Raw genomic sequence first — 288,358 nt, 5'->3', positions numbered from 1 at the left:
GAGCTCTTAAAAATTCACTCTGACAGAACAATGTCAACAAGGCATCATTTTAATAAAAGGTAATAAGCCAAAGCACATGGAAAGTTTTAGGTATGAATCTCCTTTGACTGCTGATAGAATAATATAAGAAAATCTACATCATGTGAGTGCCTATCCTGACACACAATCAGTGCTGCTACTTGAGCATAGCTTAATTTTATGTTTAAACCAGCTGAGACTAGTACAGGTCTAGCATATCCCAGGCAAAAGTGCAAAAACACAGTTATGATCTGCAATTTGTTTTCTCCAAATATCAAAATGTGCAAGGGGAAGCTTCAGATCAATTACTACTTTTCCAGCAAATTATTTCCTCTGTGATAACAACTAGAAGTGGAAAGACTAATTTTAGATGGAAAGTTCACAGAATCTTACAGAATCGCAGCCACAGCCACAGCTAATTTGAGGCAGAGAAAGTTAAAACACTGTCAAAATATAAATGCTTCCTTCAGCTGATTCATTAGTTTGCATATCATAACAAGGACTTTGTGTTCTTGGGTAAGGTTAGTGCCTCGAGGACATCCTGCAGATGTGTGCATTCCCAGTCTGAGTTTCTTTAATTTGTTATGCAAACATCAATTCTTTTTAAATACTGCAAAAAGGAGGACTTTTTATTGCAGCCTAAAAACCATCAGCATTAAAAATAGCTGTTCCTGTGATGCTGCTTTTTAGGAGAAAGGAGGACACCATATTCTAAACAGATGTTTACCTGTTAATGAATGGTTTATTTCTCATTAGAAAAGGTTTAATTGGCAGACAAACCCTGACACAGCTAGCAAGTGAACTCTGTAAGTCCTGCTCCAAGCCAAGAGGCCTGGCATTTTTTGACACATTAACTCTTTTTCCCCTCAAGGAAACTGAACTTTGGAAACCCTAAACAGCCTAAAAGCAGGAAAGTCTGAGGCTGGCTCATATTTTTACTTCTCCCCTTTTCCTCGTGTGCATGTATTTTAAAGGTAGAGAACAAGGACAGGACTAGCAGCGAAGGGCTATGTTTTGGCAGAGCTCAGAAAGGATGAAATTTTGGAATTTTTGCCTCAAAATGGCAGCTGTGGCAGCTCTCCTGCAAGCAAGGCAGTGCCCAGCTGTGCATTGGATTCAGCAAGATGATTTTGGTGGTCAGCTTGTCCATGTTATTTTACCCAGGCTGTCCCACTGTGGGTTTTTTGTTTCTCTGAGCCAGGCAGGATGACAAGGGTGAGTAGACAGGTACCTGGGGGTCTGGAAGAGGTTCCTCAGGAGGCTCCTAGCCCAGACATCCAATTCCCTGGCCTCTCTCCCTTAAAACCCAGCCACTGGCTTGCTGGGCGTCACTCACAGCTCCACACCAGCTCTTCAAGGTCCCCAGAGGTGAGAGGGGGGGGAGAAAGAGGGGCAAGGATTTCTTTGGTATCCTCTGGGGGGTTGCTTCAAGCCAAATGCTCTTACTTCTGCTTTGGGTTATGAAGGCAGGGGCTTTTTTTGGCTTTGTCTTGAGGCACATGAGATGTGATCCTCACCTTGTATTTAGTTTCAGATCAGCAGGATGAACCAGGAGACAGAGCCCTGTAAGTTTCCTGGGGCTTCCAGATGGTTTAGGGAGCACTAAGAGACATTGGCCTGTGAAGTCCTGATCCCTTTTCCCAGCCCATATTAAGAGTAGAACAAAGGCAGTTTGGTTCTCTCAGGGATTAATATTGTGTCATTTGATTCTGAGCACCTCAACCTGACTGAAGGACTCTGATTGAATGCCCTGAGGCAGGACCTTGTCCCCTAAACTCTGACTTCAGTGCACCTCTGCCACCTGCTCCTGCACCAATGAAAACCAGAAAGACTCTGCCACCTGGGTCCTGTGAGCCATACTGGTCTTGTAGACCTCATCCACAGGGTTTCCAGGTCTCCAGATAATTTGCCAGGAAAATAAAAAGAACCCACAGGTACTGCCAGGCTTTCTGCTTCCAAGATAGCCAAGCCTGAAACACCAGATGCTAGCTGTCCTGCTCTATCAGTCCTGCCAGAAAGGAGCACAATCAGCTGGTGAGGGAGCAATGAAGAAGGCAAACAGTCCATACACCCAACCCTGATCCGTGTAATCGATTTCTCTTTCTCCTTTTATCCTGTGGCCTTGTGGACAATGGTGCAACATTTCCTTGCAGAGGCAAGTGAAACAGTGGTGCTGCAATAAGCAGATGCTGGAAGGGTCCTGACAGGAGTTTGACAGGAGGAGCCTGTGGTGTTAATGGCACATCTGAAGAAGGAGGGTGGATGTTACAAGAACACTACGGCGATGCTTTAAGAGGTCATACTGTGTTGCTGGACTGGGCATATTCCTGCCTCAAGACCCACGAGTGGAACAATCCCATTATGGTACAACCCAACTTCCCACAGGAAAAAGAAAGATTTAATTTCACAGATTCATTTCATATATTTCATTATATTTTAAGGATAAATCTGTTAAATTCTGTGCAATACTCCTATTTTATAAGAGGAGTCTTATATGCAGCCGAAATGTCAAGAAGATTCCATGGACAGACAGCATCCTGCCACATTTATGGCATCTTATAATGGCTCCCTGATCAGTGAACACTGTCCCAGTGAGGAGTTCTATTTAGTTTTGGAGTAGGTGAACAGGCACTATGACTCAGTGATCTGTGCTCTACTCTGTGCTCTGGGTGTGTGAACATAAAAGCTGAAACAGAAGAGCCATCTGGAAAGAGTCTTATCATCTCAGCTCAGTCCATTAAGTGGATATAGTGACAGGTGTACATATATGTACATAGCTGTAGTGGTGCTACTGCCACTGAACCTTGTCGTGTTTAGGAGTTGATTTTCACTTCCCTTCTCATGAAAACTTTGCATAATTGCACTTCTTCTTATTAATTTTTCAGACAATTTTGGTTAACACAGGAGATGAGTTTTTCATTAAGTCAAATTTAAATCTCATTCACATGAAGGATTTGAAAGTTGGAATAAAAAATAAAGGTAAAAGGCAAGCTTAATATTGCTAAATCTAGCGAATAAAGAAACTTCTACAAGAGACTGGTTAACAGGCTATTTCAATAATGTCTGAATTAGTAAGGACAGGCAGAAAAAATTATATTCTTACCATAATAATTGACCAAAATGCTGGTCTTCTAAAACTGTGTACCTAAATGCAAGAGAAATAGAGGATCCTAATAAGCATGAATAAAAGGAACACGTCCCATGTTTCTTTTTCTAGCTTACACAGGCACTCAAACAGCTATTCTTCTGCATTGTGACTAATTAGTAATATTCTTTCAGTGCTGTAAGAATCAAAAAAATTAAGTATTCCCTGGACATAGCACAGCAGATAGAGTGCAGCCTTTGCAGTTTGTAAGACTGATCCTAATCAGGTAAGGCATTAATAGGAACTTGGCCCTTGCCAATGTCACCCAGCAGTACCCTTCCTGTGGTAGGGTGGCACCTTCCTGTGCCACCACAAGGCTGGCAGGGCACAGAGGTATCCCAGCACTGGGATGCTTGCTCCCTTCTTCAGAGGTGGATCAATGGTGCTCCAAAACACTGACCTGCTGCTTTCTCTGTCTGAAAAGTTTTTGTTTTGGAGTGCAGGGTCCTGAGGCACTGGCCTAATCAGAACAGCTCCAACTGCACCTTGCAAGACACCTGATCCTTCATACTCCTCTTCTGACAATTGATAATTGGTCTTTTGAAATGCAGAGTCATTCTGCAGTCTGTGCCTTAGGGTACCAAACTGTCTTTTAGGCTGGGAGCTCCCACTGCTCCACTGCTGCCCCTTTGATGTGTCTCTGGGAATCAGCATTCCGGGCTCTCTCTAACCTGAGGTACCAAACACATTTTCAGGACAGAAGAATCTTCATCTTCCCATGAAGATTAAATGCTTTGAGGAGGAGCATGTTTTAAAGCTGTAGACATATTAGGTATTTCACAGCAGACAGAGACAGTTGGGTTTTTTTTGAGAAGCGTGCACAGAAGGATCAGGCAACCCTGGGACTTTGGGGTGTCTCAGTTTGCCAACCATGTCAAAAAGAGGTGAGAGTTGTTTCCCTCTGGTTGTTCTTTTTCTCTTCACTCCTTCTCTCCCATTTCCCTCCTCCAAGACACAAAGATCCAAGGAACTTATCATATGCTACTAGAAATTACTTTAAAATGGCCAGGACAAGACAGCTATGAGTCAAAGTATCCAGTAGATGTTCTACAGTGGTGCACAGCTGATTGAGAAAAAGAACCCAGTGTACAGGTTTACTAGCTATATACTGAGATAGAAGCAGGGCTTTAAGATAAATGCAGCTCAATACTTTTAGGTTCAGGACGGAAAAAACCTTCTTTCTTTCCAGAAAAACTAAGTTCCCAATTTTATTTTTCTTCCCATGGGAAGTGAGTTACAATACTATGTTGTAACAGGTTAGTGTTAAAGTCAGGTAATGACAGTGCAAAGGCAATTTTCCTATAAGAAATACCATCCCCTGCATCTCTGTGAAACTACATTATCCAAGGGACACAAACTCTCATATTAATATACTGTCATCTAATTCAAGAAGGGCCTGATGGGCCTGACACAACCCCCACCATAGTCTTTCCTATTAATGCAAGATATTGCCTTGAGAAAAACACTTACTGCAGCATTTTGAGCCCTGTCTATATTATTATAAGGCAACACAGAGTATGATTGTCTTTCAGTTAATGAGGTGGCAGGGAGTGGCTTTTTGCCAGGGTTAGGTTAGACTCCTTTTAAGTTGCAGCCTTTAAGATCCACCTGGACAAGCAATAATTAAAGGGAATAGCAAATTAAGTGTATTAGGAAGGGGAAATTATTTACTAACCAGGGGGAGAAATAATTTATTAGAAAAGAAAACTTCTCCTTTAAGCCAAGAGAGTCAAATTACCTCTTTCACAAATCATTTGCTCTGCTGTTGGTAACTCAAATTTTAGCTTTTCCTCTCCACAAAAAACCTCCTGACCCACAAGTCTGCGGCTACTTCTTTCCCTGGGGCACTGTTCCCTGGCATACAGGGCCCATCCTGACACATGCTTTCTGTTTCAGCTTGAGAAGACTTCCATTTTTTCTGCAAAACTATTTTGGGACACGGTGGGAGGATGGAGAAGAGAGCTGGGGAAAGCATTTTCGGACAGACCCTACATGCTCTCCAACAGAAGTAGTGACAGAAGCCTAGAGAGAGCCATCTGATGGAGAGGACTCCCCTGAGGCTCCTGCTCATGCACCAAGCCAAAAATATAGAGTTTAAGTCAACTGACTGAAATTGGAATGCAAGAAGTCAGAAATCAAATGGGAGCAGGCTGTTGTACTTTTCTATCAGATGAGCAAGCAAGAGCAACATTTGAGTCATCTCAATCACTGTTTATTTCCTTTAAAATATTTTTTCTGCAACATATTATTGGATCTCTGCACCATAGTTACAAGTGAGACCCCAACATAACAATTAATAACCCCTGTGTTTATTAAAATTCAGTCACAGTGGCACAACATAGCATGCAATTATCAACACAAAACAGATGCATCACCATCTTCTCTATAGTCAGCAAAGATTGCAATCTGCAAAACCATGGAAATTTGTGTCCTTGATTTAATGGTTTAAAATGCAGGAAAGTTGTTTACATTCACTGTCAAAATGTTTGCATTACATATGCTCACTGCCCCTGTAGTGGAAATATTTTTCCACTAACATTGCAGAATAAGCACAAAATGAAGATGCACCGCTCTTACTAACAAAATGCTGGCATAATGCAGATTCACCTCTGCTAAAACATTTGTTAGTGACTCATCACACTGCATTATTTGTTCCCTTTACCTTGGATAGACTTCCTGAGAAATTTAGTGCTATGCACAAATTTTCAACACTCCACTGATCAGATAGCCTGCTGTACAATACTACAGACACTGTTCTCATGTCCTAAAAGCATTAGCAATGCAGATAATTTTTAAGCCCTTTATTGCAAACTTTAGAGTGCTCAAATAAATATGGAAAAGGTGCAGACACCTTCCCTGACACACATTTAGGAGCAAGTAGGTTAGCTGGAAATTTTAATCTTCAATTGAAAGATTATGATGATGATTTTCAAGTCTGTACCCTAAAATCAGAAAGGATTTCGGAATGCAAGTCCCAAGGAGAGTCAGTGGCATTTTTTAAAATCTCCAGCTAAGATATCAGTGGACACACATTGGAAACATATAATATTCTGCTACCAGAAAGTCTTTTAAATGCATATCTGAACACATAGACAGAGTGTTGGTAATGCTTAAGTTAATTGCTATGAAACACAGAGTCTGTCATAAGTCTGCAAAAATTCATTTCATTTACATGGGCACCATACAGACTTGCCTTTCTTTTCTCATGTTTTGTTCAGTTGTGGCACTATTCCCACAATAAAGCCCATGCCCAAAATCAAGGTCATAGTGTTTTATACTAGCTGTAGAGCATGATTCAACAGTTATTATGTGTCTGATGGCAAATAATTTCTCTCTCCAGATAAGCAATTGGTGTACCAGTACAACACAAAAGGCAGACATATTCCATTCAAATCACACCAGGTCCATTTATTTTTGTTAACTATCCTTTAACAGGATTTGCTGATATGTTTGATTCATCTTATGCAGCTAAATAAAATGTATGAAATACACAGCAATTATGAAATATTATGCAATAGTTTTCCACTGTTGAACCTTATCCAGAAAAGTACATTATTTAGTCAAATGCACACTGTGAAGGATTTTTTTTCAGTTTTCTTTGCTTAGCTTTTTTTACTGTGTGGTTTCTTTGCTTGTAAAGAAACAGAAGATGACTTACATCTGAGCATGTTTAGTGAATTCTGCAGATATTTTGGCTGCACTAAAGGTTTCTCTTGACTATGTTAAAAAAGTTTGTTGTCAAGAATATTTACTAACACGCTCTCAAGCCTCCATTCTGGAGCCAACCAGCATCTGTTAACAACAATTTGCCTTTGGTTAAATGCAAAAAAATAAAGCAAACAGTAATTTTTTCTAGTTAAGGCAAATACTGCTTGACTGGAAGAATCTTTCCCTACCTGGTTCAACCTTGTAAAAACAGGGTCTTCTGCCTTCAGCTTCAAAAATTTGCATATAATTTTAGAGACTTGATTATGCCACAACAATCTGGCACTACAACACGCTTTAAATGTATTATCCCCATCAGTCAAAGTACAAGATGGCTAGGATAAGGGAATGGTTGTTATCCACACATGGACTGCAACATGGATTTCTTCCACAACTCTGTTTAACAGGAATGAATCAGGAATGAATTCTGTCTTTACAACTGGGCATCCACAGTGTGTGTTTTCCCTGTGAACAGATTCAGTTAACAACTCTAATCTGTTCCTTGTGGGGTAGAACAGAATATTTTGGAGGCTTTTATACTCCATTTCTGAGGATGTCTAAACAATGTTCAAACACATACATATGCAAAAATGCATTTTTTTCCTGTTTGCTGCTGCTCACATTACATGAAGATGGCATATATGTATTGAAACAAACGTGACTCATACTTGAATTGCACGTACACTCAGAGTAACGTATTCTAAAAATGCAATCCCCAGGGACAAACATACTGAAATTGATCTTCAGCTCAAAATACAAGTCAGTTCTTCTACATCCAAATGAGTTATTCTCTGACCTGACTGCCTTGTGACATTGCTGGTGGAACAGATTAGGGTGTTTCCAGGGTGTTTCTATTTCTCCTGTATTCAATTGTTCAAGACATTCTCTGAAAGAGAAAATACAATTTTTTTTAAAAAGTATTCACTCATTTCTCATACTGAGATGTCCTAAATTATAGTAAAACCCTGAAATTAGTAATTTAATTTTAAGATAATCACTGTCTGATAGATCATAAACAGCCCTTTTTATACAGTGTATGCCTATTTTCTGTTTATAGTATTTGTTTACTCAAAGCTTTTTCTCTTAAATATTGGAAGATGCACAGATACAGTTAAAGAACGTGGGTAGTGTCTAAAGAGACCTGCACAAAAGTCTAAGATGAAAGCTAATTGGTTTGCAGTTTTGCTGTGAATTCAAAACTTAGAGTAGGGTCACTAATTCTGTGGCCTTTCAACTACTCTCAAGGTGATTTATGGGTTTGTGCTGAAACACTATAGCACAGTTAATGGTTTTGCATGGTTGAAGCATGAAATAAGGTGTAACCTGAGTGTTTCCACTGGATGTAAGTTTGTGTTCAGGAAAGTTTTTGAGTCCAAAATTTCAGCCAAATTGCTACATTGTAAAACATATACTTGCATGAGAACTTGGAAAAGAAATCTAATTAATGTTTTTCTGCAAATGCTACAAACTCATTAACATAAAAATACTTAGATTCATATTACTTCTCTTCAATTGGCCATTCTAAAAGGAATTCAAAAACATCAAAGTCAAAGTCCTTGCATAGTAGCAACATGGAAACTAGCTCAGGTTAGTATCTACAGTTTGATGGTTCATTCCTTCTGGGGTGTGTTGTAAGCTCAAGCTAAAATTCTGTTTCCTGTTCCCCGACTAAGTCCTGCAGTCAAATTCTGGAGTTCAGGTACATAAACCTTGGAGAGTTTTAAATTTTGGCTGCTAGTCATTCAGCAGTGTGAGCCTGCAGGCTGCAGACTGCATTCTTAATCCAAGAAGGAGACAGCGTTTGAGATTTCAGTTAGATTTAGAATATAGAAAACCTTTCCACTCCCTAGCTGGAGTTCATTCAAAGCTGTGAACCCTAGGAATATTTTAAGAACTCACTGTGAGGTGCTCCAACATTTACCACACTGAGACCAAGACCTTTTGTTAGTTTTGTTGGCCTGTCAGGTTTTGCTCAGCTTTTACCTTAGTAAAAAAATCTTTTAAAGCCCTCGCTGGGAGATTAGTAAGTCTTGTGCATCTATTCTCACCCACTTCACATCCTTTCCTCCTTTCCATGATTCTCAAGGAGTACAAGACTGCAAGAAAAACAAAAAAAAAAAATAGCAAACTCAAATTCAATTGAGTTCTGGGGCTACAGAACTCAACTGAATTTCCTTGGTAACTTCATATAAATCCATTTTTGTAGTTGCAAAATTCTGATATTTAACTACTTGCATATCCCTGAGAGTTTTATGTAGAGACACACCAAGGTTATGCAGGCAGCATTTGAGAGCAATATTTTTCCCTCTTTCATTGCAAGTACAGATGAAAAAGGTTGCCTTCAGTTTCCACCCCAATAGTCTGCTCAAAACTACAACTGAAAAACTTTAGAACAGAAACATCATGCTTTTTCCTTCTGTGTCAGTCTAATTTATATGTGGCCAATATTGCATTTCTTAGCAAACCATAACATGCAATCCCTCTGTAAGCTAATGAGGAAGAGAAATTTATGAATTTCATATGCTTAAGTACATTAATAAATAAAAATCCATTTGTAATGCACAGACAGATTTGTTGCTGAGTGGGTTTTATGCTGTAATGCAATTTTTAGTTATCCTTGGAAGTTAGAGCTTGTTAAAATCCTTAAAGTTTACTCAGTCCAGACTATAATCCAACCCTAGACATAATCATGCTTCTTTGGTTCAATATATGAAGAAGTCCTCAAAATAAAAATTCCCTTCCTTTTGTCCCATCAAAAGATGTTTTAAATTTACATAACCAACCCAGCACTTTATAGAATAGAATCTGGGGATCATGCAAATAGCACATAGAGAGCCAGAAAAGATAGAGGCGCTATGTATTTTAAAAAGTAAGGGACAAAAATGAAAAACCCATATATTTAAAGGCATAGCTGTATTTATTTACTTGATGATTCTTCTGTAAATGTTTTCCTTTGCACTCTACATAGCAACAACCTGAGCATTCTCCCTTCTGTCAAGATGGTATCCAAGTGACAAGGAGGACTACAGAATTAACAAAAATTAAATAGGGACTTGATTTAACTGTCTCACTTTTGTCAGCTGAAAAGATTTCCTTCCAGAACACAGAGTGGTTTTGATGGAATAACTTTTCTCTAATGAAGGTGGAAACCATATTGTAAAGGAAATAAAGAAAAATTTATTACTCTGACATTTGTGCATAAAATTAAAAACAGCAATGTGAATTATTGATCTGACCTGTTAACAGCAAATGTCAATTTCTTTCAGAAGAACATTTCTGGGAAAAAAAAAACCAAAACTTCCATTCTTTACTGTTATTTTTGAAGTGTTAATTGCAAGGAAAAATTGATCCAAACCCAAAGCAACTTCATGGGTGCAGGAGATTTGGGAAATGCAAAGTAGCTGGAAGGTTTGGGACCTTTATCTAAACTGCAGAACAACTTTGGTGAGGTTTGTCTATCAGTTTGATTTTCAGGCTTGATGTCAATAAACATCTCTCAATGCTGCTTCATTTCTTTCCCCACTTATTAACAGGATTCAGGATTACCTTCAAGCACTTGGTGGGACACATAGACACACACAACACACACACACAAATTAATATATTGGTGTGTTTCTTTGAGAAGTGTAGGTAGAGATATGCCAGTTTCTATGGTAACAACAAGACTTTTTTATTAGTAACAGAAAAATAGGTGTTGAGATAACCTCTTAGAAATTGTCAGTGCTTAAGTTATTTCTGTCAGACGCTGCTTTCAATTAATACACATTTAGTTTGTAAATAATGGTACAACCTTCTTTAGGAGTTATACACTTCTCAGGTGTGTAACAGGTGGGTGTTCAGAAAAAATGCTACAATGCATCCGAGGAAAAATGCTCTGCAAGGAAAGATTCCTGCTTGCTGTGGGATTTTCATGATTTTATTTTTGTAACATGGTGATTAATTTGTCATTCATCGAAAGAACTCACTGCTGAATTGAAACATTAAGGAAAGTTCAAGCAAATGTAATGAAACTGCATCTGGATTCCAGGTTATTCTTTAAAATTTTAATTTAACATTAAGAAATCCAACTTTTGGCAAGCTAGTAGCTATCATGGCAGGCTATTGTCATTATTTATAGTTAAGCCTGACATTTCCTAGGCAAAATAATATGACCAGGCAAGGCTGCCTGAAATGGGTACAGGAGTTGTCCATAGACAAAGATCCCAGCTGGGACCATTCTCCCCATTAGAGGAAAAACCAAGAAATGGTTCATATTCACATCTTTTTTCACAGAGGCTCACATTTTTAACCAGTTTTACAATTGGTGCAGAAGCTCCTGTTTCCACAGCCCACAGAATCAGTAGGAAATTAGGCATGTTGAGACAGGAGTGGTTGCAGTACTCCATATTCTCTGTATTGTGGGTTGCATGTCCCTCGTAAATCGGGTCAGTCCTTTCCATCAACTCTAATTCATGTAAGCAGGGCACGCTTGGGTTCAAAGCAGCCCAGGAATGACAGATAGGATGACGACTTAGTGGTTTTCCTGAGCTTTGAGGCTGTAATGTACCATTTAATCAAATGTACATTACAGCGCTCTTAATCAACAGACCCCAAAATGTAACCAGACTTGCAGTGATTTTGCTCCTTTTTCAAGCCCATTGATTTGAGCAAGGCTTTGTGAGGGCAACCTTTTAAATTGTAAGAGTGAGGTGTGTACCATCTCAAGGTTGGTAGACGGCCCTTTCTCACAATCTTGCAAAAATAATATCTTATCCATCCTCTTTTTCTTGATGGAAAAATATGACATCTCTTTTGCCTCACAACAGAAAGGAAGTCCTGCTCACTATAATTGAAGCATTGCCAGCTGTTTGGAGCTGCTGGAAACAGTAAACTGAGCAGCCATCACTTCTCAGTGAAAAAATGTTTTTAAAAGTAAGTCTCTGTTTATGGATGGTAACAATCTGGCCCCATTACAGTGCTCTCTGAACAAATCATACATTTCAATGTGATAATCTTCAAGACAGGTAAACATGGTTATTTCATAGAAACACAATCTTGCAGACCAGAACTGAGAATTTTTTTGGTGTTTATGCTTCAGAATTTTATAGGTCATGCCTGCATCCGCACTTAATTTTGAAGCCAGATAAAATCCGGAACTTCTGTTAGTCAGGTTAGACCAGTTCTTCCAACAGTACAAAGCCACTGCTATCACACTTCCTTAGACACTCCTGTGTAGACATTACCTGCCCCTCCACAAATTTTCATTTAAAATACTACGATTACACTTTTGCTTTTGCGGCATTTCACTGGTTGTACTTTACAGCTTGAAGGTTTGGGATAGTTGTGATCAGTGTGGCTTTGAAAGCCCCAGTGTGGTTTCCAATTTTTTGAGTTCAGAGGAATCATCCGTGCACAGCAATTTGAACTTAAATATTTGCCCAAATCAGTAAAATAAAAACATGCAAAACATATCTGGACCCTTAAAAATACATTGAAAAATGTCAAAGCAAACATGGAAGCAAGTAGAGGAACTACCACTGCAAATGTATTTGATGATGCTTTTCAAGCCACGTGGTACTGAGGGTTTTAAAGAAAATTCATATTTTAAGGGAAGAAATGGAAATAAAGTGAATTATAGCATCACTTTTTATGAATATGAAGCTTCTCAATAAGATTAATAAAAGTTCTTAACAGTTATTATTGGTCACATTCTACACATTAGGAAAGCATCTCCTGCTGTCCAGCTCTTCTCATTGCCACCAGCCACACAGGACTTGGGGAGGTTTGGGTAAGTGCCTTTGTACTTATGTTTCCTAAATCCTTCTTATTCCACCTGATGGAATTTTTCACCTTTATGAACACTCATAATTGTTTTGTTAAACAACAATCAGCAGTCATAAACTGAAATCTTTGAGCCCACTAATATCTAACCTAATAATGTAATTTCCATTATCTTTTTTGTCTGGCCACCCTACTTCCTTCTACTGCCTTTCACCAGCACAGAGAATCATTCTTCATTACAGTCCAGGTCCTTATGAGTCAGAAGAGAGAATCCTTTGTACAGAGGCTGAGACTTCAAGAGCAACAGTTAGCATTGCAGCAGCATCTAAACATCTGTATGCACTGACAAAGATAAAATGTCTTTTTGTGACTTTTCAATAAGTCATGCAGCTTCTCAGATTAATGAGCAAAATACCCTAATGATTCATCAGTGCCATTTCTGTCTAGCTGCTCAAAAGGTGAAATGAAAAAGAAAAAAAAAATCAAAGAATCTCCTAAATTCTTACCTCAGGACAGTTCACTGAATCAGTCAGTGACTTTCAGTCCTTTCAGTTCCCTGAAGCAAAGCTGTCTTAAAGGTCTTCGGTATCTCAGAGATGTCAACTTTTTCTGTACTTTTTCTTCAGACCAAACAGGTTGACAATGACTGAGAAGAGTTGCAACCTTCCTGCCTTCCTCACTCACCTCCCTGCCTCTGCACTGGCACCTGAGCCTTGCTGGGCTGCCTTTAGACAAGGAGCCTGGGCTGTGTCCAGTACCCAGTCCTGGGAATGCTGCTTTCCACAGCTCAAAATCCCACACTACTTGCACCACAGACTGCATGGGTCTCTTCTCAGCACCTCAGAAGTACCCTCCATTCCCATGCAGCTGGTCACTGGATACCTGCAGCAGCTGCTGAATGCCAGCTCCTGCCTGGATCACCCTCTTTTTGTCAGTGCCACATGGGCAAGGAGCCCTGCGTCTCTGGCTTTCCCAAAACTGAAAAGGTCCCAGCAATCCTTTCCTGTTGCAATTGTGCGGAATCTCATAGGACTCTTGAATATAAAGGATGAAAAACTTCGCAAAAAATAGGCAGGAGGTTCACATTGCTGCATTCCTCATGCAAAAAAAGTGAAATGGAATAAAGGCAATATATTTCTACAATGCAAAAGGATCTCCAAAATTTCTCTTGCAAGAATTTTTGTGGTGATTTGAAGACATAATTGCCTTTTTTTCATGCTTACTTTTTTTAACCCAAAACCACTTACATCTTGGAGTTACCTGGGATAGAATTCATGTTACTTTCAGCTTAGGAACTGGGGCAAACTTTAGATACTGGTCCTAAAAATCCTTCTACACATGGCTAGCTTTACAAGCATGAGTGGAAGGTCTGTTGGCTTACAGGAGGTTTGAATATGGGTTGCATAAGCATATGGGTAATTTTATCCCTCTGTGAACTGAAAAGACCTGCTGCATCTTTTGAGGTCAGCCCACCCATAATAAAACTGAATCATAGTCATCTCTTGATCAGCTGTGCAGTTAATCTGGTGCATGGGGATCTCATGATAGAATAGGAAAAATCTTTATTTCTCCAACAGTCATTTGAATACTACATTCATTAAAAGGGGGTTAATATGTCATTTTGTACTCAAGTTTTCCATGGGTCTTTTACCATACTGAAACCTACACCTTATTTCCCCCCATTGTCTGGATGCCAAGCTGAGCGTGGTTAATGCTGGTATTGCTTTGAATTACACACCTACTAATCATTACCATCAAAACTGGTAGCATTGTGGATGCACACAATGTTGATGCACTGCAAGTAAAGGTATCACCATGCTGTCAATCATTGCTTAAATGCATTTGGTGAGGTGGCATTTCTGTAAGATGGCCACAATTCCTCTTTGTGAACACAAATAATTTCATGTGGAATAGGAAATCCAATGTTTTCTTTGCCCTTGCAATCACATTTCACCTGTTCAAAACCCACTCATGACATCATGTAGCAACGGCAGTTAGGGACAGGGTTTTGTTTTTGTTTGGTGTTCCAGGCAGGATTTCTGGTTTCATGGATTCAAAAATAAAACCTAGATGTTTTTAAGGATTTCTCATCATTTCCGAACCTGTGATGATCTTCCTCTATTGTTGCTTTTCAAAAATGTGCTTTCATAACTATTACCTATCAGGAAATTTTGGTGTTCTGAAGTTTGCTAAAATCTGCTTTTAAAATTTAAGTGTGAGCACCAAGTGCATTACAATGGTCTCACTCCCAAGGAGCACAGTTTCGACATGCTTCATTTTCAAATCCCACTTGGTGCTTCTCTTGTCTCCTCACCCCTGCCTGCAAGAACCATCTCCTCAAAAAAGCTTTGGGTTTGAATTAATTTTCCTCCTTCTCTGAAAAGCTGTCCTGGGCCATGGCTGCCTTCAGGAGATGTCCCCAGGGTGGCTGCCCCTCCCTGGTTCGCAGATGCAGGGGCAGGGGGGCTGAGCTTGCTCTCTTGCAGGCATTAAGCAGCAACCAGCAGCAGAGATTTATTTGCATTATGCTGACCCAATAAATAAAACTGATCTAGGCATTCCATAATGTGGAATGAAGAAAAGGCAAGTTAAAAAATGTGCAGGTAAGGAAAGAAACCAAACACCAAATTGTCACCAAACAAGAATATTTTTCTTGTGTGATTTGTTAAAACAACGGGTGCACCAAATAAGTGGTAAATGCAGTGATGATGAAAACTTCCTCAAGGACCACACAGCATTTCTACAGCTCTTACTAAAGCAGTTAAAATTTGTCTCAATATGGAATCTAAGGAGAGCTCCGATTTTATTTCTGAATCAGTTTTCCAAATTATTCTGGCAGTTTCACAGAATTTTTTTTTTCTGTCAGAATACTAAAATGGTTTAAACCAGATTGAGAATAAACTGCCAGATATGCACTGGTTTCTCTAAAATAAAAGCAAACAAAGAAATAAAAAAGTAAGTCTTTCTGGGTGCGTGGAATTTAACACAAAAAGCAATTGAAAGTATGTCCCAGACCTCAGCATTAGCTCTTGGCTTCTCTGCACTGAAGAAGAAAATTAACTGGTTTAAGAAACGCATATGAAATTTCCCATCTGGCTGACAACATGGATGTTTCTGCTCACTGTGACAATCTGAAAATGCTGCTGAGATGTTTTAAAGTGAGTGTTTATATCTAAAAAGCCAAATCTTCCACAGCTAAGGTGGCCCTCCTTGCTTCCCCAAGATATAAATTAAGACAATAAAGTCCATCTGAAACTCATTTTTAAAAGTGCACAGCCATTATGTGTGTGCTTTGATTAGTGCTCTTTAAAATTCATCTTCTTACGTTGAAGCCAGTATTTACTTTTGAAGTTGTTTTTTTCCTCCATCAAGGAACATTTAATAATTGGGTTTAAAGCACGTAAAACTGTAGTTTGTATTTATTTGCTAATCAGATTAGCATTGCTAAATACATGTGTCATGTGAAGGTGTACTGCTACAATCCCTGACTTTCAAAGGCTTCAGGTACTTTGGAAAAACTGATGATGTTATGACAGACAGGTAAAGAGCACCATAAAGCTGTCTGCTAGATACAGCGTATGCAGAAGCAATTTGCCTTCTAAAACTCTGAACATGATATTCTCTAATATTTCCTGGCAGATCTTCAGTAGCTAGAAAATAAGCATTTCCATATGTAAGAAAATATTCCTTTGAAATGTAGATTTTTCTTTACAAGAAAAGAACACAGAGAGAATTGCATTTTTAAGCTAAGGGTTCATTATTATTTATTTTTCTGCTTTGAAAAATGTTGTGTGTTTCCCATACAGCACTTAGGTGGTAATTGCAATTCTAGGAAGAGCTAAATTACTGTTAGCAAACCTCCTAGCTGTTTTTGTCCACTTAGAAATATCTCCCAATAAACAAATTTTGGCTAACACATAGCTCCTTACCAAATACTTGGGTTATTTAAAATTTAATATACCGCAGCACACACAACTGCATTTACCTGAAATTTAAAATGTGCTCACAACACTGCCTCTCTGTTCCGCTGCTGTAGTAGGGTGTTTTCCCCTTTAAGGAAAGCATTTTAAAATGGTTGCTAGTCATCTCAGTTGCTGCAACCACATGATGCAATCTATTGTCAAATTAGTGGGTGGCAGCAAGTGGAAACAGATTTCACCAGCAATAAAGCCCATCACATGATTTGATCTGTTCACAGTCATACAATCTCTTAGCCCATTCCTCCTGTTTGATCCAAAGGCTCTGTCCACATGGAAGCTGATCTTTGCTATCTCAAATGCTGCTGCTGAATAACAGACTTTGTCTTTGTGGATGGTTTCCACTAAGTGGTACTTTGGAAGTGCACAGGGAATTAAAGCATTTAGCACAGAAAGATTTGCACGTTTTTTTAAAAAGTGGGCCAAATGCACTGATGTTTTGCCAAGTCAGAATTAAAGAAAATCGTAATAAAATATTTGCAAAAGAAACCAAATCTAATTAAAGTTGTACTGTACATATTTACAAACGAGATGAAAACTATATCTGAAGTACAAATAAATTAATCTATCTAGTATTAAGTTGGCAGTAACCACATATGAATCAGCAAAAATATGGAGGGGGGGTAAAGGAGAAAACTTGGTATAAAAACAGCTACAAACTTGTCATGTAAATGGAAAATTACAGTATTTCTAACCAGAACTATTGTGTTTTTGTTAGGGAACAGTGTCATGACACTTATTTCTAATTTTAAGTGCCATTAAAATCACCATCACAAATTAATAAACCAGTCAGGTGTTCTTTGTTCTTTCAAAGTTTGTGAAATATCTTCAGCCCTTCCTAGTCCAGCACAGCCAACAAATTGCAGGTTCCAGGGCCAAGATCTTGAATTTCCACATTCATCTTGTAATGATAATTTGAAGGAGAGTGGGGGATGGGAAGCACAAACAAAAACAGAATGCTTGGAAGAGAACCATAGTGTGGATGACAGAAGACAGAGGTTTGCCCTACCCTTTTTACACCATACTGAAGCCAACTGAAGCAGTCACAGGGACTCTCCCTCCCTCACATTGCACACTTCCCCTATTTCCCAAAGACTTCTGGAAGAGACCAATTGTCTTGTGCACTACTAACCTATGGGAAAGATCATTTTTCAAGGAGTGCAAGTCCCCTTCTGACACCTTAATACCAGGGAAACACGGTCCCTCAGCCCCCTGCTCAGGGCTGAGCTTTGACAAAACAACACTCCTTAACTAATTGTCTGCAATATTGCTCTACAATAACTATCTATCCCAGTTTGAAATGAGGACAAAGGTAATGTTCTTCCGTCCCTGGATCACCAGCTGAACATTGATTATTCGTGAACAGTGTGATTCCCACTTAATGGGTTGGTCAGTTAAATTAAACATAAGTATTTGTGCTGTCAAATAACATGCAAAGGCCAATGCACAAATTTTTCTGGAGAAGTAAATGTCACAGACTTCATTTTTGGAGAACTGCAAGATAATGTGCAGATCAATAGGATCACCATTTCCCTAATAACTATGGAAATGCTAGATACAATGCATGGCATGTGTTTGAATTTCTCAGCCCTTTCTCAAATCAACTTTGACTACATAAGGAATCTGGCTATAAAACATATCTGATGACACCTAATGCCGCATCCTCTATAAACTATTTCCTTTGAAATTTGGTTCTCTTGCAGTGTAGGAAATCAGGAAGCATGGAAAACCATGGAGATCTGCATCTAAATACTGGTCCAATTCAGAAGAGCACTTACTCATGGGCTTAACCTTGCTTAAGCTTCACTAAAGTTAAACATGTGCATAGATGTTTTATCAGTATATTTGCTGAGTTTGCTGCTAAAACTACTGTATTAGTGAGGTAGTTTCACAGACAAAAAGAAATACAGTAGTATGAGACAGAAGTCCCCAGCATCAGAGTTAAAGCCCCTCTTTTCTGTGTACGTAGTCTTCATGTAAATAGATCTGTATTTAATTGTATTTAATTTAATTTCAAACATATCTGTATTTTATGTAGTCATTCTTGTAAACAGATCTGCTAACAAAAAAATATTTATGCAAGAAGATCAAGTATTTGCACATCTAAGGACCCATTTTGCATGGGCAAATAGTTGTTTACACATATGGATGAAAAATAGGGATACACAGATATGCAAGTGACTCTGAAATCTTGACACACATTGCCTTACAGGATGAAGCTGGAAGAAAGTCAACAGGCAAGAATTATCCAATTAAAAGTCCGCAGTCATGTATGCATTTGGAATTAGTTCTAAAGGCTTTGCAGAAAGAATGTACTGCAGTAAACATTTCATCGTCACTAATTCTGTCCAGATTCATTCAAAGCCTATCCCCTTCTGAAGATCCATTAATACATTTTTGATTTAGAGAAAAATCAGCAAACCATTTGTTTCAGAAAGCTGCCAAAATAAGATTGAGACACGTGTAGTGGAAAAGTATTGGGATTTTATTCCCTCTCAAGAAAAAAGAAAACCAGAAAAAAACCAAATCTACTGAGGATCTGAGAGCAAAATCTGGCTCTTTGAATTTTAAAACAAAAACCTGAACATGCACTGGTTGCTATAGAGAGAATCTCTTACTTTCAACCACAATTGCAGATGTGGTGGGGTTAAAGTGAGTATGTATGTTCTATAATATTTAGCAGCTATGTAAAGATGCATAAAAGTGATCTGAGATATTTTCCCCCAAAAAAATATTAGATAATTGTGAGTCATGCTCTGACTGCCCAAAGGAATATAGGAACATTCCACAAATAACTGAGACTTAAGTAATGCTATACAAAATGTAACTGTTGGCCAAATAGTAGTGCTTGTTTACTGATAACACATTAAAAAGGGTAAAATAAAACATGCATTAAACAATAGTCAAATGTAAAGAATTTACATAATTGCTTGATCTCTCTGTGTGAAAAATGATGAAAGAAAGTCTGGAGTCACTAATGAGAGGCAAAGAGGAGTAAATCTTACCACTTGGTGTCACAGAGAAAGTTCACTGCCAGAGTATCCTCATCTCATTCCCCACCCAGATCAGTGCCTTTTCGATCATGTTAAGTCCCTCCTGACATAAATAAAGCTAACTGCTCAGGCCTTTCTTAGTACAACAGACAGTAGAGCATGGTTTACAGCTCCCTGCTATTTGAAGCTATTAATACTTAACTCTTAGATCACAGAAGCACCAAAAGGCCACTGATCAAGGCCACATGATTCTACATTTAAGGCAAAAACAGAGGAAGTAACAGTCTGCCTCAGAGAGCTTAAACTCATTTATATGGCCCCATCAGGCAATTTCTGTACCATTTTCTAGATTTATCTTCTAGATAATACAGGCCCAAGTTCATTGTCAAAGTGCTATTTTTGCCAGCTATTTTTAGGAGGGCTTGGGTTTAGAATCATAGAATCATTCCTGTGCAGCTTGTGCCAATGTTTGACAGCCCTTTCAGCGACGATTTTTTTCCTAATATCTAATCCAAACTTTCCCTTGTGTAAATTGAGGCCATTTCCTCTCATCTTATTGCTTGTTACCTGGGAGGAGAAGCTGACTCCCACCTGGGCACACCCTCCTTTCAGGCAATTGTAGAGAGCAGTAAGGTCTCCCCTGAGCCTCCTTTTCTCCAGGCTGAGCATCCTCAGCTCCCTGAGCTGCTCCTCACAGGACTTGTGCTCCAGACCCTTCACCAACTTAGCTTTGCTTTGGACTCACTCCAACACCTCAATGTCTTTGTTGCCCTGAGGGACCCAAATCTGAACACAGGATTTGAGGTGAGGCCTCAGCAGTGCCAAGTACAGAGGGATGATCACTTCCCTGCTCCTGCTGGCCACACTATTCCTGATACAGGCCAGGAAGCCATCAGCCTTCCTGGCCACCTGGGCACACACTGGCTCATGTTCAGCCACTGTCAAACTACACCCACAGTCCTTTTCCACCAGCAGCTTTCCAGTCACTCTGTCCCCAGCCCGTAGTGCTGCCTGGGGTGGTTGTCACCCAAGGGCAAGACCTGGCACTTGGTCTTGCAGAGCCTCACACAATTGGGTCAGCCCATGGATCCAGCCTGTCCACATGCCTCTGCAGAGCCTTCCTGCCCTCCAGCAGATCAACACTCCTGCCCAGTTTGGTGTCCTCTGTGAACTTACTGAGAATGCACTCAATCTGCTTGTCCAAATAATTGGTCCAGATTAAACAGGACTGGTCTCAGTACTGAGCCCTGGGGAACACCACTTGTGACTGGTTGGTCACTGGCCAGTTACATGTAATACCATTCACCACCACTCCCTGTCCTGGCCATCCAGAAAGATTTCTATCCACCAAAAAATGCAGCTGTCCAAGCCATAAGCAGTCAGTTTCTCCGGGAGAAGGCTGTGGGAGACAGTGTCAAAGGTTTTAGTAAAGTCCAAGTAGACAAGATCCACAGCTTTTCCCTTCTTCCACTGAGTGGGTCAATTTGTCATTGGAGATCAGGTTGGTCAAGCTGGATCTGCCTTTCATAAAGCCATGCAGGCTGGGACTGATCCTGTGGTTGTCCTGCACATGTCATATGATGGCACTCAAGATGAACTGCTCCATGACCCTCCCTAGTATCAAGGTGAGGCTGACAGGCCTGTAGTTCCCCAAACCCACCTTTTAGCCATTCTTGTAGGTGGGTATCACATTTGCTAACCCTGAGTCAGCTGGTACTTCCCCAGGAGTGTTAGCCAGGAGCGCTGGTAAGTGGTGGAAAGTGTCTCTGTGAGCACTTCCATCAGCTCCTTCAGTACCCTTGGCTGGATCCCAGCTGGCCCCAGCGACCTGTGTGTCTCAGTGGTGTTGTAGATCACTATTTCCCCTTGGATTGTGGGGGCTTAATTCTCCTCCTTGTCTGTGTTTCCCAGCTCAGGCAGCTGGGTACCTTGATGACAACTGGTCTTACTATGGGAGACTGAGGCAAAGAAGGCACTAAGTACATCAGCCTTTACCTTATCTTTTGTCACTGTGTTGACCCCTGTATCCAATAAAAGATGGAGATGCTCCATTTCTTGATAATGTAATTATAGAAACATTTCTTGTTGTCTTTTAGACTCATAGGTAGATTAAGTTCTAGCTGGGCTTTGGACTTTATAAATTTCTCTCTGCTGCCTGCCCCTTCGTCCAAAGGTCATTATCTCTCCTTTTTGTCTTTTATCTTGAATTTCAGACAAAGCTCTCCGTTCAGCCAGGCCAGTCTTTTTTAGCTTCCTTTTTCAGCACATCTTCAAGCTGCCTGATGCTGCCTGCTTGTGGGTAGGAACCATGAGTGAATGGGACCAGAGCTGGGGCAAGTTCCTGGGAGAAGATGCACTGGCCATGCCATGCAGGGCTGGCTCACAGAAGCCAAGTCAACACCCATGCCTCCTCACAAAGATATGCCCCCCGAGTTCTCACTGCTCTGGCTAGCAGGTAAAGACTTAAGAGGACATATATATTCATAAAGATATAATGAGGATGAATATCAGAGATGAAGACAGGCTACAAAAGCTAAACACAACTTTAGCACAGAAAGAAATGGCTGTGAAACAGCCAGGGGATTTTGAATTCATTCCGCAGCCATCAGCATAGTGAAATTTCAGAGTAACCAGTCTATGGGAAGAAAAAAGGAGCAAAATCCTTAGATATTTATAAGACGAAGCACAAGCTGTTCATGAAAAGCACAGTGTGCTGTGATCACCTGGAACAACAGAGGACTGGCATTGATGAGTTTCTAAAGGGTTTCATGTTTCTAAGGGGTATTTTCTCCAGCATTCATGTATTTATCATTCTCACACAATCCAGGATTCGCATGATGTTGACAACTGTAATATATTCTTTGTAAATTGCAATTGAATCTTTGAATCTCCAGACAGTTGAGAAACTAGTTTCTCTCACCTGTTTAATTAACCATGTCATGTTTTCCAAAGAGAATTAATTGTCTCAGTGAAGCAGTAAGGAAATTCAAAGGTTCGAAAGAAAAATAAATATGAGCATGCAGCAGAGTAAACATTTATCCAATAAACATTTTCACAGCTGAGTTTCAAACTTCTCATGTTCCAGCTTCTTATATTTTATAATCTCATCCCACTTGGTCCTGGCACCACATCTCTTTGAGATATGCCTCATGGGAAAACACTGCCTTGGTAATCAAAACATTTAGACTGTGGAAGAAATATAAAACAATTCTCAAGGAAGTTTTATAGTGCAGCAACTGCTCCAAGATCAAGTTGTAACTTCTCCCTCTTTTGTCCTTAACAATTGATGAATAGAATTGGTTTTATATCAAACTAACTCTACCCAGATCGGCTCAAGTTTTGGCAGATGCTTCCTCTGATTAGAAGCCAGTAAGGCTCCTGGTGACAAGCATAGTCTTGTCTTCTTCCTTGCTCTTCTGTCCCTGAGACTGGCTGTTGCTGCTTTCCATAGCCAGAGCTAACCCTAAAAGTCTCAATTTTAACCAAATTGAAGCAGTCTTTTTTTTTTTCTTTTTTTGCAACTGCTTTCATTTCTGCTTTTACCAACATTTTTTTAAAAACATTACTCTGAGAGTGGAGTAAACAGTTGCATGTGAAAAGGAGAAATGAAAATGATCTTCAGATAGTTGTTCCTATGGTGGAAAGCATTTTTAGTGTTCAGCTGTGGTTATATGATGGAAGAAAACCTTTAGGGTATCTGTCAGATGGGAAAAGTGGCAATCATTGAAATAATGATGTTAATCCTTGTCAGTTCAATGCTGAGAGGGCTGAGGCCTTTTCTAGAGATGCTGAAAGTTTCTAATTCTCTGTAACATGATTCCACACAGAACGTTAAAGGGAAAGGCCAGTATTTAGCATGTAAGATGAGGAACTCCTTCCTTGCAAAAAGGAATCTGGATAAGATACATAAAATATACATGGGTTTCAATGAGAAGAGTTTCAGTTTGGAGGCTGGGGAGGGAAATGTTTTCTGTCTTTGGAAATATTCTCAACATTTTGCAAATTTCATACTTGGACCCTTTAATATTTCTTAGTCCTTTGAAAAACTGTTGCAGCACCTGAATTTAGAAGCAAATTTTAGTGCTGGTGTCCTCAAAGGTTTTTTAGCTCTTTAGGTCAGATATTAAAAAATCAGACCACTATACCATAGCTTCAGTGAAGCCAGTGAAGATAAGCCATTTATTATAACCAGCTAAAGGTCCCCCTTGGTGTATTTCAGCTCTACAGAGCAGTAAATCTCACAGAAGAGGTAGACACCATGCAGTCAGATAAGTTTTTGAAAACTAGTGATAGATTAAGTATGGTTTAGATTTTGCATTAGTCAAACAAAACTGAGGAACACCTTCCTTTGATTTGTTCAGTTTCTGAGTGGTTCAGGGTAAATCTCAGATGATTAGTTGATGCTTTAATAATTCCATGTCTGTACGACCTTGATCTCAGTTTAACTTTTTCTTCCACTTGTGCTCTTGCATGTGCATGTCTGTATTTGAACCTGCTCCTGTCCTCACTAGGAAAATTTCTATAGCTGCACTTTCTTGATATTCTGACTATCAAAGACCTTGGAAGTCCTGGGTGTCCAGCCCTTCTGAACTCAAACTCAGGGTGTCAGAGGGCCTCAGCAGTGGAGCAGGCTATATAGATACTCTTGAAAGAGCCAGGTTAACAGAAATGCAGAATTTCTCATCCCATGACTAAAAGGGGAAAGTCAGAAAGCGCTAGCAGCTGCCTGATTTTCTTTGCTGAGCCCTACCCCGGTGCTTGGAGCAGTTCACTGACACATCTCAAGATGCAGCACAGCCATCTCCAAACCAGCCCAAGTGGTCAGTGTCAGAGGGAAGTGCATTTACCCCACTTGAACCACAACTAGTGTGGCTTGTCTGCTCTTCCTGAAATGTTAACTGCAAGAGGCAAGACTGTGACTGCTGATTGTTGAATACCTGCCTGAGGACGTGAAGGCTTTGAGTTTCCTCACCTCCCCCTCACTCACACACCTGCTCCTGGGCAGCCACAGTCTGGCCATCAGTAAAAACAATAATCCCTGCAGCATGAGAAGCAAGCAGGCTGCTGAGCCTCATGTGTGTACCAGAGAGTCATCACAAGGAACTGGATAAGTGATTTTTTTTTTTTTTAAGATGGGTTTGTAAATCATTAAAGTGACATAGTACGGGTTTGGGGTTTGTTTTGCAATCAAGAATGGGAATTGTAACATCCGTATTTCAAAACACATACTCACCCTTACTCTTCCATTTCCTGTGGAAGGCATCCAATTTTAACCTTTAATTTCTTGAAGAGCAGTGTCTCATATTTATTTGTTAGAATAAGCAAACAGCTGACTACAGCAAATCCAGGGAGCTCTTTTAAAACCATCCACAAGCATCAAGATAAGTGCATTTCAAACATCCCCTAGGAACTTTAAAAATACACCACTCACCTGCTGCCAGCTGTTTCGCTTACTTTTAGTGCAGCTGCCATAGGCTTATCCCAGTCTGTGGTGACCCCCAAAAGTTTGAAGCTGGCTCCACCTCTGTTGTGTTGAAGACAGTGGAAAAAGCAGGCTGAGAGGAGCCTGCTGTCAAGTAAGATTTCCCAGTGTGCCTTTGAGGGGCTGCACTGTCTCTGACAACTGGTGGCCATGCATCTGAGCACACCAACCACTATCAGAGTGCCCACCTTGTGGGAGATAATGCTTGGGAAGGGCCACTATTCCAGTCAGGGAGATACACAGGATGTGGGGACTCCAGTTGTGGGATTTTCTGCCTTGGGGAATTAAGTCAGGCTGGGTGCCTGCTGTGGTCTTACTGCATTTAGGTTCAGGCTCCAGAGACACTGCTCACAGCCAAAGGAAGCCCTGTGGGAGGTGGGCAATCCAGGCAGTGGCTCTGAACAGTAAGGCCTCAGCTAAAAGCTGGTGACCATAAATGCCAAAGCAACAGACTCCCTCTTTGGGGCACTCACATAGTAACTGTGGGAATGGCTCTCATTCCTGTGCTCTTGGGAGGGATGGGGAGATACAGCCATGGAACTCATGGCATAAGGAAGAGCATATGCAATCCCTGGCAGAGCCTGATGAGGATTAGAGCCCTCTTTGATTTGCACCGCCCCCCCCACACTCTTGGAAATCAGTGCATAAGTTGTCTAGAATATAGCAGTATAACAGTGTGGACCTGATGAATCAGGAGTCCAGTGCTCAGGAAACCCCACACATCCCCCTGTGATCAATTTAGACCAGACCAGCTTGCAGTCAAGCTAATCCCTCAGCTGTGATGTGTGGTGAAGATGCTGGTTGCTGCAGTACCTGGGCAACCAGTTCTTAACTATTTCTACTTTTCCTTCTGGCTGTAGCTTCCTTCAGTGACTGAGCCCATGCACTGCTTTCTCCACTGCAGCTCCCTCTTAGTCTGGGCTGTCAGCAGGTAGTGAGTGCTGATAGATTAGATTTTGGTTCTTGTAGCCCTGGCTGCTGGTCTTATTGCTTCCCTTTCAGCCAGGGTATTTTTATTTTTGCATATGTATATTTGAAGATGCAGGCAGTGTGTCACAGATCACAATGTAGCAGCTTCCATTTACCGCAAAGACCTGCACAAGGGTGTGTCAGCAGAAGGAGCAATGTCTGATGGTCCTTCACTGCCTGAGATTGCACTTCCAAGGTTTGGGATTGCCACGAGAAACTGATGGCAATTCTTTTCCTTTAGCAGGAGTTGCAGGACTTTTGAAAACCTCACTGAAGTGCTTGAGACCGTATTTGTAACGGCTTCAGGACAGGCCCCAGTGTTTGCAAGGGCTGGCTTGAATAACTAAGGGTTAATAAATGCTCTGTTGATAAATCTAGCTCTGATGTTTACACCGAGGGTTTCGGAGGGTGGCAAAGCTGGGGAAGGGAGGGATTTTTCACATTGGTAGGCCCATCTGAGAACTTTTTAATCCTTATTACAGTTACACTTTTCTGTGCTTGCCAGCCCGCAAGAAGGTTTGAAAGTCAGCCTGACCTCTTGTGTGTCTGATCTAGGTCCAACAGGGAATGAGATCAGGGAGCTGTGAGAAGCAAGCTTAATGGGGAGACTGCTGCAAATGTAGCAAAACAAATAATAGAGGCTCAAGTTTTTTGTTGTAGAAAATACAGTGCTATGGCTTTTGGGTGCCAAGAGGCAGTTCTTTTAATAGCTACATTCTTTGTAATGCTGATGAGTGGCAATATAGAAAGATGAAAGTAGGAGGGCATTGTATTATGGTCTTACATATATTATGCCACAAAGAGAATGCGGTTGCTGGGTGTGGATTCTTCGCCCTCCTCCTGCTGAGCTATTCACACAAACTCTCCTCTGTGGATGGCAATCCCCATTCCATCTCTCCTAAATCCCAAAGGGTTTGCCAACTGACTTTCAATTTTTCAAGTGGAAATCGCAGGACTGAATGGTGCATTGAAGTATTTCCTCCTACACCTCACTGCTCCTTTACGAAGTGAGCAGACATTTTTTTCCAAAAGATGTATGCCATCTCCTGGGAACAGTAGAAACTGCAAGCCCCTTGTGTGGAAACTCCCTGTAAATTGTATTTGCCTCTTCTCGGAGGGCATTATACAGCCATGAGATAACGTCTGTGTAGCCAGGACTACCCTCTATATCTAAATTTGTTGAACTGTCCATAATTTATGCCAAAAAACCTCAAATTACACTACAAATGCCATCTTTAACTTTGTGTACCAGAAGATTTGGATGTGTGCCAGGCACTGTGACAAGATCAGATTCATCAATACATGATATTAATCAGTTACAGAGCAGTGGTGGAGCTTAGCATACACTGATGTGATGCTTTAACTCAGTGGAATGAATCTGAAATGCAGCCCACGACATTGCTCTGATGCGTATTTCTTGTCATAGAGGACAAGTGCAAGAGAGAGAAGAAAACCATCAGCGATTTCCTTGTTAAAACACCATACGATTCTCTAGCATACAAGAGAAGATATGTTTCTCTTAAGTCATAAACTGCAACTTTCATGTGTCAAACAACAGACTCATCTTCTCATCACCCTTATGCTTTTTATTTGCTACTGACACACCATTAAGTTTTCCCTTGTCAAGAAGATGTAGCAGAGAATAAAATCCATGGATGCAAATAAATACATTTTTGCATTTTGAATTAATAGATCTGTAGGTGAATGAACCCTTTGTCTTTCAACTGGTCTTTAAAACAAGTTAGTTATATCATGTGGACAGGTCCTTTAAACAATGTGCATAAGCATTTGACATATAAAATGGTTTTTTTGGGTTATGTCTATCAAATATACCTGCAAAAAATCATAAAAATATCATTAGTTTCATAAAGGTAGAAAAATATCTACTTTAAATAATTAGGAATGACATAATCTATGCACATGAAACTTGCTTTGAACAAGAACTGAAATGTGACTTTTTCTTTCTTTTTTTTTTTTTTTTTAAATATGATACCAGAAGCTTTATAGCATGGCATCAAGAAGTAAGTAAACAATTATTCAGGAACGAGAGATGACAATATCAGGCATTCACATTGACAGGTGGCTGAGCCTCATCAGAGGACATCTCTTAACTCCCTGAAATCAAGTCAGAATTCTCCAGTCCTCACCTCCAAATTCCCAGTTTAATAGAAATTTTGTGTCATAGTTTGTCTTCATCTCCCCTTTTCTGAGATCTGCCAAGTTGACTCCCTGGCAGTCAAGTTGCAACTACTCAAGTCCCTCTGCCACCCCCAAACCACAAACACAAGCTCCTGCCACTTAACCCCTGACCCAGCGAATCCCTTTGGCACACATGAAGGTGCTCACACCATAATGGCTCGAACTTTTAGGGAGAAAGAGGGTAAGAAGTCTTTGCATGAAATGTATCATTTTGAAAATTTTAATATAAAAATCCCTGATCAAGTCAAAAACCTTCAAGCACTGTAAAATCCTTTAGCTCCACACTCAGATCAAGATTTTTGAGTTTGAGCAGCCAGAGCTATGCCATAGTTAGGTGCCCAAAGAGGAGGTACCTGGCTTGCCTAGAAGCTGCAAATCTCAATGTCCATGGTAACTGCACATTTCTTTCAGTTTTGAAAATCTGATCATTCCTTTTAAGCAGCTCAAATATGGTATGAGGAATCCATCTCTAGGAATCAACACTTCCAAGATCTGTGCTTATATGAGGGAGTACCCTGCTGAGTGCCTGCTTCTTTAGGAAAAGTGCAGAGAAAATTAGTGGAAAGTTACTACCATCTAAGTGGATTTCTACAGTGTGTTTGCTGTGTGCAGTAAGCATTTACTTGTCTTTTGAGACCACTAATTTTATATATGTGGAATGCTTAGAGCTGAGACAAACCACTTTTATAAATCATCAGTATGATGCAGGACACTGTTCCACAGGTTCTTGTTATAACGTCTCCATTGTTTGGGATGTCTCAGAAGTAGACTTTTGGAGTGTGGCCAAAACCAGAGGGAGAGTATATTTCTAAAGAGCTATTATTGCTGTACATACTCTTCTCTCTGACCTGGACATTGCTTTCACTGTCTCTGAAATTACTTCTCCCAACAATGCCTATATTTAGAATCCTACATCTTTAAGATTCTCTGTTTATGTGGGTGGTTGCTGTATCAAATTTAGTATAATGATTAACAAAAGGCTACTTTATCCTGTTTTCATTTAATTTACTTTAACATCCATTTGCAAACTCCATCTAACAAAGAAATAAAAACTCTTTCTGAAATTTACTAACTCCTACAGTTAAAATTTCACTCATCTCTGCTCTGAGGCAGCTGCAGAATACTCTGGGTTTCCTATGCAGTCTCCTGGAAAACAATGGACTTTTTAGTATACTTTAGTATACTTTTACTTTGGAAACCTTATTATGCAACTATCAACACTGATTCCTTTAATCTGGGAGTATTAGTGGACTATGAAATCCTGATGTTGTATGTATTAATTTTTTTAATTGAAACAAATTAGAAAATAAACAATAAACAAAAAACCCCTAAATATATAAAGAACTGATGATATGAAGTAAAAGGGCATTTATTTTGTAGTCTGTATTCTCAGTGAATTTTCATCTGTGTAGGAACACAATGCAGCCAACACACTACAGCTGCAATCTGCTTGGCACTGAAGAGTTACCACCTCTTATGTCCCCACAGCAATTCTCCCATACTGAAAGATGCAGTATGCAGTCAAATAACCTTAAAAAAAAAGTGGTTTAAATTTGAAAAATAAAATCACAGTGATGGCAGCTCTGGTCTGAGCTGCTGCCAATATTAAAAGGAAAATGAGGCGAAAGTCCCCTGACTTCATATTCCAGTGATTTGAGATAACAAAAATCATCTGAGTGCATTAAGGCTCAAGCAGTTGTTGTTGGGATTTTTTCCTTATTGTTTTTGTTCTTCCTGTTTAATCTCCCAGGCTGTTGATTGCTGAGCTCAGGCTCCTCAGGCTGCTGTTGTACAAACTGCCCGACGTCATTACAGACATCTCCCTTCAGTGGACAGCAGAGCTTAACTTGCCCAGCGTTACCCAATAAGGAAGCTTCTGTGTCCCTCTCGTCAGTGGGAAGTGGCAGAACCCTAGAGAAGGAGGGGGGAAGGAAAGTTTGAAAGATTGCAGGCCATTGAGATAGATACAGAGCATTGAAACAAAACATGTTTTATTTATTTGCAAGGTCGGTGCCCTCAGCTGGAACAGAAGTTTTGGAAGTGTAGTAGAGGAAAAGTTTAATCTATCACAAGCACTAGCTAAAGCATGTTTAAATTCTGTTTATAAAGCAGTTTAAGTAAATTTGGGCAATGGGACTTAGGAAATTGTAACCACATTTGTCCAGTAGATTGCAGAAATAATAGCAGCCAAACTTTAGACATAACCTTTTCACAAAAAAAAGAAAAAAATTCCAACAAATCTCCCTCTAAAGTGACCTAGACAACATTAAATTCCCATGTCAGGTAAAATGCATAGATTGACTGCTATAAACAGTGATGTAGATGAACTTGACGTAAAACAATTATTTTCATATGCCTTTAACTTAAACTTAAAACGCCTGTGAAAGATACAGCAGTCAGGCTTGTCACAGAGCAATAAAATGAAAGGCACATTCTCTCTGGCACGTCTTTGATTTCTTTCTGAACAGCTTGGTTCAGTCAGATAATTCTGTTCATAGTTATATCTATTTAGTCTTGGAGTAATGCCATAAAATTCAATGGTGTTATATGGATTTACATTGCTTAAAGGAGAAGAAAGTATATTCATTACATCTCTAGAGTTACTCTATCAGTGCATTTAGCCTAGAATGTGCAGCTAATGTGCAGGATTATTTAACTGTTACTGAGATGAGACAAGCATGGGGCATCGTTTCAGAGGCCATAATATCACAAATATGATATTTTTTTACTTTTCAGCATTTCCATGTGATTTGTTTCTCTCTTCACACACATGTGGGTGATTATCCTTGAGGCCACAGAACATTGCATGCACACAACATACATAGTAAATGCTTAAGAAGTGTAGGGAGAGGGTGTTATTGTGTGCTCAATAATAAAAGAAGAAGTGGCACTCACCCTGATGTTTTTGCAGTATTTTGTAGTATTCCTTGCAACCTCCATTGTCTTCTTCCTTATGCGAGTATTCACATGTTGTGCTTACATGTACACACTGACTTTGGGTGTCAGCTGGTTCATATTACCTGTGGGTTCTTGGCACACACAGCTTATCTAAGTGCAAATACATCAATGGGAATTATGCAAATACAACAAACAAAGAATGAATCCACAGGTTCCCAACAGTATGGCACAAGCCAGGTGTGTCAGTGGTAATAAATTCTTTGAAGAGTGCCATGATGGGGAGGTAAGGGGAGAGGCCTCCTCCACTGGAAGCAGAAGATGTTCATAGGATGGCAGCTAGCTTGCCATTACAAAGATGTTCTTGTGTAGGAACACTGACCAGTATTTTCAAAAGATGCAGAATGAAGTAATCTGAAATTAATCTGATGAGTCAGACGTGACTGCTGAAGCACATCTAATCATGCAGCTATTAGATTACTGGTTTACAGTCACTGCATCTATGTGCAAGTGGAGGTGTAGTGAAACTAGAAGAGGTCTGGTATTATCATGACAATGCTAAGTTTTCATTGCCTTCCTGGTGAAGGAAATTGGCAAAAAATAAAGTCTTTAGGGAAAAATTGTGAGTTTCAATAGGATAGTATGTAATGGACACTAAGGTAAATTGTTGGCATGAAAGATGGTGTGTATGAAAATTGGAAACCCTGGTGTTTACTTTTATGTATGAAAAGAAATAGGTCAGTGACTTTGTTTCCATGGTGACCATTATTGAAATAAAACAAACTGACACCAATGCTGATTTATTTCCCTATTCTGCGCCCTCTTTAACAATCACTTAAATATGAGGTTGCTATTGAATGAACAGGATATCAGAATGAACTTCCACAATATGATCTTCTCAGGGTTATTAATGGAAGAAAGACCTAAAGGAAAGGTCTGCTTCAGAATAATTCCATCCTCTGAGCAGGTGCCAACTCCCACTATCCCACAGTAATGTAGCTGCCATGCTGTAGAGTAGGTGCTCATTGGCAATTATTAGACAGAACTAGTTTCCACAAGGTAAAAAGAAACAAGGTTCATCTTAATCAGATCCACAACATTTCCCAGAAGGACAGTTTGGTGACTATGAATCATTCCTGGGTTTGCAGGTGACCTATCCTCTGCTTTGAGTCAGAGAGATGCTGTAGTTATTGGGGTCTGTGACTTGAGGAAGACTTAGGCATCTAAACCAATGTAATTTTATGTGCTCCTGAGTGCAGGTACATTTTAGTAGCTTTAATGAGCTTGGTCTTATGCTTTGTGATGCTTACTTCTCAAATACATAAAGTGATAATTGTAAGAGTTTTCTATTTCACAGAAGTTCTGTGAAGTTAAATACATTGATGATTTTGAGATGATTCAATAATAGGTTTATACAGACATGCTGGAAAGATAAATCTTTCAGGTTCTTCACCCAGTCAACCAGACCAAGAATATCAACCTTATTATCCTACAATAGCACATGAAAAACACTAGAGATACCACGTTTGTTTGGCAATGTTTGTTGTATATGAACTTTCATGGCTATAGAAATGAAGAAAAAGAACGTGGTGTAATAATACTTGTGACAACACCACCAATATTTGGGAGCAGTTGAGTATATACAATTTGTTTCCCAATGTCACTGTTTTGATCTGTTGTAATCATAGCAAATATATTTATTTAGGCAAGGTAACTAGTGAGGAACATCTGAAGTCAGAGTTTTATTGTTTTTGTCCTGCATATGATATTGCAGCATCCCTGCTTTTTCATTAGGACTTGAGGGAAAACAAAAGATGAAGGAATGCATGAACACTTTTTAAATCTCAACCTGTGAAAGCAATGAGGTGTGATTATCAGAAAATGTGTGCCTATCTACAAGCATGTAAGTCTCTAAGGAAACAGAAACATAAAGAAGTGAAACCACAAAACAGGGAGAGAGAAACACACTTTGTTTAATAAAACAAAGTGTGTTTCTCTCTCCCTGTTTTGTGTGATGAAGTCTGTTACTTCAGTGGAAGCAAGATTAGACTCTAGCTACTTTCTTTTGAAGCAAAGGAAATAGTCAACCCCTCAATTTGAGCCCTGAGGCTCAAAAATGTTTTATTGGTATTTTTGGTTAGAATGAGATTTTTTTATTTAAAACCTTCTTTCTTAACATCTTTTCAGTGAGTTTCAAGTGGATATTTGGATGTCATAAAAGTGAAAAGCAGTGACAGATGTTGTTGCTGCTCAGAACTGTACTGATGGTAGCCCAGTCCAATCTAATTTTTATTGTTGGTTGTGATTTCCTATACACATCCAACCATCTGTGGATGGATGGTTTTGCCCTCTGAAAATCAGTGGTAGGGAATTGTGGCTACTCATTATCATGAGTACAGCAAGGCGTAAGGTGGACTAACATCAATTATCACATACTAACTTTTAAACCGAAGAAAAGTTATCTTTTAAGTTCATTGTACACTAAACAGCATCATTCAAGTCACTGAGTTATTCTTCAAATTATTCTATGAGTAAGATGATAACAAAATCAGGATTACAGAAGTGTCCTTTTCTATCTTAATTCAGTAAGAAGGCCAGTAACTCAATGTCCTGAATGTTTCATGCAACGCTGTGATGGCTATCTTTTTATTCTTCAATGCCTCTTCTCCCAATCCATTTTTTTTAAGATTTACCTACTCAGTTTTAATTATTTGGGGTAAATGCAAGTTCCTGTAAATTCCTGTGATTTTTTTGACCACTTGTTTTGCTGCTAATGCTAAACTAGTTCTTATTCTTAAGTCTTCTTATCTCCTAGACAGATACTTTCTCAGAAGTTGTCACCTCTCTGATCAGGGAAAAGATACTTTCCTTGATGTTCAGCTTTCTGATGGTTGTTGCTCTTTCACCACATTTAGGCTCCCTTTTTCCCCTCTAGACGTGCATCTTTGTTCAAAGCTTATACAAAGTCCTCTGCTTTTCTTTCTACATGGCTTCAAAAAATTCTGGCTTTGATATAACCATAAATAGAAAGGAGTTAAGAAAGATCAGCCTTTCCTTCAAATTCAGCCCACTGAAGTCAGAGGTCTAAAAGTGAATGGTTAATTCTGATCCATCTCATAGCTTTTTCTAAATCCTGCCTTTTGGGCAAGCAAGGGCATTCCTTTGATTTCCCAGTGACTATTACAGGAATATGAAACTGTAAATGTCTACCATGAATGGATATATTCAAGACAAAATGTCAGAGCAGTGAAGAGAAGCAGATGTCTTTTTATCAGGGATAGCTTTAGAAAGATTAAATCAAATTTACCACAATACCAAAACATGAATGACTCATCAGTGGTCATATGCAACTCTGAACATGCAATGAAGTACTAAATTACTTTTGTATAACGACTTTAAGTTCCCACAGTTCTTTTTCTTATTTCATTGGCATTTCCAGACCAAGAAAAATAATAAACAAACCAAACTTCAGAAAATTATCTTTTTTCTTCATTATTAAATTCTTTTATCAAGAAGGAAAAGGTCTTGTTAGCTGAGTAATGTTTCACTTGATTCAAAAATAGATCATTAATATGGTTTAGAGTAATATAGTATGGAATAAATTTCTCCTTAGAGGAGAAACACTTACAAACAACCCAACCAAAGTCTTTGAACCATGAAATTGCAATGGTACAACTGCTACCAAGATTTGGCTAATAGTTTTCTGATATGCACATCTGATTTTCACTCTTACATATTATCTTCCAGTGAATTAAAAAGGCCTAGGTATAACTCTACCTTGTTGTCAGAACTCTTCATCTGTTACATAGTGTGTCTCAATATCTCTCTAATCATACTGCACTTTTTGTTCTCTCATCACTGACCAAACTTCTCTAAATAGTACAGGCATACACTTTTGTACTGTCAAAATTATCTAGAGGGGAATTAAGTTAAAGAATTCCACACAACTCACCTAAAATTACAGAGCACAGTTGTTGTTGGTTTTTTTTAAATAATGCATTTTTCCTTTGAAAAATACACTTGAGTTGCAAATGTAGGAAACACATACATTGGCCAAGCTATGCAATTTGCCCAAAATACAGTGTTTTTTGTGTTCTGGGCTTTAAAAATACAGATGCATTAGGTTCTAGGTAAATGAGATAAGATGCTTTATCTCTGGAAATTTTTGGCCACTACAGGGCTCCTCCTTACCCAGAGGAAAAAGAGGCATTGCCTTCATAAGCTTGTCCTCAAATAAACTTTGAGTTGTACCATGCTATCACAACTATTCTATTTGCATAAAAATGGAACACACACATAGCAGGTGAGAACATATTTAACACTATTAAGAATATATGAAAGGATATGATTTCTACCCTTTTGCTCACATTTGGCCAAAGGGGAAAAAATAACTCTCCTGCTGCACAGCTTTTGGAAGAAGATGTAGTATGGCTGCTTGTGATCTCCTGAGCACTAGCTGAGTGAACCCAGCACAAAATAGAGCAGTATCTCTTCTCCAAAAAAAAGTGTTTGAGTAGCCCGGAGGATGCCTATACTGCTATATTTCTGAGCTTCTGTGCCCAGGTAAGCCCCTTGAGAAGGTATGGACCCCATACTGTGGTAAGACATATGCAGGCCTCAGACCCTTTTTTATTATTTTTTTATATAAAATCTGTGTTTCTGGGCCAGAGGGAGCCCTAGGAGTTTGGTGACTGGCATCTCCAGGATTTTTCTGGCAGCACATCCCTGTTGTACCAGCTAAGGGCAGCCCTGCACACCCCAGCTATGTCTGCTTTCCCTTAGGTTGCTCAGAGAAAGCAAACTACAATTCTTCATGCTTTTGTTGCAAATGCCATTAAGAAGGTTGTGAGGTTTTTTGCATGCTGTTTAAGAGCTCCTGTGCTTTAAAGGATTTTTGATGAAAGGTAACTATTCATTTAGGAAAAAAAGCCCAAGTAAACAGCAAACCAAAGGACATGTTTTCCTGTGCATGTAAATACACATTAAACAAATGCTCACCAGAAGTACAGCACAAATTATGACTGCTGAGGTTAATTACTTGATAAAATCACTTGTATAGGGAGGGATAAAGTCTGAACCATGTCTTCCTTGAAAACCCATGCCAACTCAGACAGAGTAAATTACTGGATGAGGTACTTGGGCCTCTGTTATGCAGAATATATTACCATAACCTATTAATTGATGAGTGTATCCCAGAAGGAATTACGGACTGCTCCTTCCCACTTTGCAGTGGAACAGCACTATATAATATATATAATTTTAGGTATGCAGATATACTGAAGAATGTAAGCAATGATATCTAGCATTTTAGACAGCATATAAATATGTAAGAGATATTCAGTAGCACCAAGTGGCTTGGATTATTTGCAAATTATTAGTTGCTCATACTGCAACTTTATATTCTGCTAATCCTACAGTGGCTAATGGGGATCAGCTAGATGTATGCTAAACGGAAAGAGAGAATGGAAAATGGGTTAAAAACAGCCCTGAGGAGTAGGACTTTGGGGTGTTGGTGGATAAGAAGCTCAGCACAACCTGGCAATGTGCACTCACAACCCAGAAAGACAAACCTATTGTGAGCTGCATCAAAAGCAACATGGCCAGCAGGGCAAGGGAGGGGATTCTGCCCCTCTGCTCTGCTCTGCTCTGCTCTGCTCTGCTCTGCTCTGCTCTGGAGAGACCCCACCTGGAATGGTGCACCCACCTCTGGGAACCCCAAAACTAAGGACATTGACCTGTTTTAGTGAGTCCAGAGGATGTCATGAAGATGATCAAAGCACTGCATCACCTCTCCAATGGAGACAGTCTGAGACATCTCTGGTTGTTCAGTCTGGAGAAGAGAAGGCTCTGGGGAGACCTTACAGCACCTTCCAGTACCTAAAGGGGACCTTCAAGAAGGTTGGACAGGGATTTTTTACAAGGTCATGGAGTGATAGAACAAGGAGTGATGACATTAAACTGAAAGAGAGTAGGTTTAGACTAGATATTAGGGAGAAATTCTATACTCTGAGAGTGGTAAGACACAGGAACAGATTGCCCAGAGAAGTTGTGGATGCCCCATCCCTGGAAGTGTTCAAGGCCAGGCTGGGTGAGGCCCTGAGGAGCCAGGTCTAGTGGAAGGTGCTCCTGCCCACAGCAGGAGGGTTTGAACTAGATGATTTTAAGGTATCTTCCAATCCAGGGCACTCTATGATTTCATGATTCTATGATTCTACAAATCTGTGATAACATCAGCTGCTCTGACATGACAGAGTTTTGCACGGTTTTCAGTTCTACCTATTTTTTGCTCCCTTTCTTTCCAGGTCGTCTGTGTGAGACACTGATGCTGTGAGCAGTCAGGATGAATAGCTAAGAACATAGACTTGGATTAACATAAAAGGAAAGAATAAAAGGAGCTCATCAGGCAGCAGTTGCAGTCACTGGCTAGGTGAGGAGAGCTTCACCTCTTGGTGGGTTCATCTAACTGTCAGTTCCACGGATCACATCAACCACAGTTACAAAAGCTGGGTTAGATCACCTGGAAATTTCCCACCCTTCATAGTATGGATTGTTCAGATTGCCAATCAGATTGCCAAGATTAATGTGGCTTGTCCTCAAAATACTTACGTGGACTCCTAATGTTAAACAAAACTGGCAATACCTAGAGCTAATATGAAACTTTTGTTTGTGATGATGCTTTTTTTTTCTTTTTTTCTACCTTAAGATACTAGGTAGAGTATACTTGTTTCTATGAGCAAAAAAGAAGTCTGCAAAAATGACATGTGATGCTTTTGAACAGTTATTCACCTGAGCAATCCTAGTCTGGTCTCAATAAGGCTGGGGTAGGACAAAGTTTTATTTTTCTCTCTTCTGTTAACCTATCCAGAGCATCAGCCCATAGGGATACAATTCAACCATTTGATTTCAAGTGCTTCTTTCCAGTATGGTGACTTCTTTGTACAGTTTTCTTCCTTCTGTATGCCAGGTGCCATCTCTTATTTGGCCCTGAGGGTAATGAGCTGAATGCAACATGGATGACTCACGTGGAGCACCATTCAAGTTGAAGAACTCTGAGTGAAAAAATAAAGCCTTGAAATGGGAAACCTGAAAAAGAATCTGGATGTGTATATACAACAGATGTGTATATCTGCTGCTTTATGTGATAGCTGGAAAGGGGATGGGGATCCTTTAAATGCACTCATGGCAATAGGACATGAAGCCTAAGGCAAAGCACTAAATGATTTAGCTCAGACACCATTTAGTCAGAAAAAGTCAAACAACTACACTGTAGGCCATCTGAGCTGAAACCCTGGGCCTTAGATCTCTCCAAAACAGTTGGTGTCTCAGACAGACAGCAGCACTCCCTGCCCAAGGCATCCCAGTCCTTGTGAAAGAGCTCTGGACTTCTGCTTTCTGCTCTCCTCCTGTCCTTGTTAGCAAAGAGCAATGATGGGATCTAAAGCAAACATGGACTGCACACCTTGCTGTTGACTGTGGGTCTTCAAATGGCGTTGGAAGAGGGTTCTGTTGCATGGGAACAGCTGAACAGCAAGTGTCAAGTATGACCCTGGTGCAATATTTGGAGTTCTGAATGATCTCTGTTCCAAAACCCCAAGGTACCTATCAGCAGTGCCAGCTACTGTAAGGGTGGTAGAAGGAAGGAAACAACATGTGTCATTTAGCTACTGCAACATTTAGCTTTGGTTTTTATTACCAGGCATCACAGATAAAAATGAGCCAGGAATAAGTAGAAAAATCTTACAAACATTTAAAAGTTCCCTTCAAAAATTTTTCCTACTTTAATTTTATTTTTCAACCTGTTTTTCAAAACAGACATGTCCCATATTTACAGCATTTTTACTGGAGATCTAAATATGCTTTTTCAAGTCCTAATTTATTTACTCTCAGTATATCCTTCTGAAATAAATAAGAATTGTTTCACAAATAATAAAACTGAAGCACACAAAGATTTAGAGACCTATTCAGGCAGAGAAGTGCCTGTCAGAGCCATGAAGAGTAACTCTCCTGATTTCAGGTACTCCATCCTAATCAGAACAGCACTCCTTTTCTCTGCATCAAGCCAAAAGCAGAAGACAGGTTTGTTTTAGCCGAAAATGTGCTTCTATCTACAGAGAGCAGATACCATTTTTCAACATGTTTGAATGATCAAACTATATATTACACACATGCTGTCTCTTCTTTTTCTTCTGACAGTTTTCACAAGAGAGCCCAAAACAAATATATTAAACATAGAAGGCTTTAAAGGAACATAGTCCTGTTTCTTGTGGGAATATTCTGTAACAATCATATATACTGGCAGAATCCTTTGTATGTCTTAACAGCCAGCAATGAAGAATCCTTAGTTGTTTAAATATTTTCAGATTTTTTTTAATGAGGAAAAAAAAAGATAAAAATACCATTATTGAGGTAAAACCAGCCACAAATGTGTGACTCACCCACTCATTATCACATCTATATTCACACTCCACACTGTCCCTAAAGATCTCCTTGAGCAAGGAGGTCATGCATTTGAGTATGGTAGCTGTTAATCAAGCTGATACTACACAGAGAAGCCAGTTTACTAATTCTACTGGAAGAAAAATATTACTGAAAGATGTGACTTTTTATTGGCTGGAAGGAGAAGAACTAAAACACACAAACAGTTAAAGTGCAATTATAGTGGTTTTAGTAGAATAACATTTTACTAGAACTGTCTATTTCAGTTCTGTTGCTACAATGAAAACTGGGACAATTCCCTCTATATAGAACAGAGAATTTTCTACTGTCTTGGTATTGCTAAATCAATATGAGAGACAATTTATTCCTGGAACTGCTACAGATATTTCTGAATGATAATTTTGTTCCATTTGGGAGAAAGCAGAGTGCACCAAATTTCAAGCATTTCCAGTATCCCTGCTGAGGCATAAGACTTCAGGAACTGAACACAGGAGCAAAATATAATATTTTTTTACTCCACTCGCTTTTACTACAATAAAAGCCAAACGCAGAACACCTCTAATTTCACTAGCTATTATATTCTCACATGAGTAGCACAGTTCATGAAAATTGCACACTCTACTACAATTTTCAGGGTTTTGCCACTGGATTTCCTGTGTCTGTTCAGGTGTGTTGGCAGCGCAGCATGAAGAAAGCCACCACAGCCCACCCATCCTTGCTGTTCTGTGAGCCATGCAATCCTCAGGCCCATTGGATTTCCCCATTGCTCCCACTTAGAGGGGAGAGAGCTGGAATTACAGCTGCTCACTGCTCAAACTGAGTGAAATCCTTCTGGACATGTGTGTAGGGCAAGGCATAATGTGGCATTAAGAGGTGGCATTAAGAGGTGGCATTGAGAGCTGGCATTTGCTGTCCTCCAGTACATCCTGGACCTGGGGACTGAGGTGGATCAGCTTTGAATTTCTCATTAGCTACCGCAATGCTGCTGTTGTATTTGGGCTTAGAGCATTGCAGGAAAACATGTTTGATTTAATATTTTTTTAATAAGGTTTTTACCTGCAATATTTAACAGACTCTCTTCACATCAGTCATTCAAAGGGAGCATGGCAGCTGGTGTAAAGGTGGGTTTGAGCTGAGGAGACCAGAAGTGGGTCAGTTTGCTGATCTGAGCTGGAAGGTTTTTGTGGGGGATTTTGGCTTGCATGAATTTGTGATTTCCAAATCACATGCATCAAACAAAAAGACTAGACAACCAGATTACCAGATATACCTATTTCTCTGAAAATAATGCCACAATCATTCAGCTGTGTGCTGACCATCTGTGTGTGGCTGTTCAGAGAACTTTTTCTCAGGAATGCTGTCAAATATATTTGAATGGAGAATATAAAATAAGCATTTTATATCAAGCTGCCATAACTTTTCTTGTGCTGTGGTAGGTTTCAAAGAAAAATAACAAAAAGTGGGTGGAAAAGCAGAACCCTACAGTTTTATTAAGCATGAATGACATTAAGTGTTGGCGTAAACCACAGGGTGAGTCAGTGCTGTAACTGTGAACCATTATGTCCATCTTGTAGTCATATGATAGAGAAGGAATGCTCCTCACAGCACACACAGAAATTACTTGTCTTGGCAGCACCAGCAAACACACAGCCCCAAGACATTACTGTGTAATAATTTCCCTAGCAGAGGAACAAAAACTATGACTGAAGCTTTTCCTGACCTTAGAAGTTGTGTCAGTTGGTTAAAGTTGACCTACTTTGGACTTCCATTTTCAATTTGCTTAACTAATAGTTGGGGACTTTTTTGTTATGCGACTCTGGTTTTAGGTTTGTTTTCTGGGGTATTTTTGATCCAGGGAGGTGCAGTAGATCAAGGATAAGTTTTTCAAGCACTGGGGGAGATAACTGAAGAAGAATTTTCCTTTGCAGATTTCATATTTATTTGCTACTGAATTTACTCTAAATCTGGCAGCCAACACATTTATTTTATTACCCATCATATATTTTGGTGAATCCTAATATCTACACGTGATTCCTTAAGTAAAGAAGAAAGAATTACCTTAATTGTTTGTGTCATCACCTTGGCTTTAGTCACCAACTAGGCATTATACACACACCAAGGTAGGAATTTTTTTTCCTATAGATTTTAAAAATGCTGAAAAGACACGGGAATTTTATTATTTATTCTTTAGAAAAGGTAAGACTTAGTGTAGTCTACTATGTACAGCACAAAGTAGAGTTAACCTACTTTTCCTTTTTCTACCCACCCGAGGCAGCTGCAGGCATTCAACTTAGCTACAACAACAGGGATTTTCACAGAGCTACAAAACTCCCTCCCTGGCTAGAGACAGAAGACAGAATTGCATTCCTTCTCCTTATGGGTGGAACCTCTACAACTATCCAAAGGGAATTTCTATGCAATACCACCATTTTGCCTTTGGAAAAAGGAATATTTATGCTTTGGATTATGAGACTTGTTCACTATCCTCTTGCCCCTCACACATCCACTCTGGGATTTCATTTGTCAAAGGCAGCTAGTCAGTGACCCTCTAACTGGTTGCAGCTGGAGCTGAAGGACACCACAGTGGTATGCTGTGCAGTGACCAAGGTGAAAGTTTCCTAGGAATTTTGGTTCCCTTTTAAAGGGCATATCCTTCAGTCTCATGCCACTGAATCTCTTTTAAAAAGTTACCATTTTCCCCAAACAACTTAGTCAGCTGTGATTGAGTAATTTCTTTCCCAGCCTTCCTCCACAGTTTGTGGTAATCAGAAGGCACTTCAGAAACTCAGGCATATTTCAGAGCTTAATACATCCTACTGCGTAGCAGTGACTTGATTTTCCCACACACAGAGCAGAGCCAGACATAAAACCCAACACCTATCTACCACCACAAATGCTGGACAAATATCGCTTGTTTTAGTGGAAACAGACTATTATATATTATGTATATAAGACTGGCATGTGAGCATGAAAACCACAAGACTGACAAAATACAGGGAGGGCTGTCATCTAGTATAGGCATGGAAACACTTCAAAAAATGAGCAAAAATAGTCTCCTTTTTATGGTAATATCAGTTACCTTGAGCAACACTGGAAGACACTGTACAAATATTTTTATTTACACGGCACTTCATATGAGCTAGAAGTCTGAGAAGGACTTGGATCCTGGCCATCAGTGCAGAAACTCAGTGCCACCAGTGGAGCAAAAGCAACATTAAAGGCACATGACTAACCAAATGATGGTTTCTCTGCATCCTTACCATCCCACCTTGCAATTGCTGGCAGGGGGACAAGAATTTTATTGAGTGCTGTGAGCAGCTCAAGGTAGAGCAATCAACAGCACCAAGTGTACCAGCTCTCCCCAAAGCTGGGGAGTAAAGTAAAGTAAATCCACTTCTATTCATAGGGAGCTGCAGTAAGCACAGGTAAGCCACGGCCATGCTTCAGGCCCAGAAGACAGTTTGGTGTAGTCATAACTCTAGATTATAATATTATATTGGATACTTAGACAAGATACCTTCAGAGTGTACCCTGGTACTAAATTAGATAGTAATCCTGCAGTTTCCAATGGGACTACTTGAGAGCACCAAACCCATGGACAATTTTACCAGCTATAAATTCAGAAATTAAGGGATGCAGACCAATTTACACCAGCTGAGGAAAACTGAGGTAAACACCTTTTTCAAAAATCTTCACTTTCCTGTAAAGCATGCACGAAGTCATAAAACAATAATTGCTTTGTCTTTATCCATCTGGAGATAGAGACATTTCAGCAAGTCTCAACAGAATCACAAATCTAGGATCTTTAGAACAGCATGGAAAGAGATCTTAGGAGCTTGATTTAGAAACACTTTATTTCTAGAGTTTCCTTTGCAAGGATGGAGAAAATGGTAAAGAAAAGAGTGTAGTGCTTCCCAAAATATGGTTTTTGGCTGGTTCTGGCTTTATTTAGCATGGATACTATGTCAAACATCCACCAGATGACACCAATGCAGCATTCACCATGCTAGCAGAGACTAGTCTGTTTCTATTCTAGAAAGAATTGAGATCTTCTCAACAGAATGGTGGTTTTACAACTAAATTAATTTCCTGAATTAGATTAAAGATATTTGTTCTCACTTTCTGAATTCTCACCACTCTCACTGATTTAGAAAACCTAAACTGCAGTGGAATTTTGTGGGATTTTTCGATTTATAAACAAGTAACACTTAAAATGTCCCTGTGGTCTTTTTCTTCTGTGCAGGCTTAACACATCTGGGGTTCCAAGTTTCCTCAGCCTTCACTCCTGTGGGTCATGACATCAGTGATGTTCCTCAATGAATAAGCCTTTGTGTATCCCAGAGCCTTCTATAATATTGTATATCCTGTATCTCATGAAGGAAACAATAAAAAATAGGACGTAACAAAATACATTTGTAGTGTTTGTAAAATGACATAAATAATTATTTGACTACATGAAAAAAACCCTGCTATGGTTTATTTTCTGTCTTCTTAGGCATAAATCTCTTCAGTGCATAGATGTAGTTTTATTTTTTAAGACGTATTTTTTTTATAAATCTGTACTGAAATAGCCAAGAATGGTAACATTCAGAATAACTCCTCTGAATCACTGGGATAAATTCTACTCTTGTTTAGCTTGATATTAATTCAGCAATTTACATTAGTGTAGCAGAGTTCAGAATTTGCCTGAGAATTTGATATTTTGCCACTCTAAGAATAAAAAAAAGGTTAACATATTAATATAGATACTAAATTCATTCATATATAAAAATTCGTATAGAAAATGAATTTCATTCACAGCCTAATATTGTGTAACACATTTTTTAAAACTGTATATGTAAATTACACTTTGTACCTCAACAATTTTTGAACCTGTTATTCAGAAAAACTGCTTTTCTTTTCATGTGTAGCCTACCTTTGCAAGAAAAGAATTATGTTGTTATGAAGTATGTTGTCTTCTTGCAACCTTGGAGTCCCTTTTGCCAAATTCAGCCCAATTCAGTGACATACAGGCACAGTGTAGTAGTGCCACAGAAATAGATGGGAACATATAAAGGAGACTCCATTGTTTCTGTAGAATCATGGAGTAATTTGGGTTTGAAATGACCCCTGGAGACCACTTGGACAAACCCCTTTCTCAAAATGGGCTATCTAGGCTTGCTCAGGATCTTGTCCAGTGCAAAGCACAACATCTCCATGAATTGATACTTCACAGCTTCTCTGGGCAACCTGTTCCAGTCTTGCACTATTGTCTCTGTGGAAATATTTTTCCAGTAAGGCAAAGGATGGTTATGAACTTTTTTAAACATTAAAAAGTCTACAGTAGAAATGGAAGAGCTCTATTATGAATAACCCTAGTATGGAAAAAGCTTAGAGTATGTTAGGTCCCTGAAGATGCAGTTGCACAACGCTTCATAAATCAAGCGTCATTAATTTGACTGCTCCCAGAAAAACTTGGTTTGTTAAGGAATTTTAAAGTGTAGCAGAAGTATTTTCCAACATTCTAAAAGTCCTGGAGCAAGAACAACAGCACTTAATAATTTAAAATAAGACATACAGGATGCTGGGAGGAAGTATTCCCCTAGCACCCTGGAAATGCTAATACACAGTAACTTAATGAGGACAGAGGGGTACCAGGTATCCACAGGTTCCTCAGCATTCTTCACCACAATGTAAAAGAGGAGATGCAGATCCTGCTGACACATTATGTATTCTCCTCGTGCAGGCAGGCAAGAGCAGGCAGATAGAGATTGAGGCTGGGGAAAGCTTTGCCAGAATGCCAGCACATCACTGGGTTTTGCATAGAGTTGTTTACCCTTTTCCTGAACTGCACGGGAGCTGGAAGGGGTTTTCCAAGTGGAACACAACAGGATGTCTCTTCTTGCCCTGAATGCTTACTGAAGCCCAAACTGCTCTGTGTATGTGGTGTTGTCTCCCCAAGCTGGTGGGGCCAAACTTAAACTGCAATCACATCCCAGCTCTGTGTAGGCTGAGACCACATTTCCTATTCACAAAATCACGGAATCATAGAACAGATCAGGTTGGGAGGGACCACACTGTCTCATCTGGCACAACCTCTCTGCTCAGGCAGGGTCATCCCAGAGCACATGGCACAGGATTGTGTCCAGGCAGCTCTTGAATATCTCCAGCGAGGGAGAATCTACAACTCTCTGGGCAATCTGTTGCATTTTTGTCCTTTCAGCTTTGTCTTTGTGGAAATGAAAGCACAGTATGTGGCCTGGAAGTTGTGGGGGAAGGCAATTACCAGCTTGTTTTCCAATTTGGTGAACTGGGACAAACACAACTTCCACACAGCTTAGATATCACTTGTGTAACCCTGAGAATATACGTGCTTGCTTGGACAATAAGCAATGCCTATACGTTTCACTGATTATTTACTCTTTATTTAAATTCTCTCTTTTTCATTGAAATACATATATACATATATATATGCATAAAAGGAAATAAAAATGTAGATAGAGTATGCAGCATTACAGGGATGCAGGGATACAAAATGAAGTACTGTAAAACTCATAGCTACATGGTAGAACACAGGGGTTTTTTAACTGAAAAATATTCAGTTGCTTTATCTCACTTCAGTACTGTCTATACCTTTTTCACATGCCAAATATAATTTTAACATATTATTCTATAATAACCTAAAAATAGATATTTGATGCAGACAATTTAATGTGTTTGGGGGAAAAAATCCTTTTAGGATCTTCTAACAAGTAAGTGTGTGGCCCTGCATGTCCTATTTTACACCATCAGTAATCTTTCACATGCAAGACTCACATTTGCAGATACACTGTATAGAGACTGACAAGTAATACTTTGTTTTTGGTTTTTAGCAACAAGTGCTTTCTTTATTACCAAAGCACATTTCAGACAGTCACTTCAGAGCATTCAAATGAAATCACAGAGTAAATGTCTTTCATCTTCCTTCATGTTGGAGGAAAAGTGGGGTCTTTCTAGAAAATATTCCATTTTGGCATCATTTGAAAAGAAAGCTTTAATTAATAGTACGTTCAGTTTTCTGATGTTGAGTACTATTCAGAAATGTGGGCATCTGCAGCCAGCTAGAGGCCATTAAACATGCTTTTCCACTCTGTTGACAGGATTTTGCCTCAGTACAAAAAAAAGCTTCTACAAAAGTCTCTCCAGCAGCTACAGAAAAGTGGAAGAGTGGTGGAAACCTAGAAAAGCATGTTAATACATCAGATAATGCACAGAAGGCAGAAAATGAAACTGTGGATCTGTATCTACCTGGAGTGAAATGTTCATGTGAAATGGGAGCTGAGTGACTCATTTCTTGGTTTCCTGACTGAACAACAAGTTTGCTCCAAAATAAATGTTACAGGATTGTTATACGTGGGATGCAAAGGCAGAAAGTAAAATGAAAACCTGTAAAAATACACCTCATCTTGTAAGTCAACTAAAATTACTGATATGTAATGACATTTTTCTAAAAACATAGTATTGAGGGAAAAAAAAGTAGTGTACATTGCTACACTGCAGATAGTTCAGTCCTTGCTGACCTTTTGCACTGGCCACTATATACAGTTAAATAAACTGTAAATCTGATCTGTAAGGTCCTATTTTCCCTAAATTTGAAGCGACCCAGGCAATCCATCAAAGAGTGAGAATATTCTGAGCATCTGCTGCAGGCACTTGTACAGTTGCATAATCCTCAGGAGCAGGATCTTGAAGGGAAGGGAAAAATCTCTATGCTATGCATTCAGAACTATGATTTCTGGATTGTTTTTTTGTTTTGTTATTTTTTTTTTAAGAAACAAAAGGAAGAATGCAGTCCTGGAAATACACTTAACCTTGGTATCCCTGTTTGCCAGGTGTTTCCCTCTGTTCCAGTGGAATGCTTTATGCACCAGCCACTGGAAAACTCCCCTGCAGGTTTGATTGATCCTGCTAATGCTCATGCATTTGCACAGCGCAGTGCTGGCACACAGTTGCCAGGGATGCATTCACAGGATAGCTGACTGCATTGCTATGCCTGCCAACTAGTGGACAGATCCACAGTAAGCCCCTTATTTAGCTGAATCCACCTTAAGAGTACATTTTCTACCTCTTCTTCCTGCACATGCCTCAGGTTGATAATTGTCTTTTTAAATTTAAAATTGTCTTTTTTTTGTATCTTCTTTCTTGAAGTTTCCTCCCTGTTCCTTCACACAACTCTTCTATTGACTTGGATGGGAGCTGCAAGTACTTAATTATTTAAAAACCTGGCCATTTATTTAAGTGCCTGAAGGCAGATTTAAGAGTGTAACTTGGAATAATGATATGTATTTCAATATTTTAATTTTAAATTTATATAGCACAAAATGGACATGCTGTGCAAGATCTAAGCTTAGAAATAAACCCAAGGCATTCTGATTTCCATAGCAATCATAAAAAATTACTCTAAAGTAGATCACATAACACAGTAGTGTCATAACATCAGCCACACTGACAATGTGCCTACAGATGTCCTCCAGTAATTCTGTTCATGCCATCCATTCTCCCCAAAATACCTATTTGAAAGCATTAAGACAGGAACACAGGGGTCAGAAATGCGACTTGTATTAGCTCCAGCTGGCTCCAGAAGAGCTGGTTTATCAGCAGGCCAGTGATGCTGGTGCTGTGGATGGTGTGCAGAATCGCCCTTGGGACTCACAGGGTTTGCTAAACCTGCCATGACCTGCAAACGTGACTGAAATGACCACGAAGGAGAGCAGAAGAGGCCTCCAAACACAGACAACAGGGGTCTCTCTGCTTGAGTCCAAAGCTTCCTTCTTTTTGAGGCTGCCACAGCTTTCAACACACATGAAGAAAAAGACCACAAAGCTGAGTTTTTGTCACTCCGAACATTAACAAAAGCGTAGGGGATACTGAAGAGGGCAACAGATGTCTATCAAATATATCATGTGGAAACCGTCTCCAAGACCAGTCACTTGCAGAGTGCAAATAATGGCACTGAGAACCTTTTGGAGAGAGAAATTCTACTGATTCAACCACTTCACACAGCCCTGATTGTGTGAAGGGCCCTGAAGGGCAGTTTAGAACCACAAATCTTATAAACTCCTTCCTGTGGAGCAGAGGCTGCACCCACCCAACTCCCTGCAGTTCTGACAGTTCAGAGCACTGGAGAGTACAGGTTTTTTTTGGCCTTTCTTCTCCACAGATAGAGTCACTGCTGGCTGCTGGCATGTAGCACACACCTGCAGTGTTCCAGGGAAAGGTTAAATAAAAATAGGAAGTACAGAGCAAATCCACCACGGCCAGCAGTGATGAAATTCTGATATATCACCACACCTGTTTGGAATAGTTGAAGGATGTGGAAAAGGTGTTTAGGACAGTTTTATGAGCATGTCTGACTGTGTGAAAACTGAGAAAGTGGCCAGATAAACACAGATGAGGTGACTTACTTGGAATGTAGGATGAGAAGTGGCTAGATCAGACAGCAACCAGCTACACTGGAAGCTGACCTACCTAAAAAACAGCAGATGATGACTTCTTGAGTGTACTATTGCATCTCTTGGTAAATAGCTACTGTCTAATTGCCCATGGCATACACTAAAAGATCAGTGTTGGGGTATTTTTATTCCTGTTTGGGAGGATAAATACGATGATCACATACAATACCTTGCTGGGGATATTTCATTAACTATGGTGTGAGTACCAAGGCTCTCATAATTTTCATTTCAGGTTGACCAGCAAAGTTTGAAAAATGATCCAATCTGCCTCAAGTAAAAAAGAAAAGATTATTGGAGTAAGCATTAGAATTAGTGTCTGTGGCAGATGTCTTGTGCTCAATTTTGTCACTGCAAAAAAACTACTTCAGTTAATGCAGGACAATTTTTTTTCTTTATAACACATCTACTAATTTTTGCTTTTTCTCCTATGGAAAAACTATTGTCACCTAAACATATTGGATAATGTTATTGCACTTTGGTTGCACAATAACTGGAGTTCATAAACTAATATGTATTTTCCTAGATCCATTCTAGGCAGCACTCCATTCAAATATGTGATGAATGTCCCTAGCCAAGGAAAGTGTCAGAAATCTCTTCTTGTGATCATACATTCATTTTTCTTGGACAGCTAACCCCTGAAGCCCTTATTTGAAGGCAACAGGAATTTTCCTTGAAAAAAAAAAGAGAAAACAATATTTGCCCAAAGCAATTTTGTTTTTTAACACAGAAAGTTTTCAAAAATCCAACAAGCAGCTCAATCTTTATTCAAGCAAAATGTTTAGTAACATCACAAGAGAACATAAAAGCCATGCAAAGAACAGCAATAAAAATAAGAAAACTGACTTATCACAAAGGCAGTTATCTGCCACATGAATTAAAGCAAGCTAAGCATGCTGTTCCCGATAACATAGACAACACAGTACCTTCTCATTAAATATTCTTTTAGTGACTCTGCTAGTGGGTGCAGGTGAAGACGGATTTCTCCAGGAAATTCAAATATTTGCAAAAGCTTGAGAGATAAACAGAAGAATTTGGGGAAAAGCATGATGATGAGAATTTGTATAGCTGGGGGGGTTTGCTGCTGATCTGCATTTAGAGCAGATTAAAATTGTTTCCACAGCAGAAAGAAACAGTGCCTTCAAATGACTTGCTTGGAGAAGTAGAAAGCACTCTGGAATGGTCTAACCCTGATGGACAGAGGACCCTATATCCACACTGAGATGGAGACAGACCCCCAAACCACACACCCCATGTTTCTTATCCTTTTGGAATTTTGGATGGAATTTCATTTTGATAAACTGAGATTTATGCCAATGTAAATTACACATGCAAATCTTCCATATGTCAAGATGAGAAAATTTACCACTTATATTTTGTACTTTATATTTCTTTCTCCTGACTAAAGTAATTTTATCAACATAATACAGGCAGTGGGGCAACACTTCATAAGCCAGATGTTTATTGACCTACGTGACCCTTCAAGTGTTTTCCTCCTGATTATTTGTGGTATGAACATAACAGACAACATCTGAAGTGATGTGGGAAAATGGGCCCATAAAGCCAGTCACTTTTGATTTTTGTTTCAGCTAATTTTGATTTCATTTGATTTTGTTTCCTCCAGGTAAGAATTTAAGGTGATAAAAACCAAGAAAACAATTGAGCTGGCTCTCAAAAAGTTTCTAATTTCCACTGTCAAATGCTGTAAGGCAGCTCTGAAGAAAGCATTAAATGAGAAAAAGGTCAGTAATTTGATTCTACAAGAAAATTTATACAGCAAAATAGATGCTGAGTTTATAATTAGCATTTTAGTACTATCTATGAAGGGCACAACATTGGCATAGTCATTAAAAATATTTTAATAAAATAATTATTCTGAACCAAAAAAATGGAATGCTAATTGGTATAATGCATCTGAAGTTGAAGTTATTATAGAAGAATTTAAGGTACACTGGAGGTTAAAGATGTGTAAACAAGCAGGATAACCTTTAGGAGACTATCTTGCCAGAAAGTGATTAACTAAGACCAGATTTTTTTTTTTTAACCTGGATGGCATCTGAATCCTTGAAGTTCCCTTATATTATACAACCCCAACAGAAAGCATAATGAAGAGAAAGGAATCATGGACAAGAAAAGGGATGCTCAGTCTCATCTACTTACTCTAAACAAGCAGTATGCGGCCTTTGGGTAAGAGTTTCTCACTTATAAAAAGAGCAATTTTTATAGAAACAATTGTAGCACCCACTCCTCGTCCTCTGTCCACAGTTATTTTAATGACCCTTCAAGAGAAAACTATTGGCCAGACAGCTGATTTAATGAAAAAAATTGGGTCTGCCCCTTGTCCTTTTCATGTCAAGTCACCTGGATGCCATGAACTATTGCCAGCTTGGAGTTAGGGCAGCCCAGCTGGCTTTATCCTAAAATGTTCAAGGCAGTGATTTAATGGACTTGACCCATCTGTCTTAGCTGAGGAGTGAGTAATAATGAGCATAAAGATGGTGAAACCCAAACATTTCCAGTCGTGATAGTTATTTCTGAATTTTTGCTGGTCTCAATCATCTGTCTCTCAAGGACAGAGAAAGAGACTGAGGAAAACTTAATGTTATTTGTGTGATGGTTGGTTGCAAGACAGAAGTGTCTACTGCAATTACTCATATGCTCTTTGACCCTAATAGTATTTAAAGAAAAGGAACTTCTGCATAATCTTTCAATGCATAAATTACATAGGAGAAATAACTGACTTGTCACTAATTTCTATTTCATACTAAAAACTCAACTCAAAAGCTGTGAATTTTGCTACTACTTAGCAAAATGAGACTAGATACCTGTCACAGACTCAGAATACTTCATCAGCATCACTAAAGCAAAGTGTCCTCAAACACTCAGACATTATTTTTCATTACTAGAAGACCAAGGATTAGACAGAACTATGTCATGTGCCCTAGGTCTCATGCAAAATTTGTAATCTGATAGTGAACAAACTGTCCTGAATGTTGTATTTCCTGGGTCAGAGAAGATGCAGATGGTTACTTTCAAACTGTATGAAAAATAACTCCAGACTTACAAAAGTAGTTTGCAAGGTGGGATTCACTACACCTAATGCTTTACCTTTCTTTGAATGCCACAGGCTCCATGACTGAACTACTGTCTCTCATTAAAGACGATGATAATGACTGTTTTTCCATTATATATTTTGATTGCTAGTGGGGTTTGCTGAGGAGTGATTTTCCAGTTCACCATCACAATGTATTACCAGGTTTTTCAAGCTGGTCCACTATTGTCCACTTTTGACAATAGCTCAGAGTCCTCACCCAAAACGTGTGTCTGGGTTTGGTGCCACGTGCTTCAAACAGCAAGATGAGATGTGAGCACTGAAATAGGTTACACGAGGTGAAGCAGGGAAAACAGGGCAGTGGAGGAAGAGTCATACTCAAGAAGCCCCAGAAGTGATGCTTAGGCAGATGGTGCAAGAGAAGTCAGAAGATCTAGACCAAGTAATATTCATCTGTTTATAAACAGGGGAAATGAATCAGATACAGGGACCAACAGCACTAGGTCTCCCATCCTCATATACTAGAATTGTGGTTTAAGTTATTATTCTGGCCAAATCAGGCTTTAAACAGTGTAAACTCGAACTCTTTTTCCATAGTTATTTCTTATTTCATCTTCAAATGCTTCAGACATACTACCAGCGTTTCAGCCTTTGATACCTAAATTGGATGTAAAGAAGTTGTGCTTAAAAAGCAACAGTTTATCTCAGTTAATTTCCACAGATCACAGTTACTAATGTTTCTTAGATGAAGCATTAAAGAACTTTGCCTGGGGTATGTTATCTATAAACTTTTTTTAGCCAATAAATCTAGGATTGAGAAAGCTTAAAGTGTATAAATAGCAGTAGTAGTTGGAAGTCTCATTTTAGCATTAACATGTTTGAAATTAGATTCTAGCTAACGTGCGGAGGAGTATAAACAGAAAGCACTTCTGTTGCTGTGTGTGTAAGAGAGCACAACAGCCTCTCGCAGCTCACAGCACACCCCAGCAGCGCAGTGGCCTTGTAATAGGGGTCTGAAAATGCCAGATGGACTCCAGAAAACTGATCTTAAAAAGGATTTAAGTAGCTATGGGGGAGGGGAAATGTGTGGTGGACAACAATAAAGCTTACAGTGCAGCATGGAATTGGACAAAGCATCAGCGAGCTCAGCAAGCATAACTTTACCTGCCAAAATCCAAATGTAGGACGCGGTGTGCAAGTTAGAGATGAACAATAATTGTATTCATGTGGAAAATGTAAAACACTGCTCTACACTTTGTGTAGAGAAAACAACCTTTTCTTCTCTCTTTCATGTTTCAGTTTGATGTCAATTGTTTTGAACAACAAAAGGGAAAGGAACCAAAATTTGGAATGAAGCCCATTTACTGAAATGTATGTGTGGGGAAGTACCAAAGATGCCATATGGGAAGGTTTGGACTGTGCATTAAAAAAGCTGCAATGACAGAAACTGAAAAGAACAAATGACAAGGAAAAAGAGCATCTTTTTATTTTTTTCAAAATTTTATTACAACACAGTGGGATTTAGATGTCTATATGACATATATATTACCTATCTGACAAAACCCCACTATTTATATTCTGCTTGGGTATTTGGTTTGGAAAAAGAACACAAAATATTATTGAACAGTGATATGCAAAATATATAAACAAGTAATTAACTATTCATTTTTACAAGCTGGTATGGTAGTTATAAATTAAGTATTTGTGGATTCCTATCTGTGTGTGTATTCACTACAAACTTCCTGAACAGGGGATACAGTATTCTGTCCGTCCCACAAATAATCTACTGGGATGTTTGTCTTCATGTAACATCAATGGATTGAACTCAGCTCAGACACAATTCCAGTCTTTTCAAAAGATTTACGTCTGTTATATGAGATCTGAACATGTGATACTCTTCTGAACTTCCCTGAATTTTCCTCTTTGCCCTGTACTCTTTCCTTCATTACCGCAATATGTATGCAGTGTTTAGTTTTATTCTTGATACAGTTTTCCTCAGCTGTTTAGGTAAAAACAATGTGAAGAGTTCTAAAAAAATCACGATCTTTTTTTAATTGTAGCAATGAGACATAATTTAAGCAGATGTAAATAAGGCAAAATGTTAGGGTGCTTGGTTGCTTTAGCCCTTTTTTCTCCTTTAGTGGGACATTCCTAAAGCAGGTGAAAGAAAGCAACCTGCCTCAGATCACATTTCTGATTTGCCTTTATTTTACTCAGTTTTGCCAGTTTCAGATGTTGAGTATGTACATTTATGGCATATTAGTTTGGATACAATATTTACGAGCATTATTTTAGTCCAATGCTTATATTCAACCCACATATACACACTACCTTCATCACCAAGTCTGTCTCAAACACTCCACGTTCAGAGCTTACTTGAAAAAGACTTTTATGTGTTTCATTATGCAGCTTAAATACATACTTCATACCCTTCCTTTCCCGAACAATGTAGAGAATGCCCAGAATTTCTGTGAGCAAATGCACCTGATCTGCAAATAGTGGAAATCTCCTGCTCTCCCTCCACCAGTGTCTAAAGGCAGTAAAGGGTTTGAGTCCCTAAGCTCCTTTGCATGTAGAAAATGAAAATGACAGCTGCATTCTTTAAGAAGCAGGGCAGTCTGCAGCACCCCACTCCTCTGGCCCTATCAAATCATGGTGTCCAGAAAACCTGCTGCAATGACTGACTGCTGCGTGGTGATAGGAGGAACACGGTGCCATGTCACCTTGGGCCCACACTCAATGTCTGCCTCTCAATTTGCCCGAAATGCTCCTTTTGTATATGCTAGGGTTATTACTGTGTGAGTAGCAAAATGAACAGATCTCTAGCAGCAATTAGTCTTTTTGTGCATTGAATAAATGTCCTTTCTCTTTTAAACATGATTCTCTTTTTCCCACAACTTCAGATGTAATATTTATTCCCCACAATTAAGAGGAACTGTATTTAGGCTCACAACTGCTACAGATTTCTACTTGCAGATGCCTCTTTTCATATTAATGCATTTAGCTTTATCTGTGGCCTCTCTCTAGGCATTATATTTTATTTTTAATCAACTATAAATTTCATTGCTATTAATCATGTTTTCCCCTGTAATTGCATGAAGCATGCCAATAGCAATTACATTTGATTAATCTCCCATTTATATCTCTTTTACAAAGTAAGACTCTTCAACTGTTTTTGTTATGGTCCTTAGAGTGAAGACCACTGAAGAATCGCCTACTCAACAGGCTGAACATTAACTCAGTAAGAAGACATTATCTCATGTCTTGACATATTTTGACTTAAAATTTACAATTACATCAAATTTTCAATAAACATCCATTTTGTATGTTCCCCATTCATGTTTATCATGGGCTTCACACATCATAGTTATTTATTTCCCTAGGATTCTAAACAGACAAACAAAAACAACATACATAAAATAAGTTGCATTTCACAGGACTGGACACGTGGTGGTCCTTTTAACTGTTCAACATGCCAGAACCTTTTAGTGAGAGAACACAGTTAACCCTGTGCTGCTTAAATTAAATTTGTACTCAGCAAAGCCCTTTCTAAACTGTATAATTAGGGCTACAATTTATTTGGTATCTTCAGGGTGGCATCAGAGTATTTTTAAAGCTTAAAGTGTCTTTTAGACTATTTTTCTTAAGCAACTTTTATGCCTTCATCTACGCTATTACTCATTAGTTCTTTGTTTTAAGTGTTTTGGTTTATTTCTCCATTTAGGATATCAGTTTTAATGTTAGGATAACTGTGCCCATTGCATTCACTCACTGATGAAGACCTTTCTCAGAAACTGCAAAATGTTGCTGAGTCACAGAATCTTAAAACAGCTGTGGTGGGAAGAGACCTCACGTCCTCCAACCTCTTGCCCTCCTTCTCCCAAAGCAGGGACAACTAGCACAAGTTATTCAGGACAGTGTCCCATTGGATCCCGAATATCCTAAAATATGACAAATCTACAACCTCTCTGGGAAATCACCTTGGAGGTTCCACTACTCTCACAGTAAAAAATATTTTCTTATGTCCAAGGGAGCTTTTCATCATTTCATCTTTTTCCATTGTCCCTTTTCATTTCATTAGGCACTACTGAGAAGACTCTGGCTCCATAATCTTTACTTCCAACCATCAGCTATTTATGCCCATTGATATGATATCCCTGAGCCTTCTCTTCTCCAGGCTACACAGTCCCAGCTCTCTCAGTCTCTCTTTCTGTGTCAGATGCTCAAATCCTTTCATTATTTTTATAGCCCTTCGCTGAATTCCTTAATAATTTTCGTAGGCCTTCACTGCACTCACCCTCGTACATCCATGTCTCTCTGTACCGGGGAATGTGGGAATGTACCCAGCACTCCAGATGTGTTCTCACTGCTGCTCAGCAGAGGGGAACGATCAGCTCTCCTGACCTGCTGACAGTGCTCTAAATGCATCCCAGGATGCTGCTGACCTTCTCTGCTGTGGGAGAACTCTGCTGGCTCAGGATCGTTTTGTCCACCGGCATTCCCAGAACCTTCTCTGATAAACTGCTTCCCAGGCAGTCTGCTCCAGGGTGCACTAGTGAATGGGTAATTCTTCTCCCAGGTGAGGACTTTGCATTTCTTTTTGTTGAACTTCATTATGTTCCTGTTCGCCCAGCTCTCCAGACTGTTGAGATCCTCCTGGTGCTATGCCCCTCATGACCTTTCCAAGATTCAACAATATTGAATTATTGAATAATAAGAAGTAGCCTTGCAATGACATGGGGTCAATGAGTTCTTGTGTTGAGCCTGTTGGGCAGCCCTTTTTCTGGCCTACCACTTGCTGGTCCATCCCTCTGTATAATTGTGTGTTTGCTGCTTGTTTTCTCCTGCTGAGGTGACTTTGCAGCTTCTGTCTGCATTTGTAGGTTATTTTTTCTGCCCTCTTGATTATTTTCTTGGTTATTTTGTTAGAAACATGAACTATAGTAAAAGACAAAAGTTTACTATTCAATATCATGTTCTTCACCACTAAGTGGTCAGTCACTCCTCCTGACACTAATTACTAAAGGTACCCTTAATTCATTGCCTTCATTCCTGCACATGATATAAGCATGAAGTAATATTAATATGAAACTTTGTACCAGGAGTGTTATTTATGGCAATGTTAACTTGACAATATGGTAGGATACAGGGGTTGAGGATGTGTCAACTTTCTGTTTAATCAGGAACTTCTTAGATATGAGTGGTGCTTTGATCATCTATAAAATAATCATTCCTTTGGCATGATAGTCACTACAGTATCTTCTGCCTGGAAGCTTTTATTACAATTATTTATACTCAGCAGCATCAACTTTTATTTCAAAATGTTTCAAAACCTGGACTTACTGTGATCATGACTAATTTTGTGCGTCATGTTTGTAAGGTACTGAAAAAAATATTTTAGGCAAAAATAAATCCTGTATAAAAATGAAATGCAGCTAAGTAGAGAATTAATACATGCTAGCATTGGTGGACACAACCTTCACAGAAATTATACCTTGTCAAAGTAGACATAGGTCAGTTTTGCTGCAACTTTTATCATAAACTAAATAATTACACTCATAATGCTTCCAGCAGACAAAACTGCAAGATGTCGTCATTTTATTTGTCTCTCTCAGTGACTTCAAGAAATAAATACATGGTCTGTTCAACACAGAGAATTAATGAGCAAAATAAGAAAATATCAGTTTGAAGCCATAAGGCTTTGACACACCAAGAAGGTACCATGGGGTAATGAATTGCCACATGTCAGCTCTTGTGAGGTAACCATATACACATCCCTCCTCTCCTGCAAATGCAATGTAATCTTAGGTGGTTTCTCTCTCAGTTAAAGGACAGCTACTTCACTTTTCCTTGAGGTAAGGAATGCACACAGAGAATTCAACATGGCAGTTTCTTATGTCCCAATAATTTGTTCATGTTTCCTATGTATTTGTAACAGAGCTCAAGTGCAAAGGTGCTACTAGGATTACCTAATTAATATCCTGCAGAGTACTAGCCAGCAAGTTCCACTCAGTAATTTCAAGAGTGATCTCAACCATGTTTTGTAATCTAGATTACATATCTAGAAAGACATGACACCATCAAGCACACCACTTAAAGCAAATTAATTTGAAACCTCTCCTAACATGTCATTGATTGTACATTAAAAACTTGAGTATTTTGCTGAACTGGACTTCAAAACTGAAGGAGATGAAGAATACCATTTTCTCATAAGTGATTTCAAAGGTTAGTTCACTTACTTTCCACTTTGAGTGCATCTGGTATTATCTCCCAGGTGCAATCCATCCTATTTTCCTCCTCCTAAATGAATACTGGGATTCTCATAATCAGACAGACCAAAAATCCATCAAGCCTCATGACAGAAGGTCAACATAGTTACTTAGGGACGTAGCATCAGAAACTGATCAAGGTATTGCAATGTTTCATAGGAATATTCTCCATATTTCCAGTTACATCCTGCATCAGACTCTTCTTTGGGTTTGCTGCTTTGGAGATCTCAGTGGACCCATCCTTCAAAGGCTTGCCCCGTCCCTTTTCTTTTACTTCCTCATCCTTCCTGGCAAGTGCTCAGTTATTGTTGTGGCTGATGAAGAAAGCTCTTTAGCTGTGGAGCTGTTGTATTCACCATGCAGCCCAATAAGTCAGTAGGATAGCATTCCCGCAAATGGGGAATGAATGAGTCCTCTACCATCACACTGCTCCAGTACTTACTTAGGACTGGGCTAACAATTACTCCAAAGCAAATATGAGAAAAATAAACAATAGGTCGCATATTAGTTTTAAAAAACGCAAAATTTTAGTACTTTGGGTGCTGAGAAGAGATGCTTTCTCCAACTTAGAGACAAGCAGAATCAAAAGGGCAGTAGAAACTGGCTTTTCAGCAGCCTAACTGGAAGGAGCAAGTAAGGGCCCCTTTGGGGAGTGGTAACTAAGTAACTAACTAAAGAGGTTGCAATTCAAGAAGATGAGAGAGATGGAGGAGGTCCCTGGAGTGCTCTAAGACTGATTACCAATGCATACATATGAGGCGAGTAGAAACCCCGAAGAAAGCAAGAGCTGTCAAGGGCATACCTCTGTGAGAAAGATATCCAGAGCTGTTTGGGAAAAAATTTCTGGAGAGACAGGCAGATTTTGATTTTTGAACAAAGATGCTGCCTCATAGTGATTATTTTGACTATTTCCTAGAAAACAGGATGCTGCATACATTCCTGTAAATTACCAGGAATGTCACTATTGGGCTATTCTTCATTTCTCTTCCTAATGAGGACATGCTCTTAATAGTGGCTAACCACTGCTACCAAAGGCAACAAAATTCTTCTTCACATACAAAACTGAGAAATTTACCTTCCAAGCATTTATAGAACTGCAATCTCAAAAATATTTGCATGTTTTACAGCACACTAAAACAGATTTTTTTCTCATGAGGTTCCAAAGTGTGATGTAACACATAAGATTTATTTATATGGAGATGTTAAACCCTGAAGGTTCACTGAGTTTTATTAAAAAGAGAACCATGATTCAGTTTTCCCAGTGCACTGTTTAAAAATCAATGACACAATTACATGTGTAAAGTGATAAAAGATCATGATACTATGACTATATATTAACAGTTTCAACTGATATAATAGTTTCCTTTTGTAGTAATTTAATTCTATGCCTTTTAAGAAAGTGTCATACTAACTACTTTCAGGAAAAATTGGCCCCAGTCTGGATACCTTTGGGCATTTTACCCAAAATAGCTTGCTCTGAAAAATGAGTGATAATCTGATTAGCTTTTCCCCAAAACACAATTTTCTTTGGAAAGAAAGAACCATGCTCTGCCTGAGACAGACCTGGAAAAAGTACTCACCCTTTTCCCAGAGAAAATAAGGATGGTTGTAAGCCCACCTTGCCTACCCCCTTTCAGGAATGAAACTAAATTTGTTGTTTTGAGATGAAAACCAGCCAGATTCAAGGAGGTAGTGTTTTATTTTTATATATATATATCAATAAAAACTGATGTGGAAATGCCAAAAAGCTTTTTTTCAAGTGCCTTTTGTGTTACACTAAGTCCAGAGTTCTACCACATGAACAGAATGGCATCATTTGAAATGCAGTTGTCTTCTCCTCCACCCCCCCCCATTACTTCGGCTGAAATGCAGGTCCAAAATAACACTGCTCCAACAGTCAGAATCCTGGCTCTAAATTCCCATATTAAATTTAATTATGGTCATTTCCCAGGTATTTGTTATTCTGCCAGCGTTGTCCCTTAGCTGAACAGTCGTTTTCTTCCCTCATATTTTTCCCTCCCTTACAGACATATTGTTCAGTCAGTAAAACATCAGTACTGGGATAGAGTCCATCAGTGCCTGTGCTTCCCATCGGTTTTAGTTACTATTTTTCTTTAATGATCATGACACAAGCAGTGTGAAATGTGTTGATGCCACATATTTGGGAGCATCAAGGATGCAAACCAGGACTAGAATATCATTGAATTGTGGAATAGGTTGGGTTGGAAGGGACCTTAAGAGTCATCTAGTTCCAACTCCACTGCAGTGGAAAAATACCCATCAAATGAAATGCAACAGCCTAAAGTGCAAGATGCTCTGGCTAAAGTCTAATGACAGAATTTTTTGCTCTGAGAATTTTTGCTCTTTGTGCTTGTGGTTGAAAATAAATTTTTGCACCTACTTATAATAAATGAACCAATAGGCAAAGAGAGCCCAGAACACATAGGGAAAGGCACTGCAGAGACACTGAGTATCTCTGTATTCCACAGCGGCACTCAAATGTTTCATATCTGATGGGAGTGCAGAGAAGGACTAAGACATAAGTTAATAAAGCACCCATTTTGCGAGGTATTTGTTAACCTCAATCTCTATTTTATTTTGTAATTCCCCATGCAATTACAGTATTACATCAAGGTATTAAATACTTTAAATCTGCTGGAAAAGAATGGAAGGAGATTAGATGAGATGTTGTGATTTAATTTTAGCTCTTCTCACCACTACAGTGCTTTTACTTTACTAATTTTTCTTTTTCCGCTGTACCTTTGCCAAGTGTGGAAATTAACATAAATCTCCATGTCAGTCTTCCCCTGCTGTGCAAGCAATTTCTAAACATCAGGTTGAGCTGCAATAAGCAAAGCAACCTTGCGCTGCAGCCAGGCTGCTTCCAAAATGTGAAGTAATTTATGTACAGCTGCACTACATTTTAAACAATGCTGTAAATATGAGAACAGCTTAAAGCTTAAATTTTAAAACTCCTCCTAGTTGAGCAGAAGAACAGCACTCCAACACTTAAGTGGAGTCCATTTTCATATACCTCGTAAAAAATTCTCAGTGCCTGTGACTGAACCCTTGTAACCCAAACCTTCCTCCAAAACCAACCCTTAGAATCTGCTTTACATTTGTTGTTTGTGGTGGGGACATTCCATACCATACCATACCATACCATGCCTTGTCACGCTCAGCACACAAAGTGGGGGTAAGAAGAAAGAAGGGGGGATTTCAGAGTGATGCTGTCACCATTACTTGTGATGGAGTCTTGCATTCCTGGGAATGGCTGAACACCTGCCTGCCCATGGGAAGTGGTGAACGAATTCTTTGTGTTACTTTGCTTGCCTACATGACTTTTGCTTTACCTATTAAGCCTTTATCTCAACCCACAAGTTTTTCTCGCTTTTGCCCTTCTAATTCTCTTCCCACTCTTCCATTGGGGAGCAGAGTAAATAGCTGCACGGGACTCTGTTGCCAGCTGGGGTTAAACCATGACAGTTGTTTTGGGAAAAGTGTAGCCAGCAAGTAAAATGAAGTGGGTTTTTCTCCTTTATGGTGTAATTAAGAGGCCACATGTGATGCTCAGTTTAGGGCTTTTCAGTAAAACAAAGATATGGACACACTGGAATGAACCCACTGGAGGGCCACCAAGATGACTAGGAGGCTGGAAAACATCCCACCAAGGAGGTGATGGAACTCTGTTTGCTCAGCCTGCACAAGGGAAGTTTAACGTGGCTATTCTGCTATTATATGATCACAGGGGCAGTTTCTTCTTGATATGCCATTTAAAAGAGAAAAAAAAAAGTAAGAGGCAATGGTACTGAGTGGCAACAAGAGAAATTTCTTCTGAAACTTATCAAAACTGTTTTCACTGGGAGCGTGGTCCAACACTGAACCAAGCTGCCCATTCAAGCTGTGGAATATCCATCTTGGAAGCTATTCAAAACTTGACTGGACAAGCTATAGGCATAGTTCCTCACATAGGTAAGGAGAAATTGGTTCGGTTTGGTGAACAAAATATGGTGTGAGCTAACAGTGGCCTGCAACTACCTGAAGGGGCAATCCTGTAATGACAAACATTTCATGGTAATTGCAGACAGTTTTGCAAGAAGCAATAGCAGCAATGTGCAGTGAGAGAAGTTCCAACAGGACATTACAAAAAATGTCTTCACTAAGCGTGGTTCAGCACCAGGACAGAGAGACTGACTTAATCTTTGGAGGTTTTCAAGACTGAGCTAGAAAAAGCCCTTGCTGATCTGTTCATCTGTTCAAAAATCCTCTTTCAACTAATTATGCATGTGGACTAGATGATTTTCAGAGGTCTCTCCAACCAGGAAATTTTAAATTTCTGTAATTCCCAGTCTCCTATATTACACTGTTATCTCTCCTGCTGTGTTCCCTGGTTATCTCCATTTTCCCCCTTCTCTAGAGGTAACTCCTGCTCTTTCCAGAAATTAAGTCTTCTATTTCTGCCTGTTTTTTTCCCACTCTTTTCAGTGATTTACACCTGTTTTTCAGCTCAGCCCCACCTCCACTAGTGATCTCTTCCTTCATTTTGACCTTTGACATGGTTTTTTGGTTCATACAACTCATTCATGCATCTCTCCTCTATGTCATCTCATTTAATAGATGTCTGTAAATTTCAAATGCCTGCACAAACTTCTCTCTCCCTTCATCTGCCCTCTATTTTCATATCGCTCCTTCACCAATCCTCCAGCTGCAGTGCTAATCCTCAGATCTTTTCTTCTGTCTGGCAACACTTCGTCAGTAGGTAATTTCCATCAGGTACCTGTCCAAGATTAGAAAATATCCTACAGCTTCTGCATCAAGTCCTTTTCATGCCTGTTTCATTTTTAGTCAGATTTTATGCATTAAACAAACTTTATTTCTCTGTGCCTTGTCTGGTTTTAATAGACTGGGGAGGTTTTCTCAGATGTGTCATATTGAGTCAACAACAACCCGTGCAGACATGAAAATACATAGTAACTTATGAGAACTATCAAGTTTGTGAAAGACGATTTTGCCTGACCTTTTGGAGACATGTGGTATATAAATTGGTTCTGTAAGAGATCAATTCAGATTGAATTTCCTTAAATTTAAAGAGAAAATTGTACTTCCTTCATCTCACCCTATAAAACCATGGTTTTAAACACTCTTTATTTCTTTGCTTTTATACTCCGTGGACTTTCCTCAACATTGGCTACTTCCATTGTTAAATTTCTGCAGTTAACTGTCCATCAGCTGTGATTAAAAGCAGAAAGCTGCAGCTGGCTCAGATGCACACTGTCTGTGTTACTCAGCTCCCCTAGAGAAGACTGCAAACTACATACTGCAGCAAACCACAGATCCCACACACTCTGACCCAGCCAACTAGCACCAGCCATTGCAACCTTCTCCTGCACGTGAAATTAAGTGGGAAGCTGAGAAAACATGCCACAACATTTTGGTATTTGTTGAAGTTCCCTAGGCTGAGGAGATGCAACACAACCAAGTAGCTACAACAGATATAGCTGGTTTGACGTGTGGCAACACATAAGTAAGTGACACGAATGTCTAATGCTGCAAGCCCATCTCTGTGTCATGATTTCCATACAGTTGTATGGACTCTAGGAACTGTTATTTTCTTTAACATACCAGTTCCTAGAGTCAGAAGAGTACAAGAAAACACCAAACTTTGCAGGTTTTACACACTGAGGTCATTGAATGCAGGCTTCTGCTTATGGTATACATTAAACAAATCTATTTACCTTGAGTCACTCCCAGTCCTAAAGATCTATTTTTTGAACTGCTTTGCTCATGAAAACTGGCAACCATAAGATTTTATTTATGCATGTTTACTGCAATAAAATAACACAGAAAAATTTCATGCAGCATATTGTGTCAACTCACACATAAGGACATTTATTTTAGAATAGATTGTTCAATGACCTTTCAGACCTAGATAAAACATCTAAAACTTGACTCTTCTAACCATCATTCCTAGTTCTGTTTGCTACATATTATGCCCTTTTTCATTACCTTTATATTAATAGTCTCACAATATTTTGGAATATGACTGGAATATCCTGTCATAGCACAGAGACTATTTGTAGAAGAAGGAAGGATTTAAATGAATTAGTGATGCTGAAACAAAGCAAAATGAAAGAATTTTATAATCACATTTTTTCAGTTGATGGTAAAATATAGCATGCATGAAGAATAATGTTTTTTACTGATTTCTTATTTAGGCTTATTTTTTCTTTTGTAATGAAAATGCTTGTATTGATTTAAATTTACTCCTTTACATCTTTTTTCCCTGTTAGTATACATAACCCTGTATAAATGACACCATCTAAAAGTGCCAATCTGTTCTATTATTTGGATACCAGAAAGCCTTTTAAGAATATGCTGTAGTATAAGCTGCCATTTTCTTTCTGTTCTGACTTCTTTATGCTGCTTTACCAGAGTTTAATGTCTTAATTTTCTGCAAATCTTTTTCTTTGAAATATGCAAACATAACTTCATCACAAAAAAGTGACATAAGATAAAGACCACAGGATTCTCTAAGCGATCCTCTTAGGACCTTGCTCCTTTACCATCATGGTTTGAAAAATCTTCCATAAAAGTATAAAATGACTCATGAAGGGCATTAGGGCTATGACAGAAGCTTTTGCCTGACCTTTTGTGGAATCAGGGGATTTGAATTAGTCCTGTAAATAAAGAGCAACCCAGATAAAGATACTTGAATTAATAAATAACTCGGAGAAAAAGGGAACCAGTTTGTTCAGGTTACAGTGGAATTCTTTATGTGTTCTTTTTGCTGAGTTGATTATCTTTTCCAAGAGAAAAGAACATATGATGGGGTAAAAGCCTCAATTTTTTTCTTTCATACAAGATTTGCAATCAAAAGACTGAAAGAATTGGCAAAATTATTTAAATTTAATGTAAAGGTCAAACAGTTATTTTTCATGTGTTGTGTGCTTACAAATATGGTTTTGTAATTCAGGTGGTTTATCTATTCCTTCTTAGCTAATGCACAAAAAGTTTAGCAGACAGTAGGAAGGAGGAATTAGAAGCCTTAAAAACATGATAGTTCATGTTTTGTTCATGATAATGAACAAACTAAGGTAATTCAAATATACAATCTCTGTGCACACCTAATCATTGCTTTATTTTTTTTGTATCAAGTTAATATGGAACACAGTCTTAATTTTACTCAATCCCCACATAATAAGCACAGTTAATTGCACAAGAAAATGAAGCAGTATTTTGCAAAATTTCAATGTCTTTTAAAGCTATCTGTTTTCTAGGATGACAGTTTGAAAATTTAATATCTTCTAAATGAGTAACTGTTACCAAAGAAAACAATAAGTGTTGGAGAGAGAAGACTGCACAGAAGACTGCTTCTATATATCCAGAATCACACAAAGCACTTCAAATTTAGTTGTCTACTCCTAAATTTGCCCTAAAGGTCAAAAAATTAATTCTAAAACCTGTAGACATCTTCAAGCTATTTTATATTACTATGAGACATTAAAAGTTTTGCTACACTAACAAGATAAATACTACAAGATCAAAAATCCAGAACCAAACTATAAATTTGTATCTCTCAAAAGAAAAAAGATTCACAACAAAGCAGGTATATGATTTAATTTAAGATTTAGTTTTTAATAATTCCTCACCAATAATCACCAGTCTTTATAATCTCTGAGCAGTTGGAAAGAGTTTGTGGCATACACCAGTGAACCTAAGGCTATGTCTATGCCAGTGAATTAAACAGTACTTGTGAGTGCTCCCAGACACTGGAATATGACTGGTCTGAAATTATTAGAGCAGTCCCTGACATGCTTTTGGCCTGTACCAACTAGCTGTCTCTCAAGCAGTTCCCAGGCATGGAATTCCAACATCCCGCAGACCACTGGCACCAAAGGATTTGCATCCAGCCTGCTCTGGAGGCTGGCTGTGTGTTTTTACTGGTGTACTTGTAAGTCAGTGTCTGCCAGTTGGCTTCTGGGCCTGGGAATATTCTTGGGAACAGTTTTATTTGCTGGTATAGACATCTCTCCCTTTCTCAGTAGTGTTCAGGGCAAGTAGGATGCTTTAGGAAGGTGAGCACCAAGCCAACAAAGTTTCATTCAGTTAGAATCACTTTTGATTACTAAATCCATAAGGATTAAGTTCTTTTCTTTTTTTTTTTCTTTTTAAATAAGCCCCCTTCCCCTTTTATTTTAATCCCACTGCAACGCATGCAACACGGAACTCAACTAAATTCAGAAACTGTTTGAGCTGCAGCTTGTTATTTCTGTGAATTGATTAATCCCATGCAGTATGTCAGGCTGGAGTTACATTTAAAGGTAGAATATGCCAATATCCAATGCTACAAGAAACCAGAAATGAATGCCCACCACCTCAAGTCCTGGAAGCCAAGAAAGCAGAGCATTAATTCTTGCTTCTGCAGAGCTCCTCTGTTGTTTTGGACAAATTTTTTACAGCCCAGTCCATAATGTCTAAACTGTTAGGCTACAGGATTATGCTTCCTCTCTGCCTCCAGCACAGTCAGTTTAAGCCTGCAATAAGAAGATGACATTCCAAATCAGATCACCTGCTACTCTATTGGTAAAGTCAGCCCCAAAGAGGTGATGATTTTAAATACTTCCAGCTGAAGAGAGACAATGTGGAAGGGCCAGAGGTTCCCATTTGCAGGTTGAATGCTCTAGCCATTAGGATAGAAGGTACAGTACAACCAAAGGTTATTTTGCTACTTTCCTACTTGTAAATACTTACTTTCAGAATAAATCTAGATTTGTACCTTGCAGTCTTGGTATAGACTCCCAAAGAGAATGAGATTTTAGACAAACCTACATATTACCAGTACCTCTGAGACAATTTCAAATGACTTCTCAGAACATGATATTTTTGGGTTACCCTAACTTTGTCTAGTCCCCAAATTCTGGGCTTCAGATTCCACTCTTGAGTCCAAATCTCATAGAATTTAGTTGTGCTGTTCTGAAATTATGGACACCTGATTACTGTAATAGCTCTTGCTTTTAGATCTCTGCTGTATTTACACTGTCTTGTCACTTGGGGCCAGAAATACCCTGGGGACTGCCTGCAGGTTGACTATCACTTTGCTTCTCATCTGGAAAATCAAGATACCTCTCCAAAAAAGAAATTTAAGGCAGAGACCAGGACTGCCTCATACCTGAGCTCCTCCAGGCCATACAGACAGAGCTTCAGCCATTTGGTTTTTTGAACTCAAACACAGATTTCAAAGTCAGTAGAAACACAGCATGGCCTTAACTCCCCATGAGTAATATGAGGAATAGCAGAGCTTATCTACCTTACAGCAATCAGGAAGGTAACACATTCCCATTCTGGAGTCACTCATGCAGCATGTCACAGAAGCCATACAAAACAGGCAGGCAAAAAGGTGCAAAGTTTTTGGGGGTGTAGAGGAGGCTGAATGATGGAGGCAGCTACAGATCACTGATTCTCAGGACAGACTTACACCGTTCTAAATCCTAGTGAAAGCTTCTTTATGTGCACTGACTGAGTCCAGCTGAAGGACAAGGTACTTGCAGCTCTGTGACACAGGAGCAGAGTGTGGCAGGTGCCAGCCAAAGCAGGCAGCCAGGGGAATTCTCAGCTGGGAGAACCTGGCTGCCTTCCAGCCTTGCTCACTGCTCATCTGCATAAATATATACATACATACACATATATACACATATATATATATCTCAGAACTTTTAAAGGAATCATTACCTTACATATGTCTTCTAGATTGGCTGTTTTTTATCTCATATCTAGTCATAGAATAAACCTACAGGTGCCTCATCTGTGATTATCCTCAGCTTGCACATAAACCACACTGTTAAACACACTGTTGATAGAAATTTTTATGCCTCGCTTTTTAGAAAAATATTAGGACTAAATATTCCAACAGTGCAGTAGTTGGAATATCTGTACTGGAGAAGAAATATAAGTAGGCACTCCTATAGAAAATACCTTTTCACACCTAGCATAGATATGGGTGAGCAAAGGTATTGGATAAAGGCAGACAGGAAGAGGGAATACCTAAATGGATTTCATGATAAGTATTCATTTCTTCCACCTTAACCACCCCCCCCCCCCCACTTTACTAGTTTCCAGGTAATTCTAATTAAATTCCTTTCATTAACTTCTTACAGCTTGTTCAGCCAGCTCTGCAGACAATTGATTTTTATTACTACATGCCTCAGTGACTTTCTGCACCGGGGCTGGTTTTTTTACCACAGACTATACAGTTCTTTGAATCTCTTCAAAATTGTATTCTGTTTGCCTTTTCATAGTTTTGTCTGTCTTTTGAATCAGCTTTATTACTTATTTATCACATTCTTTTATAAAACAAATCAAATAGCTCTTATATAACACCATATATTTACTATTATGGTTGCTGCTTTCAGAGATGTGATTTCAAGGTTTTCACTATGGTGGTGCTGCTACTGAAAATTGCTGAAAAGACAGAAAAACAGCCTGATTATGACATTGTAATTATTTGACATGTGAAAGAACAATATTTGGAAAGTACTTTTGAATAATAAAAGAGCTTTTAAGATCCACAACTGAGGATATTAAGTGATGGTGCTGAAACTTCTTAATCAGATTGGTTTCACCCTTAATTAGAAAGGCAGAGTTCACACTGACACCTGCTGTTAAGATTCCCTAACCTTTTCCAATATAAGACCATTTTCAGCTTGATTGTGTGGGCTGATCTTTTCCAGAGTGTAATCATCAGAATTAAATCAAAGGATAAAAAGAGAGAGGCAGTGTTTCAGATGAACTTGTGATTTTCAAGAATTACATGGGGGATAATGGCTTGCTTACCATAAGAACTCTCAGTTATTTCATTTTAAAAAATCAGTTATCTACATCCTTGGAAAAAAGAATATGAAAGTCAGCACTTTCACTCACTGAAGTTCCCTAGAGAGGCATTCATACTTTGCCAAGATACAAGCCTTTGTAAAATCAGACAATACACACTGACTTAAGTGGAAGGGTATTACAATTTTGTATCCAGTGTCTTTGAAGATTCTACTTTCTTTTACTTCTGACAAATCACCAGGAGTGAAAAAAGACAGCTGGGGAACTCATACACTGACTAAGTATGTAGGATGAGGGCAAATGGGATGTATAAAACTGAAGAAGAATAGACAAATTTGGTACAACATGCAATGTCAGTGTGCATTGAGAAATACTCACATATTAGCAAGAAAAAAAAGAAGGAAATAAGGGGGTGTAGGATAGGAGACAACAGGCATTTTAATTATGAAGCACTGAATCACAACTCTAATGCCTTGATACTTCTCTGATCTTTAAAAACTGCCATAATTTTCCATTTCCTTTTACTTATGTGTCCACAAAAGTAGTAACACTTTTTTTTTCTCGCCTCTTTGGTACTAAAATAATGATGGAGTTCAGTGCCAATGACCTAAGCAGCCCAGGAGATAACTCACATAGAAGATGAGCCTGCAGTTATTCTAACCTCCCCCCAAAAAATTCAGCATCAGGCTTCTGTGCAGGTGACTGCCTACCTGGAAACTGAGCCCAGACATATGCTACTACAAAATCATTTATTCTTCTCATATAAGAGATATTACTCCGTTCATGTTACATAGGAAATATTCTCTATAAAATAAATGTTGTTTGAAATCACTGGCATCTCTAAAATTGCAATTGTTGAGTGCTCATATGCTAAGACCTATGTACAAAATTATTGTTTGCTTTTTAATTGGGATGATTTTGCACCTTGTTCTTCTCTTCAGAGGGGATGCCCTCTGAAGAGAATTTGCAATCAGAAAGTTTGGGGTTTGACTCTGAATTTGCCCCTAGTTTTCTACATGATTTTTGAAAAGTCAGTAAACCCATCTGCCTTTGCTGTTACAACATCTATAAAAAAAAAAATGAGTGACCTACGAGCAATACAGGGAGATTTCCACATGTATATTGGCAACTATATTTTGGCCCAGGTCAGCAGATGCTGAATAAAGCAAAGCCTACAATTTACATTAGTAAAGGGTAATCCTTAATATCCTTCTTTGATGTTACACAGCTCAGCATTTACACCTTCCTTCTCCTGTACTGACGACTCACACGACCCCACCGTGTCATTAAATAAAACAACTGCAGTGATTTCAACCACAGCCCACCAAGATTTAGGCACTACTGGTCTATATTAGACCAGCATTCATAAACTGGTTGGGAACTATCTGGTTGTCTAAGCCCTATGCAATTTTAAGATAGAAAATAAATGAATTATTGGTTTCTTTTAATTATTTAAATAATGAAGAATATTATAAGAAAGATTTGGTATGATGCTGACCGACATATTTTTGAGCTGGCATTTTCTTCAAATATTGATAAAGATTATAGAGAAAAATTTGTTCAAATAGCTGTGCTCCTGATGTAAGTTGGAAATTATTGGTTTTGTTTAGTTTACAGTCCCAGAAGGTAATTTGAAAGCTTCATATGGAGCTGGAGTCTGAACTATATTGACACATGTGCTTATCATTTGCATTTCAACAAAACAGTTAAACGAGTTAAAGCTGAAAAACTGCAAATGGAAATGAGTATCAAACTAATTGTATTTGATTTAAAAAAAAAATTATTCGGCATTTAATGTAGAGTTGTGGTCATACACCTTGCTAAGTCTCTGCACAGAACTGCTGAGCAGTATTCACCATGTCTTTGGGATGCCCTCAACGTGTTATCAAGAAGTATTCTGCTTAGTACTTTAGTATCTCTATTTCCCTGTTTTTATGGTTTTTACCCTTTGGTTTTTCCTTAAACCCTTTTTTTTATTATTATTATGATTATAATTATTTGTTGCCCCTAATAATTTAGTTTCTTCTTGGTTCCTTTTTCCGCAGTTTGCTCCTTGTCATTGAGAATATCTCCTTTCATCCTGAACAGATTTAGCTTAAGTGATTTCTAATAGAGAGGTTATTCTGTCTCTGACCATCCTTGTTGGCCTTGACTAAACATTCTTCAGTCTCTTGTACTTTTTTGAGGTGGTAGGGAGGAATGAGACCAGAACTGTACAACTTATTACAGATAGGGCAAAACCACAGATTTACATTATGGCAGAGCACCAGTCTTTCTTCTGCTCTTCATTCTTCTCCTAATGGCTCCTAATATTTGATTTACTCTTTTGAACACTACTAAACACTGATGTTTCTGTATGACTATTGATCATAACTCCAAACTCTCCTTCCAGTCAGCTCATGAAAGTGAAATTAGTATTTCTTCTCTTTATGTACATCACTGAACATTTATCTACACTGAGTTTCAACCATCATTTTATTGCTCAGTCACCAATTTTCCTACCCTGAATAAATTAATATTATCAAACTTGATTACCTCACTGCTAACATGCTTTTTAAAGTAATTTATAACCATGTTGAACAGCAAAGGCTCTAGCATAGATCATACAGAGCCTCATCTGTCACTACCTTCTACTGTGAAAACTGACGATTTACTCCTGTCTACCAAGCATTTAACCATACAAGGGTCTTCCCTCTCATGACATGGTGCAGTTTCCCTAAAAGCCTCTAAGAAGACATTTCCCAAAAGCCTTTGGAAAAACCAAGTAAGCCACATCAACCACATCACAGTTATCCACACAACTGTTGAGAAGACTTCAGAAAGGCCAACAAAAACATCACTTTATCAAGATATTAAGTAACTGTTCTTGATAGCTAACCTGCATGGTACAGATGTCATGCTTTAAAAAATGCTTAAGAATTTCGTACTTCCCCAGGTCTCTTCTTAAGACCTTTTTTTAAGTTGCCTTCAGGTTTTGAGTTGTCCCTGGGTGCCAAGGCAGCTTTGAGAAAGTTAGCACTGTCATGTTTGAGGAGTCATTCAATTCTTTTAGGCTTGAATTCCTCCTGAACTCTACCATGAACACCACCTTGTCCTGGCAATGTGCTGCTCTTCGTGTGCTCCGTTTGCTCCACATGTTGTCTTCTGTAGCCACTTGCTTTCTACGTGGGTCCTCTAAGGAGTCTCTCACAAAGACAACTTTAGATCAACTTTGTTTCTTTATGCAGTGAGCACTGATGAAAATAATTAATGTAGCTCCTCTGCAAGGGCCAAACCCTCCCCTGCATGCTCTCTTCATGCCATGATTACCATCCTTGACCTTCAAATTTTGGCTTAATTCCTGCTTTTCCTATATTGGAAGAAAGATTTGTTGCTACCTTTGAGTTCCCCTGCTAGATACTCCTCAAAATTCTTCGTGTCTTCTTGTGCTTTTGCATGCTACCTGCCAGAATATACAATTCCTTCTATCCTTTTAATATGGACATCAATTTGAATTTCAGTCCGTGAGGATTCATAAGGTTGTTTGATGAAGCAGGAAATTTCTTCATTATAGTCTAACTTTTAAGAAGTAAATAACACCACATCACCACCATGAAGGCCTACTTAATTTTCAGCTTCATCAACAAATTTTTTGTTTTGGTGTTACAATCTGTGGATTAACTTTCTTCTGTCAAGCTTCTGGTAAGCGTGCTATGCCCCTTCTTCCACTTAGGGCTGGACTTGCTTCTCTCATCGTTTATCTTTGTTTTTAAGCAGTTGTTTCTGTCACATTTTCTTCTTTAACTGGCAGCCTATTTGGTTTTTCTCTGCTTTGACTGATGTATCTGAAATCCCCTAGCATTACCAGTACCAGAGTTGCCACTCCAAACCACATGTTCTTCTGAACGTATTGGCTTTCTCAATAATTCTTTGTTTACAAGCTCATGATATTCCTGATTTTAAGTGCCAGAACCCCAGTTCCCTAATGACCCCTCTCGTATGTCTTCCTTGTATGAAAGCAATGTTTCTAAATCCCTGTAAATCTGGCTCTCTGATTTTTGCAGCTTTAATATCTGGCTGAGGGGATTGCATTTGTGTTTGGCACCAGTGTATTGTGCTTGCCAAAAGCATAACAATACAAATCCTTTAAAATGGGGTCAGCTCCATAATGTCTTTTAAGTATGGTGTGCCCTCTTGGACCATCATGCCAGCACAGCCCAGGGTGACAAGCTGTGGAGAGAGGAAAAATCAGTGTGAGAGTGGTAGGGAGGGAATTTCTAAGTGAGAACAGCCACCAACTATTTCACAATGTGCAGTTACATCCCCAGAAGGGCTCTGTCTGAGTAATGCTTCTTCACATGAATTAACACTGCAAGAACACAAAACAATTAATTATATTGTATTGTTTGCTATTGCACAAGTTTCCAAAATTATTACTGCGAACATGAGTATTCAGATACTTATATTGACCTAGAAAAGTTCAGGCTTAAGTTTAAGAAAGAAATATTTATATAATATTTTTCTAAAAAATGTTTATTAGAATATTTTATAATTCTAATAATATTTCTGTTGTTCAGGGAAGTATAATTGCCTACTTTCTTACTCTCACCTTCCCTGCAAGCATATACTCCTGTGTTTTCTCACTGAAAGCTCATTTATATTAATGTCTGTGAGTGGTACAGAGAGACTCCCACCAACAAGTAAGAAAAATATAGGCTTGTGAAATTATAAATTATAAAATGTCATCTATCTAAAGAATGGATACGCACTGGTTGTAGAAGCTAAGATCTTCACCCTTCCAGAATGAAGCTGGGAAACATAATTTCTTCTTCCTCAGGTTCAAAGTATTTAGCCTAAATTGCTATTTCAGGGTAACTCCTATGCATAGTCTAACTCTGAACTCTGTAAGTTGGTCTCCATTGAAAATTTTGGGAGAAAAACATCTCCTGTGCACTTGAGTTGTTCAAGCTTCTGTGGTCTATGCAGCATCCAGATACCAGAGCTCTGTAGCATGTCCAAACATGAAAAAATACAATAGTTTTGAGGAAATACAAGTAGTGTCCTGTTCTAGGTTACAATATAGACGTATTTAAGTATTTTATTACCACCAGCTGTCTGACATTTGCTGTTATCACCTGCTAATGACCCACCCCGGATGACAGACAATGGGCCATCAAGGACCCACCGCATGACTCATGGATTTATCTCATCCCATTGTGGGATGCTCTGCCCAGGAGGGAAGAGCCAAGCATTCCCACCTGGATATAATCTGGCCTTGAAACCGCCTGAGGGAGCCCTGTCTACTGGGTTCCCAGAGGACAAGAGCTACCACTGGATCTTCAGCCGGAGACCAGACCTTCACAGGATCACTGCTTCAACTGGACTACTTCACTTGGACTGCTACCACCACACTAACAGGGTGTCAGGTTGTATCTGACTTTGTGAGTGCTTTTTCCTTGTATTATTTCACTTACTTTTAATTTTTCCTGTTAATTTTAATCCTGACTTGTGATCTCCCACTGGTTTGTTTTCAAACCGACACATGTCCAAACACAAAATTACTTTTTTTTTATTAAAAAAATCATTCACACAAAAAGACTGATATTTCAAGCACAGTCTTCATAGTGAAAAGAATATCTAAAGTGTAATTTTTATGAATGGAAAACCTTATTTCTGGAACTGCTTGGCAGGAGGGGTCTTTATCTGTGGAGGGCAGAATGATGTCCTGAGACTGTACCTGTGACTTGTAAAGATGACTGCATATTCCAATAGCACCTTGATATATGAAGACAAGACCAGGGAACTTCATGCCTTCTAGAATTTTACATTCTCTCAAGAATTAATTAAAGGGTGTTTTTAAAATAGAAAAACAACTGTGGTCAAGAATCTGGGGAAGACAGGTACTGAATTATATAAGCAAGCTGAATTCTAGAACTCTCTGACTAAAATTCTCATCATTTGGAAATTGGAATGAAGCTGCAGGATACTGAACAAAAACGTGCAAAAGCTTCATGTTAACTTTATGAGGAGATACAAACACAATATGGATAGCAACTCTCTAACAGAGCAGTCTCAGAGTCAACTTGGCATGTAACAGAGGAAAATAATAAAAACACAGCAAAAAGCCTGCCCAAGAACCCACCTCCATCACCAAAACCATTCAAAAGCAATAGAGAGCAGAAAAGACAAGCAAATTACAAGATTACATAAAATTGCTTATGATGTACTATGAAGAAAAAATAAGGTGATGAACCGACCTTCTGCTTGGGGTCATACACTTGCAGAAGAAATTATCATGCCAAAACTTGTAGTCAAGGGAAAAGGAAATAGGAGAGGGAAGAGGAGACAAGGAAGGAGGAAAGGAACAAAAAGGCAACATAAAACAGAAAACATAAACCTCAGCTACCATAAGACAGCAAGACAAGGCAGCATACAAACAGGAAATTAAATGCCAAGTTCACAGTAAGGCATCAGTGAACCTAGTAGGTTATGAAGACTCCTACATTATTACTTGCGAATAGAGAACAAAATTGAAATCATGACAAGATAGATTAAAATTGTAGAATGCATGATCATAAAGCCACAAGGACCATGCAATAACCCCCCCAAAAAAGACACACAAAGAAAACATACAGAGAATGCTTACAGGCTGAAATTTCAGGTAGTCCAGACAACACAGAAAGTAGTGTCACTGAAACAAGTAATGAAACTTATTACAGGTTTCTGACAAATGATTTACAACAGATTCCAAATTTTTTAAAAATCAATGGTCCATACTAGAGTGGACGATACATTGGCATCCCTGCAGCAAAGATGCTGAAAGATTAGCAGGTTCTGTCTGAAGGACTGGAACATCTTCCTGCATGTTATACCCACAACAGAAAATACAGTTCAGCTGGTGGAGAATCTGCATCACAGGGTATACATTACATAAATAGAAGAAAAATAGGAGAATCAAATGCAATAGACAAGAGACAGTTCCAGTCATAGAGTCTCAGACTAATCAATGTGATAGTAAAACCTGCACATTTAGGAAAGCTGCACAAAAAAATGGTGATGTCTGTGCTCGGTTTTAAACGTGGAAGGAGACTTTAAATCCCAGGGTAGGAGCCAACCTAGTAACATGGTTCTATAGGAATTCATAGGAATACAGTCAGAACTCTGACACTGACAACAAATGTAATGTCTATCCTTTAGATGACCCATTTGAGTTAGTGCCCAGCTGGCAGAAGGTGAAAGTCACACAGATGTGAAATATCTAAGCTCAGTAGTATATGTTAAAGAAGCTGCTAGACTCAGTGCTGTTCTTATTTGATTGGTGATCCTGGTCTCAAAATAGGCTAAGATTTCACCTTTAGTACAGCTCTACTGTCCAGCTCTACTGTCCTCACTACACTGAATTTCTTCTTAAAATACTGAACTGTACATGCAGCCTCATGGCCGCCAATGAGATTTTTATGGATATTATTCAAGTGGCATTTACCTTTTCAATCTTCATTAAAGGGGGGGGAGGGGGTGTAACAAGTGGAAACATTAGATTTTCACCAGGTATCCGTTTTTCATCAAAATACTATTTTCCACAGCAATAGCAGCTTTTGAGGCAAGATAGCTGACCGTGCTGGAAACCCAAGTCATTTAGCCACACAAAAGGAAATCAAGAAAATGTAGGAGGCACGATTTCTTTGATAAATGAACAAATCAACCCAACAAAGCAGGAAACATTTACCTTTCCTTGGAAATTAATATGTTAACTTTGGGAAACTACCTCTTTAATGAAATCCTGCATAAAAAATGCACACTGCAGTTCTCACAGTGTATAATTTTAACAATTTCATACATTCCAATCATACACCAGGCCTATTCTAGCTTTTGCTATTATCGCAACATGAGAGAGGACTGTTGCTTTCATTTACATTTCCATATTACTGCAGGTTCTAGTCCAGGTTATGTGCTATAACCATAAAATTCCTTTTCCAAGGACAGCTTTTTTCATTTTGGCAACAGGACTAAGTCAGTCTTAAGTATCTTTACTGTTTTGTGCCAACAATTGGCAAATAGAGTGTTCAGCCCAGGCTGGATGGGGCTGGGAGCAAATCTGGTTTAGTGGAAGGTTCCCTAGCCATGGCAGAGGGGTGGGAACTCAATGACCTTTAAGCCCCTTCCAATCCAAAGCAATCTACGAAATTTGATGGTACATCTCTCAAAACACCCTTCTATGGAGGCCTGGCTATACTGTGCATCTAGAATATTGAGATGGCCTCTCTTCCTCTCACCTCTGGCTGAACACAGAGCTACAGAACTACTTTGATGTATAATGATTTTCATCACACTGGGAAAATGCCAAGGTTTTTTCCTTAAAATGCCATTGCCTGAAGTCAAACCATGACACAAAAATGCATTGTCTAGAAGTATGTTTGTTTCTAGTTCATAAGCATTCAGACATGCAGAAGCCAAAACATAGGAGTTCAAAAAGGTGTTTTACTTATTTAAATGTCATGATTTTAAGCAAATTGTAGAGGGATTTTCCAATATGGTTTACTACACATCTAGAGCCTTAACTCAGGGAAAGTACTGTGCTGCCTGCATCAGTTTGGAAAACATGGAGAGATGTCACATGACCCTTAAAATGAAAAATTAAAAAAAAAAAGAGCACATTCTAATAATTTGTTTGAAACATGTAGAAAAAGAATAAATTTGAAATTTTATTGGAAAGGACTCCTCCTGAATCAAAATTCATGCTAACATCAAAATCTTCTACCATTGGTTTCACTGGTGAGTACAGTAAACGATTTCATGTTCCCTCTTAAATAAAAAAAAAATCCAAGGTCGATACATAATCTGACAAATAGAAGCAGACTGTTCAAATCAACAGCAGTGAGACAGCTGGAAATTTTAGTCCAAAGATATCAAGTGTGGCAAAGCCATAAGCAACTGAAAAAAATCTTACAATAGTAAGACAGTATCTGACAACTGCAAATATTACCTTATTCAGTAGTTAGTTTTACTGAAATGGTTCACTGAATTTCATTAGATTACCTTAAAATTTAGCAGCACATCTAGTACTTCTGGTTGGTAAAACCTAGAACTCGTTCTGTGGCTTTGTGTTAACCTTACTCTCTATTGGTACAGTTCATCTATAGGTATAAAATAAACATAACTTTTAAGGTTGCGTATTTTAAGGGATCACACTATAGCTGCTTTTCTTCCTAGAAATTAGTGATACCAGATAAAATTAATCATAGAAACAGTTAAAGGCTAACCATCTTGCACTCTGTATTACATTACAGACTCCATCTGGGAAACAGACCTATGTTTCCTTTGGATGGACAGCGGAGCATGAGTAATGGTCTGCAAGGTTCTCACCTGAGAAGGCATTGGGTTATAATGCTAGGCACACCCCAAAATGGAGAAGCTTCCTGGATAGCACTTCAGGAGTAATGCCAGAGACTTTAGAAAAATACTGTAATAGGTGATTTTATTATTTACAAAATACTAAAATTTTGAAATATTTTGAAATTTCAGCATTTCTGCAAATGCAGGCAATAGAATCACTGACAAGTAGCACAAAAGTTTTAGCAATTCATGCAGTACATTTTTTCCAGGAGCTGCAAAGTGCAGGTTAAAAATATCGTGTCAATCACACAGACAAAGAAGGGAAATTACACACAGATTAGACAGCTTGAAAATGTCTGTAAAGTTAGGCATATGATACCACTGAACTTCCTCATTAATAAAAATTTTCACATGCTCTTCAACACATATTCCATACACTCTTCATAACCTACTTGTCTTCCAGTATCACAAGGTTCTTGAGGCTCTGATGAAAAAAATTACATCTATTCTGCTTTTATGCAGAGCTAGTTTTGTACAGAAGGAGTGATGCAGAAGTGTCAGAAGACTGATAGACAATGACAAATATACCACACAAATTTGAAACAGACAATGAACAGAGTTTTGCAGTACGAAATATGTACTGCTGCTGAACACTGAAAGACATGTAGGGAACAATAATGTAGAAAAACTAAAGCAGAAATAAAAGTTGGCTTTTGCATTAGACAATTTTCATTACTATCTATACAAACAGAAGTTGCCTGCACATACAAACTCATTTACATTCCCGTAAAGTGTGCATGAGGTCTTTCCAAAACAGAAAATAAACTCAAGATTCAAAGTTCTTAATCCTAAAGCACATTACCTCAACAACAACAAAAAAAAAAAAAACAAAAAAAAAAACCCAGATAATCTTGATAACAAAGTTAGAACAAAATCAGGAGAAGTATGTAAAATAATGAGCTTGTAGAAAGCTTTTCTAGATACTGGTTCAGTTCAATTTCTTTGGTTTTGAGTCCTGTCCCTGAGGCCTCTCTGAAATCATGCAAAAAGCTGTCACTTTGTTTCATGTACTTGTAGGTTGTAGTTCACTGCTAAAATGATGGCAATCTTAATTTTTTAGCACAGAACTATCCTACAGCCAGCAGAGGCCACTGGTGTTCTTTGCTCTTTTCCTCCCTGCAGCTTCGCTGCAGCGAGTACTCTGCTCACAGGAGCCCCAGGCAATGGTCACACCAGCTTCAGTCCTCCTTTCCATATTTATATGCCAATGCTGCACTTCTGCAGAGAAAATTAAAAACATTACACTTTTTTATTGGTGTATAGAATGCAGAATCATCTAAATATTGCTTACCCAACCTTAGCCTTCAGGAAGAAATTAAACCTTGCATTCCAAAAACCTGAATTCATTCTTTGATGTGATTAAGCTGGATTGCTTAAGGCAAGTTTTTAGATGTAATTTAATTAGGTCTCTGAAAGGCTTTAACTTAAGAAAAAAAACCCCAATAATCATTTGCAACGGAACAAGATAAATGAATTATCAAAGTGATAATTAACATTCAGTGATAAGAAAAGTATTAAGTAATGCTTTGCTACCATAGTTTACAGATATCAGTACCCAGCCCACCCTATTTTTTGATCAGTGATCAATACCTAATCTATTAACAGAGACTACAGAAAGTGACATTAAAGTAATAAATGTAATAAATGAGGACAAGATCAACCAGGCTGGTTAATCATCTTAAATGTGTTTTAATGCAGGCCATTGAAACACTGTGTAGCTGGTAATAAAGAAAATGGCCATGTGCTGGCATATACGATGGGGAGAGGAAAAAGGGACATCCTGATAGGCAATGAGAAGAACCTGAGCATTTTAACAGCTTAGCAAATAAGCAGCAGCAACCCAGTTCAGTGGCAATGGGCTTTGGATCCACTTTTGGCTGTAAGACTTGAGTAGCCAAAAAGACAAAAATAAGGTTGTTTGATCACTGCAGGCAGTATTCTTATACTAGTTTCCTCTGTACAGAAATATACTCCTTTTAAAAAGGTATTTAAAAATTAAAAGTTGCAGAAAACCCCCATAAATCACAAGAAAGCTTTAGAATCTTAAATAGGTGAAACTATTGAGGTAATGGAAGAACATCTAGTAATGCATCAAAAAGTAAGTATTTTGTATTATTTAACAAGGAAGAGGTGTAATAAACACTTAATTTTAGTAGCTGAAGTGCAGTGTATTAAATTACATACAGCAGTGTCTTTGGAAGCAATGAAATCTATGAAGTGCTAAACATGCTGTCAAGAAAAGCATATGCAACTTTATTGCTGTATTTCCAGAGAGCGTGGTTCTATTGCACACAAGTTACAGGGGACAGAATCAAACACTTTGCCTTATGATACCCAAAAATCGCTATTAAACCACCCATCTTTTATGACAATTCACATCAAAATCTGGAGAGGGACTTCTGACAAGGCTCGCTCACAAGGAGTGACAGAACAAGTGGGAATGACTTTAAATTGAAGGAGGGTATATTAGATACTAGAAAGGAATTCTTTACTGTGAGGGTGGTGAGACACTGGCACAGGCTGCTCAGAGATGCTGTGGATGCCCCATTCCTAGAGGTGCTCAAGGCCAGGTTGGATGGAGCTTTGAACAACCTGGTCTAGTGAAAGGTGCCACTGCTCATGGGCAGGGGTGTTGCAATGACCTGATCTTCAAGGTTCCTCCCATCCCAAACTGCCCTGTGATTCTAAGCTCTCCCTGGGCAGCATTTGGTTCAGGTAGGTAAGTTGGGGCAGGGCACAATCACACCAAACTACTCCAGCAAGTTCAGCTGGCTTCAGCAGCCAAACCCTGTGAGGGCTGGAGGCTGCTGTCTTCCTGGGCACCGGGTGAGCCCCGTGCTCATGTTTTGTGCCACTCAGCCTAAAAAACAGAATTTATGGAGGGTGTGGGAAGGCAAGGCAGGGAACAATTGTCCACAGGGAACAGAACCACAGAATATCCACAGTTGGAAGGACCCACATGAATCATAGACTCCAACGCTTAGACCTGCAGATGACAGCTGAAGATCACATCATGAGCCTGAGAGCACTGTCCAAACACTCCTTGAACTCTGTCAGGCTGATGCTGTGACCATTCCCTGGAGAGCTGTTCCAGTGCCCAAACATGCTCCGGGTGAAGAACCCTTTCCTAGCACCTAATATCCAACCTAAACCTCTCCTGACACAACTTCAGGGCATTAACCACGTGGCTCCAGCCGAGTACTGCTAACTTTCAGGCTCTGAGCCTCTCCTCACAGAATCACAGAATTGTTAGTGTTGGAAGGGACCTCTGGAGACCATCTAGTCAAACCCCGCTGCCAAGGCGAGTCAGCTACGGCAGGGGACGCAGGTACGCGCCCAGGTGGGAGCCGCAGGCAGGCGGATGCGCTGTGCCAAAGCCCGATCGGCCCCATTCGGACACCTTTCCCGGCGCCGGGCCCGCTCCTGCAGGCGCCCCGCGGGCCCCGCCCGCTGCCGCACCCGGATGTACCGACCTCCCCCCCACCGCCACCGGCCGGCGCATGCGCACCGGGGGCCGCCGCCGCCCCTCACCCGCCGTGTGCCCCCCGCCCGCCCGCCCGGCCCTGCCGTGAGTTCGCCGCTGCCCCCTCGCCCCCCTGCCCGTCCCCTCGGGGAGCGCCGGCGCCCGCCCCCCGCAGCCCGTGTGTAGGGCCGGGCCCGCCCGCTCGTCCCCGCCCCTCCGTGCCCCCGCCGCCGTTGCCAAGAGTGTGTGTGTGTGTGTGGTGTGTGTGCGTGCGCCGGGGGGGCGGGCGGGCCGGGCTGGGGGCGGCCATGCCGAGGGGGCGGCCCCCCGAGCCCGGCGGGGAGAGTGGCGAGGCCGGCGCCGAGGCAGGTAACGAGCGCGGCCGGGCGGGCGCGATGCGCGCCCGGGGGTGGGAGGCGAGAAGCCTCCGCGGGCTCCGCATATAGTCCCCGGATATGGGGGAGGAAGGCCGGGTCTATTGTGCGAGGGTACAGGCGAGAGGGCGGAGGGGAGGAGAGCAGAGCGGAGGGAGCCGGGCCCGGCCCTGCGGAATGATACCGGGCGGGCAGCGGCCGAGGGTGCCGGGCTGGCCTCGCCGCCTCCCCGCAGCCTCCCGCCGGCGCAGCGGCGGCCGCGGCCGTGATGGCCGGCGGAGGAGGGCTTCTCGGGGCTGGGCCTCCTCCTCCGTCTGCCGCGGTGCAGCGCCCGGCGCCGGGCCGGCGGGAGGGCCGCAGGAAGAGCCCGGGCCGCCTTGCGGCGGGCAGGACGGGAAGGCTCCGGCTCCTTCCGCTGCTCCTCTCCCTGCCCTCCTTCCTCCGGCCAAATTAACGAGAGCTTCAAATAAAGGATGATAAACTAATGGAAAACGAGGTTCAACTCGTCCATCTCTCTGATTTGCAAGGGGGACGTTATTTTTTAGTTTGTTGTTGTTGTTTTCATTTAAAAACACCTTTGTAATAGTTTTCCTTGTGAATATATGCATAAAAAGAGCCAAACAAAACTGGTTTTCTCTCCCAGCATGTATTAGTCTCACACTTAAATTTTAAAATTTTTGATTATGTTGATATTTGCAGAGTACTTCAGGGTAGGATTGATTTGATGGGCTGGGGTTTTTTTGGTGTTTTTTTTTTTTGACAACAGTTGGTAGCTGGTGAGTTTTATGGCTCTTTTGTGTAGTTCATTCCTGCTGATGTTACTGTGGTTCTGTGAGCAATATTGGAATAAGGCCCACAAACAGAAAATGCTGTGGTTTAGGTAGACCTGAAACGCTCATAAGTGACTTCTTCAGCACAAGCATTTAGCAGTAGGTGTTTATTTGGAATATGTATTTTTAACAGATAAAATGGAGAGATATTTCATAAAGCATTTGAATATCATGCCTATTTCAGTCATGAAAAGTGATCTAATTAGTATTTTCAGTATATATTTAGAATATTCGGTTTTCTCAGTGCTTGCAGATGAGCCCTGGCTCTGCAAGGGGAGTGTGTAGGTGAGCCTTCTGTGGAATACTTTTCTGTAGAATTGAACGGTGCTGACAGGCAAAGAAAAAGCTGTACTGTTACGTGAGGGTTGGAAGTTGAGCAAGATGTTTTCTACAATATAGAAAGCCACATGGGCCACGAGCTCCTACCAGAAGTGGTTGGGCATTTTTTTGTTGTTAGTTCTGTTGTGGCCATTGATTTCAGCTTTTGGTCACTATGTAATAAGACTATAAAGAAGGTCCTGAAGAATTTTTGCTGTTGCCAGCTTTGGAGGTAGAGGTTTTTTGGTTTATGGGGTTTTTTTGTTTGTTTTTTAAATTTGTTTAAACTAAAAGTCTGCTTAAAGATATACTTAGTTCTCTAGTAGTTTTTGAAGGGGTGTACATGTGTCACACGTGTGTGAACTCCTGTAGTAAAGGCATAATGTGTGAATGAGAATAGGGTCAGAATACAGACAAGCTGTCCAGTAAAAGCAGCCTAGTAGCTGTATTCATTTTGCTTGTAGCTGGACCTTGATCTTAGGCTGTTTCTCTGGTAAGAGTGTGTATGGCTGACAAGACTTACTGTGAGTTTCATCACATTCTGAACTTTTCACATATTTATTTCCTTAAAAAGAAATTTGCTACTTTATGAATGAAATTGTTTCTTGGAGGTGGTTTGAATGCAGACAGCAGTTGAGAATTACACTGGGGCTATCACAGGGATTCAGAGACAACTGCAAGGACTGCCCCAATAGGCAAGTTTTGTGGATTCTAGTGGTCTTGGTGCTTGAGATTTCAGCAGTTTGGAAAAGCAGCAAAGTCAGTGTTGGCAAGCATGACTTTTTTTCTGCACTTCTCTGTGACAAAAAAAGGTCATGAATGAGGAAGCTCTGGCTGAACAGGACAGCTTGAATCTGGGAAATTTATGTTCTCAGGGCATTTGGCTGTTTGTCCTGTTCAGAGACAGTCTTTGAAAACTGGTTGTGCATTTCATAGGTTTCACTTATACCAGAAGGAATTTTATTTAGAAAAGGGGTGTTTACAAAAATTAATTTCATGTCTTTTACTTAGGAAATTGCATGGGTTTAGGTTCTTTTTTTATGCGGTTCTTGGAATTCCTACAGTGCTGCTCTGCTGATGTCTTTCATGCTCTCTGTAGTTGTACAGTCTGTATGTTCATGGTAATACAGCTTTGGGAGAAAATGGAGGTGAATCAGAGTAATGTTTTATGTAGCTTCCTTTGACTTCTTTGACCACCATACATGTCAAAGACTACAACAAGTTCTTTGTTCTAGGAAAAGTAAATATGTTGGATAAAAAAGATGAACTCTAGGCAGCAATAGTCAAAATAGGATCTTGACCTCAACAGCTGGTATTCTAAAGGATCTTTTTTATTTTTTGGCATTGTAGTGTTTTCCCAAAACCATCTTGCAGGGGTTTTTTGGTTTTTTTTTTAGCTCTGTTGAACTGTTTAAATTTATCTCTGTGTATAAACTGAAACACGATAGATTCTGTCTGAGCATAGGGAAACACTTCTTCACTGTGAGGGTGACTGAGCACAGGCTTTGGTTACACAAGGGAGTTGCAAGTTTCCTTCCATAGAGAGGCCCTTTCTGTTTTTACCTGTGATGTTTGTCACTGAGTAGCAGCAACATAAATGAGCAGTTTTGACTTTTGCTATCTGATCATTTTCAAAGAGCAGAAGAATGCTTTGAACAGCAAAATGAAATATTTCAGGGTGTACTGAAGCAGTTTTAAAGTCTAGAGTGTATGTCCATTATTAAACCTGAGGGCTACTGTTAACCAAGTTTGAACTGAATTCCTTTATGAGTGCAGTTAAAAGTTGAGTATTTCATGTCTTCAGAGGGCCTGAATTGTAACAGAATTCATATACTTAGAGTGATAAATATTAAATGGACAAAGCTAAGAAACACAGAGATGACATAGCTTTAATCTGCCTCTGCAGAGCTGGCTATATTTTGTTTGCTGCCTGTCAGTCTTCTAGCAGCATTTAGAGAGTGAGTACATTGAATTAGGGGAAAGTCAGTTTAGAGGCTTTACGTTCCAATTTTGTATTCCTGAAGAAAAATGAAACTTGTACTCAGAAGTTAAGTTTTACCCAATTTTTGTTATGTAGATTATTTTAGGGTTGCATTAAGGTTTTATGTGATGACCTCTGAGAGACAAGAGAAGAATAGGTGAATGATGTCATGCAGGCAAGAATGAAGAGGTTGTGGTACTGCTTGTGTGGTGTGCACTAAATCTCTGAAATACAATAGGTGTAGGTAATTCCTTTTGAAAACATACAGGAGGAACAACTGCTCAAACTTTTCCATAGAAAAGTTAGTATTTAGGCTTTTAAGTGTGATACTATTGTTTGGTCATCTCACTGTTCTGCAGTAAAAAAATCTGCATTTATGTATGAGTGGCATGTTGGGTGATAAACTTAGATTATGCTAGCATGCTTTAATTCCACATTAGTTCCACACTGTACTTGAAATAATGTTCATGCCTTTTCACAAGTAATATATGCAGTTGAATAACTTTTGTTCTGTCTGTGTGAGAGCTTCAGCCCTTGTTCTGTCCCCTGTCCACAGCTTTCAGCCAGTTGCAGAAATTGTATTTCCTGTTGCACTTGTGCTCATGCCTTCATACCTCATTTATTCCCGTGCATTAAGTACTTCCAAATATAATTAAAATTTCTATTTGAGACCTTTCATGTCCCTCTTTTGAGTTTTATTGCTATAGTTGGATCATGTTCACTCTCTGGAAGAGGGAAGATCATGTAGTAGATTATTTAGTTCATTCAGAAGTTCCTGTTAACAGTGTAGTGGCTGTGCACTGGTAAAGGTCAGGGTTTCCATCATGAGAAATCCAAATCATATGAAAGCAAACAGCTGAAAAATGGTAGCTTGGTATATTCATATGCAGCTGCCAAAAAAAGTGTAACCCCTGTTTTGGAGTATTTAGCAATAAATATAGCAATATTTATCTGAATGTCGAATGACGCTATCGATGACGGTTAAGGAAATGCCAATTTTCAGTTGCCTGTGTAGGTTAGGATGATGTGGATGGTGTGCCTGTGTGGTAGGTTGACCTTTGCCAGCAATTAAGCACCCTCCAACCACATGCTCACTTTCTCCTGCAGTAGTGTGAGAGAAAGGATGGGAATATCAAGAGCAAGAAAATGCTTCTAGATTAAGATGAAGGCAGTGTAAGAAATAAGGGGGGAGAGAAAAAAAACCCCATAAAACAAAAAAAAAAAAGAAAACAAAAAACCCCAAACAAACAAAAAAAAACCAAAACCCAAACCATCCAAATTGCGAACCAACAAAAAAGCCCAGCCCAGTGATGCAAAGGTAAATTTGCACAGAGGTGCAGTCTGGTGCTCAGTCTGTGAGCAAAGAACACTACCGTGGAAGGTCTACCCCCAAGTTTATATTGCTGAGCATGATGGTTTATGGCTTGGAAAATTCCTTTGTGTTAGCTCCAACCTTTCTCCTACCCTCAGCCTACCCACTGTGGAGGCAAAGTGAGAAACAGAGAGGGCCTTCATGCTGTGCAGCACTGTTCAGCAATAGCTAAGCAGTGATGTTAGCAGCATTGTTTTAGCCACAAATTTGAAACACAGCACCATATGGCCTGATAGGAGAGAAGTTAACTCTATCCCAGCCAGACCCTGTGCAACCATTCGGCATCTAACTGGCTATGATGGAGCTGTTAATTCTGTGTCCTGTCAGGCTTCTCTGCAGCAGCAGTGCATCAGTGTGGCTGTACACTCTCTGGACTCATCTTTGCTTCTGAAAGGCATGCAACTAGTGTTGGCACATGCTGAGTGACTGGCCCATGTATGTCCATCCCAGCAGTGTGTTCCTGGAAGTTAAATGTCTGTACTAGTACTATTTTACACTCCTGATCAAGTGTTGACCAAAGCATAATAAAAACCCCTTGTCTCATATGAGCGAATCTTGACTGATTTCTGGATTTTGGCTCAATATGTGGACTGAGAGTTGAATCCCCTGGTCTTCCCTTTAGAAGTCAGGAGGAATGCCTACTGGTTTTGTTTGAGTGCTGAGCTAGATTTAAACTAACCTGATTCTTTCGTGATTGCAGAACTAAGCAAAATGTTTTAGTGATTCATTATCATTTGTGTTCTATGAGTTCAAGTGTAGTATGAGCAAATGTCAGTATTGCCATCCCTGTTTTGTTCTCTTGTCCTACCACTTTCTTTCCACTCATAAATTAGTAAATCGGTTTTGATAGGGTCAGACCCTTTTGTCCCTAGGCTTGCCAGCTGCCATTTAACTTCAGTGACAAGTTTTCATCCATGAATTTCACAAGCTTGAGTGTTTTATTTGCAGTGTCCTCTCAGTCGGATTCGAGGAGGTTATTAGAGATCTAATAAGGCTGTGCTGCATTCACAGCTGAATGAGTCCATCTGCGCCTTGCAGAGAGGGCTGTGGGCTGCCATGAGGCACAGGGCTGCTTACATAAGGAGGGAATGGCAGGGAGTGCTCTAATTCTGTCTTCCTCCTTCCACATTGAGTTGTCATCAGTAGCTTGTAGCAAAGAGCACCTGCTTGCTGACTCAACTCCTGAGGTCAAGTGTTGGTGAAGGCTGTATCACAGCTGACTTCAGCCTAAGTGCTTGTGCTTTTCTGTGAGGGACAATAAATTCAGGAAAGAAATTACAGGTTGTAACATTAAGAGTATTCAAGTGAGACCATCTTTAAACTGCAAGTTTGTTACCATTGATAAGTACTTTGCATATCTGATTCTGCTGGTTTTGGGCACTTTGGACAAACTGTAAGAATACAGACAAAAATAGGTTTGATGGTGCATGTTGATAAAAATATGTTTGATAGTGCATAATGATCTAAGTGCTCCCTGTTTAGGTTAATTGTATTGATACTTGACTGTCTCTCCCAAGCTGTGAAGGAATAAGGTTGATTTATGTTGCAGCTAGACTAACATGCAAATTGAAAAAAATATAGAAAGTGACAGTAGCTTCTGCACGGTTTCTATGCAGTTAATACTAATAAATACAAATGTTTGAAACTTTACTTCTGTTCAGCAAGGTTTATCATTTGTTGTAGTGTGCAGCCCTGAAAGAATCACTTGTTTTTCAGGAGGTTTGTTACTCTGATAGTCACTTTGTGTTTTTCTCTCTCTGTGTTTATGGATGTCAGTAAGAAGCTTCTCTCTAGTAAGAGCATGCCAGTTTTTCCTGTGATTATGTTGATGTTATGTGTTTAATCAGTTAATGTCTTTTTGAACTAAAACATCAAACTTTTTATTCTGTGTTGTTGGCATGAATAGCATTCTGAATGGCATTAATTCATTAACAAACAGCAGACTTGTGTTTTCATCTGCCAGAGGATACCTGGCAAGCAATACATTGCTTAATTTGTGTATATCTAATACTTGTATTTTTCTGAGAGCATAAACATCATATTGGCTATTTATGAAATGCGTGCTAATATGATAAATGATGAATTGTGTCCATCAAATGCTGTGTCAGCTATGTCAGTTTTTTTTTTTTCACTGGGATATACACAGGGAACGTTTAGAGTAGTTAAATTTTTTTTAAGTGACAAATTTCTCAGTGCCTTTAAAAGTACAGGGTTCATATCCCATTGCCAACTTAGTTAACTAGCTTTCATCTGCATGTTTTTTTGATATTCAGAAGTATTGGCCTTTAAGATCGGTTCAGTATTTTGCAGTGTTTGGCTTGTTTGATGATCCAAGCTGACGGGTCAAAAGCATTTTTTTCCTCTGATATAGAGAAAGATAATTTTATCTGTGATTTAGCTGAAATACAGTAGTGGAGGTTATTACTCTGGCTTGTTATGAAAGAGCTATCAGTGTAAATAAAGTTTTCCTTGGGATACTAATTCTTCTAATAAACACATTCTGTCAAATGGTTATTTCATTTTTTCATTGAAATGAAAGCAAATCTGAGTCATACTTCATGAGGCTGTGACACCTGCCTGAAAGTCAAAGTATGGCTCACTTGCTTGTTACTTTTTTAATTGACAGCATCTTTCCTTTTTTTACTGTCCTTCGAATTCTAAGCACAATGTAACAGCTTAGTCTTTGCTGTTCCCTAGTTGTTTGATTTCAGGAGGGTTATTTTTCTGAATACTCTCCTTGCTAGTAGAAGAGTAAGATATAAGGTCACTTTCTACATCTTTAATAAGAGGCAGTTGTGCAAATCTCTGAAATAGCCAGTATTTGGTAGGTGATAGAGAACCAGACGGTTTTAGTGACGATACGAATGAAAACAGACGTTATAGTCTCATGTCTCCCATAGGATTCTTCAGACCTAGGGTTAATGAATAAATGAGTTTTGTTTTAGTTTAAACCTGTATTAGACACCAAGCCTGCCCTTTGAGTAAAAGTGAGGCAGTTGAACATTCAGAATTCTTTCATATCCAGACTGGACTGTTTTTGTGGACATATTGGCTGTAACTACCTAGACCAGACTTCCCAATAGTTGAGCCTTTAAAGACTTCTGGAATCTAACCTAAGTTGATCTGCTGTGCCTTGTGCTTGAGGATTTCTGCACTAAGAGTAATCTGCCATGTCAAGCTGGACTTAACAGTCCAGTTGGTGATTCGAGGGTCCATTCCTGATTCCCCAATGTCTTTCCCTTACTTTTTAGCAATATTAAAGATAGGACCAAAAAACCCTGTAAGATTTGGCTTTGGAAAGAGTTACAAAGATTTTCTTTGAAAGAGTAATGCTTAAAATGTTACTGATGTAAGCAGTCCATTTTGTATATGTGTGCCTTCTGTTTCTTCTTCCATGGGATCTGAGTGCCATTGGGAAGGTGGAACAGCTTGGAGGCAGCTCAGGGTTTATGATCATCCAGGAACGGGTCTTGAGAACTTCCTGATGCTGTGACATGGGATGTGATACGTTCAAATCCTCATTTTTTGAGGTTCAGCCTATTTTTCTGTTATTTTCTGTTAAACACTTTAAGATGCATTTGTTTCCTCTCTCTGTTTATTTTAGTGGTGATCATTTCTGTCTTTTTACAGAAAAGCTGAAATACTCTCAGGTACTGCGTCAGGTGGTCTGATTTCATAGAATTACAGTAATAAAATTCTGTTGAAATATTACAAGATACTTACTTTTTCATTCTGTAATTTAACTCCCTTTTGAATTGCAGAAGAAAATTCAGTCTGTAGATTAAGCAGTATTACAGTCAACGCAGATGGGATACATATTTTAATAAAAAATTACATGGAAATATTATTGACCCAAGCCCAATGCCACTTGGCAATATTATTCAGAAACCAGTGAGCGTGTTGGGTTTTTGTTTCAAAGTGTAGAGAAGTAAGCAACTTCGATGTCAGTGCTACACTTTTGCTACTTCAATTGCTTAGACATTGTTTTTGCATACTGTCCAGTGCCTTTGATCATCAAGAGGGAATGTTTAAAGATAATAATCTCTTTGGTTCAATGAGAAGGTTTAAAAGACTTTCTAAAGTCATGGATTGGATAATTTTTCAGTTGTCAATTTAAAATGGGAGGTCAGGCCTTCATGGGGTTGAACAATTACTCCTTTTTCCAGGGGAAAGGAATACCTCATGCATTACATTTTCATATAGCCCAAGTATTGGAATAGATTTTTCTTTCACTTCTCTTGTGATGCCATTATTTACAGAAACTGATTTTGTGTCCTTTATTCTCCTCAGGCATATTTATCACAAGGAGGCCTGAAGGATTGTGTCTTGTAATTAAATCTGTGGTTTTCAGCTTATGAAGAAATGTGACCGTTTCAGGGTTGTTATTGATAGTGTCTACATGCTATGAATTTACAGTCTATTGAGGGATGCAATAAGTGTAAGTTTACATATGATAAAGATTAGTGATCTTTGCATCATTCTGTTACAGAGACATACTTGATAACTAAACCTTGCAAAACAAAACTTAATTGGGTGACTTAATCCAGAAATGGGAAGTATAAGTCCCTAGGACATTGTTTTTACTTGTGATTTCTTGCCCAGAATATATTGTGCTGAAATGTTTCCTACAGCTTCTTCAACCACAAGATTTTAAAGTTTGTTTATGAGAATTTTAGCAGGAAAAATAAAATTATCAGGACATAAGGTACTGATTTTTTTTTCCTTGTAAATGGTGTGGTGAATGAGAGAGGACTTTGAAGTGGGTGCGGTGGAGTGGAAATACTATATTAATTGTAATCTTCAATTTCCTCTGAGGAAGTGTAAACTTCTACTTGTGTTGTTGTTACTTCCTATGCCTAGTTCTTACATACATGGGGAACTGACTTAAGGAGAAACATCAGGCCTTTCATGTCTAGATAGTAGAATCAATGTTCCCTTTATTTTGTGTTCTGTTGTTGATGCAGTTTCAGTTGTGGCAGTGTTTGAAACTGAATTCTATGTATTTTTTCTCTTTAGTGACTCTAACCTGCAGCACAAGCCAACCCCTCCTGCCAGTTGCTTTTCTTAAAGTTTTTCTTGATAAAGATAACTTCCTTAGTAATACCACATCTCCTCAAATGAAAAATGTGTTTAACATCCGTGGATTGATATTTTCCTTATATCATAAAGCATTTATAGGATTGACTTCACTCATTTGAGCAGGAGGTTATAGAAGCTTGCAACTTGTATGTCAAAAGTTGTATGAATGTAGGAGTTCAAATGAAAACTGTATGGGCTTAGACTGGATCTGTTTAAAGAAAAATATATCTCTTTCTGTTGAATTACTGTGTACACACTTAGACTTGCAGTTTATTGCATCTCTCTCAACTGTTTGAAACATTGATGTTGGTATTACAACTCTGCAGGTTTTAAAATAGGTTTTAATGAAGGTTTTATAGTGCCAGAAGTTGAAGAAAGAAAAGATGTCTAAATTTTTCTTAAGGAAGGAGAGAGAGAGAGAGAGAGAAAAAGAGAAAGGAGGGAGAACAGAAAACCTGTGTAGTCAGAACTGCTGACTATCTAATTTTAAAAAACTTTTTTAGATACATGTGATGTAATAATATTAAAAGCAACCCCTGGCAGTATCTTACTCATACCTAGTGTTTTTTGCAATGTTTCATTTTGTTGGATACTTGATGGGTGTTTATGAAGCACAGAAGGAATTTATTTCAAATAACTGGGAAAAGGTGATTATTTATGTCTTTAGTGACTGGCAGTTTGAGGTGTGGACATATTCAGTTCATCCTGTGTCAGTGGAAGCAGTAATGCCTGAGATCTTCAAGATCCCTTGAAGTTAGAATGTTGGATAAATCAAATATTAGAGGAACTGGAATAATTTCTGCATCAAATGATTCTGGCTTTTACAATAAATTATAAGTAGATAAAATGTGACTTCATACAAATGTTTGTTGCTTTTTTTGTAGATGATGTTCTGACACCAAATACAGAGAACGGTAATTTTCCCTATCAAGTACCCAACTTCCATAAGTGTGAGATTTGTTTGCTGTCTTTTCCAAGAGAGACCCAGTTCCAGCGCCATATGAGGGATCATGAGCAAAATGACAAGGTATGAGTTGTAGTAGATATGAGCAGTGTGTATTGATATTTTCATATACTGTGAGGTGAAGCTAACACAGGACATCTTTCCTATTTCTTTTCAGTCACCACTAAATTTCCCACTTGGGGACCTCAGAGTTTTGTGGTGTTTCTCTTTCATGTTTTTTTGTGTTTCCTTTGAGATAGGACTGTACTTTGATGCCCTTTAACTGGATTGTTGTTTCCAGATCAGTAATTTTTAATGTTAGGCATTTACTCGGATATATAAAATATCCAGGTAGATGAGAAAATGTATGAGTTTTTAAAGTGATTCTACACATTAGCAATAAAAAGAAAATAATGCTTATATTTATTAACAGGACCTGCTAGTAAACTAATTTAGTATGTATGTATTGATCAGTAGATTAATGTCATCACTTCAGCTGCTTACAAATCAAATTGGGGAAAAATGAGAAGAATATAAATATGTGATTAAGACTGGACTCGCTTTTTAAGTTAAGCTTTTGATACAAGTAGCATCTGTAATATGAAGCATTTATTTCCCTTGCTTTCTACTTCGCCAAGCTAAAACTACTTACATGTGATAGGAAAATAATTTTATTATTTTTTAATTTAATCCATGACACAGATTAAATTTTACAAAATGTAGCACTTGGAGATAATTCGTGTATACAGAGAATGACTTCCAGAAGTTTCAGTGTTGCAAAGTTGATAAAATTAAACCCATGCTATTGCACACTTATGTAAGAGACTTTTTATCTAAAAGTGAAGGTGCTCTTAAAGAGTGAAAACTGATTGTGCAGATACCATGTGAAGAGCAGTCAGTCCTAGTATAAACTCAATGTTTTGCTGTTTTGACTATTAATTTTACTTAAAGAGATTTCATGGAATCACAGAATATGCTGAGTTGAAAGGTCAGGACAACCCAAAATCACACCATGTGCCTGAGAGCATTGTCCAAATGCTCCTTGAAATCTGTCAGGCCTGGTGCTGTGGCCACTTCCCTGGGGAGTCTGTTCTGCTGCCCAACCACCCTCTGGGTGAATCATGATCACAGTTAAAGTAGGAAAATATATTTCTGTCTCTTGCTTATTCTTCTCTCCTACCAACTTGACTCTTCTCAGACAGTCTCAGTTTTAAGTCTCTGGTTTCCTTAGCTCCCCTGCTTTCTTTCCCTTTGTGCTCATGTAATGTTGTCTGTGTATTTTCTGTAGTGAGATGCGAAGAAGAAAAAGTAATTAACACTGGTATTATTAAGCATGATTATCCTGTGTCAGTACTTGAATTGATCTTGTTTTTGATGTTTAACATGTTGATTTGTATGGTTACATGTGTCATTCAAGGGATATGTAGCTTATGGGAAGACTGAATTTTGTCTTTATTTTTGTGATTTTAACAAACAGCCTCACCGGTGTGACCAGTGTCCGATGTCATTTAATGTTGAATTCAACTTGACACTTCACAAATGCACTCACAATGGCGAGGATCCTACGTGTCCTGTGTGCAACAAGAAATTCTCCAGAGTAGCGAGTCTGAAAGCACATATAATGCTACATGAGAAAGAGGAGGTAATTAATTAAACTTTATAACTTAATTTTGAAAAGACATGTCATAGTGGTTGTATTTAATCCCTTACCTGTATGCTTAAAATTGGAGAATTGAATAAATTATTTTATTCAGAAGAAATATAAAACTTTAAGTGGGGGGTCTGTTTAAATGTTAATTACAGAAATTAATATCCTGATTAGAAGTGTTCCCATTGTGTCTTTATTAACAAAGAGAATCTGTGCATGTTTGACAGATATCATATCTTACTATGTATATAAACATTAACTGATAGGTTATTTACACATACTTTTATTTTGAAGATACTTCTGTGCCTTAATCTACATTGATAAGCCCACACATAATAAATAATGTGTGATCATGTCTGATGGCAGATGTCATGGTGAGGCACTCTCACCATCCATAGAAATAGCTGAAGCTGTTCCCTTATCTACAGCTCCCACCTCTGTTTTTGAGTGGTTGTTTTGCTTGAGAGTACTTCTTGTTCCTTCCCCTCTCACAATTTCATTTTCCATTTTGATAGAGTGGTGGTTAAATTCTTAGCAAACAGTTAATACATACTGGTGTGTTTTGCACAGTTTATAGTCATTACTGCATTACTACAATTGCCAGAGTTGATTGCACTGCCCGAAATACTAAGTTTTCAATCATGTAATTGCCTCTTCCTCCTGTTAAGGCTTTTTTAAAATTGCACTTTGTATTGGAGAATTGGAGCTGAATCAAGAATGCACTTTCATTGTCAGACTTCTAATCATAAATGTAACAGTGGTATGTTTCTCTATGCCAATTGCCGACAGCTTACAGCAGTTTTGACCTATAAGTTTGGGATAATAGGACACTTTGCCCTCTTCCCTAAACCAGATGCAGGGCATGCCATCTGTAGAGACTGTATTTCTTCTTTAATCATATTTTAGTTCATGTTGTGTCATGTGCACAGCCAAGTAGGCAGCCAAGCTAAGTGGACTTCAGTACAACTTCGTTGCATATTAATGTATCTATAATGATAAATGGCTTAATGGGTATTATTAAGGAAACTTTATTTATTAATTGCTGTAGAAGCAGCGGCCTGCTGCAGCCATCTCAAGAGCTCAGTGTAGAAGCTGCAGTCATCCTCACCTTGATAAGCAGCTCTGTTCTCCTGGGAAAGCACATACAAAAGGAGTGAGCCTAGCCATGAACACCTGTGTGTGATGCCCTTCTTACTACCCAGAATGCTGGGTGGGAATTGTGCTTGGGTGAATGACTGATAAGGGCAGAAATGTCTGCTCTACTTGGTTCTTGGTTTGGTGTAGGCTGTTTTGTCTCTCCTGCTGGGCTTTCCCAAAACTTTCCCTAAACTTTCCCACAGAAGAAACATATAAATACTGAAGTGTGTGTAATAAAGATGGATCCTGCTAGAAGAAGCAATGGTCTCTGTTGTTTTTCCAAGCTGCTGCAAAGCTAAAAAATCAGAATAAGGAAACTAAGCATCAAGAAAAACACCTGAGGGTGGTTTTTGGTATTTGTTTCTACCACTAAGTGATTTTTCATGCACTTCAGCAGCTCTGATTTTGTTGTTTTGGTGCAGATGTCAGAAGAATAGGCTGTGTTATGCCTTCCAATCTGAAATTCAATCTGCAGCTTGAAAATTAAATCTATCAAAATGTGAACACATTTCAATTGCTAATGAATGTGTTTCTTAAAATGCCCAGTAGTTTTGTGATAAAACTGAGATGAATGTAACAATTAATTCACAGAAAACTGCAGGAATAACTTTCATAGTAGTTATGCGCAGGACCTGTAGGAGAGCTGGAATTTGAACTTGAAGCAGAGGGTATTATTGGTGATGGCACTCACTGTCATTGAGGAATTTTCCACTGTGTGCAGGATAACAAATTATCCCTCCTGTTTGCTCTTCTTCCTTTTGCTGTTAGAGGGGTTAAAAATCTGAAATCGGAGCAGAGGTGCAAATGGGGAAATACACTGGGGACATGCATAGCAGTTAAGGAGATGGCTTCACAAACTGAAATTTGGGGAACTTCACCCTTGTTTTGTGTTCCATCAGGCAGCTTTATCTACATATGAATGCAGATGGGAAAGAACAAGAAATTAAGAGTGATTAGCTTATGGAGTGCTCCAGTGAGATTTGGGAGAATGGGTCTTTCTCTAAAACTTGAATTTTTGTGATTGATGGCTTCTGTGAGAGGTTCTGGAAGGAATTTTATAGGCTATTGATACTGAGCCTGCAAGAGACTATTTTCTCCTCACATTCTTTGGTGATTTGTTGTGATAAACTGCTGTGAGGGAAAAACTTCACGTTTGAAATTCCTCACTAGTATGGGGTAGCTTTCTCTTGAGAACTCATACAGAACAAATACGCCCCATCTTCTAGAGGATTCTTGATTTTGTCCATTTCCTCTGTGGAAATGTTCAGTGGTTTTCACTGCTATATTTTGCCCTGGCAAGACATAAATGCTAAATGAAAAACTGAGCAAAAAATTATTTATTGCATTAGAACTGCTACTATGTCTTCTTTTTCCATGAACATGAGGGGTTTTTGGGCTTTAGGAAAACCTTAATATGTTGAAAAAATTAAAACTGATATTTGGTGGATATATAGTGAAATTACCTTCATTATAAAATACCTTCACTGTATATTATCCTCTTGGTTTGTTTTTTTGTGTTTCAGTTTGTGTGATGTTGGGGTTTTGTTTGGTTTGTGGTTTGTTGTTTCTTTTTTTAATATTCACTGTATTTTATTTGTCCTGTCTGATAATTTGTGAGCAATGATATTTTCAGAAGCGCAGATTAAAATTCTTTACATATGCCAGGTGTCATAGATACTAAACAGGTGAAGAACATGAATTCCAAAGTGTTCTTCAGATGTTGCATCTGGTAAGATAGGGAGAGCTAATATAGGCAGAATCCAGAGTAGAGTAGAGCATTAAAATTTTTTTTCTGAGTCTGGGAATTTTGCAAATGATCAGCCCCTTTTGTTCAGTGTTAGAATGTGGGGTTCACATTCACCATAGTGAGGTTACAGTTCTGTGTGTGGTGGTGAAGTTTTTTGCTTGCTTGGGAAGCAAAAACATAAATCTGGAACTGATGCCTTAAATGCTGATAAAAATTTGAGACACAGACACACAGTATAGGAAAAGGGTATTACCTTGGTTTAATAGGATTCCAGGTGCACCACAATGACTGAAGCCCCGACGATATCCCCCGTATACAATTTATGGACCCCCTAGATTAGCATACTTATCTAAAAGTCTCCAATGAGAAGTCTAACAAATGAAGTAATTGCCCCCTTATTGAAATTACCTCTCCCCAAAAAGGTTACACTTAGTTTACAAAAACATCTTAGTGATGGGGCTCTGTTCAAGGTTGGTGCTTCATGTTCTTGAGATTGTGGGGATGTTTCGTCTTCTCCAAAGAATTTTGAGCAGGGCAAGTGTACAAGGGTTATAAACATGTAAAGTTGAGATACAGGGAGTAAAAAGTACAGGAATGGGGAAGGGTAAAAGGATATATAAAAAGAGTGTAAAAGTATAATGGAAAAAGATCAAAAAACCCATCAGGCATCAGTACTGCCTATAGCAGAGTCTGTTTGGTGTGATACATTGCTGGTTTTTTGTAGCTTTTCTGCTTACCATGATCTTGGTTTCCTACAGCAGATTCTGCAGTACTGGATAGAGTCAGAAAGAGTTTCATTGTCTCAAATGCTTGATCTTAGGCTGTTTTTTTGTGGAAGTTGCTTAGTAGGATATGTACATCAGCTGAACATGATACATATGCATGTCTGAAAAATGCTGAGAAGCCATTCAAAATCTCACTGTTTTGAGGTTCATGAGCTTGGTATACCAATTGTAAGCTTCCCTTCATAAAATTTTCCCCCATTTTTAGAAAGGATCATCATAAACTAAATTTGTTGTGTAAGAACAATAGATGCCCATAAGAGGTATTTGTACTCAGATTTGAGTGTATGTCCTAGAAAAAAAGTGTTAGTTGTTTATCGTCCCACACTGTAACTTGAGTCCAGTAATGACATCTAGGTTAGATTAAAAAAGTAATTTTTGAGTTGGTAATTAACTTCATTAAAGGACTTCATCTTTTTAAGCTTTTGTGTGGAAATATCTGGTGATACTGCAGAATTTTTGGTTTTTTAGACTTAAAGAACAGATTTATTGTCAAAACAGTCTAAAAATAATATTGCATACCTGTGTTCCTCCAGATAAAAACATTTTTGTCAATATCCTTGTTGAAATGAACATTGTTGTTTTCTGTTGTTTGTTTTTATTTTTCTTGTTGATCATAAAGGGAGAGGAAAAAAGGGGGGAAGGATAAAAAAACATTGCAATTTGCAGTGACAATCACAATTACTGAAAAATGAGCTGATAAAAAAACTGTCTGAAGTTACTTATGCACACCAGTGAAAAACATTTAATGGAGATGGGTATTTTTAGACATTTGAGATTAGCTCTCAGCTTAGGTTTTCTAAAATAAAGATAGACTGACAAAATTAATTAATTCAAAAAGCAAAAGGAAGTCACATAAATGCAGAGCTTTTAATTTTCACTTAAACAATATTTGACTTTTATCCTTACTTTGAATTTCAGAGAAATGGCAACACTTTTGCGTTAAACACTAGAAGTGTAATTTCCATTCTAGATGACATGGAATACTAATATAACTAAAAAATGGTGTGTTTAACACTGCTGTAAAATTAACAGGTTGAAGAGGTATCTGTTAGAAACATGTGTCCCTCTTTATTTCTGTAATCTTTCTGTCAAGATAGCTTAAAAAAAGTCAGTGCCAGCTGTGGTGGGATTGCTGTTTAAAAGTGGCAGTCGATATAATTTTAACCAGTAAAAGTGTGAAATCCCTGAATCTACAGTTAATACACATTTGGTTAGAAAGTAATGGTTGTTACAGATGTTTCTGTAGACCACAAAGTAATGGTACTGAGATGAGTTTCTGTGTGTGTCTTCAACCAGCCCACCAAGGAAATAGGGAGTGCTAATAATGGTACTGAGCTGCTCATTTCTGCTGCCATATGAACTTTTTCAGAACTCAGGTTTAGGGGAGTTTCTTAAAATATAAATATTAATATAACCTTGCAGTGATTATTGTACATGATTTATATTACAGGGCTCATAAACTTCCCTTGATTGTAAACTTTTCTTGCTGCTTGCTTCCAGCTGCCAATGTCCATAGAAGGATAAGTTAATCTACTTGAGCAAAGCTTGTGCTTGTGTACTGCTGTTTTGAAAAATCAGTCTCTATTATCTCTTTCAGAACCTTATCTGTTCAGAGTGTGGAGATGAATTCACTTTACAGAGTCAGCTGTCCATACACATGGAAGAACATCGTCAGGAATTGGCAGGCAGTAGGATCCACAGCTGCAAGTCTTGCAAAAAAGAATTTGAAACTTCCTCACAGCTAAAGGAGCATATGAAAACTCACTATAAAATAAGGTGACAATCATGGGATTGTAACAAAATGAGCAGATGTTACTTTTATGGTGATAGCTGGGAAAAGCAGAAGTAATATTTCCAGTCAGCAAAGTACCATGATTTATGCAGATCATTTCTTTTCTTTGGTATGCTATTCTAAAATGACACTTGCTTTTTAAAACCTTGCTAAAGTGGGTGGTTATTTTTGGAGGCCTTTTTTTCCCCCGTTTTCATATTTAGGCACACATACTAAGCATAGTTCATCTGCTAGCTATTTGTAAACATGGGTTACGTTTTTCTGATGCTAAGTGGTTTTTGAAGTGTGATAATGATTTTAAGGGCCAATAGCAGTACATTGAAGCAAATGTATATGAATTTTACATAGCATTTTTTATAATGACAAAAGTTCTTATGCTTGCTCTCTGCAAAAACATAAGTTGTTCATTGCTGTTTAATCATCTTTCCCAAGAGGTCCTCATCACAACCTCCCATGAGTTTCTTGTAAATCTGAAAATGCACAAAATGAATGGAAAAAAAGAGGCCTGATAAATGCTGTTCTTATTTTGAGTGAATATTTGTTCTGTCCTTTATTTCAGCTCTCTAGTTTAGCTTTAGTTTTAGCAAGGTAAGAATTACTTTAGGTTAGAAGGAGTAAAAACTCCTCCTGGTTTCCTTTATGTATTAAGAAACCCTGAAGTTTTGACAGGTGATCTCTTTTTTCATCTTTACTGTTTCTATAAACAACTGATGGAGGAAATTATGTATTTTAAAGCAATAAATGGTATCTATTTCCAATTGTTTTTATTAGAAGGTAATACAGATTATAAGATCTTAATAGTTGTGTTGCAGGAGGTTGTAAATTTCGATCTGCAAAAAGAAATTTGAGGGTTAGAAGTATCAGATTGGGTTTATATTGCATTATATAAATGTATTGCCTACAAAAAACGTTCTTCTTGTGATCGACTCCTGTGTAGAGATGTAAGGATGAATAAATTAGTTAGTTTGATTTGTAGAGAAATTAATTTTGGGAATTTATATGCTCTGTTTTTGTGGTTCTGTGGAGAGTGTGATTTGTATTTGGGGGCCAGTGGTGAATATTTGGGTTGTTAAATTTTAACTTGCTCTTGCTAGACTTCAGCAAGTGCATTGGTACTCTAGGTCATGAGATTTGCGTATTGTAGTTAAGAATGAAGGACTTGCTGAGTTCAGGCAAAAGAAGTAGAGTTGCACAGAGTTGAAAGTTCCTACCAAACTATTTGTGAAGTTACTGTGTATTTCTGGTAGAATTTACCCAGAAAATGTCTGTAGAGAGCTTCTAAGATGTATTGAATTTTTACTACAGAAATAATTAAAATTCTTGGTGCACTGAGAAAAGAGCTGTTCCTGTTGTTATTTCAGTGTCACTATAGAGTTTGGTTTTTCACTGTTGCAGCTGATACTATGTTTACACTGTGATACTAAGTTTACACTGAGTTAAAAATGATGGGGCAAAATAAGCTGCTTCAAAATAACATTTCGTATTAAAATTTTTTCTTTTTTTTTTCTTAATCACAGGGTATCAAGTACCAGATCTTACAACAGAAACATTGACAGAAGTGGGTTTACCTATTCCTGTCCTCACTGTGGAAAAACGTTCCAGAAACCAAGTCAGTTAACACGACATATTAGAATACACACAGGTGAGGCTGTGGAAGTACTTATTTTAATTTTTTTTTTTGTTTTACAAGAATCGGTTAACCTCTGAAATGCTATATATTCATTCTCCCTTTTTGAACTTGAAATATTATTAATACATTTGGATCGTTAGATGCAGTTACCTGTTGGTTTTATGTAAACTTTATGTAATTCCATGACTTAGGAAATTTATATGCTTTTAAAATTTCCAGATTTACACAATTAGAAACAATTAGAAATTTTAAAATACTCTTTAGATTTCATTTGTTACCAAATATCAGTTTTGGTACTTAGAGTTTCAGTGGGCGCTAAAATGAGAATCCCTAGATAAGGGCCAGTCATCTACTTTAAATTAGATCTTTCATACTCTAGAAGGCAGGTTCTAAAATTTACAATTGCAAAAAGAGCAAAAGAATTAGTAATACTAACAAAGTAGAGGTCTTGCATTTGTTTAAATTGATTTATTTAAACTTAAAAAGTAATCTTCAGAGGTTATAAGCCTAGGTTGCAAATTTAATAATTGAAGAAGTGCAGGTGACTATTCAAATTTGCAGAATGAATGGGAAATGTTTTTTGCTAAATTGCTGTCATGAGTATTTGCTTGTTTAACCCTTAAGCAATTGAAATAAGTGGAAAATGCCAAGCATAAAGTAATATAGAATTTTTTTAAGTGTACAGATGACTGTAAGAGAGTAGTTCTTATATTTTAACCAGGTGTACATTTTGTAGCAGGAGTTTGGCTTTAAACAAAGCCTTCATTGAAGATGTTCCAGTGATGTGCAATATGTATATATTTTTCATACATATTGAATAAATTCCTATTTGTGTAGTTTTTAGCTAATTTAAGTTTTCATTTATGTAGGTGTGCAGTGTTGTTTGTTATATCAGTCAGTGCAGTATGTTCAGACACAAGAATGGCCTTGTTTACTGAGAGAAATCAAAATAATGTGTGACACTTAAGAATCTTCTGAAGTTTTACAGATCTAGTTATAGAAAAGTAACACAAGAGGTCACCCTTGTACCTGCTTTAAAACAATTGTTTGAAAGTAATGTCTGAAAAAAGGTCAATGAAAATTAACTTCAGTGTTGTAGATTCTTGACTCTTTAACATATCAGCTTCTATCAGAATTAAAATAAGATTATAGTTGGCGAGGAAGCTTTTTTAAAGCTTCAAAAAGTTCAAGGGCATGTCTAGTTCTTTTGAATACTAAAAAGACAGTTGTCTGTTGGGAAACAAGAGACAGAAAGTTCAGTCCCAATCTGCGCATGACAGGAGGTCATTTTAAGTTCCAAATAGCTTGCAAATGCTCATTTAATTTGTGAAGTATGTTAGTACTCTAAATCTGCAGACAATCTGTCTGGCATTCAGCTGTTTGAGGTACTGTAAACATGTAGAAAAGAACAGCTCTGCTTTAAAGAATTTGGAATGCCCAAGTCTTTAATTGTTAAAATAGCATGTCTGTGCACAATGTGCAGCATTACATTAGCCTCTTAATTGCAATACTTTGTTTGTTCATAGCTAGTCATTTAAAGCACTTACACCCTTTTGGGAAAAAACATCAAGTCTCAGGGACTGTAATTCTCATATTAATAACTAAGTAATGAAACCCTCATTCCCTCTCTCAACTCTGTATTTTATTAAGTTAGAGAGAAATACAGAAATTTCACATTTCCACAATAAAATTCAAGATTTAGTTTTTAGAATGAGATTTACTTATATAGGCAAACTTAACCTGAAGCAATACTTCTATGTGTCCACCAGCAGGTCTTACTGGAAGCTGTTTTTTACCTATGAAAGCCCAATAGGAATTCTGTATTTCCAGTGTTCTTTGTTTTAATCTCTGTTTTAAAAGATACTGTTAAAATCTGCAGTCCTTTAAGCATCTTCAAAACCCATAAGCAGCAGAACAGAAGATACACATTCCTTCAGTGACTTATATGCTTGTAATCTATTTTGGAAAAAGAGCTGCTTTTGCTTCAGACAATGTGAATTTAATTAGGAATTAGTAAGTTTAAAGTAGATGTAATTACAGCTGTAAAATTAGAAATCTTACAAAAATATTTGTTAAAATTGATTTAATGTGCACATGGCAGTACATACTGGTGTAGCAGACATAACATAGTGTGTGCTTATACTGGTTTTGGCTATAGAAATGTGCAAAGGCAACGTGTTAACTATTTTCAAGGTCTCAGAGTTACCACAGCTGAACTATTTCACTAAAAGAAAAAAAGAGTACTACTAAGTTCATAGCGGAGGTTTCCAGGAGTTAATTAGGACACATGGTTGTAACAAACTGAAGTTTATTCTTAGTGTGTTTAATATGTAGCTTTGTAGTCTGTAATCTTTGTAATCTGTAATCAATATGAACATTTAAGTTTTTTAAATTATTTTCCGAGCAGAACTGTCCAAAACAATGTTTCATTGCCTATTTTCAGTAGGTGGTTGCAAAGAGTGAATGACTGTTAATATTTATTGGGGAGGAGGAACCATACACCATCTTTTGCTGTGTTGCTGTAAGACTTTTTGATTTTAAATTAGATAAATGGTTAAATTTTTTACTTTTAATTATTTATTACTGTCCATTTGCTCTCTGTGCCTGTTTGTTTCTTTGCAGGTATATGCACTTTATAGGATTTGGTGTAAAACGTATGTGGGTTTTGTTTATCTTTTCCCCTTTGTTTTTTTTTTTTTTTCCTCCAATGACATTGCATAGCAACTTCTGAGATCTTCCAAACCACAAGTTAAAGGAAGCTGTTTTAAATAATTGCTTCATGTATATTTCCTTTACTTTACCCATTTCAACTGATAATCATCAGCCAGGTCGCAAAACTTTTTCACAAGGCTGCATTTTCATCAGAGTAGGTGCTGAGGTTGGTGGTCAAGGTAAACAATTTCATTAGCAAAACCTCCTAATAACATATATAATAACGTGTGTATTTTATTTTAACTGATGCAATTTTTTGTTTAGATACAGGAAACTGCTGACATTTACTTAAAACTCCTTACTCTTCCTCCTCTTCCTCCTCGTGCTGTTGTTTCCTTGCAGGTGAAAGACCTTTCAAGTGCAGCGAGTGTGGGAAAGCCTTTAACCAGAAGGGGGCTCTGCAGACCCATATGATTAAGCACACGGGGGAGAAGCCCCACGCCTGTGCCTTCTGTCCCGCTGCCTTTTCCCAGAAAGGCAACCTGCAGTCACACATACAGCGAGTTCACTCCGAGGTAAATGCAGTTATTCATCTAGTCCTGGGTGCTAACGTGCATCCTGACAGCTTTGCTATTCCCACGTGCTCCAGCCAGTATAGATTTACTGCTCTAGTATGGATTCTGGTTTGCTGCTTTTACCTGTGAGCTTTCCTTAGTTTGATCTGAGTAAATATATGCTTAGGAGAAGTAGCAGAACCTTCATTTGTCATTGTCTTTTCAGTGCAGGGGTAGATTAATAAATAATGGGTTTAGGTGTACAAAAATGTACCTGTGTCAGTCCTGAGAAAACAAGGGCTAGAATCAGATGAAAGTGTGCCAAAAGCAGCAAAGCAGAAAATGTGGAAAAATTCCAAGGCCAAACAGCAACCCACTAATTCCATTGTAGAACATACTTGCTGTTTGTCTTTGAAGTGTATGGTCTTGCAGCATTTTTCAGAGGTCTTTTGGTTACAGGTAGAAGAAAAGTCCAGAGTAAGATTAAAGAAAAGGTTTCAGACCCCTTTACGTCTGGCTTTTTCCCCTCTTTTTAAAAGACAGTTTTTAAAATTCAGAAGGTACTGCTGTGATGAAGTAGTACAATCTTCTGAGCAACATGAGGTATGCAAATTTGTTTGGTAATTTCCTTGCAGACTTTAGTGATTTGTGGTTAGGAATACCCACAGAAGGAGACCTAATTTTGTTTTGGAACTTATGAAGTGATAGAGGTAGTGCTTTTTGCTTCATTTTTTTCCTGTGTGCAGAATATCATCTTTGTTCACACTCTTCCCCTAACTCTGAGATTTGCATTCTTGTTTTCCACTCTTGTGTTACAATGGTAGATACTACTTAAGGGTCCTTTTAAATTCTTACTTTTAGGATATGCCTTAGTATATGGATATATCTTAATAGTTCGTAATACACTTAATTATATTAAATCATACAGCTTCGAGTACTGCATCCAGTTTGGGCTACTTAGTTCAGGAAGGATGTTGAGGTCCTGGAGCATGTCCAGAGAAGGGCAGTGAAGCTGGTGAAGAGTCTGGAACCCAAATTCTGTGAGGAGCAGCTGAGGGAGCTGGGGTTGTTTAGCCTGGAGAAGAGGAGGTTCAGGGTGGACCATATCACTCTCCACAGCCACCTGAAAGGAGGTTGTAGCCAGGTGTGGGTCAGCCTCTTCTCCCAGGTAGTCAGTGACAGGATGAGAGGACACAGTCTTAAGCTATGGCAGGGGAGGTTTAGGCTGGACATCTGGAGGAACTTCTTCATGAAAGCATGATTAGATATTGGAACAGGCTGCCCTGGGAGGTTGTGGAGTCACTGTTCCTGGAGGTGTTAAAAAAGGACTGGACTTGGCACTCGGTGCTGTGGTCTAGTTGACATGGTGGTGTTGGGTCATAGGTTGGACTTGAGGACCTCAGAGGTGTTTTCCAGCCATTATGATTATGTGATTCTCTGACTTTGTGTGACTAGTTACTGTCACAGTTAACAGCTGTCTATATGTGATAGCTTTGGCTACCTAAAAAATGGACCAACATTGATTTCATAGTTTAAATTGACTTTTTTCAATATTAGTTAGGGAAAAAGTAAAAAATATTTTTTGCTTTTTTCTCTGTTACTCTTTCTGTAAGATACAAGCTGTGGGATAAGCTACTTTAAATAAATGCTACCTCTTGATCACATCCTATGCTGTGTTCTGCAGTCCTGAGCCTACATTTGAGTTAGTGCTTTGGAAAACTCGTTAATTTTATTTCTTTCTTGCCATTGCTGTGTTTTCTTCAAGACTGCATGAAACTCTGTAAATTCTTTGTTTTATTCTGAGGCAGTTACTAAGTAACATTGCAGCTGATAATGAATTTCAGGTTGATTCTCATTCCTAAAGCACTGCTTAGTTGTAGCATATTTTATTACTTAATATCTCTTTTTGAAGGTCGTCTTGGCAGTTTAGTGGCACAAAGTACAGACTACCAATGCTATATTGCAAGTACTGCAGTATGTTTTCTTTTGAATACCTTAGTGCTCTCTGCATATTGCAAGTAGTACACTGGGTATTACTGCTGTGTGAAGGACTGAGGAGGGAAAGTGAGGATGGTTGGAATCTACAAATTTACCTACTTTAATTACCTTAACCCATTGATCTAAAAGTCTCAAACAAGTGGCTGCTGATGACTTTCTCAGTCTGTGTCCAAGTTCAGTTCGAACTAGACATTAAACTTCCCTGCCCTTCATGGTGTTGGTTTTGTCTGCATTTTTTTAATCTCATACTTCCAAACTTCTGTTTATATTATGCATGATATTTCATCTTCAGGCACATCTTAATTAGTAAAGTTGCATTTCAGTTTTGCTTTTAAGTGGGGAATGGTAGGAAATGGTGAAGAGGGAATAGTCTGAGGCCTTATTTGCCAGAGGACATTTATTTTGCTGTCTGGTGCTTCACAACGTTGAGAAGGGGTAATAGGCACTTACTGTCATGCACGTGGATTATAGTTGATTTATATCCAGGAGGTACCAGCCTGATTTCATAACTGGGTATTGGTAACTTGAAAAAATAAACAATTTTAGTTCTCATAATCCCATAGTATACTTGGTATGCAGAAAAATAATGAAAAACATAATGGTTGGTAGATGTAGGGAAAATTTACTGGATTCTTTCTTTAAGGTGAAGAATGGCCCTACATACAACTGTACAGAATGTAGCTGTGTCTTCAAAAGCTTGGGTAGTTTAAATACACATATCAGCAAGATGCACATGGGTGGTCCACAGAATTCTGCAAGTGCTTCAACAGATGTATCTCACGTTACAGCGGTAAGCTTTGCTTGGTGTATTGTGAAAATGTCTTTGACAGTTTAGTTAGGTCTATATCTTAATTCCAGTAATTCTTCAGATAGGTTAGAACTTCTACACCTGTAGACCTGTCTTTTGTCTTTTTCAAGTTTTGTGTGATTTTTGGTGTTAATTCGCAGGATTAAATATTGGGAGAATGAAAATTGGTCAAGTATATGCAAAAAAGTATTTACAATTTGAGGGTTTGATTGAAAATATAGCTGTTAAGTTGTACAACTAAGTAAAATATGATTCTTTTTCTTACAGATTGTGTTAGCCTTTTCTGATAAAATAAAAAATATGGGGAAGTTTTAGAACTATTGAAATAATGTATTAGTATCAATTAATTTTCAGAAATTGTTTATATAATCCTAGTCTGTATAAACACATTGTGAATTCTTCTGTGTATATCTGATAACTTGTTTTAAATGTTAGCTTCTTATTTGGCAGATTATGAAGGAAAAAACAGCTTTATGGGAAGCAGTGAATGTTTTTCTTTCTTTACCAAGATACAAAAAAGAGATAAAATTCAGAAAATGCCTCTGGTTTCATAAGACTACTGTATTTTTTGAGACAGTGCATATTTAATATCACAGTGCTCTTTTATTTCTGTGATTAGAACTACCTTTTCTACCTTTGTTCCCCTCTGTTTTGCTTAATCTCCAACTCATGCTTTAACATACCAGACATTGAAAGGGGAGAGTTAAAATTTGAAGTCTGAACTTCATTTTACAGCTGTGTCTTGTTAAAAAAAAAGTCTAGTAATGTTTGGGAAAGCTTTTTTTAAGGTTTTGTGTTTTTTATGAGGCAGGTGGTCTTTTTTTCTCCATGTTAAGTCATGAAAGGAAAGACCTAATGTGTCTTCTTTGTTTGAAAGTACATATATTCTCTGTCTTTTTTTATGTTTCTACATTATCAAAACTAATCTTAAAAACAGGATGGAAAATAATTTCTTCATACTACCTCATGTTTGTTTTCCCTGGCCAGCTCTGTTTTTATGTTTTGGGTTTGCTAAAATATTTTGGGTTTGCCTAGCATATTGATATTACAGCATTTACAGTTGTTATCTCTGCTGCATGAATACTTTGCTGCTTGCATGCAAGAGGGGGATAGCAAAAAATGCCATGCAATAGTATAAGCAAAGTGAGAGAAGGGAGAAAAAGATTCTTTCTAAAAATAGATGCCAAGAAGTTTAGCAAGGAGGAGCAAAGATGAAAAATAGCATCAGTTGGATAGTGGAACGGATTATTCCTCTTATTTGTAATTTTGTATCTGAATCTGCATATATTTAATTATTTTTTTTAAATTTCTTTAGAAACTTGGTTTATTATTAGGTTAGCACTAGCATTCTTAGATTAGAACTTTGCTTCATTCTGCTTAAAACTTGCAGAGCGGCTTTGTCTCCAGTATGATAATTCTATTCTGAAGTTTGTAGTCAGTCTCTGTCATCCCTTGTTACATACCTGGGGCTAAGCAATGATTATGTCCTTACTAAGTACCCATTCTAAAAGCTAAAGTTTCCTAAAGTGCTGTACTACCAAACTATGTCTGTTGTGTGATATGTGAGTATATCTTGTAAGTTATGGCAACTGTAAGGATGTTACTTTGCTGTCTTCTGCTGTATCAGTACTTATAGTTAAGGTGTGGGTATCTCTAACTTGTGTTTATTTTATGTATATAAACTGTGAGCAGTGTTGGTGATTTTATGTACTTTTGTTCATCTCACAAAGTCTCATTTTTCTGTGCCACTTTTCTGCATTGTGTCAGCCATGTTTTTCTTCTTTTTGACAAAGGTTTAAAACATTTTGCTTTCTTTGTAGGACTCTGTCACCCAGCCTTTAACAACATCCCCTTCTAATCTTTTGCAACCTGTTGATAACAAATGGAAGAATGTAAGTGGGAAGTTTTTGTCATATTTTTTTGTCAAGACTGTAACTGGGAGAAACTTTACATAATTCTGTACGTTTTCATTCAACTGGCAAAAAAGGATATGCTGTGATACTTTGTGATAAGCTGGATCAGCTAATATATGAAGGGAAACTCTTTGGTGAATGCAGCTGGTTATTTAGAAGTGGAGCAGGTTTTGAATGGATTATATTGCCTCATTTGTTTACATGCTCGTGATTTTGCATGGTCTGTTCAGCCTGAAGAGGAGACTGAGGACAGACCTCATTGTAGTCTACACCTTCCTCATGAGAGGAAGAGGAGGGACAGACACTGAGGGAATGGCCTGAAGTTTTTTCAGGGTAGGTTTAGGTTGGATATTAGGAAAAGGTTCTTCACCCAGAGGGTGGTTGGATACTGGAACACTTCTCCAGGGAAGTGATTACAGCATCAAGCCTGACAGAGTTCAAGAACCATTTGGACAATACTCTTGGACACAGGTGTGACTTTTGTGGATGGTCCTGTGCAGGGCCAGGAGTTGGACTCGGTGATCCTTTCGGATCCCTTCCAACTCAGAATGTTGTGTGATAATGTGATGAAGAGTGCCAGGATTTTCCTAGTGAGAGGTATGAGTTGGGAGCAATGGATTCCATTGCCTCCTCCTCTCAGAATTGCCTGAAACTGCCAGGCAGCTTTCCAGCCACTCTGCCCTCAGCCTGTAGCACTGCCTGGGGTTGTTGTGACCCAAGTGCAGGACCCAGCACTTGACATTGTAGAACCTCGCACAATTGGATTTATCAATCCAGGGTTGTATATGGTCTGTATTTCATTCTGGCAATTTTTTGTGTTTTTTCAGTTGTCTGTTTATAGTGTTTACTGTTTGTGAAGTGTATTCAATGATACAGGAAGAATCAGAGCCATCAGAATCCTTAAAATGTGCTATGGTGTGTTTATTATTGAAGAGAGTCAAGGTGCACTAGCTGCCTTGCCCATCAGATGAAATACTTAGGGGTGATTTCATGTTCTATTTTGAAGAAGAGGGAAAAATCTGTCTTCTTAATAGAGAAGAGGAAAAAAGTTTGAGGGTCAAAGCTAGACAAATTGACACTTTGAAATAAAGTATGGAATTTTAGTGCAGATAATTTACCCTTGGAGCTAAGTGTTGAAGTCGGATGGCAACAGAAAAAGTCAACCACAATAAACTACTTGATTTAAAGAACTGCCCTAATTTTTTACAGTTATTGTGACTTGAAGAAGTATTTCACTCTGAGCAGTCACACAGTCTGTGTTACACAGCCAGTCAGACAAACCAAAGGTCATTACAAGGTCCACTATTCCACCTGAACAATTGTGGAATTATGAGGTAGTAATGAAACACTTCATTCTCCATGTTATCTTTATAATTGGGTTTTCAAATGAGACCTAGAAAGAGACCTATGAATTTTTTTATAATGAACAACGTATCTTAAGAGTAATGGTAACAAACTTCATATATGTGCATACGTGTAAATTATTATTCAGAAAAGATAACCTCCATGAGACTGTATATAAACTACTGTATAATGCACAGAACACAATGACTAAATGAATGTAATGCTGTAATTTTCATATCAAAGATGATGTTGGGAAGTTCCTTCATTGACAGTTAATTTTTCTCTTGCTAAAGCCTGGAAGAATTTTATACTTTCTTAGTGTAGGCATCCTGCTCTACATAAGAGCTTCCCTACATCCTTTTTCCAGAAAAGAAATTGCCTCTACAAAGAGCTGTTATACTCTTTAGTAAACTGCTTTGCTTCACTTCTTTTTTATTGAAGTGAGAATGGTATATTATGTGTTAGCCATATTAAAATGTTTATAGCTTTTCTGCTAAATTGGAATCTGAGGAGATGGAGTCTTTTTGTGTCCCACTGGTGAGATGAAAAAAAGAAGAACTAATGGTTAAATCAGCAAAGTAACAAGTATTCTCACATGCATGCAAGAGAAACAAGATAAGGATTTGTTTTATATCATCTCATGAGAGTGCATTAAAAATACTTCATCTGATTCTCAGGACTTAATCCGAGTTAAGCAAATGTTTCTTAATACAATTGTTTGTAACCATCCTTTCTTTACCACAGTGACTGTTGTCTTAACTGTCTAGTGTAAAGTGTCAGTATAAAGAAAATCTCAGGGGAGTTTTCACATTAGAGAGAAATAGTACACATGTGAAGCTCAAGATTATTCTTTGCTAAAAATGATCTTAAAGAAGATAGTCTTTTATATCTGTGTGTGGTTGCACATACATCTGGAAATGGTTATTTTTAGAGATCAGAAGTGAATATTAGAAGCAAATAACCAGTGTGTTCTAGGATACCCAACTATGGGGCTAACAACCATTGTGTAAATATATATTTCTTTTTTCTGCAGTAAAACAAATAGGAAGCAGTTATTTCAGGAGTAGTATACTTATGTAATCTGCTGTAAGAAGAGAAGTTTGTAAATGTAGGCAAACAGGAGTCTTTTGCTGATTTTAAAAACACATATGAAGGCTGTTTATCACTTTTTGCCTTCAGATTTGTTACTAAGGTAGTCTAAGATACAATTTCAAATTAAAAATTGAGAAATTAGATTTTTACACTGCAAGGTTTTTTAGTATTTTGACAGAGCTTGATGTGTATTTAAATGTTTAGAATATGAAGAGATTCCTCTAAAGCTAAGTGGTTTCAAAGGTTCCAAATTGAAGGGGAAAAGTTAGTCATTTGTTCTGAAAGATTTTAATATAGCAACACAATTAATTTGCTTTAAAAATATCTCAACAAAGAGAAGGTTGTTTTTTTCCAAAGGATCTGCTTGAGATAAATGTACGATTTAAAAAGATAACCATGGGAATTACTTTTCATGTGGTTTTTACATGTGGAATTCTGTAGCTGATCCCTGCGTTTTCTAAACTGGTTGAAGGTTCAGTAGTTAACAATAAATGTAATTCAGGCTGTGAGCTTACAATTTTGAGCTTGGGGAAGAAGTCGAAAAAAGGGATATGAAAAAGCAATTCTTTAGTGGAGTGAGCAAACTTTGAATGAGGCTCTGTATAATCACTATGTCTTACAAGAGTAGCCATCCTCATAATGGACAATTACAAGACATTTCAGGTAAGGGAGCTGGATGGTGAGTTCATAATCTGTACTTTTGATCTTCCTTGACAAATGTACTGCTGTGTATTTCAGGCTACGCATTTTCGGTCTCCACTTCTTCAACAGCCAGAAAACCAGGTGTCTCCTGCTGCTGCTCACCAGGGTCAGCAGACTGTCACTGATGTCATTCAGCAGCTCCTTGAGTTATCAGAACCAGGTCCTGTAGAAAATAACCAGCCTCAACAACCTGGTCAACAGCTCAACATTGCAGTGGGGATCAGCAGAGATATTTTGCAGGTAAGAGCTCTGTGTGAGAACAGCTTTACATTTCAGTGGTTCTTTTCTCGTTCTTTCTTATATTTTAATGAAATTTATTCTCAATATTTTCAGTTACAGCATTCCTTATGGATTTCCGAACAATTTATCAGTCAAAAAAGAATTGTTAAAATTTATTGAATGGATGTGGAATGCACCAATATATCTTTTGTATAATAATACAAGAGAAAGGCTATAAATATTGATTATATGGCTTTAAGTGTACATTCTTGTACATGGATATTTTTATTGATACCTTTAGCTTTTTTTTTCCTCTTGCCTATAAGCTGCTTTGCTTAAAACCTGGTATCATTCAAGAGGGGAAAAATATTTTTATCTGCCTAAAACATGAGAATGTATACATGGCCTTTACCCTGTTCTAATTAATAAGGGCTATCTGAATATTTCCTATTTGTGCATGAAATTTTTTTCCAAGGTTTGACAGTGTTTTTCCCAGCTTACTATATTTTGTCCTTGATAATGGCAGTGGGAGATGCTGTGTAACAGAAGAGATGCAGGGTGGTGAATTGCTGTCTGTGCTTGTTCTGCAGCCTGCACCCCATAAAGGCACAAACAGGATGGAACAGGGCAAAGAATAATATTCTTTAGTGTTAGTGGTAGCCTACTAACCATTAAGGAACTTTTTCATCTCTAGACTTTTAAGTACCATTTAAATTTGGTTTTGGAAGACCCAAATGTTATATGCAGCTATGTTCAGGTTTACTCTATTACCTATTCTGAGTTCTCTAATGTCTGGAATGTGATGAGGAATTGCAAAAAGTAGCAACATGATACATAACTATTATCCCAATAGCTATTAAAAAAAAAAAAAGTTGCTGTTTCCTGAAAGGCAGCTGTTAGCAAATGTGTAAGAGCAGAAAATCCAACCTAAAATTTCACAGAAAATCAGAAATCAATGCTGTGTAATAATGCATTTGCAGGTTTGAGATATACCTGAAATTCTGTGAGAATGAGCTGTTTAATTCCTTTTATTATATTTGCATTGTACCTTCAAAGTACTTGTTTGAGAAAAGTTGAGGATCACTCTGGAATGTTTCTTTCTTTATCTTGATTTTTTTTTTTTGTTCTTTTTTTAGCAAGCATTAGAGAACAGTGGATTGTCATCAATTCCAGTCTCTGCGCATTCTACTGACTGCAGCCAGGCTAAGACTGCTGGGGCCCAGGATCAGAACCCAGATGTCCCGAGCCTCTCAAATCATCAGGCAGATTCTAATAGTGCTGAACAAGATAAGGAGCAAGAGAGTACAGATAAACTAGAAAAAAAAGAAAAAAAGTTCATTAAGAAGAAATCGCCATTTTTGCCTGGTAATGTTGCCACAGCTTTCTACTTCTTGTGCCAGGAAGAGTGTAGTAATTGTGGGTGTGTTTATGGCTTTTATATTTCCCAAAGTATGTAATGGATTAGTTATGAACAGTTTTTTTTCTTACCTAAAACACAATGTGAAATGTGATAATTAACATTTATAATTTTCATTATAAAATATATTTTCATAAACATATCAGAATGGCACTTCTAAATCTTTTGGATTAGATCAGTGGAGTTATAGGAAAAGGATCAAAAAAAGTGTATTAATCTATTTTCCTGTCTTTCCCATCATCCTTCTCTGACAAGTATTGGGTTTTCATTGTGTGTCCTAGAGTAGAAAGTTCTAGCAAGGACTGTTTTTCCCCTTTGAAAGTGAGGCCTTGCAGAGGCAGTACTGCTGCCTCATTGAGAGCTTCGCTGATCCCATTGTAGGGGAGGATGAAGGTTGGCATTATGGTTAATACTTCATCTTACCTGTCTCTGGAATCACAGTACCGACATGATATTGTCACCATAAATACATGTTGTTATTCTGCCTTTGTACTGTGTTGCAAGCCTGGATTTTGTCTCTCTGTGCTTAAATGAAGCTTCAGTTTCAAGGCTGCTGGATCTTTATGGCTTCTGGAAGTGGTTTGTTCCAAGTAAAGCCTTCATACTTTAGTGTCTGGCCTGATGTATACAATGTATAATGCAGCCTTTGATCTCTGTCTGTACTATCTTCATAGGCACATTGACATTGGTTTTTTTTGTACAAGGGATGGAGAAATTGATTCAAAGTAGAAACTTGTCTCCTTCAGTATAGTTGTGATAAAAATTAACTTTTCCCTCTGGTAATAATAAGTATTTTGTTACTTGCATTTAACTGTAACAACTCTCTAGCTGTGACTACAAATAAAAATCAAAGGTTACTGCTACACAGTAAAACACAACTGCTTTTGTTTTTTGATAAAGTAACATGACCTCAGTGTGTTGACAGGAAAAATATCCTATGTGAATTGATTTAAATGAGCAAACAATCTGATATTGAACAACATATAGGAATAAAAGCTCTTATGGGATTTAGAAGAGATTTCTTTCATTTTTTGTTGAGAAAAAGTATGTATTGCCTTAGGACAGACCTTAGGGTTCTTGGATCATAAAACAACTTCTGTAAAAAAAGTAGCCTTAAATTGTAAATGTCAGAAGGACTTGTGCCGTTTTTCTTCCTTTACAAATTTACAAAATGTAATTTAAGGCTGAATTTGCAAAAGAGAGGGTCAAGCCAAGTATCTCCTCCTGGTAGATAAGTGTTTAGTACTTAAAATAATTTGATGTGGTTGTGGTTGGGGATTTACAGTCATTGTTGGATCATTTTGTGTTACATGTTATTTCTAAGTTAACTGGTATATTATATTGCATTACAGCTGCATTCTACATTTCTAAGTGTCATAGAAATTGTATTGTTTGAATTTCAACAGGATTCTCTTGGGGTTTGTTTTTGTCATTCCTGCACATCACCATTTTCATGAAGTAGAATATATCTGATAGAGAAGTTAATCTTCTGTGAAGTGTGTTGTGATGGCATCTATTTCACAAAGTGTTTTTGTGGTCTGATTGCTTTGTGCTATAGCATCAACGTAGTGGGATTTTTCAAGAACTGTTAGAAGGTTTAAAAAGCATTCATTTTGGTATTCCTTGTTTTAGGTTCTATACGTGAAGAAAATGGAATACGGTGGCATGTTTGTCCATATTGCTCTAAAGAATTCAAAAAACCAAGTGATTTAGTGCGCCACATTCGCATTCACACCCATGAGAAGCCATTCAAGTGTCCCCAGTGCTTCCGTGCCTTTGCCGTGAAGAGCACTCTAACAGCACATATAAAAACACACACTGGCATTAAAGCTTTCAAGTGCCAATTTTGTATGAAAAGCTTTTCCACCTCAGGGAGTTTAAAAGTTCACATTCGCCTGCATACAGGTAAGGCCTTGAAATTGCTTTGTGTATTCTATGATGTGGGTGAGACCTTGAATGAGAAAAGACTCTGAAATATATAAGTTGTAGACATGTCTGTCTTGTCATTGTTAATATCTATTAGAGAATGTATTGTTTCAGTGTCATACATGGTGAGTGTAATTTTTTGTCTTAACTTTCTAGTGTTTAATGGCTTTGAAACTTTGGGCTCTTACAAAAACCATGGACATTCAGTTTTCTGATAATGGGTCAGCTGTTGTTCCTTTTTAATATTACTATTCTGAGTGTGTTTAATTGCGCTTTCCAAAGAGTCATACTCTTAAAATTTGAGTTCTGATTTTACTGACCCCCAGTCATCTTTAATATTTACTCTGCGTCTTCCCTCCTGTTTCCCACACTCTGATAATTTCAGTGTAACACTCAGGACTGGTTACTTCCCATTTTATGTTCTTCATTACAATGTTGCTTCATGTTTTCACCAACTTATCTGTTTTCAGCATCTTACACTGCATATCCTAAAACTCCTCTGTTCATATAGTCCTCCTCTATGTAATAGATGATGTCTTCAACACCTCTTTTTCTGTGGATGAGTTATCCTTTCCATAGAGAAAAATAAGTGTTCTGCTTTTGGTAGGCTACCTGGTTGTTTGCCAATTTCTTTCTTTGTTCATACAAGTAAATAAAGTTTCAGCAAGAAAAGTGTGCTGCTCTTTCCTTTCATTTCTGTTTATGTAATTACTTTCTGCAAAAGCATCTTTCATTGCTTTCAGTGCATTTGGGATCAAATGTATTTTGTAGTTTGATGTATTTTATGCATGAAATATCAATTTTGGATTCATCTGCAGAAAGTCTTTTGCTTTATTTTGGAAAACTTGTAAACCAGTATTTTTTTCTGTTAAAGTCAAGCTTACTTCATATAAGCAGTCAGATTCATTTAGAGTGGCAGAAGCGCTAGGTGACTTGGAAATTAGGTAGTCCAGAAAGAAAATACAGGAAAGGGCATCAGTATTCTAAAGCTGCATTTCTAGTTCAATGGAAGTAAAATTTTTAACTAATTTTTTTTCATCTTTTGCAGGTGTTAGGCCTTTTGCTTGTCCTCACTGCGACAAGAAATTTAGAACATCGGGCCATCGGAAAACTCATATCACCTCACACTTTAAACATACAGAACTAAGAAAGCTGAGGCATCAACGTAAACCCGCTAAAGTTCGAGTAGGAAAGTCAAGTGGTCCAGTACCAGACATTCCTTTGCAAGAGCCCATACTCATAACTGATTTAGGTAGAGAAAACCCATATTCTCTTGAAGTTTGGATTACTTTGGAATATAAAGGTCACATTTTAATCAAGCAAAAGCATTCAGGGCTCACTTGTAAAGATGCACTTTGAAATAAGTGTTTTCATCAGAAACAAACTTGAGTGAAGTGCTGTATTTTGTAATTTGCATGCACTAGAATTAGTAAGAAGAGGTTTTTTTACAGTGAAATTGTGTAATCCTTACCAGTAAAAAACTATGTGTATTTTATATTAGGAGTTTAATTTAAGTATTATTAGACTGTTGATATAGAAGAGATGACTGCCAGTTAATGACCTAGATTCTTCTTAAGATGATCATGCTTATTCAAATTAACAGATATTAATGAGGGTGTTACATGATTTTAAAGTATTTGTTATGATTATGACCTCATCCGAATTAGTGGTAGTCATTAGTGGTCATATTTCAAAAAAAGGGCAACATAATTCTGGAACCTGCTTTGGAGAATTCATTCGGTTACTTTAATTCTGTTGTATACATATTGTCACAGGATTATGTAAAACTGCTTTTTGGAAGAAGTTGTACTGCCCAGTCAAAACAATATGTTCTTGTCCAGTAGAGGAAAATGTAGTGGGTGAGGAGTTTACTGTTCATTGTTTGATTCAACGCTCTGCTAACCCCTGACCTGTCTGTTGCACAGTCATCTTTATGGTAGAATCTTATATGGGTAATACCTTTAGCTTACATGGATAAAATTTTGATCACTCTTTAAAAATCCTTTTGCTTTCACTGTTTCCAGGAGTAACTGAAAGCAAGAGTAGGGGTTATTTTATCATATAGAAGAAACTTAAATTTTCATGGTAAAAGCAAAACTTAGCTGGTAGCTTCAGACAGATCAAACAGTATTTCTTTCTTGAGCAAAACCCAGAATATAGTCCCTTGTCATGATTTGAAAGAAAAGCTCCACTTCAATACAAGATCTGTGCAGTGAAAGTCTGATTTTTGGAAAAAGATTAATATTAACAAGAAATACTATAGAAATTTTTTCCTATGGATTACTGGTAACACATGAACTCTGTTGATATTAGAAAGTTCAATGTGAAAAAAAGTTCTACTGTTTGTCTAGGAGGTGTCATGTTTGTTCAACCCCCTGACAACATTTCCACATTTCTACCCCTTCCCAAAAAAACCCAAAAAACACCCAAACAAAAAAAACTTAGTTCTTTTAGAGGTGTCAAGACCTAATAATGTTACTAAGTAATGTAATAGTTAGTCTTAATTTTTCTAAAAGCCTATGAAGAAAAGTCTGTGATTTTTTCTTTACCTGTTTCAATGCTTTTCACAAAAGGCATATTAAATATTTGTCAAGTTGCATACCTGGTATGCATTGATTGAATATCACTTACTAAGGTCGAGGTTGGAAGAAGATATTATTGGATCAGCAGTGAATTTGTAACTGTCATCTTTTTCTGAAGTTAATGCTTATTTTGGACAAGGATGCAACTGTAATGAGGTGGACCTATGGATAAAAAAGAACTTGCCACTAAAATAGCATGTACAATACAATACCTATAATGCTAAATAGATGTATACATAATTTTAAATAAATAATGAAAATATGCACATTTTCTTTGTATTTTTGGGTACTGCAAGTTTAGTTATGGTTTGTTTTCAAATACTAATTCTTCAGACTACTGCAACTTTGGAATAACTTTACCAACCAAATTTTCCTTTTTGTGTGTGTGTTTATGTGTGCAGGTCTTATCCAGCCAATCCCGAAGAATAGCCAGGTCTTCCAAAACTATTTTAACAGTAATTTTGTGAATAACGCAGAGAGACCATACAAATGTTATTACTGCCATCGAGCCTATAAAAAATCATGTCATCTCAAACAACACATCAGGTAAAATAAACACAATGAAGAAAGGAAATGTATACAAAAACAAATTTGTGGAAAGGCATAAAATGTATATAGTATTAACTGAAAAGACTTTTTTTTTTTTACCATCTCCTTAACAGTGATAATCTATTCTTTTTTTTTCTGGTAGAGTTGGAGGAGGCTTTGGTCTAACTTATGCCAGTGTGCAGTTTTAGGAGTACAAGTGGTTGTGTTCAATGTGCAGTTTAGTTTACTGACACTTGGACTCTTTTTTCCTAAACTGTGTGTAGAAAATAACAAGCATTGTTTGTGAATTCATATGGTAGTTTTGTAATTGCATACTCCAGATTGCCTCCTTTGTATGTAACTCCAATTTTTGGGAAGGAAATTTGCCTTTTGTGTAGAAAACGTAAAAGAATTTGAACTTATATTGTAATCAAGTAAATATTATTGGGGATCATTTTGTTTCTTGAAGCTCAGTTCAAGTTCCATGTAGTCAGTGCTTGTTACAATCACGGTCATGGACTCATAGAAAAACTTAGGTTGTAGAAGAACCAGTGGAGGCAACTAAACCAATCTTGTTTTGAAAAGAAGAGGAGCTTCAAAGTTAGATTAGGTTGCAGTTTTACAGGTAGTGAGATACTTAGTCAAGTTATGAAACAGTGCTGACTTACAAACTGTGAATAATTAGAAGAAGAAATACGAAAAAACCCCATCAAAGATGATTTCTGGAATCTCAGGAAAGATTCCATACACACAGGTAGCAATCTGCTTGTTTCTGCAATGTAAGCTGTATAACACTGTCTCACTTTCTCTAGCTCAGATCATGTGAGTTCCTCATACTGTCCTTACAAATCACATTCCGTATTTGTAAGTTCTCAGACTGCCTTGAAACAGTTCTTGGGTTTTATGCGCTGTCCTAACAGGAGGAAGGGAAGCCTTACAACATCACATCTTTTGTTTTGTAATATCCTACCTAGATTTCTCACTGTCTTTTGTAGACACATTGAAGATGGATTGATTAAAGAAAAATAATTTTGAATTATACTGAAAATGCAATCGCCTGTTGCTATGGCTTCTTTGATTGATCATTCAACAGAGTACTGAGTGAAGCATTCCTTTGTTTAGGATGGAGCAATTAGAAACCTTTTTCTTACTCCATGTTTAGTACTTTGTAAATTGGCATTACTATAACTAAATTGCTATGCTCGATACTTGTGTGGTCAGTATGTCCTCATGGAGTAGTGTTGATCATTGCTTGCAAAGCTTGTTTCCCTCTCAGAAAAAGAGGGAAATTTGTAGTACAGAGTATTTTCAGTGGAGCAGTGACTGAACAGTGTGTCACGTTATCCCCCAGGCACATCAAGGAAGGTCAAGATACTTTACTGCTGATTTTTATAGTGTGCATTGGTAGCAATAATCTTAGTATCTGTCATATACTTTTTTACGGCATCTGGTGTGGTAGTCATAGGCTTTTAAGGCTACTGTAATCATAAGTTGTCCCTAACTTTTCCTGATTTTGTTAAATCTTGCTTGTCTTCCATTTCCTGGCATTCGCATTGCCTTCCTTCTAGCTCTCTCCTGGGATGGTACAATAGTAACCCTTAAAATTCTTGTTGCATCCCACTCCATTTCCTAACCTGTCCTTCCATCTCTTTTGTATCTCAGTGTGATCTTAAAGGGAAACTATTCTAGCACCTCTGGAAGGAAGGAAATAGCAAGTGCTATATAATTTGATGATATAAGTGAGAGGTTTTCCCCACTTGATTTTTTTTTTCCACATAGCATTATAAGAAAGACAGGTTGTATTGTGCCTTGATCAGGAGGTATTCAGAATGGACACAGTTGTTTTCCCAAGAGTTTTGTTGTTAAGTGTAGTGGTAGTATATATAAGGAGAACCATATCTTTTTCCATGAACTTTTGTGGACAGTTTTTTAGCTGAATTGAGGAAAACACATAGAGTGATAATATACTAGTCTGAAGAGCTACTATACCATCTGGAACAGAAAAATTAAACACAAGTATTTTAATGGAGACAAAGTACTGTCAGGAAAGGATATTGGACTGTAGAACATAATTAAAACTATTCAGATATTATTGTTTTTAGCCCTGCCAGGCTGTTTGTAACTTAATAAAGTTTAATTTCTGGATTTTCTTAACCGAGGCCTCTTCCATCCAGATTTAGTCTGCTTAGTTTAGTTTATTTTGCTCATTTTAAAATCGAGTCTTTTAATAACATTGTAAATCACACTGTTAAATCAATTTTAACTTCTTCTTTCTCTTAAAAAGGTCACATACTGGTGAAAAGCCATTTAAGTGCTCTCAGTGTGGAAGAGGTTTTGTGTCAGCTGGAGTTCTGAAAGCACATATTAGAACACACACTGGATTGAAAGCTTTCAAGTGTGTTGTGTGCAACGGAGCCTTCACTACTGGTGGTAGCCTCAGGCGACACATGGGGATCCACAATGACCTTCGACCGTATATGTGTCCCTACTGTCAAAAGACATTCAAAACATCACTAAACTGTAAAAAACACATGAAGACTCATAGGTATGTTTGCAATTTTTATATGAATCTTTCAATGGAGTTCAGCTGCCATTCCTTAAAGATATTTGGAAGTGCAGCTTTGCTCTGTAGCAAATGTATATATTTGAATAACGGTTTTTTATTTTTGGGTAGCAAACACTTAGGTACCTCTGCAGGTATTGTAAATTATGATGTGTAGTAAAAATAAAAAATTGTTCACATAAATTCTTAAAATATATATCTAACTGAACCCATAAAGTCTTTCTTACCATTCTTTGTAGATATGAACTTGCACAGCAACTTCAGCAGAATCAACAGTCTTCTTCAATAGATGATTCTACAGTAGATCAGCAGAGCATTCATGTTTCTACACAAATGCAAGTGGAGATTCAAAGTGATGAGCTACAGCAGTCAGAAACTGTTGCAACAGATCAGCAGGCTATTTTGGAGTTAGACCAACAGCCAGTAGTAGGCACAGAAGAAACAGCACTGGAACAAGAATTGGCTGATCAGCCTTTAGAGCAAGATGAGGGTGAGTATTTGAAATACGATAACGTGTATAATGAGGTAAGTGTACAAGTTCTCATATAATTATTTATTGATAGGAGCTAGAAAAATACATGGAGTAAAGGCTACTTACTATCTACAATTTCATTCATTGGTGCTTCGGTTTACTGTTAAACTATAAAAAGATTAGGACTTACACCCTTTAGTTGTAGCAAGCAAAACTACTAAACAAGTATACAGAAAAATACTATGTCCACAAAATGTTACCATGTCAGTTCTCATTAAAAAGCACTGCTGTAGAGTCTACTTAGATACCTGTAGTAATAGTAATTATTATTATACCTGTGTTTTGAGGTGGATGTTCCATGTACTAACTTTTTTTGTAATAGTGGAACAAAGCATTTTGGTTTTGCTTATTTGCTGTTTTTCATGGTGCAATGAGTTATCAAGTACAACAGGGGAATATAAATGGAATGTACTATAAGCAAAGATTTAAATACCTGTTCAGCTAATAATGGTTCCGTTTATGTTTAATGCAAAAATTCAGATGACTGTAAAATACGGGGTTTTCAAAACAACTGAAATATGCAGTTAATTGCATTTTCTTTTCTTGATATTTTCCCCTTTCCTTTTCCCCTTTCCCCCCTCCTTTATTTCCCCATTTCAGATAGATTCGTGACATCCCAGCATGCTTTACAGGAAAACATCACTCAGTTTGAACAACAGACTATAACACAGCAGCCATTTGATCAGCAGAGCTTATCACAAGGTTAGTAATAAATAGAGGAGGTAAAAAATACATTTTATAAATCTGGCTTTACAGCATAGCTATGATAAAACATTTCTAAAGTGGCCATCTGCAGTCAAAGTAACTGCAATGCAGAGAACTTGCAAAAAAATTAGCATTTTGAAGCTATACTTGGTAAAATATTATGAATACTTAAATTCTTTTTTTTTCTATTATGAGCCAATGTCTAGTCATTACAGTGTGGGTTTTATAGTCAGGCATTTCATATTCTTTCCTTGATTGTGTTTGAAATTGCTGTGCCAGTAGGCAGTTTGCACAAGTTTCACCCTCAATATACATGCTCATAACATACTGAGATGATCAGAAATACAGTCTTCACATTTGAGTGAGTAGCTACTGGGATTCATTTTGGAAAGACACAGTGCAAAATGTAGTCATATAAAAATCATACTTTCACCTATCCACAGCAGTTTCCTTTTATATTTTATAGAGCAATGAAACCAGCAAATTAAGAGAGTGTAAGCACTTGGAAACTATTTTTTTTCCTTTAAAATACAGGGAAATATGTGTAGGCATGCGTAGCCTGCAAATAGTGTAGAAATAATGACTGAAGCAAAAAAAGTCTTTCTTTGCTTTTCACAGCTGGATTTCTTGAATTGTGCTGTAATATGAAGCTAATAATTTTGTTTTGTGGGTTTTTTTAGTGGTTTTTTGGGGGCTTTGTTGTAGGGGGTCTGTTGCTGAGGTGGGGAATGTTCAAAGGGTTTTTGTTTGTTTTGGTGTGGAAGCATACATCACTGGCTGATCCCTTGATCTCCTTGTTTCTGACTCCAGGAAATAACCTCATGTGGCTGGTAACCAGTAATTGGTATTCTGTCTGCACAAACTTCTCTGTTCTCAGTTTTATTCCCTTTTAATTGTATAGTATCGTTTGTAAAAATTGAATTTAACTGTGGTAAGTTGCATCACACTGTGAATAAATAGTATAATTTGCCAATTTTAATGCTCTAGGTTGTGCCGCTTTGTGTGTAAAGAAAAGAAAATTAAAATCTCTACCTCTCTTAAACAAGACTGATCCAGAGCCTCTTAAAATACTATGATTGTTTTCACTGGTTGATTTTTACAGTTTTTCAAATGAGTGAGAAGACACTACAGAAAAATGCAGTCTTTTGTTCTACATTACTCTGAAGAGTGGTGGTGGTTTTTGTTTGTTTTTTTTTTAATGGCTCCTTGGAATTTGAAAACCCAATAAGTAACTCTTTTTTTATTATCTTATTTAAAGTTCAGTTTCTATGTATGTGTATCTTCTGTATTATATAAATATTGAATGATTTCTTGGGGAGGGGAAGGACTCTTCTAGAACTCACAAAACAATTTTCATAATCAGAAATCTAGACTGATCATCATTGTAAAATTGGCTCAGAGAAACAGAACATTTGTGGTGTGGGCTTTTAAAAGTCTCATTTGTATAAGATGTCTCCTATTCTACTTGGAATCTCATCCACAGATTCCCAACTCTTTGAAGTTTCCTTGAAGATCCTGGAGCCCTTCAAAATTTTTGAATTTCAGGTAGGTAAGCATTTGCGCGGATGCATGCGTTAAATTGGTCGACCCTCTCCCTATGTCTGCATCTGTGCTTCATGCTCCTAATTTCTTTTTCCTATCAGCTAGGCAGAACGTTCAAGCTTAAAACACTATGTCTTTTTTATTCTTGATATTTATAGGCTGTATTCTTGTTAAAATATTTTGCTTCAGTGTTTATTAATAAAATGACATAGGAGCTTTAAAAAAATCTTTGATAGGTTTTTTGATGTTCCTTTTTCCTTTTTTAAGGGAAAAACCCCAACTTTGCATTTTAGACAGATGAGGCAGATGACCTAATCTCTAGGTCTGTACAGACCTGCCAGAACTTTGTTTATGCTTTCAGGTTTGTTTGTAATACTTCTATTGAATTTCTTGTTTGTTCAGATAGATTTTCTTCCTCATATGTTCAGACTTGTAAAGAAGTGCGGATCCTATGAGGGTGCTACAGTATCATAATCTGTGATTCATTTGAGCTAGAGTTGAAGGCTAAGGAAAAGGACTTAATGTTCTTTGTAGTTTGCGTTCAGGCGTCTTCATTTGAAGACTTTTTAGAGATGTCAGAACAAACAAATATGTCTTTTACGTGAAATTGTCTTTGGGTTATTGAATATCATCTGTCACCAAATGTATTTTCATATAAATTACATCACCTTTACTTCCTTTAAAGTCTCCCTGTAAGCATGGTTGAATGATAATTCAAATAGTGATGATAGGCAATCATTGATCTTGAAAATCCAGTAGTCTGAATGCTGTTAGTTCTATAGCCCATACAAATATACCCTTGCCACCAGAATGCTGTTCTGCTTTCCTAAGAAGCTGGTCTGCAATCCCAGGACTTAGAATTCTGATCTTTCAGTAACTGTTCATGCATATTTGGAGACAGTACTAATCAGCTGGTTGCCAAAGTTGTCTAAGAAGCAAACCTGCAGAACATGTAATTGCTAGTCACTGATCGCTGCTGAGATGCACATGTGCATGCCAATGTTTATAATGTTAGAATTGGAATGATCTGTCAGTAAAGACTTGACATTTTTTCTAAATTAAATATTGTATTTGCTAAAAACTATCATACTGTTGTTTTCTCATTTTCACATGTAAGACACATCTTTCTACTAGTGAAATGATTTCCAGAGTATTCTATTTTTCAGTATGTTTTGTTAATATAGAAGATAATGGCTTGGATGATATCCTAAAGCCAAAAAACCCCAAGCAGCACAAATGATTACTTGTACTGAAAAACACAAAATTCAATTCCAAGTTTAGAGGACTTTGCAGTAAGAGACTCCCCTTGTTATACAGAGCTTAACATGTTCTGTGTTCTTTGAAGATTGATCAAAAGCTTCTGAGAAACAACATACAAGTGATGAAAACAAGAGCAGACAATAAAGGTGAAATTTCGCAGACTAAATGTCTGGGTTCTGGTTTTTAGTGGTATGGGGATTTTTTAGTGCTGTTCTGGAGAAATAATATGATGGTGGCAAATGCCTTTAGCATGCTCAAATCTGTCGGATCTTTTTTAAATTTTGAGGGGAAATTGATCCTTATGCTAGGTATTGAGCAAAATGGGGATGCATCATGTATAATCTTGTTTACAGCTTTGGTTTGTATTTATTCCAAAACTACTTTCAGAAGTAGCATTTCTTTCCTCAGTTTGTCCTTAAATACCTCTACATTCAGAAATTCTCTTTCTGAGCATTTTGTTGCATGATCGTGGAAAATTTTTCAGGATGTCAATAATTTATTTAAACACTGTGAAATGAATCAGACTGTGGTACAGTGACTTCTTTTTTCCTTCTTAGCTAATAAAATTTACCGACTGGCTAAAAAAGAAGTTTCAGGTTTTTTTAGATAGTATATTTACTAGTTACATCCCGTTTTTTTTATGTAGGGCATGAAAGTGACATCACTTTGCTTCAGTTTCTTGAGTCTTGTTTTTTTGTATTCTCATCTGGTGTAGTGGGCATGCTGTTTTTCTATAAAGACACATCTAAAATTGTTTGAAAAGTAGAAATTAGCAGTCCTCTTATCACTGCAGAACTTTTCATTGCTTTCTTCAGTCTACTTTTTTTGTCATTTCACAAAAGTAATTGAGGTGCAAGGTTCAGCATTTAGGATCTTTTTTTCTTGTATTCTTGTGGTAGTTCTAGGAGAGAAAATAATATACAAGTTTCAGCATTAGGTTTGGTGACAAGTTGTGACTTGATTAATAATGCTTTCAAGATTTGTTTACATTTGTGAGTTTTGATTCTATGGTGGAAGCAGTAGCGTACAAGTAGGGTTTTTTTCCTCTACTGATTACAGTATTCTTCTGCTGTGGAAAGTGACTTTTGGGAAAATTTCTGCTTAAATTTAACACATCCAGGTTTCTGTTTTACTGTTATTAAAAACATACTTTAAGCATTGCTTTTTGGCCTTTGATGCTGTGATCATCTGATGTGGGTTTGTTTCTTCCCTGTTTTCATGATCTTCACCCTTTTTGTCCACTAAAGGCAAACTGCACAGAGGTACTAAAATTGTTGCCCATATCTTAATTGCTGATACCTGTGGTTTCATTTTTTCCACATGGCATTGTGGGCTGTTTTTTAATACTAGAAGTATTAAAACTTAGAAGGGTTGATAAAAGGACATCTCTTATAGCATTAAAAACCACTGCCATCTGAGCTGTATTTCCCTGGCTCTGAATCATTGGTGCTGTCATTTCAATCATTCGTTTAGAAAAGGAGATTATTAAGATCTGCTATTTCAGGAGAACAAAACCAAATCAAAATTTCAAGGTTTTATACCGGAAACATGAATAAAAATATGTTTATTTTTTACTTTGCAGTTTGCCTTTGAGAGGCTCTACTTTACTATTATCTAAAGAGTGGGAATATGTGGAGGAGATCCAAAGTAGGAGAAAATGGGGTTACTTTGTCAGAAACTGGAGTTCTCCTATTGGGTCATCTCCTCCACTCACCCGCCATCCTCCCCACTGAGCTTTGCATCCTTGTGATCGGCTTCCAGTGTTAGTTAAGGGAGCGTGGTACCAACGTGGATAAAGGGAGATGGGTCAACCTGTTTGACACATGCATGCTTACGTACAAGAAATTCAAAATTTCAATGGCTCTAAGGTAATTGTGGCACCCTGAAGAAACTTCAAACAGTGTTTTTCTGTGGAGGAGATTTTCCAATAGAATTCCAGCTAATGGTAAGTAACCCTGTTATGCCTATTATGTAGATGCCAGAAACATATGTGTGTTTTGACGCTCAACAGTGAAGAGTACAACTATTACTGTGTGGTAATGCTACTTACTCTCTTTTGAAGGTAGTCTTCAGAAAAGTGTGGTGTTATTCAGAGCCCAATTCAGTGTATTTTACAGGTTTATGATTTTTAATTTCTGACAGGTTTTACAGTGAGTGACAGCTACAGTCAACAGGCTCAATTTCCAGCTGTACAGCAGCTTCAGGATTCAAGCACACTTGAATCTCAGGCTCTTTCAACGAGTTATCATCCACCAGCCCTTCTTCAGGTTCCAAATACAGACACTATTAACGTAGTAAGTACTACTCAAAGGCAGGATTCATTGTTCTGTGTTTGGTTGTGAGTTTCTTGCACCATTTCATTGGTGATTAGGTAAAATGAGAAGCCAGAAAAGTTTCAGGATTTCTTTTCTACATTGCTTATGTTTAACAACTGGAAAATAGAAAGGTGAGGAGAGGGTAAGTGACTTGACTACAGTTTCTAAAAAGGAGTTATGTTTTGATGCTCTAGACTTACAAAATATTATAATATTGGATTGTGAGTTTAAAACTGAGGGCATAATATTATGAAATAATTTTACATTATTGCACTATATTCTCCACAAATTCTTTAATTTCTATAGATATAGACCTATATAAAATTTAAAAAAACATTACAAATCTGTAATGATCATTCATGGAGCTTACATATTGCAGTGTATGATGTTCTTGCATGGTTCTCAGTTAAATTTGTAAAAGAGCTCAATTGCTAAAAATTCAGTTTAAATGTAACTTTTTATGATGGTAGAAGTACCTAGCGTGAAAACCATCTGTTGTAATGTATTTACCATGATGATCTCTATGAGTTACTGTCCCTTCAAGCTTGCTTACAAAGTGCAAATTTTGTCAGAGAACTGATGTGCATTTTAGGATCTGGAAGAGTTTGAGTCATTTCAGCCTACAGGCTTTGGAATTTCCTTGGCTTCAGATTTTGAAACATACTCTTGTTCTCAAGGATTATTCTGTGGTGGCTTTTACTTAAAGGAATGTTCAGAAGGTAGTGAAGTCTGTCAGAAGCACTGTGTTTTGCTACTTACTCAGTGTTTGGCTGCTCTAGTTTTAAATATAACTCCTCAAACTCAAGAAAATCTAGACAACTTAGATACACTTTTGTGGAGATTCAGAGAAGTGTAAGTGCATCATGTTGTCTGTTTATTCCAATTCAGTAGCTGTACTTTTTGATGCTTTCCTTCTCACTGTGAAAGAGTGAGGTATCATATTGCACTCTGAATTTCCTGTCAAAATGTATTAAAGCATAAATTTAATTACTTGCGTTGACTGTAAATGCTGTAATTTTTTCTTGCCTGTTTGTGTGACTGCATTTAAGTATTGTGTTACTGAAATTTACTTGAGGCTTTGATTTTTAGACCACTCGCTTGATACAAGATCAGTCACCACAGGAAGAACTTGAATTGCACACCCAACGGCCTCATTTTCTTGAGGATAATGAAGATCAAAGTAGGCGTTCATATAGGTGTGTTACAATTCTAGGTTTTGTAGCAGAATTTCCTGAGTCTTTTATGGCTAATAATTACATGAAACTAATGAAAACAAATTTCTTCTAATAGATGTGAATATTGCAACAAAGGTTTTAAGAAATCCAGCCATTTGAAACAACATGTACGGTCACATACTGGTGAGAAACCTTATAAATGCCAACTCTGTGGCCGTGGTTTTGTTTCCTCAGGAGTTCTTAAGTCACATGAGAAGACTCATACAGGTAAGAGAGTATACCAGCTCTATATTAGTTTAACCCGTGTTTGGGTTTTGTAAATGTCCTGTGTGAGTAAACTTAAACAAATAGCATGCTACTTATTTGTTTCTGTTACTTTAAGGAGTTAAAGCATTCAGCTGTAGCATTTGCAATACCTCCTTCACAACTAATGGCAGCCTTACCAGGCACATGGCAACTCACATGAGCATGAAGCCTTACAAGTGCCCATTCTGTGATGAAAGCTTTCGAACAACTGTTCACTGCAAAAAACATATGAAAAAACATCAGTCAGTGTCCTCAGCTGTAGCAGCAGCTACAGATACAGGAGGGGGAGGTAAATTATTTCATTTTTACTTTTACAGTGCTTACTGCATAAGAAATACAGATGTTTTGGTGGATTACATGAGTGCTATAACAGTAATGGTACAAAATAGCCTTCCAGCATGGATAATGTCTGATGTTCAGAGCTGCTGAAATTGCTCTGTTATCTAAATTGTTTAAGGAAATTAGTTTTCCTGGATCTGTCCAGCGCATTAAAGGCATTGTATGTGACATAGCTACTTTAGTATGCCACTAAAGCAGAAGATTTTTTTTTGTCCTATATTACTTAACCTGTGTTAGTTATTGTAAAAATAAGAATCATAAATCCAGCTTTTTTTAAATGAAGTACAGACGTGAGTAGTTAGACCTCTGAAAGAGATCGAAGTCCAAGCACATAATGTAGTGGCCATGTGTTTAATAATAAACCCTTCTATTTTTTGTAATTACAACTGACAGATTAAACTAAACAAATGTGGGTTTTGTTTTGGTTTGATTTTTGTTTTGTTTTTTACTTAATAGTTGCATGTGTTGAAGATGATGATGAAAGCTCTGAACGAACTTCCAGAAAATCTCGTCCTGGTGTCATAACTTTTACAGAAGAAGAAACAGCAGAACTGGCAAAGATTAGGCCTCAAGAAAGTGCCACTGTTTCAGAAAAAGTTCTTGTTCAGTCAGCTGCAGAGAAAGACAGAATTAGTGAGATCAAAGATAAGCAAGCAGAACTGGAAGCAGAGCCTAAATATGCCAACTGTTGCAGTTATTGTCCCAAAAGCTTTAAAAAACCTAGCGATTTAGTGAGGTGAGGAATGCAAAAGTTTCTTATGCTTTTAATTTGCTAAATGGTTCACCAGAAGCTTTAGCAATAAGTTTCACACCACTCTTTATGCCCAAGTTAAAGTTTGACCAATATTTGCATATTTTTTTTTCACAGTAGTTTAAAAATGTGTCAAAAAATTACATATTCTGAGTATGACTGATCCAGCCTTTTCATATTTATTTTCCTGCAGTATTAAAATTATTATTATGAAGTTTTAGAATCAATTAGTTTTTTTGCTCTAAGACTTGCACATAAAAACATATAAAAATCTTGAAAAAATGCAAATACTTAAATCTTCTTGTTCTACTTTGTGTAATGGTAGTATAAGTAATTAATCCTAAAATCAGTAAGATAGAAAATAAATATTTGTACAAACTGACATAAAAGTAGAAATTCACATATACATGTATCCTGGAATTATTAGGCATGTTCGTATCCATACTGGAGAGAAGCCGTATAAGTGTGATGAATGTGGAAAGAGTTTCACTGTAAAATCCACTCTGGATTGTCATGTGAAAACACACACAGGTCAGTAAGGTTTTGCATGTCTTTGTTTAGAAACTGGTTGCTTTCTTGACCAGCTGTTTTAAGTACAGATTTTGCAAGGAATGCTATGTTTGACTGTGATCTAGTATTTGGAACTATGGGTGGCAGTGCAAGGTGAAATTTGGTACTTGTGACATCATCAAGTGAATCACATTAGAACATTTTGAATAAACCATGTTATTACAGCCTTTTGTATTACTGGGCTTCTAAAGCATAGCCTTAGCTCTTGCAAAAACTATGTATGTAAGTATCCAGAATGTGTTCATGTCAAATCTTCTGTAGTGTTTCAGTGATAAATGATTTTCCTGAGTAAGAAGGTGGAGTTGGGGGAATCTTATAAAATTAAGTTAGAGAATAAAAATAGCTATAAACATTAATGTTTGTGCTGCTAAATAAACTTAAAAATAAGCAAACAAAAATTTTGAGCATTCAGCTGTTTGACTCTTGCAAGTTGAATGTAAACATAGTATCTGTAATATTTAGATTTTTACAGTAGTTATTTTGTATTCCTGAGAGAGCTCTGATTTTAATACTAGTATTTTTCAACCCAAATTTTGTATTAATTATAAAAAACCTTTTAAGTCTTTCATACATGTTTTCTTCTTACTATTGAACTTCTGTAATAAACCCAGTCCTTAACCAATTAATTTCTAAAACTGGCTACAGTTTCATTAGGCTTCATTATTACCTCTTTTCAAAAATACAAAAAACAAGATAGAAAGCTTTTAATGATGTAATGCATAATTTTTCTGCTTATAGAATCTCCCTCTTCGTTTTACTGTATTTTTACTTTCTACTCTTGTTTTGTAAGAAATACTACTCATGGTACATGAAATTGCTGCATAGATGAGTATCTTGTCTCAGACAGTAGCAGGTAGTAAGGATAATGAAAGGAACAAAGCAGGGATTTGTTCATGTACCTCCAAGGTCAAGCAGTTTGCAAGCTGTGGGACTCTGAGTAAGAGATTGCATCTCTTTGCTCACTACCATTAATGAATATTTTACATTAGTTCTATCCAGTCGTTTTCTGAATCCCGAAAAAACTGGGTAAAAAAGAATGGCCTTCATTACATCCAGTAATAGTAAGTTCCTGGATTCAAATTTGCTTTTCAGTTTTCATCTTGATGATTTTGTTCCTAGGCTCACTAGTTTTTTGTTTGAGAAGTAATTAGAAATTGTTTCCCCTTCTAATTTTTTTAAACTCTTTATGGTTGTACAGGCTTTTTGATAATATACAATGGAACTTTGTAAATTATTATTTTAACATCCTTAACAGATCCTCTCAACCTGCTATTCATTCTCTCTTTCACATTACATATGGTTCAGTTTTGACTATGTGAGTCCTCACCCAGGTGCTTAAGAACTCTTCTGTTGACTTCCAATGTGAAAATTGTCATACAAACCTTTTGTGTTCAGTCTTGGAACTGTTTTGCTTTAGTTCATGAAATGACTCTGTCCTTTTATCCTGTGACAGCATTTTATTAAGGTCTTTTCATATAAAACCAGTGTAAAATTCCAAAAATCCAGATACACTCTTGTCAGTGGAAATCTGGTCTTCTTCAAAGAGCACTCACAGATTTGTGAGGTGTAAATTTTGCTACAAGAGCCACATCACCTTTTCCCTATTGTAATTCTTTTTATCCTGTAGGGGTTTTTTTCCGTTTTCTTTTATAATTGAGCCAGCTTGTGCTGGATGAACATGAAGGTTAACTAATGTGCAGTTTCTGCATTTGAATCTGGATTCCTTTCTGGAATGATGTTTTGATCTGTGGGCAACACCTACACCTACTAGTTCATTGCATTGGTTTCTTGCCCCTGTGTAGCTAGGAAGCAATATTGTGCTGGAAGGCCTGGGAATTTCAAGAGTTACAGTGGGTTTTCTGCTGCAGTGACACGTTTTCTGCCAGATATTTACATTTTGCTTTTTGTAAATTATACAGCTGTGCATATGGTTAGAGAAATAAATTCTATAGTTTTCTCAAAAATTCCATTTGAGGCCAAGGATGTTTTTCAGATGGTATGCACTCTAAAAGGAGACACAAAGAGGGCTGTATATGTATTGACCAGATTTCTGTGCTTTGAGATTACTTTGAGGGGTTGATATTTTGTTTTAGAATATAATCTCACTTAATTTTAATAATTTACTACTTGTAATCCATTAATACTAGTTAATTGAGGCAGTATTGAAACAGAAGAATAAAGCTGCTGGAATTAGAAAGGAAAAGAGTGGTGAGTAAGTAGGAGCCAGATGCTGAAGAGGTCAAGGTAAAACTTTTAATTCTCCAGTTTATGAGCTGTGTAGTTGAAACTGGGTTAGTCAGGAAGATGACATGAGGAGGAGGACAGAGGCATGAAGGTGACCAGATAAGATTCTGCATGAAAGCTTTAAAAGCACATTCAGTTTTAGTGAAAGGAAAAATTTAATGCGCACTTTATTGAGAATCTTAATTCATTTGAAAAGCAGCCAGATAATAAAGAAAAAGTCCAATTATTTCAAATTTATTCTGTTCAAATTAGTTTAAAATCTGTTTTGGGTTTTGTTGAATGCATGATTTAGTCCTGTCAATCTCTTTAGAGGTTTAATCACTTATCTTTCTGGTTTTGAAACTTTTCTAGGCCAGAAGCTCTTCTGTTGTCATGTGTGCAGTAATTCTTTTTCTACAAAAGGGAGTCTAAAAGTCCACATGCGTCTGCATACAGGAGCAAAGCCCTTCAAATGCCCCCACTGTGATTTGCGGTTTCGTACTTCGGGGCGCAGAAAAACCCACATACAGTGTCACTATAAACCAGATGCAAAGAAAGTCAGGAAGCCTGTTGCCCGGACTTCAACTGAGGGACTGCAACCAGTCAGTCTTCTTAATTCATCCTCAACAGACCCTAATGTTTTCATCATGAATAACTCTGTTTTGACAAGTCAGTTTGATCAAAATTTACTTCAACAAGGACTTGTGGGCCAGGCTATCCTGCCTGCTTCAGTGTCAGGTAAAAATGGATGGTGTGGTGATGTTGGTGTTGTGGAGATCAAGTTCTGAAATTTGCTTTCTATTGGAGTTCAGAAAGTTTTGCCAAAACAACTGGTAAGAGTTGTAGTGAATTCATGGTTCGATGCACAGTGGTGACATGAATAGAAATTAACTTACTTAAGAATGAAGGGTAAAATGTATACAGTTCACCTAAAAAAAGTCTCTTGAGTTCTGCTGTGGTGTTGCACTGCAGAGAGGAAGGAAATATAGCTAACAAGTAGTTGGAGTGCTGTTACTGTTCTTGGTAGTTCTGTTGTTTTTTTTTAAAAAGAAGAGAAGCAAAACAGTTACTCTGTTTGTCTGCACTGGTTATTTATGTGAATATATATTATGTGAATTATGTGAATAATGAAGAGTGTGTTTTAAGTGCACATCCTCTGCTGTACATGTGCATTTGTCCAAAATAAAAAGAAAAAAAAACACGCCAAAAGAAAACCAACCAAAAAAAACCCAACCCTAAAACAAAACATGAAATTTCTTTAGCACTACAGAAAACTAGTAGGTATGTATGTTAGATAATTAAGTCTAGGTTATGAAGTCTCACCAATTGGCAGTGACTGCAGCTGCATTAGCACATCAAATGTGCTGCAGGCCATTCTTTGACTCTGAGGCCAACTGGCACAGAATACCCAACATGCTTCATATTGCAAGAAAGTCACTTTTTGAGAATAACCCTTGCTAATTTCTAAATTTTTTTTCAGGTATTTTTTGTGTAAGTGCTCACTGACTTAATGTTTGTGTGATGCTCAGATAAACTTGGGACAGGGATGATTTTAAGAGCGGAATGGTGTTCAGGTGTCTGGAAATTTGCCTTGTTATTATTAAACATACAGCTTCAATTGTGGATCTTGGACTGTCTGTCATTTCTGAAATTGAGACTTCAATTTTTTGTGCTGCTTTGGCATTTTTTTTCAGTACATGTCTATGATTTTGCAGGTATGCCCACAAATTCAGAGTATTGTATCAGTCTCATATTTAACTGTAAATCAGCTTATCTGATTTGACCTAAACTGTTGTCCAAAATGAAAAAATTGTTGGTGTTCAGAAGATACTGACGTTGTTTGACAGGCACAGTTGGTGATAAGTTTGTGATGAAATTGATTTTTGCTTGGATTTTGCACATAATAAGGAGGAGTGTTGAGCATATTCAGATGTCCTAGAAAGACGCCTTGTTAAATTGAGATTTATAGTGTGGGTTTTGCCCAGAGCACGTATTTTTTTGGGTGCATTGTAAACCAGATTTATTATACTAAAGAATTCTGAAGAGGGAAGGATAGGTGTTTTTGAAGCATCGTACTCAAGGTGTTTGGAATAGAAGGTATGTCAAGCACAAGATGATTTTTTTCCAATATTCTCTCAAGACCTTTTGTAGAGATGGTCTGTTCAACTTCTGAAATAAGAACCTTTTAAAGTTCTAAAGACTTTTGTATTTAAATTGCTAATATATCTTTATTTTCATCCATGTAAGTACGAAGGATGAACTTTGACACGTTGATACTGAACCATGTCTGTGCTGTGCAAAATGTGGCAGTAGCTTTCATGTGTATGTTCAGAGTTAGAATGTAAATATCCTCTGTGTGTGCTGCTTTGTTTAGGTGCAGCACAGTCTGCAAGGAAATCTAAACCCAATTTCTCTAGATTTCTAGTGCTGCTCTGGAGGGATTCTTGTTTTGTAAGCTGCTAGCTAGTGCATAAATAGCAGTCCTTAAATCACGTGGAATTTATGAAGCTTTAAAATGGGTAATCGTCTACTTCAAATTATTTTTCTTGTCTTAAATAAATATGTGTGTTACATAGCTTTTAGATTAATTTGTAAAGATAAGCATGCTGAAAGAGGTAGTCAGTAATGGTAAATAAAAACATTACAATATAACTGTTTTCTTTGGTAGCTGGAGGTGACTTAACTGTGTCCTTGACAGATGGTAGCTTGGCCACTCTTGAAGGAATACAGTTACAACTTGCTGCTAATCTGGTTGGACAAAATGTTCAGATTTCTGGAATAGATACCACTGGTATTAACAACATAACATTACAGGTAAGTTCCTCGCACTTCCTTGCTTTTAATTGTGTAGAGTCACTTTCAGGGCTGAAGAAAGTTTGAGCCTACATAACTGTGAAGGACTTCCCTTGAGTTGAGTGAGGACTTGACAATAACATACTGTATCAGTTGTACAATGTTAAAATATGTAAATAATAGGTGCACAGTGGGATATTTTTCTGGTGTAGTTTATCTCGTTTTCATTTTTTTTTACCTCTCTGGGATTTTGACAACACTTTAAAATATGCATTATTTTTCTTTTAATTGCATTTTGTCTTTACACTTCAAAAGTACTTTAGGTTTTCCCCCAACCCCCAAAAGACATGCCCCATTCTCACCCCCTGAAACAAACCCAAATTATTGCACAGAATGTTCTTTTCTAAATATAAGACACTGAGTTACTTTCCAAGCTTTTAGTAGTTGGATTCACAATTAAAATTCCCACTGAGCTTGTGAAAGGAATGACAGAAAAAGGTGAGATGATTGCATTTAAAAGTTTGTATTTGAGATATGTGAAACAATGATTTTATTGAACTTGGTTGTGTTTGATCAGCTGCACAGAATTACTTGATGTTGGAGGAGACCTCTGGGAGGTCACCAGGTGCAACTCTAAGGTTAGGGAAGGGACATCTGCAGAGTTGCACTGATTTGCTCATAGTCCTCTGCTCAAGAAGTTTTTAGCATAAAATAAAAACATTTTAATTTATTTTTCTCAACTGCTAAATGTCTCTGAAGAGTAAAATGTCTTCTCTTTAAGTATGGAGAACAGCTGTTGCCTTGTGAAATAAGACCTTAATGACTCTTAGGAGCTGAAGAAATAAATAATATCTGGTATCAGTCTTCTCTCTTTTCCATGCCTATTCTATTTCAAAGGCTTGGAGACAGTGGTAAGCATTACATGCACTAATAAGACAGTGTAGAATAACAGCAGTGTGTTTACCTGGGCCTAGCATGCTGATCCATAACTGATTGTGATTTCCCAAACATTTTGCTGAGGGAAAGGAGGGAAGGTGAATCTGAATAGACTTGTTACATAGTCACTTTAGAGACTGGCTATATACAGACACATAGAAACTAAATCTAAATTTAAAATGGTTAACTCTAAATTTTCGGTACTATATATACTCTACATGCAATAAATATGTATTCTGGACTTACATTAAGACTATTCATTTAACCCATTTTGTTAACTTCAGATTGATTGTTGAAAACTTGTTTTTCAGATTGATCCAAGTATCCTACAGCAGACGTTACAGCAGAGTAATTTACTTACTCAGCAGCTGACTGGGGATCCCACCATGGCTCCACAGAATCCCTCCCTCCAGTCAACAGAAAATACAGTGCCAGCTAATGTGGTTATTCAGCCCATATCAGGCCTGTCTTTGCAACCCACAGTAACATCATCTGCTAACATGACAATAGGGTCTCTGTCTGAGCAGGAGTCTGTGCTGACAACCAATGCTAATGGTAAGCACTGTCAGTAGCTTTTTTGTGCTTTCAATTTCTTAGTTTTACTTAGGATATTACCCACAGTGAGAAACTGTCACCCCCTGCCTCCCCCCCACCCCCACCAAACACCTCATTTTAATGAAATAAACTTGCAGTTCTTGCTTGAGCATCTTCAGCAAATTTTACAGCTTTGTGTTACCCTTTCTTAATATAATTTTTTTCAGAAGGTGAATTAGGGAGTAGGTTTAGATTAGATATTAGGAAGAAATTCCTTACTGTGAAGGTGGTGAGGCACTAGAACAGGTTGCCCATAGAAATTGTGGATGCCCCATCCTTGGAAGTGTTCAAGGCTTGGTTGAATGGGGCCTTAAGCAGCCTGGTGTAGTGGAAGTTATCCCTGCTCATGACAGGGGAGTTGGAACTGTGTGATCTTTAGGGTCCCTTCCAAGCCAGGCCATTCGGTGATTCTATATAATGAAGATACTTAAGAATTTCTGTAGTCTTGAAAGAAATACAAAATCTTCATTCTGAAAATCTTAACTGCAAAGGAGTAAATTAGATGTGAAAAAACATTTATAATTTAGACTGCAAGTTCTTGTGTCTGCCCTTGGCTGCATCATTTATAGTAGTTCAGAAAATAATGTATAAAGTGCTTTAAAAAAGTTACGTCAAAAATTCCGCCAAAGGATATTCATGGAATTTTTTTTTTGTTCTACCTCTTACGTTTAGGAGCACAAGACATTACTCAAGTCATGACTTCACAGGGTATGGTGTCATCTACAAATGGACAACATGAGATAATGTTGACCATAAATAATTCCAGTTTGAGTCAAGTTCTGGCTCATGCTTCAGGTTCTACTACTGCGACCTCATCAGGAAGTCCTCAAGAAATCACTCTTACAATATCTGGTTTGTGTTTCTGAAAACCTTTAATTGTAGTATTTTATGAAGTACCAATACAGTAACATATCAGGATATTTTCACAGTCCATAGTTTTCCCATGGTGTATTTTTTAAATATTCATCAATTTGAAAGATATTACCCAAATCTGCTTTTGAAAATGAAACACATTTGCTTTGAGAACACATTGGATTGGTTGCCTGTTTTATTTGTTTATTTGTAGCCTCAGTTAACAGCTGGATTTTTATAGATTAATCAAGTTGGTGCTTTGAATCTAGATAAGATATTTGTCTAAAAAATACTGATCTCAGATATTTCTGTACATGTTAGTATCTAGATTTGCATAATCACATCTGTATTAAAAACTTGACAAACCTTTGCATAAAAATCTGCATGTGTAGAAGTTAATTTTATATTTTGGTTGTATTTTCTGCTTTTATTATTTTATGATCTGTTGCTTATGGTTGTAAGAACAGTAGCAGAATAATGTTGAGATGATTCCAGTTACAATAGGATTAATTCTATTCAGGCCAAGATCTCATTCAGCATAATTCTGGAGGCACAGATCTGAATACTGGCTTAAGGCTGACAGCACCAACCATCAGCAGTCAGACTACAGGTGCCACATTAACTATAAGCAACGACCAGCTGCTTTCTCAGGGCCCTTCACTAAATGCTCCAGGTATGCATACAGCGATTTTTCTAATTGAAAGTAAGATTTTTTTAAAAAAATAAATATTAGACAACGTAGCTAAATTTGAAGTGGTATAATCTTGCATGTCATGATTCAGGAACTTCGTGTGTTTTGTGTGTTTTCTCACAAGCTTTAAATTGTTACATCAGTTTAAATAAACTTTATTCCACACAGTAAGGAAAAAAATTAAAACAAGACTTATTTTGAATTAGTACTTGGAGGCAGTCACAGGAGTATTGAAGAAATATTTCAATAAATTGGAGGACAACAAAATCCAGTGCATTTGTTGCAGAAGTGATAAAATATCAAATTTGCTCTAGTACTCAAATTTTGAGATTTTAAGTTTGTATATGAATTTCTACTTACATATTTTTGGATACACACATGGACACCTTTGCATGCAATTCTGTGTTCATCAAGCTACATTTAGATATATTTTTTCTGATTTTATCATCTGACTGACAATTTTAGGTGCTTGATTACCTGTTTAACTGATTTTGTTGGTTCCAAAGTAGAAAGTCCTAGCAATGAGAAACAGAAACTACAAAGTTCACTTGAAATAAGTTTACAGCTGAGAATTTATATATGTAACAATTTCTTTTTTTTTTTACCATTTTGCATATATTCTAGAACTTAATACAACAGGTGGAACAAACCTTCCTCCAGCAACACCCATATCTCAGTCTGCAGTTTCTGCTCAGAATTTGGTAATGTCTTCATCAGGAGTTGGAGGAGATGGTAGTGTCACTTTGACTCTTGCTGATACTCAGGGGATGTTGTCTGGTGGTCTTGATGCAGTTACACTTAATATCACTTCACAGGTAAGCTGCTTTTCTGAACTGACAGATAAATTGATACTTCTGTCTTACAGGGCAGGAACTGGAGATTTTGCGTAGAAAATAATTTTGTCCTGTTAATACAAAATAATGGAAAATTTAGTTAATTTTCCTTCTCTCCGCCAGTGGTGTGTGTACACCATCTAGAAACATGAGCTGTTTAAACAGAAGTGCAGATACATTTTGCAGGGTTGTTTTTGTTTAAATTAACATATTGGTTCTACTGTTTCAAACACTGAGATAAGTTTTTAGTGTTAAACTTCATTGTCATTATTCAGTAATACAGCTTAGTACTTCTAAATATATTATTTCAAATGGTAATTTTTCTTTTCCTACTTGTGAATGTGAGAGTTGAAGAGCAGTTGTGACAGTTCTTTCCACAGAAAGTAATAGAACAGAATTTAATTGAGTATCTTTAATAACAGGTGGCATTATAAGAAATTTTATAATAATGTTGCTATATGGAATATCATCTGCCCAGTAACCTTATTATTAGTTTAATTTATAGCATAATTTAAAATTTCTGTGGTAGCATCAGGATACAAAGACATGTTGGCAAATAGAATCTACAGAGTGGGGAGATAAAAAGGATAAATAATATTAAAAGCCTAGAAAGTGAAAATTTGGAGTTGTGTGGCTGACATTTCAGTGTAGATTTTACATCTGGAGACTTGGGCTGTTTCTTCTATTTTCTTGGCTTAACTAGGTTTAGATTGATTTTTACTTACTTTTTTACTTGAATTAAAATGTGTAAATGTATATGAATTAAATACTATTTGTCTTGCATGTGATGTGATTAAAACTAGTGAAGTTATATGCTTCACTCTGAAGTTCTGCTCTAGGGAAGGGAAGAAAATATTTCCTAAATAGTTCTTATGATACCTTTATGATTCCTGGCATCACAGAGTAACAGAACATGGTTTCATTTCAGACTTTGTAATAATTTAAGTGATTACATTTGGCAATGTTCTGTTTATTAAGAAGATTCTGTACCTCCTATAAGACAAGCATAAATAAAATTGAAGCATTGAATAATACTGATAATAACTATGCAAACACAGTATATGTTGCAGGAAATCATGGTGAATAGACAGTATGTAAAAAAACTGTGTTTCCTGGGGAAATGGAAAAGTCATTATAAGTAGTGTAGAAATAGAAGTAGTAAGATATTAGTAATCATATATCCCAAGTACTCATTTTGTATCATCATTTCAGGGGGTTTGGCAGTATGATGAATTAAGAGATTTACGTAAAGATACTATGGGAAGGCCATGCAGGAGAACAGAATACAGAGCTTAAAGGCAAGGGAAGGCTGAAACACGCAGCACTTCATGCAAAGCTGGTAAAAATTAATCAGAATTGAATCTACTCTTACAAACTTCCAGCTGTTGTTGCCCTTAAATTGTTAGATTTAAATTTAAAGGAGAAAAGGAGGTAAAGCAGTTGCATTTGTTCAGATAGGATTCCAAAAGGCGTTTTTCTAAAGGAAAAAGAAAAGAACTTTTGAGGTATGAAAACTTATATGACTACAGTTAGCTGTTAAAATACAGCTTCTTAAATATAGTTACTCTACTTTGGTTTTTTGGTTTTTTGTTCTCCCCTTTTTGACAGGGTCAGCAGTTCCCTGCTATACTCACAGATTCCAGTCTTGCTAGCCAAAGTGGATCAGGATCACAGCAAGTCATACTGGTGAGCCATACACCCCATTCAGCACCTACAAACTCTGATGAAATAACATACCAGGTAGATACTACATATTTCTGTATCTTTTGTTGTAAAGGACTTTATTTAATCAAAATACTGGGATACTTCTTTTTTATGTTGAATCATGAAGGCTGATGTCATTCTCAGAAAAGAGTATTGGGAAGAGGTTGTCTGTGACTTCCTAGTCACCCAGATTCTGTTGTAAGTTTTGAGTTAAAAAATACTTCTTTATGAAAATAGAATCCCCAATAAAGAAGTTAAACAAATAGAAAATACTCCTCTCCTCTGCAAAATCAGAGATTTTTTTTTTCCCGTCCAAAAAGTTTTTGGCTTTGAATTTTGTTCAGTGAAAAATTGAGAGTCATCTGAGATGTTCAGGAGCATAAAACTGAGTATAGAAAAATATGGATAAACACACACATTCTGTTTATTACGTGTTGTGAATTTGATCGTTGTTATTAGTGTTGTTTTCTTAAAATATGTGCGTCATTCTTTAGAGCAATGAAATAGAAGTTCATGTTTACGTATAATTGACTTCTTTTGTGTCTGTAAGTTGCTTGCAGATGCTCTCCAAAAATTTGTCATATTGAAGTCGATTTTGAAAAATAAACCAATGTGGTTGTGCTTATGAAATTATGTGATAGTGTTTTTGTAAATTGTTATAGGTGACAGAGGTTTCCCCTAACGTGACTAAAAGCAGTCAAGGAGAAAAGGAAACTCGTGGGCACCAGTGTTTTGAGTGTAGCCAAACCTTTTATTCTGTCACCATGCTGACGCACCACTGCAAAGAGGTTCATGGCAAGGAGCGAATACATGTTTGCCACATCTGCAATAAGGCCTTTAAGCGGGCAACACATCTCAAGGTATTTGGTAATAACAGTTGATTGTTCTCTTAACTCATTTTGTTTTGGACTTGCTGTGATATTAACAAAAGGTACCTATTTAGCTCTTTGTCTTTGCTTTCCCTTTACAGTGTGAGGTGTGCATCTGAGAGAGGGAGTCTGAATGATAATGTATGCACAGATAGAGAACTCTCTTCCGGAGCATGGAGAGGATTTTAATGCATGTATTGACTACAGAATGAAAAATGTTAATGCCTGCCATGCAAGTAGTAGAGTCAGGAAAAGATTTCACTTACTTTATTTGCATATTAATATCATCAGCTCTAATCCTGACTTCCAGATAATCTTTTGGTATCTCAGGAAGTTACCTGCTTTACAGTCTTACCATTTCATTTGTAGATCCTCTGTCGTGTGAGTACAAGTGATAGAGGAAGCATTTGTTTTAAAATATCCTTATATTATTGCTGTTGCCTAGTGATATTTTCTGTTTTCTGTAGATTATGAACATGATACTTACAAGTCTTTTAAAGAAAAATTAGTGGTGTACCTAAGTTCTTAATTGGATTATAAAATGTTCCTATTAGGAATATTGGGCTGTACTAAACAAGTGCTTTGTTCAGGCCAGTATCTTACCTCTGAGAGATATTTAAAGGAAGTAATTTGAAGAAGAGCTTTAAGAAAAGAGTAAACATAGAAGTTGCCCAGAATTTTGCCAGCTTTCCAGAATTTATAGCAAGAAATCTTTGGAGCCAAAGGCAATGCAATTATATTAATTTATATTATCTTTATAGCTATATCTTTATATTTATATTAGCTTTTAGGCGAGCTCTTCAATAGATTTGCTATACTTTGATATAGTATTTTAAGGAAATATACTCTCTTTGTGAAGTTCACCCCCTTGGAGTGATCATGTCTGTCAACTATACTATTGGAAACTATCATAAAAAGTGTTGTGAAACTCTCAGAAGAAATTTTCCTGGAAAAAACCCAAAAGAGTCTTGATACTTATTTTTCTTAAGTAATGTTAACAAACTCCAAATATCAGTCTCTCTTCATTTTGTTTTCTTAGAACTGGCTGGTGTTACATTTTCCCCCCCGCTAATTAAACCTTGATTTCTGTTATGTGCTGGGCCCAGGTGAAAGATATGAGAAGATAACTTCTTACTCTAGTATGTCTCTTGGATTATTATCCATAACTGATTTTTCAGGAAGGCAGCAATTGAAATTGCACTAAGATGTTCAAGGGCAGTCACAAGAGACTTCACGGATTTGGGACCGCTTCTTAAGGGATCAGAAGCACAAGTAATCTTCTTCTCTATCCTTCCAGTTGCAGGGAATGATGTAGGAAGAGACAGGAAGAGCCAGCAGATCCATAACTGTCTGAGACTGGCATCACCAGCAGAGTATTGGGGTCTTTGATCATGGATTAGTCTACACAACAGCAAGACTGCTGCAGATGGGCTACTCGTGTCTCAAAGGGGGATCTTAGCTGAGGAGTTAGCAGGACTCATTGAAAGACCTGTAAACTTGATTTATAGGGAAAAAGGGTTAAAGCCAGACTTCCTGGAGATTACCATGAGGGCAGCATGCCTGTGTTTGAGGGTTAATGTGCCAGTGAGGTCCTTCGGGCTCCACCACCATGTGCTGAGTACACTGGAGCACATTTGAAATGTCCCTGTACTGGTGCCTGCAGCACTGTAGCCATCTGTGGAGGTAGGGGTGTCACGAGTCCTGCCACAAGGGGAAATTGTCAGAAGAGCTTGTCAAGCCACTTTCAGTCATTTATGATGAGCAGTGCTGGATAACGAGGGAGGTCCCAGTTGACTGGATCTCAGCACCTATGATGCCCATCTACAAGGGCTGGAAGTAGGATCTGGGAAACTACAGGTCTTTCAGCCTGATCTGAGTGCCAGGGAAGGTTATGGAGCAGATCATCTTGAGTGCCATCATGACGCAAATGCAGGACGTCCAGGAGATCAGGCACAGCTAGTATGGGTTTATGAAAAGCAGGTCCTGCTTGAGTAATATGACTTCCTATGACAAAGTGACTGACTCAGTGGAGGAGGGAAAGGCTGTGGATGTTGTCTATCTGAACTTCAGCAAAGCCTTTGACACTATTACCCACAGCATTCACCTGAAGAAACTGACTTCCCATGACTTGGATGGGTGCACTGTTTGCTGGGAAAAAATTGGCTGTATGTCCAAGCTCAGAGAGTGGCAGTGAATGGAATTACATGCTGGCTGGTCACAAGCGGTGTTGCCCAGGACTCAGTACTGGGGCTGGTTCTATTTGATATCTTTATCAATGATCAGGACAAGAGGAATCAAGTGCACTCTCAGTGACTTTGCAGACAACACCAAACTGGACAGGAGTGTTGATGTGCTGGAGGGCAGGAAGGCTCTGTGGAGGGATCTGGACAGGCTGGATGGATGGGCTGAGCCAGTTGTGTGAGGCTCTGCAAGACCCAAGTGCCAGGTCCTGCCCTTGGGTCACAACAGCACCAGGCAGCACTACGGGCTGGGGACAGAGTGGCTGGAAAGCTGCTGGTGGAAAAGGACCTGGGATCTTGACAGTGGCTGAACATGAGCCAGAGTGTGCCCAGGTGGCCAGGAAGGCTGATGGCATCCTGGCCTGTATCAGGAATAGTGTGGCCAGCAGGAGCAGGGCAGTGACTTTCCCTCTATACTTTGCGCTGGCAAAGCTGCACCTCAAATCCTCAGTTTTGGCCCCTCACTTCAAGAAGGACATTGGGGTTCTGGAGTGTGTCCAGAGAAAGGCAGCGGGGCTGGTGAAAGGTGTGGAGGACAGCTCTTAGAAGGAGCAGCTGAGGGAAACTGGGATTGTTTAGCATGTAGAAAATGAGGCGGGGGGCTCACTTGTCACTCTCTACAACTGCCTGAAAGGAGGCTGTGGCCGGGTTGGGGTTGGCTTCTTCTGCTGGGTAACAAGCAATATGACAAGAGGGAATTACCTCAGTTGTGTTGGGGAGGTTTAGATTGGGCATTACGGAAAATTTCTTTACTGAAAAGCTTGTCAAGCACTGGCATAGGCTGTACAGGAGAGTCATCAGGTCACCAGTTCTGAAGGTATTTAGAAGATGTGTAGATGGCACTAGGGATAGTGTCTTAGCAGACATAGTTTAGTGGTAGACTTGTCAGTGCTGGTTAATGGTTGGTTTTGATCTTAAAGGACAGTTTGATTTACCATTGGACCGTCGTCTGCTAAAACAAATTCCATCCTTTATCAGTCTCTTTATGAAGGTGTTAATAGCAGCATCAGCTATTATTAGCAGCCTTTAAAGGCAAATTCAACAAAGATAAATGAAACCAAGGGGTTTGGTTAGGATTTTGGGAAGGGTTCAGTGATCTGTTACTCATGGTCTTCATTTTATACTGATGGAATTCTGAAGATCACCAGCAATATTAAGGGCACTGCCAAACTTCAGGCTTTTGAGAAAAACCCAGTGAACAATAAGAGTATCAGTGTTTAGATGCCAGTACTTAACTGTATGTGTTTTTTCTGAAGATATCAGTACCAGCAGTTTCACAATTATCCACAAGATAATCCTCTCTAGAGATCATGTATGAACGCCTCCACCACCCGCCCCAGTGTCAAGACTTTCTAGTCCAGTGACTTCAATTCCCCTTCTGATACGGATTAATGTCCTGTTTTACAGCTTCACAGAGAGGAGAACCTTAAGATATGTACAGTGACTAAACTGTCCAATTTCATATCAATATGCAGTGGAACTATCTGCAAGTTGACTGTTCATAGCAAATAAGGCACAGACATGATTCCAAGGTGAAAGTAAAATGGCCTTACCATCTTATTAAAACAATGGAATGAAACAAACTTTTTATTGCTACACTTTCAGAGGTGGTTGCAATTAGTGTTTCAGGGGAGATGGGGTGTAAGACTGACGTTCCAATGCATGAGCCATTTCAAAGAAGGTTTCCACTCTTATTCTCTAATTAGATACTGCTTATTTGGTACCCCAAGATAATTACTCTCTGAAGAATATAAGAATTACACAAATAAAGTTGTAAAACATCATGTGAACAATCAGTTAAATACTAAGTATGTCTGTAAAGAGAAAATTACACTTCAGAACGTTGCATTTCCATGAACTATTTTCAAAAGTATATTTATTTTACAGGAAAAGTATAAGAGATGCACAAATCAGTGGAACAGAATTGCATCACAAACTATTTCTTCAGAGAAAGTTGACAGAAAGTTTTACAGGGCTATCTAGATATGTTGTTTGCTTTCAAATAGAAAATGCAAGGGGTGTTGGTGGGATTTGGAGGTTTCATTTTTTTGGCTTTTTGGTTGGGTTTTTTGTGGTGGAAGAAAGAAGCAGCAAGTTTCAGATAATTTTTCTGGAATAGGTCAGTGGGCTTCCACCATTTCAGTGCTTCAAGGGATAATGAACAAGATAAAACCAAAATATTTTCTTCATTTCCAGCTAAGCTGGGATTTATAGATACCTGATTTTTCTCAGAAGACCTTATATTATTTCCCTATAATACTATATTATTATAATTAATGTGATAATAATATTCTTCCGTGTAACTGTCTCGCTGATTTTCCAGTGTAAACAAACTCTGCAGACACAGTTTGCTTCAGTTCGTGGAGTGAGGAATAGGACTTCATAGACATCAAGAAGGCTTATTGTTTAGGTATAGTAAAGACTAATTTATAGTTTAGTCTGTAATGAAATAGACTAGAAAAGAATATCCACACACATTTTAGAAAGTATTTGCAGTACTGTTTCACAGACAGGTCTTGATTAGATTTTCTTAGTTATATATATATATTTATTTTCTTTTGTTATTTGAATTTTATCTTGGTATTAATAAATAAATTTAAATGAAAAAAATTAATAGATAACATAAGATACTCTATTAAGTTTGCAAAACTTCTGGATCCAGCATCAGTGTATTAAAAACACTGAAGTTACAGCTGTTATTGATGCTTCTTCATGAAGATAAAACATTCTGCTGTCTTACCTGTAAGAACCTTAGTGATTTTATTTTCTGGTGTTTTTTCAATTAAAAGTTCATTGTGAAGTGCTTCTGTTTGTATCTTGACATTGTGCAGCTGTGTGTGTATGTTGTGATAGTCACCTCTTTGAGGCCTGTGCAGTGTTACAGTGGTACCAATTCAAGTGCTGAGGAATTCCTACATATCAGACAAGGAGGGAGATGGATACTGTAGAGGAGAGGGGGGAAAATCCTACATTAGCATTTAAAGAACTCTGGGGGGCTTTTTTGTGTGTTTTATTTTACTTCAGATAATTGGTGAAGGGACTAATGTATGCCAAAATAGAAAGACACACAGTTACTGATGGAGTTTTTCAGAAGTGTAGATACCCATGCTTGAGCCTTAGAGAGAGTTGATACACAAAAATAATCTCTCATTTAAAAGTAAAAAACAAATGCAGGCTTCCATTTTCTTTCAGCTTGTCTGCTGATGACTAAGATCCTCTGCTTTGTCTTCAAGGTGTGAATATATTTTTATGTTAAGTACTGAAGTCTCTTTAAATGGTCTGAAATTTATTTTTTTTCCCTATACCGGCTTAGGAACATATGCAAACCCATCAGGGTGGACCTTCACTGAGTTCCCAGAAGCCTAGAGTGTTTAAGTGTGATACTTGTGAAAAAGCATTCGCTAAGCCAAGTCAGCTGGAGAGACACAGTCGCATCCACACAGGTGACACCAGAAATTATTTTTATCTTTTGAGGTTTCCTTGTGAATATCTAGATGTCATGTTTGGAGTCCTAGCACATGCTTTCAGCTAACTGAATTTAAATATCAAGTTAAGCTTAAAAAAACTAAAATAAATTTCTTTCCTCAAATGTTTGGAAATTAAAAGGAGGAACAGCGAACTTGAAAACTCATGTGCTTCACTAAGCTGATCTGTATTTTGGGACTGGCAGTGGTAATGTGAATGCATGAGCTTGTATGTAACATTTTGTCGGCCTTTGAAACAGACAAATAAAAGCATATTTTAAAGTGTTGTTTGAAGTGATAGAAAGACACTGAAGTGATATAAAGGATATGATCATCCTCAAGCATATGGAAGAATGTGCAAATGAGTGGGTGTGCTCAGTGATGATAAACAAGGGACAGGCTGGAGTGCTGGTACTGACTGCTATATGCAGTGTTGCATTGTCACTGAAGCTACTTGCACAGGTCATCTGTTTCTAATGCCAGTGCTTTTAATTTGTTGTGTTCTTTTCCACTTAATTATTTTCTTCAACAATCAAGTCTATACTGGCTTTCAGGGAGCACTCATTTCCTGTGATGTAAGTGCTTTTCAGGTTGCAGCTTCTACCCTGCTATAAGTTGAAAGCTGTACATAGGATGATAGCCCAGCTGCCTTCCCTGTCACCTTCTGTGCCTGACGAACGGTCTTTTTAAGAACATGAGTTCTAAATATAGGCGTCAGTTTTCTGAAAAAAGTTCTTTCTTTTCCCTACCACTGCTACTAATGAAGAGCTGTCATGGCTGCTAAACTTAAAGAGGACAGGGGAAAGTTATCTGTGTTGCTACTAAGCTGGAGGGGACCAATGAATTTGACCGGATGTGCTGTAAAATAAGATTCCCACAAAAGAATAACTCTTTCAGGGAGTCAGCCAGAGCTTTCTCTTTCCTCAGCATCAAGCTGTTTTGTGGTTAGTGTGTCAGAAAGGAATATTGTGATTCTACTGTGAGTAGGAAAAGAGAAGCAGGAGTTAAAATCCAAGGAGATTAAAATTCTTTAGAATCTGTCAATAATTTGCTTTTTGCAAAAATGACTTAAATAACACAGACTCTTTAAAAAGTTATTGTCTCCTAGTTTAAGGATTCCACAAAATATGCAGAAAGCAGGAAAGATGACCAGTTGCCATTTTCTGTGCTTAGTGTCATGCCGCTGGCCCATTTTAATAGGCAGTAACAGAGCAGTTCAGGAAGGCTGAGAACAGAGCAGAGTCCGTTTATTAATCTGTTTCTCATAAATCTTCATCATCATAGGAGAAGTTATTTTTTGTTTTGGAATGACTTGTCGTTCACTCCATAAATTCTTAGATATTTTTGGGTTTCTTGTACTAGGGTGCTCGTGTGCTAGGAATGACCAGAAACTCTAACAGACCTTGCTAAATGTACATTTATTTTTGTGTTTCAACAACACCAAGCAACAGTAGGTCAATCCATATTATAGTAATTCTTTTGGAAGAGAATGTTCTTTTAGATATCACTTAGGACCAAAAGAGTGAAAATATGCTGCACAGAAGTTTTTAGATGGATGCATTTACATAAACTGTGATAGGAAGAGTTACTCTAAATCTAAACTGACTTGCTTTCATAAAGGTACCATCCTTGTCTGTGAGAAAGCATTTGTGATTTCTGTGTTGATTAAACATTTTTAGCCATTTCTAATGGGTAACATCTACTGAATCAATGGCCAGAAGGAAAACACTTTATTTCTCTGAATAGCTCTAAATGTCTTGTCATTTAAGATTTATTAGTGAAGAGTGGTTTGCTGAAATATTGTTGAATCTAGAGGCAAGCACTTGCTTCCAGTTCTACCAAAATCTGTGTAGTAATCCATTACACAACACCAAAAAGGCTGTTCACCTTCACCGAATTAAAAACATAGAATCAAAACTGTTTGAGGAAACTGAGATTTCTCTTCATACTAGTGACATAGTTGCTAACAAAAACAGAAAGAAAATGTCTGCGCTTTAAAGGACCTTCTGTTGATTGTCTGAGAAGCTGGATTTGGCATGCATGTGGGAACACTAAGGTACAGGTAATGAAGGGAGAGAGATACTGGTCCTTTAAGGAAGAAATTGGAAAAGTATTTTTACTCCTGCTTGTGCTTTACCGTGCTAACTAATAACAAGGTGTATCTCAGAAAGTGCTTTTAGAAGACCGTAATGAAATACAACGTCTCTCATGTTCATGTCAGAGGTTGTGGTGTTGAGTGTTTAAGCAAAAGTCTGGTTTTGCAAAGTAGGTACTTTAAAATTTTAAAATCTTTTAAAAGTTAATATGTTCTGGTGTTTATAGCTAGAAATCAGTACTATTCTGGCATAATTGGAACAATAAGCCTCTCTTGGTAAGATATGGAATTAGTAGTTGCTGTTGGCATAGGAGGCCGCAGGTCCCATGCTGAATTACCAGCACCCTTTTTTTTTTGTAACATATTTGACTTTTAGTTTCTTACAGACCTCAGCTTTGTTAATTGTAGAACATTACTTAATTAGCATTACTCTAAATGATGTCAAGAGGTGATGCTTTCCTTGAGTACAGAAAAGTCAAATTGGTAGACTGATTTTTTTGTACCTCTGTTAAATAACTTACTTAGATGATAAATTGGATAGAAAAGATACTATCAGTGATTTAGTACTTATGTAACTATTCTGACATTTAATTTTGTATTTTTGCTGACTATATGGAGCCACAGCGCCATATTGGAGCAAGTCTCAAGGAGAAAGTCTCCTTGGAAAACTTTGGAGAAAGTCTCAAGGAAAATGATCATGTCTACTTCATTACTAGATCATCTTGATAATTTTTACTGAATTTGATCTGCATTTTAATGTTGAAATGAAAAATTGTTAAGTATGTTTTTCTTTTTCATAAAGGGGAACGGCCATTCCAGTGTACCCTGTGTGAAAAGGCATTTAACCAGAAGAGTGCTCTTAAAGTCCACATGAAAAGGCACACAGGAGAGAGACCTTATAAATGTGATTACTGTGCAATGGGATTTACACAGAAAAGCAATATGAAACTGCATATGAAACGGGCTCATGGTTACACTGGTATGTAGCATTGTGGTTGTACTCCTGAGTGCAGCAATCCCTATGTTTTGTTAGGACACCACAAAGCACTTCCCTTAAGTTATTGAGAAATTAAGCACTAATAGCCAAAGACCACAGTTGATGAGCTAATAATTTCACATGCAACCCAAAAATTAAGTTGAAACAGCAATTTGTGGCTGTTTATGTTTCCTTGTTTTTTATGTGAAACTCTGTGTCCAGAAATAGAGTTCAAAAATTATTCCAGGAAAACAGTGTATTGTATTAGATTTTTTAAAAAAATTTTCCAACACCTAATCAATTTGCAGTATCTGAAGTAGTTGTGTAATACCATTCCCATCATGATTTCTTTATTCTCAAATGCTATATTTGCCTTTTTCTTGCACTGTACGTCAAATCATACTCTCTTGCTGTTCCTCTTGTGCCTTGGTAGGTCCTGTACAAGAGCCTGCGAGTCACCAAGAACAAGAAGGGGAAGACATTAGTCGTGCTCTGAATTTAGAAGAAGTGGTACAAGAATCTTCAAATGAATGGCAAAGTATAGGCAATGTTTTTCGATGACACCTTAAAATTTGAAAGTTAAAAATGTTTCTGGGACTCGAACTTTCCAGTTAAAGCTTCAAGCATTGAAGATACTAACAACAGAATAATATATTATAGCTTTTTTAATTATTTACAAAAATTACCTAAAAGATGAATTCTTTTTTTTAAGCTTGTAGAAGAATATTGGGAAAACATCGTTTAATCTGTGCTAAGTTGTCTGTGAATCAGTGAACTCAGGTAATAATGTATACAGTTTCATCTTTGAATTCACAGCCAGTATGTCTATTTAAAAATAAACTGGAACTTTATATCAGAATAGAATGAATTCCACTTTTAATGGAGATGAAGAATAACTTCACAGGAAAATCATGAAACTATTGGTCAACTCTTTTTTTTATGTTTAAAGAAATAATTGAGATTGGAAACAAAGTGTTGCAGTTGATGCATGCAGTATGAAATAGTGGAGTTCTGCCTTTTTTTTTCTTACAAGGCACAAGAAAATGCTGTATTTCTTTTGAAAGCTTTCTTTTTTAGTGCATTTTGAGAATTTGTTGAAAAAAAATAAAATACTGCCAGTTCATGGCTTTTCTTGAGTTAAACTCTTGAGAGGGAGCATGTTCATTTCTATTCCAGCCACAGAGGCAGATAGATGTTCGTTTTTACAGTAAAAGTTTGAGGTTTTGGACTTGGCAATAATTACTTTAAAAGAACCCTAATGAGAAAGGGTTCCAGTGAAAGCCTCTGTTTGCTGTACTGCATCAGCAGGTACAGTATCTGTGGAAAACACAGCCATATACTAAATCTGTGAAATAAATAAGTACAATTTTGTGTTAGCAGTGAGAGTTAGATGCACTCTAGGTCACCTCTATTATACAATGTTCCCCAGTGCTGTAAACAGTTATCATTTTGAATCTGTAAATTCCTTGTAATTTTCTTTGTGGATTTTGGAAATATGTTACATTTATTTGTTGTTTAAGTCATTGTTTCAGCAAAACTACCTAGCTGGCTGAGTATTGCTTTCAAAGGTGCCACTTGTTAAGTATATTCATAGCAAAGAAACACTGGAGTGAAAACATAGTTGTCTTTTAGACATTCCAAAGACAGAAGCGGTTTTCTTATTTTTGCCTTGTTCTTTTGAATCTTATGTATATGTTGCATATATATAGATATATATATGTGTGCTTATATATGTATATATATATATTTAAAGTTTATGAGCCTCTGTGTGGCTGATCAGTATATTTTGTAAATACTAATCCCACTTGCAAGAAGTTCATCTGTTCGGTTGCCACAAGTACTTCTAGATCAGTGGTGGATATGTTGTACTATAATACAGACCTGGACTTTAATTTACTTTCTGAAAGATAATTGTTCTCAGATCCAAAAAGCCCTTTTCTGTAAATATTGTCTATACTCTGTCTATGATGCAAACTAGTTATTTCAGATTGCTAATGCAAGAAATCGCTGTTGGTTTTGATAGGGCATCTCTTAATTCTTTTGTTAACTGTTCAGCATATGTATATAAGTAATATAGTTGTTGACATGAAAATAACACTTTTGTTATGTGGAATATTTAATTCAAAAACATGCTAAATAATATTACTTTTTTCCAAATTCTGTTTTGTGTATTTTTTAAGCATATCATTCTGGATTCTAGGAGATTGGAAAAACACTGTTTATGAGAAGTGCGTGTCTGAATATTAGGTATAAAGAATAAAGTCCTTCCAGCAGTGCCTTCCCTTCCAGGCAGCCTGTGAGTGTTTCAGCTGTTTAAGAAAGACATTATATTTTACAGTTGTCTAGCCTCATGGCATAGCACCCTGTTTATCTGTAATAATATAGCAAAATGTGCTCTGTAAATGCACAGAGGGCTTGGAACTAGGCAATCCTTAAGGTCCCTTCCAACCCCAACCATTCAGTGATTCTGTGATACTTGGTAAGCACAACCTAAAAGCTGATCTCATGAGTAAAGTGATGCCATTTTTAAATGGTCACTTCTCAAAGTGTTATGCCTTGGTTAGAGGCAGTGAGTCTGTGTAGCAAGTCTTGGAAGTGTTAAATAAACAGCAGGAATTATGGAATCAGCTGATATCTTAACATTGTATTTGATTTGATTCCCTGCATCCTCTTCCCCTGTGAACTTCAAGTATCCTGACATTTTTATAGCCTTGGTAAGATTGAGTTGCAGCTTTTCAAAGTAGTGTATGTGTTGATGTTCAGTACAAATACCAACAAGGTAAACAATAATGTTGCTATTTTCAAAAGCAGTGTTGAAGTAGATGCATTATTTAAGGAAGCAGAAGAGCTCTTGTTCTGAGGAGTGCTTGAAGAGTCACGTTGTGTAGTGGGTAAGTGAACAGTGCTTAGGAGAGCCTCTGTTCTTTCTGGTGTGAAGCAGCTTGTGCTAGCCTTGGGCTTTTGGCTTGTGTCTGCTCACAATATCTTTTGATTTATGTCCATTCCTTCTGTATAATTAATTACCTACTCCTAGTATTGGTTGTGCATTCCTGTTTCAGGAAAAATCCTTTGCTTACAAATCAAATAGCCATTTAAACTGCTGATTTTCAGCAAAGCTACTAGTGAGGAACTAAAAGAATAAATTTCAGACTAAGTCTTAATCTCTTCTGTGTTGGTAAAATAATGTTTTCAAGTACTGTATCTATTCTTCTCAAGGAAGTAAATCCAAAAAAGCCGCTTCCTCCTTCTGGGAAAGATGACTGAGGGGGAAGAAGAGTGATGAAGACAAGGAAGTTTTGGATAAATTCTGTCGCTCTACAGTACGGTATTTAGAAAGATGTATTTCTCTGGTATTTTACCTTAAATATTCTTCCATATTTTTGAGGGCTATCTGCACCACACTTGTTCATGAGGGAGGCAGGTTTTCATTGGCTGTTCACACACATTTTATGTCTTGCAATATCCCTCTGGCCTGTAGCTGTCACTCTGTAGACATGGCATTCCATAATTCTTGTGTCCTGTAGTCAACCTTCTGGGCCGTGCTAAGTCACCAGCAATGTCAGTAGAAGTGTGTGCAGGGTCCCAAATTGTCATTTTCTGGTATCTGAACATTATTCATAAACTGTGTGTGTGTAGGAAATAAACCAAGCAGACCTAAATATATATATCTCCTTTTCCTTTGTAAAAAACAAAACTAGCCCAAGTTTCATTTCAAGTTGATTACTTTATTTCAATAATGACTATTTTTAAAAGCTGTGTTCCTATAAGAACAACATGTGTTCAAATTAAATCAACTATTACGTTGCAGAGTATACATCTGAATGAAGCTACAATAGAAAAATACACATAGCAACCAACGAAGGTAATAGATGTAATATGTGTTTGTATGCTTAATAATTTTGGCAGTTTTGTTTTCTTTAGTCTCTATGTATTTTCTATCATCTCATCTTCCACTGCTTCATATTAATGGACACTGATTTAAACCTACAATAGATTTAGATGTGAAATACAATTAACATATATATTTATAGATAACTTTTACTGGACACTTACTAGGAATGCACTTTCAACCTAGGAAGCACTAATTGTAATCTACAGTGCATAGGCTAAAACTAAAAAAATAAAATAATTAATTGGACACTTAGATGACAGTTTGAAGAAATGGTAAATTTAAGTAATAAAACAGTGCAATTCAGAAGAGCCTTTTATTTCCCTAAGTGTGGTTGGAAATATCATCTCCACACATTCATTTTAGTAATTTGTGAACAATTAATATCTAAATCTAACAGAGCTATCATTTATTTCTATGAGGCAACTACAACACAACAGTTAAATGTTCACAGTAGTTTACTATGAGTTTGCTTTGGTACACTGCTGCAATACCAAGAGAAAGATTTGAAATTCTGATGTGAGATGTGCAGGACTATCTGAGATACCAGTACTGAAGGGCTTTCTTTCAGAAATTAGACTATTTTGTTTATATACTTACTTACTTACTTACTTACTTATTGTACTGCAAAGTTAATGCTGTTGCAGCAGAGTTTATGTGAAGCACCAGTGACGTCCAGTGGTCACTTGTGTAGTCTTAGATGTTTCTCTGGGAATATCCCTTGTTTTGTAACATTAGTCTAACTCAAATTTGAAATCCTCTTTCTCTCCCTCATCTACTCTTTATTCTAATGGTTTGGATGCAATGAGCAATTCATGGTACAGAAAGAATTTCCTTATTGCTCTTGCTCCACATCATATTGATTCTACAACATCTGCCCCTTCCCACACTTCACATACCTTGAACTCCCAATGTTTGATAAACCTTTCCATGACTGCCTAATCCTGTTATGAAAATAAATTATTCTGTGAGTGAGAGAAGGAAGATTAAAACAAAACAAAAAAACAAAACCAAAATGAAAATTTGGATAAACAGTCCTTACAACTTCTGCACATGTTGGGGTTTTTTTAACAGCAGTGTCTCAAAAATTCATTAACAGCAGTGCTCAGTATTCAAGACATTATAGCTCTTTATTTGTAATTCTGATGTTCACTAAAATGAAACCAGAAGAGTTGAGCTTAAATTAGGTGCTTGGGAGAAATAAAGGAGTCCAGCATACAGTTAGGGCATCCTGAAGAAGAAGGGGTAAAGTCAGAGATATTGTTACTTCACATAAAATAAGGAAAACATCTAGTAAAGCTACTTTTTGTGTTCCTTTCATTCAACTGTTGCTCAGGGATTGCCAATAGAATTTTTTCTATCTACTGCATGCAGAACCTAATTGGCACTAAGTAATGGATTGCATCTATCTAGGTAATTGTGGCAGCTGTTATTAATTTTAAGGCAGTTATATTATGAAGCAGAGTACATGATCCTTGGATGGCATCTTGGAGCTTCAGCGCCTAGCAATGGGTGAACCAGACCGCGATCCAGGTCGGGACCCAGAGCCTCCCTGTGGAGGGAAGAACAGCGTTGGATTAATTAGAAATTAATATGTATTTGGGGCTGTGCATTGAAAAACATCAGTCTGTAGTAAGTATGACAAAATTTTAAATACTTTCTAATGAAAATGGCCTGCAGTTGCCTCTTGTATATTAGTAAAAATTACAGGTGTTTTCACTTCAAAAAGATGATTGATTTTCGTATATTTTCACATAAGATTAATTTACTCTCATTAAGTCTTCCACACAGGACTAGATAGTCTCTCATTAATTACTTTTAAGTGCATATTCTTATTCATGCCTTCCTAACATAAACTACTTATTTCCTTGGACATAATGAAAAATTTCATTTTTATGAACCCTGTATCATGTGTATACTTCAAAAAACAAACAACAAAACAAAATCTGCAAACCTTGCGTATGAGATGTAATAGTCTCACATCTGAAAGAACTGAAGTTTAATAGTTTCATTCTGCAGTAAATTCTCAGTGTTATATCAACATGAGACTTGTATGGAAAGCTCAGATGCAAATACAGGAGAAAACTAAGAAAAGATGAAAGGGCTGAAGCCTGCCCTATTCTTAGAAATAATAAGAAAGCATCAAACTAGGAGGAAAAAATTACGACAATTCATAAATCTGCACTTGAGAAAAGAAGCGGTTGTATAGCAAAGATGATCCAAGCTGAAATTTTGACATTTTATTTTTTGGAATTTAAGATTAGGGTAACTTAGTATTGTCCCTTAGCTTTAGCAACTCTTCTGTAGGCAAATCTTGAAAAATGCACGTATGACCAAAATTGTGAGGTGGTGTGGTAATTTTTACTGTAATCAGGTGATGACTGAACTGTTTACTTAAAGAAAAAAGCTCGTGTGTGTATTTTGAGACTGTTTTCTTTGTTTATATTCTTCTGATCTTTCATTGCTGCTTCCTTAGTTTTACAGAACTGTTTCAAGGAAAATTCGGTCTAATTCTTTTGGTAATTGGCTTTTATTCTTTCAGAGATATCTTAAAAAATTGATAACTTTTTTATTTTACAAGACTGTAGAACTATCTAAAGAAATAGTAATTAATGCCTCCTGCTGAAAACAAGGGGTCTAAATCAAATGGGCCTAAATAAAACTCATACCAAAGTTCCATAAATTATAATGGCTGGGAGGAGGCTATCTAAAAAGTAGAACTGGTGTATGTATATCTCTAATATATATATATATGTTTATATAAATATAATTTAAAATAGCTGTGATGATTATGCAAAAAAGAGAATGTTCAGTTTCATGAGACATCATTAATGTGTATTTTCAGGCATTAAAATGATGAAATTTTACAAATTATGTCAGTATATAGCTATGGAATAGTTGATGTATCTGAACCACACTAAAAACTACCAAGTGCACAATGTGAAAATAAGACTTTTAAAATGTGTTTTGTTTTTACCTGGGCCTCTGAAGAGATCATTCACTTTCTTAAATTGCAACATTAGAATTCCTACTATTTCTTTGAATTTTTTTGCTGTCACTTGGTGCTGCATATATTTGGAAAACGACTCTACAATGGGAGATATAAAGCCTAAACTGTGTAAGAGACAAAAATGTGGTTTTTTCCTACAGGTGAAGACACTGTTACATCTCCTGCTGCAGAGAGGAATAGTAAGAGTCTGAAATTATCGGCTCTGCTAAGGATCTGACGTTCTGACTTGAAGTTAAGATGATTCCTGATTGCATCTTCATGTGCAAATAGTGCACTGGGTGATTTGTTACAAGTGAATTCACTGCCTCTGAGGGAAAATACAGTCTTATTAAAGCATCTGCCAGTGGATATAGTGTGCTTTTCATGTGTCTGTTTCCTGACATAGAATATGAAAAATCCACACAACTGATCTTTTTTCCTGGTCTGTTTTCATTTATTGACTGTGTTGCTGTGCTGGGCCTTGAAATGGGGAATTGAACCAGACTAAAGATATCCTGACCAAATGTTTATTTTTAATATGACAGTTTTCTAATTTGCCCCACTTTGTGGTGTCATAACTTGCAATACTGACGCAGGTAGGAGTTCTCCCACCTGGTGTGGGAGCAAGCAGGGACTGCTGGAGTGATTACTGCATGCAAATATGTGTCCAGCTCTGCACTGTACTACCCTTCTGCAGTTTATCAGCTCATGGTCATTTTCACTATCCTAATTAATTTAGCAGCAACAGCCTGTGTCATCTCATTTGTCTTCTGTATTACAGATTATTTTTGCATTCAATAACAACACTGATCCTGGTGCAGGTCTTTGTTGGGCATTGTGGACTTACCTTCTTTCCTGATTGCTACTAACTGTGTATTTTTACCTTTGTTTTCTATCATGTAAGTAGCCCCTAAGCCATGAAATAACCTCCTGGTTTATCCATGCAAATCTAGTTCTGTCATAAGCTTTAAGGAAATGTGGTTGTTTCAAACAGGTAAGTTCTGGAGAGGTTTGGCTTCTCTTTTTCTCAGTTTAATTTTTTTTGTACTTAGAGTAAGTTCTATTGTACTTTACCAGTTTAAAGATTCTGGAAAGAGTGCCCTGGCCCTCATGATAGGATCCCTTGTGTCCCTTGTGAGCAGATTTATGCTCATAGAATTTTCCACTTCCATATCCTGGCTTGTGTCCTTCACCACCCTGCAAAGAAAGATTTTCATGTGTATTGCAAATTATGACATTCAAATTATCATATGCATCTTCTAACTGAAATGTAATGCTCAAATGAGGAATTTGGAGGTTGTTGGTATAAAACAATATTTTATGTAACAAACAAGAATGAAGAAAAATGTTAGGAAATTATCTGAATAGACTTAAATATGAGGGAAGCATCAATCTGTAAAAAATGAATTGATATTCAGAAATTAAATACTCAGAAGGTTAACCTGTGTGACAAAACTTAAAATGTTTTAATTTCACAAGTTCTGAAATGTCAAACATATCAGCTAATATGTGGTGTTCTGATCGTGAAAGAAATGCTTAATGGCTTGAAGGCTTTGATATTTTGTCTTAAAATGCCAGTAATTTACATGCTATCTCATATAAAATCAAACCTGTGGTAGAGAAATAGAATTTAATTAGTTGTGAGAGAACTGTGGGAAGAACTTGTCTAGGAATTGCTTAGGCAAATCACTTCTAACTGACAGGAAAGGTGGGACAAAATAATGAGGTCGTGACAGCATTGGTTTTGCAGACCTTACTGTGTAAAAGCAGTTGGAAAAGTGGAGAAAGCACCTATGTCATCCCAGCCCTCCCTCCTGTTTTTGTCCATCCCAGGAGAAGAAAAACGCAGCAGATGAGTCTTCCAGGAGCCTTTAAGGGAAGAGAGCTTTGCCATGCAGAGGATTTTGCTCCCTTCGTGCTGAAGCAAAAGAAATTATTGCTGCAGGGGCTGTCAAATTGCAGGATAAAAGCAAGCAACACAATTACCATCTGAAAGTGCTGTGAAAGGAGGGAGGAAAGTGGAACAGGAAAAGCAAAATAGCAAAATTGAGACAAAGCAAAATTATCATGTTGCTGTAGCAGCTTGAGGCAATGGAGCAAGATATGCTTTGGCCTGGTAAATAGAAGGGCTGTTACCAAAAGCACATTCATCACCTACCCAGCTAAATCTGGTGAGGGATAATCCTCTTCCCTGTACATGGAAGAAATAGAAACAATAACATGTTGATTACTTTGGAACACAGCATCTGGGTCTGCCATACACAGAAGAAGATGAAAAGACAACCAGGATTATGAAATAATGGCCAGGTAATGAGGCAGGCAGGCGTGAAAACAGTCTGTACAGTCATTTCATGAAGCAAAAAAAGGCAAAATCGTTTACTGTAATTACTAGAACTGACTTCACTAGCCATGGTTTGTCAGTATTGTGTACTCCAACAGCCAGCTGAGTTGAGCAAATGGAAGGACAGCTCCTGGTTGGTGAGGCTTGTTTGAAAGCATTACCTATTGTTAGTTCATTACATAAAGCAATTGCAGCATAAGTTGAATATAAAAATCCCTGCAAGTGTTTTCAATTAGTCATGCACAGAGTCAGGAATTGCGTGAGGAAGAGAACCATGGCTTCCATGTCTTAGGCTCTTGCTTTAAATTGTTCCCAGTGATACCTGTGGACTTAGTCCCATTAGAGACAATGAATCAGGCTCCAGTTGAATTAGTGTGAATTAGTCCCTAAATGGCTTGAACCCCTGAAGCTGCTTACCTTTGCTTGCATTGGGGGAGGTGTACGGGGTGAGACCTAAAGACCAACACAAAAGAGTTGTCAAATGAAGGCAAAAATAAATGTCAGAAATCATCAGGTCTTTTGTACATTATCCATGAGCTAAAAATGGTAATTGCACTGAGAAGCTCCTCTACTGTCTTAGGCTTTACCTGGAACACACTGGATCTATGTCTTGAAACAGTAATAATTCCTAAATACTGCCAGTGTTGAAGACACAAGGACAAAACCTGTATATGGTGAAGCTGTATAACTGACATGGTTAGCATTTGACTATGCTAATGGAGGTTCACATGCTTTTTTCATAGCATTTCAGTATTGTCTTCTAGGTAAAAATTATTTTTGTATTTTAATGACATAATGACCTTAAGGGCACAGTACAATCTGAGGCTCAAAATAAAAGGTAATGACTGGGGAGTGTTTGGGTACTGGTGCATTCTAAAGAAAATATTTCATTTTGGTGCATAACAAGAGGAGGGGAGACTTACAATGTTCTTGAAGAAGTGGACTACAGGGTTGTCATCAACAGGCCGGCCATGCTGAGATCTCGGGGGAATGGACCCGACATGGTGGCTGACCCTGGCTGCATGTATGTCCTGAAAAGCAGAACAGGCGTGTTGCCGAGTCAGCTGGGAAGGACAGCTTATCAGCCATGGGATGAAGAGTCATTTTCACCAGGAGTGAATAGAGGAGAAAAATGGCTTGGAAATCTACAGAGATTGCCCCCTACAGCTGTCAGTGCTGTGAAATGGCAAATACAGGGTATGTATATGCACAGATGTGCATATAAATAGATGCACGTGTCTTAATATTACAGCCTAGTGTGGAATTAAACCTCTTGTTGGAAAGTTCAGGTAACAGAAACCCTGTCATTTTCCTCAAATAGGAAATTTTTCTTAAGTAGGACTGTAATTTTAGAAGTTAAACCAAAATGGAAAAACGGTTGTGTTGGATCATTCTGTATGGGACAACAGGAATAGATCGTGTATCATTTTTAGTTCCCAAAGAATACGTAACACCCATGAGCTGCAACAGCAATGGTTTTTTTTAGAATGAGGGAATCAAGTGAGGCTGACAATTTCTATTTTCATTAGGGCTTCCTATTTTCAGTAGGGCTTCTTGAGCAGTAGTCCAAATGAAGCCAGATATATTGTTTATGAGATTGATTTTTGTTGGGAAAAAAAACGGTGCAGAGAAGGTCAGCTGTTTTTTATCAGGGTTGGTTTTTTTAAATGCTGATGATATGCGGACACTTACTGTTTTAAAAGCAGGAAAATCTGAATTTTATTGGATGTGTGAAATCTCCATAGTGTCAGGCAGTCAGTCCTGCTTACGTTTCTGCAGCAGTTTCTACTTGGTTGCTAGTTCCGGTGTTGCCAAAATATCCTCTGCTGCCATGATTGGGAAGACAGCCAGTAGTGGTTAGAGCTTGTTACTTCAGCCATGTTTTTGGCTTGTTAATCTGCATTCAAATCACCCATTGCTTTGCCTTTGAAACTAGCTGACTGCCATATCTTTAGAATAAATAACATGATAAATATCATGGTGTTGCAGATCTGATCAGCTATGGATTGCCACAGGAATGGAGAGAAACTGGGCTAATAAGGTTTTAGATTTTAGATCAGGTTGAGTTTCTTGAATTTGGCATTTTGATCAATTATTAGGTGCTAATAACCTGGGTTGCTGGAAAAGTTATTGTGCTGTAAATACAAAGTTTCTTCTGCCTGCAGTGCCAAATGTCATCACACACTTTGATTGTCCCCTCTTTTAATGTGTATGAAGCGGTAGCAAATCTGAAGTAAATTTTAATGACTGTTCTGGGTGAGTTTCCTGGTGTTTAAAATAAAGTGCTTTCCATTCATATTGTCATCAGCAAACTTCATCTGTCTTCAGAACCTTTGGTATTATTCTTTATTTGTGACAGGTAATTTACATGTTTCTCTTCAATTCATTGTTGGAATTACTCTTTCACTTCTAGTATGTTCTTTCAATTTTTGGACTCCTAGGGGCAGAGAGCAAAATCCAGTGGTGTGTTTCAGAGACTGCTTATGTTTATCTAATAACTGGTATCTGTAGGTGTTAAGAGGTAAATTCTAATGGATTTTAAATGAAAAGAGAAAGTAAATCTGGTTTGTACTGGTACGATGCGCTACTGAGATGGTGTGATATGTGGATTTTTTTGAATGAACTCATTTAACAGTTATCATGTATTTCATTAATGCATTCACCATTTATCTTTAAATATGTTTTAGGTGCTTGGTTTTGAATAATATTCTTGTTAAAACCTAATAGGAATAGAGAACAGCAACCATGTTTTAGGAAGGGATGTAATTTACATCTTATTTCTTTGTGTTACTGGTCTCTATTGCCCAGGGGCTGTAGTGAGCTCTTCCCACACCTATTGTTAGGAGTTTCAGTCTTGAGAGCATTGCAAATAAAAGGTACCCTTGGCTTCCATATCTATGTATTTTGAAATGTATTTGCCAAGTATGAGACTGAATTCAGAGCCCTCAGGTATTGTTGGTGAAGCTTAAAATGGAGGTGCCTCTGTTCGTGCCCTTAAAGAAAGCTTAAACACAGAATAATTCTTCAGTAACTGAATGGGAGAGGAGAACAATCAGCTTTTCCTGTTCCCAGTTAGCATTAATGATATGTTTGACCTCAGTTAAGGATCTCAACTAAGTCAACTCTGCCATACATTCAAAAAAGCCAAAAAGAACCCTGAAGCTGAAAAATCTTAATAAAAAGATTTGTCAGTACTGGAAATTTAAGCTGTGACTGGGAGATCTGATGACAAAAACAGAGTTTGCAACTTAACTGTGAAATCAATAGCTTTAAGGATTAATAATCTTAAAAAGAATTCTCAAAAATATATGTATAATACCCATTACAGTTATCCTGTAATGGGGAGTGATTTTTTGGGAAACATTTTGTGGTTCGTTCTGGTGTTATGCAGGAAAGTGGCATTGTACTGTGTCACCTACCTTAGGTATGTTGGCCACTAAGACAAAAAGAAAATAAAGTAACTGTGAATGCAGTGCAAAGAAAACATGCAGGTATTTTAAGTCTCAACATTAGCTATGCACTGGCGTTGCATACCCTATGTTAGCCATGTACTTTCACATCAGACTAATTACATTTACTGGTACTACCTGTATTAATATCTCGAAAGAGCTGTTAATTAAAAAAATTTATATTGCCAGTATTCTAAGGATGTGTGCTCTATCTGGGGTTTTATGCAAGGTTATTACATTTCCAACTGACCTGAAGAAACCCAAGTGTGTGTTTGTGTGTGTGTGTGTGTATATACATACATACATATGTATTTAAATATATATATATAGATGCATGCTTTTCAGTGTTGTGCAACAACGGGCTCTGGGTATAAAATGTATAAAAACTGCAGTTAAGCAGTTACAGGCTTCTTTTTTAGTCATGAAATCCCATAAAATCCATCCCTGACTTTGCTTGCTATAAACATGGTATGTCAGGTCTTGCAACTGATATGCACTAGGGGGGACTTTAAATGCATATTATAATCTGTCTCTGAGGGCTCTCATCCTCACAAGAGGATTGCTTATAGATGAGGATTCCATATACATGTAAATAGCTCTAACTCCTAATCGCTCCGTCATACGAATTTGTGACAATAACAGTATTAAGATACTTCTGGAGTACTTGAATTTACAGCTTTTTACAGTTCCTTTCAGTGTCACTATTATGTGGTTTTGTTGATTTATTGGGAATGTGAGATGAAAATCCAAACTATATCCCATGTTGTTTCTGTACTGGCAAAATCCAAATTCATATGAAATATAGAAGTAGCTGATACAAAATGCAGTCAACTAAGGTAAAAATGAAAAACAATGGGCTTTTTCATGTGCTCAGTGGGTTTCGTGGTTTCCAATGGCTTTTCTTCACAAGGTACCTAATGAGTTGCTCTGCATGAGTTAAAGCTAACATACAAAATCAATGAATTTCAAATTCACATGGACATGAAAAGTACATTTAGATTGTCTTAGGAAACCAAACTGTTCCACAGCCTACAGGTTGTCTATAATGCTTAACCACCCCACTTAAGACATTTGCACCTGTAGTGGTAGACTAAAATTATCCTTTAAGCACACTAAGAACTCTGTGCTGGTTTGTGGGAAGAAAAAGCTGAAAGCTCAACAGGCAATTTATAAGCCACTTAGCTGGTTTTGTGTTAGTCCTTGCAATGGACTCTGAATCCAAACTCTAATGAAATTCCTACCCAGGTTCAAACTGAAGTAGTCAGTATAGGTTTCCAAACATGTATGCCAAACAGGAATTGAGATGTATCTTTTCAGTCAATTGAAATGTTTTGTTTGGTTTTTTTTTTATAACATGGAGCTCTATGATACAGTTTAATGAGAAATCTGACAGGAGTTTGAATATATAAATTGCTTCATCTTTGGATTTGGAGGGGCTTTGTCCATGGGGCTTTGTTTTCCTGGGCAAAGCTGACACTTCATCAGAGCCTTCCAGTGCTGCTACCCGGGCTCTTATGTGGGGATGTATTTTTCCATGCTTATTCTGGTAGTAATATAACTTCTGTGAGCATGCACTGCTAAACCAGAGCTGCGTTGTTGTGGTGTCGTTGGTTCCATCTTCGTTCATGCACAACCCAAGTACCAGTTTGCTCTTGGTGGTGGTGTTTGTCCCAGGCTGTTCACGACTTGCTGATCTGTTACCAAAAGCAATGGGAATGCTGAACATCTTCCCCACTTGCTGATCTGGTGAAGACATAGTTAATTACATGATTCAGCACGCTTTTTAATCACTTTAGAAAGGATAGGCCACACATCCTTGTAATGGTACTGTTCATTTTCACTAATGTGGAAGTTAAGACAGAAATTAAATTACTTGCTCAAAGGTATAGAGGAGAATTGGCAGGAAGAGGGATGTAGAGTACGGGAGATTCTGCCTTTTAGTGTTGTGCTGAGATCAATCTCTGTCTAGAAACAGGTGGTGAACAAAAGAGGAAGAGTTCTTAGCAGAACAACAGGAACACATGGCAGTAAAGACTAGAAATGAGTAGAAAGTAAGAAACACGAGGAAGAAGAAGGAAACAATGGAGAACACTCCCCATCAAGAGAGGTGCCAGTTGATCATCTGGAACTGCATTTCTCCATAATGCTGTTAGCCTTTAATGCCTTGATGATTAGGGTTCACAAATTAGCAGGTGAAGGAATTACTGGGGAAAAAAAAGTCAAATGGAAGCAGTTTTTCAGGAGAGTTCTATTTTATGATGGGACTCGAGTGAGAGACTGGTGCCATCATACCTTCTGGGTTTTTTCCCCATGTCCAGTTTATTCCATTGTGGTGACACTTGGTAAATGTTTTCAGAGGCAAAACCCAGTGCTTTAATTTGACTTTGCTTTTCTGAAGCATTTGTTCTGCCTACCATGAATAATTTTATTCAAATATTCTTCATGATAGATGTGCTTTTATCTGCTTGAACATAGTCTCTGATGCATACTCAGTATTGTTCTCACTGTTATTTTAAGTTGGTATCAATGACATAGATTAAACTTTGTTGAAATGATCCGTGATTTGGGTGGGGGCTTTCTCAGCTGAGTTTATAGTTTTGTTTTGGATTTTGTTTGAGAATTATCACTCCAGGAAAGAAAAAGACTTTGGCAAGTAGGTATTCTCCAACTAGTTTCTGCTACCAACAAACTTCACAGCCTTAAGGACTTAACTGTACATGGGCAAGGTATGGAAGGCATCCTGCATTAGTATTCACCATGATTAGTTTCTACTGATCGCCTGTTTATTTGGTGGAGATGTATCTGTTTGTTGGTACTGCTGCAGCAAAAGAATGTAATGTTGTGGGTATGACTATTGGTAGGAAAGCAGAAATTTATACAATTTTTAGAAGTCCTGTTCCCTATTATATTCATATAGTCATGGAGCTCATGCAATAAACAAGATGGGAATTATTTGGAAAACAAAGCTATAAATACCAAGTGTACACTATCACTTTACAGCTTCTGGCCACAAAAATGTTTTTGCAGCCTTGATTTGTGGAAATCTCAGATTGCACTCACCCACCCACCCACAAAATATTTTATCAGTCCTCATCTTTGAAAGGATTGGCCCAATTCTCTTTCTTTTCTGCCTTTAATAGGTAAGCAGGTGACAAGCTAAACTCTCCTACAGGTTGTTAAAAGCACTATTGCCATTATCAGCATAACTAGTGGAGAGAATGCAATAGCAGGGGAAGTTTACTATTATGAAATAATTAGACATGGCATGGTTAGTAGCATATTTCTTTGAAGCAAATACTGGGGGTAAAATTTCCAATAATATTGTTAGTATTAAGTGGGGAAGATGTACCACTCCAAACCTGATGCTTGTACAGTTTCCAAGGCACATTATGATGTATCTGAAATTGACAAGTAGATGCATCATAAGCAAAAGGTGAAAGAGAGCTAAGGCTCATCTTGGATCTGCAGCAGTAATTCTGTGTTTTACAAACATTTTTAAAATTGCTTTGTAATGAAACCAAATAACTTTAGAGTGTAATGAGTAACTGAATGCATCTAGCTGGAGACCATTGCAGAAACAAGGTGAGATATTTTGCATCAGTACAAAAGATAAAAGCCAGCAATTGTCACTAATGGTATGTGATCACAGAGGTACAAGGTCAGGAAAAAAAAACAAACAAATCACTTTTGCCCCAGTTTTCTATATGGCAGCATTTACCATTGTGTAATCTGAAAACAGCTGAAGTACAGTCATTTATTTTGGCATTTTAGGATGGAAAGTGCTAAGGATAATGCAGTTCTTCATTTTCAAGGAATATGATAGAAAAATTGTGATAGAAAAAACCCCAAAGAGCAGATTTTAATATAAAACAATTTCTCATTTATCAAACTAGTTCATCTGCAGAGAAGTAAATAGATTAAATTGTTCTCAGTGTTAGGCAGAGAAAAACCTCATGCTGAATTTTTAATAGATCTATTTGACCATCTGTATATAAGTTTTGGGGTCCCTGCCTGCCCCTTGCAATTCTTCAAACACACCCCCCCCCTCCGGTACACAGCATTAAAATTAAATCCAAACCTTATTCTCAGCTGAGCAGTGGTGCCATGCAGATGAACCAGAGAGGAATGGCTGAGAACAGCCAAGGCCAGTTCCCACCAAAAGACCCCAAAACTGCAATCACTGCCCCTCCAGTAGCTGTGCCATCAGTTTCAAGCTCCGGCAAAGGGCACTAGCAATCCTTGAACTTCACCAAATGCTCAAAAGAATCCTTGGAGCTCTTCTCCAGCTCCCACTTACACATACTACTATTATTATTATATCATACTAGTGGATAGAAGACTAGAAATAGTCAAGCACAGACTGAATTGAAAGATCCTGTTAGAAACTTAATGAAAGGGGAAAACCTTTTGCTATGGAGTGATTAGAAACAGATCATTCAAATTGTTCAGTTGATTAATTTGTATTTTTTCCTGAACATGTTACCAATACATTTCTGAATTTAAGAGGCACAAAAGGACCATATAGAAGACAGTAAAAGCAGTGAAGCACGCAGGCACTCTGCCCAGTCATGGTTTCCTCTTTAACTTGTAATACAAACCAGCAAGCCCCAAATATTTTGTCCTATTTCTGAACAAACCTTGCCATGCAGCTGCTGTCACGTGAGCACAGAGCATCACTAATACTTCGCCAAAATTTAGTGCTTGCACTTCTAAGTACCACTTATAGAGCATTTAGCCTAGTCCAATACCCAGATTCCTCTAGTAGCTTGTAATAATTGCTTCAAGCAGTAACTTCCTTGAAAATGCAAGTTCCAGTGCATTAAATAATGTGTTAATTATTAGGCATGGATAGCATGGATACAGTCATACGTGTGTTAAATGAAGATGTCAAAATCAATCCCATATAATGTTGGCTCCTAAGCCTTCCACTTCTCATGCTGTGTGTACTCACCAGTTGATACTTTCTTGTTTTGTACAGGTGACTACTTTTTAAACCAGGCAGATCTAAAGTGTTCTGAAGGTTTACCACTGCAAAACCTAAATGAGCTTCAGACTGGCAGTTCTGATACACTAATTTGTTTTTAGGTATTGATCACTCATTCCTACCTGCTACAAACAAGAATGGCCAGATTCAGTTTCCATTATCATTGAGAACATCAGATTCAAGAGCTTTGGTTATTCAAAAGCCTGTTCTTCCAGAAAATAACCTCTATTCCCTTCTGTCTAATGCACCGTTCTAAATGAATTTTGCAGAAGGACACACAGCCTCCTAGTGAACTAAACCCCATCATATACAAGTAATAGTTTGTTGCAACTTCTGTTAATGGATTAAAGCATTTAAAACAAATTAAATCATTAGTACACTGGTTTTTGTGATGTAAACAGTTTAATGAATACATAAAGGACATAAAAAGCAAAAAATTAAAATTATTGTTACAACCACCATAAACTCTAAAAAAATTTTTTACAAGCACACTGCTTGCACAGCAGGTTTTACAAAACAGTGTATCACAAGCAATACCACTCCCTGAAAAGTAAGACTTGGAAATTAAAATCACAGTAAGTATTTACTTAAATCACATGTATACTAGTCAAACTAGCACTGATTTAACTATTTTTCAAATTCTTCATGGTGCTGTAGTATACATTAAAGCTTCCAAAGGAAATGTGAATAGAGTTCAAGTGCAAAAAAAAGCAAAAATATTCTGATTAATTTATCCCTCCATGGCATTATTTGAAACTGTGGTTCCTAAAATTTTTGCCTGTGCATTGTTATCACAATAATTTTTGTAGCTCCCCACTCTAACAACTGCTTAGCTCAAGAGTGGGTTTGGAACTGCTGATTCGGAAATGCTGATCCCAAACCCTGGTTCTGCTCAAATTGAGAAGAACTTCAGCCCAATGCTGCTCCTGTCTTGCATCTGGCTGTAGGATGGGGAAGCCCCATCTCTAACTTCCATATTTCTTCCACCCAAACACAGAAATTGGGAAGGAAATAGAGGAGCAAGGCTTCATACAGACAACAGGAGAGTATTACAAGATTGCATACAAAACTGAAGCAAAATGTAAAAGAGGGATTGATTTTATCTTTTACTAAGTCTTGCCTCACCTATTGTTCACTGTCACTGACATATTTTGGTTTGTTGCATCTGTGTCTCAAGTATAGCTTAAAGTTTAGTACGTTAATGCAAAATGTTAAACCAGCACAAAAAAGTTCTTGTTTCACAATCCAGACTTTAGTAGGAAAAAAAATAAAATCAAGGACAAAAGAATTACAAAAGCACAAACAACTGCATCAAAGAAACAAAACAGCAGTCAGTACATACTGAAGTTGAATACAGGCTAGAATCTAGGAGGCACAAAGAACATTTGATCATTTTAACAAACTTGCTTAGACACTTTACAAATGCTTAGATACATATTATATAAAGATTAGAAAGGAAATAATTTATTGTTATGCTACTCTGTCTTGCATGCTTTTTAAAATGTCTGCACTACAGTTTCTTTCCGTCACCATTTAAAATTCTTTAACACAATTAAATTTGAGCTGTGCTCAACAAGGGTTTTGTGTCGAAAATTCTACCTTAATTTTTTTTTTTTTAAGTACAAAATTCAAGCTGGTTTTGATTGAGTTCCTGTATCCAAAATCTCGATGGGGCAAGGGTTGAGGGAACAATGACAAATGCGCTTGCTTCCCCTTAGAGGAGAAGGGGTATTTCTGTACATTCCAGTATTTCTATTTTTAACAACTCCCATGGAACTCCCATGCATTCTTAATTTAACTTCAGAATTGCAGGGCAAGGGAAAACCTGCTCCACATGAGAAAAGGAGGCCATGAAACAATCCCAGCATTGTTCCTACCCCACCTTTCTGCACACAACAGTGAATATTATTCATTAATGTACTTCTCAGCTATGGATGCAAGAAGAAAATGCCTCCACAAAGAATTTATAATGTGTTTTGCTTGAATGTCAGCCCTACATCTGTACAAAGAGCAAGTGTTGTCTTTGCATTCCAGTGCTTGCTGGTGTGGGTAGTTGAGATGCTCCCACTGGAGCATGGGCTGGCTGAAAAGGGAAGACTGCAAGAAAGGCAGCTGCAGAATTGCTTTGAAATGCTCCAAAATAAATAAAGAAAAAAATGCAAGCAAATAAACAGTGCAGTTCTAGGAACTTTTCCATTTCAAGCCTTTGAAACTCATCCTTTAAGGTGCTTTTAGTGGTATCTACCAAAGACCTGTTTACTTAGTGGACTCTGGAAAACTGCCAAGGGACTTCTTTCTATTTCGGCTCATTCATGAACACCACCATCACCTGTCAGTGATCCTCAACAAAATTCAGCAAATGGCAATAACGATTTAGGGTTTAAGCACAAATGAGCCATCTAGATTTCCTCTGTCTACACTTTTAGAAATAAATGACACCACAAGCCTCCCTTGACTCAAGAAACCAAAAGGCATTGCTTCAGAGGCTAAATAAATAATAGTTGGAATGACTGTGTCTGCCACTTGCCCAATACTTCTCACACTGAAGCCCTCCTACAAGAGAGCTTCCTAGGAATGTTTCCTAGGACATAGATCAATATTATCATTGTGTGGAAGAGTGCTAGAGATGCTTTGGCACTGGAAGTCTTAATGGGACTGATTTTTGCCAAAATAATTCAACTCTGTGTTTCCAGCTCAGATCTGCAAATCAGGATTCCGTAACACTGACCAGTTGTTCTTAAGGGGAAAAAAACCCCAAACAACTAATTCTGCTAGGTAAAAAAGGTCAGAATTGTCCACAATTCTATACTGTTTTGCAGACATTTAAGTTCTTCAAAATAGCAGTTTACTGAACAGCAGAGATAAAAGAGATGATCTCCTGTCCCCTCATACATAATTACATAGAAATCTATAGAGAATCATTGCAATCATGTTCACGCCAAAAGATAATATACAGAATTTGTACAGCGTGCAGACATTTTTTAGTCATTACTCCTAAAAACTAAGTTGATTGGTTTGATTTATTGCCAAGCAGGAATGCACATACCTCTGTATATTCTGTATGCAGAATCTAACTTTTTGGTATTGTTTCCTTGGTGTACAAAGAACATTTCATATACTATTTTCCCTCGAGTAACACAGTACATGAACAAAACAGCAAGAGTTGAGCTGGCCAACCAGGTTCCACAAAATAGCAGCTGGGAACAGTCCCTGTTATTTGCAGTACGAAAAAAGGTTTTCTTCATGCTCACAGCAACTGCTCATTGCATATATGAACATTACACACAGGAACATTACTACAGAAACAACTGCCTGCTTGCTAAATCTCTGTCAAGAGCATCACAGGCCCCAGTTTGTAAAGGTGAGAAATAAAAAGAACAAAACACCCAGCTTTATTAATACTGCCTACCAAGTGTGAGAAGCTTCTGGTTTTAAGCTTCTAGAGTATTTTTCATCCAGTGGTCTCTACATTACAACAACTCTTCAGGGAATGGCTATTATACATTGTGCTTCCAGGTGTGGAGCTGTGAAGGACACTGACAGCCACACAGCTGTGGCACCATCACAGATCAGTTTTACACCACAGGGCAGTACATGTCCTGTCCCAGTGCAGCACTGAGAGACACCACAGATCACAGGTTGGAACACTGAACAGACCTCAAAGGTTGTCAAAGGTTTTTCAAAATCTGGGCCCAGCCAGCAGCTATGAACACTGCTTTTTGCAACACAAAACCTAAGCAACTACAATAAATTCAACTAAAAGAAAGATTTTAGAGCCCCACAGCAGTTTCATTCAAACGCTTATGTAGTGTGTGGACACACAGACACAAGACTCCACTTATCGTTTACATGGCAAAGGGTACAGTGAAAATATCTTAAACTTTGACACTTGAATAATAGTGAACTAATATACCAGCTGCATAATTTATCAGAGGAGGCAGGTATCCTGGAAAAGGGAAGAATTCCATTAACAGCCTTTCATCAATACCTTGTTTTTGAATTCATAGTGAGGAAATGGCTCATTATACAATTTCTAATATGAAATGCTTGAAATAAATCTTAACTTTTTGCCAGAATAAAGCAGCTGGACTATTTTGTACACCTGGGATTCAGGATAATGTCTGTCAAGCCATCTCCCTGGCAATGCTGTCAACTGACCTTAAACATACTCTTGCACAAGCAGGCTGAGAATTTGACCACATCTCCTTTTCTAATATCTATTTCCAAGTTTGTCCCTCAGTTAGTGCCAAGATATGTAGAGATTGTCTTGCATTTAGTGCTCTCATCCAGCTCCCTTTTGCAACATTTAAGAACAATACACAAAAGCAGACTGAGGTTTCTCTAAATGGCACAGCATAAAAATGCATACAACACACCACATTAAATGCTCATAAAAATTCGTTTCAGTAATGTTTCTAGAGCCCCCTGGATTTCTAATACTCATTGTCACTACTCAGAGTAGCTCCTCTTGATTCCCAGATCTTTGCTTTTTTTGTTGTCTGTTTTCATTTTAAAGCCAAGCATTATATTACAAGTCCCATCCTGCTGGCTAGGTCAACTCTTGCATTAGAGCACCGAGACCCTTCTTTCACACCCACCCTTCCTCTTTATTTGTACTGCATTTTGCTGTAGCCTCGCAGTTCTCTACTCCTCCGAGCTCACCTTGCCCGAACCCCTCCGGGGAACGTGTCTTTCACCTCCAAAGAATCTGCCCAGCGAGTCAAGTAGCCCCGAGTCTCTGTGCCGAGGGGATCCATGTCTAGCATGGTCTATAGTGCTCGCAGAGGCCAGTTTGGATCCGTGCCGGAAAGAGGAGCGCTTTTGTGAAGCCATCAAATCCGAGTTCTCTGAAGCTGCTGCACTGTCCTCCTCGATGGTCTGTAGCTCGTCTGACTCCGAGGGCCGATCTTTGAAGGTGTTGTCTTCTCTTCCTGGGGCATCTCGGGAAAAGAGGCGGATCAAGTGGGGGCGACCAGTCCTGTCAGCTGGGTTGGCCTCGGTCCAGGCATTCTTTGGGTCTGCTGTGCCTTTGGAGTCTGTCACCGCTGGGCTCTTCGTGGAGCTCTCATTGTTCTGGTTCACATCTGCCTCTCCTGCAAACAACAAGGATGAGATATGAATACAGGCCTGTGAAAAACAGCCCTGGAACAATGCTGCTTTCTTTCCATTGCCTTGAGATGCTCATTTCATACAAAACCCGTAATATGTGCGGTTGTAATGAAACTATGTTCTCTACCAGCCTTAAAGAACATTAAGTTATCTTGGAACTGAAACCAGAATGATGTTCTCACATCAATTTGCAGTGGTTCTAGGTGGTTTTTTGGTGCATTTTGGTTTTGGGGTTTTTTAACACATTTATAAATAGATCAATAAATTACTTGAAGCATAACTGATACTAACTGTATTTACATGGAAGGCTTGTGGATGAGGAGGCTTTCAGTGAGTAACCAGAATTCCTGTACTTTCCCTTGAGCAACTCTAACTATGTCATCTTTCTCCAAAACAGGGGGGCAAAAGTAATTACAGTAGCATTGCAGATCTGTGCCCTTCACAAGTGCACGTTTCCTCCCCACGATGTCAGAGCTTTTGTCCTCATTTGGAATTCCTTACTGTAACTTCAATATGGATCAAACATAATGAGGGGAGGTTTTTTCTTTTCACCGCTATTTAAATTATCCTCACTTCAAAAAAGGCAGAGAACACTTAAACTGCAATTTCTCCTTTGCCTCCTGTGACAGTTTTTCTCCATGTATGATGATCCTGGCATTCTGGATACAATGTCCTGGCACTGATTCTGAAGGCCTAAAGCAAAACTGCCCATTTGCATTTAGTGCTTGTGAGAAGTGACAAAAACAGTTATCAGCAACTGACAAGCTCTTTTTCAGCCAAGAAAGGTGCTAAGGCAGACCCCTGTGGTGAGTGAAATAGCTACTGCCTTCTCCACAGTTGTGCTCTGATGCACCCAGTAAAATACCTAAGAAGTAACAGCTGCAGCACACTTAGCCCCTCACTTGTAGTAGCTCCTTCTATCAGTGACAAAAAACTTTATGGAGGTTTTTATGGTCTATACCATGATTTCTACTGTTCTAAAGGAAACTGCACCCACTGAGGAACATGACTTATGTCCAAGAACACCAAAAGAATATTAGTAGTTTATTGCTTGAGGGGCAATCTTCAGCACAGATACTTCCCACACATTCTCTCTGTGTCAGAAATGTCTTTTGGAGGTAAGGGGGCTCAGAATTTCAAAAATAAGTTAGTTAGTCACGTGTTACCTTTACAGTCTCCTAATTACCTTGTTACATCCTCATTTGATTTGGTCCTTGTTGCCATGGGAGGGATAGATCTGGCAAATACTGCTGTGTTTTCAAAGTACTCCAGGCTCAAGGACTTTGCTGATTCAGCAGAGCAATTTTAGACTCGACACAGTCATTTCATATGGTTTCTCTCACCCACAGGGCACTCAAAGAAAACTTTTCTCAGGCTGAGAATAATTTTGAAATAGTTTTATGGATGACAACAGAAGACAGTAATGATGGCTTCTGCAAAACCCATGGGTAGATTACAATTGGTTGTAAGCCTGTTACAGCTTTTCATGTAAAAACATAAAGTGCAGTTTTGCTGAGCAACTTTTGTATTTCTTTTGTGAAAACTACCTAGGAAATGTTGGGGAACTTCAAGAAAAATTTCTTTGGTTAAAACACCAGGAAGTGTCTCTCCGGAATACAGTTATTTAAACAGTGACTAACTGTCACTGAAGACCTCATTAGTGGGGAAAATATTTGCTGGCAACTTTGGGATTTGAGTTTCCCTGAAAATATCCTCTCAAACTTATTAGAAACTATTAACATGCCCAAATGATTTTCTTACTAGAACAAAAGAAAAGTAACTAGCTTGGATATGTGAACATTCTGAAACTGCAAAACATTTTAAACAGCAACTCTAAGCCTAGATTCTATACCATAATACAAATCCATTCAAGGACAGAAAAAGAAAAGCAAACAAAAGAGTTATTGTATTTAATTAAATGCATTAACAAAACACCAGAGCATCTGCATACTAATATTTTTCACAACAGTTGTTCTTTGTGCCACTGAATACGGGTATTGGTAAGGAACAAAGAAGGGCATTTGTGCCACAAAAGGAGCTTCTCCCAATGCATACGCAGTGAGCTATAAAGTACAAATCTTTCTGGAGGCTTTATTTCAGTAGGGAAAGCACACATTTAAGTTTGCCCCTAAATTTTCTTCATGCTTATGTCTTCTCTAATATATAAAAGCATGTAAGAGAGATATAGTTTATATTTTTGCTAACTAATTAAACTCTTCCAGTGCATTTGGAGATACAGATCACTTTAATAATGTCCTAAGGACATCCAGAATTAATGGACTATATAAATATATGCTTATTTGTTCATTTAAAAACAAACACTGAGACTTTTATTAAAACCTATTATAAATGCTTTGTATAGCTACTGCTTTTTAAGTTGTTTTAATTTGGAAGACGAAGCTCTTTCTTAAAATAGAGTAGCCAACCTGTAACATATCACTTGTACAAGAGAAAGTAGCCCAGGGACGAAGAGATCTTAGGCAGTTTTTTGCTAATCTTTGTAAAATGTACAGCAGAATGCATTGCCACAGGCATTAACTGGAGGGCTATGGAAGTGTCTTCTATTTATATATAAATAAATACAGTCCTTGAGAGCTGCACAAATGAGAGCACAAGAAAAGCACCTCCCCACATTAACCCGAAAGCAGCAGGAGGGAGCCAGGCTCCAGGTGTGGCCAAGGACCACTTCCAAAGGCAATTCCACCTTTCCACTTCCCCTCACCACACATGGCTCTGGAGCCTACTGCTGGCACAATGCTCCCTGGCCATGTTGGTCAGAGTGAACAAAGCCATTTGTTCTCTGTATACACAGTGACTTCCAAAATGATGAATATAGATGGGGAAAAAATTCTTAGCGGTCTGTTAATGAAACCAAAGAGGAAGTCCAAAGGTGCTTTTAATGAGAGAATACTAAATCCAATCCCTCATTGTCTTTAATAGGAGTGAAGTCCCATATAAGTGTTTTCAAAACTACTTTGGCCTTAGTTCTTGATTAGACATTGATAGTTTATCCCATTTCTTGAGAATCAAAATAACTCTTTTCCATAAGCTTCTAATTGGCTGGGACCTGTCACCCCAAAGGTTCAAACAACAACTCCTCTCAGGACCACGGAAACTTGTTCCATGCAAAGTACAATTTCTAATAGAGAAACCTTGGATACAAATATCCTTCTCATGGGTCACTTGGAAGGGCTGCTTTATGATAGTCTCTCCTTGTGTGCACAGCAGTCTGTAGTCTTCTTCCATACAGAGGACAACCTGGAAAGCAGTTGTTAAGCTGAGAGTTTTAAAAAAGATTACAAGTTTTTCATCTCCTCCTACTCCTTTCCAGTCTTGCTTTCTTGCAGATACTTGTAATTCCTCTCAAATTCCTATAGCTGCTCCCTCTAAAAATGCTGTAAGATAAATAAGGAAGATGAAGCTGATAAAAGCTGAAGTACGTTCCCTTACTTTGGCTTCTCAAGAGAGCCTCAGACCAACAGTCACAGCATATTGCAAATATTGATTATAATAACAGACAACAGCACCTTAAATATTTGTATGAAATCTTAAGAGTCAAGTATTATTTACTTGTTACAAATGCCAGAATGTACTTTAATCAGCTTCATAACACTGAGTATTTAATCTACTTTATCATAACTACAGACTGCTGTGTTCAATTGTATTTATTTCCTTTTTCTTGGCCTTCTTTTCTCAGGGTATCAAGATTGAAATTATCTCACTGAACTTTAGGAACCTTTTAAATCAACTTTTCATTTTAGCTTAAGTAATTTAAATATATATATATAAAGCACTGTTTTTCAGTCCATGAAATATAATCTGTATTTGCCCTTTTCTACTTTTTATGTGCTCTCTCTATAAGATGTCAACTGGATAGTTAAATATAGTGCAGTATAGCCCTCAATTCTGAGTGAAGTTTATTTCAGTACGTTTACTGAAATGCTGACAATTAAATACTAATTAAAACATCTTTTTTTTTTTATTAATTCACCTGTTTTTAGTCCCTTGAACAAGAAAGGAAAACACCTAGAAATTGATCAACTTTGTAATAGCTGAGATTTCAAGATCTCTGGTAAGCTATAGGAGTAAGGCAAATGTTTTAGTAATAGTTTGCCTTGCATTATTTAAGAGGCTGAGACCACTATTTTGAAACATGGGGCTTCTAATGACACTGGTAATATCAGGCACTTGAAAGAATAAAAGGCTGGGAAAAACACAGCCATCATCACTACACACATGTTGCAGCTGAGGATATCTGGGTTCCACCTCTGTGCTGAGACAATTTCCCAACAATCCAGTTCCTGGTTTGGACTTTTACTGCAGCACAGCCCACAGTAAAATACAGTGTCTACAGCCATTAGCCTTCACCACAGAAACATTTGGGGGGACAGAGGAAAGAATTATGTCTGCATTGTTAAATCTGAACTGCAAAACCTTGATTCATCCTCATTATGCTAAGACACTGCAGACAAAAAATGGCTCTTAGCCCTAAGTTCACTAATATGGTTAGAAGGCAATATGCCATCAGACATTTCAATTCACAGACCTAATTACTGGGTTTGTCTGAAGCTTGTCAAAGAGTTGGGAATCAATTTTGGACAAATATTTCAGTCTGAAATGGATGGCATGCAGTATAATTGTGAAACAAACACTTGGTCATAGCTCTGAACACAACTAGAACGGATGTGCTAGTGCATTTGGCCTTTACACTTAGCAGGGTGAACGCAGAGAGAAGTGCCTATGTGTCTCATGATACAGATTCACGTGAGTTTAACACTCCACCTGCACTTAGCCAAGAGATCACTTCCACTACAAGGAAACTTGCAAACTTGGCTCTCCTCCCTCCCTCCTTGCCACAGCTTATCACTTTCTGAGAAAAAAAAAAATTCCACCCAAAGGCAAATTTTCTTTATAGCTTCAGCATAACTGAAGGAGTGATATTTTTCTGCACAAGAAATTCAGCTTTTTCTGTGAGCTAACCAAGCTGCAGACTAAACCAGCACAAAAATGAGAAGCCTCCTGCTAAGCATAACATGCACTCCTTTGACTTCCCTCCCTCACTGCTTTCATTAGAGCATATAAAGCTCTTACCAGACTAGAATAAAAGTAGTGAGGGTGTTTCCATTCCACTGATGAGCCGAGTACGTTTCTACACTGATCTGATGAAGCAGTGAATAAGGGGTCTGCTGTGGCATAACTTTCCTTACAATAAAACTTAGTACTAAAAATTCAGTAAAAAGCAAAAAGACTCACCTGGTCCAGTATTTGCTTCTATTGAATTAAATTTTAAAAAGACCAAATTTATTTCTATACTACATCTTGGGTCAATAAGGATCACTGGCTGAGCCTGCTGAAAATTATTGCACTGCTGTTGGCAAAGGCACAGCACATTTTTAGACATTCAGACTGCATTGTTTCAGACAGGTGAATGAAACTTCCACTTAAAATTTTACAAGTGCCTGAAAAATGCTGCTTTTACTGATGCCTCATGGAATACTAGTTCTTAGCTGTTCTCTGCAGAAAGCACTGTGCCCACTAAGAGCTAAAGCCAGACTGAAAATTAACAGATCAAATAGGATTATTAATTGTTACACCCAAGTCTTGGCACAGGTTCTTTCAGACTCATGAAAGATCTCATTTCTCCAAGCCGTCCCCAGTCCAGTCCTCCTGAAGAAGAGCTGCTGAGGTAGCAGAGCTTGGCCTTACAGCAGAGCTCACATGAAAACACAAAAATGTTTGATGGAGAGAAAATAAAGTATCAGGAAATATGAATTCAACTGTCTTTGCAGGTCTAGCAGGAGAAAGTAGTGACACTTTATCTGTATTATTTATGCTCATATTTCAAGGCAAAATACTGAATTTACTCAGGTAGAATAAGAATATATACTTTTTAGCATAAAATTATGCTGCAGGGAAAAAACTGAAAAATGCATAGAAGAATGTAAATTCTTTCAGACACTAACTACCGCATTATGAAAACATAAGTGTGATTCCTCTCACTTTATTTCTGATACTATCCTAAAACACACTGCAGATCTGCAGGGGGAAAAAACTCAAATATTTTGCATACTTTGGCATTAATTCACAGGTATTACCTATTTTACTCAGTAAGAGACACAGTAAAATCTCTCCTGAAATGACTAGCAATCTTCTTTCCAAAAGGCTAATCAGTGAAAACCTTGCTGGCTGCCAAAGGTATTTCCAACAGTAGTGCTGTTCTTTTGACACTGGGATAAATAAACCTCCCGAGCTGATTTGACAGCTTCTTCTCAGCTCCCTCAGTGCACCCAACATCCAGCCTTGGTATCATCCTGAGATGTACCATTTTCAACAGTTCCCTCAGCTACTTGAAAGGTAATTCTCAGAGCTCAGGAAACAGAGCTGGGAAAATATACCTGTGAAGTAGTTTATCGTGAAGGTGGAAGTGATCCACCAGAAGCATTCATTAATACAAACAGTCAGTGGTGATCTGCATAAGGATAATCAAAGTCATCAACCTCCTGTTTGGGGGACAAGGAAGGACTTTTAGATTTTAAGTACTGGGCCTAGTGTATGTATGTACTGGGCCTAGTGTATGTATGGTCTGTACAAGCAGTACCAGTCCCACTGAATCTGGTTAAAATAAATACATTTCCTTCAATATGACAGCAAATGTTTAAAGGTCGTATTTATACCAAGGCAAGTTGTAAATTGTATGCAATGCAACCAGTAAATTATGCCCTTTAACAGTAAATATCATCTGCTTTCTTAAGTTTGCACCTTTCATTTCAGGGTGCCAATGCTTAAAAGCCAGATGATGAAGACAGCATGGAAGCCAATACACACTTATTTTGTCTATAAAAGTAATGCTGGATTATGGACTCATAAACAACAAGTAGTATTAATTTTCCAAGTTCAGTAGATCAATCAATAGCCTGATCTTTTTTTCTTTCCCCCAAATTCTGCTAGACTTCATCATCCCAATGTGTTTAATATGTAACTGTGAACCACTGCTTGTTACAACAGTACCACTGTCATGATAAATACATCCCTTAAGCATCACTCTGCAGTAAAGCCAACAGTTTTTGGGAGAAGAATCCCTATAATAAGTGGTGCTGGTGCTGTGGGGAATTGCTGCTGTGGTATCTTTTTTGGTAGGGTAACTATACCGACTTTTTCAACTTACCTAGTAAAACCATAATGCAACCAATCAATGAATAGGTGAAAACACACAGCAATGTGACATCTAGCTGGAATGGTGACACTCTAATAAACATGCCTAAATCTTATTTTGTGAATCAGCAAACAGCACATAATTTTTAGTTCCGTTGACAACTTCATGATTTGAGGGGGTTGGTTCTGTAAAACAACTACAAAATAAAAATTAAAAATATGCTGTATATATATTACAACTTACATCCAGAATTATCATTCTACTGAAGGCAAATATGTTTTATGGTATCAGTGTGTAAAAAGTAGCAATGCTATCTGAGTCAGAGATTTTTGATATAACAGGAGTCCTCTTGCTGGAAAGCTTTTCTGTATTGTCAGGCTTTTCACCAAGGCACTGACAACTCCTAGGATCTGTATGTCAGAGATGTGAAAACACTTTCAAGCCTGTGCAGTAATAACCCACAGTCCATGCCCAAAGTCTGGATATTATCAGGAAGCATGTGTGATTACTGTGGGCTGAAATGCATTAACATCCCATTACCCACTGTGAGGGGCCAGGTTTCAGACTTGATGGAGGAAAAATAACGTCATACCTTCCGCAGACTTGTACACCCTGTGTTATTTATGTCTTTAAGAACCCTCTCTCCTCTCTGTCCTTACTGAGGAAATTTAGCCAGTTCATTCTGCCCATGTCAAAGAAAGAGACGAAAGCAAACCAGTCAGCAAGGCCTTTCAAACCATAGGAATTGGAGCAGCAGTTACATACTGACTCTATGAGTTCTCCTGTTAACAGATGATGCTGAGGCTGAAAAGACCTTCATTTTCTTAAACCTACTGTTACAGTCAGATTCAACATGCAAGAAGTTAGCTGGGGAGCCTGAGTTACACAACATCTGTCACAGCAAGGTGCCTAATTTCCTCTTCTTCCTCTTTTATAATGGGGTTTTATAATACAGGCTGTAAATGTATTTCTGCAATTCAGTGATAGAATTGTAAGAAATTACCAGGTACTCCTAACTTTTAAAGTTTCGCAGAAAAATTTTCTACTGAGCCATCTGCTGCTTTTACCTAATCACACTGACCAGCTACATGTAAGGAAAGCAATCTATGTGGGAATACACAGCACAAACCACAGCAAAACAGGTTGCTTGAACAACCTGATCTCCTTTTATGACCAGCTAGTGAATGAGGGAAAGGCTATCGATGTTGTCTGCCTGGACTTTTGTAAAGTCCTTGACACTGTCTTCCACAGCATTCTCCTGGAGAAGCTGGCAGCCTATGGCTTGGACAGGTGCACTGCCCACTGGATTGAAAATTGCCTGGATGCTCAGGACCAGAGAGTGGTGGTGAATGGAGTTACACCCAGTCAGCAGCCGATCACCAGTGGGGTTTGCCAAGGCTCAGTCTTTGGGCCAGTGTCCTGGACGAGGGGATCGAGTGTATTCTCGGTCTGTTTGCAGATGACACCAAATTGTGTGGGAATGTCAATCTACTGGAGGGCAGGAAGGCTCTGCAGAGGGATCTGGACAGGCTGGATGGATGGGCTGAGCCAGCTGTGTGAGGTTCTACAAGACCAAGTGCCAGGTCCTGCCTTTGGGTCACAACCACCCCAGGCAGCCCTACAGGCTGAGGACAGAGTGGCTGGAAAGCTGCTGGTGGAAAAGGACTGTGGGTGCTGTTTGACAGTGGCTGAACATGAGCCAGTGTATGCCCAGGAAGGGCGATGGCTTCCTGGCCTGTAGCAGGTAGCGTGGCCAGCAGGAGCAGGGCAGTGACTGTCCTGCACTCAGCTCTAGTGAGGCCACACCTCAAATCCTGCATTCAGTTCTGGGTCCCTCAGAACAAGGACATTGAGGTGCTGGAGTGTGTCCAGAGGAGAGAACAGAGCTGGTGAAGGGTTCAGAGGGTAAATGCTATGAGGAGTGGCTGAGGGAGCTGGGGGTGTTCAGCCTGGAGAAGAGGAGGCTCGGGGAGACCTTATTGCTCTCTGCAACGCCTGAAAGGAGGCCGTAGCCAGGTCAAGGTTGGCCTCTTCTCCCAGGCAACCCGCGACAGAACAAGAGGAAATGGCCTCAAGCTGTGCCAGGGAAGGTTCAGGCTGGACATCAGGAAGAATTACTTCAGTGAAAGGGTGGTTAAGTATTGGATTGCAAGGGATCACAGGGCAGTGCTGGAGTCACTATTCCTGCAAGTGCTCACAGAATATGTCAGTGCTGTGGTTTAGCTGACGTGGTGGTGTTCAGTCCAAGGTGGGACTCGATCTTTGAGGTCTATTCCAACCTTAATGATTCTGTGATTCTACAAAAAAGAAAGTGGCTCAGGACTGTTATTAGCCTGGTGGGTGTGTGAAGGTATTGTTTGCTTGTGACGACAGCTAAAGAAACCTGCAAGTAAAAAGAGGCATTCAAAAAGCTAAAAGCATCCCCTGCGCGAGAACAATTTTTGATCTTGAGATTGTAATTAAAACCAATCGACTTGATTGCACAAACTGCCTTGCGCTCTGCATGCTTTCTCAGAGCTGGGCACTTGGTTACCCGTGCCTCTGGCTGACAATGAGGAGCTGAAGCCAAGCCCACACGGTGCCCTACCATTGCAGAGGAATGCAGCAGTGTAGGACTGGCTCGCACCCTCTCGCTCTTGTTTTCCAGGGCTCCTGGCATTGCCTCCCCTTGCTGAGGGTTACAAAGGCGAGCACAGAAAACAAAAGAGCCTGTGGTTGAAACCAGTGGGACTCGCTATGGCAGAAATTCGGAATCTATGAGAAGCATGTGGCAATTCTCCACACAGCCCGCAGAGAGTTTTTTTAAAACTTAAACAAAGAATTTTATCCACCCACCAGCATTCAAAGAAAATTGTTCCTTTGTTCTACTAGAACATATAGGTTTGTTTTAATCTTGAGTATCTCACAAAAGGTCCTCCCACAGCAAAGCGAGCTGGAGCATCATTTGTAACAAACAATTTCATGTACTTAAGGAGGAGAAATTAAATCACCTGTTTGTCCCATCAGTATTTGTATTCTTTAAAAATTGGGAAGCTGACTAGTATTAGACAAAGATTGTTTGATTATTCATCTCTTCTGCTTCAGTTGCATTGAGTCTGAATAATTGCACAGTTGCAAAACTTGGATATCTCCCTCCCACACCAAAGTGATAGTATGACAAAATGAGCAGTGCTTCCATCAGACCTCACAACTTTCACTATCTTTTCTATTTCCCACATCAGTTATGTTTTAATGGAAAATAACCTATTTCCATCAGAACAACTGAGAACTCAATATTACAGTTAAATTTCTTTCATAATACCATAGAGAAACAGGGCCTTAAAAGCAGCAGAAAAAGAAATTTTGGTGAAGTGAATGAGTACAGTGACCAAACCAGCTGCTTCAAAGAAGTTGCTCAGAACATGATAAGCAGCACAAAAGCCCCCTATTTGTAGAATATTTCCTGTTCAAACCCACCATGTAGCACCTCCAAAAGATGGCCTGATAACACTGCTGTGTTTTTCTTGACCTGGATTTAAGAGTCTGAATAGTATTTCATGATTTAGAAAGTATAAACTGCAGAATAAAACAGTTGTAATAAGTTAATCAAATAAGCCACCTTTAAAAAACATGGTTTGATTGCGACCACAGGGAAACTACTTACAGCATGAGGCCATAAACTCCCATTTCTATGAGTTGCATTTCAGTCCTACAGAATAATGGTGTTCATGTGTGTTAACTTTTCCTTAAACCAACTAACCCAACTAAACCCAACAAAACACTTCACAGTAGTGAGCATAGCCCAAAGTACTGTAGAGGAGTTTTTCATATGTTAAAATAAAAAGAGAATATGAATGCTTTTAACTCCCCCCAAAATAATGCACTGATTTGCTGATTTGAGGACAGAACTTTAAAGTTTGTCTTCCAAGACAGCCTTGTATAGAGCAGGTCCAGGTAAAAAGCAAATTACAGGACTATGGCAGTCCTAAAGAGAAGAGCACACAATGCAAGCTGGGTGTGTGGAAGCTGTGAATCACCTGCAGGATGACACAATCAATAAGACTGACATTTTCATGCATCCTCCAGGTGTACATTGCCATATCTCTGGATTTCTCTATTTTGCCCTGTTAAAGTATTCTGAACTGAAGCTTTTAATAGCACAAGTGATCTCAGAGAGTCACGGATCCAGAATTTGCAGTGAGGGGAATTACACTGGTAGTTTTTGAAGACATTTTTTTCCCAGAAAATTCTGCAAAACACCACCATGGTATAAAAGAGACATTCTGAGTATGAAGCACATATTTGCCAGTATTTCTAAAAATGTCTGAAATACCTGGGCACAAATAAGCCTTCAGATCATTTATCACTGTGTTGAACTCTTGCATATGTAACAAAAAATTGGAGATCTGGCTCTTCAGAAGATGACAAAACATACCCCAAAACCAAACAAGCAGACAAACACAAGCCAAAAAATGGTGTAAGGTTGCTCGAGTCTGCCTAAACTGCAGTTCTTTACAATCAGAACAAGTCCACTGCCATTAGTTGTTGTCTGACATTATCTGCACTTTGGAATTGATTTTCATCTTAGCACCTGTGGTGAAAGGTCAGAGGAGCAAAAGCGAGCAGGAGTTTCTCCCAGTGGTACAGAGTTTGTTCACAGAGCTTGCCACATCTCGGAAACTGAAGAATTTCTTCTTGCATCACCCTCTATGACGATGCAAGCACTCCCATGCCCTGTGGAAGGCAGTAGCCCAGGTGGGCAGCTCCATGCCCTGAGAGGCTGCAGAGACCCACATTGTGACCTGTGTATCCAGCTGTGCCCCAGAGGTTGAAGATGAGCCCCTCCAGATCCTGGGGCAATGCAATGGCTCACACCTCCTGCCTACCCAAGAATGGCTCACACATCCTGCCTAGTTCACAGTGGAAGAAGCTCACACCTTGGAGGGGACAAGAGCCACACCTCCAGCTGCATCCATGAGGTGGAAGACAAGCACCTCTGTAACCCTTTGGGGAAGCAGAGGACTAGATAGTGAGCTTCACCTCCAGTTCAAGATGCTGGCATTAAGAGAAAGTCCCTTTCTCTCATGGACACTGTGTAGCAGCCATGTGCACCTCCAGCTCTACCTTTGGTATGGATGGTGAGAAAGTACTTCTGCCTAAAAGATTACCAGCCAACTATTAATTTTAAAATCAGAGTTAACGCTTCACAAATGCGTGACTTCAGGGATGTTTAGCTCTCCAGATCTTAGTTTTTGTCTGCCTTGCAATGCTTCCTCTAACCAGATTTTAAAATGTTTTCATTTAATAATACGGGATTTTAGAAGTGACAATCAAAGTGGTAACTCTAAACTCTGAGGAGAAACCTAAAAGCCAGGTTACTCAAAGGACAAATTCCACAAGCCATATCCAAAGTCAGCAGAGAAATCACATCTGAGCACGTTCATGGCAGGGATGCTGCTGGGGCACAGAGTTCCAAGGCTGCATTTGGCCAGACATGCAGTTTAAATTCTCTCTGCAGGTCCTGGCACAGGAGCACAGCACTCGAGGATGTTGTATCCTGATCACTGCCATGAAGGGACGGAATGGGATTTTTTCCACCATGCTCTGTCCTGCTTGTCATATCAGCTTTGTCTGGAAGCTGCACAATGGAGAACATCAGCACAGACCTAGGAGCAGAGCCATGGAGTTGCTGTGGCAGAATGAGTGGAGGGTATAAAAATACGGTAATACGTGCAATAAAAGGCAGATAGTTTGTTAAAATACTAGCAAAAATTATTTCAAGGCTTTCACATTTTTATAATCAATACAATAAAATCCCCAAAAGTTTTAGTGGTAGTTTGGGTCATACAGCAAAAATAGACTGTTCAGAGCCTTCTTAGTGAAGTGATTTCCTCGGTGAAGAAATTTGATATCCAAAGAAATCTTTTTCAGAATGGAACTCTAACATATGCCTGAACAATTGACATGAGATTTTATTAAAATATCTGCCTGCCTGGCAGAGAGATTAAAGGAAAATCTTATTCTAGAACTTATCACAGGGTTTACAGGAGGCAGTATCTTCTTCATAATAGCCTCCAGTACAGTCCTAAAACCAGAAAACAATACTTGAAAGCAAGTAGGAACTTCCAGCAAATAAAACCATGAATCCAAAGGACTAAAACAGTCCGCACTGACTGAACTGGCACAGGGCTAACAGCAGAGATATTATTCCATAGAAATATTGGCAGAAAGCTGAGAATAAGATGTTCAGAAGAAAGACAGCAGAAAAATAAACCAAAAAAAGGGGGAAAAAAAAGAGTGGTTTTCTTGATGATGGAAAGGTTAATGAGAAACATGAACTCAAGACATTTAGATCTGAACACAAATCACCTTGTCTGTCAATCCTGCAAGCAATGGCCAGCATTTAGCAGGGAATAAAGAAACGTTACCAATAATCACATGGAAAGACTGTACACTCCATGGTGAGCCACAGGAATTCACAGCCTTAAATGTCTAGATACAAGACTTCCAATCCTGAAGGAAAGGACAGTATTTGCACTGGTCACACCATTCTGCTGCTCTCTCTTGTCAAGCACTGCCTCCCTCCCTGGCCCCCAGCAGTTTCCAGTCCTTCCTCCCACCTTCCCCTCCCAAGGCTCCTGGACCAAAGCTTCTCTCTGAAGCACTCAGCTGTGCTGCCTCTCTGACTCCCATGAGTTCCACCTCCACAAAGATCATCATCCCTTGCCACGCTGCTGCAGGCTTTGGCAGGCTTCTTGGAGAGCAAATTCCAAATTATCTCTGCACAGGAATTCACCTCTGGAATCTCTCCTTGTCATAAAGCCTGCCTGCCCAGTGCCAGTCAGAGGTGCCACAAGCTAGTACAAGCAGACAACAAATACTCACTTTTAAATCAACTACAAGAGTCACAAAATTAAAGTGCTACCTCTCCTAACCTACCCTGTCAAATGCATAAAACCCATGCATGTCTTACAATGTTAACACAAAACATCTAAATTCAGAGGATTTCCATTTGGAAAATCAACACTGCACGGCCTTTTGCCCTTTCTCACATGCTTCTGCTGCTCTGGATTACTGACGTTTGTCCACATTAGCTAAGAGCTTTCAAAGTAATGTCACAATATATTTCATAAACACCTTTCCAGCACAACCCACTACTGCTCTGCTAACAGAGCATGGCTGGATCAGCATCTGCCCACAGTTCCCTTAAACCAGCATGAAGTGTCACCTGGTTGGTGCCACAGATTGATTTGGTTTTAAGAGTTTGTCTTTTCTGCACTGAAAGAATACTTAATTTCTCACCCTTCCCAGTGAAACTTAAATGGCTGTGCTGACACAAAGATCATACACTGCTGCCTCCTCTATGTCCTAATTACAAACAGGATTCTCCTCATTTCATTCTACAAGTTCATCCACACATGAAAGGAAAGCAAAACATTTCTGTATTGACTGAAGAAGGGAGCAAAATTACAAGATTTCCAAAGTAGCCTAGGCCACTGGTACCATTTGTACAGCATGAAATCCCACATTTCTAAAAGATGTATTTACATGATATTTGATAGACTGAGAGAAAATGTGATCTGCTCACACATCGGTATAAAATCATCTATTATTTCAGTGGGATTTTACCTCAGATAAAGGTATGATACTCTTAGTCAGGAAAAACTCCAAGGAAATTATTAGGGAATCCCAAAGCTGTTAATGTAAAATTAGATATACAACAAAAGCTCATTTCTGCCTCTGAGTTAAGCATCTGTCAGAACAGCCTTATACCTACCTGCTCTTATATTTCTAACCTCAGCTATGCTAGGTCTTTAGAAACTCCATTCCACTCCCCATCATTATAAACCACATCATACACTTCTAAATATATTAACAAATTGGTTCTCCTCTGTACTAGGCCACATCAGACATATTTTGTATACTATAAGATATCAATGACACCAGATTATAAATAATTAAGAGGGTTTTTACATTTTTTAATGTACAACACTTTTCCCCCCATGCTGAACACTTGTGAGCTGTATCATAGTTCTAAATGTGACTCAATGCTATACGAAGAACAATGGTGACAAACTGTATAAAACCGCGGCAGTGATCGATGGTACTTTACACAATATCTGCTTTTCAGTAGCAGCATTCTAAGAGTGAAAAACTGCTTGCACAGTACCAAGCCTTGTACCAGTTCGTGGGAGTTACTGCTATTAAAAAAAGAAAGAAAGAAAATGAAAGAATTCACAAATTTTATTTTGCTATTTGAGTATGTATAAAGTCACTTTTCATGTGATGAAGAAAACACACTCAGTAAGAAGAGCTATTAATTCTGAAGACTAAAATGGTAGTATGATTGAGCTACACAATATTTTAACAAGCAAGAAATGCTATCAACATGTTTTTCCCAAGTGTACTTCGGGTATGTTTCTCTCAAACCCAACAAGGATGAGAGTGAGCAAAACCACCACTTCCAGAAAAGTTTACAAAGAGCCTGAGAGCAACTCAATGGCTTACACCAGAAGGACTATCGAAGGCCAGCAGTTGTATAGAGGATGCACACAGCACACAGGCCTGGTTACTCTAACTTAGGATGCAGCCCCGGGGAGGCAGGTGACACCATGGCTGCTTTTTACAGGCAGAGATTGCTCCACTCGTGCCCAAGGGCAGCAGAAGTCATGTTGGAGCCCTCAGCACCACATTCATCCCAACCAGCAAACCTGACCAACCAGCAAACCTGGCAGGAGCTTGGTGCTGCACTGACCTGGGACTGGCAGCCTCCTGCTGGCACTGCCCTAGGTGCAGCAGCCCTGTGCCCACGGGCAAAAGGCTCAACAATTCATGCTTCTGGGCCTGTGTTTGCATGAGCATCATGCACAAACAATTTCAGAAATAAATAGAACAACTCCGCCTTGGTTTTCTCAGCAGGAAGTTTTCATTTTTCTGCCTCCTAGGAAGTTGCACAGACAACTCACAGAATGTAGAAAGTGCTCCATAGACAGAAAAATAGCTGTGTAATCTTATTTCTGAAATTAAAAAAGTTTATTTCCCAGGTAAGTGCTGTAAGAGCATTTCTGCAGCCACAAATTGTGACTGGCAAAATGTGAAGTCTTTCATATTCACAGTCTGTGGTATCCCAGAAAGTTACCTAGCATCCCTTTGAAATAAGCAAATAATGCAATCTGTTTATAAAGTCTTTGCAACTTGGTTCAGTTCTCAATCTAGGTTGTAGCCTATCGTAAAGGATCATGGAATTTGCTTATCCTGAGAAAACAAGATAACCAGGACAGGCTAACAAATGGGTGCCACAGACTGTAGAAATGTGCTGGAAGAAGCAGCAGGAAAATTGCTGTGTACTTTCAGATTTGTGTTCATGACCTACTTGTTTTTTTTTTTCCCTGAAGTACTGGAATCAAGAATAAAAAAAATACAAAGGAAAAAACATCTAACTCCATCTATAGTAAGTGTGAAGAATAGTTGGAAAAACACATAGCTCCAGGTCACATTTCCAGGTCCCAAGTGCACGAGCAGGCTCTGCAGCCTCTTTCCATTCACTCATCTGGGAGTTCCCTGTCCATGTCCAAGCCCAGCTCTAGCCCAGGTGCAGCCTGCCAGGAAACAGCTCGGATGAGATCAAGGGATGCCCGAGGTGCCTGACCCTGCCTGTCTCACTGTCACCTGGTCCCACACAGGCAGGCCACTCCTGTTGCTCCCCAACACCATGAAAGCATCAAGCTGTGAGAAGAAAATGCACTTAATCTTGAGCCTTCATTTATTATGCTTGGCCTTAAAAAAAAAAAAACAACAACCAACCCCCCCTAAAAAAATAAAAAAAACTACCCAAAACCCGTAACACAAACAAAACCACAACAACCAACCAAACAAAAAAGCCCAACCACCAACCAAAAACCCCCACCAAACACAGAAAAAAAAACCCCTAATCTGTGCTCAGTCTGATGAAGATAAGAAAAGCAGAGGGTTCTACCTCCCCAGTATATGCTGAATTATCCCAACTACCTAAATAAAATGAGACTATTAGAAGAGGGATTGAACCTGAAAGGATAAATCTTTCAGCAGTAAAAAAAGCCCACTGTGGATAGTATTGCCTGAGAAACAAAAGTGGAAAAAAAAGGCAAATGCATGCTGATTAACAGACCAAGATACATTCCATAAAAGTAACAAAATAAGTAGTTCATAAATAGGACAAAAACTTGCAAAAGTCTCCAACTCTGACTTCTTGCCTTTCAGAAAGTGTTATAAAGAGGCATTTACTGAAACAAATCCCCTTCTTCCCACCCACATCTCCTGACAATTCTTTCTGTGACAATAAATGACAGGTCTATCACTCACCCCATTTTTGATTTCTCAATTTTCTATTCTGGCAAGGAAAATATTTCTCATATACCTGAAAGGAATAAAATTAAGACCCATATTCTTCACAGGTGGCTGACATAACTTAGTTGAAATCGGCAATTGTCAAATTAACATGCATTTCTACTGATGGTAGAAGCAGCATGTTGCAATCCATATTAAAAAAAAAAAAAAAGAGAGAGAAAAAGATACAGGATAACTTGATGTGGAGCTATAACAGGACATTATCTGAGCATTTATTCTTTTTCATACACATCTAATTTATCCTTTGATACAGTTTGACTGTGTGCTTGCAAGCTGAAGTCATGTTGCTTGCATCTTTCTCTCATTGCCAGGTCTGTCACACATAATAAAAGGTTTCAAGCTTCCCAAATATGGTAAAAGTTAACTTACAGAGTAGTTCACACTTTATTAGTGCACACTTGGTAAGGTCCTTAGAAGCTGCATGGGGCTAGCTAAATGGTAACTTCCATTGTCATCATCACAACTAACCAGCAGATAAAACTGCATCATCTTCAGTCATTATTCTTCTGCTTGCACTGCACTGTAGATCTGCTATTTTTTAATTATTATTTTGACTGGTATTCAAGTCATTGGGAGCCACCTGCACTTCTGTGAGTGGCAGGACACCCAGCCCAGGAACTTGAGCATAACTGGGTGAATGTACAACCTGTATATCAGAGATTTATGTCCAAGATTATTGCATATAACCACAATTGTCAACTCTGTTGAGTCTTGCTGTGGAAAAAGAAAAAAAAAACAAAACCAAACCCCCATCTCTTTAGCTCTAAGTCAGCATGGCTTCAGAGAGAACTGAGGCCTATTTAATGGAACATACTATTAAGTTTTGTAAGCAGAATCCTTTTGCTAGCAGTATCCTGCATATACATATACACAAACCTGATGTAATTAGTAAAAGCCAGCTCACCTGGTGACTGAAAAAAGGCAATTCCCTTAATAAATATAAACCCTTAACAAATGAATAAATGTCAGCAAAAGGTAAGGATGGATGTACTCCAGGACAGAGGCACCACATCCCTGAGGAGTGCACCAGGTTACCTTCTGACAGTGAAATTCCCCATGTGGCCATACACAGTTTCTCCAGGAATATCTACACAAACATGAGCATTAATAACTCAGATGTACCATTAGCATCATTAAGCCTGCAGAAGGGCTAGCTAACTAGATCAAATATGCTTTAAATGGTAGCCAGAAAAGGAATTGACACAAAAATGAAACACATTTAAAAGGGTCAGTGATTCTATGAAAGACTTTTATTCAGAGAGTGTTGTTTCATGTTTTGTAACACCAAATAGAGCAAACAAGGCTCTGCTCCTGACAACCACATCATTCAATGAATACCATTGCACTTCAGTGCTGACTGGAGAGACCAGCAATACCAGAGAAGCAACGTCTTTTGCTCCTCTACCAAAACACTGTTTGCTCTAAACAATGACTAAAAGCCTTTAAAAAGCAGCTCAGTGGAACTCTTTTACCTCTGACTAAGCATACCTATAGGGGACTATGTGCTTCATATCCCTTCGGGAATCACACAGCATCATGATTCAGAACTAAGCTGATCAATCCTTGGGAAACAGCCATTGTATTGTCAAGCATCCCTTGGTTTTTCTGGCATGTATTTTACACAAACTGAAAACTGATAAAGGGCAGGAATCACTGAAAATCTCCAAAGAACTAAGAGGCAGCCTTAGCTGTACTCCAAATATCCTGAGAAACAGTGTGTTCTTTTTGTTTGTTCATACCAGATGCATTCTAGTTGTATAGCTGTGCCCATGCTACATGTCAGAATGTGAACTCTGACATCCTCTGTTACCTGGCCTGCTCATTAAGGTTTTTTTGACATGGGAACATAGACACAAAAGTGTGGAAGGGGAAAACAAAGGCACTGTAAGCACATGAATACAGGAAAAAGTCAGGACCTAGCCCTAGGAGAGATAGAAAATGTTGCTGGGGTCCTGCAATTTAGAGGGATCCTTGGTATCTTGTTATTCCTCAACTTTAACAGAAGGAAGGAACATTTATTTTTATTGATGCACATATGAAAATAAATCAGTCACTGAGAAAGAATTTCAAAGTAAAGAAATAAGTCTTTAGATTCCAGGATCAGTTATGTGCTTGATCAGCCAAATTTTCAATCCCACTTAGGATGTGAACACTCCAGTACTGTATCTGTACAAAACAGACCAACAAGCCAAATAATAAAAGCTTTCAACCCATGATCATGGCCAGTGTGAGACACATGCCATGACCTTCAGATCAAGATCCAGGTGCAGAAGAAGGAAACATCCTGTTCCCTTACCAGCAGAAGTGTACTCTCCATAGTGAACATTTCTCTTGCTTCCTTTGTCTTGCTGCCGCTTGCAGATGTAACAAATCAATTGTTATGTCTCTTCTTTCAGCATACAATGGAATGTGTTCACCCAGAGCAATTTAAAAATGAGTGGAATCCAAAAGTGAGATTAAGTATTTTCGTTGTGTGGCTACTATCCCAAAATGTCTCCGTTTTTGAAGAAAGCTTTTGCATCAAATTGCTTTTTAGGGCAAACATTGACAAATTATTAGGAAGCCTTGTCACTGGTATGGCCAAGTTATTTTGGCAGTAAAGTCTAATGGAAATGAAAAGCAAACAAGCCAAATGTTTAGCCACCCTACCATGGAATTGGGCTTTCTTTGAAATGGGGTGGAGAGAGGAGCTGGCAATAAAGCAGTGGCTGTCAAATTCTGCTTTTGGACTAGTACTGCAAATTTAACCAACTAACCCAAACAGATTACAATGAGCACAAAAATAATTTTAAAAGTAGAAGCAAAAGTCAAAGTAGTGCTTAGCTAAGGGAAACTGGATGTTACAGACAGCTGCTGTTTAAGAATATGTGTCCATCTATCCATCTTACTTGGCTGTCCCCAGTGTGTTCTTACAAAGCACACACAGCTAGGGGCACGACTGCCAGCCAGACTGGAAAGGCTTAGTGGTGTCAGTATTTTGCCTGTCAGGTTTGAGCTCATACGCAGTCTGGCATCAGGTATTTTGACCTTCAACTCTTCCAAAAAAAACCTCAAACCCTGTCCAAACTCCCAAATGCCAACAGTTGTTTTACATCTCGCAGTTCCCAAACATGGTATTGACAGTGTTCATTACTAACGCTTGCATGGAACAGATTTTTCTAGTCCTTCCCTTCCATTTAAATTTTTCCTTCAAGACTGAGCTGTGAAAGTGAAAATGCTTTAGGGTATTCTGCAGAGCTCACCACTGTGCTTAGTGTTCTTTATTCGCAACACACTCAGGTTATGATCTTTCTGATAATTTTTCCAGAGTATTTAAAATTCCCTTCAGGTATTTCAGAAAATGCATCCACAAATTGCCTGCTTAACAATCCATGCAAATTGCCTACTTAACAATTTTCTGTCTGCCTTTTGTTTTCTACAATTTTCATATTCCTAACAGAGAAGGTAACATGCTGTCAATTTATCATGCACATTCATCTGTTTTTTTGTTTTGGTTGGTTGTTTTTTAAATTTGAATCAAGATACTAATCCACAGTACTCAAAGTGATTAAGAGAAATGAAAAAAGGTCAGCAGTAGTTTCAGATATTCAAAATTCTTGTCTCCATAAACAAAATCTCACAGTGGGACTCTAAGAAAATTGGCTGTGCTAAATACCCTCCACAAGATAAAATAAAACCAGAACAGCTTTCCCACCTTCCGGTTCTTCCTTGGGACCACAATTATGCAGAAATTTGTTGCCATCTAAACAACCACTTTTCTTTTGGACTCATTATCATACGTTTTCTGCTCCATCAGGAGAAAATAAGACTGCAAAGGGAGAAATGTGTGCATCTTTTACTCAGCAGGAATATCAAATCAAGCGTCAAATTTATACACTCCCATTTCCAGCCTCTGGCACTCCAATGATGGAAAATCTAACAAATGGCGTGTGCTTCCTGATTGTAAGCAGCTCAAAGCCAACCATCTCAGCCTATTCTACTAGGATGAGCTGAAAGCAGTAGGAAGAGCAAGTGAGATTCTAGACACAGTAATTGCTCATATCTGGAATCTAGGGCTAAGACTGAAATTCATTCCCTTTCCCGAGAAGTACAGACAAACCTCAAGTATAGATAAATAGTACCAATACAAAAGTAAAAACATGTTTCTTGGTGTGAAGATGGTATGCTGGCAGCATTAATCTAATTAGCCAGGAGAAAAGGGGGAAAAAAACCCCAACAACAAACCAGTAGAACTCTGAGAATATAAATATTACATTGAGGCCCATTTTAGTAGCTGAGAACTAGCAATTTTGCTACAGAGCATACATTTTTTTCCCTTAGATTTTAACAGGGCATGGGCACTGCACCAGCAAAAAAATGTAAACACCAGATCTTAATTTTAAATCAATGCAATTTATAATCTTCAACTTTTATTCTTCTTAATCTAGAATGAAAAGATTAGGTAATATGAACACCCCAGATAACACAGAATATACATATTTATATTTATTCTACTGCTAACTGTGCAACACTTGTGTGTCATACAAATACATGTTTGCACACACACATGCACAACATAGGAAAACCTCAGCTTTGTTACTAGTTTTCAAATCCAAAGAAAAGACATCCTGTTTTGGAGTATGTCTCAGTCTTGACTAGAATTTGTTATTACAGCAGAAAGGCCTCAACAGGCCTGAGCAATGCTATTATCTCAGGTCACCTCATCAGCATTCATTTGAGCAAGGCTAAAATATTCACTGGTATGTGGCTTGCAGTGTCCCACATTCAACATTTAAAAAACAAAAAAGGAAATATATCTAAATTACTTTGAATTGACCCTTAGCATATGGACCTTCCCCCCCACTTTTTTCCTTTTTCTGATGTTCAGGGATGCAAGAAAAGAGATAGATCAGCTAATACTGTGTAGAATCTTTGTGGTAACATGCAGGTTAATCAAGAAGCTCACCAGAAGGAGAACTTTTTGTGTTTGTTGGTTGAGAAGATGCTAGAAAGCAGCTGAAGTTAGTGACCCCTGGCAGTAAAGGAAGACCATGAAGAGGAGAAGAGGATAACGAAGAAAAGGAAGGAACCAGCCAGATGGAAGGATGCAAATGCAGCTAAAGAAGGTTTGGCAGAAAGAAATGGATCAGCAGGTGAGAAGAAAATGTGGTGTTTTATAAAAACACAGGGAAAAGAGACTGGTGGTAAGCAAAAGCAGACAACAGCAGTAAAATAGTGTAGTCACACACCAGAAATCAGTCACAGTAAAAAGGAAGACCACTGTGCTGGAGAAATGACTTGGAGCATGAGAAAAGCACAGTCTGTCATACAGGTTCTGTTAACAGAAGAAGGATTTTTAAACTGCTTTAAGGAAAAGCATGAACGGCAGACAAGAGACTGGGGAGGGAGGAGAATTAAGAAAAAAAAGCACCAGGCAGGTTAAACCCCAAAAAATCTCAAACATTCATTTCTGCAGCACCCTATTCCACTAAAACCACAGAGCTGGCAACAGATCAGGTAGTATTTCTTGGTTGCCAAAGTGGTTTAATCTGAGATAGTAACAACAAGGTAACATAAACTCTGACTTTCCTCCTCAGAAAGAAATCATGGCAACCAGTGATCTATTGTGCTTTGTTGTTGCATAATTGTTAAAGAAATGCTTTCCGATGCCCTGTGAGAGGGGGTACTATCTCGAAAGCTCAAAGGGATTGTTCATTTGATCACTAAGCACAGTGTTATTCCAACCACTCATGCACACAGAGAATGCCTCTATTCTTATGTTCCCCTGAGAGTTGAGATCCTCTGAGATATGTCAGCTATCACATACAGAGGCCGAGGTAGAACTGCTGGCAGGACATTTTAGGTGAAGTGTTTTCACAGACCTGGAATTTCTCTTCTGCATTTTCGGATGAACTTGCTGACCACTGGGCTAATTTAAAAGGTGTTAGGGTACAAGCAATCCTTTACTTAAGGGTTACTAACTTGAGACCTTGTGTGCTGCATGGTGAGGCAATTTTAAGAATGACAAAACAGATACATATTTGTTTCTAATCCCAGATCCATTTGTCTCTTCCCAAATCCATAGGCAGAAACCTAAAAGTGCATTTGATCCAAGGTTCTTAGCACAAGCAGATACTAACAGATGAGGACCCCCCTCCAAAAAAGACAATAAAACCCCACAAAACAAACAAACAAACAACTCCCCAAAAAATCCCTAAACAAAGAAAAAAAAACCAACAAAAAACTCTAAATAAACCTCCCAAAAACCACACTCAGAAAACAAGGAAAACCCCTACACTCCAAACCCAAACACTAGGCTAAGAATCTGCACACAAAGATAATGTAATGAGGAAAAAATCAGGTTACTCCATTCTGCCCTGTTCTACCATCTCCCACACAAGATTTATTTCTTACCTCCTAAAATTTGGATTATAATATTCCATTTGAAGTCCGTCTTTGTGATTCACTTTTATGGTTCTTGAATTGTTTTGTTGAAAACATTAAGTTGTTTACCAGTAATCTCAAAAATGAGATTCTCAGCCTCTTACCCACAGATATGTTAATTAAAAGAAAAAAATAAACAAAACACAACAAACCACCTCTGATTCATGCCACTTGAGCATAAACAGCATATAGGCAAGAACTCCAATTGGTGCTATGTGCTAAAACCTACAGAAAATTATACACTTTCCAACTTACTCTTCAGAGAGACAAGGAAATTGCCTGTGCATCTCCACTTTGTGCACATTACTGTTCTCTGAATTAACACACAAACCAGCCTAGGAATTAAACAAATGAATGTACAGAGCATGAAAATACATAAACAAGTTTCATCAAATTCCTCCCCCTATTCTGAGATGTAATTTTATTTTCCCCTCGGTGGAAGACACAGCTTAATAGCGTGGCTCCTTATTTTTGTGTATAAACAATATATTTAAAATAAATGCACTATTGCAACCACAACATTTTAAGAAGATCTGAAATGTTATGGAACCCAACACTTAATGCAAATTAACTGTAATTTTCAGAAAGATGTGACCTCATTAGCAATTCTACAAAGAAGAAATGTTAGGATATTTTACTCAGATGAAAATGTCATTATTTGCACAGATATTTTATTTAACATTACAGATTTAAAAAAATACAACTTTTCAGCATTCTGAGAACCTCCAGATCTCTTTTTATTCTCTAATTAAAATAGCAAAAAAACCACCTACATAAAAGTACTAGAAGTATCAAGTATTTATATACTTCCTCAATGAATATGAATCTGCTAAATTAGAGGGGTTATATTTTTATTTAAATCATATATTTTTATTTAAATTTGAATTACGAATCTTGCCTTTAAAAAAATACATGTCTTTATGTTGCAGTGTTGCATCACAATTATGTCAACACGAGCAGACTAATAGAGACGGAACAGAAAATGCTCTAATTCTAAATAGGTCCCTATGTCAAACTAGCTTAGATTCAGACTTTTTCCACAATTCATTCCTGATAAAGGACACAATTATAATACTCTGAAAATACACAGGGAGTTGACTAGGAAAGCCAGGTATTTAAATATGCCAGTTGTGGTCAGGTGTCACAATGACTAGCCAAAGCAGCGTGTGATTTTAAATAACAGGCTGATTTCAAGACATTCACTTTTGTTTTCTCGAGAGGACAACTCCACAGCTTTTTTTTTTCTTATTTTCTTTTTTACTGGAATCTTGAAATTAATTTGCAAGAACATTTCAGTCTCAGAAATCCCCTAATAGGTACCTTACCTTTAGTTGGAGCTCATAAGGGTCCTTTTACATGAGAACTAAGAAAATCCAGTAGAAAAGGCCTCATATTTTCACTGCAGGAGACATTTTTAATCAGCACATTTGTTAAACAAAAAAACCCCGTGGGTGGCAAAAGTGTAACTCAGAAACCAGAAAGACATTTGTCCCTCCTCATGATTATTCAGAATTGAACAAAAAATTACAAGTCAATGTAAAACGACTTGGACTGAAGAGAAGAATAATTTAAATGCTTGCCTTCAGGGAGCAGTCACAGGCAGAGCTGTGCTGCTCCAGGTGTGACATTGCAGCTGTGACTGTCAAGAGCAGCAACAGCATTTAGAGAGGCTGGAATGAGGAACATATCCACATAGAATAACTGTGCTCTTGTGATTCTGCTACTGAGTTGACCCAAGCAGAACAGGTTTTATCATGAAACTGCAGCTAGTCTGCAAAAACTGGAGCAATTTCTTCTCCTACAGTTAAGAGCAAAATACTGCTTGGTATAAAAGAAGTCTGACTGGCAGGGAAATACCAACTCTAAAAAATGGCAATCAGCTGTAACAGGTGCAGAGCAACCTTCTCATGCTCTTATTTTTATAGATCAATAGGCTCAGTGAGGTCCCAGTCCTTGACTGCGTGCTCCTGCAGTATGAATAGTGACTGAAGGAATGCTAGGAGTGAGGATTTGGATTATGGTACTTTAGTAACAGAGGGGAAAAAAGCCCTGTGTACCATGAAAACAAAGAGAGCAGCTTAAAAGGGAAAAGAAAAATCCCAAGCAGGAATGCATTTAGAAGTTTCAGTCCCTGGGCTTCTCACTTTCAGAAAATTCCTCAATTCAATCTCACTGACCACTCCAATCCACATCCTGAAAACAGGCCACTAAACACAAATTACTACAATCAGGTGAGCACTGATTTTAAAATAGATGCCAGATTTATTTTTGCTGGCATATGGAAACAAAAGTCACATCTCTCTACTGGAGCCTGGGGGGATTTATCACAGAGGGAAAAGATTTTGCCCAATCTTCTGATTCTCACGATAAACGCAGATCCACCAATGTTCTCAGTAAAAATCTGGATAGTATTTCAAAGTTTTAAAGCATGTTCCTAATTCTGCTGAAATCTAGTGAAGTTCTTCTATCAATTTTCATTTATTATTCTCCCTCTGTAGGCTGTGCAGCTCATGATGATGTTGACCAGCCGCTGATCCCTCAAAGCAAGGGTGAAAAAGTTTGGTGGAAAAAGAAGAGGGAAACTCTCACTTTTCAGGGATCTTAACATTTTGTGGTTCCGGGTTTTATTTCAAGCATGAATATTGAAATGAATTTGCCTTCAGATCTGCATATTGGAATTATATGTTCTGAAATAGAGAAGTAAAATTATTTTAAGAAATTTTGGTAAATAAATCAAAATAAATAAACTTTCAGAATTTATATTTAATGCTGAGTAGGGCACTCAAGAGGCTTGTTGTATAATTGGTATCCACACATCTATTGTCTATTTTTGTAATAGATTTCCTATGTTGGCAAATGCAGAAGGAATGTGATACTACAGCAATAAAATCCAGAGACCAAACAAGTGGGTGTTGTGGTCATTTTAAGGATGGCCAGTTTATACACAAGATTGAACATGACACACAAAACAAAGGACAGCCTGAAAGTAAGTAAAAGGCAACAGAAAAACATTACTGCCTGCTCCTGCCATAGCCTTACCTTAAAAAAAAATTAAATACTTGCACATTTTACACCTGATGAATAGGTGAAGCAAAAGGTGGCAAAAATTTATCATGTCTATAGCTAATCCTGCCCAAAAAGGCTTTCTAAAAAATTCAGTTCACTCATGACCATAAATGTCAAAACTGCAATTAAAATTTGGCCCATCCATTTCAGAATAAAATTATCTACTACTCCTGTTTGACTTTGGGCTACAAGACATCTGTAGACCAGAAAATGGAAATATCTGTGTGCCTGAAGCTGCCCCAGTGGCACACTAAATGCCTGATGTGAAAGACAGCTACCTCAAGCCTGCTGGCTGAGCTGATGACTTCAAATATCACAAATTGGCATCTTCCCTGGTAGGAACTCAGGCATAACCACTGCATGGCTCTGTTAAAATCAGCAGAATTGTTCTGCTGAAGAAGCAGGAGGTCCCATAGAGGTAAATAGAGTCACGACATCCTGATAAACGTTCAGGGAAGTAAGCTTATTTCAAGGAAGGAATCGTTTGTCACATGTCAAGTATTTATTTTAGAAGCATCAATATTTTCATTTTGTCTCCACTGAGATGAAGTCTCCAATGTCTCCAATGAAATGAAGTCTATTTATTGTAACATAACATGGTGGCTTATTTAAGTGTCCAAAACCTATCACTTTTGTTTCGAGAGCCCTTTCATTCACTTTTCCACAAGCAAAGGTTAAAAGAAAATCCTATTACAGATATTTCAGATCAGAAATGAGAACTCTTCTGAATTTCTTTTATCTGTAGACTGTTTAAACTGAAGTAATTTGAGATAAACAGATTTAGAATTATGTTTTCACAGTCCATGCATGTGTTTGTTTAAACAACTGAGTTTAGTCTTTGAAACATTGATTTTTATTGCAGTCCTCCTGCAGCAGATTAACATAATGTACAGGAGAAATTTCAAGATGCTACAGCAAGAAGAACCAAAATGAAAAAAAAAGACAGCTACTAGAAATCACTCAAACTAATTTAAAGTTGCTTTTTTGATGGAAATACTCTGTATCCAGTATAAAAATGGTTCCTTCTAATTAAGTGGGGCTATTAAAAGGACTGGAGAAAGCCAAGCTTTTCATTGGCAACAGGGAAGGGAAGCATAGGGAAGGCTCTAGAGAGGGAGCCTGCTCTGAACAGCACTGGAAATAAAGAGCAGCATTATCATGGCTGTTCTCTGCTCCTTGCAAGGCTTGTGAGCGACTGCAGTCTTGTCGCCACCAGGATGTTTCTGTCCAAGTACCAGTGTGTGCACACCAGGAAATACTAGTCCTTTTCACTTCTATTTTCCTCATCAAAAATGGATTATCTCAGATGTGAATTTCTGCTCTGTTCCTCCTTGTCAGCACTTAAAGGGCCACTGTCCCACCCCCAAAACTGAACTATGGCACAAGTGCTGCTGAGCTATGTATTTGAAGGAGTTAAGCCAAACCACAGCCAGCCTTCTCGAACAAATGCGTAATAGAAGCTATGGCTATAGCTACAAGTACGGGTTGGATTTCCTGCCTGACATGGAGCCCTGGAGTTTCACAGAGCGATGGGACTACCATGGGGAAACTGACAGATGCCAAGTCCTGCAAATTTTCATTCACTCATTCAAATGTTGTGCATTCCTTCTTTCTTTCACTCTCCACCACCATCAGATTCATCTTCAGCCATGTGGACACAGCTGCAAATGCCATACATGAGGCTGAAGCACAATTTAGCACAATCCAGCATAGGAATAAAAATATTTTGTCAGGGTCAGCACCAAAACAGCCTGCATGGGGTGTTTACAATAGCTGTCATTCTCTCCTTTCATAATCCTTTCACAGTGGGCTTATTGCTGCTTGGCTCTCCTTCCAGAGCTACACCCATCACACACCCAGGCTGGTATTTTTGCAGAACTGCTTACTGGACAAGAGGATGCAGCTACAGTGCCTCTCTCCCTGCCCTTTCATACTCTTTGGGGGTCAAACCTCATATAGGAAAATCCACAGGTTTTTCCACACTACACCCTGACCCTTTAATGTTGGAAGGACAAGTCAATGGATTTCTGATTTTTAAGTTCAATTCACTATCTTTATAATCATGGCAAAATCAAGAGAGCTAATTACAGTATCATGAGTGAACATGACCTAAAGGGGGTATGAGTGGGAAGTGTCATTAAGAAATCCAACCCAGCATTTCTTAGGCCCATCCACTCCTGGCAAGGAACTGGAATTTCACCTGTTCAACAGCACACTGCATGGGAAGCATCAACTTAGCACTGACCTACCATATTTATGAGGGCAAGATGTTTACCTCTGTAGTCACTTTTTTCCCCCTGGTTTTTGTCTTCTGCATTCAGGTAAGAAAGAATCTGGGTTGGGACATGTCTTTCATGATGTGTGCTATGGGCAGCCTAATGGAGGCCTGACACACAACCAGAGGTAATGATGGGGTCCAGACCATCAGCAAAGTGCCTCTTTCTAACCAGGGTAACTGACTGCTTAAAGCCTGAGGAGAATCCACTGCTTTTATACAATTTTTGCAATAGGACAGTACTCTCGCTCACATCAGGTACTAAGGATTTTGTCCAGGAACTACATAATGAAATTCCATCATCTCTATTATGCAGGAAGCCAAAGCTGATGGCTTTCGTATTATTTATTTTTTTAAAGACACAGAAGTATTATCAATCTTAACTGCTTTTTTCGTATTCTCCTAACGTATGGTACAAAAACTCTTTCTAGTTCTCTTCTAGCCACTGCATTAAAAAGTGAGTCATGTTGTAATTAAACTTTAATGACAACATCTGTTTCAGCCAACCCGGCAGAAGAGTGGTTGGCCCACAGAGAACTATTCTGTTTCTTGTTTCACTCAAACCAGAACTGAGTGGTTATTCAGCCTCAACAAAGTTGGAAATGGGACAACAGCAACATTTCAGCTCCTTTCCCCAAAATAAGGATCTTTCAGAAGCACTTTTAATTCATTTACAGATAAAATCCTGCTTTAACCCAACTGGATGGTACATAAGAATCAGTGACAGAGAACACTAAGGACTTCTGTGCAGACAGAATACTCTCTTGGGCTGCAGCCTGCTAACAGGACAAAGATGACAAAATACACTGGGAAAGGAGTAGCTTGTTTCATGGCTAACTAATTAGCCAAAAGCCTCTTATCATCACCCAGTACCATGTGACATTAGACCACCCTTAGCCATCCTCACTTTTACAATGGCTTACAATGCTTGTTCTGGATAACAATAGGATGGTGAATGCTATTGTCCTTCCCCCCATCTTGCATATAGACTTACTCTTACTGAAAAAACAAGGGGGGGAAAAAAATCACCAGATCCTGTACACTGTACAGCAAGCATTAAAATAATGAATAAGTCATTTATTGTTAATGTGCTGATTAATTACAGCGAGCACAGCCCACCACTGCTAAAAATACAGCAGGCATTGCTATCTCAGCTCCACGCCTATGCTATTGACCCAAGTAACAAATCCAGCTCCTATGATATTAGAAAAACCCAGACCTCTGTTGTGCATGTTGCTTGCATGTGGTACACACAAGAAATAAAAAAGAAAATTCGTACCAAATTGGAATTGTTAAAATGCCCTTAAGTGCCTGTGCACTAATTTTGCAGCAAACATCAGTAGCATGCTAAAAGTAATCTTAAAGATTTAGTTGATGCTACTGTAGAACACTACATTAATTAATGGCATATCAACTAATTAGATGTCCAAGAATTACTAATTAAGATGATGCCATTTAAAGCAACAGATTGCTGCCCAGAAATAAATAATGTTTGAATGCTACTGTTAAATAAAGAAACTCCACAAAAATGAACCACAACCAAACCAACCACAGAACTAGTGTAGAAATTACAAATATCTGTGCTTTATAAAAAGCTTCAGACTTTAAAATAACAAAATATCCCACCAGCTGGCCAGCAGCTCCCTCTGGACTCTTACAGGTCTCTTTCCACCACAGCAGCTCTCCAGTCTTCAGCTTCTCTTGTCCACATGTAAACTACATATAGCTTGCAAAAAACCACTTCATGATATATAAGATACACAAGTTTCAGCCCTTACCCTGAAAAAAAGATCTGCAAGTGGGCATAAAATACCACACCAAAAAGAGAAAGTTGTGAGCTGTACCGCTGAGACACAACAACTGCACAAAAAATAGCTAGAACTTTATTTGTTAAAATGTAAATCTATTATTTCCACCTCAGAAAGCTAATCCAGGCTTGCTACTGTAATTTTGATAAACCAGTGGTGTCTGGATGAAAGCAGACAGGCCAAGTCTTGCAAGAAAACTGGGAAAGAGAAAGAAGGTTAAGGAAAGTGGAAATATGTGGATAGCTGGAAAACTAGAATCAGTACTTAACTTATAATGAAAAAGGACAGGACACTGAATTCCCCCATTTGCCTCTCAGGCAATAGGAAATAACTGCACCATGGTAATAACACCTATTTTAGGACCATTTGCCGTCTCACCAGATTGATTTCTTTTTGTATAAGCTTGCCATTATTTTGCATTAAAGTCATAGATTGTGTTCCACAACTGATTGTGTTTACAACGAAAGCAGCTTCCCAGTAAGGTCACTGAACTGCAATAACCCTCAGCTTTTAGCCAGCTCCTGACAGGACTGCATCACCTCCTGATAAAGGCACTGTGCCTTCCAGCTCCTCCCTTCACATTCTGCCCACTCCCCTTTTTAAGCAAGGCTCAAAAACCAAATATGGGTACTAGATTTTTCTAGCGCAAGTGAATTCCACACAGATGTAACTTAAAATAATATATATTCCCACCTCTGTAAGTATATTCTGTAAGAGCAGAGCACAAATTCTCTTATTTACTAAGACAAACTTTATAAACCATCAAAAAATCCTCAGCTAAAAAAAGGAAAAAAAAAAAACCAACCAAAAAACCCAAACTGGCATTCCATACACAGCATCCAAAAATTCCCAGGTTTGGATGGAATGGGACTGTGTTAAGGCAGACCCACAGTGAGCATGACTACATCAGTCAAACTGCTACAGATGAAAGTCTCATGGAGAGAGAAGCTCTTCAGCCTGTGTGGGTTTACACAGCTCCCCACAGGACATTCTGTGTGGGACACAGCAGCAGGCATCAGCATAAGCAAGAATTGGGGTGAGTCAGGGTTGCTGTAGAATTATGCTGAATGTACATTTTCTTGCTGTATCTCTGAGCTCTGCACACAACAAGATACCTCAGGACGTACACAGAACTGCAATTTGAAACAGCAGAATGGCAGAAGGTGCTGAAAAACCTCTACAGTAGGATTTCTCCTTTTAGAGGGGAAAAAAAAAGTGTTCATGTCACCTCTTTTTCTTAAAAATCCCAAAGAACAAACAAACAAGAACAAAACAATAGCAAGAAAACAAACAAAAACAAGCAAACAAACCCCAAAGAAACCAAAAACCCCCCACCAACAACAAATAACCAAAGCACAAAACCCCAACACCAAACCCTAACAACAACAAAAACCGAACACCTCACAGTACAACTCCAGGCACACAGCATGGATGCCTGGAAAGCTCTAAGCCAGAAGAAAAATGGCCACATCTGCATACAATTTTAGACCCAATCTATTAAATAGAAAGGAAACTTTCCTGTTTGAGAAGATCAAGTCTTACTGTATCTTCACAAGGATGATGTTTTTTACACTGAGGGTTGTAGAACACTGGAGCAGGTTGCTCACAGAGGTGGTGGATACCCCATCCCTAGAAACAGTCAAGGTCAGGTTGGACAGGGTCCTGAACAACCTAATTTAGTTCAAGATATCTCTGCCCATGGTAGGGAGTTAGGACCAGATGACCTCCAAAGGTCCCTTCCAACTGAAAATATTCTATGATTCTATCAGGAAAAGTAAGCACACTTTGACTTTCATTGCTATCAGAAAGGAGAATATACTGTCAATATATAACAATTTCCCCAAGGAGAAGTCTTGCTTATAATTTTATGGTAGTTCAACCGTATGGAAACAAAAATGTCCAAAGTATAATTAAAAATCTGCATTTGTCATTTTCCAGGTTAATGCAATATGGGGTTGCACCAAAGGAAAGACCAATTTTCCCAGTGGTCAAAATGAATGGCAGTTTTCCCCCCTGCTTCTGCCAGACTGTTGTAGAGTAGCATGGGATCAAATAAACTGCCAAAAATAATCTCTGGAAGTAAGGCAAAGAGTCACCTCCTGATCCATTTCCTTAAATGCATAGCACCATGCCCAGGAATTTTCTTCCCTCCCTTGGACTGAGACGTAATTCACAATCATTTTTTGACTACATACTAATTGCACAGAGACCATGTTGGCTACGTGCAAGTTCAACAGAAGTTTGCAGCAAGCAAGACATTCTAGCTCCACATCACAGATGCATATTCAGTATATAGCAGACAACAGAACTCTGTTGGGTACCACAAGAAAATCCTTTCAAAGGGCAAACAAAACTAACTCTTGTCAATTCAGAATTTCATAGTCACAAATGCCATCACTGTGATGTCTTCTCTCTACCATACCCTTACCCTTCTGCTCCATTTCTCTACTCCATCCTCCTGTATAAAAAGTTCATTGCATTTGAGAATTAGCTCTCTGAAACACAAGACACACCTGAATTACTTGTTTGTCTCATAATACAGCTGGTACAATGTGGCTTCATTGTTGGCAAGGTCATTCCATATACACCCCAGTATAAAAATAAATATTAAAGAGAAATGCAAAAAAGCCTTCTGGAATGGTAATTCCCAAATCCAACCCATATAGAGAAGAACAACAGGAAAAATGAGACATTTATGTGTGTTCAACAGTGGTCCTTTATAGCAGTGGATCAAACCTTGCTTGTATCTACAAAAAATGCTACCAGGTCTAGGAGACTTGAAAGAGAGCCATACACTTGGCTCCTTACAGTCGTGATATTGGCAATCAATAATAACGTGTTTGCCTCCAAAATTGAACCCAGCTGATAGGGACTGCAGAAACCACACTCACTCTGAAAGGACGTATTTTCAATAAAACCCTGCTGTATTCAAAGGGTACAGCTTCATCAGATATCTTCTGTATAACAGTCCTTAGCAACTGCATCTATTCCACGCCATCCACAGCAGAGAAAGTTCCATGATCCTGGAAAGTCATTACTGTCACCTGGCTCATGCCAACACTAACCTTGGAGAGTGGAGAGACAAGCACAAACCAAGAGATTTCTGTCCCCTTTGCTGAAGAGCCTCGGCCCTGGCAGTCCAGGCGCCCCGGTGGCTGGCAGGGGCTGGCAGCTGCTGCCACCGGCTGGCTTAGCGAGGAGGGACAGCCACCGCTGCTGGGGACACGGCTCCTCCCAGCGCCGGCTGCGCACCAGGGCACAAAAGGCAGGCAAAGCTCAAGAGCTGTGTCCCTCTTCTGAAGGAGGCTCAGTGGCTGCGCCAGGCTCCTCTGCTGCCTGTGCTAACCTTTCTGCAGGGGGTGGCATTGTCCAGAGAAAGCTGGGGAAAGAGATCTCCGGGGAAAATAAATAAGTCACAGAAGATTGTGATCCCCGTGAAAAGGAAAGACTGAGCTCAAAGCACCTGCTCAAAGAGACTGGAGGTTATTAAAAATTCTTCAGAAGAGGGATTCTAGTCAAAGCTGGAGCTATAAATTAACCAACTATTGGTGCATACTTGATGCTTGGTATAATTAGCATCACTGGGGAAAAAGAAAGAAGAAAGAAATGAGGGATAGCTTGAAATAGATCAAGCCAGAGGGAGAATAACTGAGCAGGGTCTGTAATCATTTAAGTCACAGAACAACAAATAACTCACCTAGGGAAAACTGTTTCAAGCTCATCCTTTATCCTTTATAAGATGTAATAGAGTATTTTAAGAAACTTTCCAGAACTGCAGGGAAAGGCATATACAGCAGTGTCATTCTCAAGACATATAAAACTTGTATCTGTCAAAATGTTCTCCCTGATTCTTACTACAGTGGTTTCATTTGCACCTTCAGTCCACTTTGATTTCCTCACTTGACCATGGTAAAAGAAGATTACAGACTCCATTTGCACTGTACTTCTTCTTCCCCACATCCCCCATTTTGACCTAATCTTAAAAACAAAACAAAAAAAAAAAAACAAAAAAAAAAACCAAAACAAAACAAAACAAAAACCAAAAAAACCAACCAAAATCAAACCAGACTGTCATTTGCAAAGTGGTAGGAGGGCTGATATAAGATACTGTAGTCTGACTGGTTTTGGAGTTGGAAAGAAATTTTCCTTCTCATTATGTCAAGTTATCAAAGGCTGATCAGTGTCTTAGATAACCAGCTCAATTCACAGACTTGGAACATGGAAATATTTAGCAATTTGTTAGGAAATCACTAGCTTTAAAGACCACATAGCACACTGCACAGTGACTTTCTTCATTTGCTAAAAGGATTTGTTGATCCAGGGTATGGATCACTGGATGGTGAGTTTAAACCTACCAACTTCATGGTTAATTCCCATCTTTAAACTCACAGTTCCCACATGGACCACAGGCTTGACAATCTACTGGATTAGCTCACTGGTACATGGGGGTAGTGATCAGAATATACAGGAGTTTTAAGTGCCTGAGATTTTGCTGGTAGAAAGAGGCAGATGGAGATCTCCTTGCTTTGCTGTCTCCATCCTTCTCACAGAAAGACAAGGAGAGATCTGCACTGAGAAAGGACACAGTTTGAGATGCACATTACACCGTGCCACGGGGCTTTATAACCAGTAATACTGGATCTACTGCAAAGAACTGGTGGAGTAAATGGTGAGGAAATGAGGTAATAGCCTCAGCATCCACTTAAATAAAGTTGAAAGCTAGTTCTAAAGTCCACTTGTGGATTCATCAGAAACTGGAATTATATGATCAGTATCGAAAACATTCATACCAGGAATTCAGGCTCATGTGCCAATCACACTACATTATCTCACTGAGAAAAGATGACTTTAAACAAAACCAGTTTAAACGGTTTCTATGTATAGTAAGAAAGACTAATTATCCATGCTCCATTCCTTTTGTACCTTGAACAAAAGAAAGATCCTTACTGTATTCAAAAATATTTCACTCATTTAAAAGTTTTCAAGCTAGTCAGCCTTAGTAACAACCACATGACCAGCCTTACCTTAACCTCTCCTGCATTAATGTTAGACTGCTGCTTCTTTTTTGGAGTTCTATTAGCATAAAATCAACCTGAAGTTGTAATAATAAGGTTTCCCTTATCAGGAAAAGGCTCTTCATCCAGCAGGTGGTTGGGCAGTGGAACCAGGGAAGTACTCACAGCACCAAGCCTGAGAGAGTTCAAGAAGTGTCTGGACAATACTCTTGGGCACATGGTGTGACTCTTGGGGTGTCCTGTGCAGGACCAGGAGTCAGACTCAATGATCCCGATGGGCTCCTTTCAACTCAGTTTATCCAATGATTCTATGATTCCCTGTCTCTTTTCCAAATCTTAATGCAGAAGAGAAGGCCAAATGTGGACTTTAGATCAAATAATAAAACTAACAACAAAACCCATGTGGAGAGCAAAGATGGGATTTACAGAAAAATACCGAGAAAAGCTAATTTAAAATCTAGGCCTCCCAAGAATTCTCAAAGGTCATCCAGTCTATCCTTCTGGCACAAGATGATTACATCAGTTTAGACAGTTACTTGTCTAACCTGTTTTTCAAGGCCTGCAATGATGAATGTGCACACTTTCCAGATGATGTATCACAATGCTTCAGTATTTGTTTCAGTATTGTCCTGACATTTGATCACATCTTTCTCTTTGCAGTTTTAAGCATCCACTGCTTATCCTCTCCATTATGGATGGAGAAAAGTTTATTTTCCCTTACTGCCTGAACCTTTAATTTTGTTGAACACTTGGATTCAATTGTCCTTCTCCTCAGAGATTATTTGTTTTAGACTGCTGACCCCTCTATGTTTTCTTCTTGGTCCTTTCCTCCATCTTTCCAGGTCTCTGTGGAACTGTACAGCCTGCACTCAAATGCTGTATACCAACACTAAGTAGATCACTAGGATTTTGTGGGAATTCTCTTTGTACTAACACATCAAATAACATTTTCCACTTGTCCTAGTAACTCACCAAATACTTCATTATCCTCTGAAGACTGCTGTGTTAGTCTGGCTGCTTTCGGACTCTCCTTAGCTGCTTCCTCCACCTTGGTTTCAGCATTCTGTAAAACAAACATTTACTGAGATTAGTTCTTTTTTTATAGCTCTCAAACAGAAACACTCTTCAAACTTCTTAATTACATTCTTAATGAATACAGAATCATTAACACAGGTGGTTTTGTTATCTTATACACATATGTGGGTTTGCAAAATATTAAGGAAAAATACTCTCAGAAAACCCTGATTTTTTTGAGTCTGTTTTAATCTGACTACACTACATAAATTGGAGAGTTAAAAAAGACATTTAAACAAGAGAGAGATCTTAAACCATTACAGAATTATAAGTTTCCACCTTTCCTCTTCATATTTAATTTTATTTGTATTGACATATTCCATGTTGACTTAGTGAACCAAGAGATAAGAAGATAGAACACAAATATTTCTACTTACAGAGCAAAGGGAAGTGAGCTAGAGAGAGCTTATGAGCAGCCAGCTTCAAGTCTTTAACCAATTCATGTACCTGAGTGTTTAAAGCACAAGTACTTATCTATTTCTGAAAGAAATCTGCCAATTAGCTTCCTGGTGTTAGACTGGGCAGAGATTAATCAAGAGCTTCAGCACTTAAATTGGCAGAAGTTAAAACATTTCATTCCCTTGCTAGAAAAGTCTGAGGAAAACAGAAACTGTGAAACACTGAGTCTTAAATATTTATATTGCTACTAAAGAAAAAACAACTCATGTTTTAAAAATGTTTTACTTTAGTACTCAAGTGAAATGTATACACAAGCTTGGAGCAATGCTGACAGTAAACTGCATAAGCAGTCAGCTGTTGAATGATGGATATGAAATGACTGATACAACATTAAATATTACTGGAAAGAGTTGACTAAGAGTTGAGGAAGGAATAAAAGACAAATTATGTATGCCTATGTTTTTTAAAGGATTGATATTGCTCTATTCAAGTACATGCTTATTCAGAAGACTTTGTGTCATCTTTTTGGAGAAATACAGTTTTTAAACTCTGACATATATTTGAAAATGCAGCTATACAATCTGTTCATGAAAATTACCATCTCTGCTCTCAGAAACATAGCACACTTCCAAATTTCTCTTAGTTCTACTTATTAATAACAATAAGGAAGGTATAAGAAGACAGGTAGATTAAGTCTGTTAGCCTCCCTATAGAACAGAGGAGTGCAAACTTAAGGCACATAAACTCATGAAGCTTTGAAGCAGGATAGCAAGATTTTTCAGAAAGAAATGAAAATAGACCTAGCAAGCCTACTGGTGTCCCACAGCAGCAGACAAGAACTGGGGAAAGCAGGGACAGAGAAACTATATCAGAGGAACACTGCAGGTCCTTCCTGAAGCAGGAAGGAAAGCAAAAGTGAAAGGATTCTGCACTCCCTCAAGGCACCAACATGAATGTATCCCATGCAGAAAACCCACCAGCTCTGTACCTCTCAGAGCTGAGGAGGGAAGTCAGTTTTAGCAGATGCTCACCTCAGTGTGGCTTAACTAGTGTCCCTTGGGAAGATGGAGGGACCCAGTGAGAAATCAGTAGTGCCTATACTGGGAGACAGCTTGCTTGGGTAAACAACTTCATGGTCAGCACAAATAACTAAAGTCCTGTCCATCTGTCAGCTGTGGAGCCACCCAGTCTGCCATGCATTCTGTCCACACAAAGGACACATGCCAAGGTCCACAGCATCTGTACTGGTTCACAGAACCACCTGCATCCCCTGCCACTGATTAAGTAAGCTGCAAATTGTACTTGGGTTCTCCATTGTATTTTAGTTGTTCTATAGTGAGCAGGAAATCAGCTACATCTCTGTTGCACTGAGAGATGGAGAACAGCATTTAACTAAGAAAAAAAGCAGAAGATGATCTCTGCTAAAGCAGGGTAAGTCAATCCCAAAGGGGGGAAAAAAGACACAAAAAATTGTGTCATCAGGTATGAGACAAAATTAATATATTTAGTTGATAAAACCAAGTTCAGGGCTTTCCCAAATGAAGGGGACAGCTAAACTCATGATCAGAGCTATTGCTCTAGGCTTTGTAAAGGAAGTGCTTATTAGCTCCACCTTTAATTGTATTTCAGCATATTTAGTTTATGGTAAAGCTGGTGGTGCAGGAGGAGAGGGATTGCTGTTCCTCATGCTTATTCCCATTGGGGAACAGCTGAAAGTCTGTAACCTGCTGCAAGACATCAAGAGCAGCAGCAACAAAACACTACCCAGCTGGACATAGCTGTGACTGTGAAATGAGCTGTCACTGCAACCTCTTACTTGGGAGATGTTTCCATCCCTTACTTTGAAAAATGGGTTTTGCACAGGGAAGTTAGAGAGACTGAACCCTGAGACATTTTGGTTTGAGTTAAATGACTGGAAAGAACTACACAGCAGCTGTGCTGTCTGGTCCCTGCATAAGTCACAATGTTGGTGTTGACAGATGCCAGCTCCAAGATGTTGACAGAAAAATTGTGTGATGTGTCAGCCTAAAACATGACAGTATTTGGTTGGATATAATTCCGCTTGGCATGCCTTCTTAACCAAAATGCAAACTTTCAAAATATTTATTTTGCTTTAATTTTTGAACAAAAGAATCTACCCAATGCATTATTGCTGGCACATATAATATTTACAAAACCAATACAAGACATATCACTGCAAGAGAACAATCAATGATCCAGATGCTCCAAACTAAGCTGTATTGAAAAACAGTCAAGACTCAGTCAATTGCTGCTTGATTCTTTTTTCTAAAAATCCTTAACTGCCTCCATCCTTCCAATCAATGAAGAGAAAAAGTGAAAACACATTCCCTTACACTGCCTGAGCTGTGTACTCTAACCTACAGTTAGAGTGGGCTTGTGGCTGGTTATAAAATAAAGGCCTTTTGTACATCACAGAGTAAATGTAATTCTACCTAGCTCTCTCAGGCTGAGTTCATACAATTTTCAATGCAATTTTCAATGTAAAATTCAATGCCATTTCAAAAGTGATAGGGAAAATGGATTTATTTTACAGTATCAGTTCCCAGGAGAGTAGGTAATACCTGATTTTAGCAAGAAATAAATATCATATAGGCCTAAACTCACAAAAGCTGTCTCCCCCAGAAAGCATCTCCTTGACCACTCATCTTCCAAAATACCATAAAATACCCAAGCAGCACAGCAGCATCTACTGCATCATAAGAGCTGATGACAGACTAGAACCACTTCTATTATTTCATAAAGCAGTTTCAAAATAAGATGTGCATATATACTGCAGCTCTATATATGTGAATATGTACATATACAGCTGCTCTTGATTCAGACCTGATAAAAATTAGAATTGCATTATAATCTCCCTCAGTTTGATAAGATATTTTTTGCCCAACTTTCCACTGTAGTTAGTCCCCTGGTCCCTTATACCTCAGTTCACCTGTTTTCCCATTATTTACCATGTGCACACCACAGTCTCTATATTACACAACATTTTAAATTTTTGATAGGTGAATATACAAATAACTAGTAGCTATTAAAATATTTGCAGCAAATGAACAGCAATATCAAAAATATTTTGGCTATATTTTGGCAAAAATATTTTTCCCACTAGTGCAAAAAGAGGCTACTTGTATTTTGCTGCTGTCAGTGCCCACTTAGATGATCTTTACTTACATGGAAAATATAAAGAAATCCTGAGTTACAGTGAGCTGTATTCTGCATGTACTACATTGCCAGGCCACGTTAAAAAGTGCAGTGAGGCATATTACATTTACAGAAGCAGCTAAGTCCTCAAGGAATCATAGGCCTTGGAAATGGAAAGTTGTACTCTAGAGTATTCAAGCCAGCTTTTTATCTACCTTGCCGTTTTTGCATACAGCTGAGGAAGGGCTTGTTTCTTTTCCTTTAACCACAAAGCTGTTACTCAATGAATTTGTTTTCTAAATGACAAAACCACAGAAAAATTAAAACTTCTCATCAGAAATCAAACAATTATTCAAGAAAGTGTTATATCTCAATGAGAATAAAAGAAATCCAATATGAAGCATAGATTCATTTTGTCTGTGCTTTCATTGCTGCCTTTTACAATCTACTCCTTTTTCTTATTATATACTTATCTAGCATGCTTAACTCCATTCCAATGGCACTACTGAAAAGAGCTAAAACTTCCTTTATTTTTGGAAAAGTGCTACATAGGCATCAAAAGTTCTAACTGCAGCAAGACAACACAGACCATGAATGCAAGAGCAGCTGCTTTGACAGCACAGACATTTCTCCAGTTCCTTCTGTCATTAATTCCTGTCCACAGCACATTACTTTCCCTCCACAGCAGCAGACAAGATGGTTCATGGTTAAACACTGGATTCTTTCCCGATGCTACATCTACAAAACTGAGATAAACAACAGACACCACCTCAAAAGACAGACAAGAGTTTCTAGTGGATAAACTCAGATTTTTCCAATAAACCTTCATTTCAAAATAACAGAAAAAGAGTAAGTTGTTGCAGGCAATAACAATCTGGATAATCTAAACCATGTCCATAGCAGTAAATCATATTGCTCCAGACTCAGCTGAAGAACTCTGCAAAACATTCCTGATTTTCCACTTCTGCAATGATATTCCCCTGAATTCTACCATGCAAGGACACCTTTCATTTAATATTCATAAAATATATGTATGATGTTCAGGCTATAGTATACCTTCAGGACAATCTATACATTGTCTCTTCTCAAAGCTAACTGATTTTCCACAGAATTCCATGAGGAAAAAATAAGATAATTCTTTAAACATGAATATGTGCCCCTTCAAAATTGTGGCAGTAACAGGACTGAGAGACAAGTATCAGTAAGTCTGTCAAATGCACAGATGTTTCTCTAAATACCAAATACTGCTGCAATCAGCAGGGCAGTATGTAAGTCAATCTTAAGAACCATAATTTTATGGTAATATTTGTATTCTGCATCCCCAGATTAACAATGTTGTTGTCCTAAAAGCTGGAGAAACTCCTTGTTTTTCTTATCAGAGTATCAAAATTATCCTGTTCATTGGGAGGAATTTCTACACATACAGCTAAACACAAACAGATGAGATGCTGTGGACAACACTTATTAGCAGCAGGAATTCATGGAATGGCAGCTGGCCCTCTTCAGGTGAGCAGAGATCTCCTAGACTTGCATTGACAAGTATGTTCAAACATATTTTTGATTTTGACCATTTAAAATGAGGAGATTTCCCGAAGGCCTTTCCATTTGTACAGAAACTCACACATACCAGCAAGCACCAGGCCTTTTGCACCCAAGGTGAATAGTCAATTTTAACAACATCATACTGGGCACATTTGTACTCCTCAAACAAGGCTACTGCCATCACTCAGAACAAGGTTACACCAGACTGAAGCTGGGCTCATGCTAGCTATACGGCTCCAAGCTCTTGAAAACATTCCAGGAACTCCTACATCAGTTCATTCTTCAGTCCTAACCAACCAAGAAAAGGATTCAAATTTTACCATTAATTTTCAGTTAAATAAAATAACTCTTCTAAACATCAAGCTGATCACAATCTCCAGCTTTCTATTCTATCTTGTTTTCTCAGTTTAATTTTCATTTCTACAGATTCTTTACATTCAGTTTCTCAAATCCAATGCTCAGAATATCCCCTATGTCATAGTTTCTACAAAATTCTGTATGTAATTATTTTTACTCTCTTGTGCATGTGTCAAAATCTTATTTAAGGTATACGAAAAAAAATGACAGGGTGGTAGGAAAAGAGAGGGCTAGAGTTTTCCAAGGACAATTTTCTGTTCCTCTCAGCTTCAACAGTGCAGTGTACTGCTGCTGTCACCAAAGGAGAACTTCAAAAGAAGTTGCAAACAAAAGGATTCTCATTACTAACCCCCAAGGCAGACCAAGGCACTTTGAAAAAGGTCTGAGATGCCTCAAATGCATTATCCAGGTCTTTGAAGAAACTAACTCAGTCTGTTTTAAAACTTTAAAATACCAAGGGGTTGAAGTAAAAAACACTGAACTCCAACTCACAAATTTGCTACATTCTGCGTTACAGTTCCACGCTATTTTGCTATGTGCTTCCCTTCTGTTATGAGAGGCATTTAAAAACTACTTCTGCTTGTGGTGTTTCACAGATTTCACAGAATATTCTGAGTTGAGAGCGACCACAAGGATCACTGAGTCCAACCCTTAAGTGAATGGCCCATACTGAGATTGAACCCATGACTTTGGTGATATTAGCACTGTGCTCTATATTCTTACAAATTGGGTTAATACACAGAATAGCTCACCTTTAAATGTTCCTAACCACATTAGGGTTTTCATATTGTATACCTGATGTCTCTTCAGCTCAGAATGTAACAGATAAAGACAACTTATGGACCTGCAGTGTGCTACTAGTCAGCTTTTACTAGTCCATACAGTATTCCCCCGTGTTGAGGAGGGACTTTCAAGCATGCAATAGGAAGAAAATGGATTACATTACTGTGTCCATACAACTGTCAGAGGCTAATGGCAGTTGGGAGCAAGCTGTTAAAATGACAGCATTCATTTGGGAAACAAAACTAAATAAAAAACAGGTCAGACAACCCCATTCAAGATTCAAGACTTTTTCATTAATGCTGTGAACTGAAAAAAATGATCTCAGGTACCCTGTGCATCAGAGCAGAGGGAGAGGAAAAGCTTTGTGAGTGACCTTTTGCTTTGTAGGTACTCTAAAATACTGCCAGAATCAAGAATCCTCATAAAACAGCAAGGAATTTGGAAAACAAGTTAAGACACAGAAACATGCTCTGGGTCAATATTTTCAATTTCAAGTGTCTTTCACTCTGTGCACATTAACCCTGAAACCATACACAGGAAACCCGGATGTGAATCACATAAAATTCAGACAAGTACAGACAGGGCTGTGACTTGCTATTTCCTCTGCCAATCCCACCCTGGTCCTAAAGAGCAGAGAAAACACCAGCTGCACAAGCAGTGCAGCAGCAACATGATATGGAGCTGTGAAGATCAATACAAGGACCTTCACCCACACCTGGGGACACAGTGAGGTTCAACAGCCTCCAGAACACCTGACCTGGAACTAATGTTATTAAAGAACATGTGCTACCTGCTTTGAACCCAGGCAGGTTTTCTGTGGTTCCACTGCAAACAGCATCTGGCAGGGACATTGATGGATGCAGCTCTTGACCTGACAAATCAGGGAGGAACCAATAACAACACTCAACGGACAAAATAAAAAATAATACTTCAGACATCAAGCACACGAGCACGTCCCTTTTACAAAAGGTGTTCAAGGTGATTTCCAGAATAGTCTGAAAAGTGACAGCTATTAATATCAATGCCTTCACAGCCCACTCATTATCTTTATCTCATCTAGACTGAGTGCAAATTTACTTTCCTTTAAGCACTTATTTTAGCCACATGATGAATAAGTGCAAATATTTCACTCTCTTTATTTTTTCAAGAAAAGGATGTGGTTTAAGCCATAAACTCAATGTTGATGCTGCAGCCTCAACTCTCAGTGTACCTCCTTAAAAGATTCATAAATCCATTGAACAATGTCAGTGTCTGGCCTCAGCAGACTTGGTAATTTTCAAATGTCACCACTTGAAATCTTTTTGATGGGTTCTAATAAAAAAGTGTACAACAGCAATCCTGTTTTCTTCATAGCTAATGAGAGCAGTTCTATATTCTAGCACATTGAGAAAATCTGAATTCATATATCTATCCAGTGCACCAGAAAAATATACTAAGCATCTGACTACTCCATCTATTGTAAAAGCACACCAGAGATGCAAAAACTAGCAGCTAGGTACAGAATGATGCACAATAGTTAACATGGGGGAAAAACCAAACAAAGCCATTTTAAAAATAGCGCAAAATAACAACCCATCAGCCAGGAAGAGAAGATTACAAATATTTTGGGCTTTTTTCAGGTAAAAAATGCCTTTCAACCTCATACATTGAACTTCTCATATCCCAGGTCTGAGTTCGGCAGCTTGCCATGAATAAAAACCAAAATTATTGCCACATAATTAGAAATCCTCAGCCTTGAATCCTCCTCAGGGGCCTGTAGAGGACTGACTGTGGCAGTAAACCTGTTGATATGTACCTTTTATCCACAGGAAGAGATGACAGCTGTCTGTGGGGAGCACAAGGCAGTGGCTCAGCAGGGCCACACAGAAACTAACCCAGGAACAAGAAGATAAAGTGTCTTAAGTGAGTGAAACAAGAAGATACTTAGAGTGTCTTAAGTAAGCAAAAAATAAAAATATTTTTTTAAAAAAACAGCTAAATCTTAATTTACCCTCTACCATTATCTTGAAAATATTTTGAGTGAAATATATTGTAAAATGAAAGCTATTATAGAGCATCTCAGAAATATTCACTGTAAAAGCATCAAACCTAAGAACAGTAAAAGACTGTTAGAGATAAACCTTTCTGCTGCATTACCAACAAGATATCTTTTCTTGGCCCCCAGGTGGGAAAATCTTCTGGCCTTTGCAGCACTCCAGCTGAGAGTGGACTGGTATTTTTGACAAAACCCCAACACAGCTGATATCCTGAGTCTGCAGCCAGTGTTACTGTTGTTAAGAGAAAACACATGAGGTTTCCCTTGTCAACATAAATTTTTGACTCCACCAGCCTGCAGGAGCGAAGGGGAACATGTGACTGTGGGGGGTAAAAAGAGCTGAAGCACAACTGTGCCAAATAAATATGCACAGCAGGATCTCAGCACCTAACATGACAGGTTTAGCTCTGCCCAGTTCCCCAGCAGCAAACCAGACTGCAGGGAAGCCAGATTTTCGCTTCTGGTATTTTATTCCTGATTCCATTACGTGCATGAACCAGTCCTTCAGTGTACAAAATAATTACACAGAATATGTGTCTGGGTCATTTCCTCAACACAGTTGCAGACTGGCTTTCTTGAATAATAAAAATATCTTTCTAGTGCTTTCTCTGAGATTACAAAAAGAAGCTAAAAACAGTAAACAACTTTAAAACACTTTTTCACTGTTCTGCTCACAGTAGGCAAGAAATACAAGAGACTAATTCAAATCCCCTTTGAGCTTAATAAGTATGAAGCACACTCCGAAACAAAAATGAACTTTCAACTTCTTGAGTTTAATTTTCACTTCCAAGTCTCTAGCCCATGAGGGGAAAAAAAGCTCAAAAGGTGCTATGTAAAAAGCACTTTACATTCAAAATTACATCCCTTCAACTATCTAAAAACTACCAAGACATTTCCAGCATTTTAAAAGCAAAATTACTTTTATGTGCCAAGAACCAAAAGAAAACTAAATTTAACATCAAGCAGTTAATTTTAGACGGGATTTTTTCAACACACTGATACTGCTATAGGTCCCTTTGCAGTCTGTAGCCTCATAAAGTGTATTTCTAGGTCAAAGCTAATAAAACACAAGCTGCCTGATACTAAAATACATTACATTTACCTACAAGATTTGTAGATTCAGAGACAATTCTGACCACAGTACTGATCAATTTCTGAATTGTAATAGAAGGAAAATAACAGATGTTTCTTAAACTGTACAAAAGAGGCTTAGGTTTTTGGGGGGTGGTGGGTTGTTGAGAAAAAGACACTTTTGCTTTTCTAAAGTGGCAAGGTTTTTGGACCCAGACATTTCAGCTCCTCATTAGTGTGCACTCCTGCCAAGGTCCCAACCTTGTCCCACCTCCAAGGCATGTGTCCTCCCTCTGGGCCATCCCTACAAGCTGGGCTGCTCCAAACATGTTTTGGGCCCTCAAGGAATTGGACAAGGGGGCTAAAAATAATCCATCTTAGTAAATGAGGGGGGAGAGAGGGAGAAAATGGAACCAAACCAGCCCTTGGGTCCAATCCACCACAGAGCTCCTGCCTCACTCCAGTCAGTATGGGAAAAGAAGGTTTGCTGTGTAACACTTGGTTAAGGGGGAAGCTGCTGTGACCCTGCCACCATAGAAAATGAGGCCTTCCTGTGCATATACCCACCTATCCACCCAAGACAGCAAATTGCTTTTTCATTTCCCTGTTTGATTTAAATAGGATTATGTTAAATGCATGATCTTGAAAGAAAATGAGTTTTATTGCTCCATGCTCCCAGAATGTGCATAGGTCCTCTGCATGGTGTAAATAAATGCACAAACACCACTTAGAAGAAAGTATTTTCAAACATCAAAACTTACAGGGTGAGTATTTACAAAATAATCAACAGGACTATCCTTTACAAAACATAAACAAAGATTTCTCTTCAGATAAGAGTTATGTAATACAATTGGCATGGAAGCAAGGTTTGTTTTTTTTTAGTTAAAGGAAACCGATAAAGGCACAAAACAGTTTGTATAATTGTAAAACTGGTATGACATCTTTTAACTCCCACTTAGGTACATTTTTAAAAAACATCAAGCATACGCTATGTGAAGAGAAGGAAAGACATTGATCATATTATCAAGTATCACTTTATCAATATACTACTGTTTCAAAAACAGTTCCTCACTCTAAGACTATATTTTAAAAAAAGAGAAAAAAGGAAAAAAAGGAAAAGAAGACTAAAAAAAAATTGCTACTAACATTAGATACTAAGTTTTATCAAAACTTTCAGTCTAATGCAAACACACCAGGAATGTTAAGACACTAGGCAAAACTTGGTATTTCCTTGATAGTTCATGGAACCAACCTCTGCCTTCAGCCCTGTACAGTTTTCCCAAGATACTTCTTGTCTTCATCACTCTGTGCCCTTTGTTTGCCAACCCATTCCATCACTTCCTCCCTTGTCTGTGGGTTGTCATCTCTCTCCCCCTTTTTTTTCCTAGTTTAAATATTTCCTCATCAGCTTGGCCAGCCTGTTGGCAGGCCTGATTTGGTCACTTTTGCCTGATTTGGTCAGGTAGATTCAATCTCTTCTGATCAATCCTTGACCGTCAGAGAATGTCTCCATGGCTGGAAAAGCCAAATGCCTATTTTCAACAACAGCTGTGCAACCAGTTGTTGACCTTCAGGATCCACTAACTTCTTTTCAAGCCCTACACCCTCACTCGGAGCATCAGGGAGAAAACCTTGGCTCCTGTGCCCTTGTTCCCTAGACCCAGAGCCATACAACCCTTACCTCAGGTCTCAGGTTCCCCCTGAACCTGAACTGATTCCAGAATCAAGAGTGCCCACGTGGAAGAGCAGCAGTAGGGGCTAACAATCCATGGATTTCACAAGGCCCACCAGCCTCACCACAACACCATGGACTGAAATCTCTCTCATGAAAGAGGAAATATGTGAGAGGGAAAGACAGAATGAACAGAAATGTAGTTGCACCTTACGTAATGGCCTTGGATATAAAAAGACAGGAAGAGGGGCCATTGTGAAGTATATGTAAGTTTTTAGAACCATATTAAAGCTCCTCAAGGAGTCTGTTTCTCAACATGCTTAAAGACCAGAAGTTACCTCCCCTTTCCATACCTCACCAAAGATATAGCAAGAAGTTTCTCAGAAGTATTAGTCACCTTTGCAAATATTTTTTATAGATCATTTTAAGAGATAGACCTTGCTCATAAATTCTCAGTAACTTCAATTCTCACACAAGCCAACCACCATGAAGCAAGAGAATGCTAAATGCTAAACTTTGACATTAAAATCATCTGGCAGGAACAGCTACCTCTTCAGAAAGTCACAACTCCTTCCCATGAATTTGTTCACTTGATGTCGAAGTACAGGCCCAAATCAGGCTGACTTTTTTTACCAGGCCACTGTAAGTTTTTCAAGCATAAATCAACTGCTATCTAATAGATAGCTGTCAATGGTACATAAGTAAAACAACTCACTAGAACACAGAGAAATATCCTAAGAGATATTTCCTAAGAGACAAAGAATATACACTGAAATGTATGCAATACTTACCTGGATATTTTTATGAAAGCAACTTCAAAACATCTATTAAAATTAATTTACAGTTTTGCTTGAGACATCTGAAGAAAGCACAATGAGGATCCCTTCCTCCTTTTTCCTAGTTACCTTAACAACCACAAAATGCAAAATCTAAAGATTAACTGATTTCAGAAATATTCTGTCAGTCATTTTTCAAGAAACTGTCTAAACCGAACCAGAAAGACTGTCATGAAATAAATAACTCAGTGCACCTAATTAACACTAAAGCAGTACAACACAAGTCAGGAGTAAGCCAAAAAGTCTAACCAAAAAGAATCCACTCCAACAACAAGGAAGAAATTCTGCAGCAATAGAGCACAAATCCCTCAAATTCTCACAACACAAATAGAAACTTCTCCCATTCACTGCTTGCTTTGACTTCTACACCCTTTATCAGGAACAGAGGAGCAGAACCCTTACTGGCATGACCATTTCTCTTTCACAACGTTCACATGCACTAAACACGTGATAGAGCAGCTTTGGTGGGCACCGGGAGTCCAGCCAGGGTCAACCCACCACATTTTCTGAAAATAAACATGAGAACAATGCTTCCCTCCATGCTTTAAGCCAGCACAGAGGCACTCTCAAAAAAACTACTGTGCAGAGTTACAACTGCACCAATATTAGAAGAAAAACGGACCATTGTAACACAAGTATGAAGTTGCATGCTGAAATACTAACCTACATATTGAACAGGTGAACTTTCCCATCTCAGAAGGGAATAGCAAAGTCTGAAATGCAAAATGTTTTGGAAAAAAGTACAACAAACCCAATTGTTTACACAAACATGCCCAGAGAGATGACATTTTAATTTTTTATTTTCAGGCAACTGTTCAGCCTATGTTTAAAATGTCTAAATTAGCATTCGAATTGTATGGACCACTGTGAGGGAGAAAACAGCAATAACAACAAATCCTGAAGAGCTGGATGTTAATGAATGGCAGACACCAATTTCATTAGTTGCTCCAGAATAAGTATATGAAGGTCCTCTAAAGCTACAAGAAAACAGAATGCATTGTTTCAGTCAGCAGCAAAAACACCAGAATATTTATGCAGTTGTGAGATAATTGCACTTTAATAAGCACCTATTGAAAACTCAGTCAGAACATCTGATCACACTGGGGCTTCCAGACAATTTATAGGCTGCCACTCAGAGCCTGACATCTAAGTTCTGGCTAGCAAGCCACCAGCTAGTTTGTTACACCAACTGCACTAACACCTGCAGATGTTGGTGCCCTCCTCTGGAGCACACTTACAATCTAATGCAGCCCAGACTGTAACATGCAGATGTGGATATGTCAGATGTCAGATGTGCAATCTGACCAATGTGCTTCCAAATATCTGTAAAATTATGTGGTCACTTTCTACCACATATTGGTGATTTCATATGCAAGGCATACAGCTAAAATGTTACATTTTACCCATATATCAGTAATTTAACATGTTCCTATACTTCAGAAATAGTCATCTCAAGTTAGCTGCTTACCACACTGAACTAGTGGTAAGACAAACCTTGAGAGTCCAAGGAAATGACTCACTCAGATCTCACACTCAGTGCTTCTTCAGTCCCAGGTGACACCTGATTCATCAGAAAATACCTGCTATTACTCACCTGGAACTAGGGAAGGTTTTCCTGTGGAGTTAATTGCTGCTGTTTCTGTACACCATAAAAAAAGACTGTGGTCAGTAAGCACCTATCCAAAGTGTCTTCAGATGGCCAATGTGATAAGATATACACTCCATAACACAAGTGGTTCATAAGGCTGTTCTCATACTTTTTGCAAAGCAAGAGCAGCTAATCTAATAACTGAATAAGAAAGATCCAATCTAGACTATACACAATCCTGTTCCTCAGGAACACTTTCTGTTTTGTTGCAGGGACAGTGTTGTTTTAAACAGCTGTAGCTACAATTTTGCAAACATACAAAGTCAAATAAAGAAAACCTGAGAAAGATCAAACAACATAAATCTCCAACTGACTGTAAAATAAACATCCATTTTCTCTAATATCAATGTAAATAAATATCGGAAGTGATGACATGAAAGACTCATGTGCATGCAGAGACAGGAGAAACGTTCAAGACCAGAAATACAACCTGTGAGCAGCCAGCTAATCACTCAGTGAGCCAAAACCAAATAGAAACTGTCAGTTAAAAAGATCACAGCATAATTCAATGTGCTGAGTTGGAAGTGACCCACAAAGATCATCGAGTACAACTCCTGGTCCTGCACAGGACACCCCAAGAGTCACACCCTGTGCCTGAGAGCTTTGTCCAAACATTTCTTGAACTCTGCCAGGCTTGGTGCTGTGACCACTGCCCTGGGGAGCTGTTCCAGTGCTCAACCACCCTCTAGGTGAAGAACCTTTTTCTAATATCCAACCTAAATCTCCCCTGACACAACTCCAGGCCATTCCCTTGGGTCCTGTCACAGGTCACTACAGAGATGATTCAGTTTACCAGAGTTTGATTCATTAGTGTGGTTCTAGTAAAAACTCTGCACATCTTCAGAAGTATTGCATTGAAATTCAAGTGCTATGTGTTAAGATATAAAAAAAGTGATTTAAGTAAGTGCTACTTTTTAAGTGCACTATTTATAGTCATCGTCTGTGCAGACCCCAGGCTCTGGAGGAGAGCATGAAGCACTATCAGCAAGCTTACCTATTCACTGCCTGGGAATGTCTCCAACTCCAGGCAGGAACACTTGTTCTCTTCTTCAACTTACACCTTTTCCTCCAGTGACTAATTTTTAGATATTTTCTCTTTTAGCTATTAAAAAAAAAACCCACAGAAAAAAACCCAAACCAAAACAAAAAACCCCACCAAACCAACCAAATACAACATAAACCCTACCAATAGTTCAGCAGACAGCATTGCCTTTTTTTCTGTGACCCTTCAACATTAGCTTTGTCCTGTTACAATATACAGGCATCTGTCTGTCAAGACTTGGTAAATCTGTGGCAATTGTCCATATTTCTAGAAAGGTTTCAAGAAAGCAGGGATCATCATCCAACTAGAAAGTGCACTTCACACCTCTTTTTTATGTAGATTTGTCTTGAAAGAAGAAGGCTTATTTTTTTTGTCAGTAATTCAAAAGTGAGATACTTTACTGAAGGATAAAAGACTGTCAAAGGTAGGTACATTCTGTACCCGACAGAAACCTCTGCATTAACACTGAAGGAGTGATAATGCATTGGTAAAATCAGAGATGTACTTTATACACAGCATTTCAAATGTTTAGCCGTTTTTCTCTTTTTTATTAAAGGCAGATGACATAACAGTTTTAACAGTAATTTTTCCCCATGGATAGAAGGTGTGTGGGAACAGCCTGCTTGGATTTATCAAGGGCAAATGGTATCTGACTAACCCCCTGATAGCCTCCTGTGATGAAATGAATGGTTTTGTGGACGAGGGGAAAAGCATGACATCATATCCCCTGACTTTAGTGTGGCCTGTGACACAGCCTCCCACAGTCTGCCACTCTACCCTTCCAGTCAAACCAAGAAGATAAAGTCTGGGTAGGTAGAATACAAGGGGTGGGTAGCTGGTTGGACCACCAAGCTCAGAGGACTGCAGTCAGTGGCACAGGGTCCAGCTGTCAGGCAGCAGCCACATCTCGCAGCGATGGCCAATATAATTTAATGTCTTTATTAAAGACACAGATGGTAAATAACTGGGAGACTGCTCAGCACACAAAGGCAGAGGTGCTCTTCAGAGGGACCTTGACGGGCTACAGAAATAAACAGATGAGAATCTCACAGAGTCCAGTAAAGGCACATGCAAAACTCTGCCTCTGAAATGGTTTAACTCCATTCACTTGGACTGGCCGGGGACAAATGGCCTACAAGTAGCTTTGCCAAAAATGTTCCATTTATTTTTTGCATCCATTCTAGTTAAGTGACTGTAGATGGTTGCATTACAGGGGTTTGGAACTGATGAGCAGCTCCTGAAGTACATGGCAAAGGTAAGTGCTATTGGCAAATCGGTTTAATTCCAGTTCTCCTGAATGTGGCCATTCGACAGAAAATAAACACAAGTCCCTGTAGAGCAACAAGAAAAAAGCTTTGGAAGAATAGATATGTCAATTGTGTGACAAATTTCTCCCCTCATTCTGCTTTGCTTCTTCTGTAGACTCTAAAGATACTTTGCTCAGAGTCAATACTGCCACCAGTGATGACAGCTTCCTGAGGCAAAAGCTGTGGCTAATACACCAGTTTAAAACTCCTTGAACAGCTGATCACAAAGAGTTACAGGAAAACAGGAGCTTGACTCAACAATGAAGAATTCAGAATCGATTTCTCTCCAGAGGGAAGGGTTTCTGGCCTCAAAACAAAAATGAGTGGACTGTATGAAAGACTACCAAAAAATCTCAGATACTACACTCTCTCAAAAACAGGCAAAAATGCAGTCAGACAGTACTTGAGAGTTATACTTCATCAAAAATGTGAAGAGGTTTTATAATGCCAAGAACAGAAATCAACACACCCACTTTTACAGAAGTGGTATCAGTAGGATTGATTTTCACTTGGTTTGTTGTCTTTTTATTTTTTAATTTTCATAGGAAGAACAAGAAATAAATGAAACAACAATTGTTGTAAGTGAATAAACGAAGTAAATATTGCAGTTGACAAGTTATAATACTATTCCCATGACAGTGGCAATGCTGGTTACTGAAGAGCCCAGACAAACAGCATTACATCAGCTCCTGGCCATAATGTGTTTCTCAGCAATAAACCAATAACATCCTTGGATACAGCTAAAATAACATCATAAAAATCTAAGAAAACAATGACTAGATATCCTTGATAGATATTTGCGGCACTTTTATAAAAGAACTGAGATAGTGTTTCATTGTAAAAGTTTATTTTTGCCCATCTTTTATGTACTCTGACATAACTATATCATTAACACAAGAACCTCACTGATTATGGAAATGAAGATTTCCATAATCCACAGTGAGCAAATCACACAGCCTAATAAGCTCATGTTACCTTCCTGCTGCAATAATTATTTACATACATGCACACTTCTCCTTATCCTCCAAGTATTTTCAGACAAAAAGGAGCCTGGTAATTGAGAAATGAGTTAAAAGCTATAGGACTTCATGAAAGTTCAACAAATCATCTTTATCAGCATATAGAGACCTTCAGCTCAAAGCCCTACTGCAAGTCATACTGGGTGTGATTTAAAGGAAAGGTTGATCATGTGAGTAGAATCTTTTTCAATACAAAAGCTCATTTCCAAGGCTAGACACATGACCTTTACCAAGTGACATTCCTTGAAAAAAAATCCTTAGAAAGAACAAATCCTCTGACAGACTATGTAAAATTAAAAGCAAACAGTTAATAGAAGAGACACAGCTCAAGGGAAATTTCTCCTTGTATTATCAAGACCCAATCTATCCCAAAATCTTTTTGTTTGTTTGCCACTCAACCTTCCTTTGCCTGAAGGACAGTAAACATGCAAAACAAGCTGATTACACCTGGAATCTTTTCTATCTATAGGTAGATATAGATGTAAATACAAATACACACACAAATATTAAACAAGTATTAAAATACACAAAAATGTTTAAAATAGAAACCCCAGAGCGCTGAGCTGGAGGACCAAGAATGCAAGAATGATAAACTCCCAGCCAATCTGAACCTGCGGGGGACTTGCTTCTTCAGCTGGATCCCTTCAAGTTTATGGTGCCTGATGGGATTCATCCCAGGATACCCAACAAGCTGCCTGATGTCATTGTGAGACCTCCCTCAATTATTTTTTGGCTGTCTTGGGAATCTAGAAGGGTCCCAGTTGACTGGAAGCAGGCAAATGAAGCAGACGGTGATCTCTTCTCTCTGGTGATCAGTGACAGGACCCAGGGGAATGGCCTGAAGTTGTGTCAGGGGAGGTTTAGGCTGGGTATTAGGAGAAGGTTTTCACCTAGGCAGGTGGTTAGGCACTGGACAGAACCAAGCCAGACAGAATTCAAGAAATGTCTGGACAACATTTTCAGGTACATGGTGTGATATTTTTGGAGATGTCCTGCGCAGAGCCAGGAGCTGGACTTGGTGGGTCCCTTCCAACTCAGAATATTCTCTGATTCTATCAAATATTTCTGGGGACTTAATTATGGTGTGGAATGGAGAGGATGAGGTAGAAGAGCAAAAACTGGGTTTCATCTCCTGTCCACATGGTTAGGCTGCACAGACTACAACTCCTTAAACTACACTGTTGTTGTTTTCCCTAGGTTTTGCTCACGTTGCCGACAGCAAATCCCATTACATTAATGTGCAAAATCTATGTTAATGCACTACTTTGCTGGCAATTTTAAGTGCACAGACGTCACACAGTTAAAGACTGCATTTCCCTCAGCAACTGTTACTAAGTAACCCTCTGCACATAAATAGAATTTTACATCACTGCATATGTGTTGTGAAGGCTAAAATCCATGCCTCAATTCGATAGGCAGGCAGGAATTAAAGGAGTCATGTGGGCAACTGTAAAACAAAGTTGCACCAACTATTTTCAACTGTTTCTCTAGGCAGAGAATTTATCTGAAGAGAAATCTGTGCGTAAACAAGAAGCTATTTCCACTGCCCTTCTCTTGCAGATATTTCATCATCAAAAAGGAGCAGGTAGACCTTGGACAGACTTTCTGATATTATTCATATGCTGTGCAATGGAGACTTCAGACATAAGCACAACAGACCATGCAACACTCTTCACCTTCTCCCCTACAGGCTATGTAACTTCTGGGTAGAATTGGTACTGCCAGAGCCACAGGCAAAATAATACTAAAAAAAGCTGTGTGAATCAGATCCAGGACTGAACAAGGCAGGTGGAGCATGATGGATAAAAAAAAATCTTAAAATAAATGCAGATTAGAATCCATCACTCTAAATATGAAAACTTAAATAGCTGTATTTTATTAACCTATATATTTGATTCTTTCCATATATAGGCTACTTGTGATTTGACTGACAGTCCAACTCAAGCAGCTTGGATCAACTTGGGACTCCACAATCATTTTAGACCCAGAGACTGTCTTTTTAGCACTGAGCAAAAGAGGTGGCCTGCTGGAAATACCTAGGCATCTTTTTAATTCAGTTCCCTACCACTGCAAATAACCTATTGTCATTACTCTGCTTAGTCCCATCCTTTGCGCCTAACACCCAATAGTTTTAGCTTCTTAAATTATTTACTATAATGAAAGTGGATTATCTTGACAAAAAGCCAACCGACTGAGTTACATATAACCAACAAATATATTCATATGGAGAGGTTACAAGTAAACTATATTTGCAGTTAATAAATCAAGTGAATAACTTTAACCATATAGATAAGCAAATGCACTTAATTTGCAATTCTATTAGCAAGTTTACAAGACCTAAAGTCTAGCACTCCCCCTTAAGTACAGCATTCAAATAATAATTTCTTACTTCTTCCTAACAATGAAAAATAGTTATTCTAAAAGAGGATTTTGAAAACGTTAGCAAACCGAAGTATTCTTCCCCTCAAAACTCCTCCCCTCAGCTCTTGTCCTCTAAGAGGTAACTCAACAGATACAAAGGTTCTCCTTGCAAATTCCTAGGGAATCAATCCTTTAAAATATGGGTTCCTACTTACAGCATTTTTTCTGTCATCTTGATACTATTAACATTGTAACAAACAAGATATTTAACTCAGATCAGAACTCTTTACTCCAGCTAAGCATCAAGCAACTCTTTTCTTTTAAGAAAACAACATTAGGCTATGAACCATTTCGAAGTTTGAAACGAACCACATCAATCAAGACTAAGAGAAGTCCAGATGCTCAGACTTGTCTCTGAAGTCCTCATTTTCTTAAAGCCACAAGACCCAACTTGGCAGTGCAGCAGCAGAATTGAGAACTGAGCAAGAGACTCAGCCAAGCCTTACTCAGCGATTGGGACAATTAAGTGGCCACCTGGCTCCTGCACAAAGACAGCAGCTCTGCACCTGTTCCTCCAGCCCACGGCTTGCAGCCTAATTGGTTAAAGCAAGCCCATGGGGCCAAACCCAGAACAGCTTGTCAGCTGCTGAGACCAGAGCTCCAAGCTGGGATGGAAGCCAAGGGCTCCTGCTCCTGGTGGAGACATCTCCCTCAGGGGCTACATGCAAAACATGTTCAGAGGGTCTCTCCTGTTTCTTACATCCATCAGCAGGAGATATAATCAGAAATGATCAAAGACATGCAATTTAGTTGATACAAAGTCTATGTGTCAAGCCCTACAGGCTTCCAAAATGCCACAAACCTTTTATTCTCCCACCATCAGGTGACTCAACAGGTGCAATACAGTATTATGTTATTACAGCATTAACTGCATTACGCTATGGCATTATGAACTCTGCAAAATCCCAGAGCAGAATCTGATGTCTGGAAGACCTCAGCATCCCTCGTCAGAGGCAGACATATCCTTGCTCTTCTGGTTGTTCTTGTACTTGGAGTGAAAGGTCACTGGCCAGGACACCTCTACAATCTGTTGAGAGGGCATGAGAACCCAGAGCTCCCCATCTCAACTGAACACATCAATGACAGGGATTTTTTGGCCTTCTTTCCCCCAGGTTCCATTAAACTTTCATTTTTATATGGTTTTATCAATGCTATTAAGGCTATATAGCACAGCATAATGTAATAATAATAAAATAAAAACCGGGCAAGATACCAGTGGGAAGGAAAAGAGGGAAACAGACAGAAAAAATACATTAAAGAGATGCCTGAATGGAGTTCTGCTCCTTCCCTTCCTGAGAAGGCTTTCCTGTTCTAGGAAAGTAGAACACAAAACACTGAGGTCAAAACAAGAGGAAAAAATGTCAAAGCTTATTTTTATTAGATATTTCACCTATTTTTTTTCTATTTGTCAGTACCTTTACTCATATGGAAGAAATCAGTTGAAGCAAATATAAAGAAAAATCTTTTATTAAGAATCTTTAAAAAAAAAATTGAATTATAGAAACAAAATACCAACATTAAAGTTAATTTGTCAAGTAAATGAATCTGCAAGAATCCTAATGCTGAATGTTCAGGACACATTGTCAGCACCTACAAACAAACGTGCTTCATTTAAACCAATGTGAATGTAATGGATTACAGTGGTTCAGATCCATCTCAAATAAAACATATAATATAGGTTTTCTCCAAACATATATTTGATTCTGAAAGAAACTGAAGATTAGCACCACACCATGGGAGAAGACTTCCTCTCAGCAAGTATCTTTATCAGCAAGTGTCTTGCAGCATGACAAGTTATTTATTTCAGCACAAAAATATAACATTATGCACAGCCTTGACCTAGAATCTCATCTCATGTGACCAAGCTCCAGAAGTAACGTCAATGCCCCAAACACACTGAGTTTTCTGTGCAGTAGTGCACCACAGACAAAACAGTTGCTACTTTATGCAGTGGCTCTCACCTACTGCCAGCTCTGAAGCCTCTACTAGAACATGAAGATGTATTTATTTATACTAGTACTATGTATTTGTTAAATGTATTGAAGATATCTAATTTAAAATCAATACATAGTAAGTATTGAAATGTATTCAATATATTTTATGATATATAAATATTTCTCAACTGTTACAGGCACTGACTTGAGATTCTGAGTCTCTCATGCATCAATCTTTAATCTCCCAAGTCTCAAGAAAACCCTGAATTGACTGGAAATTCAGACAAGAGCTGGGGGAAAAAAAAAAAAAAAGTAATGATTATTCAGGCTTTATCACTGTGTGCCATAAGGCAAGTTTCATCTGCAGTAGAAAGCTCTGGCTTAACATTCGAAAACATTTAGTCTGTAGTTCACAGGGAAGATCAGAAAGAACAGTCAGACTCCCCTGGGTGAAAGGCTACTGGTCTTGCCTTTTGAAACTAATACAGTGAGCACATCTGCAGCCACACAGGGATAGAAGCAGAGTATCAACACTTGAATACACATATGGATTTATATACAAATATTTTTTAAATGTACACTTGTACTTTTTTCAATATGGACATATGCATACTTATATATACATGAACAAAAGAAGCAGAAGTGGGATTTAAAGTTTTTGTACACAGTTCCACTTCACACTGACAAATTTTAGCCACATTTCCCCAAAAAGACTGCACAGAAATTTTTACATTTCCTGCATAAAACAGGTACAAGGTAGAATTGCAAAAATCCAAACCAACTTCATGACAAAACAGTATATGAGTGTCAATGTTAGTTGACTTAAAAATAATAGAATATGGCTTTGATTTTCAGCTTTGAAATATTGACAATGGCTCTACTGGATTGCTTTGTAAAGCAATGCACTGTGGCAGGCTGGGAAGGTTGCAGAAACTCATAACATGGAGACAGAGCGAGAGAACTGGCTTGAAGAGAAAAAAAAATTTCCAGTGGATATGTGTTGTCAAAATAGTGCAAATTTTCTGGTTTCTTCTTGGTGTGCACACCTTCCTGATCAGACTGCCTGTTTGCTGGCCATCTCTTCATTGTTTCAGAGCACTGTTAGCAAGCAAGTATTATTTCTAATACCTCAGAAAAATCAAAGCGATGCATTGTGACTGCATCAGAGGTGCTGGCAGAAAGTAGCATGCAGGAATAAACTGGGTATAAGAAGCAGAAGGAAGATAAAGGAAGGAGATGGAGAAGTTAGCTATGACCACAAAACCAAAACAAGAAAAACCTCAAATGGCTCATATTTCAACATCACAGTCTAGAATTCTTTTTTTAATCTAAACTCTTCCAGTATACTGGTAATTCTATAACTCATATGAAAACCTCTGCACCACCAAAGAGTGAATCCATTCTTGAAGCTCTTACACAGAATGGGAATAACTCAGATCCTAAGAATGACTATTGTTTTGGTAAGTGCCTGTTTGAAGATATATCTCATTGGCGACAGATTTGCCAAGATTTCTGGCTCTTGGGTATTTTCAATGTTTTTTGAGATGCCTAGAGTTCCCAAGCAAGCTGAATGCCCTCAGGCCTCCCTAAATTCAGCTTTTAATTCCAAATGCAGCCCCACCAGCCTGAGCATCACTCTGTGGAACTGTGACAAAAATGCAGGATTTCCAGTATTGACTCTTTTTGATTATAACTGATGCTCAGAAGTCCCCCTAATCATCCAAGGTAACTGGTGTGTATCTTGTGGCTTTCAGCTCTATGCAAATTTTGATATTTTTATGGCCACATCCACTGCATGCTGCATTGAAAGATCAGATTGTTTTTAACAGTGAACCTCAGTAATCAAGAATAACATCATATTATTCTGCCTAAAAGTTTTTCAATTCCCATTTACAAAAACTGGGGTTTTTTCTCCCAACAAATGTTACCAAAGTATTTCCATAAATTTAAAGCAGAGGGCTTGAAAAAGTTAAATAAAAAGGAAGAGCATTCCATGACATTTCAGCTCAAAGTGGAAAAATCAATTTCTGAACTGTAGCTGCAGACAAGTTAAATTTATTCACTGTACAAATAGCTCAAATTACTCAAGAAATTCAACTTCTGACATGCAAAAAGAAGTCAGTGTCAGCAATACTTTGCATGGGAAAGCCCTGTAACTTTTTCCTTATGATGTCCATTATACATTTTCTGAATTTACAAATGAGAGCAAAATTCAACTCAGCTTAATGTAGAATCCCACTTATCCCATGGCAGAATATTTAGCACAAGATCTGAGCAGAGACAGTGTTTTGACTTTGTACTGATGCACACTGTAAAACCATGTCTTACAACTACCCTATCTGCACACTCAGTTACATTATCAGAAACACTACTGTGAGAAACTGAGAATTAAAATAAAACATGGCTCCAGAACTCTTCCTCAAAGCTGCTGCCCAGGAGCATCAAACACAACAGAATTAGCACTAGGAGAAAAAAATGAGAACAAACTTTTAAATGCACTTATAACAGAGTTTAATACTTGAACTAGTGCTACAGGGCAGGTTTACCAGTCACTGTCTTAGACAATGGAGATTCTGCTGTGGTTTGGCACTGGACACCCATAGGTAAAGCTTGGCCATTTCTCTAATAGGGAGAATACATTTCACCACAACTTGTTTCACAGATATAACTACATTCTATGGTAATACATCACTGCAGAAGGTTTTTTAAGCTCTTCTCAAATATAACCAAGGTCAAAGTAACAAACTAGAATTTTCACGTCACCCAGTTTCAGAGCAGGTGATACAACATTACTGTCGCAGGCTGATCCATGACCACCATTACAATAAAGACACAAAAGATTATGTGAAGAAGGAAGATACTGCTCCCTTTCAGGATCGCCATGTCACTTACTGCTTCCTCCACATTAAAAATATGAACAACTTTGCCTTCATTTTTATGGCATGAAGGTGCCAAAACACTGAGCAACATGTTCTCAGGCTGAAGTATGGGCTGATTTACTAGAAAAGTCATCTCAGCAACTAGAACAGTTCACAGGGAGTTCACAAAGAATGCCTACTGCTTTACACCCCTGTTCTTCCAGCTCCTTGCTAATTTAAGTGGCACTGGCATTAAACTCATTTGACAGGACATTTATCTAGTTCTGCATCAAAGCTAAAAAGGAGGGAACTGTAGAAAAACCACCACAGAAACATGGCATCTGAAGCACAAGACCTTAAAAAGCACAGAGTGTACTTCCCCCTTCTAGCCAGCTCTGCAGGCTGAGGGTGGGAGAACAAAGCCTAAGACCCTCCCTCCTCCCCAGCCAAAACCACAGGAGCTGCACCTCTTCCTTTTACACCCATGCAGGCTCAGCCAGCTCAAGACCCAAATCAACAACCCCTGATACTTAACTGTTGTGTGCACAACAGAAAAACATACTTGCAACTTATTTAATGCAACCATTGCCTGCACATTTACTCACATTTTCACTGAAACACAGATCTAGCAATATACTGCCAAGGTTATACGATTCAGTGAGCTCCTTGGACATTTGAGTGGGCTCTGTGGCAGGGGCCAGAACTTGCACCTTACTTACACCTCCCTTGCCACCCACCTTTAACTTTTCCACCCACTGCTTGCACAGCAGAGCAGTGTACCTGCAGTAGCCTTCACATGCAACAAAGGGAAACATGGAAGTGTAGGACTATCAGCTTCAATTCAGGGATAATTTATCTTACACTCAAAATTACGATGAGCTTGCCATATTTTAGACATGAGAAAGAATAACCATTGCAGCTACTGACTACAGTAAATTCAGCATAACAATTGACTATAATAAATTCAGCACCCAAAGAGTTTAATGAACAGTCAAGTATTGAAACACATCACTCAGATTATGACACATGAACTGTTCCTTTTAACTTCATAGTAGAGCTATTTGCCCACTGAAACATTAACACAGACTTCCAATACCATACTGAATGCTGGTGTTAAGTTTAATTTTTGAGGACAGATGTCATAGCTACTTCATGCTTGGCGTTCTCAGAGGTTTCAAACAGTACAGTCATTTCTGTGTCGCTGTGATATCATCTCACTAGCAGAAGCACGTTAGTGCCTGAAGGCTCCACTCAAGGTCTCCCAGCACTACATTAATACAGAATGACTCTGCATCTGTCCCAACAAACCATCCAGTTAGACAGCACCAAGGTTAAGAGATGAAATAGGAAGACAGAGCAAACACATGAGGATTTGCTCAAGGGCAAAGTTAGGTTGATGGCAGAGATTGAGGAAAACAGACATCTATCAAATTCAACTGGTATTGCTTAACCTGACTGCCCAGAACGTCCCTTCACACCCACAAAGAAGATTTGTCTCATCCAAAAGCAGCAATTCCTTGTACCAGGCACCAACTTAACCTGACACCAGTTGGTCATAAGAATTCTACAGTGCAGATGTAACTTGTAAAACTGGCTGGTGAAAATGCTTATCAAATCTCTCACAGAAAACGCAGCTGTTCTCAACATATTCCAGTTTTTTTCTCTTTTTCACTTGCCTTTAGGAAAGATACTGGCTCAAGAGGGAGTGTTTTAATCAATACATCAAAGTGCAAAGAATACATTGTTCCTGTGCTCTTTAGTGGTTTACAGAAAAAGGTAAAACTCTGAGAAAACACACAATTACAGTGGAAAATAAAAATAGTGCTATACAACTTCGCTAGCAGAAAAAGTGAAAAGCTTTCATGATAAATTTTGTATGGTAGTAAGACTATTTTTTTTTTGCTTGTTTACTTTTTACAGAAAAGCGTACCCCAGACTTCAAAATCCATATAACTGTATGTCATGCATTTCTCAAACTGTATGTACTAAAAATAATAAACTTTTATGTTACAGAAATAACATGTCAGAGCAATTAACTAAGCAAGTCAAAAATATCATCAGTTGGTTTTTTTTCCTTTTTTGATAATTTATGATGCATACCAAGAGGAAGCACCTGGTAAAAAACCCACATATGGCTCAGGTCTGTAAGCAGCCTAAACCATGAGAGGTAGTGAAAGCTTTTGTGCTTGGGGATTGTTGAGCATATGAGATGAGCAATACAACTACCATCAAGTGCCAGCCATCCTCAGAATTTCATCTCCCTCTCTCCAGGAAGACCCAGAAAACTTTCTGTCACTGTTATCAGGACTAAGACTGCAGCCTTAGACAGGGTGCAAATTTCAGAACATTAGCAAGGCAATGGGGGGAGAAAAGAAGAGAGAAAATAGAATTTCCTCTAAAGAAGCGTAGAAACCATCTGATTTACTGATATGTGATCACTGAAGCAATTTAACTCAAACTAGTTCTGCTGAGCTCTCCTTAAACAGTGAGAAGCACTCTGTTTATTCAAATTTTCAAATCAACCACTGCAAAACACATTATAGAATCTAGGTACATAACACAGGGCAACTAAAGGCAAGATTTTTCTAAAGTTTACTACCCAGGAAGACTCGGTCATGATGACAAATTAGCAAGATCAACTAAAACTCAGGGAAAAAAAAAAAAAAAAACAGTAAAACTTCACTGTCTACTCCTCTACATTTATCTCTACAAGAACTTTGCGAAACTCAGGGCAAGAAACTCAGGACAGCCCATTCTTCTTGTTATTGTTGCTCTTAGATATATTTATGTTAAATTTAAGCCCAAGTATTAACACTAAATACAGAGTAAACAAGATAAATACTTAAACGTTAACTAATGCATTAAGCAGATGCAAAGTCTAGTATCATTTAAAAGTAAAAAGAAAAGATAAGATGCTGGGTTCATTGAGCAATTTTTTTATATCTTATGAAACTAAAAAAATGCAGATCCATTAAACATACAAGAAAGAAATCCCACAGAAATGAGGTGGTGTGTGTTATTGCTTTGAGTAAAACATAAGGGTTTTGTAAATAGTCTTCCATAATATTTATGTCAAATAGACCAATTCTTTTTCAAAGCTTTCAATTAATTTCACAGTATCTCATTATTTATTAAATAATTGCTTTAGCTTGCCATATTTATATATTAAAAGGAGAAAAATATTTTGAAAGAGGTGTCACAGCATGGGAAGCCATCTTACAGTCTCCTGCAAATTTCCTAATTTGAAAGCATCTTGGTATAATCTTGGACATTTCATGAAATAATTGCTTTCCAGAAGTCCATTTCTAATTTTGTAATTCAAATACACAAATTCACTAAAAGAAAGTGAAGCTAGATGTCAACTCAAAAAAACACCAAACCAATCTCATAGTTGTTTCTGGATTGCAGGACATTTACTGTACAACCAAGAATTGTGATTGCTGCAGTTGGCAATAGTCTTTAATGTCATTACAAGTAAAATAGCTCTGTGGAGAAATGGTCTACCAGTCCAGGAGCAGTAAAGTGGTTGTAAATCTGACATCAAAGGTTCAAAGGAGCTGCCTAAAATTATGTTTTTCCTTTGGTCCTACGGTTTTGGGAAAGGACATACAGTAAACAGCCTGAAGAACGAAAGTAATGAAACTTAGAAAGACCCTTGATGAGATGTTTGCCTCTTTTATTGCAGGTCCATTTCTGTGAGTGAGGAGAGGAGTTCAGCATTTCCACTGTAGTCTCTGTGAGCCTTCAGCAAGTCTCCCTTACCACAAATAACACTGAACAACTACAAAAACCTATTTCAACTTAAAAAAAAAAGAGAGAAAAAACCCCAAACTCTGATATTTGGTTAATGCAACCAGTAAGTACATTAAGGCTGCCTGAAAGAACTGAATCAAAAATGACAAACTATAGGGAATACATAGTAGCACCTTAACCATATATTTCCTGATTTTAAATCTGTGGCCTCATAATTTTTTGTGGCAAGATTACTGTTTTAGATAAAGGGAAATCATGCACATTTCTGTACATAAAAGGAGACTTTGCTCAAGCATTGCCAATTTGAAAGTTTAGGGGTTTGGTGTTTTGGTTTTTGTCCCTCTAGAAGGATGAGTGAGGGACAGAAGATATTACTACAGTAATTAGTTCCCACTTCACAAAACAATTTTGGCAAATCAATTTTATTTTTATTGCAGAATCAGGTATTCTCCATGAACTAATTAGGATGAAGAAAGAATTTTAAAGAATTGCAGCAATCCATTTCCTTGTAGATCTGTCCTATATACCAAGTACTAACTCGTGGTCACCTGACTCTAGCTCAACACTACAGAATTTGCACTTATTGCATAAGCTGCTACAATTTGAAGAATCTTTAGCTTTTTGAAGCCCCATGTGCCCCACAACTCACTCACCTGCCACCCAGCTGAATCAAACTCATGTTATCCCAAGGCAGGAGAAAAGATACAATGTGTTTTTGCAAGCAAATTTTGTCCTCAAAGACCAAAGCAAGGGGTATGTGGTGCACTACAGCCCATTAAGCTCGGTAAATTTAATGTATGACACCTGCAGGACCTCACAAGCTTATTCAGAAAGGATCAAAATAGTTGGCTAAATGAATGTGTTCAGTGCATTTGACTTTGCAGCACAACATGGTTTTCTAAAGGGCAAATGTGCAAGACAACAACTCACCACAAGACAACCACTTGGGATTCATGCTACTGTTTGTACTCAAACCGAAACTTTGGGCCACAAAAGCATTTTGCAAAATACTGCACCAACACAAAACAAAACCATATGTAGCCAGCTGTCCTCTCCTCCTGCTGCTTTCTCCCTGTTCCTTCCAGTGTGCTTAGGTTATTTTCCTAAAGGAGATGGCAAGGATAACTATCTTACTAATAACTGTATGCATTCTAGTTGGTATACCTTTTGGGAATAGCTGCTTATTTGCCACAGCAAAGCAAAATACCCACATTCCTCCAGATAAAGCCCAGAACTATCTGTTTACATTATATGTCCAATGCAAAGGGCAATAGCTTTATACAGTGTGGGCTTAGAGTGTAAACTGTTATTTTTGCATGAGGATGTGTGGAGGAAAGATAGCAATAGCTAGCAACAAGCAGTGGGTTTTTTTAACATATAAACATATATAGAAAGATGTCCTGTTTTAAGATGTGTGAAATCTCTTCCGGTACAACATAGAAAAACAAATAAACAAGATACTATCACAAGGCAAACAGAATACCACATTATGTGCACAAAACACAACAGTGTCAGCAGATGCTTAGGAATCAAATACTAACTTTTAATGAACACTTTGACACTTCTTGGTTTTGCTTTTCTTTTTGTCCCTAAGGAAGAGAGTTTTAAAGATGTATCTCCTCAAACTGACAATCTTTTCCTTTAGAATCCTCTTATTTTACCTATTTCTACATAGTTTCTTTCCTGTGGATAAAGCCAATGACTGCCCAAATGAGAATTTTTCTATGCACAGAAAATAACTCTGCTCCTAAAAAAATTCTTCAATATCATGCTTCTAATTATCATCTATATCACGCTATCATAGCTTCTTCATTCATTTCCAGAGAATAAGACCAAGAAGCTTATTATCAGCTGTGGATCTGATACCACATCTCTCACTAAATCCAGCACAACAAAATCTTCATTTGGCCACATCTCACAGGACACTCTTTCAAAAATGTGGTCATTTCACAATGTCAGCCACAAAATTGTAATGATAACAGAGATCTGATAAATAACTACTGTCCTAAAAATCCCCTGTATTTCACAGAATACATAATTCTCAACTGGCATTCTCTCTTCATTTTTCTACACTTACCTTGGTTGACTTTTCAGTGCTATGCTCTCGTTTTCCTGCATGGTTCCCCATGATGGATCACCAAAACTTCAAATTCTGAAAAGATAAAAATAAAACAACATTTGTAAAACCAATATGTTGGTGCAAAAACAAAACTTAATTTTTAACCTGACAGATAACAAAGAAGTTGTTCTCATACAATAAACATTTTTACAATCCAAGGTAATTTCTGGGAAAGATCCTAAGGAAAAAAACCCACTCTTGTCTGGTCTATTTTGTAAGTTTAAGCAATATCAGAAAGCTTTCCTACTTCTAATTCTAAAAAAAGATGTAAAAGAGAAGGAAAAATAAAATGCTCCTTTTGAAATCTGCACATAAAACAAAACTAGATTAGAAATTAGAGGCCCTGTCTTTCAATATTATATTTATATATATCAATATCGAAATATCGTTAATATATTTATAATAACAAACAGTGTAGCATATATCAAATAACTTTTAACTACAAACTTCCATAAAAGTTCAAGTAAGTTCTTTTGAATTCATGTTTACCGTTATATAAACAGCAATTAGTGGAAAAAAGCACCACACTAAACTGCCAATAATTTGCTGTGGAGGTTAGAACATGTAAGTTGTTTACAGCTCCCACTTTCATGAAGAGTGCATAAGAAAGTAATGCCAAGTCTTTCTTTGTATTTTCTGGCTCATCCTGTTGTATCTCAGCTCTAACAAAGCTTATGTAGGTTAAACCACAACACTCAAATTTCAGCTTTTAGAGCACATTTGTGGTTATGTCACATATTTCTTGACATAGAAGCACATGTTTGTATAGGTCTGACACACAGCTGCTGCCTTCAGCTGATTTGAATGCAGTGCATCACAGCATTTGAAGACATGAAACTTAAAATTACATGCATAAAGCAAAACAATAGGCTGTTGACCAGTTACACTCATATATAGTTACAACCCCAGCTACCTGCACTGATTTGCATACAAAGGATTCTAAAGCCAGAAACTTTGATTAGTTATGATTGTCCACCACAGAAATGTGTACTTTGTCAAAAGTAATTCTCATTTTGTATCTGCAACTTTTGGAGAGACTGACAGATTTATTTACACACACACTTCACCACTCCACCCAACCCTCCAGTGATAAATCTCAAATTTTGAGGGTCTACAATGCTCATTTGATAATTCACTGAATTCAATTTGCTCTAAAAATCTAAGTGTCATGTATCACTGTATCCAATTAAACAATTCCCCATAAAAATCCATTTCTAAGGTAGCACAAAATAAAAATTTTAAAAAATCCAAACTCAGCAAATGCACCCAAGATAGAATTTATTGGTAAATTGGAAACTGATTTTTTTAAACCAGCACTATTTCACAAAAGATGAAATAAAAAGCCCAAACAACCCTATTCTTTCAAATTGTGAGATCAGCACAACCAATTCAAACTTCTTTGCAGTTCTGAAATATTTCAAGGAAAAATACAAATAAATTCATATACAGCAGGTTTCAGAGCTGAATTTCCTCAAACTGGTCTTTGCTCTAGAAATTATGAGCAGCATCTCACCCATCATCACCTACTTCCCAACATAAGGAAAGCAGAGTGGGATACAAAACTGTGAGATGTCTACAGTGGAATATAAAAGCAAATGTTCAATGTGTTATTCTTCCACTCACTTCTCAAAAAATTAACCATCAGATTTGAACTATAACACACATATGTCTAAGTACACAGATGACAAAGCCTACATAACACTTGCAAACCAGAACTGTGATCCTGTCCTCCTGCCTCCCTTTAGTCTCCCTCGTGTCTTTAGAGCAACACTCCAGGAACAGCCACACTTGGCATAGCAGGGTCCCAATCCTGCAGTGCCAGGTAGACAAAGATAACAGACAGAGAAGAGCCACGCTGTGAAACTAAGCCAGATGAATATTTAAAAATAATTTGTCACCCAGCAAAAGGAAAAGCAACATAAAATTGTATGCTGCTACACCACAGACACCTGAAAATGGTAAAGTCAGTTTTCTGCTCACAAGTCTGTGCAAGCAAGAGAACAAAATGAAACCCAAACAAACAGGGAGGTTTGAAATAGATGCTCTTTATGTCTCTCCCAGCCCAAGCCATTCTGTGATTCTGTGAAACAGAGAAGTCTATGAAACGGCTAACCAACACACTCATAATTCCAATGTATGCAATTCCTTCAGCAAGATGCTAAAAATTGCACACGGAGGGAGGAAAAATAAAGAAAAAAAGGCTTGGAGAAATGGAAATGCACCATAACATTATTCAACATTTAGGCACGTGGTTTGAGAGTACACTCACATCTGAGCCAAGTGCTATATTTCTCTATAGGAGAACACTTAAAAGCTGGAAACTAATGGCACAGATTAAGCCTGTCAATATAAAGTTGTTTCATTTATTCTTTTGAATGTATCAGAGGGACAGCATGTGGTCTAAATTCACATGACCAACCCCTTCTTAGTCTCACTGCCTATCCAGACACCAACAGTAACACAGCTAGATTTTATCTTTTTTCATGCATAAATGAATGCAGATGCTTAAACTGAAGAAAAGTTAGCTACAGGTAACTGCTATTAATTCCTCATGTAGCAATAAAACTACTTGTTATCCACAAGGATAAAAGCAACTAGCCACTAGCAAGGGTATCCTAAATGTTACTAATTTCTTCATCCTACCTATTAAACAGAGAAATCTGAGTAATTCTTTGGCAAAGAAAGGCTTCCAAGAATCTGACATGAATTATGAAACAAATTGTACAGTGCCAACTGTTCTGTAGATATCTGATGAGGAAGCAAAACCATACATACATGCAAGGCTGTAAATATTAAAAACATTTACAGCAACAAAGAGACTTTATTTTCACTTCAGCCTCAAGCAGAAATCTGCCTTACTTGACTAAAAACTGAGCACACAGGTCATTTCCACTTCAGGATGAAATTACACCCTGCAACACTAAGACTCAAACACTGATTTTGGTTCTTACTGTCCAGAGGGAGACCGTACTGCATAGTTTCTACCTGCGCCAATCTTTATGCAATGAGTTGAGTCACTGGCTTCAATGGGATTACTCATTTTACAACCTTTGTAGGAACTTGCAGCCAACTATTCAAAACATCTGAGCTGGAAAAAGATTTGTGTTTTCTTTTTAGTCACCTTCATAATGCACAGGTTGCCAGACTAAGCAGCCCTGTACGAAGTGAAGAAACAGTTTCTTGAACTTCCTAACAATGTCCATCAACTGATCAGCTTTGCTTTGCAGAGGAATCCATGCATGCTTTAGCACTGATGAACAGCCACAAGAACAGTCACTGTGCTCCAAGCAGTGAAGGAACAGAGGTACTGTGGAAATGCAGCACCTTCTTTGAATCTGACATGAATCACATCTAACAATAAGCCACCAAAACAGGCCTGCACACGAGATCAGGCTCATGACTGGAACAGCATTTGCCAAAAACCTTCCTGGTGAAACCCAGCAAGTTTTGTAAATCCTGTGAGATGACAGATTTTGCACATGAGCTTGAGTCACAAAATGAGAGGGGACACTCTGCGTCACTGCAGTGATAGGAGCTACATCACCAGCTCCCCTATAAAACTCCCCATGAGGAGTGGCTGGTTTCATATTAAAACCATCTGGGAGGCTCAGAAAATAACAGGCCACACGAGTAAACTGATTTAACAGGACTAAAAGTTGAAAAAACTTTTGCTACCTAAAAGCTCTTTAGGGTGAAGTGAGCAAACTGGGGCAGGAAGTTGTGATCCACTGCTGCAGGTGCCACCAGCAGAGTCATGCAGCTGCCTCAGCACTATGGCACAACCACCTACTGAGCTGAATCAGCTCTGCTGCCATGACCTGGCACTTCCCAATCCATGACTGATACAGCAATACCTCCACCTATGCCAGCTGCTTTAAGTAATTCCCAAAACAGCCAAGGGATTTTGCCTGGGGAAACAAAATAAAGTGTCTCCTCCCATCAATTCACCTTCTTACAGAGTTAGTCTAACAGGTAGCCTGGTGGAAGCCTAGTCCAAGAAGCTTTCCCACTTTCTTCACAACAGGAACTCATATTCCAACTGCAACAACTACACAAATGCCAGTGCCTTACCCAGGGAGAAAAACTTCTGTTTCCAAAACTCAAAAAAAGAGATGGAAAAACTCTGTCCTACACAACACATACCTATAAAGGTACACTTATGTTGGGATCATGTAATTTATCTTCATCTGAGCAGTTGATTAAAAACAGGAGTTTGGAAACACATACCACTGTAGCATTTTTTGGCCCATTCTACCCTGCCTGTTGATATTTGTAGCTAAACAAGTGGTTCTAATAATCTCCCCATACTTACCCACTGTCCTGTAAAGAAGTTTATGATTTAGAATTTTCACAGAAGGCAGAAAAACACTTCTCCAAACCTTCTGACTATACCAAAAATTGCAATGGCACCACTTCCTGCAGGTTATGCAGTTTTAACTGCAAAATAGCATTTTCTTACTCACTCACAGGAGCCTGAAAAAAGTTCACTGATGTAGTCATCAGATTTTAAATAAGTGATAGTGTAATTCAGGAGTCAAAACAGTCTGTAAGCCAATCCACATGGAGCACTTTTATTGAACATTAATGGTTACTTCGAATTAAAAAGCATAAGCTACTGAATGTGTATCATAGAATGCTGCAAATGGATTGTTAAATATGATCTTACCTCTTCCCACACGTTAATTATGACTCAACAGAACTACACATAATAATAAAGGTATGCAAGAACTTACATATTTACAAGTATCAGAACATAATTACTACCTTGTCTAGGAATATGTGTTCATCACAGACTGATGTTGTTAGGTAATAGTGCAGAGCAACAAGTGCTCCTAGCCTTACTCACACCTGGGAAGGGTAACCATACACTATAAAAATATTTGAGGGATTTACTTAAAACTTCCTGATAAATTTATAACTATTCATATCCAAGTAAATATGACATTTTACTACTACATACAGATCTAATCAGAAAAAAAAAAAAAACCAACATAATTTCTCGTAAGAAATGTGCAAGTTCTCCCTAATTTTGGTAGCCCCCTAATGTAAACTCTTAATTACAAACTTACACGAGCTTTTATGGGTTTTTTTATTTTTATGTTTGGTTTTTGTTTGTTTTTGGTCGTGTCAGGTCTTGGTTACATAACTTCCTGGGAAGCAAGCTGACACATTGCACAGCACTGGCTGCCAGCTACATGGAAATCTTTGAGTGGTTTTCTTAGGCTCTCAGTGTGATATGCATCTTTGCAAGGAAGTCTTTCACTTCACCTTCGTTCAAAACAAGATTGAGACACTGAAACGCCTCATCTGTTTCTTCAGAATTCCCTCATCCTGATAACCTAATATTCCAACTCACTGAGAAAGAAAAGTTCCAGCAGGCAGGAATGAGTGACCTGCAGCTAAATCCATCAGCATACACAGTCAGATGCTTCATAGATAGATGTGAGCAACCACGTAGCAAAAGTAACCTGCCTCATGGACAAACTGCTCCCCAGGAATCTCACCCTCTTAATACAACTGTTAAATTATTTCATAAAATATAGTGCCTTATATCCCTTACACACTTCATTGTTATTTAATGCAGATTTAAATTGTGAAAGTGTGCTGTAGCACTCTTCCTAAATCAAACTTTATTTCACTTCTCACTTCCACTGTTATATTTCTCTGAGGAATTCTTCTGAAAGAAAAACATGTTATTCCAGACATATTTCCATAATGAATTATAAAAACCAAGATTTTAGTGGCAACCATAACCTATAAATCAGAGAAGTCAACAGAAGTTTAGTGTGTACAGATGTATTTAATCATGCTTGTACAATGCCTTGCATATCAAAGTCCTGCCCTACTAAGACATTACAGGAATTTCCATTTTTATAGATAGCTGCATGCACCTTAGCAAGGACCCTAGGCCTAGAAAACCAGCCTTCTGAGAGATGGGCCAGGCACTGAAACACAATTTACCTGAAAAAGCACTTACCAGTGCTAGCACAGTTGCTCAATTATTTACATAGACTTCATCTATCATTGCAAAGTTCACAAAAATTATGTCATTTTCTCTAAAATTTTCCGCAACACTATGGCTCATGAAAAAGGCTTCAACAGTGAGAGAGAATATATTCTGTGAAAAAATGCTGTTGCAAAGTTTTCCTAAAATTGCTGTGGGGTAAACAGGACCCAAGGTTTAAGATGTTTTCTGACTGCTTTGATTACCCTTTTCTTTTATTGCCAACAAGAAATACATTGCACGTTATTTTTTGTAAAAGCATGTGATTTCCAGGAATTTCACCTCAGCATAGCTGAGCATAGTTCAAACTTGATTCTAGACAGTAGTGAAATTACAATGAAATTGCTAGGCCACATATATTTATTTTCTGTAGTTTAGGCTTCTCTTGTTTTTCTCTCCTTTCTTCCTTCAACCCACTCCACTCCCCTTGCTAGAACCCCATCAGCCCCATCCCACCCATTATGAAAAGGAAAAGATACACTTTTAAAACAAATTTCTCAACAGAGCTTTTCTGCTTCCCAAATGGAAAAATGCTCTGCTAACGCCATGTAGCACATGCTGGTATCTCTACTCCCTTACACAAACAGAAATAATTGATGACCATAATCATTTGGCATTAGCCACACATGCACTGTTTGTCTTCCAAACACTAAGGTTAGTGGAGCCCTGTGAGCTCTGTGCCAATCCACCTGCAGGGCCATAAGGAAATTTCCTTGATCACCTCCAGTGCATCTGAGGAGGGAGCCAGCTAGGACCCAATGGCCTGGGGCAAGGTACAGATGCACCCAGCATGTCCAAGCTCCACCCCCATGTTCATTTAATTTGCTACATACTTTCTTTTACACACAACACCGCAACAAAACGGGCTGGGTGTTATTTTTCTTTTTTTTCATATAGCTTTAGGGCTGCACAGCATACAAAACCTTGGAGCAAGGACCAATTTTTCCCACCTCTCTGAAAAGGATCAGACACATGATAATTGGTTATTTCTTTCAGCAGCTGTGTGCTCCAGAGAAAGAATAATTTGATACTACAGTAAAATTAATTCTCTAATGAAAAAAATAAAATAAAAAAAAAGGAACAGAGAAAGATATAGAGAGAAAGTTTAAGAACAGAGACATGTTATAACCTCGTTCTATATATTTGTAAGAAATTCAGTAGACTCCTAAGACAAGTATTTTCTACCATCACGGCTTCTAAAGTACCATATTTCCTTTAGGAACACCTTCACAGCTGTGAACTTCAACTTTCATCCTCAATGAATAAACAACTAAAAGTTAGATACTTGTCCTAAATTCTTAAGTAATTTTGAAGAACATATAACCTAAGTGCAGTGTTAACCAGGAAAACGAAAAAAAGACCCCAAAATTAAAATTCAAAAAACGGAGAATTTCAGGCTGAAGTAATAATCTTATCAGAATCAGAGGGTACAAAAAAAAAAAAAAAATTGAGAAATTATACAGGCAATTATAATTGTTACTTGAAGACTTTCAGTTTCTGAGATTAAGGTACTCTGAAAACAGACAAGACCTAACATCTATTTTCACATAAAAATTTTTAAAAATTCCAAGAGAATAAAACCAAGATATATTCAATCACTCACAGTTTTTTCCTGTTCTCTGCTTAGAAAAACAAGCCCTCTCCAAATGGTGAATGGAATACTCTCCTTTTCCAAGTGAGGTAGGTTACCTAAGCTTCCCAGAGAACACAGCTACTTGGATGATCAGTATTTCATTGACACTTTGCAGAGACTGAAGACAAAATGCACACCTGCAGTTCTAAACACATATGAATTAAAGGCACTGTATGCCTGCTCCTCTCATATTCAACAGACTGACAGATGGGACAAGAAGATGATTCACCCTCTTCAGACAGCATTAACTGTGCTGTGAGATAACACTGAATCACAATATCCTTCTCAATTAAAAAAAAAATGCAAAAGGAAAAGTATCTCTCTCTGCCTGATCTTTGTCTCCCTCTCTTCTAACTTCATATATGTTATCTTTACTGCAAACATATCAACCAACAGATGGATTTCCTGTAAATTCTCCTCTGTAACATCTGGCACAAATATTGATATTGCGAAAGGGTCTGGCTTTCACTGTACTCCAAGTTGACAGCCTTTGGCCCAATCTACTTCTCCACAGTTATGTCCCTCCCTTCCTTCCCATAAACACTCTGCCAAAGAGGCACAAGCGCCAGTGTTTCTTTTCTGACATGTAGAAAATGCATCCTTAACTATATGCTTGTTATTCTTGTGCATTGTGTTTCTCACTTCCTTTTGCCTTCTTTTGCCTAGCCTTATTGTCTGTGTGTTCATACAAGAAATTATGCTCTGTAAGTACTTTTTAAAGTAATTTGATGAAGACTCGATCCTCACTCCTCAATATTTAATTTGTAAGCAAGTTGAAGACATGCAAGAAGGTTCAAAGTTCATGTGGCAGTGTCCTAACACGTTAACATTATCCACAGTCCATTAACACAAACCCAAACAAAACAGTTCTCCACAGTCTGTTAACACAAACCCAAACAAAACAGTTCTCCACTCAAAGTGTTTGCTACGCAACTTGCAAGTGCTACCCCATGAAGCTTAAGTAAAGATTTGTAAACTCCTCTTCTCCAAAATCAGTAAATAAATTTAAGGACAAAGTAACTTAGCTGTAGAGAACCAATATTTCTGGCCTCATGAATGCCTGTTCAGAAACACAGATCCCATGACCCCAGTTTGGGATTTCCTCTGGTGATGATACACTGATTTGCTTTCCCTTCTGAGAAGAGAAAGCTTTTTTTTTTTCCTGAGGATAACTGTATAGCTGAGAAATAAATAAATCAATTCATCTTCTTTTCAAATGGAATTTTAATCCAGATGTTTTCGCTTTAGTTGTTTAGGTCAGAGGCTCAGCAGGTTACAGTCACTAAGCTGTGAGTTGTTGCACTTGGAATTTTAAATAATTAATGAGTAACAGCAGCTGAAATCTGCATGAGAAACATCTCCCTGACATAATGATTGTACTTGTGTGCTTCTTCAAATATGCTTTCAAGAACTCGCACCTTGTACTTGAACACTGTCTTATTTTATCTAAATCTTAAATGTCATGTGCTAATGTTGTTTTCCCAATCTTTATCAGGGGTACATTTAAACCAATATAGAAACAGTCATTACTGAATAACTATTGAAGAGAACAATGACAGACCCAGGGGAAAATTTCCATTTGAACACGAGAATGTTCTAAATGTACACAAGACCATTATCTCCCCTTCTTTCATTAAAAAGAAAACCAGATTGTTTATTTCATGTTAAAAGAAAGACAAAAGCATGTGACAGGCCAAACACTCATTTTTTCAGCATGGGTTTCCAATGCAGTTCACCATTTATCAGTGTACAAAAGAAAAAGATAACAAAATCTGGCAACATATCAAAATAATGGAGTAAGAAAATTTGTGTTTCAATTAGGAAATTAGCAGTGTATTCATTTTCAATCATGATTACCAAAATATACCTCAAATCCACTATATTATTACAAGTTAATTAAGCTTGTATATAACATTTGCTGCACCCTTCACATGAGTATCTTGTTCTTGAACAAGTTGCAGTTGTGAACTATTGTATTGTTAATGAAATTTTTTTTTAATAGAAAATATTTCAAACGCTATAATTTGTGAGAAGGTCCACAGCCTCCAACCAAGAGGGGATTTCCAGACAGTATGCAAAGATAGAAAGGAAGTTTCTTCCCTAAAGGTCTTGCAACATAAGTAGACAAAACACATGACCAGAACGTAAACCTTTCTCCCACATTACAGATACAGAGCAAAGGCAGAGATAAGTTAAGGACAATATATTAAAAAATACTCACGGCCCACTTGAGAAGCTTTGGCAGACATTAGAAAATTAAATCCAGAGTTGTAATTCTGAAAACCCATTCTCAGCTACTACATAATACTGGGGTTTGTAATCACAACACACACCTCCATTCATATTTTACAAGTGCTTCATGGACTTCAAGTTCTGCCATCAGTCGTGCAAAATAACACTCCAGCTATGATGACACAGCCAAGCAGCTTCACATGATTTTACACCAGAACCCCATCAATATACAATGAGGTTATTTCTCTGACATCCTAGGTCTTCACTCAGACAACTTTGTCCCAGACACAGAAAATGTGAACTGTCAGACTCAAGCTTATCACAAGACAGAGTGGAAACCACTGCAACAACCCACTCCCTGCCTTTTCTTTTCTAAACAGCTATAGCTGAAGGTCACCCATACCATGAGATAGTAAGCTTGTGATTAGCACACTCACACAGGATGTGGGAAACCAGGGATCGTTTTAGACGATACTGAAGGGAAAGATCAGTCTGGCATGATCACAGGATAACTGTGAGTCACCAGTGTGATCTGGCAAGGGGGAAAATAGATTAAAAAAAGACAGACAAACAGACCTACATTGTACCATGAGGGAATATTTCCAGCTAAGAGACGGAAGAATTAAAGTCATCACACTAGCATAACACCAGCTGAATACAAGGTACAATTCTGGTCAGCTGTATTTAACAACATGAATTTTTTACTAGAACAGATGTGAAGATGAGGGGAGCAATAGGAATCTATTATGCAGAGATTAGACTAAAAGTTCATGACATGTCAAGCCTAAGTAAAGCAAAGCTAAATGAGTGTTGGAGGAGGAGAAAATGCATGCTGCCCACATATAAATCTAAACTGAAAGTCAGAATATTTCTAAACATCAGGAGAGCAGAGCTCTGGAAGAACCAGCGGAGAATAGAAAACCTCACTGTGTTCAAGATAGAAATAAGAGTCTGAGCACTGTATTTCTGGGACTGCATGAATGGTGTGGTTCTCACCACGGCAGAACAGCCCCAAATGACACAGGTCACTCCTTTTGCCTGGGGATATATCAATCCATATTTCTAAACAGTGTACCTGGAGCACAGGGGGAGGAAGGGGTGGGGCAGAGAGGGCCCACCTTTTTTGGAACCTGTTCATACACTGACAAGCGACTTTTAAAAGGGTTAAGTAATCAAAGCCCCAAATAAAACAAAGTCACAAAACCAGCAATACTCTGGAAAGGGGGAGCAGAATTGAAATACAGCTTTTAGCCAGCTGGATTTCACTGGCATGTAGAACAGTGAACAAACAGACTTTATTCCCCACTCTGAGCTCATCCACTTTATCCTGTAAGTGATCAGTAAAAGTATGGGAAAATTAACTCTCTGCACAAAGGCATGCATTTACACAAGAGACCATCACTCCTGCTCAACAGCCCCTACCTTGGCAGCCTGCTCCTTGCAGCAGGAAACACAGGTCTGAACCCTTTGGGAAAGAGCTGGAGCTGATCTCCATCCCGACCACAGCATGGCAGGGTCCTGGCTAACCAGCTCTTCTGCCAGTTTGTGGGCACTGGCCCTCAGCAAACAACTGTGAGACATGCACAAAGTCCAGCCCTGCCCTCCACAGCTCCAGGAACCAGGACAGCAGCAAAACACACTTTGTGTGGATGGATACTGACTTTCAGGAGCTGTTGCTCATGGGCTACATTGGGTAATATTCTGAGACACCCAATTCTCAGCACTAGCTTGAGTAGAGGTTTCATACAAGGCTCCTCAAGACTCTTTCATCCCTATTTCCCGAACCATCTACAAACCAAGTGCTCTTCTCAAAACATTCCTCTAAGACTGCATTCCAAAGGAGTCCTTAAAATCACCTCAGACACTCTGCAGTAAATGCTCCACCATGGAAATGCAATAATGAATAATATTTCCACAGTCTATGACTGAAACTTCAAATTACATATACATAGAACAAGCACAGAACACAAGAACATATACATATACATAGAACAAGCTATACAACAAACTCTCCCAACAATCTGTGTGTGCATTATGTCATTGACTCAATCCATAAAGATGTTTCTCATCCTACACCTTAAGAGAGTTAAAACCTTTCAGAAAAGAGATACTGAGCTGGTTTGGCTGAATTCTTTACTTCCTCAAGCAACAACTCTACCCAACCTACTACCATCCAACTCTTCATTCACCTACAGCACTTTCAAACAACAACTACTCATGGCATAAGTGCAGTCATTAATACAAGTTACTATACCTGAATCAAAACCTGTCATTTAACACTTACATGACTTAGTTATCAGTGAAAGTAAGGGGTCTTTTATTTAGTATATAGAATTGCACTTAAACCAGTGTTTATTGACTTGCAAGAAATTAAGTTATACTGATAGGTTTCAGCTAATTTATAGTACATTTTTAAGTGGAAATTCAGCTATTAAGTTAGCAATTATGATTGGTTTGAGCTGTCGTACCTAGAGTCTTTCACCTTTCACTCTCAAATGAATAATCCCTTCTTTATTTCAACACTGCCCAGCTGTTGTCTCTAATATTTAATCTGGGGCATTTTAAGACTTTAAAATAATTCTGAATGACCAAACTTGCCATTACTAAGCGAATGTTGCTGTTTTAATCTCTACCTTTTTCTGGTGCATCCAGTAACACTAATGCATTACCGTTTATAGGTAACTATCTATTATTAAATCCATTCCCAGTTTGGTATTTGAGCATCTGTCAAAATTAATGCCAATGTCCAAAACAAAAACACAGCAATGCTAGGGGGAAAAAATGTTTTCCCCATTCACTATCTTGAAGAACACAATATTCACTCAGAAAAAAACACCCTGATCAAAAATAAAGCTCCACCACAAAACCACAGGCTTCATACTATCTAGCAAGAATGTTTAAAAACACAAGCTAAAAGCACTGCAGACACTGTATGTTTGAAGCTAAGCAAAGTGGAAAGCAATTATCGCCAGAACTGGTTGAGGTTTTTTTTCAACATAGTTGCATGTAAACATTTCATCAGTTTGGATACATCAGAGTGCACTTTTTTCACTCTTAAATTCAATTAGTAATGCATATAAGTTTCCCTTATCTTGCCAACTACATAATATAAATGTTAAAGCACTTAAAATGTCATCAGATATTGGTGGTCTGCTGAAGTGGAGGAGGATTGCAGATCATACCACAAATGTTCTCTCAAATCCCACATGGGGAGAAAATGTAAGCAGATGATAACAGATTTAGATGCACAGTGACTCCAGGTCCAGTGGGACTGGAACATGCACAAGTTCATGAACAAGTGGTGTCACAATATCACAGAAACAATGGCACCTAATAATTTTGGTACTGATTACTATTTTGCTCATTTCACTTCATAACACTCCAGCAATAAAATTATCTTGCCCATCACTTGCTTACCATCTGGCCAGTGCAAATTTTCCATACCCAGATATAATCCAGAACACACAGTTTTCACAAAGTGTTTTATTTTCATGCTCCGCTCCCCACACCTGTCTGATCTTATATTGTAAATACAGAATTTGCAAGCAGAAGGAAATCTTCTCTCTTGGCCAGAAGCATGCTATATATGTCCCACAGCAATGCTACTCAGTGTTCCGTTCAGTCTGAACTATAATTTCTTGCCTCTGTTTCCACTGAACACAGTTTGTATTTTCTGTTTCATGTGAACTGAGACTACATTTGTGACTTGCTTACTTCTGGCTCTTTGTTACAAACTTCTCTTAGGACAGCAGTCACAAGGATCTCTCTAATGATAGCCTTGCTCTTTAAGACAGGGGTTGAAGTGAAAAATTTAAGTGTTATCTTCTAGTTTCTAATGATAGCTTAATTTTTACAGTACTTGAGTGATACCAGACCTCATCAACATTGGTATTCTATGTAAAGTCAGACCACAAGACCATAAACCATTACTATAAAAATAAGGTCTCTTAAGAGTCACAATTGTTAGTTGCAAGGATTGAAATCTGTTCAGTAACATCAAAGCACAAGGTTCCCAACAAAATACAAACAAAAAAACTTCAAACATTTCTAAATTGCAGCAATCTTTAAACTGAGAGACCTAAAATGCTTAAAAAATTATATGACAGGCAACTTATTTAACTGGCACTATAGGAGCTTTTATAGAAACAAAATGTAATTATAAACTGGAATTGAGTCAACATACACTAAATCAACATCTCCCTCAACCAAATAAAAACAAAATCACAAAATTAGTCAATACCACAAAAGGACATAAACACAATAACTTTTTTATCTGTTTATTATCTATTTAAAATCAGTGTGCTAACAAACCTTACTGTCTTACAATCCTGCTTTCACTTGATCTTTTTTATTTAGCTGGTCTTTTCTTATACAAGAAAGCCCACTGAAGATCATCGTATTTGTTTTTATCAGGAATACACTGCAAAACCGGTTTTTATGGTTGTGTGTGCCAGTATTATTGCTGTAATGCATGAATGATTGTGAAATTACTTAACTGCCTTCTTTCCAAAGCCCTGGTTTTCCCTCTCTGGTTAAAGTACGGAGCTGGCTGATTGTGAAATATATTTAATCATTTGTCCATCCTCAAATGTAATATTCTACAAATATTGTATTTGCATGTTAATCTTTCATTTCAAAAAATAAAATATTTACTAAACTGAACAAGAGGAAAATGTGATTTTACACTTCACAAGTAAAGCATAAAACCAGATTCCTAAAATGTGAGAGATACAGACATTGGAGATAAAAGTAAGAACTTATGTATCTAAAATTTAATACAGAGGTACAATTTACTATTTATTTTGTAGCATTTGACTTTTCCCCCTACATGTACTTTCAGTCTCAGTTTAGAAAATGCCTATATGATTTTGGAACACACATAAGATTGAGTTAAAATGCTGACAATGATTTGCCAACTATTATGATCTTTTTCCCAACGTACTAAAGTCTTACTGCAATTAAACACTATTAGGAGCATTAAGATAATGAGCTAATTATACATGCCATTCAAAACATTTTATGAAGGCTGTATTTCTGATCAATTCACTGCTGATAGGATGGTTACTAGAACACTTCTAAACTGCAGAATGGAACTCTTACAATCAGTTCAGCTACTGGTCCTGTAGAAATCTTTCATTAAATATATTTCCAACCTTACTCCCAAGGGGCTTTTTGGATTCTAAATAATAATGCAGTTAATAAAAATGAATATCTATATAGTTCTATACAGGACAAAACTAAAGACAACAATCATCACATGACAAAATTATTTTGACACATTATTAATTACACAGTAATCATTGTTCATCAATAACAGAAGTTGGAAAATTAAACTTCTGAACTAGTAAGGCAAGTGGTACTAACAATAAGATCTGAGAAACACTGAATTTCCCAATAAGTCATTCTGAACTCAGGTGAACATCTCAGTTTTACTTGGGTCTCACTGAATTTGGTGGTTGATGGTGTTTTCTGTAGACCACCTAAAATTATTAGTAATAAGGGACTATCAAAATGGTGATTAGCAGAAAAAAAAGCCACCACGTGATTGTAGAAGTTGTAAAAGCAGATTAGCAGTAGCAAAAAAAAAAAACCAAAAAAACCCCAAAATAAAAACAATGACAACAACAAAAAAAAAGGAAACTACCAAAAGAGAAAAGATTTAAATGCATATCAGAATGCAAATATAGGTTTTCCACACACCCTTTCACTGACACCTGCATATGCATTACTTGTTCCTATCAAGCTAAGGGCAAGATTATGGAACTAAATCAACACAAAAGAGAACCCAGAGCAAAGCCCACTGGCTATAAGCAGATCACCAATATAATCATTAACATGCATTAGATCAAGCCAATATAGTTACTGAACTTACTGTCACTTTTGCTGTCACCTTCTTATCTTGCCAATTCCCCCCCACACACACACACAGAGCAAGAATCACTCTAGAAGTGACATCCTGTTCCTAACAATCTTGTTCCCCCAGGTCACATGTAGTCCCAGCTTATTCATCACCACATTCCCAAGATGCAGGTGCTCCATCCTGTGACCAGCATGCACTCATCACCTACAGATGGACACCAACTGGGCATCCAGAAAAAGAAGAGCAGGAAAGGGATTATGCTCAGGTTACCAAGTCTGAAAGATCATTAGGAAATAAAGCACCACAGTTGAGTCTACTCCCATTGTTTGTTAGCCTGTTTCTACAGTATGTTGAGCTTTAAGCCTACCTGGATGTTATTTCTGGGCATATGAAGGAGAAGATGGTTGTGGGGAATCACCAGGATGGATTTACAGAGCTTAAATCATGCCCAACCAATATGATTGCCCTCTGTCATAAAGTGACAGGATCTGTGGATGAGAGATCACTGGTGCCATCCACCTTGATTTTAGGAATACTCAACAATCTATCCTGCAGCATCCTTGCACCTAACCTGAGCTAAGTTACAGTGTGGATGGGTAAACTCTCTGCTGATAAAAAACCCCAAACATCTCTATCATTAGGCTCCAACAGCAGCTCTTAATAGTTTACAGTCTGCCCACGATTACAAGTGAATAGATGAGGGGCCCTATCGTGTTTAATTTCCTTTACAGTGACCTGGCAGAGCCCACAGTGCACTCAGTAAGTCTGCAAACATTACACTTACAGGTGTAGAAGAAACGCTGGAGGGCAGGGTTGCTATTCAGAATAACTTAGGGCCAACAAAAATGTCAGGAGAGCATAGCCTGAAGACCAAATTACTGGGGAGAGGCTCTGCTGAAAACAAGTTGGAGGTCCTGGCAAAGCATGAATCAGCCATCCACCTGGCAGCAAGGAGAGCTAACAGCTTCCCAGGCTTTGGAAACCAAAGCACAGCCAGTGGACTGAAGGAAGCCATTATCGTGCTTCACGCACAATCCTTCACTCTGGTATCTGTACTACCAGGTCTGCTTTTGGATTCACACTATAAAGTGTCAACTCAAGCAAGTCCAGTGGAAAGCCACAAAGACAGCTGTGGGCTGGAATACCTCTCCTGTGAGGACAAGCTGAAAACATTGGGATTGTTCAGTCTGGGAAAAGCTTTGGAGCACCTACTATCAAATTTTCAATACCTAAAAGTAAATTCTAAAAATGATGAGGTCAGGCTTTTACCAAGGTGCATGGAGGCAGAGCAACATCCACTGTGATCTGGGTTGTCATAAATATGTATTAGATAAGGGGAAAAGAAACACAGTCCCTAATGGTAGAACATAAACTGCAGTTAAGAATTCAGAATACGAATGCTACTCAGTGCTTTGCCATGTAACTCCATTAAGACAAGGAGCATATTTTTGTTGTTTTTGTTGTATGTTGTTTGTGGCCTTGCTAAGGCCTAATGGACAAAATATTACTCACAGGGATGAAACATGCAAACCATTTATAATAAAAGGCCAATTATGTTGCAAAGTAGTTTTCATTACTTCTTTCTCACCCCTTGCAGGGGCACAAAAATTATTACTTGTGGCTATAATTTCAACCTTCAGTTGGAACCAAATATTGTCCTACAGTGCTTTCATTAATAAAGAAGGTTGTGGCATTCAGGAGTTAGAATTAAGAGAAGAGCAAAAACAACCAACAAAAAAACCCCCAAACCCAGTAACCACACCACATACGAAGTTTTTACCACTGGAGGAGGAGAAGAACAGAATATTTCACAACCCACTCTACAAGTCAGCCAAAGTTGAAAATTAGCTTTTCAACACCAACAGCCCTGCACTCAATTGAAAAGCACCCACTAAAATTTCCATTAAAGCAACAATTTTTCCATGTGAGCCTATTATGGGTTATTTCCAATTTGACAAGAGTATCTTTCTGAGGAACAAAAACAAAGCCAAATTACCGCCTGTTCTCCAGGTGAACAGTGCTGAGTCAGACTGTGCTAATGAAAGCTGTGCAGAAACTTATGTGCACCTCTTTTCCAGGAGCAAGTCAGGGCAAAGTAATAGTAATAGATAAAAGATAACACGAAAAAACAAGTCAGGCAGTTTCTATTTGTAGAAGCTACACACTTTAGTGAGAAGTCCCTCAACACAGTAACTTCCAACATTTGAGGAAGGAATCTAATAGTAAAAGACTTAACAAGAGCCAAAGCACAAGATAATTGCAATTGTTCTCCTTCAAGTCAGTCCCAATTATATGAGTATGTATATTAAGCTAAAAAACAACTATTAAAAAAAATCCCTGTTTTCTTACACCAAGACTGACATAAGAAATGTGGAAAGGTTCTGCCCATATCACCAATTTTTTAATCTATGAAGTACACCAGGCAACCATTTTCAAAACAGTTCACCATTGTCCTCTGGTCAGCCTTTGAGGCTTTGTGTTTTTTTCTTTTAAACTAAGCAATGTAGAGATGAAAATGCCTGGAATTGAATTGCTGTTATTCAGTGACCACTTCACTGAAGAGACAAATTAAAATGGGATCACTGTGTAACTTAACAGTGGATTTTAGTAGTTAATGGTATTATGAGTTTTACTCCAATTTTAGCTCTCTAGAATGAGCTGTCAAAACATCACAAATGCAACACAGTAGGGGTCAGAAATTTTCCTATTACAATGACTATATCATTCCTTATGGATAAAGCTCCAAGGCACATGCCTATCCCCAAAGTTACTGTTTTGTATTGTTTCATCAGTCTTTTATCCAATAGCACAGAACTACTGGAAAAATCTGCCATTTATTTTCCTTCACTTGGCCTCAGCCTTTGCCCTCATAGTTTTCAGTGTAACAGGTCATTTCTGGACACAAGCATGTACAGCCATCCTCCACAAAAAAAAAAACAAAAACCAAAACCAAACCCAGCATAGGCACAAATCTGCCGTAATTTCTTCTCCACCTTCTTAACACTCTAAGGGACAAGTATAGTATTTTATCACTGTAAATTCTGTCAGATAATACACCAACACTGCTTTTCATCCAGAGAACTAACAAGATCTGACAAGAGAGTTTAACTAAGGACTCATGGTTTTAGAATTAGAAGAGATGAGTGATGCTGACATCCAGGAAACAACAATGTTGGAGAAAGATAACTGAAAAGCATTACAATACAATAGAAAACATCACAGAGCAATGTTTTGCTATTAACCATGAGATATTATGGTTGACAGAGAACTGCCACCCCAGAAGCTCACGAGTCTTTCCCAAGATGAACTGAAAGTCTAGGTTAATCAAGGAATTTGTCACGAAGTAAAGGAACACTTCCTGAAAATGAGTACCATAGGAAGCCAATACAAGTTCTAAATATATACATATACTATTAAATGTATTAGTCAGGAGAAAATGGCAATGAGCTAGGAGATATGTTGATGATGCTCAGGTGTAGGCACAGATTTGAAGGGCAGAGGACAGTAACAGCTGCCACTGGGACCTGTTGAACTGCTGCATTTAAAAAAAGACAAATCTAGGCTTTATCTCCAAGGCACTAACCCAGCCTGAGGAATGAGAGATTTGTCCAGCCGTGGTGAGAAAGGTGAAAGTGATATTGTTAGGTTGGTGAGGAAGAAGATCTGAGACAGCAAGGACCACCTCTACCACTTAATGCACCCAACCAGATTACCAACCTGAAGCCACTCTCCTCACTCCAGTTTGTCCATCTGAAATATATCAAGGAAAACTAGGAATGTCAATACTAAGCAGAAATTACAGGACAAGTGTCCTTAGGGCTCCAAGGCTATTACTGTATTGGAAATTATGATTTTACTATGGCAGCGTTAATGCCATAAGTACAAAAATGAACAAACCTCATAATTGGCCTCTTACCACCTACACCACACTTCGCCAAGTCCATGCCCAGAACAGATGGAGCAGCTGCACACTGTCCTCCAAAAGAGCCCTGGATACCCAGAACACACAACTGCCTTCTAATCTGGAGACTATCGTGGCACAACTTATAACTGAAAAGGAAAAAAAACCAAAACTGGGAGGGCACTGACCTGTATAGAACAGCTGTATTTCAGGGCTTTTCCAGTCTTGGAGGACAAACATATTCCCATTGAGATGACAGGCTGCTGTTACACTATACAAGTCTTTGATCTAATCTAATCCGTTACATGCAACCATTATTTTCCATGGTATATGTTTCATTTATATATATATATATATGTGTGTGTGTGTGTGTGTGTGTGTGTGTGTGTGTGTGTGTATGTATTCACAAGATCAATCAGAAGAACTTATTAAAAAATGCAGCCAGAACAGCTTTATGTGTGTCTGGCAGTACTGATCTCTCACACAGCCAAACCTCTTTTTTAAAGCGTCTGAATTCCAAAGATAGCTGTTAACTGTCCAACTGCATCATTTTACCTGAATGTTCTGACTTCTGAATTAGAAACTGGCTACAAACCAATATATTTTTACTTGTGATCCAGAGATTTCAGCTCTTTAGCAGAACCCAAAGATAATGCTCCAGGCAAACATATAAAAGAATACACTACATGCCTGAATGAATTTTAGGAATATATGTTAGTGTGTATTTGCTTTGATTTTTCCCTCTCACTTTCCAATCATAATAGTTAGGCAATAGATACCCGAAGTTGTTAACTTCACCAATCTGGAAAGACCTGAATTTAAACATATGCAAATGTTTAAACTTTCCCAAGGGTTTAAAAAAATAAATACTAAGAATTTCAATTACACACTAAGAAATGTTACAAATGTTGGGACAAAATAGAAAAAAAAGTCAAATTTAAAAAATGTTTTTCCTTCCAATGTGCAAAACAAATGTAGTACAGCTGATAAATTGATCAAAAACCTGCTCAAATATAAAGAAAAATTAATATAAACCCCACTATTTTACCTTCAGTCATTGTGTATTAAAAAAAAATCTTTTATTTGATCAGTCTTTTCAGAAATACTAATTTCCTTGTTCCTCCCCTTTGAAAGGCCTTTCAAAAGCTCCAGGGGAAAAAAAATAAAATAAAAAGCAATATTTAAGTAAATATTTAGAAAACTAACTTCCTCACTGAGTTATTTCAAAATCACTTCAGGACAGAAGCAAAAAAAATACTGTCTGAAAATTTCCGTGTTATTTCTTGTTTTTCTCTCACGTGCCTTTTGTGTGGGCTTTCCTGGGTTATGTCCAAGATTTACAGCTATTCCAAGCAACAGAACTGGGATTTCACAGTTTCTGCAACTGATGCAAGAAGCCTCATAGGAATGATCTCACTCTATAATAACCAAAGAGTTCTCTACTTATTTTTAATGGAGCATTTTAAGAAGCATAAAGCTTCTTTCAGAATATGAAAGCCCCAAAATGTTAAAATCTGAAGACTGTTGTCAGGAGCTGTTTAAGTGTCTGCTATTCAGAAATTCTTCAGCTACTAATAAATGTTCATAACAGATTCTGAATCCTTTAAAGGAAATAGTACTAAGCTGTATGTTAATCTCCGCAAAAAAAGGTAAACCCAGGATGATCGACCTTTCACAGAAGGGTCAGTCTCTGCAGACCTCTCAGGTAAGAAGATGAGGCATAGAAAATTGATGGGATTGACTGATATGTCTCCTGGACATCTAGAAAAAGTGTTCTAAGAAAACCCCAAAGGCCAAATTCTGACAACAGCTGGCAAAGCAAGAAAACATGAGTACAATTTCTTCTTTAAAGTGGTTAATGAGATTGTTAATCATAAACATAACTAACATCAAAATTATTTATTACTATACCCCAAAGCCCATGTGACATGAGGATTCAAACAGGAGTACATTTGATATGTGTGGTGATTAGATTGAAGATGACATTTCTTCATGTGCTACAAGAAAGCAACCAGAGAAATTAACACAGAAAGTCCATAGTGATCTGAATGAAATTATTAAGTAAAGAAAATCTAAAACTGACTGTGACATCGTTTTTATTTATTGCCACTGAATGCGTAAGATTAGGCACTATCCCCGTCTTCCTACAGGAAAGCCATCCATGAAGTTTTGTGCAACACTTTCCAAACACAGCTTAGCATAACTAATATTTTATCCAAATTCTCATGTTGGCAAAACCCTTAGAGAACTATGTTCTAGCATTTTAAGCTATGGCTTAGCCAGTACCACCATACTGTGCTCTTTTAGCTCGAATGCAGCACTCACAAGTTGTCTCCTCGGAGTGAGAACAACATTCCTGTAGAATGATCAGCGCAGCAAGAGCCAGAGCTATGACTGAGGGCTGCAGTAACACAGCTCTAAGGTCATCTCCTCTGAAGTCAGCCACTGCCTTGGGCAAATGGATTAGTCTCTCTGACACCAAATTGTTCATTTTGTATCGATTACCTAATTAGGTCCAAATCAAGCACTTTGTGCAGAAGGCTAGGTGCCCTGGGAAGTGGATATTAACACAAGAAATATGCAAATAAAGTACTGGAGCCTAGTGTTAGATGTCTGAAATTCCAGTTGTACAAGTGATTTGAGAAGTCGAGCTCTGAAGCGTATATTCTTTTTCTGATTCTTCTTCCATTAGTTGCTAACTTTTTTTTTTTTTTTAATACATATAAATTCAAGCTTCTTCAGAAATGACAGTGTCCTGCTGATTTTTTCTTAGAAGCACCTAACAATCTGGACACCTTTCCATCTTCAACATAGTATTATAAAGAATCCAGAAAAATTCTTGTTTTATGAAAGATTATCAACTGGCTCTATTTAAAACAGCAGTTCCTGGCCTCCTGCTCTTCATCACTGCTACTCTTTATTTAAGAGCCTCTCCTCAGAAAACACAGATAACAGTTCCAACCTGACATCTTGCCTGAAAGAAAAATTATTCAGGTAATTAAACACCACAGGACTGAGCATTTCACCAATGATCCAGAAGACTCTGCTGTCCTTTAATCCATGACAGAGTTTATACTTTAAACCCGTATGCAAGATCAAAGTCTTAGACTGCGAAGTTTCTTGCCATTTCCTCATTAAACACTGGTTAGGCTTTCAGTGTTTTATCAAAAAAATATTAGATGTCATTTATATTAGTACATGCACAGTCAAAATCTGTTAGGTTCTCATATAAATTAAATGAATTTAGTTTTGGTAAGTAAAAATTTGAACCAAATGGCCCAGGTTCTAATACATGAGCACTAATGTATTTTCACAGCTCTTCCTTTTGGCAGGGATGAAGCTAACAGAAAACAGGTAGCATTTGAACACTGAACAAGTTCTGCTACTTATGCTTCAAGTAAGTATGAGATGTATTTTTCAGTTTATTTAGCCTTCTCTCAACAGATTATAAGTGTTTCTTTAATCACAAAAATCATGCAGCAGAGAAATTAGAGCCTAAACTATAAATATATGTACTATTTGATGGAATAAATAACCAAAGTGGCTATTTCAACAATATGAGTAATTTATATGAAGTATTGAATAAACTATCACAAGAAGAACAAACAATAAATTTCTGGATACACAACAGTATTGAGACTCACTCAGATTGCTCTCCAGCCTCATCCCTCCATTACTGCTCCATGTACCTTCATCTGTAATCTAGCACACCACTAACACTCATCTTCTCAAACTCTCCGAACTGGAAAAAACTGGATGCATGTCCCAGTTATGCTATCAATTAGTGGGGTGACCACTGCCAAATCTTGGTTGTTGCCACACCTTGGAAACAGATATAATCCTTCTCTGCACGTGCAGGATACTTTGAGTTGATGATTTCCAGAATTCTGACAAGCTTGTCTTTAAAGAGGCCTTGCAGAATGAGAAATCCAGGCATCATATAGGAGCTGGAATTATGAGAAATAGATCTCATTGCAAGAACAATTTCGTCATGAAAATTTTCACAAATGCACAAAATTAGGCATTTATAAATATGAAACTATTTTTAAGTAACATGCTGCAATTTCTATCATTAAGTATCTGGTGAGCTAAAATTTATCACCACAATAGTGACTGTAACATTCACTACTTTATTTATATTAACTACCATGATAGAACAGGGGCTCTGAAAGTCTGTGAACATTCTTCAGCTGTGCAGCACGGTATAAACTCAATTTCTGTTCTTAATTCTCTACTTACAAATCCAGTGAAGCTGACAATGAAGCGTATGCATGGCTTTCTCCCCACTCAGTGAAAATGAATTTGAATGCATTTCATTAAGGTACCACTCTTTGCCTTTTTCTTTTCATTATAAATATCAAGCTGTATTTTAAATGTATTATCTCAGAGCCTAATGCAGGAACACGGCTTGGAAAATTAATATCCCTCAATATAACTCCCATGCATGGGCCTTTGCAAACAAGAACTTGCCCTCTGACCATCTTATCAGTGATGAATAATGTCCATAGAATGCTTCATCTGGTTACCTATTTCCTCAGAGACTGAAAAGGCTACTGTGTAAGGTCAAAAAAAGAACAGCAAACTTTGTGTTGGTCAAGAACAAAAGCAACAGTTCTACCCATGGGAATCCTCGAGCCACAGCTGCCTGGAGAGAGTATTCTAGGGAAGCATCACTGCAAGCTTCCCCTATCCTGGTCCTCTCTAAGCAGTTACCAGTAGAAACTTTGGTATAGCCCGGTATGGCATTTGTAATGTTCTCATTGATGCTCTTTGAAATGATTCAGAATATAATCCATGACAGGCAGAGCTGATGTAAAACACAAGTATATAATCTATGATGCTTGAGAGTTCTGATGGACTCACACCAGTTATTACTAACTGCTCTAAGACCATTAAAGGATTTTAGGGAATTGTTTCCTACTTGACTGCCAACAGTAAACAGATCATTAACATAAAACAAGACAGCTCTCTTTCCCTGTTATTTTCATCTTGACTGACAGGGAGCACTTCATCATCCTTCCAGCCAGGTATTTCAAGCCTTCATACACAATCACCCACAATCTACAGCTCAACTTGTTTGTGTCTGTGAACTGGCAGTACTCCATACCAACAAAATTGTATTAGTCTCAGTTCTTTTAAAATGATTAGTGGATATAAAAGAAATAAAACAGTGCACTAGACATGTTATCACTCCTGATCACCTGAGACTCAATTCTGGTTCCACTGAGGAGAGGGAAAATTTCATTTTCTCCACAAGCAATCGTTATTTTCCCAGTTTCTTCATATTATTTCAATCAACTTTACTCCAAACACAGCATCTGATATACTAAAGGGCAAAGGCAGCGCACACAGGAAATACTACCAGGATGGACCTACTTAAAATTACAAAAACACGTGTTTACATTCTTCCCAAGGCAAATCATGCAGCGATTTTTAAAAAGTCTCCACAAGCATACGAAGGCACTGACACTGCAGCCTTTGCTATCGCCACAGCCCATCACACACGCAACACGCGGAGACACAGTCATTTTAAACGCCGCCAAACCCTCCCCGCCAGGCGCGCAGCCCTAGCGCAGCCGGTGGCAAGCATCACAAGTACGGCAACTTCGAGCCGAGCCGAGCCGAGCCGGCGAGGGCGGAGAAGGTGGCGTGTCCCGGGGGAGCTCGGCAGGAGCGTCCCAGCGGCACCTCGGTGGCGCCGCAGCCCCATCCGCACCTTCCCCAAGGAAACTTGAGGGAATCCCTGCAAGAGCCCAGCCGCGCAGGGGGCAGCGGTGGGATCAGGGCGAGGACAGCACCTGCCCTGCTCCTGCCGTGCGGCTTGGCCCCGGGAAGTGGAAATTAAAAACAAACCGAAACAAAACAGAAAAATAGAGAAGTTGTCCGTTTCTGTGCAAGGCTCCGGGCACGGCCGCGATGTGAAACCGGAAGGCACGGTGCCGACTCCGGGCCTCCTGCCCCGCTCCCGCCCGGTTATGTAAGGCACGGCCGCCCCGACGGAGGGGGAGCCCCGCACCCCTCGGGGACACCTCCGGGCACCGGGCAGCAGCGCCTGCCCTGCCCGCCCTCCGCAGCCCATCGCGGCCAGCCGCCCCAGCACCGCTCGCCCGCTCCGCAGGTAGCTGTCCCGCGGGCGGAATCGCTCCCGGAGGAAGCCCGGGGCCACCTACCTGCCGCGCTGCCACCTGCCCCAGGTGTCCCGCGGCGCCGCACGTCCTCCGCCGAGCCCCGCGGCTGCCCCGCCGAGCAGGATGGGACGCGGGCTCACACGGCGAAGAGGAAGAGAAACAAGCCGAAAGGCTGCCCCCCCTCCGCCGCCTCCTTCCCCGGAGCACAACAACAACAAACACGGCGGAGCGGAGAGGAGCGGAGAGGAGCGGAACGCAGCGTGCGGGGCGGGCACGGCCCTGGAGCCGCCGGCGCTGGGGAGGCCCCCGCTGCCCCTCTCCCCTCCCCTCCGAGAAGCCGCCCGGAGAGAAGGGGAAAAAAGCACAAAAAACCCTCACAAAATAATTTTTTTAAAAAAGGAAATTAGTGAATCACAACGCACCCGGCGTGTCCTCCTGGGCTGCGGCGCTCCGGGGGCTGCATGCAGCGAGGGGGGCAGCCGAGGTGCGAGAGGGCAGCGCCCACCGGGAGCGGCGGCCAGGTGCGGGGAGAGGCAGCGATGGAGCAGGAAGGGGGAGAGCTCAGGAGCGCGCGTGGGTCCCTCCCGCCGCCACACAGCCGCGCCTCCTCCGCCCGCCGGCGAGCCGGGAGCTGCCCCCGCTCGGTGTCGGCGCCGTGTGGCTTGTTCCCTCTCTCCCTCCTGACCCCAGCCCTCCCCGGGAAGCCTGGCTGCTCTCCCCCGGTACCTGCGCGGGAGGTGCGCCCGGCAGCCGCGCCCCGCAGCCCGCCCGCCCCTCGGCAGCCGCCGGCAACCAGGAAGGAGCCGCGGGCGAGAGATCCCGGCGGCGGAGGCGGGCAGGGAAGGGCAGGGACCCCGGGGCGAAGGAGGGACCGAGGGGTCCCGTTACATGCCTCCGTTACCCCGCGGGGCGGGCACTCCGCTCCAGCTGGGAACGGGACACGAGTGGCTCTGGGCCACCGGCGGCTGGGTTTGGCCACGGTCCCAGCGAGGCGACTGGTGGCAACCTGCCCGCCTGCCTGCCCTGCCCGCCCGGGGCTCGCTGCCCTCTCGGGCCCTGGCTGCCGTGGGCCGAGAACTTCCCATAACTGGGCTTACTGGGATCCTGATAAATCTGATTCCCGGGGATGGCGGGAGGGGTGGGCAAAGGGACCTGCAGTTTTAGACTCAAAGTCACAGTCCCGCAGCACAGAGGTACCCAAGTATCGCTGTGCTCTGCCTGCTCCGAGCCCCACGGCACATGTCACTGCTCCAACGGGAATCCCACACTGTCCCGTGTGCATCCTGCAGCCCAGGACCCGGTGTCACCTTAGAGCCAGGCACAAACTTCTTCCACCTTCCTGGAGTGAAGCTTCAGAGCACGAGCCCCGGGGGTCGGACTGTTTGGAGTTCAGGGGGATGAGAAACTGCGTTTCACCCAGCCTTTGGGGGTCAGTTCACTTGGATGAACGCTTTAGGAAAACAGTGTTTTCATCTGGTTCAAAAATGCAAAAGTACAAAGTCAATTAATTTTATTTTTTTTTATGAAGTCACTTTATTTGAAAAGTTCTTTGGTTGTTACTGTGTCTGTTGCACCTGGACCATGTTTGAAACCTCAGTAGATAGAGTGATATTAAGCCAGCTACACACTAATTTCCCATTACATAAATCTTATTTTGTCTTGGTATTCACCTTCAAAGATGGAGGACGTCTTAGAAAAGTATTTTGGGCCAGATTAGAAACTGCGTTCTCGTGAATGAACAGTTATTTGCATGAATATTTCCATTGTACGAAATTTACATCCTACCTTCTTAATTCCTTACAGTACAAAGTGAGAAGTACACCACATTAGTCTTTATTGTATATTTGAAGACAACCATGCAGATAAAATGCTGGAATGTGAATTAGAAAAGGTCACAGAAGGAAAGTTTGCAGAGGAAATGAAGAGGTGGAGTATCACCATTATGAGCAATTCAAAGTCTGGAAATTTTATGTTAAGGATACATAAAATACTGCTTTGAATCATCTCTTTCCTCACACTTCACTGGCAAAAAGGTATCACTTCTTTTCTTGGAAATTTGAGGAAGACACTAAATGAGTTTAGCTTTATATATCTTTTTACTTTTAAATGGTAACTTTGTTTAAAATTGTGAAAAAATAAAGCAATATTTAACAATTTTAAGAGACAGCACTCAATTTCAGATCTTGCGTGGTCAAGTCTGTCTTTTTTTGCATAAAAATCTCAGGGCAAAATTAAATCCAAAATTCTCATCTCATCACACTCTCAGAAGGCAGATGAATAAATTATGTTAATGAGATTAGAACCCAAACCTTGCATTCTTCCATATTAAATGTAGGTTTGAGCTAGAATAATTATCCTGTGGGCAGTGGGTGATGTATTTAGACATGTGAACATTTTTGCATAGAGATGTGCATACAAAAATTATTATACATTTATGTGTGTGTGTGTGTGTGTGTGTGTGTGTGTGTGTGTGTGTGTGTATCTACATAAAATTATGCACGCTTACTCTGTTGAGGCCTAAATATTTATGAAGGTCTGATGAGACTAACAGTTGCAGAATGTGGATTGCAATACAGTATATGGGGGGAAAAAATTGGAAAAACTACTGCCCTTGTACAGCTGTGTTACCTGGCATAGCTGCAATGTCTCTTTCTTAATGCGTTGAATACCTCCCTACTGTTCAGCTTGTAGTTTCCCTTATTTTTCCAGGATTTTTGTATGCAAGTAGATGTCAGTATGCTCAATTACATATACTCATAAAAATTAAACTTCTGTAAAAAACACTGGAATCAGTGAACAGCATTGGTAGCTAGACATGTAGACTTTCTGATCTGTCCCTTATAATTCTGCTGCTAATGAATGCCAGCTCCTGGAAACACTTAATGATGAAAGCAAGTGTGTGTGTTCAGCAGCAATGTGTCTGCACCTGCAAAGCCAGTGTGGTTTCTTGCTTTGTTCACTTCCTTTTGCAGGGAGAAAAGAAAAATGTCATCTTCTTTTTAAATACTCCATACAATATTTCAACCCCTGGTCTTTGGGCCACTCTAAAGGATTCTACCTGAATAAAACACAGTATGAAAACAAGTGATACAGGAAAATGAATCTCGTTTTTCTTTTAATTAACTCTCCGTGAAAAAAATTGCCCTGAGTTAAGTATATAATGTTCCTTTATGTAAATCAGAGAAAGGCAATGGAAGGAGAGCAGAATTTGCACTCTATTTTCTATGTACTTTTATACTAGAATTGCCATTTATTATTCTTAATAAGAAGCAATTGACCTTGTTGGCCAATAGATTAGACTTATTAGAAAAACCATAGTTTGTGTGTGATAGCCTCATAATGAGTAACCAGACCAACGTCATACAAACTCAGAGAAGGATTTAATTAAAATTCACAGAACGCTATTGAATTAAGATGAAAGAACAGCTATTTGCTTTCAAGAATTGAAAATGGCAAATGGCAAATGCTGTAATGAGGAACCATCTTTGACACAGTGGAGATTGCTGATGTAAGATTAATGATATGGAGCCCTACATGCAGGGGAAACATAATCTAGACCCGATTAAGAACTCATTTGAAATTTTTCATGAATGGATAGTCAGTGAACTCCAGATGATAACACTTTCTTTTAAGTCCTAGAATCAAGTCTTGATTATAAAGACTTAGGAGGTTGCTGTACTTCCACAAAACCTTTTATTATGTGTGAGTCCTTGAAGATAACAGCACAGTGCTTGCCCTATTTTTATAAGCAGAATCACACAAGTTTTTGATACTTTTTTTGCAAGAAGACTCTGATTCAAGAGCATTGTCTCAGCAAGTATTTGCTTGAGTAATGTCAGACTGTTTAGATCAGCAAACAGAATACCATTACCTGCAGATGCTGAGAGAGAATGGGAGCTACATGTTAGTAGTCAGTGTATTTCACAGTTAGACTTGGTTGGTAGGAATTTTCTATATGGTCAGGGTGCCTAAACTTTAGAAGATCTCGGCCAAATATTTAGAAAAATGGCTCAAAATATGTCCTTCTTCAACAAATACCTGCGAAAGCCACAGTTTAAAAGCCACCATTTCTGAAGCCTTTGAGTCTTAAAAAACCCTGCATTTTTACCTTCTCAGTGAACCTTGAGAATCAGGGTGGTGTTCTGCAGCCACAAGGGGACAGAGCCTCTTCAGAAATCTTGTCAGAACTCACAGTTTTTTACTAGCCATGGGCATTAAGGCATTTGACCTCATTGTAAATATGCATTGTAAAGAAAATATTTCTCCTGGTAATTTATGATTAACTACTGGATGAATCAGCAGTGGATGAATGAAAATATAATAGACATTTACAGTCCTTGAATATATTATATATGCTTGCCTGAATGGAAAGAAAAGCAATTGCTTACAGAACTACTGGCACTTAAAGATCTGAGTGATATTGCATTTTATAGCAAAAATAACCTATCAGTGATCAAACAAGAATTTTTGTTCCAAATTATTTGCCTAAATATTTGTCTTCAGATTCTAAAGCATTTTTCAAGAGGTGAGAATTACTTTTATGACACCACCAATATCCCATTTGCATAAAAAGATTGAAAAGTGGTTGTTGTAGCACAGGACCTTGAAGATGAATGTAGCAGGCTTTCAAACTAATTTTCTCAAGTTTCTTTTTTTTTTTTTTTTTTTTTTTGTGTCTCTGTCTAATCGTTGCCTCTGACAACCCAGTTTTCTGTGAAACTGATCATCTCACAAGATACTTCAAACACATCTCATGCACTGCTGCAATATAGGTCAAGGAAGTCCTATGATAAAAGGAGTTTTTACTCTTCTGTTGCTTCTAACATGAATATTGCAGCTAATGGAAAAAGTTCATTAAAAAATATTTGTTGTGCTCAAGTGCTGTGAAAAACATTACCATGCTTCTGCTTTTCACTTAATCAGTAGAGAAAACATGCCTGATGTGTGCAGTTAATTTACAAATGAATGAATAGAAAACAAGCCTGTGTATAAATACCTCTTCACTTATACAAATTAAAGTGTCTGTACTCTCAGTAATTACTTACAGATGCATGCAGACACACAGATATATATAAATATGATACATTTATATCCTTGTTTTTTTAAGTCATGGTAGAGTGTGTTAAAGGTTCTTGTGGGCAGATGGAAAGCTAAATTGAAGAGAGACAGAAGTTAATATACAAAGAACTACCTGCTATGGACCTCTGTTCTTCACATCTTCCCTTTCCTACTTATTGCACCTTGGCTCTTACATTGTGTGTGCTTCAGGACTGGGACTTCTCTTTGGGATGACCAGCACAACACTTCCTCTGTTTCAGTATAGGTGATTTTAAAATAACATTCCTCACTCAGCTCAGTGCCAGAGGAAGTTCTGCCCATCTATGCCTCCATCCGTTTTCCCAATCCAATATCTGCAGTGTGTTGAAACACTGGTTTGTTTCTGATGACAATTCTCCAGTCATTTGGAGAAATCATCTTTTTTTTTCCAGAGATGTGAAATATCTAACTTCATATCACACTGAACTTGGAAACAAATGTAACAGGCAGGGCTGTCCAGCTTGAAGTCCTTTTACTTTTTGTCATGGAAAAAAAGAGGAATAATGCTTTTGTTCAGCTTTTAAAATGAAGATTTACAAGTCTCCAAGCAAAAGTTTCCAAAAGGGGTAATTGGAAAAGATATCAGGCTTAGAACATAAAGACAGATTTAGTGTCTTTATAGACAGATTTACTAAGCAGAATGATCACCTGGCACCCACAATGAAATAAGTTTTTTACTATTCTTTATATAATCATAGGATTCTGACATTTGAACTTCCAAGTTCATTTCTATAAGGGAAATAAAAGAGGTATTAAAATATATGATAAAACCAAATGACAATATTATTTTGTTTACTATAGCATGATCCTTGAAGTGAAAATCTGTAAAAGGCTAATATTTGTATTACCTGCAATCTCTGACTACCTAGCTCTTGAATTCAGTGCAATTTGAGAGTAAATCACAGAATGCAGATGTGTCTCTACAAGAGAATCTAATGTGTGCTCAGATCAGTTTTACACAAAGTAAAACATACTCCTCAAACCTCAAACATGACAGCCATCATTATAGTTTCTCCCACTGCAAAAGAGAGAAGCTGCAGTCACTGTGTGGGCAGACATCTACAAAGCTCTGCTTTATTGCTATTCAACGCATTTCCAACAAGAGGAAGTCAACCAGCCTCACACATAAAACTTACTCCAGAATGCCTGAGCACAGCTGCAGCAGGATCAGCACAGAAAGAGCAGAAAACATTTTTGATAACTGAACTGGGGCTTTCCCTATTCTAAAAAGCACTACAAAAACCAATCTCCTGCTAAAAAAAGCCCATCTCGTTTTGCAGCTGGGGGTTAGCTTTGTAGGGTAGGAAGTCATGCTATTTTTCAGGTTTGCTATTGCATAATCTAGAGGGATCTGAAAACAAGAGTTTTCAGTACAAATCCACGCAAAGTGTACAATTATAGGGCATGTACTTGCTTGCACTGCTTTCTGTTTTCCCCGCTGGAAAATACTTTTCTCTTCCGTTCATGGCACTGTGTTAACCACTCTCTTATCTTTTCTTTCAGTTGAAGCAGATTAAGTAGCCAGTGCAGTATACATAAGAAGGAATTTTATCAACTATGCTTACAGTGCTTGTTAATGGACTGCACATAACTTTGTTTTACTACTGACTTTAGCTCGAGTTGTTAATGTGTAACATTCCCTCCCCCTAATTCTACATTTGCAAAATGTGCAAGTTAGTAAATTGAAGATGAACAACAAAAGGATATTATTTGCACCTGTGAAGTTTGTTGTTAGAAGGGAGAGTACAGCACCCTTGCAGGGTGTTGTGTCACTACGATGGAAGATGTCCAGAAAACATTGATGTCAGTAGCAATTTTTAAGATTAGCACAATAGTTACTCAATTTGTGCCAGAGAATGCCTGTTCATGGTGATCTCTTCTGACTGACAGGTCTGGATTGACTTATGCTATGGGGTAAGCAAACAGCCAGTTAGAATAAGAGAGGCATTCAGTAACAGTTCATTCCTTTACTGTGTGTTGCACTGCACTGCTTGACAGCAGAGTTTACCCCAGGTTCAGAGATGGTGGGTAGGAGGATGATTCAAACCTCAATCAGAAAAGTGCTTCAGGTTTATGCACCTACTAAGGTTAATCATAATAAAAAATTGTTATTTGGACTGGCTGTGAAAAAAACTGTTAAAATTAGAATGATGGAGAAATCTGAATCTATCAAAACAGATAAAATATTCAGTAATCACTGTCAATAAAGTTCTGATCTTTTGTTCATTAACAATGGTAGATTGAATAGTATTATTTTCAATTCCCTTCTTTACAGTCACAATGCAGCAACTCTCAACATTAAAAAGCCCCAGCCTCCAAACATTCAGACAAAAGACAACTATCCTAGAAGTTTCAAATGGGCTTGAGCTGGTTAATTGCTATCTTATTACTCCACAGTCAATACTGAAAACTTCACCTTAGATAACTCTGGAACCAACTGTGCCAAGCTTTCTATTTCTTGGCCAAACCAATTGCGAGGTATGAAAGGGCAGTGCAACCTAATATTCATTTTAACCTGTGTGGTAGATCTAAACTCTCAATATCAACAAGCCATGTGGATTTTTAGACATACATTGCAAAATCTAAGTTTGCTTTCTTGCTTTTACATTAAGAAAGCAACTTACTGTACAATCCTACTATATGAAATATATTAAGCAATATTTTAGAGATTGTAGGGAGGGGCATAGCACAAATAAACTATTTTCCCAGATAATTGAAATTTGACAAAATTGTAAGTGTCCAAAGCTGAGTCTTCCAATGGGTGATGTTAACTACCTAGCAATACTTCCAGGTATATCTGGGATCTGCTTTGTTGCCAATTATTAGGTATTTTGTAATAGATTTGATATAAATGTCTTGTAAAAAAAACTATATGCAATTACGAAATGGGTAAATATATCCTTTTCCCAAAATGCACCATTGTATTGTTTTTAAGAGGTTCTCTGATCTCTGACATAGTAAAAATGATGCAGTTTCTTTGTGTTTAGTTGTTTTAAAAATTAAAGCTTTCTCTTGAAGATAAAAGAATAGGCAGCTCAGAGCTAGCAATTATCTACCACATTCCTAGTTTTTCTATTTCTGATAAGCTCTAGTTACTAGGATAAAACTTTAGTTTCATTAACAGAGAAAAAAAATTAATAAATGGGAAATTAAAAAGTAGCTAGGTAGTATGAAAGAAAGTGGCAGTAGGAGGGGGTACAGGAAAGGAAAATTTGGGACACTAGTGCATTTCAACAGGGACACACCCTACAGTTAGAGAAAAAGGATAGCCATAAAATGGGTGGAAGGAACCAGCAGAGAAATATGCAAGTAACTTGACAGGACAAGATGAATATCAAAGTCTTCAAGAAATTAAACTTTAAATATTTCCTAAGTAGTGTCTTTATGAAAGGGCAAACAGAAGCATTAATAAAAATGGGAGTAGGCAACAGTACTGTAGGAAATGGCTGGGGCTTACAAGTATAGAATTAACTTTATTAGACAAGGGCTGAACTTGTAAATCTTCCAGTGTATAAAAGATTGTCATAATCAGGAAAAACAAGAGCAGAAAGAAGGTAGTTTCATTTGTTGCAAAAATGTTCAGAAATGGTCAACACTAAACAAAAGCATGGGGTGAAGTACCAGGAGCTCCAACTCCGATGGCCTCGGACGTGTTGTGTCTGCAGCAGTGTGAGGTACAGTCAGTGTTCTCTCCTGGGACTCAATCACAATGCCTCTGTAGCTCTCAAAATCTGTCACCTGCCCTGCTGATGGCATGCATGCCACAAAAGTCACACATCTTCTTGGTTGTCCAAAATATCCTGAGGAGGAGGGCTAAGCAGTGGGCATGATGGCACTCACTGGGTTAAGGAATGCCACCACCGTGCCAGACCACAGCCAATGTTACTTGCACCCATGGCAGTTTTATGGAACCAACACCAAGTGGCCCAAATAGCTGGCAAGGTTTTTAATGAGATTAAATATTGGGAAGAAATTTTTGTGTTCAATTTCTTGTGGAAGTCCAGGGGAGGGACACAGTGATGGTAGTTGAAAGAGCTATTTGTCAGGTTAAGTATCTTCTTTCTGTCTTCTTTTCTTCCTGAGTGGAAACAATTTTTAAAATTAATTAGTTTTCCCAAAACAGTAATCAAACTACTGTGTACAGTTACGCTATTTCTGCTCCAGCTCAAACAAGACTGTTTCTGCATGTTAATGATGCCACTAAGCAGAGAGGTGGCAGCAAGGTTGAAAGGAAAAAAACTATCTTCTTAAATATTGCATAAATAACTGACTTTGTATGATTTTTGGTTCGTTGGATGAAACATCCAGTGTTCAATGTTTTAGAAGAATGCCCTTTTTCTAAACTAATGTGTGAATTATGTTCCACTGTTGTACAGCTTACACAGCTGTGGAAATACTGGAATCTGATGCATCACGAAGAGAAATGATGTAAACTGGAAACATGACATTTCAAGGGGAAAAAAATACTTAAAATGGAAAACAGGGAAAAAAAGCTAGTTAATTTTCTGCCCAAAGTTGAATTTCCAAGAAGAAACAAAGCAGAAGAAAGTCCAAGAGATATTTTTGTGAACGCTTTTAAACTTGCTGTCAGCACCTCCATTGGGAAACACCCAAATTCAATGAGTAAATGAGTTTGGAATTAAAGTGGGTATATTCATAAATTTTAGCATATTTGAGTTATTTCATAAAAACAATCAAATCATAAAGTTTCATCTCAGAACATTCAGTCCTGTGTAACTGTTTGGAAAAGTCTTTATAAGTTAATAAACCTGTGAAGGTAAACACTTATGCTTATAAATTGTAATTATATAGTGATATATGTAAATTTCTGGAAAAATTTATCAGAGCTGAACAGCTGCCAGTGGCTGAAACTACCCCAGTAAAAATGCCAGTGTGAGAAGCTTTTTGTAGACTGGGCTTATCTGTGGCTCGGCCTCAGCCCAAGGAAGTCTTTGTCTGTAAATAGCTCTGTTTTAGGCAGACTTATCATGCTAACAGTCCATATGTTGTTTTCAACCTTATGTAAGATTTCCTTCACATGTCCTAAACCATTGCATTTCTTTCATTAAACTTTGTGTTTGTTACAAGAGTAATTGTAGGCCCTGGCTAGGTTTCTTTCACATGATTTCCATCAAGCCCATTGAAAACCTGAAAAAAATTCAGAAAGTCCTTAGAAGTTAATAAAACAAAGAGTGTTTATCTAGATATATTTTAAACCATATTTAAATCAATAAATCTAATAATAAACTCCTAAAATAATTTTTAAAGAGCAATGTTAAGATTATAAGAAAAAATATTTTGTTCACTATATTTGGAAATTCACATTAATTTTATTTAAAGATAAGTTTTGTGATGGTATTTCAGTAAATTAGCCTCTGCTGGAATGTGTGCTGGTGTGTGTGTGTCCACAACTGAAGGCAGCTGTGGTTTTTTATTAACAATATAGCTAGTGTATAATTTTTCCATCAAGTGTCAGCATCTCACAGCACGAGAAAAGAATGTATTCAAAAAGGATATGACATAGGGAAGAATATTAAAGTGTTCTACCATAGAAAAACTATTAAGGGAAAATGTGATTTTCACAACAGTAACAGCCCATCAATCCATGTTCAATCAGGTACATATTTAGTACCACAAGACCCTTAGATTGAATACCTCTTTACATAACAACATTTGGTTTTACAGGTAACATGCACTTCACCCCTGTTACCAAAATCTCATCCAATAAAATTCTCTGAGAGTTGAACTTCCCCAAAAGGAAGGTAGACTGAAAGTATGACATGAAAAGGTCTGAAGACAGTTGTTTACTTTTTGAGTATATATAACCCACTGAAACTGGCACAAATCTTTACAGGGGAAGGTAGAAATGACATTGTGAGATTATCTACGCCCTCAATTTTCCCTGTAAGCATCCACAGAGCTCTCTCTTTATCCTCCCTCCACTCAGTTTAATACCTTCAATTGTAATGATGCGTATGTTAAAAAAACCACAGCAAGCAAAATGTGCCCACCCAGTCTCCAAATGAAAACAGGCACCTGCAGCATGACTGCAGTGATGCTTTCAGTGGACTGAGACAACTGCCAGGCAAGCTGACCGATAGCATTTGCCTTGTTGCACTGCTTCCCATCTGCCTGTGTCCATCTGCTGTCTTGTCTATTATTCAAGGTCCCTATAATAGTCACCATCTTTTGCTTCCATGTTGGAAAAAGCCTTTAACACAAAAAGGCCTCAGGTTCACCATGACATTAATAAACATAATTGAAGCGAAAACACTTTCATTATAGTGAGGATTTTTTTTCCTTTTGGTGACATCAGTTTCTCATGCTGTGAAATTGCAGTTCATGACAATCTTTGATGAATTCTGTACTACCTACTTTTTTAATGAAAATGCCTACCTCCTGCTGGTTTGGCACAAACTAAGGGCCCCAATACAATCTAACTTGAAGACAGATGGGGAAAAATATGTGTCTTAAAAATGACCAAACATGTTTAGTTCATGACTATTAATTAGCTCCTTTTTTTCCCATCAAATTGGAAATTACCTAAATCGCTGTTTTCAACTCTTATGCATGTCTTCAAAACCTGTCGATACATGTAAGAAGTATTATATTTCTAAAATTAGGATTGCTTTGCTGAAACTAAACTGCAAAAATTAAAGGATCCCTTTCAGCATCAGGCCTCTTGCTGATCCTGAAGGCTGAACAAGCTGAGCACATTCTTTCCAGCCCCACAAAATCTTGTGTTTTGCTCTGCTTGTTCTGAGTGCTGGGAGTGGCACTGAAAATCACCCCATTTTTCCAGTGGAAAGCATCTTTGAGTGGGGAGAAAAAAGTGCTTTCAATGGATGTTCCACTTGCAAAGAACAGCTTGCTGAATGTCATCTTGCACTTACAATCACAGAAGCTGCCTATTCAAAGCAGTGTGCGTCTGCTCTGCTTAACTCCAAATCTGGGCCGATGCAATCAGTCCCTTCCCCTTAACTTAATGGGCAGATCTACGTCAACTTTAATGTCAGCTTAATCAGACTCTAAGCCCTTCAGGGAAAGGAATTGAATTTTCTGTGATACACAGAACCTAGCTTGCTGTCAGAGATTTAATTCAGGGTGATAACAGAAGATAACACCACCACTCCCCCAGAATTCATTTTATTAAGTAGAGAATAGAGTATTTTAATTATATCTTCTGTCATAAGGCCACAGTTTAAGTGGAATATTTAGGTTAAAATAAAACATCTCGAGCATGAACTGTTATTTATGGATATTCCACAAATCTGTCACTCAGCACTGCATATAAATCAAGCTTGTTTCTTCAATAATAGATTGTTACTTATCAATCTAACATTGTCTGTTATTTCCCTTGTGAAGTATTATACTTAGAAGAAAATAATTTTTATGTTGTCAATTTCTGTCTCTGTATCCATGTCTTGAATATTATATCACAAGGTAAATAAATAATTCTGCTTTATCCAGTAATGATTGAGAATTAGTGACACAGTGCACCGTTATTACATCACTGTATTTGGAAAAAAAATCTCTCTTTAGGATTAGATCTAAGAATTCTTAATGTGGTGTGATGTATGGGGTGTTTTTTTAGAAGCACTGCTTTTAAAAACGAGTGACATTAGGTGCAAAATTTTTTACCTTATGAAGTGTTGTAATAGCTGAATTTGCCTTTTATACAACAATATGTTTTACCAGGAGCCTTTAACACATGTGGATGTACTGTTCAAGAAAGGTGCTGCACTGTAAGGTCTCTGAAAGTGTCATTGTCTCTAGGCATGATTATGAAAATATCTAATATAGATGTGCTGCCACCTGTCTTTTTTCCAAAGAAACTGTCACAGCCATTCCATTTTGAGCCTGGGAGTTAAGTTCCCAGCTGTTGTGACCCAATTCAGTGTCTAGCTTCTGCTAACACTGATAATTATCTTTTCAGTTGTCATAACAGTTGGAACTACTGTGAAAAGAGGTAAAAATAGTGGATGTTACACTTATCTGGGGAAAACAGCCTTTAACTTATTGTAGAATCATAGAATGTTTTGGGTTGGAAGATTATTAAAGATGATCTATTTATTCTGGCCTTTTTTTTAATTTGAGAAAATACATAATTTGCTTTTTGCTCTTAAAAATTTAGTCTTACTCAGGAAAATCTCCAGCTATTTTCCTTCATTTTTCCTACCATTAATCAAAGAGGAAATGGCTGGAATTGTGAAATAAATACAAATTATTTGGGAAAGGAAAATGTGATAATCATCACACCTGATATAAAGTTCATGCATAACTATTAGCACCTGATGAGCCCATAAGCTATATTGATGGAGAAAATAAGTTTTATCTATTATGAAACTGGTTTTCCCCCTTCAGATTAATTAAATTGCTAAATTTGATCTCTGTGCAGAGTCAGATTAAAAGATGGCTGTAGAATTGTGTAAATATCGCCAATGTTTTCTAAATGCATTCAGTCAAGCTAAAAAAACCTCAACACAATTTTCCCATATTTCTCTACCATGAAGATGAAGACATTATTGGTTGAAGCTTCCTATCAATGTTTGGAAAAAGTATCCCAAGGGGTCAAGAAGCCTGAATTGAAACTATTCACTTTTGAGGTAGCATTTTTGTTGGATGGAGACCTTTCAGGGTACTGAAATATGGAAGAGGACTCTTTAAGCCTTGTCAGAGCCCTGGCACAGAGCTCAATTAACAAACCCAGCCACTGTTTAAACCTCTCTCTTCATTACTGGAAAGGACCATGCATATACTGTGAATTGCTCAGCAGTGACAGGATAAAATTAAAATTTGCATTCAGCCACTGTCAGGAGCTTAATTCTTCTAGGAGCTACACTTCAGGTAGAGGACTTAAATTACCAGACAAGCAAATATTATCTAGGAGACAGAATCTTCTGGAACTCCCTAACTCTTCCAGGGCTGAAACAGCCATAGGAATTTCAACTTTTGAGGCTGGAAAGAATGCACAAGATCTAGAATGTAGATCTACAAGATTTATGCCCATCTATACTCATAAAAGAAATTTAGGCACATGCTTTCAGCAACTCCAGTGTGATTCACTCATGTGTTTTAAGCTGGATATCAGTGGATGTTTTGAATCAAGTTTAATAAGCCTGTATACTCAGTGACCACACAATGACTAGCTCTAGCTTATCCAAAAGCTTGAATTTTGAGATGCTACTGATTAGGTAGAAGAAGGCCTTTTCAATTATTAAAAAAACCAAAAAAACATTTACATCTTTATTGTCCTAAGACCATCAATATGTCCAATTCAATGCTTTGGAGTAGGAGGATGGAGATCAGTCACCAAAATTCATTGTCAGCCCAGGCAGTACTCAGCCAATTATCAGATGTAGACAAGGACCTAAGTGTAATTATGTCAGTTATGGTTTCAATGTACAGATTGGTATAGAATAAAAGTGCAATGAAAGCTACACCCCACACTGAAACATGGGAAGCAGTTGTTAAAGAGGAAACGAAAGAATTTTACTCACCAAAGCAAAATTTTCTCTACTAGCTTGTTATATGTAGGCAACGATGCCTTGGCCAAAGAGGTGCTGCAAGCAATATATACATATTGAATGAGGGGAAACAATCCTGGTTTTCATTAAGAAGAATGCCCTGATTATCTCCTGTATAAGCATGGATTAACATGCGTTTCAGAGCAAAAGAATGTGGATGGTTCATGTGGATGTCCTTGAAGGACTGAAGGGAAGGAGAGCTAGTATTCCAGCAAAGGATAAGAAAGGGACAAGCAGAGATGTAAGTACAGGTGGAGATGCACTGTGACGGTGCATTAGCATAGGAAGCTAAAAATAGCTTAGTGATGGGCAAGATTTTAGGTGGAGGTTACTGAGCAGGAGGAATCTGAGACAGGAGGGGAAGACCCAAGCCACAAATGATAAACAGACATAGTATTACATGAATAAGGGTGAAAGACTTTCCTTACATAACCTTGCCTAAGGTACACTAGTGTCGCTGTTGAGCCGCTAGCAGAGAAGGAAAACCCGGATTCTCAGCATGGCATAGAAAAAGAGAGCTTTATTATTTTGAATCCAACATATATATAGACTTTTCAGAGGTCACCCAGATTGGTCAGACAGAAACCTCCCCCTAGGCCTGATTGGCCAGGCCTGAACTGTCCAAATCTCGAGACATTGTTTCAAAACATCCAAACTTTATCTTTGTTTATAAAACACAGGAGAATGTTCTCATGGGAAAGACCTGTGCTAGCCACACACTAGGCAACATTTTCTTTCACTTCAGTATGTATATATTTTTTTGGTAATGATTTGTAACTGTGATGTTGTGAATAAATGCCTGTATTTGCATTCTACTGTAACTGAGGTTGAATGGGATTTAATTTAACTGGAAGTGCATGACATTGGTAACCTAAAAAAAAAATACATATACTCAGTTACCTCAATAAATCCCTGTCTCCTTACTCAGAGGGTGACAGAACAGGCTACATTTCAGTAACACCAGCCAGATGGAGAGTTTGCACCACAGACATCAGAAGAAAGTCATGGTTCAATGTGAGGCTTGAAGGGAAAATGTCAGTATCATTATTGGTTTCCACTGCATTAAAGGCTGAAAGAATCTTTTAGAAAATAGAACAAAGCCACATGCTCTACAAGCTGCTCAGCAACTTTGGAGTGAAAACTATATAGGAGATGAGGCATAAATATTTCATGAAGCAGTAAAACTACAATATGATCTTCCAATGCAGCGGGCTCTTTCCAAAAGCTTTGCAATGCATTGCCCTTAAAGCCCCCAGGGGTTTTCTCCTTTTTGAACAGCAGAATGACATGAATTTCAAAAGCAGGAGATTATGTAAAAGGAAGAGAGAAGATGTTTCATTCAAAACTAAAATTGGAAAATCAATGTATTTAGCTGACATTTAGACTTCATATTTATTTGTAATATGAGAATCCATAATCTGGAATTGCTGTTCCGTCCTCTTACTCTGCCTTTATTTCTGTACCTTCCTGAAAGTGTAGGCTTTAGTGTAGATCTCAGAAACACAAAGAAAAGGCTTTTTGTTTAACACTTCTGTGTTCTGCAATAATTTATAAAACCAAACTAATATGTTGTTTATTACATTTTTAATTATTATTATAATATTTTGTGCAGGATGCTTCCAAGATTGTATTTGCCCATCATAACAGCAGAGTCAAAAAACACAGTAAGGGCCATTGTGCAGAAGACAAACTAGCCAAATTAAGGAACAAATGGATGCAAAGGCAAATGAAATTGCTTGCTTAAATACACAGTTTACTTGTGACAGTGGCTGCAGAAAATGTGGGTCTTCCTGAGAAAAACCCTGTCAGATCTAACAGCCTGTCAATTTTTAAAACATGTGGTCAGATATCTGAAATCTACAGTTAATCTCCCCCAAATTTCACAAATTGGAGTCCTATACAAAAGTTACCTGGGGAAAAATTAAAACCATGTAACAACCCATGTTCATCTGTTTTATTTGTTTTATTAAACTGCTTCTTCATTCCTGACTAGTTCCCTTCAGCCTAGTGATATCTATCCCCAGATCTTGAAATCTGTAATATTCTGTACAGAAATGAGCTTAGAGACAAAATCATCTGTGAATCAGATGACCCTCTATAAAGAGATTGTCCCTGAGGGACATGGTCTGTGGTGAAGAGAAAGCATCAGGGGTTACATAATCCCTAAGTGTGAGTTGATGCCTTGAGTCATGAGCAAGCCACTGTGGCAGACTCTGGATAAAATGTACTAAGAAACTTGAACAACTCTGTGTGGGTAGGGAACATAAGACAGTCCTGATAAATATAGAAAAATTAACCAAGATGATTCCTAAATCCATCCTGTATCTTCTGAAGATACATCATCTGAAATGCCAGATTCTGAGGCAGAAATCCCTACCCAATGTTACAGCATATGAACAAAGCAGGTAATTAAATTCAACAGGGTTTCGAAAAATTGTTTCCCCACTTAATTTTGAGTGCTATGCAATACAGATAGAGCCAAGATGCATTCCACAAACAAGCAGTCAAAACCCAGCATTTTTGTCTTGGTATGAGGCTTGTACATCTATAAAGATAGAGGAGGAAAAGGCTTGGGCCTGCCACCATCAGCACAATAGCTCACTCTATTCTTTACACTTTATGAAATGGAAAATACAATATAAGGCATTCCTGCCTGCTTATTATGTGAGAAACTCTAGCCTGCTAGTGGAGAGTGTTAAACAGAAAACGTGGTGCAATTTCTTCCTTCCAATTCCTATATTACGGTTAGAAAAGTGGGAGGAAAGGTAAATAAATAAATTAAAGATGAGATCTGTTACAGGTTTCAATTTCTTCAAAAAAGAAATTACTCCATAGACATTGTACACTCTCTACTCTCTGGCACGCAATATCTGGTTTTAGTCTTCAAAGCAGATCAACAGGAAAAAAGTTTATTTTTTTTCCTGCTTGGTGGCTATGCATAATCTATGTAATTTTTTTTCTATAGTTAACATCTTACTATTACTGCATCTGGTGACATCCAACTGTGTCAGGTTACCTCTAGCCAAACCAATCTAGCCAAACCAATCTAGCTAAACGAATCTCCTGACAAGATCTGGGAACAAATTGAGACTGATACTTTCACTTTAGGAAGCTTTTCCAATGTGTTTTTTTGAAGCAAGTGATGACCACACTGAGAGTCATGACCTGCTTTGGTAACTTCAACATTCCTCTTAGATGTGTGGTAACAAGTTCAGCTTTCGCCACTCTTGGGTGAAACCCAAGAACAAATCTTAGCTAACAGGGATATGCTGGAATTGCAATGAGTTACCTCATTAATCAACCTAAAATCAGTGTAAGATGTGCGTATACTGGAGCACAGAAGAGGCAGAGTGAAGAATGCCTGCCTTATCTGAATTATTTATGCTTCAGTGCTGTTGCCTGTAACCCAGTGGGACTGCTACACAAGCAAGTGGGGACAAAGAAATGTTACATGTTGGCCGAATCTCTTCTTCCTGTGGAAATTCACCCATTTTAACATATTCCTTTCACTCTAATGGAGGGTTCTGCTAGAAACAGGTTCTCCTGCAATGTTAAAAGAGAGAATGCTATTCCACCCCAGGTCCCACCTTTCTGTGCTCTGCAGCTGGATGCCAGTGGGATGCCCACTCCCGTCTCGTCACTGGGGTTACCTGTGGTTGAACATCTCCAGAAATGCAGTAATTTCTTGGTCTTTTGTACACCTACAGCATTTTCCTCCTGGTGCAGAACAAGCTGGAACAATATATTTGTTTTTAACACCAATATCATGGGCCAATGCCATGGCACACCACCAGCTTGGCTGTTCCTGTCTGGCCCCGGAAAAATAGAATCAAAAGTCAAGCAGCTCTTGCTGAGCAGAGGGATGGATATGGATTTTCTGAGGCTCTTCATCCAGCTTAGACACAGAAAATTGGTTAGTGGGAAACCCAATGAATCCCATCTGATATATATCCACAACAATTTAGACTTTTAGTTTATTTGTGTCCATTTTCTACTCTAAGGACCTTACTTGCTTGTGATACTCTGAAATGTTGAATGGAAAGGATGAAGACAATTCACTGACTGTAATGGACAGTAGGTAAAGGAACATAGGCAGGTAGGTAAAGAAAGGACCCTGTAAATTACTTCATCAGAGCACAAAACATTCTGCCCCTCCTGCTCAAACAAGAAAAGAAAAATCCCTTCCAAGTCCAAGGAATTAAATAATGTTAAAGGGAACACTGTCAAGGCCTGTCACCTATCCTTTCCTTGGATACAAGAGCAATACTCGCCAGAGGACATTTCATTCTTCCTCTAATGTTTATTCGTTAACCAAGCATAGTCACTAATTAAATGTGTCCCAGAATTCTTGCTGGGATTTGCAGTCACTCAGAGATGAAAAATGTGAGAACAGAATAGGAATAACTGTGTCATATGCAACTCTTGCCAAAGCACATTTAAAATTAATGGGTCTAAGAAATTATTTCTTTTCTAATGAGAATCATTAAATATGAGATTGAATTTTAGAAACATCTGAAAGGCATAGCAGACTGTCAATGGTTTCAAAGCATAAGTAGCAATTTGAGCAGTTATTCTCTAAGATGAAAAAAAATGTATGGGGAAAAGGACTTAAAAATGTTCAGCTGAGTATTTTGCAAACAAGTTAAATTACAGGTTAAAATTATAAAAGTTCTTGTCGTGTGATAAGCAATGAAAATACATTTAAATTTTAAAATACATTTAAATTGTGGCACATTGCAATATGAAATGGTGGTGTTCAGTCAAAGAACACCACCAGACTTGATCCTGGAGATCTTCTCCAACCTTAATTTTATGATTCTAAAGTGTACCTAGGGAAAATGAAACAAGTGGATGTATGGAAAAACATAATGCCTTTGCCTGGAAGAACTCGTGATCTAAAGAGCTCACAGAAAGCCAAGAAATGGATGATAAAAGCAAAAAAAGAACAAGTGAAAGGCAACTGTATTTATCCTGTTCTGTGGACTGCCATCATTCATTATCAAGCCAAAAACGTAAACCCTATGCATTAAAATAGTATTCAAAAATTATAGAAAAATGGAAATAGAAAGCTTGGGGAAGAATTAGCAAAGCTCAACAAAAGTTGAATGAAAGAATGTCTGAATACAATGAAGTCTCTAGCTAGCTTCTAATACCCTTTCTTGTTCCCTTAGCTGACAGCTTTAATTTGACCCTCCAAAGTGATATAATGTACAATAAATACCAGTAAATAAGCTTAGGATTTCAAATTATGCTGAATCAACTACCATCACCTCTATTTTATTATATTTTCTATTACCCACCTCCAAACATTTCAGTAGGAGATGCAAACATTTTTGAAATAAATTACAAATCTTTACAAATAGGAGGAATAGCTCATTTTGATGGAGGTCTTCTTGTGACACTGATAGTTAACTGACATAGTAATTTTGGTGGACCAGGCTCTAAATATAGTGGTTCTTAATAACCACATAACTTTTTGTTTCCTTGCTGCCTGCAAGGAAACAAAAACAACCTAACAAACCTAAACAACCCTTTGCTAAATACAAAATACAAACCCCATCCTCAATACATTCAGTATTTATCATCTCTGAGGAAGTTTCACAGTTCAAAAATCAGCATCTTTGTTCATATAGGACTTTAAGGTTCTGAACATAAGCAGTAAAAAAAGAGCTTTTGTCTAGTAACAGTTATAAAATTACCTTTTCTATTTATTTACCAAGAGATAGAGCATAAAATTTGATAATGACTCTTTCCCAAACCAAGCTAGTACCTATAAATTGAATACATCTATTTGTCATCTATTTTGTCTACAGTACTACAAGAATACAGGGGGATGATGCTTTCTGGGTTTTACCTTCAATTTTGCACTGAGTTAACTAAACCCATGACAGTGATACACAGATGAACACAGAAACAAGTTGTGTTTCTCAGGAGGAATATAAACAATTAGTGTTGATATTTGAACATGGGAAATCCTATTTAAATTTGTGAGTATGAACAATCTTCTAATGGGACAAATTCTGACTAAATCTAGAAGCCTCATGAGATATTGCAGCTAGAACATGGCCTGAAATCAAATCCAGAGATCTTGCCTGTCATTTTCTAGTGTATTAATTAGTATGTTAATTTTTCCTTCTGAACTCTTAATGAGGCCCAGCTTCCTCTGCCCACATGGAGGGAGAATCTTTAATATGACTTAATAGTTTACAGAAGTGTGAGTCAGTACATTCATTATCCTTAATGTCAGTCCTTTCCTCAGAGCAGGAAAATAAGAGAGCCATAGCAAAAAGGAAGAACTTCTGGAGAGAAGGGCCTGGAGAGGTGCTGGCCTTTTCCCCAGCAGCTGATTTAGGAAC

General features: G+C 38.2%; 2 protein-coding genes across 11 annotated transcripts; one reads left to right on the top strand and one right to left on the bottom strand.

Annotated features, from left to right (window-relative positions):
- Positions 1-82,176: 82,176 nt before the first annotated feature.
- On the top strand, positions 82,177-153,885 carry ZNF236 (zinc finger protein 236). Of its 6 annotated transcripts, none has more exons than XM_085052409.1 (33): positions 82,180-82,398; positions 92,868-93,010; positions 94,404-94,568; positions 99,841-100,019; positions 101,553-101,677; positions 104,720-104,892; positions 107,513-107,659; positions 109,498-109,569; positions 112,798-112,968; positions 114,084-114,312; positions 115,997-116,269; positions 117,339-117,542; positions 119,274-119,418; positions 121,685-121,945; positions 122,203-122,453; positions 123,096-123,197; positions 128,145-128,296; positions 129,407-129,513; positions 129,608-129,759; positions 129,875-130,087; positions 130,594-130,873; positions 131,316-131,419; positions 134,054-134,419; positions 136,350-136,495; positions 137,722-137,965; positions 138,677-138,856; positions 139,377-139,529; positions 140,172-140,362; positions 141,989-142,120; positions 142,747-142,944; positions 148,507-148,636; positions 151,555-151,731; positions 152,162-153,885. In XM_085052409.1, the coding sequence occupies exons 1-33, from the start codon at positions 82,338-82,340 to the stop codon at positions 152,287-152,289; spliced, it is 5,754 nt and encodes a 1,917-aa protein (XP_084908535.1). In that variant the 5' UTR covers positions 82,180-82,337; the 3' UTR covers positions 152,290-153,885. The 6 variants fall into 6 exon arrangements, 5 of the variants coding, with proteins under 5 accessions (XP_084908537.1, XP_084908535.1, XP_084908534.1 ...); XM_085052408.1 differs by having other exon boundaries at positions 82,181-82,398; positions 112,765-112,968; positions 136,380-136,495; XM_085052407.1 differs by having other exon boundaries at positions 82,181-82,398; positions 112,765-112,968.
- Positions 153,886-155,432: 1,547 nt separating this feature from the next.
- MBP (myelin basic protein) lies at positions 155,433-268,226 on the bottom strand. 5 transcript variants are annotated; one of them, XM_085052414.1, is made up of 10 exons: positions 268,105-268,226; positions 241,579-241,653; positions 211,567-211,657; positions 174,043-174,473; positions 167,756-167,794; positions 161,871-161,978; positions 161,365-161,400; positions 160,765-160,797; positions 159,681-159,803; positions 155,433-157,169 (listed from the first exon to the last, which is right to left on the bottom strand). In XM_085052414.1, exons 2-10 carry the CDS (start codon positions 241,627-241,629, stop codon positions 157,113-157,115), a joined length of 969 nt encoding a protein of 322 aa, XP_084908540.1. In that variant the 5' UTR covers positions 241,630-241,653; positions 268,105-268,226; the 3' UTR covers positions 155,433-157,112. The 5 variants fall into 5 exon arrangements, with proteins under 5 accessions (XP_084908540.1, XP_084908539.1, XP_084908541.1 ...); XM_085052413.1 differs by lacking the exon at positions 268,105-268,226 and adding an exon at positions 267,801-267,938; XM_085052415.1 differs by lacking the exons at positions 160,765-160,797; positions 268,105-268,226 and adding an exon at positions 267,801-267,938.
- Between the last annotated feature and the right edge of the window lie 20,132 nt (positions 268,227-288,358).

This window comes from Lichenostomus cassidix, chromosome 2 (assembly GCF_008360975.1).
Source record: "Lichenostomus cassidix isolate B80296 chromosome 2, HeHo_3.0, whole genome shotgun sequence".
Classification (NCBI taxonomy): Eukaryota; Metazoa; Chordata; class Aves; order Passeriformes; family Meliphagidae; genus Lichenostomus; species Lichenostomus cassidix.
This window is presented reverse-complemented; position numbering and strand designations above follow the sequence as displayed.

What these genes read in the sequence shown, in the direction of transcription:
- ZNF236 (XM_085052407.1), top strand. Translation starts at nt 82,338, where the DNA reads ATGCCGAGGGGGCGGCCCCCCGAGCCCGGCGGGGAGAGTGGCGAGGCC. An exon ending in TACAGATACAGGAGGGGGAG is followed by an intron (nt 130,088 to 130,593) that starts GTAAATTATTTC and finishes TTTACTTAATAG; the next exon opens with TTGCATGTGTTGAAGATGAT. An exon ending in AAACCTAGCGATTTAGTGAG is followed by an intron (nt 130,874 to 131,315) that starts GTGAGGAATGCA and finishes TGGAATTATTAG; the next exon opens with GCATGTTCGTATCCATACTG.
- MBP (XM_085052414.1), bottom strand. Translation starts at nt 241,629, where the DNA reads ATGGGGAACCATGCAGGAAAACGAGAGCATAGCACTGAAAAGTCAACC. An exon ending in AGAGGATAATGAAGTATTTG is followed by an intron (nt 174,474 to 211,566) that starts GTGAGTTACTAG and finishes TGTTGTTTGCAG; the next exon opens with GAGAGGCAGATGTGAACCAG. An exon ending in TCCACTTCTTCAAGAACATT is followed by an intron (nt 161,401 to 161,870) that starts GTAAGTCTCCCC and finishes GTTGGTCTTTAG; the next exon opens with GTCTCACCCCGTACACCTCC.